Below are 267,002 nucleotides of genomic sequence, written 5' to 3'. Positions count from 1 at the left end.
GAAATAAATAAATACCTCAAAGACAGCCAGGAAAACATAAACAAAAAAGTGGATAAAACCAACCAATCTTATAAATAAAGCCAAGAAAAACAAACCAAGAGTAAAAGAAAACAAAACTGTTGAATACCTAAAAGTGGAAATAGAAACAATAACTAAAACACAAACTGAGGGAATGATGGAAACAAAACCTTAGGACTGCAAAGAGGAACTACAGAGGAAAGATTCACAAACAGAATACAGAGATGGAAGACAAATCTCAAGCCTTGAAGATACAATATAAGGGATGGATATATCACACAAAGAAAATGTTAAACCTAAAACTTCCTAACATAAAATATCCAGAAAATCTAGGACATTATGAAAGGATAAAACATAAGGATACTAAGGCTAGAGGAAGAAGAATATTAGATCAAATTCTCAGAAAATATTGATGACAAAATCTTAGAAGAAAAATTTCTAACATAAAGAGGGAGGTGCTTATCACAGTAAAAGAATCATCAAAACACCAAACAAAATGGACCATAAAATGAAGTATCTTTCCTGTATAATAATTAAAACATCCAGTACTAAAGAAAGAATACTAAAAACTGCAAAGGTCAAAAGTCAAGAAATATATAAATGAAGATCTATTAAAATTGCAGATGACCTCTCACTGGAGTCTGTAAACGTCAGAAGGGCTTGGACATATATGCTGCAGAAACTACAGATGCCCAGATTATTATATGTAGAAAAAATTTAATTGCTATTAATGGAAAAATAAGATAATCCATGCTAAAGTCAAATTTAAACAATATCTATACATACAAACTTACACAAAGTTATATACAAAGAATCCAACCCAAGAAAGTTAACAATACACATGAAAACACAGGTAGTAAATAATCTTGTATTATCTGCAAAAGAAAGAAAAGCACACAAATACCCCAACACCAGCACCACCACCAGCAGCAGCAACAACAAAAAGATACGAGGAGTTAACAATCACCATTCATTGACTCTCTCAGTATCAATGACCACAGTTCACCAATAAAAAGACAAAGGCTAACAGAATAGATGCTGATAAAAATCTAACTTCAATTGCATAGAAGAAATATAGCTCAACATCAAGAATAGGCGTTAATTCAAGGTAAATGGATGTAAAAAGATATTCCAAGCAGATGGACCAAAGGAGCAAGCTGGTGTAGTCATTTTCAAATATAGCAAAATAAATTTTAAACAAAATTAATCAAAATAATTGGAAAAAGACACTACAAATTTCTTAAAGGAAAAAAATCACCAAAGATGACATTTCAAGTTTTAACATCTATGCCTTAAACACATGGTCACCAACCTTTGTAAAAGAAAGTGTTTTAAAGCTAAAATCACATAATAGCACTCATACACTTATATTCCAAGATTTCAATACCCCATTCTCACCAGTGGACTAATTCTCCAGACCAAAAGCAAAACAAAACAAAAAACAAACAACAACAACAAAAACAACACAAAACCAGAAAAATATTCCAGCTAACTGACAACATGAACATTAGTCCAGCTGATACTTAGAGAACATTCTACTGAAATATAGGAAAATATGCCTTCCGCTCAGCACCTCATAAAACTTACTTATAAACAGAACACATATTCAGACACACTGCCAACCTCAATACATACAAGAAAATTTAAATAACATCATAAATCCTATTAGACCACCATGGATTACAGCTGGATACCAACAAAACCAGAAAGAACACAAAGCTTACAAACTCATGGAAGCTGAACACCTCACTATTGAGTGAAAAATAGCTTAAGACAAACATAGAGAAAAAAATTAGATACTTTCTAGAATTCAATGCAAATGGATATGCAACATGCAGAATCTTATGGAACACAAAGAAAATGAGTGTAGTGAAAAGAAGAAAGTTCATAGCACAAAATGCCTACATGAAAAATTTGGAGAGCTCTCATACTGGCAATTTAACAGCATGCTTTAAATTCTATAGCAGAAAGAAGTGAGCAATAAAAAAAAAAGGATTAGACATCAGTTAATTATCAAGTTGGGGGCTGAAATCAACAAAATAGAAAGAGAAGAATGAAAAGAATTAATGAAACATGGAGTTGGTCCTTTGAGCCTTTTTTTAGATAAGATAGTCAAACCCTTATTAAACGATGGAGAATATCCAAATTAATGAAATCTAAAATGAAAATGGGGACAAAATAACAGACAATGAAGAAATCTAAAGAATGGTAATGACATGGTTTTAAAAGACCTCAACTCCATCAAACTGGAATTTCTAAAAATAATAGAAAATTTCCTCAATAGGTTCCTCTTACCAAAGTTAAATCAAACTAAGATAAACAACTTAAACTGCCCAAACATCTAGAAAAAGAGAAGTCATTACAAGTCTGCCAACAAATAGAGGCCAGGACCATGAGTTTTAGGGTAGACTCCTACCAGACTTCCAAAAAGGAGTTCGTGAGAATACTCCTCAAAGTATTCAACAATATAGAAAAAGAAGAAACCTTAGCTTTTTATGAACCCATGGTTACTCAAATATCCAGTCAATATAAAGTCTCAGTAACAAAAGAGAATTATAGACCAATTTTTCTTTAAAACCAAATATGTAAAAATACTTAATGAAACAAAACTAATAAAATAAAATAGAAAACATGTCAAAAGATCATTCACTATGATTAATGAGGTAGGCTTCATTCAAGAGGTGCAAGGATGGTTCAACATAATGTGATTAAAGTGTAAGAAAAAAAGTTGTAATCTCTTAGATAATGAAAAATTCTCTGACAATATTTAATCCCACTGTGGGACTGTGAAAGGATAGCTTGGTTTCTGGTGGAGCACTGGCTAGAGATAGCTGGAGACCCAACAAGTATCCCTGCAAAGAAATGGCATGCATTGTGCCACTCTCCCAGACTCCAGGCTCCTGACACGTGGCTGAAGACCTCCATTGATTCATGCCTTTCAGTCATGTAGGGTAAAGCCCTTACAACCCCTCCCAAAAAGAGGTTTGTGTCACCTAGCACAAGTAGAGGCTGTGACTACAGGCCTCAGATCCTCAAGAGATCTCCATATTAATGAGATACCTAAAGACCAGAGGTCATAGCCAATTAAGCATTCCTTCCCAGACCCTTCTCCTTACAAACAGTATTTAACCAAAGGTTCCCCCTGAGGTATGGGGGAGTACAGCTTTGTCCATTTTCTGCCATGACAATAAACCTTTTAAAACCATGGACTTCCTTGTGTCTTTGGGACCCGGGAACTGTGGAGAAGGCCTTTGACTACAGAGCTGATGCTTAATCTCCTGCCTGGAAGACTTCTCTACATTCCCACCATGGAGCCCTGCCAACTCAAGCAAGCTAACCAACCCAGCCAAGCGAGTGTCCTAACCAAGAGTCTCTCACCCCATGGGGTATGCCAGAGCTTCTCTCCCTCTTCCCTCTGTGGGCTGGTCCAGCCCGTATGCCCTCTGTCTCAGTTCTTCCATGGCTCCTAGCGACGTCTGGGAACCCAAGAACAGAGACCACCGGTCTCCCAGTCAGCCATGTCGGCCTGGAGACCCACCAAACCAGGAGCTCTACCCCTGCACAACTTCAGGCTGAGACCTTCTTCTCAGCCCAGTCTCTGCCTGGCACCCTGTGGAGTGAACTCAGTCAAATTCCCATGCTTCTGCCTCCCTGAGCCATGACAGACAGGTGGAAACCACAACTCAGCCCAACAGGACCCATGCCCAAGCACGAGCCACAGCCCTGCAACTGGTGGAGGATGCAGACATAGCCAGCTCCAAGACTACCCTCTGCTGGCACCCACGAAGAACCTCTCCATGGAACTCAAGGACAGTGAGTAACTCCTGGCCTAGTTCAAAAGACTAGGCAAGTCTCTCTCTGCCCCCCTTACACATGTTCCTGGTCAGCTTTTCCCCTTTGACTCTTAGCTACAGTCTAACTCTTGACTAGTTCAAAAGACTAGCTCCCCCCCCCCCTCTCTCTCTCTCTCTCTCTCTCTCTCTTTCTCTCTCCTTCTCCACATGATACTGGTCAGTTTCTTCCCTTTGACCTTTAGCAACAGCCTCCAACTCAAGAGCAAGATGGCAGTGACCCCCTAGCCTCCACTCTCTGGCCAGCCCCCAGCCCCACCATGAGGGCTCCTTCACAGCTAACAGCTGCCTTTCAGGCCACAGCACTTGCTGTGACCCTCATTCTAAGACTCTTTCCCTTGGGTGAGAAATTCCCTTTTCTTTTGAGACAGTTTCCTTCTCATGGCTGAGAACCCCAGGCCAGGCCTGGACAGGCTGTTCCCTCTCTCTCAGGAGCACTGACTCCAAGCTCTAGTCCCCAATGTGTCTCCCCCAGGGGTCAGTCTTTAGCATGCTGCCTGATAGCATAGGCTTCTCCCCCTGCTCCTCTGTCATTTGCGCCGGTTGCAGCCACTTAATTCAGCTGGTTTGCCTAAAACAGCAGGTTTGGGACCCTGCTTGCTCCCTTTGACCCTGTGTTCCTTAGACCCTCATTCTAGGACTTCTCCCCTTGTGTAAAAAATTCCCCTTTAATTTTGAGACAGTTTCTTTCTTGTGGCTGAGAGCTCCATGCCAGGCCTAGAAGAACTGCTCCCAGGAGCTGCCAGCTCCAACCCAGCTTCCATGTGTCTCCCCCATGGCTCAGTCTTTTACATGGTCTTTCACTCCTTCTGACTTTGACTGTCCTATCAAGCCTCTATGCTTTTTCCTTTAAGCTTTTCTTCAAGGTTGGCCTTTCTTCTCCTCTACATTTAGGATTTACCAGCTAAGAAAAACAAATGGGGAATACAGGAGACCTGTCTGCTAGAACACCCAGCCACCACGTGGCAGCACAGCCACCACATAGCAGAGCAGGCCCCTCCCCCACTGCTTCTAAACCCACCAAGGACAACAAAGAAGCACACCTGAGACCCTTAACCCAAGTTTTTAATGCTTTTTCTCCTTAACAGGAATACCTGAAACAATGTTCATGCTTTTTAACCCAAAATTTTTTTGCTTTTTATTTAAACATTTTCTTTTCTCCGTAACACTCGTGATATATGTCCAAGAATTTTTTTTAACCTTTTTGAGATTTCTTTAAGGTTCAAAAGTCATCTAATCTACTCCCATAGGTCAAATCAACTATGCTGATCACCATTTTTCAATCCTTAATTAACAACTAGTTTCCTTTTACAGACAAACTGTTGTTGCCTATCCCAGATACATAATTAACATGATGTTTTTCTTCCTCAGCCATCCAAAACAGACCCAAAGGTGCCTTCTAGTACTAAATTTCCTCAAACACCCTTGCCTTTCTAACATCATAATGACAGACCATAATGTTCTTGTGCCCAAGTAGCTTAATGCTTGCTACCCACCCTCTGCAGACATCCCCCTGCCAGGGTGCTGCTCCCCTGTTGTGATCATCCTACAAGTGCTCCCACAAATCCAGCAGAGACAACATTATCTCCTGGAACCTGCCTAGAATACCAAGCTGCCTTCCACCAGACATCTCATCTGACTGAAGACTCCTAAGACACACACTAAGATCCAGAGACACATGTTGAGTCCTGCAAAAGACAGACCTAGACCTTCCAGCTACAGATAAACTCTCTTGCCAAAGTCAGATAGCTACTAAACTAGGGAAAAGTTACATGTTAGTAAGGAAAGCATAATGTCTATCTAGACTAATCAGATCTTATTACCCTCAAACTGTAATTAATTGGCTCAATAATCCCTTGCCTTCCCAACCCCACCCTCAACTCTCCTTACCCTGTGACTTAATTGTGCTACCTTCCACAGCCTGTGTAGTGTTTTCTCTTGACTTCCTCATCCACTACATTCACTACAAATGACACAGTCACTCCAGTGATGCCCCTTCTTTAAAAAAAAAGAAAAGAAAAAGAAGGAGTTATGGAACCGTGAAAGGATGGCTTGGTTTCTGATAGAGCTCTGGCTAGAGATGGCCGGAGACCCAAAAGGGACGGCATACATTTCACCATGCTCCCAGACTTCAGGCTCCTGACATGTGGCCAAGACCTCCATTGATCCATGCCTTTCAGCATGTAGGGCAATACCCTTACAACCCCTCCCAAAGAGAGGTTTGTGTCACCCAACACAGGTAGAGGGCGTGACTACAGGCCTCAGCCTCAAGAGATCTCCATATTAATGAGATACCTAAAGGCCAGAGGGCATAGCCAATTAAGCATTCCTTCCCAGACCCTCCTCTCCTCCCTCCCTATTTAGCTTAGGTCTGCCCTGAGGTCTGGGGAGTACAGCTTCATCCACTTTCTGCCATGACAATAAACCTTTTTAAACCATGGACTTCCTTGTGTCTTTAGGGCCCCACACTGGGGAACCGTGGAGAAGGCCTTTGACTAATGAGCTGCTGCTGCCACCTAATCTCCCACCTGGAAGACTTCTCTACATTCCTGCCATGGATCCCTGCCAACTCAAGTAAGCTAGCTGACCCAACCAAGCAAGTCCCAGTAACCAAGATTCTCCTACCCCGAGGGGCACAGCCAGAGCTCTCCCTCTCATCTCTCCTGGCTGCAGGCCGGTCCAGCCCTTATGCCCTCCATCTCAGTTCTTCTGCAGCTCCCAGGGGTGTCTAGGAGCTGAAGGACAGACCATCAGCCTCCCGGTCACCGCTTCAACCTGGAGACCCCCACTCAGGAGCTCTGCCCCTGTAGGACTTAGGCTGAGACTTCTCCACACCTGGGCAGAACCCCACAGCTTCTCACAGCTTAGCATCCACCCAGTGCTGTGTAGAGTAAACTCAGTCAAATTTCTGCACTTTTGCCTCCCTGAGCCATGGCAGACATGCAGGAACCACAACACAGGCCAACAGGATCCACGCCCATGTGCGAGCTACAGCTCAGCAGGTAAGGACTGGCCAGCCTAGCCAGTCATGGTTTGCTGGGCTCAGTGAGAGTCCTTGTCTCAAAAGTATGGAGAGGCATAGGTGAAGGCATCGTACATACCACATACACACACATACCACACACACACTATACATATACCATGTATACATGCACACACATACACCATACATACACCACACACACATGCGCACCACAAATTGCATACACACTACACATATTACACTCATATCACACATATACACACACACCATACACATATCACACACACACACACACATATGCCCAGCACACATGCATACAGACTTCATTTATCACACACATAACACAAATACATACATACCATATACATACCACACACACATGCACACTACACATGCATATATACTATACATGACACACACACACACCTCTCTCTTTTTTAAATTTTTGTTTGTTTGTTTGTTTTTTTGTTTTTTTTGTTTTGTTTTGTTTTGTTTTGTTTGAGACAGGGTTTCTCTGTGTAGCCTTGGCTATCCTGGAACTCACTCTGTAGACCAGGCTGGCCTCAAACTCAGAAATCCACCTGCCTCTGCCTCCCAAGTGCTGGGATTAAAGGCATGCACCACCACTGCCCAGCACACCTCTCTTACCTAAGCTAGGGCTGCCTTTGGACTCGATGTAAGACTAAGGATGGCCTTGAATTCCCAATCCTCTGGTATCTACCTCTCAAGTGAATTTTACCACAAATTCACAGCTTGAGCGGTGTCATTTCAAACTTTGCTAGAGGTGAATGAATAGTGTTCCATTTGTAATTTACTGTATGTTTCATTGACAAATGCCAAACTGTTCTCTCTCATTTTATTCATTTGTGAATGAAGGAGAACTTTCTGAATGTGTCTTAATGAAACAGGCAGAAATGGGGTCCATGAGTCCATGACTCCCCACCCCACCCAAAATGCTCTCTAGTTTTATCTGAGGCATATAGGAATAAACATTACTCTCTCCGCACTCCATCGAATGCTATGCAGCCATGAAAAAGAATGATCTTGAAAGAAAATTTTGAAATAGGCCCAAACTAATACAATAACAGGGCCCTGTGATTCCTTTTTCTAACCTAAATAGTTAAAAATGCCTGTCAGCAGGTTTGGGCCCAGTTAATTAGTTACAGAAAATATAGAGTTATAAGACCAAGGACGAAGGCCTGTTGAGCCTCCCAAGGACTTGGCCAGACACATAGATTAAAACGTACACAAGGACATCCTTAGAAGAACAGAGAGATGTCCAAGTGAGTAATGGGCCATCTGGTGTTCCTCCAGACCCTTTCCCCCTCCCCTTGAGGTCTTCTCAAGGTCCAAGAAACTGCAATTAACTAGATACTATGCTAACTTAGACTGGTACAGTCTGCTGGTGTAAAACAACCAATCATGTGTACCCACGTAAAAATCTCCCAATTCCCCCACCCCTTGGCTATATAAGTCCTAATTCTTAGAGCCTCGAGGTCAGTCCCTCTATCCCCTATGTGAGATATGGAGATATGGACTGACCCAGAGCTCTGATATTACACTACCTCATGTATTTACATCAAGTTGGTCTCTCGTGAGTTTTTTGGGTGGGCGCCGTCCTGAGACTTGAGTAAGAATCCCCCTTTGAGTCCTTTCAGTCTGTTATTGACAATTGGCTTGGCATTGGGACTGAGGTGGAGGGAACTTTTACTTTTTATATAAATGGCACACTAGTGAAGATTGAGGTGAAGTTTGGGGAAAACTATAATTTCTAAAGACATGCAGACTGTGAGGATGCTGAGACAGGCTTTTTCAGCAAATAAACTACAAGGAGAGGAATATCAAGAGAGTAGGGAGAAAGCCACAGACTTACAAATATTTATGAGGTGGCCATTGGAGTGTAGTACACCTTCAGTTCCAGGAGAGACAGGAGCAGGCAGACCTCCGTGAGATGGAGGCCAGCCAGTCTGCAGCTGACCCTGTCACAAGTTGTTACAGGACATAGCAGATGCAAACAGAACTTAATTTGATCCTCAAAAAATGGCCCTTTCCTTCTTAAGTAACCAGAGCTGTGTGACTGAGAGAATAGTGATCCTGTGAAGGCATTTTCATTTTCCAGACATGGTGAGATTTGGGGTCATTTCTAAGTCACTATCCGTATATACACTAAAATGCATGCTGGGTTTCATTCCAAAATAGAGGCTGATAGATGGGGATGGGAACAAAGCTGGGCTCACCCTGATTGGATCACCACAGGAGCTATGTGAGGGATCTTTGCATTTGAATTTTTCTATAATAAACACTTCTTAAAAATTACTCGTTTGGGGCCAGGTGTGGTGATGTGTAAAGAGGAATCCCAATGCTTGGGAGGAGAAGGCAGGAGAGTTGTGAGCTTGAAGTTAGCCTGGGTTCATAATTAGTTTTAGGGTAACCTATACTTCAGAGTGAGACCCTGTCTTAAAAATTAAAATAAAATATGAAAATCAGATTTTAATGTAAAGTGATAGAAGAATACAGCACACTTGCTAAATCAAAGAGGGGCACAAGCTTCCTCAGGACACAGTGTGACCAGGTGGGGTCCAGCACAGTCACTAAGCCTCTGAGTGGTCAAGAGTTAAACAGAGACCTTTTTTGTTGTTCTTGTTCAGTTTGGTTGGATTTCAAGAGAAAAAGAGAGAAGGCCAGGCTGACTCCATGACAGGCTTCAAATTGGCAGTTAAAGAGACTAGACCTAAATCTCTGTTTCCAAGAACTGGGCAATTCCAGGCAAGTCCAGGCCTGGGAAGCTGCCCCACCACCTGGCCTAGGGCAAGGACAATAGGGCATCAGCAGTTTCCCCAACTTCCTCAGCAAGTTTCCAGCCCCCACACCCTGGTAATGGAATGTCTGTAGAGATGGACCCAAAAGATTAACATAAGGTCACCTACCCCGAATTCCCTAATGTACTTTAAATCAGGCCTGCAAGCTCACTTGGGTGTCTTTCTATTCTGGTAATGGGAGACCCCAGCATGATGGACTTGTACAGAATAGAACACTCTTTGTGTTTACATACTATTTGAGTCTGGGGTATCATTCTTCAGCGAATCATGGACCCTTACAAAAGCACCTAATCTCATTAAGCATAAGTTCCCTCACCTATAAAGAGGCTATAATATTTTTATATATTAATATAATATAATATAAATAATATAATATTTTCCAGGAAAGTCATGAGGGTTGTTAAAGTAAATTAATATGCAAATAAGATCCAGGGAAGGATCCCTAAGCAGAGCTGGCTAGGGCCCCTGAGTGACCTTAAAGTTTAGCTTTGCAAACATAAGTAAAATGACTTTTACATCTGTCTATCAAAAAAAAAAAAAAAAAAAAAAAAACAGAGCTTTAGCCAATCAGAAGCAGCCAATGAAGGCAAACATATTAACTAAAGAAGTTCTAGGGGATAGACCAAATAATGCTACTTTATTGCCTATTTTGTCTGATGCAGTGGTTCTCAATCACAGAGGACATTTAAAAATACCAGGGCTTGAGTGTTATCTAGCCTGGGTAGCTCAGAATCTCTTCAAATGTGTCCTGGGCACAAGAGTTGTAAGTGATGTCACAAGTGCTGGGTTCTACCCATTAGACAATATAGTTGATTATGTAATTGCTCTTCAGTCAATGTAATTCCGAGGCATTAAGATTAGGCTTGGTTAAATTTATTCTTTTTATTTTTAAATGTGAACATATATGTTTAGACTAAGCTGACCCTTCACCTTCCAAGTACAGGGATTCGAGCACGGGACATACACACACACACACACACACACACACACACACACACACAGTTGCGCATGCACGTGCTCCTAACTAACTCATTCTAGCACACTTAACTCCTTCTCACAATGAGCAATTTTCGGTGTCCAGATGTGCTCTCTGGGTGTTCTGGAAGGGCAGGCTCTGCCAGTTGCTGACCCAAGAGTCAGCTCATTTCAGATATCTCCAGTGGAATTTTCCAGTGTGTTTCTGTGCCATCTGTGGGATGTATCCCTTCTGATTACACAAGGCTTTGGGTTTTGTAAAGCACTTAGCTTCCACTGTAATTGAGGTAGACCCCAGCTAGAGCTCCTGAGGTACACTCCAGGCCGGGGCTTCTGGAATTTGTACACTTGAGTCATGCAGAGCTCTTGAACCTGGGATCCTTGGAACAAGCAGATAGTCTGGCCACACCCTACACCCCTACACCCTTTTACCCCTTCACTCCTACACCCCTTCAACCCTACACCCCTATATACTTTCACCCCTATACCCTTTCACCCCTATACCCCTACACCCCTACATGCCTACACCCCTATACCTGTATACCCCTATACCCCTACATCCCTATATCCCCACACCCTTACACCCCTACACCCCCACACCCCTACACTCCCTCACCCCTACACCCCTACACCCCATGTCCCTACACCCCCATACCCCTACACCTCCTATACCTTGCCCAGAGTTTTGCAACTTCAGCTTCCTCTTTGGTTACTCTATCTGCTACAGAGTTGTATTTTTGTTGTTGCTGTTGTTTAGATTTAGTTAGTTAGTTAGTTAGTTAGTTAGTTAGTTAGTTGAGCACATTGTTGCTGTCTACAGACACACCAGAAGAGGGCTTCAGATCCCATTACAGATGGTTGTGAGCCACCATGTGGTTGCCAGGAATTGAACTCAGGACCTCTGGAAGAACAGTCAATGCTCCAGCCCTGCCACAGAGTGTTTTAAATGAGCAATATGTTGAGCTGGACTATACAAAAGACTTGTGCAAGTGAATAGAATTTCTGGAAAGACAAACATGTTGAAAGTTCAGATTCGCCAAATCTCTACCAGCTACATAAGCCTTGGGAAGCTAAGGAGAGAGAGATGTTTTATTTTACCCAAGAGTTGCTCTTCTTCAAGGCATGCCCTCAAATGCAACAAGCCCCTGGGTGAGAAGCTTTCACCCAGATGGTAGCTCAAATAGTGTCTTTACATTTGTGCAATTTTGAGTAAAATGCCTGACCATTCCCTTGACTGGATCCTGGGGTGTGTGATAGGAGCCACTTCCTTAATTCCAGGCAAGCCTGGAGGAGTTAAGGCATGAAGTAATTGGGTAAGCTATGCAGTGCAGTGAGCCTCGGCTGTGTTAATCATTCTCAGAAGTCCCCTAGCCTGGAACTTGCTTGTGACTCACCCCCCAGGACTTGTTTCCGGGTCTGTTTAGGGGTCAGGACTTCAGTTTGAGAAATGAAAATGTTCTCAAGAGGGGAGAATTTTGAACACACACACAAGCTAAATACGTTTAATACTGCTGAAGTGTAAACTTGAAAGTGTTAGACTTTATGTTACATCTATTTCATAGGCATAAAAACATTTTAACACGTCCAGTAGCATTTCTAGGAAGCTCCTTGGTGAAACCGCTGGTGCCGACTCAAAGGTCATGGTTTCAGTATCGCCTTGCCTGACAATAATGACCCTCTACCATCATTTTCAGATTGAGCTCCAGTAAAGTGTTCTATGTGGCTGGCTGGTCTCTGGGACCTCCATAGCAACAGTCCACAGCACTCCACCACTGTCTAGATCAAATGCAAATTTCGCCTGCCTTTATTTGCATCAGAGCAGGAGCATCTCTTTATTTAAGCAAATAGAATGTTAGTTGAGGGCTCTTTTTCATCCAAGTGTTTTAATTGCTCTTATCTTAGGTTAATCTACCTGCCAAAGCTTCCCACACCAATTTGGTGCTTCCTTCCTCTACTTCCTCTATGATTCCAGCTAATGATAGGCCCTCCTGGACCTCAGTCTGGGGTTTTGCATCACTCATTAAATAGTGTTTTCCTTGGGGGCAAGTGTTTATTCTTTTAATCAATTCCTCTGTGTTTGTTTGTCTTTTTTATTTTATTTTTTCATTTTGAGACAGGGTCTTGGGATAGCCTTGGCTGTCCTGAAATTATGCGTGTGCCCAATACTGAGCCCTCAAGCTCATGAAGCTCTGCTTGCCTTTCTACAGACTGCTGACTTTAAAGGTGTGTGTCCAATGGTGGTCTTTAATGACAGGGCCTGCACATTGTCTTCGGCCACACCCTCAGACACCCCACTGGGTTGTCTCCTTAAAAACCTCAGATCTCAGGGCTGGAGAGATGGCTCCGGAGTTAAGAGCACTGACTGCTCTTCCAGAGGTCCTGAGTTCAAATCCCAGCAACCACATGGTGGCTCACAACCATCTGTAATGGGATCTGATGCCCTCTTCTGGTGTGTCTGAAGACAGCTACAGTGTACTCATATACATTAAATAAATAAATCTTTTTTTAAAAAAAAAAAAACCTCAGATCTCTAAAATTAACGCCTGCTTTGAGGCCTTCCAAATTGATAGATCTCTGCAATAAAGTTTGGATTCGGTACCCTCTAGATAATGGTTTAAAATGGCCACCTAATGGTGCACACTAGATCCAGTAATTTTAAAGGGTCTTCATACATACATATAGCAGTCTGGTAACTGGAAAGAGGTTTCCTATATCCAATCATTCATCTACTTTCACTCTAATCCCTCCATGTGTTCTGACTGTTCCCCACCTCAGTTGTTTTTTAGCCACCCGCCACTGATCAGAGTAACCATCCTCATGGTCCCAAGAAAGATTTCTTGAGCTCAGAGTTAACCCTTTTCTTCCCTGACCCTCATTCTAGAACTCCCCTTGTGTGGGACACTTCTCCTCTCCCCTTGAGACAATTTCTTTCTCGCAGCTGAGTACCCCAGGCCAGGCCTGGACAGACTGTTCTCTCTCTCAGGAGCACTGGCTCCAAGCTCTAGTCCCTAGCGTGTCTCCCCCAAGGGTCAGTCTGCTGCCTGCTGATGCAGGCCTCTTCCCCACTTTGACTTCTCTGTCATTGGCGTCATTTGTGGCTGGCTGTGACCATTTGGCTCAGCTGGTTTACCTGAAAAGCAGCTGGTCCGGGACCCTGCTTGCTCCCTTCCCCTCTGTTCCTTAGCTCTGCTCTGAGTCTACTTCTTACATTCTTCCAGGGATCCTCTCTGGGACTTGTTTCCCCGGTGCACAGCCATTCGAGCAAAGGGCTTGGCTGCCTGTACACTCGAGGGAGGCTCTCTCTCTCTCCCTCTCTACCCGGGACCTGTAAAGTGAGTGCAGACTCTAGCCACCAAAGGCACTGGGCAGTGACTTCCATCTGCTAATAGGAAGTCCCGCCCTACTGCCACAGCACAACAACTATGCCCTCAGCTTCGGGCCCATAGCCCCAACTTTCCAGCCGTTTGATCGTATGCCACTATTGCCAGCTTTCTTATTCTGTTCCTAGCCAAATGTTTCCTTGCTAATACTAAAATGTGCTTTTCTCTACCTACAAAACCTGCCAAAGCTACTTAAAACTCTTTCCTATCCTGTCTTTTTTGTTTGTTTGTTTGTTTGTTTGTTTTGTTTTTTGTTTTTCGAGACAGGGTTTCTCTGTGTAGTCCTGGCTGTCCTGGAACTCACTCTGTAGACCAGGCTGGCCTCAAACTCAGAAATCCGCCTGTCTCTGCCTCCCAAGTGCTGGGATTAAAGGTGTGTGCCACCACTGCCCAGCCCTATCCTGTCTTAATAGATTTTTTTCTACTTCTATTAAAGTCTATTCAGTTACAACCAAACCTTATGGCTCTCAATCTTGTCAAAACTCTGCTAATACTATATTTAAGTTTACGGCCGACAGAACTCCCAAAGCCTGTAACAGTTGACCCAAGATGGTTTCAGAAGACTTGGATACCTAGAAGATACAGCCTGGATTGTATACGATGATATTATCACTAGCAAATGCAGTGGACTAATGAGTGTGTCAAATGACTTGGCTAAACCAAGGTAAGTCATTTCTCATGTCACGTGTATCCATTCCACAGAGAAAAAGCCCTGTGTCTTCTGTGCTTGAAAGCCAAATTGACTTCGCCCAAGAGACTATGGAGACCACGGGAACTGTTGGCTAGTGGCCTCTGTCATTTTTTAAAATAATATATAACTGGTATGTACCCTTCCCCCCACCATGAGCAGGCCTGAGAGACCTTGTTTACCACAACAAGGTCAAGTGATAGGATCTAGGTGGAGTTACCCACGTTGGCTGCCCAGAACACAGAAGCAGAACTGCCCTTGGGCTTGCCTTGAGACATCTCTGGCCGTGACCTGGAATGGACTATGGATTATCCCACCCATCTGAAACCAGGAGCAGTTGTGGGTTGGGTCTTCCCCTTTAAATTGAGAGCTGAACATTAAAGCTTTGGGCCTTGATCAGAGAACTTTGTCTTGGCCTCATCTCTTCTCGCCCTCCTTCCCCCTTCAATTCCTAGCCCCCCTTTCAGGTGAACCCAGTTGACTTGTGGCCACGGGCGGCTACACTAGTAGATTTATTGTTTACTCTTTCAGACTTCTGACTACATTGACAGCTAAGCTTTCACAGATGTAATCTGTTACCTCATTACCTAAACTCAGTTGACATAAATTAAAATGCTTCATATTTCCTCTTCTTGCTATGCCACTGTCCTAATATTATCTGAGTTCCTATAAACTTGCCTACCCCTAATAAAACATGCCACTATACAATCCAACAAAGGTTCATCTTAAAGACTGCTTGTATTAACTCATGCTGTTATCTCTTATGTAAACTTATAAGCTACAGAAAACCCACTCAGATCTACCTTTCAAGGACCAATTAGACGCCATCTGGATAAGTATATCTGCCTAAAGTTCCCACTTACCTATTCCAATGGGTGGGATCCCTCTGGGTTTCAAATGTACATCTTAGAAAAATTTTCTTTCCCCCAAATGTACTTAATCTTATTCCCTACATCTTGTCAAGTCCAGGCACATCCAGAACAGCTCCAGAGAAGCAACCTCCAGATGCTCCATCTCCTGTCACATACACAGCTACTTTTACTGGACCTGTTCCTTCTGACCTATCCTCAGATGGCTCCATAGACCCTGGACAGCAGGAAAAAGCCAACCCTAAGACTGGACAAACATTCCCCATACCCATTCTTCTGGGTTCCCCCTAGAGACTCGTCTCCCCCAATGCCAGCAGGAAGTAGGATGCTAGCCTTCTTTGTTTGGTTGTCATAGCTATCTAACAGCAAGTGAAAAGCAGCTGGGAGGTGCCAGCCCCACTAAGTGTGAGCTGCATAGTCGGTCAACACCTACCAAAACAAAACCAAAGGAAGTGTTGCAGGAATCTTCCTGTACTAGGCACCCAGACACCAGTGAAGTAGGAGAGGAGATGTCACTAGGGGACTCAAGGCAGGAGAGCCCCTGCAAGGCTTTGCTCCCGGGTCAAAGTTGCCTTCTCAGGTTATACTGAGTCCATAAAGTGGGGTGGGCAAGAAAGAGAGATTTTTACAGAAAGGTACCTGGCAATCAGCAGGTTAAGTGACCTACTGTTTCAGCTCTGTCTCCAGGTTGTTCTGTTCCAAGTAGTGAAGTCATGTTTATACAATACAAGCAATGCTTTAAGGGAATCACTAAATAAACCAATACATCAGTATCTAACAACTGATAAAAATAAGTCTTATCAAGAATAAGTCTTTTTACCTGATTCTACTTCATTAAAAGACCACATCTCAAAGTATTTGCTTTAATAAGCAGCTAGTGCTATTAACCACCCAACCATCTCTCCACGCCCCTTAATCCATTTTTCAATAAAATTACTCTTTTATTTATTTTTAGAAACTTTGTAACTTAAAAAAAATTATTTTTGTGCTCTTGGCACAAAACTAGGGGGGCTTAGATATCCAATGACAGCACACTAGGCCTTTGTTAATGGATTTTTTTTTTTCAATTAACAGGAGTCTTGCAGTAATATGTCCATTTCTTGAGTTTTGGGAACAAGTTTGGTCACTGGGCCATCCACTCAAGAGAAAGAAGTCCTGTCCTTGTAGAGGGAGCTCTCCTGTTCAGAGCTACAATCCCGAGAGCAGCAGCCGCAGGAATTCTCAGAGGCTAAAACCTCCATGAGGGAAGGGGATGGGGCACACATCCCAGAGTGAAATAAACAAACAAACCTATAGCCACCTGAGCTCCACCCAGGACCACCCAGCTTCTCCAGAGGGAGTGGACCCAGCTCTGGAAGGCTATGATTTCCTAGGACTTAGTTGTTATCACTACAAAAAGAGTCACCATGGGTGACTCTATGATGAATGTGCTTTAATAAGCAGCAGGTGCTATTAACCACCAAGCTGTCTCTCCACAACCCTTAATCCATTATCTAATAAAGTTATTCACATTTTATTTTTAGAAATGTTTTAAACTTTTTAATTCTTTTGTGCCTTTAGCAATACACACACACACTTCATTCTCATTAATCACCTCATTCTTTCTTACTTCCCTCAGATCCTGACTATTACCACTCATCCTCCTGTCTTTAGCTTTCTTTTATGACCACTTACTAAGCACGGCTGTCTTTGTAACCCTGGAACTGCACAGCATAGCATAGTTGGTGTGTGACTGGAGACCATGCCTGCCCCTCACTCAGAATCCATTAGTAGCCCATTGTTCAGCAGGGAGAAGCAGAGCTCTGTGAGCCCTTCCCTGATCTGTGACTGACTGTTGACCAGGCCCAGTCTTGTGCAGACCTCTGTGAAATCATGATTGTGGTGGCTGTGTCGTGGCCACAAACAACACTTCACAGCCTTCTCCCTGTCTCTGTAATCCTAAGCTCTTCCTGCCTAGAATGTTTGCTATACAAAGGGAATGCAGTCATTTGACATATTAATTGAGACCCCTTCACTTTTTACATTTGACTTTTATTAATTACTGGTGTCATCTCAACTGTAATCAAGAGGTGACAATCCCAGTCTTGGGAGTTTTTTGGAGTCACCCAACTTGTCCAGGTTCCTAGGACCTGAGAGTAACCACAGACCTTATTGTAGCCTCCCCAGTCCTCAGGATTGAATTACTTCTGGGTCCACACCCTACTGTGTGATTTCTCCGAGTATCTGCTCATACCTCTGTCTGCCATGCCTTTCCATCCCTCCTACAAACCAATGTAGATGATGCTTGGCCCTTAAGGATCATTGAAGTCATCTTCTCCACCAGGAAGTCTGCTGAATGTGAAAGAGTAATATAAACCCTATTTGTCTCTATTTAAGGACCCCATTTGTCTCCGTTTTGAAGACCAGGCCTGATTTCAAAAAAGGACATAAGGTACCAGCTTCAGGAATAGACCATAAGTACCAGAAGCTAGGTCATATGACACCAGTTCTAGGAACAGACCATAAACCCAGAACAACCTTCTCCCGAAGGACAGCCCAGGGGATAACCTACCTAAAAAGTATAGGCACAGTCTATACTTTTAAAGTTGTTTTCGAGTTGCTTTTAGTGTTCACACAACCCTGAGAGGTAACCAGAGTGCAGCCAAAGCCCCATCTCTCAGAGGTTCAAGGAGATTAATGACTTGCTGTACAACTCCTGTGGAGCTGGGGCTGACTCTGAATCCAGTGGTCATTCTCCTGGTCTATTCTACCTCCACACAGACTAATGGACTCTATGGCTCTGTTCATAGTGGGTTCTGGTACACCCACAGCTTGGCCCTTGCATCTGTTTAAGCTCTACAGCTCTGAGGATGCCCTAGGACTCTCCCTGTTGTAACGCTCTATGGCAGTGCCTCCTCCCTCCACTGTAAGAACCATATGAGTCCCACAGATAACTGTTTGGCAAGTGGGCAAGCTGAGGGCTCTTGTAGCCTGAGAAGGAATGGCTTGTTGTCCTTTGTCTCTGTCTTCTAAGATACTTTCTTCCCTTTCTCCCATTCTTGCCTATCAGCCAGTTTGTCTTTTTGTTGTTTGTTTTTAGAGACAGCTCTCAGTGTGTGATCCAGGCTAGCCTCACTGTGTGGCCCAGGCTGGCCTAGAAATTCACTGTGTAACCCAGGTTCACACTGAACTCTGGCTGTGTTATTTGCTTTGATAATGTCTCATACAGTCCAGATTAGTCCTTGACTCATTGTGTTGTAGAGTGAAAAATTATAAAGACCATTTTATGAAATATGTAGACTTTTTCTTTGCCCTTAGACCTGGGCAGAAAAATGCAGGTCCCAGAACGAGGAACTGAAAATAAGATTTCAGGCCCCCCAGGACACTTGCTGGATGAATTACATTCCTCAAGCCTCAGGCAGTAGGCCCACCTATGGGTGGGAGAGACCCAAGGCAGGAGGACACATTCCTGGCTACAGATAAAGATGCTGCCACCTAGGTGGGGCTATAGCCAGAAGAAGTGAAGATAATTAATCTGAAATAGTTGGTAAATGACAGGGACACAGTGACATGGCTATTAACCTTTCAGGGTGGGTTTCTCTGTTATGTTTCGCTATTCTTATGTTATGTATCCTTGGCAACCCCTCCCCACTCCCCTGGTTTGTGGTTTTGCTCTTTAAAAGACCCCTTACCCATCACTCTAGGCCAAACCTTGCTCTTCAGAGAGAGAGCTTATGGTTTGACCGCCGGCCAATTTCCCTAATAAAGCCTCTGCTGATTGCATCCAGGTATGGTTTCTTGTGATCTTTGGGTGGTCGTGATCTCCTGAGACTTGAGGAAGGGTCTCCCGAGTATGGAGGTCTTCAGTGTAGCCAAAGATGATTTTGAATTCTTGATCCTCCTGTGTCTATCTCCTTAGTGCTGGGATTATACCATGTTTGTTTAGCTTGCTGGCTTGGAACTCATGACCTTCCTGCCTCAGCCTCAGGGTGCTTGGGTCACAAATGTGTGCCACCACCCCCAGATCAAGCAATAAACTGCTCAGCAATGATTAAAACCAGTGTTTACAGAGCATCTATGTGTTCTTTAGCAACACATTTTACTTACTTAGTTTTCAATGGTTTTTAAAACATCCATCCATAGGGCCACACATTCTTTATCACTAATTCAGAAATATTTCCACCACTCAAAAAGAAATCCAAAACTCACCAACCATTCTCCATTCTTCCTCCTTTCTTCCTCTCCTGACTCACTTATTCTGAATATTTCATAAAAACAGATCTATAGACTATGTGAGATTTCCTGTCTGGTGGCTTTTATTCTTTGCACAATGTTTTCAAGGAACAGCCATGTGTTGTAGCTCGTGTTGGTACTTGGCTCCTTTTCATGAGGGAATATTCTGTGTGCTTAGGTCACATTTACTTATCCAGTTCCAATTGTCTGTAACTCCAGCTCCAGGGGATCTGACACACTCTTCCAATGTCTAAGGGTACAGTCACTACTCACATGTACATAACACACACACACACAGACAGAGGCATAGACATACACAAATTTTTAAAAATCAATAAAAATCATTTAGTAGCTTTAGTTCAGAAGTGTGTTTCTTTCTCTTATCTTGAAGGTAATGTAAGTTAATGACCTAGATTTAGCCATATATAATAAGCCTCAAGAAAGTGAGCTTCCCTGCAAGAAGCACCCAGCGGTTCTGAGGACATTCTAAATCCATTAATTAAAACAAAGCAAAACCAAACCAAATCCATAGAGAGCCTGGCATGATGTTGCAAGCATGTAATTCCAGTACTTCAAAGTGTCCGACTGACTGGTCTACGAAGCAAGTTCCAGGCCAAACAGAGTTACAAGGTGAGGCCCTGTCTCAAACAAAAAGCAAACAACAAGCAACCAAACAAACTATAAAGTCTCAAATGAACCCACCTCCACACCCAACAAAATGCCTGAGGTGTCTATTAGCATATCAAAGCCAGCTCTTCCAGCATCCCTTGGTACCAATGGCTGCACCCATTGTACCAAGCACTTCTCGCCCCCCCCTCTACCCCCAAAACCTTTCAGCTTCTCTTCCCATTTGCCACCCCCACGCCCTTTCTCTTTCTTCTCACTCCCATCCTCCCCTCCCCCTTCCCCTCCCCCTCCTCCTCCCAGGATTAAGCTCAGTATGAACCCTTCCAGGAGCCTCTGGCTGTTCTCCCCCTCTACAATGAAACGTTCTCCTCAACCATATCTAGGAGCGGCCTCATTTTCATTCACAAACACAGAGAAAACCCACAGTTAGTTGAGTAGACTGTACCATTCAATTTCCTTAAAACTGAAAAATTCAGTCACCCAAGCTCTAAGTTACACTGATCGCACCACAGCTGCTTCTTAGAGGGGACATGGGGGATGCTTTCCTGGGTTGGCTGCCAGAACCCCATTATCTAGCTGTACATAGTTGCGGGTGCTTTAGCTACCTCTGAAGAAAATACCGAGAAGAAGAGTCAGGTTTGACAAGCTACTGAGTCGGCTGTGTCTCAACTAAACTTTGAGAAAAGTGTGGGAGACACTGGACTCACATGCAGGGACCGCGGAATCGTGGAAAGTGGAGGGAAGGCTTCTCTGAAAGGTGTCAGAATACGGACCAAGAAAGGAGCTGAGAACTCTGAAAGCTTATGAGAAAACTTCAAGATAACAAGACAGGAGTCTTGTGACGTTCCTTTCTTCTAAAGATGGGTTTGTTCTTGAGGAATGTGTTTTTGTGCACCAATTATCTTACTTGTGTTATTAAGAAATATTTCCAAGGGCTGGTGAGATGGCTCAGCCGGTAAGAGTACTGACTGCTCTTCCAGAGGTCATGAGTTCAAATCCCAGCAACCACAAGGTGGCTCACAACCATCTGTAATGAGATCTGATGCCCTCTTATGGGATGTCTGAAGACAACTACAGTGTACTTAAATATAATAAATAAATAATCTTTGGGCCGGAGCGAGCAGGGGCCAGAGCAAGCGGGACTGGGGGAAAAATGCTTCCAAGTATTGCTATCCTTAAGTTTGTATACAGTTTGATGTCATGTAAACGTTGCCCGTATGACTTGCTTAACACCCAGAGTATAAGTTGTTTGATATTCTGAATAAAGTTAGCTATTGCATGAGTTAGTTCACCTCACTTTTAGGCTCCATTCTATCTCGACTTTAATATCAAGACAAAGGAAGTGACTATCTTTCAATTCTACAGAGAATCCAATGAGTTTTGCAGAAAGAGAATGGATTGTTTTTAGTCTTGTGGCTGGGATTCAGCTAGAGTCTAGACTTGGGAGAGCTCTGGAGATCTTTGTAGGGATGAGACCCCTCTAATACCTGGGGCAACATGCTGAGGTTGGACCAGACAGGGGAGCCTTTATGCAAGGCTTATTTACACATCTCTGCCCAGCCTCTGTCTCCTACCTCGAGAGATCCAGGGCAAATCCCGTGCAGATGCAGTCTGTAAGCATTTTGTGATTTTTTTTTGGTTGAAAGTCTCAAGGTATACCCTCCATCTAAACTACTCATACATTACAGTAATTTCCTAGTTGTTGCAATTCTCATTATTCATTAACAAAACCTTAATACACTGAAACAATTATTCATGTGTCATGAATAACCACAAACTTGTGTTAACCAAACAGGAAGCAGCATCTTAGCCCCTTAAAGAATGACGTGGGGAACCCATCTTACCCTCTGTAAATAAAGGTCATCAGAGCTTTTAACTGTGCTGATCTTACACGCGTGCACACACACACACACACACATATGTATGTTCATATCCAGATTGGCTGAACGAAGCTTCAAAAGAACTCAAGATTATCAGATACTCCATCCTTCCTGGCCATACTGGTAACATTTTTTTTTCAATGATAAATAACTTTGTCTTATAAAATATATGGCTTCAAATTTATGAATTCACAAAGTGACATTTTAGCTTACTTTATCAGTTTTTGTATTTTGTTTTTAAAAATATTGTCCTATATGTTCTCATGTATTTATATTTTTAATATTTTTTATTTTGCTATGTATTTTAATATGTTACTCTGATAATTATTCTAGGTTATGTTAGAACTTTAAAGTAGTTAATTACTAAAAACAAATGGTAGAACAGTCACAAAACTCTATAGGCAACATGGATTTATTTTTTAAACAGATGTATTTATTTTTATTACTTATATGAGAGTGTTCTGCTGACATATGTGTCTGTGTACCTCATGTATACCTGATGTCTAGTAAGACAATAAGAGGGTGCCAGCTTCCTTGGAACTGGATTTATAGACTATTGTGAGCCACCATGTAGGTGCTGGGAACTAAACCTGGGTCCTCTATAAGAACAGCAAAGGCTCTTAACCCCTGAGCCATGCATGTCATTAGTCCCTACTTTGGCAATATTTCTCTTTTTATTTATTCTTTTCTCATATATTACATCCCTCCCTCCTCTACCCCCAGCCTGATCTCCCTACCTCCCCTCTACCCCAGATCCACTCCTCCTCCTCTTTTCCCTTCAGAAAAGGGCAGGCCTCTAAGGGATATTAAAAAAAAAAACATGGCATATCAAATTATAATAAGACTAGGCACTGGCATTTTAAATTTGCATAAAAATTAAAACAGAATAATATGTTATAATACAGTATAGAACAGAATATTTGGCCCCATTTTTGTGTATTTATTGATATATGAAACAATCAACATCACTGTATAAAGGGGAGAACACCCACCCCATGAAGGCATTATTCTAACAAGGCCATTATATCAAGGTCATTGTAAAAGTAAGGAAAAGCTACAAAGATTACAAGTCTGTGGATCCAAGAATGACCTAAGTGAGTGGTGGTACTCTTTTAAATTCACTGGGGAGATATTTCTAGCAAACATTAAAGGTTATAGTGCACTTGAATGATGCAGATCCTGAATTAGAAACATGCGTTACCTTTTCTTTTTGCAATACTTAGTGTGTGTATGTGTGTACGTATATGTGTGTGTGGTGTGTATGTGTGTGTATTTGAGTGTGTGTATGTTTTTGTGTATGGTGTGTATGTATAAGGTACATGTATGTGGTATATGTGTGGTGTGTGTGTGTTTGTATGGTATCTGTGTGTGTGTGTGAGTGTTTGTGTGTGTGGTATGTGTGTGAGGTGTATAAGGTATGTGTGTGTGTGTATGCTGTGTGTAAGGTGCATATGTGTGATGTGTGTATGTGTGCAGGGATGTGCTTGTGCCACACTGCATGTGTGGAGCTCAGAGGACAACTTGCAGGAGTTGGGGGTCTCCTTCTACCAAGTGGGTTCCATGGATTAAACTTGGGCCTGCAGGCTTGAGCCATCTCAGCAGCACAGAAACACATTATTCGTAAAGCATTTGCATCATAATTTATGTTCCAATTATGTAAAAATCCTGCAGAATGTACAAATCTTCATTCTTTATATGCTGTGATCTTCCAATCACTTCAGTGACCCAGCATTGTGACCACAGGAAAAGTTACAACACGTTTGTGCTTTTCTTTTGCTTTTTAAAAATTTTGTATGTATATGAGTGTTTACCTGCATGTACTCTTTTTTTTTTTTTTTTTTTTTTTTTTGATTTTTCGAGACAGGGTTTCTCTGTGTAGCCCTGGCTGTCCTGAAACTCACTCTGTAGACCAGGCTGGCCTCGAACTCAGAAATCAGCCTGCCTCTGCCTCCCAAGTGCTGGGATTAAAGGCATGCACCACCACTACCCAGCTCCTTCTTCATTTTTTAAGTAAAACTTTTAAGTTGGACATGCACACCTGCAATCAGGAAGCAGAAGCTGAAGAGAGGATCATGAGTTTCAGCTAGCCTGAGTTACACAGTGTGACTTAATCTCAACTAATAACAATGATACACTTGCTTTACTTGTAGATCAGGAAAATGAAAGTGGTGATTCTGATGGCTCTCCTGGTGCTCACAGCTCACTGTGTACCAGTAAGTAACCTCTGAAGTCCATGTCTTCAAATGAGCTTTTCTGTGTACATTCTGAATCTTTAGTTATACTCAGTCCTGAAACAAGGACAACAGACTAACCCAAGAGCAAAACAGCACCTCCATTTTAGGAGTTTCTCTGGACCTATAAGGAAGTAGATCTTTCAACCTAGTTGGAAAGACCTTGTTAGAAAAACAAGAGAGGTATGTAGCCATGGAAACGGGAAGCTCTCTGGGCCTCAGAGCACTGCAGTATTTCACAATCTTGGCTGCCCTTTGGACTCCTTTGGGAGACTTCAAAAAGTTCTGACATCTGGGTGACATTTCCCAAAATCTGGTTTGACTGATCTGGGGTTTGGGCCAAGTATCCAGAAGTTCGAAAGCTCCTGGGTGACTCTTCCACTGGTGGGTGGGCTGAGGACCATGGTTGGGGGAAGAGGCACTCTCAGTGATGGACACGGAAAGGAGCGAGCCTGAGGCAGGCCAATCAAGACCATGTAGCCCTGATTGTCCAACCTGAGGCTTGTAGCCCATGTGCGTCTCAGCCCAACACATTTGCAGATGATTGTGTCAAAGGGCTGCAAAGGTCAAAGGGCTGACTGTCTGGAGAGAATTCTTTTTTATTCTTCTTGATAAGACACTGTGGCCTTAGAAAGACTTGTGGCTGAGGCTAACATAGGTACATTCCAGTTGTTCATTCTGTGAACGAATGTCTCTTAAATATCTATATGAGAGACCTTTCTTGCTCTGTGCTAGGATCGTTCTCCTAACAAAAGACAGATCAGTTCCTGAGTTCAAGGGAGTTATACTGAATTTCCCAGTTCTTTACTATGATTATCGATACTGTGGATGTCCTCACTCTGACTTTCCATTTTCACAGGTATCAAGATTCCCTGGCAGGATTGTCATCTACTATCCTTACTTAAACTGGAAGGTAAAGTCCCCTCCCCTTCCCCTCCCCCTTCCCCTTCATCACTTCTTCCCTTCCTCTTTAGAAAGATATGATTTAGAGAAAAAGATCACACAGACACTGTTACACACACAACACATGCACACTGTCATACACATACACTAAATAAATAAACAGAAGTTAAGTGAGTAATCAGTCAGAAAGTAGTACATTGTTTTGTTTCACATCTTTAATGTCTACCAGTGTTTTCCTCTCAGACACTCATGTTTCACACTCTTTCTTAGTTACATCTATTATGATATTCAAATCCCTCTCAAAGTCACATGTAACATGTTCCCTTTAGAGAACTTTATGTCAATCAGTAAAGGTCTTTCTTTTTTCCCTTTTTGTCAAGAAATCTGGCAGCCAATTTTGTATTTATTTTTAGCTGTTGTCTTTGACTCAGACTTTAATCTATAGGTTGTGGCCTCTTGACATTCTCCAGTTGCTTCGAATCTTCCCGAAGATGCTTAGAATATCTTGGCAAGGTCAGGCTTACTATGCCCAGACAGTTACCAAATGACTTCTTCTTTCATACTTTAAATAGAAGAAGCAGAGATAAGTGTGCATCATTACCCAGCCAACCCCTAACCCTCCACTTCCATATGATGACCCTGAAGCAATCTGTGTAAATGTTTTCTTAAAAGAGCTTTCTTCAGAACACTGAAAAATACACTTAGCCAGGCAGTGGTGGTGCACCTTTTTAATCCCAGCACTCCAGAGGCAGAGGCTGAACTCTGTGAGTTCAAGGCCAGCCTGGTCTACAGAGTTAGTTTCAGGATGGCCAGGGCTACACAGGAAAACCCTGTCTTGAAAAACAAAACAACAAAAAAATACACTTAAACTTAGAGTTGCTAACAATCAACTGAGCTGTAACTGCTTCTTTCCTTTCTCTGCAGCAATGCCAGAGGTTCTGTGAATTCTTAAAAATCTGTGTAAGTTTTTATTCTCTGTTTTATTCTCTGATACTTAGAGAGGATGAAGACTTGCAGAGATAAAGGGAAAGGCAGGGAGTAGGAGGGTCTGATGGCTTTGGACACTGCCAACCCATAGCTTCTTTTTCATAAAGCTCTAAACCATCATTTAGGAATTAAAATACCCACCCCTAAGAAAAGAACTACCGTGTCATTTCTTGAAAATGCTAAAGGCAGTTTTCATTATCTATCAAAATATCTAAGAAATTTTTTTTAAAAGAAAGAGAACACTTGTTTAAAATCACATAATTATAATTTAAAAAACACTTTAAAACTATGTTTTCAAAGTTCTTGTTTGGGATCTACCTGGAGAATTGACTTGGCAGTTAAGAACACTTGATGCTCTTGCTGAGTGAGGATCCAGGTTCAGTTCCCAGCACCTACATGAGCCATCATGACCATCCATAACTCCAATTTCAGAGGATCAGATGCCCTCTTCTGACCACAACTAGGAGAAATCAGATTCCCAGCTCCTACATAACAAGCAGGTTGTCCCCACAGACCTGTAGCCTGGGCTCTGAGCTGAATAGACAAGAGGATGACTCGCTGGCTGGGAAAGATCCCTGTCTAAGAGGAGAGAGGCAGAGAGGGAGGGAGGAGGACACCTAGTGGCCTCTTCTGACAGCAGCATGTCCTCACACAAAGAAATAAAACACTTAGATTTTATTACCACACACATGTGAAGAAGTAGAAGTTGGTAAGAAGAGACCAGAATGTAAAAGAATGTGGTCTTTTTTTTAAATTTATTTATTTATTATCTATATAGCATTCTGCAAGCATATATACAGGAAGCAGGCCAGAAGAGTGCATCAGATCCCATTACAGATGGTTATGAGCTACCATGTGGTTGCTGGGAATTGAACTCAGGACCTCTGGAAGAGTAGACAGTTCACTTAACCTCTGAGCCATCTCTCCAACCCCCTAATTTGGTCTTGTTTAGAAATTCTTCCCACTTTACCCATATCACTTAAAAACATTATTATATAAAATAACCATGTGACTCATGTATGTTAGTATTCTGTCTAAACTGCACCTCCACAGTTACCTGGCAACAGCCAGGTGATTTTTAATGTCATTTAAAAAAATAAGTGTATTTCTGTCTTGATTTTTGTTTCTATCAGAGGAAGCCTCCAGTAAACAGAAGAACTACTGTGGTCCCTTCATTTCCAGTCACAACAGAAGCTGACCCTTCTCTGACTGGGGGTCCTCCAGCTCCTCTTACTCCTGATAGGCGGGGAGATTCGAGATAGTACAGTTCCTTACAGCTCAGAGAAGACTCCTCCCCCACACAGTGCCAATGCTACAGTCGGAGGATCACACCTCCAGCTCCTGTACCAGTGTCTCCTTCCTATATGATGCTTCAATAAAAAGCTTACATCACATTGTTTATTATGTAATTGTGCTGGGCAGGTTTTATCAACTTGACCCAAACCTACATATACTCAGGAAGAGGCAATCTCCCTTTTGTAGAAACTTATTTACTTTGATCTTATATGCATTGCCTTCAAAGTGTTAGATCTTGGAGTTACAGACAGTTGGGAATTGCCATGTGAGTGCTGGAATTTGAACCCAGGTCCATCTGGAAGAACAGTCAGTCCCCTTAACCACTGAGCCATCTCTCTGGCCCTAGGATGAGGGAATCTCATCTGAGGAATTACCTCCATCAGACTGGCATATGGAGATGTCTGTGGAGGTGTTTTCTTGATTCAAATGATGTAGGCAGGCTTAAATACCATGTGTGATGCTACAGTGATATAGCAGGTGTACCTGGGCTGTAAAAAAAAAAAGCAAGCCGAGCAAGCCAGGGAGGCGAGCATGAAGAAGCTTTCCTTGGCTGTCTCAAAGTTCCTGCATTGAGCTTCTGCTTTGATTTCCCTAAATGATGGACTCTAATCTGTAAGCTAAACGAAGATTCTTCCTCCAAGTTGGTTTTGATCAGTATTTTATCAAGCACAAAAAAAAGACTAGAATAATAATATATATTTATTATGTCTCCTACCATTACCAGGTCTTTGAAGAAGAATCGGGAAAATAAAAGCAATTAGGACATAGTTTCTTTGTCTGTCTTTCCTTTTTTTCTTTTTCTACCTTCCTTCCTTCCTTCCTTCCTTCCTTCCTTCCTTCCTTTCATAATCAAAAGTCTAGCTAGAAATCAGGGATTCCATCATGCAGAAAATAAATGGGAATAGCAATCTGAAGAGAGCAAACCTGCATTCTCTGCTGTGGGATAATGGTGGCTGAAGAGAGGATCTGTCCTACCCCTGCATTCAAGGCCTTGAGCAAACTCCTTGGGGTGTCTAGCAAACAAAGAGGGCATCCTGACTCTTTTAATTGTTATTTAAACTTATAAAGCCACAGGGATATGTATTTAAATTTGCCTCAGTTGGGAGGGAAGGTCTGTCTATATCTGCCCATAAAGCTATATGAAGCAAAAAGGCAAATGCTGTAGTCTATCTTTCAGGAAGGGAAGAGTAGCAGCAACCCTGGCTCGTCAATTGTGATGGATAGTCACAGTCTACTCATTCGTCTGTTCTTCTGGGATGCAGAGTCACCACATGCTGTTCATGAAAGATTTAGAGGCTTCTTTGGGAAGTATTTTGAAGCTCTGTCTTTACAACTGGCAGAAATGGGTTCAAGCCTAAAGAATAGGGGTCAGTGTAGGAAACACCTGATTCTTAGGATGGGAGGTTCAACATGGACAGAGCATGCATACCACTAATTCCACCATGCCAGGGAACTTCTTCAAAATATATAGGAATCTATTCTCTGCTGCAGACCTGTGGAGGGATACAGTATGTAAGCAGAACCTTCCATTCCTCGGTCACACAGCACCATGTCAACACAACTGTCAGAATCACTCCAGGGAAGCAGCCCATTTTAAGTATGAGGGTAGCTTTCACATTAAAAAGGTTATTTCTATTAAGCATGGTTCTTTCCCCCCCCCCTACCCCTTCTCCTTCTTGCTCTGTAAGGCCCTCACGAATGGAGGACCTCACCCAAGTCTCGGGAATTCGTAGCCACCCATTAACTGCAAGACACCAAACTTGATGTAATCAGCAAGAGGCATATTTTAATCAGTATATTGAGGTCAAGACCTGTAGCCCACGAAGGGGCAATGGGGTCTGACCCCGGGGCTTTGGAGACAGAGAGAATTTAAAGCCCAAAACCACAACTCAGGAGGGGACCACAACCCAGGGGGAGTAAGGGAGTGTTATTGGAGAGCACCTGTGGAAAGTCCTAGCCCATTATTCAGTTTGTGACAGGGTACAAGGAACAGGCTATTCTCTAAGAGCCTATACATCAGCCAAGTTCCTGGTATCCAGGGTGCACAGGCACGATAACTTGAACTCCCAGCTCAAACCCTATTCAATCTATCTTATGGTCAGTTTTTAGTTCCTGGTACCCATAGCACTTGGTCACGCTGTCCTGAACTCCCAGCTCTGAACTCTTACCTTATTTATTTTGTCTTATGGATAGCTAGTTTCCTAGGACCCAGAGCGCAGAACAAGCTGATCTGCACTCTTGACTCCATCTGTGGAAGGTTTAAAAATTTTTAACTCTTTCAGCTCCAGTCCACTCACTCTGGGCCCTGCTTGTAAGTATACTATAGCTGTCTTCAGACACAAGAGGGCATCAGATCTCATTACAGATGGCTGTGAGCCACCATGTGGTTGCTGGGAATTGAACTCGGGAGCTCTGGAAGAGCAGTCAGTGCTCTTAACCACTGAGCCATCTCTCCAGTCTCTATTAAGCATGTTTTTAGTTAATCGTTTTTGAAACAGGGTCTCATTTGTAGCTTTCACTGACGTCAAACTGTCCTCAACTGCACATAGAAGCTCCTGCCCTGCTTCCTGAGTCCTGGGATTACAGGTCTGAGATGATTTTGATAGGAAATTACAAGGGTGGTACAAGTCTGCCTCTCTGGTCACACTGAGTGATCCTGATCTTCTCACCTCTTCAATGATCTCTCAGATGAAGGCCCCCTCTACCAGCTAAAACTCCCATTCCTGTGGCCATTCTGTCTGTGGCATATTTGTTTCTCCTAATACTGGAGTTTTCTCAACATTTCCCAGAGACAGCTTCAGAATGGCACATAATACCACAGATTTGATCAGGAAGGTGAGAAAGGCAAGGTCACAGCTGTTCTATATCCCACCATCTCTCTATTGTAAGCCAGTCATCCAGGCCTGGAGCTATATTTAGCTAACTGCTAAGTTCTTCTCTTGTCCTGTGAAAAATGTTATCTGATGTCTTCTTTGCCTGTAAGGCCCCCATGAAGGGAGGACCTCACCCAAGCCTCAGGAATTCTCAGCCACCCATTAACTCACAAGACACCGAACTTGATGTATTCAGCAAGAGGTATATTTCGATCAACATGTTGAGGTCAAGACCCATGACTCACACAGGGGCAGTGGGGTCTGACCCCACTTGGGTGAGGTCCTCCATTCGTGGGGGCCTTACAGAGCAAGAAGGAGAAGGGGTGGGGGGAGACAGAGAGAATTTAAAGCCAAAAACGACAACTCAGGGGGGAAACTACAACCCAGGGGGAGTAAAGGAGGGTTATTGGAGAGTACCTGTTGAAAGTCCCAGCCCATTATTCAGTTTGTGACAGGGTCTGGGGAACATTTTGTATAGGCTATTCTCTAAGAGCCTATTCATAATCAACCATCTATCTTGTGGTCAGCCAAGTTCCTGAAACACAGAGCTCATGACCAAGCTGACCTGCACTCTTGTTTCTGCCCAGCCTGCTAGGAGATTTTGAAAAATTTTAACCCTTTCACAGACAGTTGTGAGCTTCCATGTGGATACCTGGAATTGAACCTGGGTCCTCTGGAAGAGCAGTCAGTGCTCCCAGCCACTGAGCCATCTCTCCAGCCCAGAAGACAAATTCTTAGTAAACATTTCTGTGGCTGGAGTTCAGACTTTAAAGAGTTTTCCTGGTCCATTCAATCTCCTACATCCTAAAATGTCTGTTTTTACTGCCTCTCCCCTTTCTTCAGACTTCTTCCAAGTTCTTCCGATGGCTTCGTACTTAAGTGAAAATAAAAATAAATTTTCTGAGCACACTCCCAACATCACAGGGGAAATTTTTTCTTTTTTATTCACATGCTGCATCTTCCTCGGTTACTGTGGATATATTGCCTAGGATCCAATCCAAGGCCACCTCCGCCAATTGCGCTTTAGATCTTAGGTCCTCTTGTTTATTCAAGGACCTTACTCCAGCACTGTAAATTCTCTTCTCTGGTCCATCCTCTTTATCAGCACGTTTCCGTTAGTGTTTCTGAATAGGACAGCACACCCTACTCCACACAGCACTCAATTCTTCTTCATAGTGTAACACCGCAAAGGAGTTCTCAGTGCTGCAGTGAGAGTTTTGGTTCCTTTAAACCCCAGTTATGTTGTGTGAATGTTTTTGTTTTAATCCCAGGTGTGGGATATGGGGCTGCTTCAGACTGTCCATAGCAGTTAGCTATAATGTGTCTTGTGCTCAGGCAGGGGCATGATTTGTGCCAACTGAAAATAGTTTTGATTTTGGGTACTCTTGAGAGGGTCTGGTGGCAGCTGCTGCCCCCTTGTTGCTGCTGGCTTGTCTTGCTGCTGTGTTTATTGTTACTGGTTTGCTGGATTGCTGGAAATACTGATGTGAAGATCAGAGGTCCCTATTCAGCAGGAAGTAGCATGTAAAGGTCTACACCCCGTTCCCCTCTAACCTTTCTCTCCTACCTCATGCCTTTAATCTCAATACTTGGGAGACAAAGGCAGAGAAGATAGGATCTTTGTTTTAGGCCAGTCTCATCTACAGAACAAATCCAGGTCAGGCTTGGCTATACAGAGAAACCCTGTCTTAAAATAATAATAATAATTAAAATAATAATAATAATAATAATAATAATAATAATAATTGTTTTAAATTATCAAAGATATTAATCTCCAAAGAAGACAAAAAGAAATGGAAATTGATATAAATATTTTCAAGGGTACATAGGTAATACATAAATAAACCCAAGCCTTTGAGCTCAATACTTGAAGATAAAGGCAGGGACAGATAGGTTACTTGTGAATTTAAGGCCATCTTAATCTACAGAGCAAATTCAAATCAGCCCAGGCCACACAGAGAAACCCTGTCTTAATTTAATAATAATAATAATAATAATAATAATAATAATAATAATAACAGTAGTAGTAGTTTTAAATTATTTTAATTATTAAAATGAAGATGGTTATAAGTTCTATGGTTGTAATGGTATTACAAAATCTCTATGAGAGAAGTCAAAATAGAGCAGATCTAATAAAAATGAGGTTACTGGATTGAATCAACCTATACTTTTAATGATTTCAGACTGCTGGACCGAGAACATGCTATTTTGGGAGAAAGGTTCTAGGTTTGCATTAACAGGGAAGAGGAAAAGGCTTTGGACTCCTTCCAAAGTAATAAGGATCAAATTTGGTAGAGGGAGACCCCCTGAAGATCTTGGGTGCAGACAAGAGAAAATCAAAAGGACTAAATGAACTGGTAATGTTTATTACTAAACCTTTTATGGAAACAACTTTGGAACTAACAGGGACATATATTTGTCTCTAGCCAGAACTTTAGCTTACATAGCCAATAAATCTTGTTGGCTACAGAATTCTCCTTTTATATGGCATGAATGGAGATTTATATTACAGTTTGATTATATGATCAAACTAACTTTTAAAGAAAGGCAGTTGTTTTTCGCCTGTTCACAGCCTGTGCTGTGTATCTTGCACATTCCATAAAAATGTCTTTATAGATCTATGTATTGTATATAAGGTTTGTATATTACAGAATAAAAAGCCAGGAGAGCAGACCTGGCAAGATTCACCCTTGATGCTGAGATGCTGAGACCTGCTATTCTAGCTCCCTGATCAAGCCTGCCTCAAATTGTTTCTTGCTAGACTTGTTTTTAGAACAACTTCAAAAAGGACTGTTGATACCAAATGACATTGGTTCATCCAGACTTTCAGACTGTTTCAGTCAGGACTTCAGTTAAGCGCTGAACTTTCTCAATAGACAGAGACTGGACAACAAATGGTGCCAACTAGCTTTCATTTGACTTATTCATTTTTTCAATTTCCTTTTGGGCCTCCAAACAGGATTTCTTCACTCCAATTGCTTCAGGAGGAAGCAATTATAAGACTGTCATCCCAGGCTGGTGAGATGGCTCAACGGTTAAGAGCATCAATTGCTCTTCAAGAGGTCATGAGCTCAAATCCCAGCAACCACATGGTGGCTCACAACCATCTGTAATGAGATCTGATGCCCTCATATGGGTGTCTAAAGACAGATACAGTGTAGTTTGGGCCAGAGTGAGCAGGACAGATGGTTTTGGTCACTTTATGAGTTATAGATATGTTGTCATTTTAGAGGATGATTACAAATAATTCTGGTCTTGGACAGGGAGGAAATGAAATGGGGAGCATAGACTCAGGGATTTCTATTTTTCTTTTCCTTTTCTCTATCCTTTCCCGTTGAGACAATTATTTAAAATGGCCACTGGTCAAGCCAACTATCGAAGCTGCAGTGGCTCTGCCTAGTTCAGCTGCCATGTTCCACAGCTGGAGGCCACATGTGCACTGCAGCTATAAATGGCCAGCCAGAAACACCAGCCCTGCCACCCACAAGATGCCAGCATGGGAGATGGCTCTGCCAATCTTCCACGCTGTCTCTGCAAGGCTGGGCTGCTCCCAGACCATCCTGCCATCCATGTGGGCCCAGTAGGAAAATGGGACTCCAATGCTTAAATATTAATCAAAGGCTTTATATATTTGGTAATGCTCAATAACAATATGCCCATACAATTAGAGGTGTATCCCACTTAGCTAACCTAAATATAAGTTGTTACCCAGGACTGCTTTCAATACCTGTGTGGCTCTTCATTCTCCTACATCTCTGCCTCTTCTTTCCTCATCTACCTCCTTCTTCTTCCTCCCCTTCCTCTCCTTACTCCTCCCACTTTAGCTCCTCCTAACTTGCAGGGAAAATTTCCCACTACATATTACCCTTCCTGTTTAAAACAACAACAACAGCAACTTTCTCTCAAAATAAATAGCCTGGGTTGGCTATGGGACTATAAGTCTTCAACCCCATCAGAAACCCAGAATGACTAAATTAACTGAAGATATGGGAAACACAAAGCATAGCTTCTAAAACTTAGCCAATTTATAGAGACCACTGAACACCTGAACAGTCCCTATACTTCAAAATGTTGGAGCATCTGATCTTCAGCCTCCTGGCCCAGGATCATTTGACAGACCTAGTAATACAGAAATATTTAAGGGCTGATCACTCTATCTCGGCAGATATAATCAGTTGGCTAGTCTTCAAGTGTGTCCTTTTTCTGGACAGTATATTGTCTGTAGATGAAAAGAGGCAATTTTTGCCTAGTGGCTGTCTCACCACAATTGGAATAACTCCAAAGATGCTCAATTTCTTCTTAGAATCCAAGACAGGGAAGCTGTCAGGAGCAGACAGGTCTCTAATTAAGTGAACAATAATATAGGAATGTTTGTAACATCAATTCTGTGGACTTCTGATGGTTTTGAAAACCAACTATCTATGTAAAGCAATATGGACGGTTGTCTGTTAAATCCTCTCAGCTGTTACTAATTAAAATCTAGAAAACACCCTAACAGTAAACTCAGAGCCATGAATTTGCTATAGGCCCTTAATTCACAGGCTAACCATCTCAAATCAGTTTTAAAAAATTAAAGAAGGACTGGGCCTAAGCCCTGTACCCACCAATTTTGACTTAATAGAAGAAATTATACCAATGAAACCCTTGAATTTGAAATCAAAATAAATTTTGTACCATTTAAGAAATTACTTCATAAATAAATAAACTTCAGCTTAATAACAATTATACAGATTTCTACCAATAGGTTATGGCTATGTGATCAATTCTAGCAATTCCTCCCTGTTCCAACAAAACCAATAATTTTCCTAGAAAGACAGCCCAATATTAACCACCTCAGTCCCCAAGCCCAGGGAATAGGGGTACCAACTCTTCCTTAACTTCTTCAAGCTGATTTTGAGCATTGAAATATTAAAAAAGGGGCAGGGGGAAGGGTAAATTGATAAGCCTCTAATGTCTGTGTCTTCACTGCATCCAGCTGAAATTCCAGGATATCAGAGGTTTGAGCAGGTCTGCTCAGCTTTCTTGATGAGTAGATACACCAAGGTTGTGTATTTCTGCAATATATAATTCTCAAAACAAAATTTAGTATCAAGATAATTTTTTTTGTTTGAATTCTGGAATCTAGTCTTCTGATGGCCTACTTAAGTTGTTTAGCATTTATAGAGATGTTTTGGGTTTAAGAAGATATTTTTAAGTTAATGTTACAAATTTGGATAGAAATTTGTGGGGAGCTGACAGAAGGTGGCTATCATCCTTGCAGACATCTTGAGCCATATACCCTGACAAGAGACTTGATTACAATAGCCTACAACAGCTGAGCACACTCTGGTAACATCTTTTTTTAGATACCCAGGATTTTCCCTTGGGTGTGTGAGACTTAAGGTGTGATTTAGAGATAAGACCTAAGGGCGTGACTTAAAGGTGTGACTTAGAGGTGTGTCTTAGAAGTGAGACTTATATAAGGCGAGAGGCAGACAGAAGAAAATTATTAAGTATTAGGCACTTGGAGTAGGCACTTGAGACTTGAGACAGGCATTAGGTATTAGGCACTTGGCACTTGGAGGAAGAACTTGGATTAGACACTAGGAACTCGAGACTAGAACTTGGAACTTGGAGACACTAGGGACTAGGAACTCAAGACTTGGGACTTGGACTAGGAAGTGAGACTGAAGAATAAACAGGATTGAATCACACTCTGTCTGGTCTCCATTCTTCTCGTTTGTCCTCACTCTCTCTTTTGCTGAACCCCGACCTGCAGACTGGAGCAGCTTGGGGCAGTGTGGGCTCTAACAACTTAGCCCCCAAGGCTTTTGGCAGTGTGGGTTCCAACACTGATAGAGCGGTCTGCGACATTTTGGCCTCCTAACATGGGGCAGAGCGGTTCACAACATTTTTGGCGCCCAACGTGGGACAGCTCGGGCCGCAACAGAAATTAAGATAGAAATTGATTTAGATACAGCACTCTTAACTCACCAAGATAGAATAGATAATAAAAAAAACTTCTTCTAAACTGCCAAATACAAACAGATTGGACTTTTTGAATGTTAACACATACCTAATAATTTTCATAACTATTTCATAATAGTTTCTACTATATGTTGTAAGAGAACGAGCCTTTCTTCTTCTTCTTTTTTTTTTTTTTTTTTTTTTTTTTTTGACAAAAAAAAGGGGAATTGTTGAGGTTTGGTCTTTTGCTATGTATTGTAATGCTAAGGGATGAGAGAATCTGCAGACCCAAGCGATGCTATGTAATCTTGCCCCCCCCCATGTTATCTATAATTGGTTAATAAAGATGCCTATAGCCTATAGCTGGGCAGAAGAGATAGGTGGGGTTTTTTGGTTCCCAGACTTGGGGTCTGAGGAGACTACTAGAGAGGAAGAAATGGAGAATGAACAAGATGACATAGGGTAAAAATCATGAAAACATGGTCATGAGGGTTGGCCAATGGGAGTTAAGAGCTGCCCAGATGAAACATAACAAGTTATAACTTGGGGTTATTAATGAGGAGGTAAATTCTAATAGCTTAGAGGGTAGATATCTGCTGAGCTTTAGTGCTATAAAGGCTTATTATAAATATAAAGGTGAACTATAAATATAAACGTTATGTGTCTTTTAACTGGGAACTGAATGATCAAAGGCAGTGTAGAAACCTCCAAATTGAGATTAAATGTTTTCTACAACATGATCATATGGGACAAAAAAATATGTTTAACTTGTACAAAGTTACTGTTTTGAATCTAGTATCTATTTTTTTATATGTAAGTACTTACTTGTCTTAATCTGGAAAAACTTTGAGACATTATAACATTAAAACATCTTTGGAACCTGATGTGTATTGTTATTACTTGGCCTTTAAAAAAAGGTTTTTTCCCTTGTTTTGTTTCTTTAAGTACTAGATGCTTTGAGGATGTTTACTATCAAGAAAAATATCAACTTAGAAAAATTTGAAGTTATTTAGATATATGACATATAGAAGTTCAAAAATCCCATCATCCTCATCACATATCAGATATACTTATGTATAATAGCTCATTTAATCAGTAGATATCATAATTACATGATGGGTTGTCATTTCTCTGAAACAAGAAAAATCAACATTAGTCTATATTTCCCATGCATAAACACTTTGAATTACAGCACTAGCCTGCTGAGGGCAGCAGGGTAAATGATTCCTGTTTTGAATTTTTAGATTTCTTTTATGAGTATTTTGCCTGCATGTATGTATGCATATCGCATGTATGTCTGCCACCCTCAGAGATAAGAGGGTGTCAAAGCTCACAGAACTGGAGTTACAGATGGGGGGGGGGGCTGTAGCTTGTGCGTGTGTGGGTCCTGTTGGGCTGAGTTGTGGATCTTGCATGTCTGTCATGGCTCAGGGAGGATTTGACGGCATGTGGCACTGGGTAGACACTGGGCTATGAGAAGCCATGGGGCTCCGCCCGGGTGTGGAGAGGTCTCATCCTGAAATCCCACAGGGGCAGAGCTCCTGAGTGGGGGTCTCCGGGCCAAAGCAGCTAGATGGGGAGACTGGTGGTCTCAGTCCTTGGGCACCCAGACGGCACTGGGGACTGTAGAAGGACTGAGACAGAGTGGGCATACGGGCTGGACCGGCCTACAGCTGAGAGGGGGGAGGGAGAGCTCTGGCAGCACCCCATGGGGTAGAAACTCTTGGTCAAAGCGACTCACTTGGTTGGGTCATCACCGGCTTGGCTAGCTTGTTTGAGTTGGTGACCTCCATGGCGGGAACGTAGAGAAGTCTTCTAGCGGAAGATTAGGCAACAGCGGCAGTGGCTCATTAGTTAAAGGCCTTCTCCACGGTTCCCCACAACAGGGCCCCAAAGACACAAGGAAGTCCATAGTTTTAAAAGGCATATTGTCATGGCGGAAAGTGGATCTAGCTGTATCCCTTATCTCTAGGGCAGCCCTGAGTTTAAATACTGTTTGTAAGGAGGAAGGACTGGGGAGGAATGCTCAATTGGCTACACCCTCTGGCCTTTAGGTATCTCATTAATATAGAGATCTCTTGAGGCTCTGAGGCTTGTAGTCATGCCCTCTACCTGTGCTAGGTGACACAAACCTCTCTTTGGAAGGGGCTGTAGGGGCATTGCCCTACGTGACCGAAAGGTGCAGATCAATGGAGGTCTTTGGCCTTGTGTCAGGAGCCTGGAGTCTGGGAGCTAGGCCGAACACCTACCATCCCATTAGGGTCCGGGGTTCCAGGCCTGTGCTTGACCAGGAACCAAGCTATCCTTTCACAGTCCCACAGGTGTGAGCTACTATGGCAGTGTTATGATCTGAACCTTGTAAAAGCAAGTGCTTTGAATTGCTGTCTCTCTAGTACCTTACCTTTTATTTATGAAGAGATGGAGAAAAATAAGTGTTTGCGATAAAAATTAGACTGTGAACATATCTGACAGGCTTATTTACATCATCAAGACATCGAGGAGAATCTAGCACCACTCAGCTAGCAACACTGCTCCTTGGCTGGCAACCAAGGTTGCTTGTAAACAGAGTACAGCACTCAGCAGATGCTGGGTGTTCAGGAGATACTAGATTGTAGACTCTTACCTTGCTTGTTTCTAAGTTATGCCATTCCATTCCACATCTGTATCACTGTGCTTTGGGGCCCCAAGGATAATAACTGTCACAGGTTTAACATCCAACTTCCCTGCATTTTTGTGGCCTGTCAGATACTACTTTTCTGGTTCTAGGAACTCCAAATTACCACATCTACTTCCCTGGTGAACATACCTATAGATGAATACATGCACTTGGATCTCAGGTTCATAAGTCCACAGGAACCATAGCCCTTGATCACCTGCTTCTCTCATCTTGAACTCAGCAAATCATGTTGTCCTTTCTGGGAACTGCTTTTGGTTTGTCTTTCTCTTCCTCCTTTATTTCCTAGATATTTGCAGTTTAAGTCCTCTTAGCTCTACCTGCAAAGTACACCTCCATTCCTACCGCTTTAGACACCATTACCCCTGTAATATAGTCTGATCCATGGCAATAGCTTCTAACATGGCCTCTTGACTTCCTTCATGACCTCTGCCCCACACAGTTCTCAACATAGAAGAGATGGGATCTATGGACAGTAGTGTATCTAATCACTCTTCTGGCTTCTCATCCAACTCTGAACAATATGCAGACTTCTTTCCAAAAGCTACAGCGCAGTTGGCTGTGTATTTATTGGTGCTTACTCTAGAATGTAAGTTAAACAAGGGCTTTTGTCTTTCCCTCTATATCCTCAGTGCCTGGAGCTGAGCTGATGAGTTCTGCAGAGCAGTACAAGGCTTGTCTTAGTCAGTGCTCCATTGCTGTGAAGCATCACCATGACCACAGCACCTCTTAATAAGGAAAGCATTTAAATGGGGCTGGCTTATGGTTTCAGAGGTTTAACCCATTATCTTTATTGTGGGGAACACAGCAGAACACATGCAGACCTGATGCTGGAGAGGTTGCTCAGAATCTAAAGGCAATAGGAGAGTAAGTCACTGGGCCTGGTTTTTGAAAACTAAAGCCCACCTCCAGTGACACACTTTCTCCAACAAGACCACACCTACTCTAACAAGGCCACATCTCCTAATTCCTCTCAAGTGGTGCCAGTCCCTAATGACCAAGCATTCAAATATATGAACCTATGGGAGCTATTCCTGTTCAAACCACAAGGTCCTAACCTGGTTGCAACAAAACAGTGACACATATTTGATTCTTATCAGCATAATTCCAGGTAAGTAACAACCTGTTAACCTGTGAGCTGGAGCTCTGGACAGCACCTTCTTTGAGAATAAAGACAGTTCTCAGCAATTAAGACTGTCAACATTGCAGAAAGTGTCAACATCACTCTGAAGGGTCAGTAATGGTGAGGGGCTTGGTAGGGTCCAACTTGAGAGGCTTCTATCACATTAATACAACTCATTCTCCTCAAGCCCCCTCTATTCCTTTTATGTGTATAGGTGTTTTGCCTGCATTTACTTCTGTGTACCACGTGCATGCCTGGTGCCCATGAAGGCCAGAGATGGATGTGGATATCCTGGAACTAGAATTAGCTGTGAGCTGCTATGTGTGTGTAATGAATTGAACCTGGGTCCTCTGCAAGAGCAGCAGGTGCTCTTAACTCCCACTGCCCCTGCCCAGCTCCTTTTTGAGATATTTTTAGTTATGTAGTCCTAGAACTCACTATGCAGCATAGCTGGCCTAGAACTTGTGCCAATTTTCCTTGCTTCAACCATAAGTTGTGGGGTTACGGCTATGAACCACCACACTCTGCAACATCTACTTCTTTCTTTAAAAATTGCTAAGAATTCCAATCTGAGTGTAAAAATATTAAAACTACTCTCCAGAACTTGACAGTAAAACCCTACTGCTGAAGACACCACAGAGATACAGAACACAGAGAAACCAAGCTGGTACTCACCTGAAGCTTCATCTTTACTGCCTGGCCTTAAAAGTGCTGGAATGCATTATACACATTACTGAAGAAGAAATGTAAGCACCAGTTTTACCCAGCTGTGAACTCTGCAAGCTCTAATAAAAACATGCCCACTGATACAGAAGTGGCACAAATATCACAGGAGTAACCAAACTTTTTGAAGAAACCCATAGCTAGCACTGTTATTGGGCCAATAACCAGTAGCTAGATGGGTCCAAGGCCTCAGAAGATCTGCTCCTCTTACCTGGCTAAATGGACACAGTATTAAACTGCCTCCTAATGACCACTTATGTCTGAAACCAGTGTATCTCTCAACCCTCAGCAGAAAGGCTTCTATTTACAATGACAGAAATCAATACAGATGCCCACAAGTGGTCAAGGTGCAGACAGTAAGAGACTTTAGAATGCTCAGCCCTAAGTGGGGTAGCTGTACCACACACCCCCTTCCCAAGGCTCAGGCATCATCACATAGGAGTGGAAAGCATCTCTCAACCCTCAGCAGAAAGGCTTCTATTTACAATGACAGAAACCAATACAGATGCCCACAAGTGGTCAAGGTGCAGACAGTAAGAGACTTTAGAATGCTCAGCCCTAAGTGGAGTAGCTGTACCACACACCCCCCTTCCCAAGGCTCAGGCATCATCACATAGGAGTGGAAAGCCTGTGAAACCTGAAGTGTTGAAGAAGCAGTGTTTTCTCATGTCAGAAAAGATCCCAGCATGGGGAACAGGAGTGAGCAATAACTCCCACCCTTAGCTGGGGAGCTATTGGCAACTGAGAGCTCCCAAGAGGGAATGTCAATTTTCCTCAAGGGTACAACCCCTGGAAGGTAGGTAGTCTAGTGAAAGGCCACATGTATTAGATTTCATGGGGAAATGTGGGGGAAAAGTTGTATGCATAGGGAAGGGGCTATGGATTTGGGAGGAGTTAGGGCAGGTATGTAAATATGACCAAAACACATTGTACAGAATTCTCAAAGACCCATTAAAAAATAAGGGGGAATCCCCCCCCCCCAAAAAAAAACCCAAGCCCCAAACCTCTTCCACTCTGGCAACTGCTCCAATTAGTCCCTTCACTTGCACAGAACCCTGGCCATTGGCTTCAGTGGGAAGATTACTCTAAACATACAGTTTAACACTGAGAAAAGAGAAATCTTGCTTTGAATAAGAATGGCCCCCACAGGCTCCCATATTTGAATGCTTAGTCACAAGGGAATGACTCTGATAGGGTTAGAAAGATTAGGAGGAAATGTGGTCTGATTGGAAGAAGTGTCTTTGAGGTTTCAAAAGCCCTGTCAGAGTGTGTGTGTGTGTGTGTGTGTGTGTGTGTGTGTGTCTGCCTGCAGATCAGGATGTAGCTCTCACCCACTCCTCCAGTGCCATGTGTGCTACCCTTGCTTCCACCATAATGATAATGGACTCGATCCCTGAAATTGTAACCAATTTCTCTATTTGGTTTCTGTGGCCTTGGTCATGAGTGCTCTTCAAGGTAATAGAACATTGACTTTAAGAAGTCTCCTTAGCATTTCCATTTGCCTTGCTTCTTATAATGAACTGAATACTTTGTTAAAATCTAAACAAAGGGAACAATGACAGATTAAGTGAACATAATATCTATTTTATTATGAAAACATTAGACTTTAACACATTGCTTCATTTGCTTTTTAAAAATCTATTATCTGACTTACACCTATTCAGCAAAAATGCCAATAAATTACATAAATCATAGTTTGGTTTTTTTTTTTAAACTAAGAACATGTTTTATGATAAACAATTCTAAACCCCAGCTGTATGAACTGCTGACTATAATCTGTTTTCCATCTTTAGCTTAAACAGAGAGAAAACCAGCCACATTAATACATTGTTCCAGTTCCTCAGAATGCTCTCCACACACTGGGACAATCTTTCCTCTTAGTAGGCAGAATGTGGCCCTGCTGGACATCAAGCACTCACTCTGAACTGTGTCTCCAGGGAGGCACAGTGTGGGGGTAAGGGGAATGACACACTGGACCCCTGAGCCCAGGCTACAATGTCTTTTAAGTACAGTCCTTTCTTTATAAGGATTAATCAGCTGAGAACTCAAACGCTGACTTAGAAATAATAATTCCCCTTCAATACACATTAATCAAATGTGTTAGTACTAAAGTCACAGAGTCTGTCTGAAAGCAATCAGTGAACCAATAAGGCAAACTGCATTGCCACCACATGCCTTCAAAGGGTGTATTTTTAGAGTCTGGTGCCCCCTGCAAATTGTATCTTGGGAGAGAGTTCAGATGAACATAAATAAAACTTCCACACGAAGTCAGAGTTTTCCACATGGGTGGCAATATTAAAAAACATACATCAATAGTTTTATTAGTGAATGCTTTCCACCTGGTTCTGTCTTTATTGTTTTGTGGAGGCAAACCAAAGCACTGTCTTAAGACTTCTTCAACACAATGACATAATCACTATCATTCCTAGGGTTTAAAGCTAGATGTCCTGGTCCTTGTCACAATCGTCAATTTCATCATCGTAGTCTTCTTGGTCTCCAGATTCATCTTCTTCTTCAACCTAAGGGGAAAAATACAGATTTGTTCATATACACAAAATAATATACATGATAAACAAATACATGTAAAATGCATGCTAATAAATGTTATCAGTCAGTCTGTCCTTATAGCAGAATCAGATTTCCTTGACTTCATAGTGCTCAGGGCTCCCTGTTGCTTTTTGCAAGAATGGGTTATGCTCATTAGGTAACTTTAATGGTAAATGGTCATCACCTTTCTACCCACGAGTCTGAACGCACAGTGGTAAAAACCATGATCACCCAACTCACCCTTGACCTGATGCTTATTACCTAGGAGCAATGAAAACAGCTATTTTTTATGCTCGAGGTCTTCAAATATTACAAAGAGATTTTAATTTATTTCAGATCAACTCTCTAAAGAGTGAGGACTACAGATAATAACACATATACACAACATGAACATAAGCACAACTTCCTCATGCAACGTTAAACTTAGGAACATGCTTTAACAGACAGAGATCACGTGTGAAAACGTCTCAGTCTTACTGGATGACCAAGATCCTTGAGTTTACTCTTCAGTGACAGGATTTTCTGATCTTGATCTGCTAACAGCACCAAAAGATCATCTTGTTCTTTCTTAGAATCCGTAACTTCCAAGTCCAACTTGTCTTTCTCAGTTTGTAGGATAGCGATGGTGCTGTTGGAAGAGTCCAGCTGCTTCTGAATGGCGGTCCTCTCCTCAGACAGTGCTTTAATCTCATTCTACAAGAAAGGTGACAACTGCGTTCCAAATCGGTACTTACTTCCTAGAGCTCCTAACAGTTTCTGTTGATGACAAATCACTGTATGTCCCAATTTAGGTGTGAAATGTCCCCTGGGTAGCAGATGTAGGCCACTGGCCACAGTAGTCTTCAGAGTGATGCCTGTTTCTGGTCTGTGAAGAGCTTTTGGGGCCGCTTGGTAGGAATCTGACATTGGGCCATGACAAGGAAGTAAGTTCAGGCATGAATCTAAATCTTAGGCTAGAACAAAGAACTAGGCCTCAGGCACTGACTGTGACTGTGGGCTAGGGCAGAGAAGTAGGCTCAGATATTTTGGTCATCCTGACAAGCCCTTAGAAACAGTGATCCTGAGACTTATTGCTTTACTTGTTCCTTGCCTATTTGCATTTATTGTATTGCTAGGTCCTCAATCTAGAACTGACCTAAATACTTACATGTAATTAAAATGGTATAAAAGCAGATTGAGAAAAAATAAACCTGCCTCAGCCTCAGAACTGGCTGGGGTCATGCTACAATGTTGTCTAATTGTCTTTTTTTCTTTTTAATCCTCCTGTGCTGGAGAACCTGTTGACTGACTGGGCTGGCATGGTACTGGTCTGTCTGGAGCAGTCCTTTCTTGGTTTGCCCATGTTTGGCCACCACACACAGCTGTGAGCTGCTTCTGACAGACACCATGCCTTCCCAGCCATTAGGAACTGTGTCACCTGGACTGTGACCCAAATTAACCCTCTGCTCCTTAAGTCCCCTCTGTTGGGGCTTTTGCTTACAGTGCTGTGAAGATAACTAATATGTTGTAACAACTGTTGAGTCTGAGGTGCTTAAAGCTGCAGCAACTGGGCACATGAGGCACACACACACACCCAGGAACATGAGCAGGGTAGCCTACTTAGCAAAGAAAGCCACAATGAAGAATTGAGTAGACAGTAAAAACCTTAATTTTACTTAGCCACCCCTGCCCAAACCCTGAAGATATGTTGTACAGAAGATGGTAAGCATCAGAATTAGAACTCAAAACTCAGAGGAAAAAAAATCCATTTCATTCAGAGAAGTAAATGAACAGTTTCAAATAAAACAACATAAATAATTTAAACACAATCTGAAACGTGTAACTATATATCATCTTCCTTTTTCATACTTTTCTTCATGATTTACTTATGAATGTTACCCGATTCTTCATGTTACTTATTCTGACATGTCTGTCACAATATTTCTCAGCCCCAAGGAAGTCTATATACTATTTTGTCTTTTGTAATATTAACACTACATGTCCCTGGCTGGCTGGGAACTCATGCCTCAGTTTTAGGACTGCACCATGCCTGGCTATACGTGGTTTTTGCATTAGCCAAATCTGTTACCCTTAATTTGTTACAATTAAATACTGACATTGATAAGAAAACTTGCTGGGCATGGTGGCACACACCTTTAATTCCAGCACTTGGTAGGCAGAGGCAGGTGGATTCCTGTGAATTTGAGGCCAGTCTGGTCTATAGACTGAGTTCCAGGACAGTCAGGACCATAAAGAGAAACCCTGTCTTGGAAAGAAAAAAAAAAAACCCTAACTTTCAGTTTCTAAGCCTGAGAAGTTCAGAGATGAAATGAAACAAAAGTTTGGACTTTAGGCCATATTAGGTCTAATCAATAGCAATTTTACCACAACCAACCTTTAACTCTTTGGTCTCCTGCAGCAAGGCAGACAGCCTTCCTTCTACATCCGTGGTTTTAGCAGCAGTCACATGCTCACTCTCTCCTATGGGAACTGATTTTGCCTGAAAACAGAAATTTGAAAGTCACAAATGATACAAACTTTGTAAGTGTGTGTATCTTCTTGCCACTTTTGAAGTTTTATTTCAAATGAAAGAAAATAAAACTCCTGTATTTATGTGAGAGGAGCTGTCTCACTGTGAGGAGGCACTAAACACCATCAGCACACAAGGACGACAAGGCACAAGGCACACTGGAAGAGCAGGCACCAATGGCAGAGACTCACACTTCAGGCTTGAAACCAATCCAATGCCGTCACTTGGTGAAATACATATTTTAAGTGTTCTATGAATTGAAAATTTCAGTACCCACCCTTTCTCTATAAAAGTCCCCACCAGAGTGGGGACTGACGCAGCACCTCCTAAGGGTGTGACAGTGGCTTTGGAGCAGGACAAGGAATGCAGTTTTGTGTGAGTATCAGACGAGGCTTAAGCCACTTCAAAGACACTACTGACAGGAATATGAACCTCTAAGGGAATTCTGAAAAGAATTCATAAAGGAAAGAGGGTTATGAAGGATATTTTAGTTTTGTGCACATATATGCAGAGAATGCATGGTGAAGTCAGAGAGAAATGGGAAGCCCGTGGTTGGGAATTAGGGAAAAGACAGCATGTGGTCTGTATTTTGAGAGCACAGAACAATTGACTGGCCAGTCTGCCGGTCCGTGTACCTGTGTTAGAATGTGTCTTGTAACGTCGCCCAAGCTGGGCTCTACCTCACAGTTATCACTGCGCTTGGCATAGTTATATACATAACCTGAACCACTTCTATAGCTGATGTTCCTACACAAAGTACTACAGCGCAGACTCCTTTCTCTCTGTGTTTATTGGAAAGTATAAGAGGAAAGAGAAATTTACAAATGAGTAAGTAAAAATAAAATTTTGAAACTTTCAGCCTACCTAGATTGCAAAACACGACGAAGTGTGTTCTGTGGAAACCATGAGGGGTCTGCACCACCTTGTTAGTGACCACACTCGGCAGACCCCAGGGACAGAGGCGAGGTATTTGTAGAGGGCTTTCTTGGGTGATGGTTTGGCCGTGCATGGGATTTTGACAAGTTTACAGCAGCAGGGACACTATCAGCTTGGATGTGAAGGGATGGAAACAGGATGCTACACCAGTGAAATAAACCATTCAGTCACTAAATAAATAAATCCACACAGTAATAAGAAGAAAAGAAATGAAAAGGAGAAAAAGAAAGAAAAGGCTTCCCAGGTAGCCTCTGTCACTGAGCTCTGGCTAATGGCCAAGAAAACAGATCATCTTTGTGTTGCTGCCTTTGGAAGGGAAGACGAGGGGGACTTACCAAGGTCTCTGCTCTCTGGAGAAGCTCGCAGTTCTCTGTCTGGAGTCTAGTGATCTCCAGAGACTGTGAACATAACTGGGACTTTAATGCTATTAGTTCCTAAAACCAAGAACAGTAAGTTGTGGTGGGAATAGTGTAGCTTCATTAAGGAAATATTCTTTTACAGGGCAATCCTTTCTTGACACTATCTTCAAAACTCATCCATGTCCAAGTTTTAGAATTTATCAAGATAGAGAATGAAACACATATCCATCCCTGTTGACTCTTGAGATCCTATATATCCTCCCCCTCCCACCTTAAACATCCTAAAGGGATAATGGGAAGAAAGGAAGCCAGCCAGGCAGGTAGGCATAGGGACAAGAAAATGGAGAAAACGAGTCTGGAGAACACACTGGTGACTGAAAACCCACCTGGGAGACCTGAAGGCTGACCACAGAGAAAGCAAAGCTGGTATCTGAGTTACATGGAAGCTGTAACTTCCTGGTACCATTAGCTATGCTTACAAGAACATGTAATGAGGTTTAAGTACTGAGGGCTGGTTCAAAGTCTTATTTATGAGAGAGCCATCAGATCCCTGCCAAAACTCATGCCTCGCTACACCTGGCTCAAGCCTACAGGCTTGGTGTCTGCAACTCAAAGCAGGCCAGCTCAAGGTCAGGGGCCATAGTGAATGTCGGCACTGGGTAGCCTCCTCTTGCTTTCCACTTTACTTTTGAGACAGCTTCTCACTGATCCAGGAGCTGCTTTGGTTAGACTGGACAGCCATCTCTAGGGTCCAGCTGCCTTATAGGCACATGACAACATGTCTGCCTTTCTCTTACACTGGTGCTGGGGATTCAAATTCAAGTTCTCATGCTTGTTTAAGCAAGCACTTTTACATACTGAGCTAGTTCCCCTGTCATTACACAGTGTGGGAAAACTCTGCTAATTAAGGTCAAAGTCTATCATGACCAGATAGCCTCTAGGCTCGGCACAATATGGGAGACTCCCTTCATTTGCAGGGCTTCTCTGATATTCTGTGGGGAATTCCAAGTCCCCAAATGTGCTTCTACCAGAGGAATGTCATGTAGCTTCAATCAGATTATAGGATCAACTTCCTTTTTCCTGATAAGAACCTGTTCAGGCAGCACCTAAGATTCCCAAAGCCTTCAGCCAATGACCTTTTCTCCTCCTGGATGTTCCTACTCTCAATCCCCCAAAACTTTATTACCTTAAGTCACCCAAAGTAAAGTTGATCTGGCTCGTGATAGCAGGTCCTAGTGTGGTCATTCGCCATAAGTGCTTATGGGGCTTCCAAACCCACATCCCTTGTAGACCATCCGGCCAATGATCCATGAGAGTGGGGAGACCCCCACACAGCATTTTATAATATGTAACAGAATACATAAACCCCTATGTTGCTAGATAAAGCCATCATTTTAAAGAACTTGTATATTTGCCAGGTACATGGTTTATACTTTTAATGCCAGCACTTGGGAAGCAAAGGCAAGAGGATCTTTGTAAGTTTGAGGCCAGCTTGGTCTACATAACAAGTTACAGAACAGCCAGGGCTACATAGAGAGACCCTGACTCAAAATAACAACAAAACCAAAACCTCCTACCCACACACAAACCACTGAAGCACATAAAAATAAAAAAAATTTCTGCAGATTTAAGACGCAAGGACATTGGTGACACAGGCACAGTGTGGGTGTGCCTCAGACAGCCATGTGTATGAGGGAGCCTGCTGACTCCTGAAGGGGACTCTAGGTAGCACAGCAGCACAGCCTAGTTTCTGATTTCTCTTTTCTAATAACTATATATTCCTTTATAATACAGAAAGAAGGAAGGATGACAGAGGAGAGAGAAAGAAGGAAACTTTGAAACAAGAAGCTGGGCTAGCAAGATGGCTCAAGTGGGTGACCCTGAATTCATTCTTAGGATCCACATGGGAAGGGGAGAGACCCAACTCTCCTGCAGCTGTGTTCTGACTTCCAGATGTGGTCTTTACAACACAAGCTGTGTACACACACACACACACACACATTTATAGCACAAGATAAATACATGAATAAATGTAAAAAATTAAAACAATTTTTATAATGCTCAAGGTGTTGATATTCTACTGGTACAGAAACAAGACAACACAAAACTGGGTCAAGCTGGAATATTACCTGTTTTAACTCCGCAACTTGCTCGGGATCTCTAGATGAACATGTTGCTGAAGCCTGTTCACTCATGCTAGCCGCATGCAGAGATTTCTACAATTAACATAGAAATAAACTGAAATTAAACCTGGAAAGAAAGGTAATCAAAGCAGAAGTTCTCTAAGGGCTGCACATAAAGACTTTAATTTTTATATGTAAGATTTGATTTCAACAGAGCGCTGTCTACAGCTCTCTAGAGCCTCAGAAGTGATTCATGAAATCTAAACATGTACTTGAACTTGTATCCTATACTAAGTATGAGGAGCATCAAAATGGCTCTGTATAAAGGCACCATCCATCACGCCTGCCAATGGGATGTTGTGCTGAGACTCACACAAAGGAGAGAATCAACTCCTGAAAACTGTCTTTGACCTCCACTCTGTGGCTTCCATGCCCATGTCTGCATAACACACACACACACACACACACACACACACACACACACACACTGCAAACGAAACAAAGACAAATAAACAAGTGTCTAAAACCACACTATAACTATTTTTAAAAGAAATAATCCCCATCAATAAGAAAATAAATAAATACAGAAATAGTAAAAACCAAGCTGAGTGTGGTGGTTTGAGCAGATCACACAGCAAGTTCCAGGAAAAACAGGGCTACATAAAGAGACCCTGTCTAAAGAGAAAAAAATCAAAATGTAAATGAGCTGATGCAGAGGCAGGCAGAGCTCTGTGAGTTCAAGACTAGCATGGTCTACACAGTGGGTTTAGAAGCATCAAGCCAGGAATGTGGGCACACATCTGTGATCCCAGCACTTGGAAGGTAAAAAAAGGCAGGAGAATCAGGAATTCAAGATCACCCTGAGATGGCTGAGCCTGACAAAAACACCACCACTACCACTGGGCTGGCTATGGTGGTACCTAACTTTCAATGCAGCTCTCACAGTTCAAGGCCAGCCTCATCTACATAATCAGTTCTAGATCAGCCAGAGCTACACTGTAAGACTGTCTTAAAACAAAACAAATAGGGACTGGAGAGATGGCTCAGAGGTTAAGAGCCCTGACTGCTCTTCCAGAGGACCTGAGTTCAATTCCCAGCAACCAAATGGTGGCTCACAACCATCTGCTGTGTTTGAAGAGAGTGACAGTGTACTCACATACATTAAACAAACAAATAAATACATCTTTTAAAAAAAGAAAACAAATAAACAAACCCAGAAAAACCAACAAGTAAGATGATGAGAATTACTTTTGGTCACTTATTTACATTTTTTTTTAACATTTACTTACCAAATTTTCAATCAATGAGTCCTTTTCAGCTAGCTGGCTTTGTAAGAGTGCCTGATGACTTTTTAACTCTTCTATCTCTTCCCTCAGCCGACTGATTTCTTCTGGCTGAATGCCATTCACCTGAGCCCCGTCACTGTGAGAGCCTGGATGGTGACTGTCTTTTCCTGTTAAACATCACAACACTGGGGAAAGCTGGCACGAGTCAAGCTTTTCATCCTCGGCCTAGAAGACTACAATACAATATCACCTAAGAACCCAGAGAATGTCTCCTTAACTGGGAAACTGGCAGGGAGCTCCTGATGGCTGAGGGTGCTCATTGGTTCAAGGGTCCTGATTAAATGGTATGGTTTGGTGATTTTGACTATGAATTACAGCAGCTTTAATTCCAATTCTGACAGTAAGCATAAGAGAAGTCAAATCCATTTTAAAAAAAGATTCCCAGAGGAACAGCTATCCACATGGGTTAACTAACAAAAAAATTATTGTTATAAAGAAAGAAAAACTTGTTTCTCAAAATGTTAGTTCCCCCTCACAGAAATCAATTTCTTACTCTTCAGTACCTGGCATTATCATCACAGGCCTATAAGACGATGCTCCCTGCAAACACATGGGGTGGTAGTGTGACTTACTGTACAGCATCCCTCCCACACACACAGAGCCCAGGGTTGGAGACCCAGCACCCAGAAAAAAAGTGACAGGAATGGGAATCCTTTTTTCCCTCCTGGTATCCTAGACCTGAGGGACAGAGCCGGTGGAGAGGAGGCCACAGGCACTGAAGACATGGTGCTAAGAAGGCCTTTTCCTTCTGCCTCAAACATAACGGGGAGCAGGACTACATGCCTGGTCTCCACCAGGAAAAGAAGGGCTTACCAGGTCAGGCCCAGACCCAGCAGCACCCAGATGCCCATGGACAAACACAGACAAGAATGACAGCTGAGAAAACACCCCTTCAAAACAGAGGAATGTAAACTCTTACCTGTCTACCTGAGACTAAATTAGAGTTTTACATATCTATTATTTCATTTAATTTTCAGATGACATGGATGCTATATTTCAACTCTGGAATTGAAGCAACTGAAATACTGTTATCAGTCAATCTCAAATAATCTTATAATGATATAAGATATATCATCTGGGGAGCTTGTAATGAATCAAAACATAGTGTGTTACCAGGGTCAGCAATCACCAGATCAGCCAATCAAGCAGAGAGACACAAACTGGACTTTATATTGGAATGATCTACTCTTAGCTACTTACCATCCTACACTAAGTTCTAACTTAAGTATTAGTCACAGTGATCACAGTTGAGAACAAGCAGTCCACAGAGAATCTCTCTGTCCAGCTCCTGAAGACAGAGTGACTCAGAAACTCACCGAGCTGAACTTTGAGGAGATTGTACTGATCCTTGTGTTGCTGAATCTGAGATGCCTGCTGGGTGACTGCTGTCTGCAGCTGCTCGTTCTGACACTTGAGTGTGGAGACTTGCTGTTTCAGTTCCTCCAGTTGTAGGTCCTGTGAAACAGACACAAGTCAGATGTTCTCACTGCATATAACAGGTACACAATAAAATACATGGGCTTTAAAAAAAAATCAGTATGTTAAAACACTCAATGTGTCCAAAATCAACAGTGAAGCATTAGGATTTGAACATGAACAAAGCTGGTCATCACGTAGATGCTTCAAGCAGGGCTCTGCTGGCGAGCGAGCACCATGGCACAGCCTGCTCCTCACTCACTCTGGGGCCACGAAACCATTTAAAAAATATATACCAAACTACGTAGAAAACTTAGTAAATGAAGATACATGTATGCAGCTATATTATTTAAATTTATCACATTTACTTGTTTTATGTGCATGGGCACATGAGTAGAAGAGGAGAATTTGTACAAATTGGTTCTATCTTCTGAGCATGTCAGAAGAATCTGATATCTCTGGCCTTTACGGACACCTGCATTCATGTGCACATAGCCATATACAGACACAAAACACTTAATTAAATGTAATAAAAATAAATTTTAAAAAAGAAGAAGAAATCTGGCTCTAAGCAGGGTCTAGCATGTTTTCTAAACTTGCCATTGTCAGTTCCTATATAAACCTAGAACATTCAGAGAGCTTACTAATTGTCCACACTACTATACAGCTTCTATAATCATAAGTTTTAAAAACTGTATTTATTTGTGTTTGTATGTGTATTCAAGTACATATGTGTGCCTCTGTGTGTGCACATGGAAGCCAAGAGGGCCCCAGTGTCCTCCTCTGTCACATTTTGCCTATTCCTCTGAGACAGTCTTTCCCAGAACCTATGGCTCATGTCTTCTTGGCTAGGCTGACAGCCCACGAGTCCTAGCAACTCTGTTCTGCTCAAAGCTGGGTTACAGGAGCACTGAGCACCTGGTGAGTCATGTGTGTGCTAAGATCCCAACCCTGCTCTTCGTGGGTTATCTTTTCAGCCATAAGGCCATAATTTTTAATGCTCATTCAACACCTGATCAAGTAGATTTAAATTATATTAAATGTTTTTTAACACATTTAAATTATATAAATGTTTTTATATTTTTCAAAATGATAAATATTCATTTAACAGTTTTTCTTGCATTTTAGAGAATTTCCTTAGGATGAATTCTCAAATGTCATTCAAATGATATAAACATTATTACAGTTTTAGATGTTTATTATCTGATAGGATTTAAGTTGTGAGAATGTATAAAATTAACATTTTATAAATAAGTCAGTAATTATGTCAGAACCCTTTCCTCTTTCTAAACCAACTGTACTTATCAGACGCAGATGTAAGGTACACGCCACACTGCAAAAATACTATATTCATAAACTAAAAACGGTTGTATTTGAACCAAGACATGGATTTAAAAATCCATAACTGGGACAGTTTGATGACTCAAATTTTGAACAGAGATACTGACTGATTTTAGTTTATTGATTTGGCTGGACATTGAAAAATTGAGGACAAATTCCAAGAATTCTATTGTCACTTGTAAATTTTCAATCTCAATAATATATATTGTGAGGAAGAAAAAAAAAATCATACAGATAAGAAGGTAAACATACCCCATATCTGCTGTTACATTTTCTTTACAACATTAGAATTCTAATGACATCAGTAATCTAATTTTTGAGATAATACTATATAATCCTTTACAAATTCTATCACAGTATATACCATGATAAGAAACTGAATGACATTTTAAAGGATGCAACAGGGTTTAAGGTGCACAATACAAGGTCTGTAAAGGACAATGACTAGCACTGTGAAAGGAAAGCATCAACTGATGACACTGAAAATGAGTTCTGGTCTAGCTCATCACCTTCTCTATGGAACTGCCTGTCTACCACAATCGTACTCAACCACCCAACACAGAAATCTGGGGATCACACTTATTCTTTCTGCACTTTGATACCTGTAGGGAAACATTACCAAGTCCCACAAGTTTTATCTTCAGTTCCCACATTCTCAAGTCTGTCCCTGCCATATGACACACTTTCACTAACGCATATACACTTCTGTTCTAACAATTACTGGGAGATGCTGGGAGAATTCATTAAAGGTATAGACTTCCCATTTATCCTAAAGTGAATATAGTTAGTCACTACTTGTAGGGATGCTGTGAAGTAAGAGATACTGAGAGCTGGAGAGATGGTTGAATGGTTCAGATGGCTCAGCTCATTGACTGCTCTCCAGAGGTCCTGAGTTCAATTCCCAGCAGCCATATGGTGGCTTACAACCACCTATAATGTGATGTGGTGCCCTCTTCTGGCATGCAAGTGTGCATGAAGATAGAGCACACATATACATGTATAAATAAATAAATGAATAAATAAATAAATAAATCTTTTAAAAAAGACACTGAGTTCACAGAACACAGCAAACATGAGAAAGTCACTATCATCATTGTCATGACTGTGACCAACATCCTTCCCTAGCTGACCCACCACAATGATCTCCTTCCTGGCTTTCCCACCAACTGTCTCCTTCACACAGCGAGAAGCTGCTCTAGGTTCATGGCAGCCACAGCAGACTTACTGTGCTGTATGCAATCTCCTGAGAGCTGCTCTTCCTTGGCTGTCTTATAGAGAGTGTATTCCTAGGCTCTCTCAGAACTCAGCCTGGGTGCTGCTACACCTTTGATTAGCTCTAGCACTAGGCTTAATATGGTATAACATACATGCCACAATCATTTAGATATCCCACCCTGACTCCAACAAGAGACCCCATCTGATCCATCATCTATAGCATCTTGCACAGTGCCTTGCACAAAGCAAGTCCCTCAATTTAATACACAGATGCATTAGAAAACAATGAAGTTTATTTTCTGTATCCCTCATACATTTGAAATGTCAAGAAGCAGACTTCCCTCAAGCAGAGTTGCTGCCAGTCAAGAGAGGACAATTTGTTGGTACTTACTTGCTCACGGATCATATTCTTATAGTGAGTCACAATATTATCATGCTGTTCTAAGGTTTTCTTTACCTCTTCCTCTTTCTTATCTTCTTCGCTGGACTTATAAATAGCTTTGGTAATAACACCTGTAAAACAAAACATATTTAAACTGTAAATGTAAATGTGGCTTTTATGTCCTCATAGGGATGAGATGAGAGCCTACTCAAGCTGTACAAATACAAGGCTTAGGCTGATCTCAAAGCGTTTCTTTCTCCGTACTAACTATCCCTAGACCTAGGCCTAGAAGTTTCTAGCTTCCATTACAATCTCATCTTCTGTAAGCCTGGACCTTGAAGGCTTCAGCTTCCAGTCTCCATTTGCTAACCTGGAGACTCACATCTTAGCATCTCAGACTTACTGCTGAATAAACTCACCCTGTCTAGCTCTTTCTGAACTCTTGCTGGCTGGTTCAACATAGCTGTTCCGGCTCAAACACCTCTCCAAGCTGACTGATCCAAACTGGAATCTCTTGGCTTTTGACCGAATTGCTGTGCTTGAAAAACCTGCCTCTGAACTTCATGAATTCAACTGGACTGACTGTACCAAGCAAACAGAACTCAATGCATTCAACTGAACTGCACAGACTCAACTGAACTCTACTCCACCTCTCTCTGCTCTGGGCTTAAATAGCCTCTTTCCTTTGATGAGAGTTGGGCATATCCTAGCTCTGACTCATTCTGTCAAATCTTTCTCTGACTTGCCATTGTGTCTGTCCCTCAATTAGACAGCATCGTTTGGAATTAAGGATGTGTACTAAGTGTGTGTCTGTTTCCCAACAAGACCTTACTGTAATCCAGGGCATGTCTGCATTCCAGCTAGATCTCAGAGACCTAGGTGGTCTGTGGATGTGATCTCTTGCCAGCAGCCATGTTTCTGGATTAAAATTCCTCTACAAAAGCTGGGCAGTGGTGGTGCATGCCTTTAATCCCAGCACTTGGGAGGCAGAGGTAGGCGGATTTCTGAGTTCGAGGCCAGCCTGGTCTACAGAGTGAGTTCCAGGACAGCCAAGGCTATACAAAGAAACTCTGTCTCGAAAAACCAAAAAAAAAAAAAAAAAAAAAAAAAAAAATCCTCTACATAAACTGCACTAAATGGTTTCCTGAGCTTCTGCAGACTAAATACAGGGCCTCAAGCTCAAGCGCTGAAGTACATGCTTTACCATTCACCTATTTACCCACAGTTTGATTTTAAGCATTGTAAACATGACTTAATTTTTAGGATTTAATGAGTAAAATAGCCTAACTCAAGACAGTCATGCAATACTCTTTCTCATCTTTAAGAATCCAAAGTCTTTCTGTGTGCTGCAGATGAACTTCCTGGCTTATCACTCATGGGCATCCCAAAACACATGCACACGCGCATGCACACACACACACACACACACACACACACACAATGATGTTGGCTCATAACAAATTTTCACATCTTACCTTCAAGTTCTTTCACCAGCTTTGTAAACTCATGATCAAATATCATGTACTCTGGACTCGGAAAGTTTGGCTGGGGTTTCTGAGATGCTCTGGAATATAACTCATGTTTGCTAATAAATCCTAGTTTCTCTATGAAATTCTCTTTGCCAATCCTCTTCTCTATCAGCTGCTTCAGTTTCTCTCTACATGGATAAACATATGATGAGATGCTTTAAAAATTGCAGTCATAAGTTTACTTTACTTTAGCAAAAAAAAAAAAAAAAAAAAATGTACCACTGTCTCTGGATGACTAGATGGCCATCCTGCCCCTACTTACTTTGTGTAGTTTTCTAGTGAGTTGTCGTTGAAATAAATTGAAATGCCCAAAAGAAGAGCACATAGGCCTTGGACCAACTGCTCTTCTTCTCCAAGATTTTCTGCAATCTGTCCTGTAAGCTGACATCTTTGTTAAGGAGTTGAGTGATTTATAGTGTCTAGAATATTTTATTTTGTAATCTGAATTTAACATATATCTTATGTAAGATTTTCTATAAGAAATTCCATGCCAGCATACCATAAAAACCTACACAAACACACACAGCTTAAGCATGCATAATTATATACCCATAACATTTTCAAAAGTTGCAACAGAAGTTGAAAGATGTAAGTTACTTACATGCATGGTACCAAAACTCTGTAAAGGATACGAATGGAACATTGGCTGAGTTGTGAAGAAAATGTGTTACAGCAATAGGACAGCTGCTTAGCCAGGTACAAAGCAACATTAACAACCCAACTCTTGTCTGTATTTTGCTTCCCTGCAATAGATAAGTTGGCAGAAACCACTTTATATTTACTACTTTTTCAAACTCAATGTTAGCCTAAGATCCCCTCCTTTTCTTTTGTGTTAAAAGAACTTAAGCAGAGAGATGTATAAGAAAGCCAGATTTTAAAAACTGAACTAAAATACATTTTTGTGTTTACAACAAGCTGCACTTTCCAAAAGAGCACAGTGCAGAAATGAGAATCGATTTATATGCACCAATACAAGTGGTTATTTAAAAAACCAGTGGCGCCTGGGCTGGGAGTACAGTTCAGTTGACACAGTGCTTTTCTAATAGGCAAGAAGCCCTGGGTTCCATCCTCAGCACTGAACAAAGCCAGGTGTGGTGGTGCATGCCTGTAATTATAGCACTAGGGAGATGGAGATTGGAGGACCACAAGTTGAAGTTGTTCTTGACTATGTATCAAGTTCAAGGCCAGCCTGAGCTATGTGACAGCTTGTATAAATAAATAAATAAATAAATAGTGCTAAAAGAAAATGTTATAACAAAACTATTGTGTGGGAGCTTTAAAAGACCAATCCCAAGACATATTATTAGAAATAAAAATAAACCCGTATAAAGTTGAATGGGTAGGGTGGTGGGAAGGATCTGGAAGAAGCGTGGGGAAGCTACAAAATATACTGTACAAAAAATTAGAAAATGAATAAAAAAATATGTTCCAGAAAAATTAGTTATATTTCAATCGTTTTATTAATTAGCAAAGAAATGGGATTTTAATGAGAAGATGAAAGTGTAAGGAAGATACAGTGCAAAAGAACCTTGAACAGAATTTTAAAAACAAGTTATTGATAAAGGAAAAAAACCCTCTCCTTTCTTCAAAAAAAAAAAAAAAATCACAAACAAAAATGTAAACAAAGAATCTCCTAAGTTATTTAGTCAAATTCCATGAGAACATATTATTCTTAAGAAAATGAAGAGTCATGCTGCAAACCTAGAGTCAACAAGCCCATGCTCCTCTCACGTATACCTAGTGGAGCTCAGCTCTAACATCAAGACCATGACCCTGCCCACTGTGACTCCGCCCACAGCTGACCACGCCCATATCTGACTCCTCCCCTGCCCTTTACACACACTGCACTGCTGCGAAGACCAGGTAGGTAATATTGAAAAGTCCTGTGTCCAACAAGAGTACGATGTTGAACTTTTAGTATACTACAGTTAGATTCCATGTAAAATGTTCTTATTTATAACACTGCTACTGCCCACTTATAATAATATAACCTTAATTTTCTTTTTAAAGAACAAAATCTGAAATAAAGTCAGCATAATAATGCATCATTTGGGGGGAATTTTCAGAAAGAATCCAAATTATAATTATTCAAAGAAATGAAGCAAGAAATGAACTTAACTGTTGCTATGCTTTTCAAATTTTTCAAATGTTCTACTTAGATTTAAAATAAATTTACTTATTAGTATGAATGTGGAACAAGTGCCACTGTGTGTGTATGTATGTATATGTGTCTGTGTGTGTATGTGTGTATGTATGTGTGTGTATGTGTGTATATGTGTATATGAGTGTGTGTGTGTGTGTGTGTGTGTGTGTGTGTAGGCCAGAGGACAGTTTGGTGGAGTTGGCTCTCTCCTTCCAGCATGTGGGTCCCAGTGGCTGAACTCAGGTCCTCAGGACTGGTGGCAAGGAAGGGCTTGCAACCACTGAGTTATCTCTCTGCCCTTCTTCAAATCCCCAGATTATTCTAATTTAGAGATTATGGAGGTCTTCGTCTACTTATGATCTACCCTCAGGCATATGTGATATTAAACTATATTAAACAACCTTCCAGGTAGATATCAATATTAGTTTTACATGATGTTACTTTTCCTTGTTCTTACCTGCAACCTCCTGTTACAGAAATTGACAAGCTGAAAACTCACTCTCAGTTGAGTGCATGGGCTGTTTTGCGGATCTCCTGGATTATAATTCCTTATAGTAGCTACTGACTGGCAACAGATTCATTTATGCTGCACATGGAAAAGCTCTGCACACACATAAATGACTCAAACGGATTTCTTCCTTCTTTCCCTCCTTTTCATGCTAGAGTGATGTCAGGGCTGACCCATGCTTGGCATGGGCTCTAATACTGAGCTAGTCCTGTTCCCAAAGTTTTGTTTTCGTAGAACTAAATAATCTGATTTTTAACATCATATGGAAAAGTAAACTAGTGGAAATAGTTAAGGATACTGTGAAAAACAGTAATGAGGTGACAGAAGACCACAGACAGAAATCAACAGAATTAAAGTCCAGAAATGACTTGTACAAATGAGAATCTCAGTGTGTGGAAAAGGTACCAAACAGCTGCCAATGTATTGCAGATAGACTTTAAAATACTGGGCAACTAGAGAGCTGCCTAGAAAAACTCTGTGGGAGCTGGCAAGATGGTTCAGCAGGGTAAAGAGCATGCTGTCCTGCCTGGTAACTCAAGTTCAACTTCCAGAACTCATGGCAGAAAGAGAGAACTGACCCCTGAAAGTTGTCCTCCAACCTTCATAACCATACCATGGAATGTGTGCTACGGTAGGCAGGCAGACATGCACACATGCACACTCAGATGACTGTGATGATGATGGTGGTGGTGAGGATGGTAATGGTGATAAAACAGAACTTAAAAAGATAAGTGGATCTATATCACATACAGATCATTTTTTAAAAAGGCAGAGTAAAAACACTCACATAACTGGAACTTATAGTTAAGTACCCTAGGACCCTAAAGATGGTGTTTCTAGGAATGACTTATAAAGCAGAGATCAGAGGCAGAGGCAGGCGGATTTCTGAGTTCGAGGCTAGCCTAGTCTACAGAGTGAGCTCCAGGACAGCCAGGACTACACAGAGAAACCCTGTCTCGAAAAAACAAAAAAACAACAACAACAACAACAACAACAACAAAAAACAAAAAAAAAAAAAAAAAAAAAAACAAAAAAAAAAACCCCAAAAAAAAGAAAGAAAAAGAAAAGCAGAGATCATAAAAGATGGATTTTTAAAATACAAAACAAGGACTGCAGAAATGGCTCAGTGGTTAAGAACACTTGTCAAAAGAAAAATGACATTCAAAAAAAAAAATACTTAGCTGTAAGCTATATCAAAGGACAACAGTTAAGCTCCTTAATGTAAGCAGAGATTAGAAAATACAAGACAAGCACACACCTCTTGCCAGAGCCTACAGAACCTCCATGGAACCATGGAGATTTACAAAAGGAGACTGAAGGTATTAATCGGGGCATTCTGAAGTTCAGTCATTAGAAACCAGAGTTGAAAAGATGAAAGAAAAGCCATAAATTCATAAACACAATGACATGTTTTGTTTCTTTTAAGAGGGAGAAGTCAGAGTGTACACACACGTACACATGTGGCATATGTGGTGTGTATAGGATGTTAAGTGTCTTCCCTCTCTCCACCTCTTTTTGGAGTCAAGTGAGGAGCCTCTCACTGGAGCTGATCTTTTTGGCTAGACTGGTTGGTTAGCCAGTCTCTGGGCTCCACCTGTCTCCAATCCCTCAGTGTGGGGTTACAGGTGCACACCACCATCCCGAGCTTCTATGTGGGTGCTAGGGATCCAAACAAAGGCCCTTGTGCTTGTGTGGCAAGCACTTTATCCGCAGAGCCATCTCACCAGCCCTTTTTGTTTCTATCTGTCTGCTTGAGACAAGATCTTGATGTGCATCTCTGGCTGGTCTGAACTCACATTTATACAAGGCTGGCCTCACATATACACTGATTTTCTTGAGTCTGCCTCCAAAATGCTGGGATTATAGTTGTGTACCACCATGCTCAGGCACAAATAAAACATTTGAAGTTAATGCAAATAATCTTTAATATCAGCTATTATACTCTCCCAACTCTATTTTCTAAACAAAAATCCTTCTCATACCTATACTCATTTTTATACTGTTTATGTAAACAAAAGCTGGCACTTAAAAAATTTTAAATTTTTGCACGAATTTTAAGATTCTAGAAGTTAGATATAATAGGTCTACATATAATCCTAGCACTGGGGAGGCAGAGGCAAGAAGGTCAAGTGTTTAAGGCCAACCTTAGTCACAAAGGGAGTCCAAGGCTAGCTTGGCTTACATGAGACCCTGTCTCAAGAGCAATAAAAAATAAGTAATTCTTATGTCATAGGATCAAATTCACTTTTAGCAGTGGCTTCTAAGAACAAAGAATAAGAACACTGATGAAGTTCTTGAAAGTACAAAAATATTCTACAATTTATGTGGTTTTTTTTTAAGCCAATCAGTTGAAAACATAATGTATGCCTTTTAAGTGCATGACATTTATACTTAAAAATATATATTTTAATATCAAAAATTCTGGGCTGGAGGTTATGGCTCACTGGTAGAGCACTTGCCTAGCACATACAAAGCCCTGAGTTTGATCCCTAGAACCATCTAGTAAAACAAACAAAGAAACGGAAACTGCTGGCACAAGTTGCCACATATGTGTGTGTGTGTTAGAAGTGCACGCTAGGTCACATTCACACATGAAGTGTAGTCACTGACTGGACCTAACTTACTACTACCCCACTGCACAACTGAACCACAGGACTAAACAAAGATAGAAGACTTGTCAGACTTGTTTTTTTTCTTTTTGATTAAATATTTTGTCAAAAGAAAAACTAAACCAAACTGAACTTATTAATAACACTCTCCTTGCAAGATAATAAAACCAATACAGTAGTTGTAGCATATAGATTATACCCAGAATATTCCATAATACTTCATTTAAAATCATTACAATTACAAAAATTTTGCTATTGTACATTTTAAATAATGTAAGTAATAGAAGGTCACACATTCCTCCTTCATATACTAGTTAAAAGACACACTTTATCCCTAACCATGGCTTTCTTTCTTTAAGTTGTTTGTAAGGGAAATAAAGAAACAAGCTTGGGCAAACAACACAAGAACCAAAACTGCGAGTCTGAGACAGTGTGAGCACCCTGAAGGAGTCCAGGCACACAGTGTGCTTGTTCCCATAGTTCTCAGTAACCAGCCAAGAGCAAAGGGAGGAAACTGGAGAGCCACCTGTGACAGACAAACTTGCCAACACATGTGAGTAGAACAGAACTTCAAACAAGCTGTTAAAAACCAACTGCAAAACCCAAGACAAGGAGGAAGCCTGTCAGAAGAAAAGGCCTCAGCTTATCAGGTATACATACCCGTCTGTCGATCTTATCACCCTGCAAATTATACATCAAACATTATTTATAAACATTGCTTTAAATCATCTAAGTCCAGAAAAGACCCTAGAGAATGCTCTTAGTCCCCGTAAATCTAAGCCAGCACTTAGCGGTAGCAGAGCTATAGCCCGCTATAGAGATGGTACCCAGGGTGATCATACGATTACAGGGTCAAGAAGCCAGCACTTGAGGCCTTCATATCACTGGCAGCACACTTACAAAGCTAAGGTGGCCACAGAGTTTTTAATACCTGGTATGAAAATAGTTGTTTTCAACAGTGACAGGAGACCACCAAGCATTAAGTAAAGATTTTAAACATTTAATGTAGTTTTTTTTTAATCACTTAGAGACAACCGATAAACTGGAAACTGACATAAAGCAATTTAAACATCAATTTTCCTCTCATTATAGTTATTTTTAAAGATTTTGCTTATAACTTCTATGAATAATAATATTATTAAAAAGGCTCCAAAAGGCCTGGGAACTGGGGGTCCAGCTCAGTGGTGGAAGGCGTTTAGAAAGCATTAAGATTCTGATGCAGAGCAGCAACAACACTGACAACAAAAAGTTCACAACAAAGAAAAGTGCAATGTGTGGTGAAAAAAACAGTGAAGACCACAGCACAGCACAGTGGGAGCATGGCAGGGAGGACCCTCCACTGTTAGGACAAGCAGACAGAACAATGGGTTTATCTGTAACTAAGCTTCCGTCAGGATTCTAACTTTATAGCCCCACTGTAAGTCAGAATGGCTTTAAATTAAATATTCAGAAGGCTAAGCAGACATGGGCAAATCATGTAGGAAGAGACATGCCCAAGCCTTGGTGACCATGCTCTACTTGTTCTCATTAAGTAGCTGCAGAAACACAGGTTTTAAATTATTTTTGTCTTTATCTTGCTAGGCATGTGAGAACTCACAAACACTGGAAGTAACACTGTACATTTTGTTTATTTAATAGACTGCTATTTGTTTTGGGATGACCAACTACTTCAGGAGAAAAACAGGGGGGCACATAACTACAAATTGCATCATTTAACTTTCTCTTCTTTACTAACCCAGTCACTGGGAAGAAATAAATGACAGGGAAGAGCCCTGGATAATTTAAGGAAAAAGTAAAACTCAAAATAGACTTGTGCCAAGAACTTGTGTTTTTATCATAATAAAGTCCTTAACCATTTGACAGAACTACTCCTATAAGAATAGTTACTGCTTCTTCTCTGCTTTAAAACATTCTGATTTCAATGAAGTAGTAACTCAGCAGTGCTTTCTATCCTTCTCTACCTGCATCTTCCAGGGGCTCATGCCCTGAGTCATTGACGCTCACCCCTCAGGAGCCCTGTGGCCCTTACCTGGGAAAGAATGTTGGTGCATTGCTGCAGGAGCGACACCGGAGGGTTGCCGATGTTGGTGGCCAGCTGAACCCTGAGTAGCTGCTCCTTCTGGGTGGCATTCCCTTGCAGTGCATGAGCGAGGGCCACAGCAGCACACCAGTTTGAGAGGGAATCTGTAGAAAACAAACCTCCGCAGAGCAGCTGACCGGCTGAGACTGAGTTACCTGTTGCTGCAAGTAGACAGAAACGTAATGTTAGATGCTGAGCATGTGGGATAACCCCAAACTCATGAGGTTTCCAAGAACCATTTTCTACACACAAACAGTATAAAACACTCCTATGTACTCTCTAAGTCTTTCAAACACAAAAGGAAAACAGACAACAGAAAGCCACCTCCTAAGAAGGGTAGCTATAAAGAAATATACACAACACTGCAGGCATCAAGCTGATGGTAACAATACAAAAGCCATCTTCGTGGAGAATGACATTTCTAATGCAGTTGGCACATTACTTCACACTCTCCATCATCTTAGTTTCATTTACAGAAAACAAATCTTTATGTCCCTTCCTTACAGAAGTAATTTTAGTAAAATACAATTAAACAGACTTACACTTTTGTCAGCTTCCAATATTTATGTAATTACAATGAACTCACTGATGTTTCCAATCACTTGGGTCAAACTGCTTTTAACTTTATAAAAATAGCCTTTTAAATACATCTCAAGTAAACTCAATACTGGAGATATCCGTAAGTAATGGCTGTATTCTATTACAGAACAATAGGCCAAAACATGAGCCTAACTAAGTGGTGGGATTTATCTTCAGAGTGCTCATCACTGTCAACAGCAGCCCTGCTAACTGGTGTTTATTATACATCAAGATCTGGGATTACAACTCTACCTGTGTAACTGCATATGTGTAATCGTGACATTTCTAATGACATCATCCCACATACAAATCAACACCAGAATCCCTCACACTTTAATAAATCGAGACAAGTAGAAAATGCAAACTCAGGTGTGGTCTGTCTTAGCTCTTTTGCAGCCCACAGAAGGCTTTCCCCGAAGTCACAGAGTGCTTTAGGCTAAAACTCAAGCAAAGGTCTAAATATAAGCTTGAAAAGATTTTTCCTATGTAAATATTAGAACTAAATTACTTGCCATCAATAGTGGAAGGCAGAAGAGTGGCCACAATCTCCCCTTGTCCTTTCTCGTTTTTATATAGGAAGCACTGGAAACAGTAGAGCACGGCGCAGCGCAGTACAAATGGCTGCCTTTCGTTGACCATGGACATGAGCAGCACAACAATGGCCGGTCTGTCAGAGTGCAAGGGAAAGAGTGAACGGAACCCATACACATAAACTACCGGACGTTCACAAAGACGAAGGTGTGGCTAAGATTTGTTTGCCAACCGAAAGGCTGGTAGCTGAACCAAGTATTAAGTTCCAGAAGCATACAATCTTATATAAAAACATATTTTTATTATCGGAAATATACATTTCCCAATACACACTGGCCTTTAAGAAGAGTGCAGCTAAGAGCACTGACTGCTCTACCAGAGGTTCTAAATTCAATTCCTAGGAACCACATGGTGGCTCACAACCATCTGTAATGAGATCTGGTGCATTCTTCTGCTGTGTCTGAAGAAAGTGACAGGTACTCACATACATAAAAAACAGTTTAAAAAAAAAAAAGTAGCGTGTACATAAGACCCACTACACCCGAGACTATGCTCCTGCCTCCGCTATACATTTCCTGGTTCCTACCGTGGGGGATTTGAAGGTGCATTCACAGAAGCAAAGTAGTCTTGGTTTACTTGGCAGCCTCGAATAACTTCTGATACAGTATTTATGGTCTGTCAAGAGAAAAACAAAGGAGCACATGGGGAGTAAGTTAAGAGGGAGGATCTGTTTTCCAAAGAAGAAAACATTATAGCTTGCTTTTTGTTTTTATTTGTTTGTTTCATTTGTTCTATCAAGACATAGTTCTCCTGGCTGTCCTGGAACTCATTCTGTACACCAGGCTGGTCTTGAAATCACAGAGATCCACCCGTGTCTTCCTTTGAAGTGCCAGGAGATAAAGACATGTGCCACCACCTGGCTAAAGCTATTCTTAGCTCCAGAGACTTGAAAACAGGAGAGAAATTAGCAAGGAAGAGCACCCACTCCTCCAGCTAAAGGGAAAGGGTCACTACTGAGGGAGGGGGTGAGATCCATAATTAGCATCAGTAGTCTTCAGAAAACTAGAATTAAAGAAAGGATTCTAAAATGTCCTAATTATTCACTAGGGAATAATTAAAATTCAAACTGGCCACTCTGAAGTTATTTTTTCAAAGTAATAACAGAATGATATTCCGAATGGTGAGTAACAGTGATTTCAATCCTGAGTTCCATACCTAGCCAACAGTAATGCTGAAGGGAATAATATTTTCACGTATAAAACAAGAACAAAACCCCCTATTTTGTTGATAATGTTCTTTTAGGAAACTTATAATGAAACAAAGAATCGAGAAGTAGGGAGAAGATATAAGATCCAGGGAAGAAGGGAATTCAAATCAAGGGAGAGAGCAGGGAAGATCACAGGAGAAGAGTGGAAGGAAGTCCCAGGAACAGAGCTGAGCTACACCTTGGATGGAGCAGGAAGATGGAGGGTTTCCAAGAGGGCAGCAGGGTGTGCTGTGCTGAGCAGAGTACAGGATGTACAGTTATACAGAGCTACATGGTGAGAAAGAATGCAGTCACAGCTCATGTCAGAGTTGGACACACACTATGCCCTCTTCCAATAGATACAGAACTGTTTGGCTGAGCAGAAACAGTGCTAATACACACATTAATGCATAAGCTGCAGCAGTGAATAGTGGCTTGTGCCTGTAACCTCAGCACTCAGAAAGCTGAGGCAGGAGTACTACCAGGAGTTCAAGGACAGCCTAGGCTACAGTGTTAGCCTGCCTCACAAATGTTGTATTTATATATAAATCCCATTAGTTTAAACATACATTCCATACAATAATCCTGGCGTGCCAGAAAGAAGTGAAATAAGAGTTGTGTGTTGGGTCCCTTCCGGTCTGGGCCAGAGCACTGAGCAGATCTTGGGTGGCAGCTCTGCCCCCAACCTCCAAGAACCCAGAGGAAGCGGGGATCCCAGGGGCTCTAACTCAGGCAGTATCTTAGGTAAGCAGACAGCAGGGCCCGCCCTAAACAGGGAGTAACTGGGAACCAAAAAGACCCAGGAAGTCACTCCCGGCCCAGAACACTGGTCCCTTCCGGTCTAGGCCAGAGCACTGAGCAGATCTTGGGTGGCAGCTCTGTCCCCAACCTCCAAGAACCCAGAGGATGCAGGGATCCCAGGCGCTCTAACTTGGACAGTGTCTTAGAAACTAGTTCTCAGATCTGAGGCCTGGATCAGACCTCTGCCAGGTCTGCTGTTGTGTGGACCCTGGATTCCACCTGAGACATACTGGAAGGTCCACTCAACCCAGAGCCACAGAGGAACAACTGAACTCAGAGCGTCAGACAACATATCCTGAGATATTCTAGAGGAGACACTGCACCCAGAACAGCAGATACCTAGCTGGACTGCTACCTTGGAGGCACCATATCCTGAGGCATCCTAGAGGTACCACTGTAATCAGTGCAGCTGGAAAAGATCACAGAGACATCTGGACCCCTAGGAGATCAGACACAAGCTAGATAACTGGAAAGACAGGCTTCAGTCAGAGACAGCAAGTACAGGCAGCACTAGAGTTAACCAGATGGCAAAAGGCAAGAGCAAGAACATAAGCAACAGAAACCAAAGTTACATGGCATCATCAGAACCCAGCTCCCCCATCAGAGCAAGCCCTGAACACCCCATCACACCAGAAAAGCAGGAATCAGAATTAAAATCACTTCTCATGATGATGATAGAGGGCTTTAAGAAAGACATAAATAACACTCTCAAAGAACTTAAGGAGAGCACTGGTAGACAGATAGAAACCCTTAAAGAGGAAACACAAAAATCCCTTAAGGAATTGCAAGAAAATGCAACCAAACGGGAAAAGGAATTAAACAGAACCATGCAGGATCTAAAAATGGAAGTAGAAACAATAAAGAAATCACAAAGGGACAATACCCTGGAGATAGAAAACCTAAAAAAAAAGATCAGGAGTCATAGACACAAGTATCACCAACAGAATACAAGAGATGGAAGAGAAAATCTCATGTGCAGAAGATACCATGGAAAACATTGACACAACTGTCAAAGAAAATGCAAAATACAAAAAAAAGCTACTAACCCAAAATACACAAGATTTCCAAGACACAATGAGAAGGCCAAACCTAAGTATAATAGGTATAGATGAGGGGGAAGACACACAACTTAAAGGACCAGTAAATATCCTCAACAAAATTATAGAGGAAAACTTCCCTAACCTAAAGAAAGAGATGTCCATAAATATACAAGAAGCCTACAGAACTCCAAATAGTTTAGACCAGAAAAGAAATACTTCCTGCCATATAATAGTCAAAACATCAAGTGTACAAAACAAAGAAAAAATACTAAAAGCAGTAAGGGAAAAAGGCAAGTAACATAAAGGCAGACCTATAAGAATTACACCAGACTTCTCCCCAGAGACCATAAAAGCCAGAAGATCCTGGACCGATATCATACAGACCCTAAGAGAACACAAATGCCAGCCCAGACTACTATACCCAGCAAAACTCTCAATCATTATTGATGGAGAAACCAAAATATTCCATGACAAATCCAAATTTACACAGTATCTCAACACAAATCCAGCACTCCAAAGAATAATTGGTGGAAAACTCCAACACAAGGAGGGAAACTACAACCTAGAAAAAGGAAGAAAGTAATCTTCCAAAAACCCCAAAAGAAGATAGTTACACAAACATATCTCCACGGATATTAGCCCAAAAGATTGGATTAGCGAAGACTCAACCCACAGACCACATGAAGCTCATGAAGAAGGAAGACCAAGAGGGGATGACTCAGTTCTACTTAGAACGAGAAACAAAAATGCTCAAGGGAGCAAATAGGGAAACAAAACATGGAACAGAAACTGAAGGAGGGGCCATCAGGAGACCATTCCACCTGGGTATTCACCCCATGTACAGCCACCTAAGCTAAACACTGTTATGGATGGCTGGAAGTGCATAATGTGAGGAACATGATATAGCTGTCTCCTTAGAGGTCTGCCAAAGACTAACACACTCAGAGGACAATGCTCACAGTTAACCACTGATATGATCAGGGGTTTCCCAATGGAGAACTTAGTGAGAGGACTGAAGGAGCAGAAAGGGTTAGTGACCCCAGGTGGAAAGCAACAATACCAAACAACCAGAGCCCCCCAGGGTCTAAACCACCATCCTGGGGACATCATAGGGAGGGACCCAAGACTCCAGAGGTATATGTAGGGGAGGATGGCCTTGTCGGACATAGGTGGGAGAGGAGTTTCTTGGTCCCATAAAAAAATGAACACACAATGGGGGGGGGGGGAATGTGAGGGTGGAGAGGGGATAGTGAGGGGGGGTAGGTTCGGTCACTGCCTCATAGAAGCATGAGGAGGGGGATGGGATAGGAGGTTTCTGGGCGGTGGGAGGAAGTAGGGTAAGGGGATAAAATCTAAAACGTAAATACTACAACCGATTTTAACAAGCGGAAAAAAAAAGTCGTCAGAACCAACATCTTTAAAAAAAATGTCAGCCCCCTGGGGGTGGGAAATTTTTTTTTTCTTGATACTAAAATTTGTTCTGAGAATTGTATATTGCAGAATACACAGCCTTGGTGTATCTACTCATCAAGCATACTGAGCAGACCTGCCCAAACCTCTGATGTCCTGGAATTCCATCTGGATTCAGTGAAGACACAGCATCAGAGGCTTGTCAACTTACTCTTCCCCCCACCCCTCTTCTAATATCTCAAGGTCCTTAATCAGCTTGAAGAAGTTAAAGAAGAGTCAGCGCCCCTATTCCCTGAGCTTGGGGACTAATGTGGTTAATAATGGTCTGTCTTTCTAGGGAAAAGTAGTGGTTTTGTTGGAACAGGGGGGATTAGCTAGGACTTATTGCATAGCCATAACCTATTGGTAGAAATCTGTATAATTATTATCAAGATGAAGTTATAATTTCTTAAATGGTACAAAATTTACTTTGATTTCAAATTTAAGGTTTTCATTGGTATGAGCCTCTTATTAATATAAAAATGAGATGAATATTGATACTCTCATCGGCATTGTGCCTGTATAACACATTTAGGAATACAAGGCCTAGACCCAGCCCTTTTTTAACTTTTTTAACTGATTTGGGACGGTTAACCTATGAGTTAAGGGACTATAGCAAATTCATGGTTTTGAGTTTATTGTTAGGGTGTTTTCCATATTTTATTTAGAAATAGCTGAGAGGAGTGAACAGACAACAGTCCAGGTTACCTTACATGGATAGTTGGTTTTCAAAACATCAGAAGTCCATAGAATTGATGCTACAAATATTTATATATTAATGTCCATCCTGATTAGAGACCTGTCCGCTCCTGACAGCTTCCTGTCGTGGATTCTAAGAAGACATTGAGCATCCTTGGAGATACTCCAGTTGTGCGGTGACAGCCACTAGGCAAGAATCGCCTCTCTCCATCTACAGACAAATTACTGTCCAGAAAAGGACACACATGCAGAATAGTCGACTGATTATATCTGCCTAGACAGAGTAATCAGCCCTTAATAATCCTGCATCACTAAGGTCGGTCAGATGACTCTGGGCCAGAAGGCTGAAGATTTGATGCTCCAATGTTCGGTAGTATAGGGGCTTTTCAGGTGTTCAGCGGTCTCTATAAATTGGCTAAGTTTTTTGCTTAGTGCTTCCCATAACTTCAGTTAACTCAGTCATTCTGGATTTCTGATGGGGTTGAAGACCTATAGTCTCATAACCAATCCTGGCTATTTACTTTGAGATAAAAGATCTGAGTAGATGGTTTTCAGCTGACATTCATTCTACAGCCAAAAAGCCAGGATCAAAAGTAAGTGTTTTAGTTAGAAGAGATAACAGAGGTTCTGGTTAGTCAACAGAATGATGGACTGGGTATTAGGACTATCTTGTACCTCACTGGTACAATTAGGAATAAGTATGCTCTAACTGTATTTTGAGAGAAAAGTTCTACTTTAACCGGAAGAGTGATATGTAGAAGGAGCTAAGTGGGAAGGAGTACTGAGAGGAAGAGATGGAACAAGGAGAGAAGATGAAGAGGAGAAGCTAGGTGATGAGAGAGAGAAAGAGAGAGGGGGCATGGAGGCAGATGTTCGCATGTCTCCACCAGTCAAAGATAGTTTTTATATCTAGGTTGGGTATTGGGTTACGCTTCTGATTGAGCATTACCAAACTTATAAATCCTTTGATTAACATTTTTTAAAAAGCATATAAAAGCAAAAAGGAAAGGGGGGGGGCATGGGACAGGGATGTTCTAGGGAGGGGAAATGTGGAAAGGGGATGGCATCTTAAATGTAAATAAAAAAAAAAAAAGAGTTGTGTGTTGAGGAGCTGGGGGGATGACTCAAAGTAGAGACAAATGTGACTAAAACCAGCAGGTTTGTTCTAAAACTTTTGTTATTATTTGTACTTTTAATGTGAATATATTAACTGGCAAGCTATTAACTTACTTAAAAATTTATTACATTTATTTATTTGCTTGTTTATGCCTGCATGCATGTGCCATGATGCATATATGGAGATCATAGAACAACTTGGGGGACAGGGTTCTCTCTGTCCTTGAGATCCACTGTATCTCAAAAGGTTTGGCAGTAAGCATCTTTACTGATCCTTCTTGCCAGCCCAACAAAAATAATTCAAACAAAGTATCTATATTTCTGTGAACTAACTTCATTATTTTTATAGATAAGAAACAAAAAATGCCATAAATCAAGGTAAAAATTTACTATTCTATGAGTCTTCCTGTTTAGACTAAATAAATTTGTTCTTAAAATTAAAACTGTAAATTCCTCCTATAAGTGGTCTGAAATAACTCAAGGTGGTTTGCTACTCTCTTGCTTCCAAAAATGCCACAAAATCATGCAAAGAGGTTCAAATCTTTATGTTCATTTTTAAGAACACTGATGAAGGTACCTTGGCCATAGGGTATGCCTTTCTAAATAGCCACTGGGTACCTAAAACATGTCACTTTAAAGAAGCCATATTTGGAGGAAGAAAAGGAAAGGAGAAAATAATACTATGATATTATAATTTAAAAAACAATATATTTCTGTTAAATATTTTCCATAAAATTAATGAAGCTCATTTCCATATAATGAGCTAAGGTTAAAATTGTACATTATGAAGCTTAAAGAAAGACTCTACCTTTTAGAACTAACACTAACATATTGTGTAGTGAGTGAGGAAGTGATCATAAAAATGGTTAGCTATCACTATTTTTCCTTTGGTTAATGTCTAATTCCTAGGATTCCCAATTTCAACATAGTGGCCTCTTCATTTACCTCAGTTAGGATATCAGCAGGAATTCCAGTAGCCATGAGGATGGTGCAAAGCTGCTGTAGTAGCCCACACTGGAACATGGCCTTCTGGCAGCTACTGGTAGCACCAGGAGGGTTGGTGGGCGATACCAGTACCCGCACAAGCTGTGAAAGAGAATACAATTTGTCTTTAAAGACTTGTAGCAGGGCATGGTGGAGCACACCTGCAATCCTAGCACTTGGGAGGTGGAGGCAGGAGGACCGAGTCCAGGACTACCTGTCTTAAAATCATCTCAAAGGCTAGAGACAAAACCATCTCACTTATGTGCTCACCAAACTAGGTGCTGTCCCCTTACTGCTACGGCAACAGTGTTAGTACATAATACATTTTGCTATCTGCTTAATGTTGTCCCTCTCAGAGGACTCCAACTCTCACAGTAGCATCTGCTTCAGTCATTTCTGCACTCAAATAATACACACAGTATTTACAAAATAAGGCATATTCAATACAAAACTGAATCAAGATACAGGAATGACAGGCTTCTCAGAAAAAGTGTTCATATGATCTAATAGCAGAAGTCAACCTCTCCATCTCTGAGGTGGAGACAACAGTCAGATGAATGGATCTCATTTCCTTTGCTGCAGACTTCATGGTCTTTACTAAGCATAAGAAAGGGATGTTTTCAGTAAGGGAGGCAAAGCAAGTTTAGCCATTTTTTTTTAAGTAAAAAGCCTTGCAATGAACATAGTATATAATACATAGTTTAGAATATACATATATGTAGTATATTCATAATACACAGAACTATAATACTGCATTTCTCTGTTTACATGATATACTACATGCTTTTTAACTGACACTTTCTTCAAAATAATTTAAAAATTTTTTTTCTCTCTCTCCTTTTTCTGTGGTGTTAGGTAAATTGGGAAAAATAGAACCGAGGGTCAGAGACAGATGATGTTAAGATGAAATGTCCTTCAAGGAGAGCTAGCTTTTATTTATTTTTAAAATATTTTATTGGAGCTGAGGACCAACCCAGCGCCTTGTGCTTCCGAGGCAAGTTCTCTGCCTCTCAGTTAATCCCCAAGCCCTATTTTTAAATTTGTATTCTGTGGAAAGAGAGAGGGGGAGGGAGAAGACTAAATGAATGAATGGGTCATGTGTGTGTTGGTGTGTGAAGAGGCCAGAAGAGGGCGTTTGGGCCCTTGAAACTGGAGTTACAAGCAGATGTAGCCTCCAAATAGACATAATGGAACCAAGCCTGGCTCTTCTGGAAGAGCAGCAAGTGTTTTAACCACTGAGCCCTCTCTCCAACCCCTCAAACTTTTTTACATGGTGCTCTAAGTCATACCACAGCTGCACTGCTCTAGGTCCAAAGGACTCCAAGCCGACCTGCAATACAGACACTTGCATAACAGTGTCCACCGCATTCACCACAGCTAAGTGATGTCTACTGCATTCATCACAGAACTAACACAGGGCCCAACAAGTGTTTAAGATGGTCATGACTACGTGTAACTCCCGATCCAGGATCTCCAACACTCTATTCTGGCCTTCATGGGCACCACACACAAGTGGCATACATTCACCCAGACACATACAGATATAAATAAAAATAAAAGTGAATACAACTAGAGACAATCCTACTAAATGAACAGGCCAGTCACAGAAAAAACAAATGTCATCATTTTTTTTGCCATCTGTGGTTTTTAGATTTTTACATAAATCCAGAAACATGTGTGAGTATAGAAATGAGAGGAGTGGTGAAGGGAAAGTGGGGCACTGTAGGGAATGCATGAGATTACTTTAATACATGCTTTTCCAACTGTCCTCATGGCAGCCAGTGAGAAACAGTGCCTAATAACTTGAGTTCGATGAAACTTAAACATTACTCTACATGGTGGAAAAAGACTGACTCCCTCAACCTGTGCTCTGACCTCCACACACGTGGTATGACAGACATGCTCAAGCACAGTACACTAAAACAGTAATAAAAGTAATGACAAAGCCCTTGTATACCACAGTATATACTCAATGAGTATATGCTATTTAAAAATCCTTCTTAAAAGGTTTATATTGCCTCTAAAAAACAACTGAAAACCCTGGATTGAAAATTGAAGCAATTTTCTTTTTGTGGAAAGAATCCCTGACAAGATGCTTTCTGTGTGATGTCTGAGGAGCACATACCTGTAGCATTAAATGTAAATTGGTCACTTTCTGTGCTGACCAACCAGAATTTTCATCTCCAACTTCAAACCAAGGTTTCATACGTTGAATATAAGAGCCTTCTTTAAAAAAGTTTTGATTGGAATTGTTGTTTTTTAACAAGTTTTGGAGCAAAATCAAACAATCTTCCACTACTATACCTGGAGAAAAAAACATAAAACAGAGGCATTGAGGCTGGTGACATCTGACAGAACTCAACCGGTGTCCTCAAGTGTCCGTCTCTGCAGCTGCACGGCCTGTTCTGACCTGACACCCACGTGCCCGTGTCTGCACTCTGTCCAACTCACTACAGTAAGCCACCTTTCATATTCACACACAAGCTTAAATAGCAAGTTTTCAGTGCTGATGATCAAGAACTGGTGACTAGGTGATACTGCCTTCTAGAAGCTTATTCTCTCCACTAGACTGTAATGCATCAACACAGGAGTTTGTAAATGTCCTACTTAACTCTGCAGTCCTGGCAGACATAAGAAACAAGACTTCAGCTATATACAAAGTAGCGAAGTCTATCACTCCTTAGGCATCTGAGACCCATCTGACAGTCTCTGCCTCTTCTCTGAAACGCCTCTCCCTAGGTTTCTCCATTTGGCTACTCTTAAGGCTCTCTCATGTCCCTGACCTCCTGCTTCATTCTTCTACGTCTTGATGTTCTGGGCAGTTTCACCCACGCTACAGCTTCTGTTATCACAATGAAAGCCTTCCTTCCCACTGACCTCTGCTCAGTCTAGACAACAGTTCCCACTTCCTCTAAGCACAGTGTTCAAGGCACTCACAGCTCTAGGGCCCCTGGTATACACCTTTAGTGTTACAAGGTCTATGTTCAGTGGGGTAGACCGCCTGCTGACAGCACTGATGACCTGAGTTCAATCCCTAAGACTCACATGGTGGAAGGAGAAAGACAACTCAGGCAAACTGTGCTCTGGTCCCTACATGCTAGATGTGAAAAGCAATCTGAATAACGGCTTCTTAGAGCAGGCTTACAGTTATAAAAAACAGGACAATAACACTGCTGGCTGCTTCCCTCCCCAACTCCTCTCATCATCATCGTGCTCGAGTGTGGTGTGTTTCTTACAAAGGATGATCAAACACTGGCACAAATTATAGAAGATCACAGCTCACTCCTCGCCCTGCAAAGCACTAAGGCTCCCTATCGCCTTTCTGTAGCTTGATGACTCCTTTCATTGCTGAGTAATATCTCATTTTATGAACTGATTAATACGTATCCATTCACCTACTCAAGGACATCCTGGTTGCTTCAAGTCTTAGCAATGTGAATAAAGCATCTATAAACATTCAAATGTAACTTTTCATGTGGAAATGTTCTAAAGTAATTTGGATAAATACGAAACAGTAATCCTATTAGAGCTCACAGTAAGACTGTTTAGCTTTGACAAAAACTGCAGTGTCTCCCACACTGGCTGTGCCCCTTTGCATTCCTACCAGCAGCACATTCCTATCTTTCCATATCCTCACCAGCATCTAGTAGAGTTAGTGGTTTGGACTTTCCCCATTGCATTGCTACGTAGTGGTGTCTCATTGTTCCTATTGCAATTGCAATATTCCTATTGTAACTGAATGTTACTGCAAACCGTGGTATCTACTCTACTAGAGTGTGTTCAGACCTTTTGCCTAATTTTTTAATTTGCTTTTCTTTTTTACTATTAAGTTTTTAAGTCTTTTTTTTTTTTTTTTTTTAATTGTGTACACTGTAGGTGTCATCAGACACACCAGAAGAGGGCATCAGATCTCATTACAGATGGTTGTGAGCCACCATGTGGTTGCTGGGAATTGAACCCAGGACCTCTGGAAGAGTAGTTGGTGCTCTTAACTGCTGAGCCATCTCTCCAGCTCAAGTTTTTAAGTCTTTTTTTCAGATGTAAGTTTTAAAATATCTTTCTCTCAGTCCACGCCATTACCACGTTCTCATTACCACGTGTCTTTTGTAGAACACAAAAGTAAGGTTCCATTCATCAGCCTTTTCCTCCTAAAGGCCATGCTTTTGGAACCCTTACCTAAGAACCTGCTGCTCTGTTTGCAAACTTAACCATGCTATTGCAATGGTTTTTTAATAAGTATATAAATTGACAAAATAAAAATAGAAAAACATAAGTATATTTTATGAAAACTATTTTTTGTTTGCTTTGAGACAGGGTCTCTATCATGTAGCTGTCCTGGAACTCACTCTATAGACCAGGTTGTCCTCTAACTCACTGAGATCTACTTACCCCTGCCCGCAGAGTGCTAGGATCAAAGGCGTGCACCACCACACCTGGCTCAATTAAAATCTTGAAACTCAAAGCAACCCTGGCTCTAGAATGGTCAACTTTTCTGCTTTATTCCTCCTGAGACTTTCAAGCCAAAAAACTTCCTCTCTTTAGAGCTTTCCCTTCTAACCTGTCTTCAGAACACACACCTGTAATCCCAACAGTTGGAGGCCAAGGCAAAATGATCACAAATTGATGATGCCAACTCAAGGTACTGATCTAAGATACTGATTGCTTAGAAATGTTTGAAATCAAGTTTGCTCCTGCCTTAAGGTCCTCTGTGCTGTAAAGAAGAGCTGTGCCTTGCCCTGAGAGATTTCATTTTAAAGCAGTGTTTGACTCAGTTTTGAGGCTGGAAGGGACTTTGCACCTACGAGATGGGTGAACATTAGCTTTGTAGCTCTACCATGAAGCACAGACTAATTCCTGGGAGTAGGAAGAGCACCCCATGTACTTATTGGGGTGAATTAAGATGTTTATGGGCCCATGGGCATAATAGGACCATATCAGGAAAACAAAATCTACCAAGGGCAGTGAGATGGCTCAGTGGCTACCAGTGCTTGCTGCTGTGCAGGCCTGGAGCCTGAGTCTAGTCCCTGGAAGATCCCTAAAGAGAAGTGACTCTTTGAAGTTGCCCTCTGATCTCCACATACAATTGCAGCGCAGCCTACCAGTGCTCTCTGTGACACATAGCAGACCCAGGAAAGAGTCTGATCCCACGCTTAATCCCTAGAAAGCAGCGGACACTCAGCACTGGGACAGTAACAATCTACTCAGCTGTCATCTGACTACCCAGGATGCACTTCAAGGATGAAGAAAGACCTTCCAGCTGTCCTAGGGCTCTCATCTACAGGACATTTAGCTTGACTTCAAAGCCGACACCAACAGCTATAACTTCTATGAGAAGCTCAGTTCGGTTGATATTAATATTCAAACAGACTATGCTCTATCTGTTTCCCTGGCCTCTGAAGCCTGTAACTCTGCTGTAGCCCCTTAGTTCTATGTAGTCTACATCTACACACATGTAGATATATTTACTGAGTGGTATACACTGTATGATCTCTAAGTTAATACTAGTAATTAGGACTTCAGTAAAAGAACCCATGTTGTCAAAGTGGGAGCATCTGTAAGTTGCTTTCTCCGAAATTACAATGCCTTGGGAATTATCAATAAATCCTGACACTGAAGATGTGAATGTGATCATCTATGTTTCTGACACAGTGCACTCACAAGGCAGATAGAGTCCTGCCTTTCTTCTCTACCTTGCTTAGATGTTCACAGCTCTTTATTTCTTCGTTGGGGAGGTAATTTGCTAAGGACTCCTGTCACAATGACATTTCCAGACCCACCCCCTCCCTGGAAAAGATTGAAATCTGTGAAAACCCAACATTTCACACCAACATTTGATCCTGGGTATCAGTCTGGCTAGGAAAAGGGGCAGTCATGAACCAAGCACATGCACTGCTGTAAACCATGGTGGTTGCCCTTGAGGTAAGTGAGTACAGAGCATCTCCACGGTCTCATTCTTACCTCCATCACTGTTCCCCTCCTCTGTAATAATGTCCAGTAGTCTCTCAAAAGCATTTTCGAAAGCAACAATTTTCTGGATTGCTCCATTGCTCCTTGTTAATGCCTGCAGCAGTAAGACTCCCTTATAGAAAAGAAAAGTGGCATTGAGTTGAGTACCAAATTTATTGGACACCTAAAAATTACTTTAAAATCACAGAACCCTACAATAAACAGGATTTTACAAATCCAAGTGCTTCACTCTATATATACAGAAGGATGTAGAAGGCACAGATAGTTCAGCAATGTTTCCCCCTGAAGGTCATAGATCACATAGGAACAGGAAAAAGTTTACATCTAACAGGTTTCTTCTTGTTGTATACAGTAAGAATACAATTACTTCATTCTTACTCATCACTGTGTAGTTTCCCCAAGCTGATAACATAAAGTTATCCTATTTACTCTTCTCAAAATGATAATATAAATCATGAAATACCACCACATTCTAAAGAATTTCTACAGAGTTCAGGAAACCTTGCAAATAAGGCCCCCAAATTCCTACAATTTTATTTTAAATCAACAGAAAAAAGAAATGAAAATTCATGCCCATGCAGAAAGTTTAGACGGTATGTGTGGCTGGGCTTTCCCTCCCATAGTCTTTTCCAACCTGTGGCTGGCAAGAATGGCTTCCACAAAGAAGGGTACCTGCCACCAACAATGGTGTCCCAGGAGTGCACCATTGACATTCCCAAGCACAGTCATGGAATCAAGAAGCACACCACTCGAAATCTGGATTCTGTCATGGAGGAAATGGGGCTCCAGGCCTGTGTAGGAGCCTCCAGATGCACATCAGAACTGAGCACAGATAAGGACTCGACTAAACTGCCTGGGCCAAAGGAATAAGGAATATTCCATAGCATATCATGGTAACTTATGACCCTGTTAAACACATTTCAAAATCTTGTCAGTGTGAATGAGACCTAACTGTTGGATGTCAGATAAAGCTACAGAACTGATAAACAAACAAAAGTTAACTAAGTCTTTGCCCTGACTTTTAGGGTTTTTTTTTTTCTTTCAGCTTTTTAAGCTGTGGGTGCTGGGAATTGAATCCAGTTCCTCTGGAAGAGTAGCCAGTGTTCTGACCTGCTCAGCTGTCCTCTAGCCCTATTACTCATTTTTTACTTCAGTATCACTCAGTGACCACAAGATAAGAGAGACAATAAATATATGAAGGGGAAAAGTATAGCTACTGCTTCAGAGGTTTGGCACACAGGATGTGAGTGCCACAGTGGCAGGTGGCAGCTAAGCGTCTGCACAAGTTTAAGAATGTTCTCAACTCACTGGGCTCGTCCTACCCCTTCCCCTGATTTTCCCACCCCCTTCTCCTGATTTTCAAATTTTAACACTAACATGAAGGAAAGGTAAAACAGAATTTAAATGTCAAATCTCCAGCCAACATAATGCCTCCAACTTGAATTTTAACTGCATAAAAGGAAAAAAAGGTAGAGACAAGACACACAAACTCTGAGTCTCATACAGTGAACAGACGCTAAATGCCCTACTTACTAAAACTTTAAGCAAAGTATATACATTCCATGTCTCAGAATACTTATGTGCAAAACAGAATAATACTATCTTGACTCCCTCTGCCACATGACTTCCATGAATACTCTACACACTAGACTGCACTCAAACTACACAGATCCTCCTGCTTCTGTCTCCAGAGTGCTGGGGGCTAAAGGCATGCCTACCACACCTAGATTCATATAATGTTAAAGGTGGGAAAACAGCACCTACAGAATTTAGCATTTTTAAATCTCAACATTTATTAGTAGTTTATTATTTTCCTCTTATTTTGTTGAATAGGTCAAATGAAACCAAGAAAATAATTTCTATAAAATATATAAAACTAAGATATTAGAGGTTACAACAAAATAACACTTAAACTCCATTCATAAAATTAATAAAACGCAACATAGACAATCATCTTATCTGCCTCAAATAAAAACCAAGGTAAAAAGTTAGAAGAAAGGGCCAAGATCTAAAGAAAATAGACTGAAAACATGGAGGGGGTGGGGCAGCAGAGGGTGCTGGGCAGGACAGATCAAAGTTCCTGATAAGTTTGCATGAAAATGTCATTTTATTTTGTACAATGAATATACATGCTCTAAGGAATTAAAGAACCAAAGCGGACATTTGTAAAAAGGGCAATCTTATATCTGAAAATTAAAACAAATTCTGATGACATGAACAAAAACTTAAGAGATAGAGAATTTCTTCATTTGCAGGCTTAACAATCTCTTATCTAAACTGAGGGCTGAACAGAAACCTTGAATCTAAGGTACATAGTCATGTTTTATTTAATTAAAATTTTTATTTATGCGTATGTGTGTGTACACTTGCTTGTCGGTTTATGTACCATGTCTGAAGTGCCTGGAGGCCAGAAGAGAAAACATCAGATCTCCTTGGAACCAGAGTTACAGGCATGATGAGCCTCTTGATATGAGGACTAGGAGTCACACCCTGAGCCTCTGTAACAAATACTCTTAATTGCTGAGGCATATCTCTACCCCCTATAGTCATAGTTTAATTAGGGAAAAACATCCCAAATTATTTCTATTGGATGGATGTTCATTTCAAAAAGACAGTTCTTAAACAAACAAACAAACACGTACAGGTACAAAGATGTTTGTTTGTAATGCTAACACTCAGAATGGGGTTTCAGGTTTTAGGCCAGCCTGGGTTGCAAAGTGAGATTCTATCTTAAAACAAACTAACAAACAAATATAAAATAATTTAAATACCTGATAAAGATTTGTTTCTATAAGTTACATTGTTATAACATTTTACTATCTATAATATTGCTTTGCCAGAGATACGACAACATTTAAACGTTTTAGGTTTTTTTGTTTTGTTTTGTTTTGTTTTGTTTTTTGAGAATGACTGGTCTAATTTATTTTTTTTTAACTTTTTTTTTCTTTATTGGCTATTTTATTTACATTTCAGATGCCATCCCATTTCCCCATTTCCCCTCCCTAGAAAATCCCTATCCCATCCCCGCTTCTCCTTTTTGCTTTTAAATTTATTTTTATCTTATGTGTACTACATACATGGCTGGTACCTGCTGAGAGCAGAGGAGGTGCTAAGTGCCCCAGAACTGGACTTAGAGATAGTTATGAGATCCCATGTGTTGCTGGGAACTGAACCTGAGTCCTATTAAAGAGCAGCAAGCACTCCTAGCTTCAGAGTCATCTTTCTAGCTCCACTACAACAAAGTTTTAAATTTTTTTTAAAGATTTATTTATTTATTTTATGTATGTGAGTACACTGTAGCTGTCTTCAGACACACCAGAATAGGGCATCAGATCCCATTATAGATGGCTGTGAGCCACCATGTGGTTGCTGGGAATTGAACTCAGGACCTCTGGAAGAGCAGTCAGTGCTCTTAACCACTGAGCCATCTCTCCAGCCCAAGTTTTAAATGTTAATTTAAGTTTAAAATACATTTTACGTGGATCACAAGTCAAGGGTTTGGTTTATTTCTGTTTCTGCTTTGCATTAACCCGTTACAAAGTTCAACATCTTAAGCAAGGATCAAAGTACGTATCAGAATGGAGAATGACTATAGAACAGCGACACTGAAGTAAAGAGATTATCAATGAAAATCCTCTGGATCAATGAAGTAAGAATGAGGAAGCCACATGCTACGTACTGCAAACTTCCACCATTTAATGTCTCAGAATGTTTACTGTAAAAGGAAAGACAAGTTCTGCGGTGGAATTCTATGTCAGCATGTCAGAAGACCATAGAAGAAAGCCTAAACATACAGAAGTAGTAAATTTGAATAACAAAATAGTTTGTCTAACTCTAAATACTTGCTAAGCACAAGATGAAGAAATAATCAGGGTTAGCCAATACTCCAATTTTCTGAAACTAACTTTTCTTAACTTATAAAAGTTAAAAAGAGAGAGAGAGAGAGAGAGAGAGAGAGAGAGAGATTTTATTTGCAAAAAGAGAAAATAAGCATCATGTTCTTTTTTTCTTTCCAAATTAAACTTACATCATTACGTATAATTTCTCTGGAATCTGCCAGTAAGTCCATTAATCTTGAAACACCTAGAACACACAACCATGAGAAAATTACAGGCAGACCAAAAACACTAATAGTGATTTAAGTTACAATTTATTAGGTCACTGCTTCAGTCCTTCTAGGCAGTGGCCCTTACTGTGTCAGTTACTCAGGAGGAGTCGCTTACCCATGGGACTGACTAGGATGATTTGCTGCACGGGAGGCCCTAGCTGTTTTAAAAGAGAAGTCAGGAGTCTCACGCCAGGCCAACGGACGTGGAAATCAAACTCCTGCAATGAAAGAATTTCAACTGTTTAGCAACTAGAATTGTTATTTTCAAGAAAAACACTGTTTTCAACTAATAGTTCAATAAGAAACAACGAGAAAAATAGAATTTCAGTGAACTTTAAAAATAAATTTTAAGAAATAAAAGTTAACGTTAATTGATTAAACTCACCAAAATGTTAATTATGATAAATATTTTGTAAAACTAGTAATAAGATGCGTATTATTTTAATAGATCACATATTTCCTATATCAAGTATGTGAGTCCCTCACATGCATTCAAAAGCAAGACATTCAGCAAACATCACTCACTACCTTTTCAAGTGTGCACATATTACTTTTGCGGTAATACCCACAAAGGCAACAAAAGCAGCTTATTAACATGACAGAATGTCAAGTTTCCCTATTTACCTCCAACAAAGACAACAGGAGAGTGACATTTTCTGGCTGCTTAATGAAAATTTCTGTAAACTGGCTTCCCAAATCCTCACTCTGTCTTGCAGAATTTTCTTCTGTAATATTTAAAGAACAAAGTACTTCAACATGATGCTATATTAAAGTATCCTTTCACTGATGAGTTAAACAGAAATGGTAATTTTCCTGGAATATAAACAATTAAACAGTATGGCTGATATCAGTAATGAAATTAAGAACTGAAAACTGTATTTGTAAACTCACTTTCAAGGTCAGTTAGATATCACATTTCCTCAAAGACGTCATGTTAATCTTTTATTAGGATAAGGCAATTGTTTAGGGTAACAAAAATAGTCTGTCTTGATTGTGGTAGTGCTTACATGATTTTTTTTTTTTTTTCAAGTGCTGGGGTTTGGACCCAGGGCTTGCTTTATGGCAGGAAAGCACTTGACCACAGTGCCACATCCCATCAGCCACTACTGAATTCTTTTGTTGAAACCTGTAAGACTACACAACGTCTATGAGCAAACTGTATTTCACATTAATTGTATCTCCAAATCAATACACCTCAAAATGGCAGTCTCTGCTGATCTGTATTTGTCAGTACAGCTTGATTATGAAATTAAGTCAGTTACCTTCAGATCAGCCAGTATTGTTTTTATATAGAACCTAGACAAGTATTTGGTAATAAGAGCAGAATTAAACATTGAATTTTTTTACAATGTTACATATTAAAATGATTAAAATTGTATAGGGCTAAGTGGCAGTGGTGCCTGTAGTCCCTGCACTCATGTGGCTAAGGCAAGATGATGGTCTTGAGTTTGTCACAGCAACTGAATGAAACTAGAACAACAATTAATACTAGGAGTGGGGTGCTGGAATAAAGCTAACCATGTAGCTCATCTGCCTTGGACTGTTTTGTTAGAGGGTTGTGGAGGACTTTGGAAATCTGAGTTAGGAAAGTTATCTAACACTCAACTCTTATGTAAGCTTCAAAGAAACACAGACAATGGAGGCCTGGCTTGTGGGGTTTCGGAGATGAGCAAAGACTCTCTTAAGGCAGTTTGTAACATTTTGGATTAAGAATTTATATGGGACAAGAGATGCCAGCAGTTTAGAGCACTTGCTGCTGTTGTATAGGACCTGGGTTGGGTTCCCAGATGGTGGCTTACAGCTATCCATAATCCTGGATCCCAAGTCCTCTTCTCACCTGCATGAGCATAATGCAAACATGCAGTGGGCATACACATGTGCAGGCAAACTACTCATTCAGACAGAATAAAAATACTGCCCCAAGAAAATGGAACCTGTGTGTACTGGTCAGTTGGGACTGAAGAATTAGCTATGATTAACCAGAAATCAGGACTACCATGGTTCACTGGGCAATGGGATGCTAGCTGGCTACAGCTGAAAAGTCAGCTGCAACTGCTAAGAGATTTGCTTCACTGAGAGAAATCTCTGTGCTTCACTGGGACAATAGGAAAGTATTTCTCTAGGGTAATACAAAGAACCTGTGGTCCAAAGGGGACAAGCCTGTATCTCAAGCTGATACTAGAACTCAGCAAGGTTTAAGAGTTGCCTTTGTGGTACTGGTTTTGAAGGCTAGAGAGGTGAAAGATGGGAATGGGGGTGGAGGGGTGTCATAGAGAGCAGCTGAGACCTGGCACTGAGTGGCAGGGTAGAATTCCTGAAGAGAGGTTAAGAGAGTCACTGGTGAAGGTATAGCCTCGGTTACAGGGGAGCTCTGCCCTCTGCTTGGCACTATCCTCTGAGCAGGCGGTCCTGGACAGTATTTTAAAAGCTAGCTAAGCATGAGCCTGTGAGTAAACCAGTAAGGCATACTCTTCCATGATTTCTGCTTCAACTTCCTACCCTGACTTCCTTCAATAATAGACTGTGATTTAGAAGTAAAAGCCAAAAGAACCCTTTTATTCCCCAAGTTGCTTCTGATCATGGTGTTTGTTATAGTAGCAGGGTAAAACATATACAAATCCTAAATTATTAAAAGTTCATAGAAGTGGACCTAATCAAATTTCAGTAGTCCTGAACTAGAAGCAACTCAGTGCCCACCCACCAAGAGAAAGGATTTAAAGTGTTGCACATTGGGGCTGCAGAGATGGTTCAATGGTTAAGAGCACTAGCTCATGAATTCAGTTCCAAGCATGCACATGTTGGCTCATAAATGTCTAAATTCCAGTTCCAGGGCATCCTATGCCCTTTTCTGGCCTCTGTAAACACCAGGCACAAGTGATATACAGACACACATGCAGGCAAAATACACACACAGACACACACAGACAAAACAACAAAATAAACTAGTCAAAAAAAGGAACTAATTTGATGAAGTCACTGTATAATGTTTTTTGTTAATTTAAGAATACTTATTTAGGCCGGGCAGTGGTGGCAAACACCTTTAATCCCAGCACTTGGGAGGCAGAGGCAGACGGATTTCTGAGTTCGAGGCCAGCCTGGTCTATAGAGTGAGTTCCAGGACAGACAGGACTACACAGAGAAGCCCTGTCTGGAAAAACAAAACAAAACAAAACAAAACAAACAAACAAACAAACAAAAGAATACTTATTTACCTTGTAAGTTCCATGTCTGAGAGTTTTGCTGCTTGTGTGTATATATGTTCCTTGAAACTAGAGTAATGGATGGTTGTTAACAGTCATGTTAGCACTGGGAACCAAATCTGGGTTCTCCACAAAAGTAACAAATGCTCTTAACCCCTGCTCTAGCCCCTAATTTTTTTTAACGTTGAAATATTTTTATGCAGGTAATTACAAATAACTAATGTATAGTTTTAGCCTTGGTAAATTTTTCAAAATATACTTCAGTGGGACATGGTAATATGCATCTGGTGAAGCAAGTGCCTGGAGACAGGTATGTCTGACAAAGAGCTGAGCAGCTTCTCACTACTTACAATCCTCGTGGGAATTTTTAGGGCCTCTTTATTTATCTATTTTAGACTATTTTTATACAAGACATGTCTTAGAACTCTTGTGTACATTCAGGGATAGAATAGAAGAGAAGAGTTAATTCAATATACCAAAAATAAGAGAATAACCTATCAAGAAACAGTTTATATCTTTGATTTATTCTGTTACCTATAACATATAAAATACTGTAGTTTATTAATAATTTGGTTCTAGATTTTGAATTGAGCTAGTATGATAAAATCTGATCTAAGACTTCTGTCCTAGCTAAGGTTTCTACTGCCATGATAAATCACTATGACCAAAGTAACTGAGGAGGAAGGGATTTATATATATATATTATTCAGCTTAAAATTGTAGTCCTGCAGGAATGTAAGCCAAGGGAGGAATTCAAGACAAGAACCTGGAAACAGGAACTGAAGCAGAGTCCATGGAAGAACACTGTTTACTGGCTTGCTCACCCTGCTTTCTTGTACACACAGGATCACCTGCCCAAGGATGGTATTTCCTACAATGGCTGGGCCCTCCCACACCAATCACCAAGCAAGAATCATACCAATCTCTTACATTCTTGCTCTTAGGCCAATTTATGGAGCCATTTTCTCAATTAAGTTCATTTTCCTAGCTATGTCTAGGATTGCATCAACTTGACAAAACCAACCAAGCCAACCATCAATTTTAAAAAGCCACAGCCCTAACGCAGTACTTCCAAACTTTAACAGTTTATTTATTTTTATTTTTGTGCATAGGTATTTTCTCTGTATGTATGTGTGAGGACCACACACATGCAGTGCCTGCAGAGGCCAAAAGAGAGTGTACTATCCCCTGGAACCAGAGTTACAGAAGGTTGTAAGCCAACCTTCTTTGGGTTGAGAATGAGCCTGAGGTCCTCTGAAAGAGCAGCCAGCGTTCTTAACCACTGAGCCATCCCTCCAGTTCCAGCACTTCTATGCTTTAATGCAATGCCTTCAAACTAGGTAAGTAATAGTATACAAAGCTTTTAGTGAATAAGGTAAAATTGTTTAAAACTATTAAATTAATCATATTTAAAGTTATAAATCAAAACTACATCCATAAAAAATTTTTATCTAGCTGGGCATGGTGGTACTCTTGAGAGGCAGAGGCAAACAGATCTGTGAGTTCTAGGCCAGCCAGGTCTACACAGTAAGTTCCAGGACAGCCAGAGCTATGTAGAAAGACACTGCCTCAATAAAACAAAACAATATCTAATTTTTATATATATATATATATATATATATATATATATATATATATATACACATATATATATACACACACATACATACATGCGCAAAAGCATGAGACAAACCATCTTGTTGATATGGTATGCTTATATCATGGCTGAGTTTATTTCTTTAATCTTAGTTTAAGTATTATGTGCAACTTTCTCTAACCTGTAAAAATAAGTGATCCCTAAAGTAAATGGGAAAAAAAAAAAATGATCTATTGTTATAGCAAAGATAAGCCCAAAACAGAAGAGTAAAAGCAAAGACTAATCCTTAAGGATTTTCTTAAGGAGTGTGTGTGTGTGTACATAAATTTTATTTGAATACACACACATACTCCATAAATATAATAAACACACACACATATACTCTACTACTTTCCAGATCTACTTATAGAACTAGCTTCTAACTAAATACATATATTTGTTCTTAAAATATATTTATAGATGTATGTTTTCCAGAGGTATAAACTGCTTAAAAAACAATATGGGACATTTTGATGGAATTCCATATGAAGTTCACAATCTGGAGAACAAAACTGCTATATAAAAAGAGTCAGTGTACAGCAGAACACAGGCATATGCCTGCAATCTCAGCACAAAAGAATAACTGCAAGTTCTAGGCCAGGCTGGTCTACAAAATGAGTTCCACATTACAAGACCCTATCTCAAAAAGCCAAGTCCCCCATCCCCAAAAAGAGAAGAGGAGATATTCTAACTAAAGTACACAGTAAGACTATCTAGTGATCTTTACAAGTGGGACTCAACAGTTAAGCAGTTATGCTTATTTTAAATGCTTATCTGAATTTTCTACTAACTGGTTATGTAAATTATGTAATTCATAAGTTCTAGTTAGAAAGTAAAATTGGCCACAATTCATTCAATTGAAAAAAAATCTATGGAGCGTGTAAAACAAGGAAGTGCAGTGAGAGAGGACACTGTTCTTCATTAACTGGGTCACAGCATGAGTGACAATGTCCAGTCTTTTGGTGTTTTAATCTGAGGAAAGAGAAGCAACACCTACCTCAAAGGCTGTATGAGGATTAAGTAAGACATTGGACATGAGAGGACTCTGCGCTCTTTAAGGGTCTACACAAATATGAGAGAACAATAACAGAAACAACAGTTCCTGATCCGTTACATTCCAAAGACACAGCCCGACCAATGTCAGGGCTGTGCTGAGGCTGCTCTGACTTCAAACAAGGGGCTCAAAAGCCATGAAAGGTAGGAAGTTAGTTTTCTGTTAGTTTCGGCAACTGTTATTTTAAGTCTACTATAGATAGTATTTCATTCATTTTAAAAAATATTTTAAAAATATTTAGAAATATTAGTTAAACAAAATATATAAGAAAACTTGATTATTTTAATTATGAAGAAAAGAAATACTGTTAAAAATTACTAGAGGTCAAACAGATCACCAGAGGATAAATATCAGTGAATTCCAGAAATTAATGTAAAAAGGTCAGTAACTACGGCACAGCTGTGCATATGGCACGTAAAAGGAACATCATCAATATACATGTATTCTCTGAACTGAGTAATTTCCAGCTCACTCATAAGTAGATATATGTATGCATACATGTGCATACATAGTCAAGTGTTACTTATAAACAATTTGTTTTCCTGGAATTATACACAAAACAAATTTGAATAAATGGAGCTACCAGAAGAAATTTGATTTTATTAAAAGATACACTAGAATAGCTTCATGGTGTGGATAACAGATTATTAAGTATTGCTTTTTTAATTACAGATTCTGACACAATGAACCCAACATTTTTAGCAGCCAGAAGAAACAGCATTTGACAGTGTCCTTTTATATTACCAGGTCTTACATCATCATGCATATGAAAATGCAAACTTTTACCTTCAACATCATCTGAAAAGGTAGACAAAAATAAATGAATGAATGAATGAATGAATGAATAAATAAATAGAAAGTAGGTGACAGAGCAAACGATATGTGTGAGCGCAGGAGCCGGCCAAGTAAGCAGTACAGACCAGAAAACAAGACTCTGTCACTAAGTCACACCCGTGAGGCTCACCTAGCATACACAGCTACATACTAAATATATATGCTATACATTTAAGACTATCAAACAGATTCATCACTGAAGGATTATTAAATATTCCCAAGGTAAAGAATTCTAAGTAGTTTTTGGATCACTGGAGAATTACCTCATGATGAAGCATTTAACAAGATACTGATAACAGAACTCAAGAACACACTTTTTTAATATCTAGTTTTTAAAAATTTACTCACATTAACTGAAGTTTCAGAAGAAAAAGGCCCTAGAAAAATTATTCTGCTACCGTTTATTCTTATTCAAAAATTGTTTTCCTATGTTATCAAAAAGACTTTTGAATGATGAATTAAAAATAAAGAGCAGAGAAGCGGGCTCCGTGGCACCTGCCTATAATCCTGGTACCCAGGAAGCCAAAGGATAAAGCCTGGGCTGCAAGGCTAGCTTGGATTATGTGGTGAGTTCATGACTAAACTACATAATGAAACCCTGTCTCAAAAATGCAAGTAAATAAAACATAAAAATCCCAAATACACACAAGACTGCCACCCCCCCCAAGATATAAGAAACAAACATTTTAAATAAGTGTGTTGTGTGACTGGGCATGGTTTGACATTGCCTTTATTCCCAGCATTTGAGAGGCAGAGGCAGGAAGATCTGAATTTAAAGTCAACCTGGTCTACAGAGCAAATTCTAGAATAGCTAGGGCAACATAAAGAGACCCCAGCTCAAACAACAACAAAAAGGTGTGCTGCTTTTAATGTTCTCATCTGAAAACCAATCAGAAGTAAATGCCCTACTCTTCAAAGCATATTCTTGTGTATATATTTAAGTGGCTACATGTTCAACTTCTTTTTCCATGAATAATAAATTGTTTAATAAATATATTTACCCCTTAGAAATGAATAAACTTCTAAGTGAGATATCACAGAGACATAAAATCTTAAGAAAAAATATTTAGTTCTATGGGACCATGACTATTCAACACTTTATTTCAAATACACTACCTACCAGTACTCTGTGGAATTAACATGCACATGCTTTTCTGCTTAACTGTTAATAAAATATGTGCAAGATCAATACTTATTTATAATCTCTGTTTTGTTGTATTTTGGTATAAATTAGAATAAGTCTGCTCTTTTCTGTAAAGTTTGAAAACCCCACTAATGTCTTACTGTAAGTAGCTGTTGGCTATGTGGAATATCCTCAATAGCACTGTGCAATGTTACTCACTGAGCATCTTTTTACAAGATATACGACAAAGGCACAGACATTCAATCAAGCCTTTTGCCAAGTACTTTTGAGAACAGTAAATAAAAAACTCCCTAAATTTTATAAATTGTTACTTTTTATATATTAATAAGGTCTTATTCCCCTTCCCCCAAGGCTTAAGTATGAGGAGAAACATCCCCTAACTACTGCTCTGACATAGGGTAATAACACATACAAAGACTAACCAACAAGAGGGGATTATTTAATTCAGCACTGGCTAATACCTATTTATTACTTATATTAATATATAATTATATGTATTGATTATATTCATTAAATATGATTAATATTAATTATATTTATTATTAATATTTACTTTTGGCCTAATTACAGCCCAAAGAGGAAAAAACTTAAGAAAGAAGGCTCTTCTGCATGTGGTAGGGCACTCCTTTAACCACAGGACTCAGGAGACAGAGACAGGCTGATCTTTATGAGGTCAGCCTAGTCTATTATAGTGAGTTCTAGACAGCCAGAGCTACCTAACAAAAAAAAAAAAAAAGAAGAAGAAAGAGAAAGAGAAAGAGAAAAAGAAAAAGGAGGGAGGGAGGGAAAGAGGGAGGTAGAGAGAAAGAGAGAGAGAGAGAGAGAGAGAAAGAGAGAGAGAGAGAGAGACAGACAGACAGACCGAGACTGACAGAGGATCTGGGGTGGATGAGTGAGGGTGAAGGAGAATCTACTAAAACATTTCATTTGAAAATGTCAGGATATCTAATACCTTGTAAGTTCACTAAAAAATAAGAATATAAAAGAAAGAAGCATATAGGTGAGGCTTGTTGGTGTTCTTCTATAATCCTAATGCTCTGGAAGCTGAGGGAGGAGACTGAGCGTAGATTAGACCAGGCTGCACAGTGAGTCCCTGACTTAAGGACAGAAACCTCACTCCACCTTGTCATAATGGTCTAGACCGTCACACACTGAGCAATCATCCTAGAGACACCATTCAGGACTAAATTAAATCTTTACTGTGTTGATTCAGAGAGCAACTTAAGAAAACACCACACAATGAACAGGTTTATGAAATAAACTCAACTTCAAAGCAAAATTGGTATAACCTAGTTAATTTATAAAGACAAATACAGTAAAATAACTGAAAACTTACCTAATTCTTCCTCTTCATCGTTAGATATTATATTATAGAGTGTGTCCAAAGCATATGCTATTATTTCAGAGTCCGAACTGGAAAAAAGAAATTATTATACTTACACACTGCTGGCTGGAGTCTAAACTGTTATGGACATTTTTAGGCAGTTCTTTCATAAGACCAATAAAGTATTCATTTTTTTTCCCTAGAAACTTAATCTAAGAAAGTATTAGTAAAGCCAGGAAGTGGCTCATGCCTGTAATCTCAGTTTCCGGAAGCCAGGAGGAGAGTGGCTGCAAGTTCCAGGCTATCCTGGACTATACAGTGAGTTCCAGACCAGGCTTGGCTACAGTGTGAGACCTTTATCCTCTTCCTCCTCTTCTTCTTCCTCTTCCCTCTCCTCATCATCCTAATCATCATCATCCTAACAATAACAACAATAAATTAAATTAAATTAAGGGACTATGTAAAGATTTATTTAGAATTATAAAAATTGAGACTCCACTTGACTAATTAAAAAATAGCATACATAAACAGTAATGAAAACGTATCTTAAAAGAAAATACAATAACATCATAAGTAAATAAATATTAATAAAGTATCAAGTAGAAAAAACTAAATTTAAAAACGGACAAAGGAAGAGATGGTTTAGCAGTTACAGTCACTGGCTGTTTTTTAATTCCCAGTACCCATATGGTAGCTTCCAACTGTCTATAATTCCAGTCCCAGAGGATCTAATGCTCTTCTGACCTCTATGGGTACCAGGTGTGCCATTGTGCACAGATACATGCAGGCAAAACATCCATATTCACAAATAATAAAAGTTTAAAAATAAGACAGAATAATACTATATAGCAAAACTTATGTATGTATATTTATGTGCATGTATATATGTATGTTTGTTAAAATAGCAAATATTTATAAAAATGAGCCAAACTTTAAAACTAGCAAACAGAAGAAGCAGTAATTTTATGTTCATGTACATTCATATATATGCAAAATAGCATTATCTGTAGGTAGTCTACCTTTTCTTCTTAAGAGATTCTTATGGTTAAATACATACAATTTATAAAATCAAGAAACACAAGATCTAAGCTGGGCAGTGGTGGTGCACACCTTTAATCCCAGCACTTGGGAGACAGAGACAGGTGGATCTCTAAGTTCGAGGCCAGCCTGGTCTCAGAGCAAATTCTAGGGCTACAGAGAAAACCCCTGTCTCAAAAATCAAAATAAAACAAAACAAAAAGCCAAACCAAACCAACAAACTAAAAACAAATTAACAAAGAAGAGAGAGAGAGAGAGAGAGAGAGAGAGAGAGAGAGAGAGAGGAGAGGAGAGGAGAGGAGAAGAGAAGAGAAGAGAAGAGAAGAGAAGAGAAGAGAAGAGGGGGGAGGAGGAAGAGGAGGAGGCAGAGGATGAGGAGGAGGAGGAAGAGGAGGAGGAAGAGGAGGAAGAAGAGGAGGAAGAAGAGGAGGAGGAAGAGGAGGAGGAGGAGGGCTGGAGAGATGGTTCAGTGGTTAATAACACTGCTCATCCAGAGGTTCTGAGTTCAATTCCCAGCAACCACATGGTGGCTCACAACTACTGCAATAGGATTAATGCCCTCTTCTGGTATGTCCGAGAACAGTGACACTGTACTCACATACATACAATAAATAAAATCTTTTTAAAAGAAAGAAGAGAGAGGGAGAAAGGAAGGCAAATACAAAATAATGCCAGGTAGGCATTACTACCATATTAGCCTGTCATTCTTCAGGACCTCCAGAAGTCAGCAATAGCGGGTCAAGTATGTCTCATGTTACAATTTGGGACCTCCTTTTCACTTCCCTGTCCTGTCTTTAAGGACCAGTTACACTGGGTCCACCTAGACAATCTGTATAATTTCCTCTCATCAATTAGCATAATTATATCTGCAAAGTTCCTTCTGCTATGTAATGTGACTTCCCATGTTTGGCTGATAAGGAATGCAGGCATCTGGTGGGGTCTACCTACTCTAAATTATACACAATAGCTGGCTTTGAAAAAGTAGTCAAGGCTATACTGTCTGAGAAGAAGAAAGTACAATCACTAACTAAGGAGTTGCTGGAATAGACTCAAAAGTGGCTATGAAATAAATGGACAGGTGGGACCCAGATCTTTAAAAAGCTTATACTCTTTGCCTTAAGAAAACTGATTTTGGCATGTGGCATATGCCTATAAGCCTAGCACTCAGGAGGTAGAGACAGGCAGACCTCTGAGTTTGGGGACAGCCTGGTCTATAGAGCAAGTTCTAGGACAGCCAGGGCTACACAGAGAAACCCTGTCTCAGAAAACAAGTAACAAACAAACAAACAAGTCTGATTTTGGATTTTATACTACACTGAACTAGTGAAACACATATACTAGGCAAATTACAAAGAAATCAGAGACAGAAAAAAAAAATACAGTTTAAAGGTAGTGGTAGTTTCAGAGAATTCTAAAGCTCTCTGATCTAGCTCTTAGAGGGGAAGCCTAATGAGCCAGCCCTTAAACTGAAGCAACTTGTTTATTCATTTCTGATGACTGCGATGTAAGAGTCTACTGGCTGGGTCCTTGCTCCTTCAGATCACAGGCTCCAAGTGAGCCTAGAACTGCCATGTGTCACAAGGATGCTCAAGCAGACTTAAAGATAGCACAAGATGCTGAGGCCTGTTACCAGCATGTGTGACTGAGTCTTCACGCAGTCAGACCCACCAGCACTAGTCAGCTTTTAGCTGACTCAAGCCTCTCAGGCCTCCTGACCTAAGGCACCCCTCAACCCCAGCACTGAAACTGTGAAGGAAAAACTAAGTCTTTGGTCACTAAAATTTAAAGTACTTTTTCATATGTTATAACAGCAAAAACTAGGAAAATGACTTAGGTGATGGATATACTGAGTGCCAGAATGAAGAGCAAGAAGGCTGAAAACATAACCATTGTTTTTCTTTGGGCTAGAAGGATGAATTCAGCAGGAATCTTCTAGTTTATGACCCAATGGAAGGATACTATTGATTGGGATAAATTCAAAAGAAAAGATAGCTGAAGTGGGCAAAGACGAGTCAGGAGCAGGAGGACTAGAGCTGAGATGAGCTCCTGACCTCCACCTGTTTCCTTCCTGCAGCAAGCTGCCATGTTGAGCTTTTATCTGGGTGCAAGATATACTTGTACAGAAACACTTGTTTCCCCAGCACCAATTCTGAATTTGAGGTCTTTATGGGATCTCAGTGGAATAGAAATGTGTGACAAGCAATTAAAGCTTGACATATTTTATCAGAGGCAAGATATAAAAATTATCTATGTACAGGTGATTAAAACAGAAAATACAGATTAAAAATCTAAAAAAGAAACAGATTAAGTTAAAAACAAGCTGAGTTCCCTCTCTGTAGACACACCATATTTAACATCAGACTCTTTTTTGTGCATTTAGTATCCTAAGGGGAAAAGTCTATTTACCAACATACTATAACTTTTTTTTTTGTAAATGAGTATCAATATATCCATTTATCCAATACAAATCAAAATCTTAAGCCGTTTTAATTAAGTTACATCATCCTCTTTTTTTCTTCCAAGATAGGATCACATGTAGCCCAAACTGGCCTAGAACTTGTTAGGAAGACAAAGATGACCAGGGGCAGAGGCAGGCACATCTCTGTGAGTTTGAGGCCAGACTTGCCTACAGAGCAAGTTCCAGGACAGCCAAAGTGACACAAAGAAAGCCTGCCTCAAAAACTGCCACAGAGGACCTGCCTCACTTCTCAAGTGCTTTGATTACATGTGTACACTTTAGCATCTAGTTCTTTTATTACACTTTTATGTCTAAACTAAGGCTTAGCACCTGCGATGTAAGAGTCTACTGGCTGGGTCCTTGCTCCTTCAGATCACAGGCTCCAAGTGAGCCTAGAACTGCCATGTGTCACAAGGATGCTCAAGCAGACTTAAAGATAGCACAAGATGCTGAGGCCTGTTACCAGCATGTGTGTAATCCTGGTCTGTATCCAGTAGGTAACAACTAAGAATAAAAAATGTTGTGTAGACTTAATGTTATTATTTTCTGAGATGATGATGGTTAAAACAAATTAAAACTTCAAAATGTAGGAAAGAAAAATCAATACACGAAACTCACCGATCTGTTTGTAAAACATGGATAAGATGTTCCATGGCTTGGATTCCTACTTCCAATCGGTATTTCTATACAGAAGACAAGAAAGTGTTATTACAGAAACTAAAGGTCGACTGAAAAAAACAAAAACAACCAAAAACTGCCGGGCAGTGGTGGCATACACCTTTAATCCCAATGCTTGGGAGGCAAAGGCAGGTGAATTTCTGAGTTTGAGGTCAGTTTGGTCTACAGAGTGAGTTCCAGGACAGCCAGGGCTACACAGAGAAACCCCGTCTCAGGGGGTGGGGGGAAACCTCAGTAATCTGGCTGGAGAGATGGCTCAGTGGTGAAGGGTACTGGCTGTCCTTCCAGAGGACCTGGATTTGAATCCTAGCACCCACATGGCAGCTTACAGTTGTTTGTAACTCCAGTACCCTCTTCTGGCCTCTGCAGACACAATGCATGCAAGTGGTGCAGACAAACATACAGACAAAACACCCACACATGCAAAGTAAGAAATGTTTTCAAAAGCTGGCCAGTGGTGACACACACCTTTAATCCTAGCACTTGGGAGGCAGAGGCAGGCGGATTTCTGAGTTTGAGGCCAGCCTGATCTACAGAGTGAGTTCCAGGACAGCCAGGGCTACACAGAGAAACCCTGTCTCAAACAAACAAACAAACAAACAAAAAAGAAATGTTTTCAAAGAAGCAGTAATTTAGTGTTCCGAACCTTAGATAGTGACTTAAGAGCACGCACAGCATTTCTTCGGTCATCCAGTAAAGTAGATGAAGCTACGCGGTCACAGAGCTTCTGAATCTATCAATGAAAAATAAAACATTACAAGAAAAAAAACAATCATGTTTTGCACTCCCAAATTTATACCATTCAATTTTGAAAAAAAAGTCAGCAAATGGAATATTGAAGTGTTTTGGGCTAGAGAGATGGCTTTGCAGTTAGAGCAATGACTGCTCTTCCAAAGGTCCTGAGTTCAATTCCCAGCAATCACATGGTGGCTCACAACCATCTGTAATGGAATTTGATGCCCTTTTCTGGTTTGTCTGAGACAGTGACAGTATACTTACACACATAAAACAAATAATTAAATCTTAAAAAAAAAAAAAGTGGTTTTTTTTCTATTTATTTAGGTAGTATTATCGAATTACAGAGAACTTTTTACCCCATTAAAGACTTGAGAAGTGAAAAGGGGCAAATAAGAAGCCAACTCAGTAAGTCAAAGAAGTTGAGAAATTAGAGAAGACACTGGTAGGGGCAAAGGTTAGTAACTGTGCTTAGTAAGATATTTAGGCTGAGAAGTTGGGTCCACTTACTGATATGCATCGTGCTACCCTTTCATTGCAACTGTGCACTGGGCTAAGGAAATTCAAGATGTGTATAAATGTTTTAAGTTTTAACAAGTTTCATCTTATATAATTTTTATTTTATAATATGAGTATTCTGCTTGCATGTGTCTGAGCACGACTCCCCGCCTGGTGCACAGAGACCAGAAGCGGGCATCAGATGCCCTGAACTTGAGTTAGACAGTGTGACGAGTGCTGGGAATCAAACCTTGGTCCTCTGGAAGAAGTACTCTTAACCCTCAAACCATCTCTCCAACCTCCAATTTTAAAGTTCTAAGTGTCTCAAAATCTTTACAGACAGAATATTTCTACTTTAAAATAACTGACAAATTAAAATTCAAACTGAACTTAAGAATAAACATCAGAGTACTAGATACAACAGAATAACAGAGTTGGGTAAATGTCCACCAAATGAGCAAAGTCAAACACATTGTGACATATTTGATGGACCCCATATAGCTATTCAAAAGAATTAACTGTACTGACATAAAAATATCATCACACCATAAAAATAAGCAATAGGTAAATGAGCCCACAGAAACAAAAGCATGTATGCAAATAATTATATTTTGTATATGTACATGTGTACATATACACATATATGTGTACATATATGTAGGTGTACATGTGTCCATGTAGGCAGAGGGGTATTGTGGGGGGGGGGGGGGAGGAGGAAGAGAGGAAAGGAGGGAGAAGACAGACAGACAAATGGGGGGAGGGGATAACGACACAATCTGTAGAAAACTACTCTTTGTTTTTATCCTGTAGGTCTGAGGAATTGAACTCAGGTCTTCAGGTCTGGTAGCAAGTGTCTTTACCAATGAAACCATCATGCCTGCCCAAAATGTGTATTTTTAAAATTGTACTCAAGAATTAGATCCTCAATATTACAAATATCCCATCTAAAACCTAAATCCTGAAAAAAAAATTATCATTGTAGAGCTACAGAACTGTTAGAAGAAAGCAGGACAAACCCTATGAAGTTCAAATAATAAAAGAATTTTCAGATGTAGATTAGGAGAACACATCACTTCTGTTAAGACACAGTTCAGAGAATAAAAATGGTTGAGTCTAGGCTTGGTAACATCTGATAAAGAAATAGTGTTAAAACTACTCCTTTTTAGCTCAGTATTTTATTAAAAAAGGGTAAGGCCAGGTGTGGTGACTCATGCCTTTAATCTCAGGACTTGGGAAGCAGACACAGGAAGATCTCTGAGTCTGATGCCAGCTGATCCACACAGAAGTTCTGGCTGACCAGGGCTACGCAGTGAGATCCTGTCTCAAAAAACAAAACAAACAAAACTTGCTATGCACTCCTTAGTAAATTACTTTGACAATTCTATAAATGAGGTTTTAGTATATCACTCAAATGCTTACACTTTTTATTTCTAAATAGTATTTAAATATAGTGTTCTCCAAATTCTATTTCTGTTCCCTGCAGTGCTCTAGGAGACTTTAGACATTCTCTAATGGGAAACATGCAGTCATGTACGCTGCTGTGTGCAGAATTCCTGGGGGCCAGGACTCAGGGCACTTCTCTACACTGCACATGGGCGTGGTCTCCAAGCCAGGTGTATTTTCTTACTCATTCTAGCTACTCATGCTTAAAAATCACTTCTACCCTAAAATGTAACTACCATGATCATAATTCTATTGAGTCTTCTAAATGAAACACTACAATTTTCTCTTGGTTAAATAGCTGGCTCACTTCTTTTTTCTACTATAAATTTTTACTGTTAGAAAAACAATGTACTTATCTCTTGAGAACATGAAGCTTGTGATTCTGTTGAAACAATTTTAGGTAAAGTAGTATGCCCGAATAGCACAGCAGCCGGGTACTATGCATCTCTCCTCAGTTTTGTGGGTTCTCAGTCTCTTTATTTTTGTAGAGGTGGATGACTGTGCTTATGTTGAGAATTATTTGAGTATTTTCCTGTCATTGCTCAGTCTAAGACATCCAGTAGTGAGATTCTAGACAAAAAACTTTTCTCTTTTTTGAATATTTGGTTCTAGTGGCTGAGTAACACTTCTGGTTGGATTGAAGCAAAGGCAAACTTTCCTCACAGCCCTCTATGGTAGCACACCAGGTAACCCCAGCACTTAGAAGTCAGGCAGCAGCAGCAAGAGTTCAAGGTCAGGCTACAAAATGAGTTCAAGGCTAGCCTGAGCTACACAAGAACATGTAGGGACGCACACACACACACGCACACACACACATACACACACACCCGACATTACTGCTGATACCAGAGGAGAAATGGCTTTAGAAAAATTTGAGGACATGTTCACAAGGAACACAGGAAGACATGTTCACAAGGAACATGGGAGAACATGTATACAATGAACACAGGGCAACATGTACACAATAAACACAGGAGAACATGTTGACAATGAACATGGGAAGACATGTTCACAAGGAACACAGGAGACCATGTTCACAACACTAGTATTCAGGTGTTTGTTCTGTTTCTGTCTCTACTTGAGACCTGAGCAAGCTCGTATTTGAACACACAGCCTTGCAACTCCTACTTTTGCTGTTGGAAAGCATATTTCCACCTGCTCATATTCAGGATGACTGTAGTGCCTTAGAGATCTTCCTGGAAGAAGTGTGGTGCTGCTACTCTCTACAGGCACTACAACCAAATGAAACAAAATACATCGCCTATGCCCAAATCCTACAAAGGTTTGTTTTTGTTCAAACACAGGCCTTTCGTTTCTGTAGCATTAACAATTGCTTAATTTCTATCTAGAACTTGTCATCTTAAAGACTGTCACTCCCAGTGTTTCTTGGTGCTGTGTAATTGTGCTCAGCTGCACTTCCTTTTAGTTATGATAAGTCTGTGTGAGAGTCTGTCCACACAGAACACTTTCTGAGACTCTCTGGAAACATGGCATCAAGTGTGACCACATTCTAGCCAACATATTATAATTCCAAGGTCATATTCTTAAAGGGAACGTTGTGTTCCTCACTCCTCTTCCAACTTGTCTCAGCCTGGAATGTGAACTTGATGGTGCTAAAGAATCTTCACTAGTTCAAATCAGTATAATACTGTCAGTGATGGCAAGTACCATGCAGGGATCTAAGGAGCAAAGTCCCCTGTTGCCTACCAGCTTGAACTTTTACTAGACAAAGAGAAACTTCCTTCTCCTTTAAGTCTGTCTACTAGCGTTCCTAACAGCAGCTGAACCAATGCCCTCAAATAATAAACTCAGTTTACAGGAAACACAAACCTAAACTCATTCTTAAAATGAAAAGAAAGCACATTCTTAGCAGGTAGATCCAATCTTAAGTGCAAGTACGTACACACGTACACACACACACACCAACCTGGTCTTAAAACAAATATTTTGCCAGGGGGTGGTGGTGGCGCACACCTTTAATCCCAGCACTTGGGAGGCAGAGGCAGGCGGATTTCTGAGTTCAAGGCCAGCCTGGTCTACAGAGTGAGTTCCAGGACAACCAGGACTACAGAGAAACCCTGTCTTGAAAAACCAAAAAAAAAAAAAAAAAAAAAAAAAAAAAAATTGTAAAATGTTTTGGGCAAACCATCATTTTCACTAATTAGTGATTTAAAAAAAAATCTTCAATGCCCACTATTACATATTTTAATAAGTAAATCTCAAGTAATTGTTTCACTTTTGAAAAAAAATCCCTGTGTATATACATATATATTGGGTGGAGGGAAAGAAGAAAGTATTTTTGGTGATGGAAAATGAAATAAGTCAATTGTAGACTATATATTGATTTTTATTATTCTAAGATTTACTTTTGTTTCAATAACCTAAGGGAAAAAAAAAACAAAGAAATCTCTATGTCAGATACTGCTTTTAATTTAGCATATTTGTTCTAACACTGACCACCTGGCTTAATAGTCACCTATTTTATGAGTACAACTGTTGCTGTTGTGTCAGTTATATTCTAGAAGTCACCATGGACATAGAATAGTAGGCCCTTATGTACTCTTCTGAAGAGAAACTCAAGGTTAACTTCCTGTGAGCTGATAGTCAGATTTTTTTCATGCCAATCAACAGAAAACCTCGTTTTTAGCCAGGTGTAGCAACACATCTCTAATCCCAGGACTCAGGAGGCAGAGACAGGTGAACCTCTGTGAGTTCAAGGTTAGCCAAGGCTAAATAGTGAGAACTTGTTTGAAAGAAAAATTGAAACTAAAATCTCTCAAACAAAAAATAACCCCTTGTTTTATATGTATTTCTCTTTAAAGATGCCTCATTTAATAAGTATCCTTATTCATGGATACTGAACTCAAGGCCAACTGCCCTTCATCCTGAATGGAATTCTTTAACTCAGTTTTCTATAAGATGTTGTCTTTCCTTCCTGTACCTAGGAAAATCATAACTTTGGGGCTGTTTGTTGCAGAGAAATGTCACAACAAATACAAACATGCAAAAATGTAATAGTACAGAATACTGAGACACTTGTTTACACTGAGAAATAGAAATAGGGTTAGGTGGTCTTCCTCAACCTCAGCTGGATATGGAAACTGGGAGTCTGCTTCACTGTTCTGCACTGTCCTCAGCTGAGCAGGAGAGCACAGCAGGTATTGATTTGGGTGCTGCAAATGTGTCCTAGTGAAATTGCAAATAAGGGAACTGATAAGGAAGGACAAGATGTACCTACAGTACAGTTCTAAGTCAACTTCATTATCTATAATGTAAAGGATCTAAACAAGATGCACTCTTAGGATTACTTAATATTTAAAATTTGAATGCATGAAAAATATTCTATTTCAACCTAAGGAATAATAGCATACTTAACATTTGAAAGCTATCTGACTTGTACATGAAATAATGTTAAGTTAGCTTTAGAAGATTAAAAAATTTCATATGGAAGTCTACATTTCTATCTTTTCTTGAAAACACTAGCTTGATAGTAATTAATACCATGTTCATACAATGTAACAGTTTTTAAAATTACATTTTACTTATTTGTGTGTGTATATTTGCATGCATGTGCTATGGTGTGCATGTGGAAATCAGAGGACAATTTGTGGGAAGTAGTTCTCATTCAGGTTTTGGGGATGGAACTCAGAGAATCAGGCCTAGTGACAAACATCTTCACCTGACCAAACATCACTGGTCCAGAACAATACATTTTAAAACTCACTCACTACATTTTTGTTTTGTTTTGTTTTTTAAGATTTATTTACTTCTATTTTATTTGCTTGAGTGTTTTGCCTGCATGTATTATGTATATGCTTGGTGCCCTCAGAGGTCAGAATCCTCTACTGGACTCCCCAGAGTGGAGAGTTCTGAGCTACCTTGTGGGTGGTGGGAACCATCCCAGGTTCACTGTAAGAGAAACAAGTACTCTTAGCCACTGAGTTACCTCTCTGGGCCCGCGATTTATTTACTGTGACTGCATATGCAAGTGCGTTGGCCACAGGACAACTTCCAAGAGTCAGTCCTCTCCTTCCACCATGTGGAGACCCACTAGTATTAACTGTATCAGTGGGATAATAATACTAACCAACACTCTAAGCTAAATCCCAACTTGAGAGATATATGCCAATCTGTATTTCAGTACTGGTAAAACATAGTAAGCTGGATACTTTTATGTCAACTTGACACAAACTAAAGTTATCTGAGAGGAAGGCACCTCAATTAAGAAAATGGCTCCATAAGATTGGGTTGTAGGCAGGCATTTTCTTAGTTACTGATTGATGGGGAAGGGCTGGTAGTCCTGGCTTCTATGAAAAAGTAGGCTGAGCAAGCCACAGGAACAAGCAAGTAAGCAGGACTCATTCACAGCCCCTGCATCAGCTTCTGTCTCTAGGTTCCTGCCCTGCTTAAATTCCTACCCTGACTTCCTTTGGTGATGGACTAGATGTGGACATGGAAGCCAAATAAACCCTTTCCTCCCAGCTTGCTTTGGTCATGGTGTTGGTATCAGAATCCCTGTGAGTCTGAGGCTAGCCTGGACCACAGAGCAAGTTCCAGGAAAGCCAGGGCTACAGAGAGAAACCTTGTCTTGAAAAATGTATTCAATCTTCATGAAGTCCCGAAGAGACTGTCACCATTCCACACCCACCTTTTAGAGACAAAGGCATGGTGGGCATGGTAGCTGCAAAACACAGAACACGGTGGTGGGGTGAGAGAAAAGCAAACTTTGCCCACTTCCTAAAACTGGCTCCCTGGGCCTACATTCAGGACACTTCTGGCTGCTGCTGAGTGTCTGTGATATCCTTTAGCCTAGACAGGTTGCCATGGCTTCATCTCAGGCTTCTGGGCTCTCCTCTGCCCTAACTGCTTCATTGATGTGTCCACCTTGAGTGAAGGTTTGTGACCCTCACATTAAATAACAAAACACTATACAAGGACAATACCACCAAAAAAAAGAGTTCTAAAGGGAAACGCTTTCTGAGTAAAATTTAACCCAGATGAAGACCTTTTTGTTTGTTTGTTTTTTGGTTTTTCGAGACAGGGTTTCTCTGGGTAGCCCTGGCTGTCCTGGAACTCACTCTATAGACCAGGCTGGCCTTGAACTCAGAAATCTGCCTGCCTCTGCCTCCCAAGTGCTGGGATCAAAGGCGTGCACCACCACTGCCCGGCTATAGATAAAAGACTTATACTTAATTAGTAACATATTCACCTCTGGACAGAGAATTGTAAATGCAGAAGATAGCCCATAAGAACTTAATGCTTACTGGTACTGGTTGTACAGGAAAACACAGACACACAACCAAGATGTGGTGGCACACATCTGTAATCCCAGCTACCCAGGATGCTGAGGCAGGATTATGAGTCAAGACCAGCCTGGGTTACAGAGTGAAGCCCCACCTCAAAAATAAAAGTCTCATCAATAGAGCATTTGAATCACCATGAAATCCCCAAAATAAAAGTCTCACAACAGAACATTTGAGTCACCATAATTCACATGGGTGAGTATCAGAATGCCACATGAGAGTCATAATTCCATTTAGCAAGTAAAACATTAAATAACGAGCCCTGCTAACAACAGGCAAATTAGATATACACAGAACTGTAACTGGATGATCTGTTCATTAAAACTAAAACGGGGAACTAATAATGTCACTTATTAATGTACCAAGGAGACCCTCCCCATAAACGCAATGGGAATAGCTGGGAGTGGGACAGAAATATAAAGGACATGAAAATGAAAGCCTGTCTAGAAAAGAAGGCTCGCTGAGTAAAGGCATTTGCCCAAAAGCCTGATGACCTGAGTCTGACCCCAGAAGGGTGAAGGGAGAACTGACGATGTTGCCCTGCCCATGGCATGCATGCCCCATAATAAAATACAGTTAAAAAAACAGAGGACAAAAGACAAGACAGAGGGGATTAGGGCCACACAAAAGTAGGATGAAGGTTAACTTAAGTTTGTAGTGACATCACAGCCTGCAGGAGTTTCTGTTCCTCATAAGAATCTAACAGGCATGAAAAAAATGAAGGAAAGGAACAATTAAATCTCTAGCTGTTCAAGGGGCAAGAGAAACGGCTCACTTCAGAGCAACAAGTTCATCATGAAACTTGTCCTACCAAACAGCCTGTCATAAATACCAGCATCTTAAAATCTAATACTACAAGGGTTAGAGAGATGGCTCAGTGGTTAAGAGTACTAGATGATCCTAGGATCTAGAGGAGCCTAGTTCAATTCCTAGCACCCGCATGGAAATTTACAAATATCTATAACCCCAATCCAGGGGATATAATGTCCTCTTCTGGCCTCCATAGGCACCAGACATGCTCAAGATGCTGGCTAAACACCCACACACATAGAAATAATTAATTTAAAACAACAACAAAAACCCTAACACTATAGGGCTGGCAAGATAGCTCATGGCAAGATGGCTCATGGATAAAGGTTCTTACTGCTATCCCTGGAATCTACATGTGGTAAAGGCAGAACTATCCTGATTGGCAGACTAGCACACATAGGTCACCCATATCCAGACACACAGGCAACATGCACACACACATAAACAATAAGTGTTTTAAAAAAATGTAACCCTATAGAAGTTTTCAAATTAAAGATGATTAGCACTTTATAAGAGAAATGTTTACAATACTTCTCTAGTATAAAAACAAGCATAACTTTTCCATGATATTTAGACTAGCCATATAGTCAACATAGTATTTTTATATAGAGAATTTCTGGGCTGGGTGTGGTAATTTATAATCCCAGAACTGGGCTGAGGCTGTTGAATTCCAAGTTCAAAGCCAGTCTAGACTACAAAGAAAGACCTGTCACAAAAACAAGCAAACAAATGCAAGCCTCTAGAAAGGAACTGGGTATATTCTCTCCTAGGAGATAATCCAATTCAAGATGGTTGCGATCACTCCCCGAATCACAAGGTTTCAGGGCTTAGGTATAGAGCTGCTGATCACAGAGAACTCTTGAAAAACAGAAATTAGATAAGCATATATTATATACTTATATCACAGTATAATAGACCTTCAAGGACAATTTTTCCCTAAATACATTTCTCAGAGAAGTAGACAAAGTTCCCTGAAAGGCACAGCCAGGGTCTAGACAGAAAACTGTGAAAACAGCACCCTATCTATATAACTCCATATAACAGGGTTTTTCTATCTTGTTTGTGACCACCGAACAACACAATTCCCTGGTAACAAACGATTTTCTAGGACATCCCAAAGAATGTTATTTACATTTACAAGGTGGAACACCCCATGGTAGTGTTAGGGGAATGTAAATTTTAAGTGATTCTAGTTTTTTTTTTTTTTTTTTTTTTAAGGAGCTCAAAGTAACTAGCCTTCAAAATGGAAAGTGTAGTTTAATACAACAAGTCAAGAAGACATCTTTGCTTAGACAAAAAAGTCATCAGACACAAATCACTCTCCTAGTTTTCTCTGACATTCCTATTGCAAGCCAAGCAAGAAAACATTCCAATTAAGACACTGACCTAGTTACTAGCATAGACCGAAGGAACAACTCCAAGAGGCGTTTCAGAGCAAACATTTATATTAACACTACAATGTGCTCCATTACACACATAAAATATGCATCATCACCGGGCAGTGGTGGCACAAGCCTTTGATCCCAGCACTTGGGAGGCAGAGGCAGAAGGATTTCTGAGTTCCAGGACAGCCAGGGCTACACAGAGAAACCCTGTCTCGAAAAAAAAAAAAAAAAAAAAAAAAAAAAAAACAAACAAACAAACAAAATATGCATCGTCAAAATCTCATTTGTTACTCTGATAGGTGGGGCATGCTCACAGCACAGTGCTCGTGCAGAGAGTTCAGAGGACAGCTTTGTCAGGCTTGTTCTCTTCTTCCTTTTGTGGGTCCTGGGGACTGAAGGTTGTCAGGCTTGCATGGCAAGTGACTTACCTGCTAAGTCAGTGGCCAGCCCTGAACTGTGATTTAAGATCACATTCTTCCCTGAGCAATTTTAGTTAAAAGCACACCTGTGGCTAGCTAGCTTGTTAGCCCTCCTGCTTTCTGAGCCAGTTCCTCCAGATCAACCCCACAGAGTCGCCTGTAGCAGAACAGGGACTCTGTAGCTGTAGTCTGTTGGCCACTTTTGTGCCTCAGAATCTAACCTGAAAACAGGAAGAACTCCTACAACTTATCAAATATATTCACATTTCTTAGGGACTTTTCAAGAAACTATCTTTTAAAACCAGTACTAGTTGAACAGAAGACATAAAACAGGTGAGCATTCTCAAGTATGTGTGTAGCCCGTCAAGGTGAAAGGGGTTTCAATCAGCAGATGCCTGTGTCTTTCTCTACCTTAAGGGGGTGGGGGTGAGGGGAGAAAAAAACCATATTAAAAAGCACTAGACTTTAAAATGCAAAGTGTACTGTGGGTGGAATTCTAGATTTAAAATGCTCCCTTTTTTCCCACAGACTTGCTGATGATCCTGTGATGCAAATACAGATCTTTACTACTTGGCTGGTTTTGAGTAATATCTTAATAAAAGTCCAAAGTTCCTTTCACCTGAGGCTACGAAAGGTTAGGCACACAGTCAGCAATGGTATTCTTGTCACACACAGGAGATGCTCAGCTGGACTGGGGTGTAGCTTACTTATCCAGGTTCAGTTTCTAGCACAGAAACCATTCCCATCCCACCCCCACCCCCTGCACCTCTCCTACATTCAACAATAAAGGAAGAAAAAAAGGTAAAGGTAGGAAAACAGCTAAAGTAATCTGCACACTAGAACAATCTCTGGGTAAAAAGCCTGACACAGAGACCTCAATTATCTAACAACTGTGGAGGAATAAAATGGCATTGTCTACCCCCTAATATTTGTAAGTTGCTCTAACTATAATATCTGTGGTTTATTTGAAATATAAATCTAATATATTATTTTTTTAAAAAATGTGTATGAAGGGGGGGATTGGAGATTTAGCTCAGTGAAATGTCAGTGAAGAGGTTCTTATAGTGCATATGTTACTAGGGGAAAAATATCTGAAATACAACTGACTCTTGGACAAAAAGACACTTTAAAGGATGATGCATATTTTATGTGTGTGTGCCATATTAACGGTAGAAAGGACAAGACATGTTCACCTAGTTGTAAAGCAATGGTTGTTCTGTGGGGAAAGAGATTATTTGTAGTTTAATGGGCAAAAGAAGTTAGGGGTGCATAGAGAAGAAAGGTTGAATTCAGATAAAAGAGGCTTTTCACTAGAAAAACATGAAACAGAAAGAATGCAGAACCATTCTGAAGACGATAGAATTTAATTTTGCAGCAATGGAAGAACCTACATAGTAGATGATTATACAGTAAATGTTCAAAGCACAGGTTAGTCAAACATGTAGTCCAAAGCAAATATCGACAATTAAAGCATCTAATATTATACCATGCACTCCACTGAGGCTCTATAAATCCGTCCTTGCTGTACTTCCTGACAGAATCAGAACTAACTTTGATCATACAGTAACTCAGTGATCTCAGTCCTCAAAGGACAGACTACTGCTTCAATTACCAGTGCAAGTGAAGTAATAAGGGCATCCCTTTCATTTCTCTTACATCTTCACCACAGTGACACTGGGGCATCACCATGAACTCATGATGTGGAACTATGATGTTGATTTCACGCACATTGGACCACAGATTCCCAGCCCCAGCTCGGCAACACCGCACAAGTTACTTTGCTGAGAGTAAAGTGCAGATGTTTGACCACTCTGTGCTCCAGAGGGAGCCTCAGCTTTAAATGCCTCTAACTCTGGAGAACTCATCACCTCCTCCAGAGGACGCTGTGTCAAGGCTAACCGATAATCTCAGTCTAGCCTACTGGAGTCAAGACTCTCCTTTCCTGAGCATGTACTAAGGGCTGCACTTTCTGTTTCTCACTTTAAAGACTCACTACAGCCACAGGAGCCAGCACTTCTTTTTACATACAAAGGGTTATCCTTCCCTGATCTGTCTAAGTCAATCAGGCCTGAAAGCCTGGATTCAAATCAAGGTCTAATTTCAAAGCAAGCTCTTAATTTGTGTGTCTCTGACATACAAATATCAGCCAAGATACAGAAAGGCTGAAGAGATGGGCTGTGACTATGGCAAAGAGTCCCTGGTTTCCAGTAACAGCAGCCTTGTTGCCTTGTGGGGAGGAACAGGGAAGCCAGGTATTTGGGGAAGAGATCTGATTTTCAAAAGCAATAGACTTGACAGCTTCAGCTCAGTTCTAACGTGGTGGGAAGTCTGGCTCAGTGGCAGAATGCTTGCCTTGCATGTAAACTGGCCCTGGATTGAGTCCTAGGAATTCTTCCTTCTCCCCCAGTACTAACTACATTAGTAAACTCCATTATTTAGTTAACTTAATCCTAACTAAATAATGTTGGTTAATATTATGTAAATTTCCAAAAGCTCCAGCTAAGAACTGAGACATAGGGATCAGCAAAAAGTCTAGGCTTAGCAGAACGCTTGGTTTCTTAGTTTCAGCGGTAGTAAATTCTAGCTCCAAGATTCTGGGCAAGTTACTTTAATTCTCTCTTCATTAGTAAAGATTCCATCCTATCTTGCAGAGTATTTTATGACCCTTCTGAATCCACAAAACAGAGCTATGACAACTATCCAAAGTTTTTCTTTAAAATTTCACACACGGTCATTTTTTTTTCTATATACCTAAATTCATTATTCTCAAGTAAGCTATCCACACCAGTTTCCAACTGGCTCTGCAAACTTCACAGGAAGTGTATCCCAAACATAACATCAAACACTGGTTTTCCATGTCTCAATAATTTAAAAAAATACATTAGCAAATCGTGTCGCCCACAGAGAAGAGTCCCTAGAGTGGTTAGCGCGCAGATCACTACAGCGTGCAAGTATTGCCACATGACACATTTGGGTGAACCTGAAAAGTAGGGTCTGAACCGCCAACCCTAAGCAAACGCCCACTCTTACAGCTGATGGGGCAGGAACAGGTGGCACTGTGCCCCAAGAATATCGTTTTATTCTTAGCCACACGCCTTCGCCAACAGCTGGGTTTTAACCTCCGTCCAACCCTCCAGAGCCGGGTTTCAGCCCGCACAGAGACCCGCCGACAGGTTAAAGGGGAGGGAAGGGCCGCGCGGTCCGTCGCCGTGCCGGGTCCCCGAAACCCTCCTGTCACCACGGCCCGGGCTGCGCCGCCGCGTGGGGAGCTCGCGCGTCCGAGCAGGGAGAAAGAAGGCGAAGGGAGCGGCGTGGATGCCCCGTTCTCGCCCAGCCTAGCCCGGCCCCGGCGCTGCGCTCACCGTCTCGGCTTCTGTGTGTTGGGGTCCAGCACTCTGACCCCCCATCACCCCGCGGAGGAAATTCATCTCGTCGCTCAGCCGCCGGCTTCCCCAGCCCCTCTGCCAAAGAAAACACAACCGCCCCCCCCCCCCCGAAGGGCCTTGCCCCCGAGCCGGCTTTCCGCACTCCCCGGCCTTCACCACCGCCGCCTCCTACTCAGCAGTCGCTCCGGCCCCCTGAGCCCGGAAACAACCACCGCCACCAGCCGCGGCGCGCATGCGCGGGGACGTGGCGTTACGTGGCGGCTCGAAGGGCGAAGGCAAAAGGGGAGAGGAGGGAGCCCCCGGGGCCGCAGGCCACGCCCACTAGCCCTGGCCCACAGGCCACGCCCACCAGCTGGGCACGCCCTCTCCTCCTCGCTCTGCTTGCTACTGCTGGCTACGGTCACCCACGTGGTCGCAGCCCTACCCTGTCGGCTCGGGCTGCTCTGATTAGACTACGCGCTTCGGCTGGTAGGTGTTTTGTCGCCGAGCGGGACTGACTGCAAGCTGTCAAACCTGAAGGCTTATTTTGTTGAGTCGAAAGTGAAATTTTCCTTTGGCCAGAGTGACAGGTAAGGGGGAAAAGGGTGTCCCGTCCCCTGGGAGGATTCGTTTGGGGTTTTTTGTTGTTGGTGGGGGTTTTTTTGTTTGTTTTTGGTTTTTGGGTTTTTTGTTGTTGTTGTTGTTGTTGTTTTGGTTAAGCGGTATGAGCGAGGTGGCCTTTTGATCCTCGTAAATTGCATTTCTACACAGGGCTTTGTTTGGTGGTAAAGGGGATGCTAGAGACCCCTCATTCCACTACCACTGGAGGGCGCGTTTCTAAGTTCTTGCTCCTCGACCCTGCTACAAGGAATTTCTAGATCTAAACATCAGATTCTCCACTCATTTTCAAGCATGAGAAAGAACCCCTATCGAACCCCGCGTTTATCTCTAATAAGAGATTAGAAATAAATTGTTCCAGAGGGTGTTTGGTAGCATAATGCTCCTTTTTTCATTAACTCTTAATTCCTACATTTTCAATGGTTTTAACAAGTAGAATGTCATATTTCTAAATCAGTATATTTGTTCTTTCCAAATGAGGCTGCCAGGTACACATGCTTCTGGAATAGTCTTGGAAATTTCTTGACTCTGAAAGGCAGCCTAGTAAGCCAACTGACTCATGCATCTCTTGGTTTCAATTCCCCATAGGTCTCAGATGTGACGATTAAGACCTATGTCTTACCCAGCCTCCCTCTAAAAAGAAATCAGTATGCTTCTATGGTGCCCCTTAACATGCTCAGTAGTACCTCTCCCCAAAGAATCCCCTAGTCTATAAGGAGGAATCTGCAGACTCTGTCTTTCCACCTTTACATGTCCAATGTTGAGTGTGTGGTGTACAGATATAGAATATTTCTCAAATCCTTCTTCTCTTTGAATACTCTGCTTGTTGACACAACTTACATCCACACTAAGATTACATTACAGCAGTAGGCTCCTAACTAGTTTGTCTACATTCAGCCCTGGCTTCCCTCAGTACACCTTTGGGTGAGCCCAAGAAGAAATATGTCAATCCTCTTGTTAGAATCCTCCAGTGGTTCCCTTGTTTATATAATGACATCCAAACTCTTTAGTTTGGCAGACTCACCTGTTAAGGTTGAAGCTCCGGTGTCCCTCACATGCTCAACATTTTTTTTCTTGCTTCAGTGTGCCCTTTCCCTCCTTGTGAGGCAGATTCCTGCTAGTTCCTTAAGCCTGGACTCCAGCATCTTGGGAGAGAGTTCCTTGAAATCAAGATGCAGATCTCTATGCTGCCACTTCGCTGGTAGATACTGAATTAAAACTTGCTAAGCCAAACCTAATGGCTGGACCATTTGTATATCAGTTGCTAGTGTATTTACCAATCATAGAGTGATTTTGATGGATAAAGTGAATAAGTTGTTGAATGAATATGTGAATAGTATACTAAGAGAGATGGTCTATTCTGCCTGTGAATTACAGGACGCAGGCCATACAGGCCATAGTGATAGTCCCAAGGTCGTAAGCCTGGACACAGAGCATGGTGGGATACTATTGCCAGAAATACTGTGTGCTGAGTATTGTCCTCTGCTTGACATTTTGCTTTAGACATTTTCCATAGAGGCATTTTGTGGAAGCCTAAAAAAGGTAACCATTAAATTCTCACCAGTTACCAAGTAAAGCCTACACAGAATCTCACCTAGCAGTCTCACCTTGCCCCGAGGCTGACCTTTCCTCTTCCCCAAGCCTCGCTTAGTCCTACAGTAAGGGATGAGGCTCTGATACGAATGGGGGGTGGGGGTGGGGGGGGCTTGGAGACATCTCTGTTATTTGGTAATGGAACACAGGATGTTGATGTTGTTAGAAAATTATTTTAAAGGACAAACCTCGTTGAAATACCTTTTTAAAACTTTGGTGGACATAGTATCATGACTTATGAAGTTTCTGTCATTTGACATGTTTTATTCCCTAACATTGTGCCCTGGGCAGGTGAGATTGTAGACAGAAAGGACTGAGGGAGGGACCGTTGGGTGCAGAAGTAATGAGGGTAACCTACCACATTCCCTTGCTTCCCAGTCTCCGTTCTGTTCTGCTCACTCCTTGAGGTCTGAAGAGGAGGCAGAGAAGGTGTAAACTCTTATTTATGCCCCAGGTAAGATCTGAGGGAACTCAAGCAGGGAGCAGCCATGAAGTGACTCCTTATTTAAGAAGAGGGTTATGCGTTAATCTGTCAACACTGGTATTTCTAGAAAAGAGTTAAGGGCAATGTCTTCTTCCTGCTTGTGCTTTCTTGTCAAGCGTGTGGCAGAAGTTACTAGCATGGTAGTTGCTTAAAAACCACTTGTTGAAGCAAGAGAAGACATGAGAAAGTTGTAACTGACTTTTGTAAAACTTCAGGATGGTGCAGTAAATGGTATGTGGTTTAGTAACATTTCCACAATCTGAAACTCCAGGTTGATGAAAGTAATTTCCCATTTCCTAAACTAAACCTGATCAAGAGCATCTACTAAAATTTATTATTTAAATCCATTGTTTTTGTTGTTGTTGTTGTTGTTAAAAACCAATTTCCTTCACTGGCTGAGCTTGCCTAGCCTCTTTGCTTTTTGGTCGAAAACTGAGCAAAAAGAATGAACATCAGTGCCAGGCAATGGTGGCGCACACCTTTAATCCCAGCACTTGGGAGGGAGAGGCAGGAGGATTTCTGAGTTTGAGGCCAGCCTGGTCTACAGAGTGAGTTCCAGGACAGCCAGGGCTACACAGAGAAACCCTGTCTCGAAAAACCTAAAAAAATAAAAAATAAAATAAAGAGGATGTTATATACCTATTACATGGAAAATACATTTAAAAAAAAAAAAGAAAAAAAAAAAAAAAAGAAGCGAACCGCCGGTGGCTCGGCCCTTAAGGCGCCCGCCCGCAGAGGGCGCACCGTCTCTTGGTGCGCGGGTTCGAGTCCTGCTCTCCCGTTTCCCGCGTCTTGTGGAAAAAAAAAAAAAAAAAAAAAGAATGAACATCAGAGCGTAAGATTGCTTTATAGCTTGGAGGGGTGGACTAGGGAGGATTGTCTGTGCCTGGGAGCGGTGGTTCTCAACCTTTCACATGCTGAGACCTTTTACTACAGTTCCTCATGTTGTGGTGACCCCCTCCTCCCAACCATAGAATTACTTTTGATACTACTTCATAACAGTAATTTTGCTACTTGTAATGTGTTTGATATGTAGGATATTGAATAATGTGATCTCCATGAAAAGGTTGATTGACTCCCAGTGGGGTCTCAACCCATAGGTTGAGAACCACAGTCATCATCTACATTTGAAACACATCACATTCAGGTTTTTGAAGCACTCCTACTGGAGTCTCAAAACACCGTTAATAAGACTGTTCATTACCATGCAATTAACCCAATGATATACAACAACATAAATTGATGGTGAAGCCTTGGACAAAGGTCAGGACTAATCAATAGCAAGGTCAAGTACTTTACCCTTTTCTGCTAGGCTGTGTTCTGAGTGCTTGGCATGAAAGAACTCTCCTGGGCTGCAGATGTAAGTCGGTGTTAGAAGCTTGCTTAGATAGAGCTGGAAGCCTGGCTCAGCAAGTACAACTCAAGTTAGTATAGTGGCTGCCAGACATGCATGAAGCCCTGGGTGTGATCCCTACCACCATATTACCTCGAGGAGGGGAAGGTGACAGGGAGGGGCATGAGGGGGAATCAGAAGTTCAAGGTACATAGCAAGTTAAGTGGCACCCAACAGGAAAAAACAACCCCCAAACAAATAAGTAAATCCTCCCTACGCATCCAGAAAGTTTGTTTTGCATTTATATGGCTGTGGATTCAATCTGCAGTACAATGGTAATATATATATATTATACATATAATATATATAACTGTAAATTTATATATAATATATATGTGTGTATATATTATATATATGTATATATATATTATAATATATAATATATATAATATATATAATATAATATATATATTATATATATATACATATATATAATATATGTGTGTGTATGTGTTTAAATGCTTTATTGTATTTTCTGAGGCAGGCTTTTATTCTTTGTGTAATTCAGGTTAGCTTTGAGTCCACATCTTAAGACCTGGACTTACAGATATGTACCATCACACCTGACCCAATAATAATAGGCTTAATCCTCATGGCAGCTCAATAACATAGTGTTCTTAGTTTGATCTTGATGAGTGGTTTCCTGTAGGCAGAGGTGAGCACACACTGGCAGTCCGACTCCAAAACCTGCATTGCTGCGTGCTGTTATTCTTTCTCTCTAGCATCAAAAACACTGTGGCCGTACAGTAAGTTAAAGACTTGTCTGCATGTCCCTACACAATCTGATGTGGACTTTGCAGCTGTATTTTTCCTGTTTGGGAAGTTTGCTTCTTCCATTCACCTAGAGGCATGTCACCTGCAGGTGTCTATTAACCCTACCCTCTTTAAGTCTGCTCAGATGTTACACAGGTTGCCTGACTCTTGGGAGCCTCTCTACTGCCTTCCTCTGCCAGGCTTATGCTTTCTCTGTAGCTCTTGTAAGGCACAACCTACCAAAATAAACATACCAAGCTTAGATTTTGTAAGTGGGGACATGTACATTTTAGGATTCATGAATATAGTATATGCCTTGTATATTTCATCTTGTTATTGTCCATTCCTTCCCAACTCCTAGAATTCTAACTCCATAAGAGCAAAGATTTCAGTCCTTTTATAAGTTGTTTTACCCCACTGTTTAGCACAATATCTGACCCATTGGGACAAAGAGGAAATTCTCACTGTGGACTTTTGTATAGAGATGATTCCGTAGTTTATTAAATAAGCATGGTGTAGAAGCTATATTCATTCAGGATCCTTAGATTTTTCTTTTAATTTATTTAAAAAAATAAAAAGCCTTATTTTAAAATTTTTATTTATGCATATGGGCATTTTGTTTGTGTGTATGTTTGTACACCACATATTGCATTGCCTTTGGTGGCCAGAAGGGGCCATTGGAAACTCTGGAACTGAATGACATGTGGGTGCTGGGAATCAAACCCTGGTCCCATGCAAGAGCATCCAATACTCTTTACCACTGAACCATCTCTCCAGCCTCTCTCTCTCTCTCTCTCTATCTATCTTATTCATTTGAAACAGGCTATAGTACAGCACAGGCTGTTCTTGAACCTGGCTGAGTCTAGACTTGAATTCCAAATCCTCTTTCCTACTCCTCTCAAATTCTTGGATTGTAGGTATACACTACCGCACCTCACTTGAAAATTTTATTAACATAGTAAATTTTGTAATTTTGTTCATAGATATGTTGGTGGCCTTCAATGATTAAATGGACAGTTAACCTTTATCAGAAGTAAATATAAACATCATTGGAAGGAAGGACTTAATATTTTTAGCTTCAGATCTCGTCCAGTTTCCCTGTGGCCAATACATCTTACTTTAAGATCTATGACACTTGGGGCTGGAGAGACGGCACAGCAGTTAAGAGCATTGACTGCAGTGCACCTGCAGAGGACCCGGGTTTGATCTCTAGCATTTACCCCTCAGCTCACACTACCTGGAACTCCAGTTCTAGGGCATCGGGTACCTTCTTCCACCTCTGCAGGTGCCAGGCACACATGTGATGCATAGACATACATGTAGGCAAAGTTAAAAAAAGGAAGGAAGGAAGGAAGGAAGGAAGGAAGAAAGAAAGAAAGAAAGAAAGAAAGAAAGAAAGAAAGAAAGAAAGAGAGAGAGAGAGAGAAAGAAAGAAAACAGTTGTTCCTGACAGCTGGACTTTCCTTTGTCTACCTTCCTGTAGAATAATGGTGTTCACATTCAAGTTGGGTCTTCCCACCTTAGTAGATTCTTTCTCGATGCCCTCACAAGTTGTATTCAGCTCCTAGGACCTTCTTATTTCCATTACATTGAGAGTCAGGTTTGATTATCATAGACTGTAATCCCAGCGCTTCAGAGGTAGAGGCAGGAGTGTTGCGGCCGCTCTCTGACTCACACTTGGAGCTACTGTTTTGCAGATCCGTTTTGCCCCACGCTTTGGGGCCAAAACGTCCCGGCCTGCTCTGTTGCTCCAGTCCGGGTCTAGCAAGGGATGTGAAGAATGGAGATAAGACAGAGGTTCTGATCAAGTCTCAAGTCTCCTTTATTGTCTCACTTCATGTCTCTCTTATTGTCTTTCCCTCATTGAAGGGAAGTCCAGGGTATTTATACACTTTGTCACGAGCCTTGCAGGTGTGGATATCACATGCTCCATACAGGCATGTATAGCATGAATAGCACGTGTACTGTGCGCCTTGCAGGCGTGTATGGTGGATAGCACGTGAACCACATGCCTTGCAGGCATGGATACCACGTGCACCTTGCAGCTGTGGGCACTAAACAGCAAAACAAGATATGTGGGATAAACAAAATGTTTATCAGAGTGTGCTTCAGCTGTTGTAGGCTGTTGAAAAACAAGTCTCTTGTCAGGGTATATGGCTCGAGATGGCTGCAAAGCTGATAGTTGCTTTCTAGCTGCTTTCTGCTAAAAGTCGACACAGGACAGACACAGGAGGATCAGGAGATCAAGGCCAGCCTATGCAATCTCATAAATGTGAAGCCAGCCTGGGATATATGAGACTGTCTCAAAACAAAGCAAAACAAAACATTAACTATCACAGATTGCTAACCTAATATGCAGGAAAGGGTCTGTAAGAAAGTTTCTTACTACTTTTTGGTTGCCCAGGCAGTTAATATAAGCAATTGTATATTCATTCATATACAATTATGTGTGTGTAAATATAATATTTTGTTGCTAATACAAATAAATATATTACGTGGTATCCACTGTTTTATATCTTTTCTCCTTTGCTAGAGCTGGAGACTAAACCCAGAGTCCCAGCCATTCTAAGTACTCACTGCCACGGAGACAGTCCACAGCCCAATCCTCTGTAGCAATTGTTCTAGATCAGTCTAAATGAAGTGTTCTTATTCTTTCTTGATCTTTGAGCACTTGCTTTGAGACAGGGTTTCATGTATCCCAGGCTGGCCTCAAATGCACTGTGTTGTATGAGGGTTTCTTTGAACTTCTGATCTTCTTGGGTTTACCTCCCAAGTGCTGTGATTTCAGATGTATGCCACTTTGCCATTCCTTATTTATACAGTGGTAGGGATTGGACCTCGTGCATGCTCAGTGAAGCAAGCACTCTACCAACTGTGCTCCCACTCCAGAAATCCAGCCCTCTGAAGCACTTTCCAAAGTATTGTTTAAGCTCTGGAAATCTGTGTTAGAAGAAGGAGCAAGAAACAGTCTGGGTTAATTACATCCTTCTCCAATTGACTGGATCTCTAATGCTTCCTGTTTTGGTTTAAACAAAAAGATTCAGAGGCAAGAAAATGTTGGACAGTCACTCTTCATAGATGACTAAGGCCAGGACTTGGATTAGTTGGGATATTGTGTGTGCCCTCAAGTCTGGGCTTCTTGCTTCACCTCTTTAAAAAGGAACTGGAATCGTAACCTTGCTGGTTTGGTTGTTTGTAAGATTAGATAATAGTACTTGGAACGAATAATAAATGTGAAGACCCAGACCATCCTTGGTGTGTACTGTTGGGGGGAAATGTCAGCTCATCCTAAAATGCCTGGGAAAATGGATGACCTTTAAGAAATAGCTGGAGTTCTGTGCTATTAGTAACTTATTCAGTAAAAGAAAACACACATATATTCATCATTTCCCTCAGTGGACTGAACCATTTGCTAGATTTTTTTAAAATTACATTTATTTGTTTTTGTTTGGGCGTCATAGGGAGCATGTGTAGTGTAAAACGTGTGTGGAGTTCAGAGTGTTGGGAGCTGGTTCTTTCCTTCCATCATGTGGTTCCTGGGAATGGAACTCAGGTGTCATGCTTGGCAGCAAACACCTCTGTCTGCTGAGCTATCTCCCAAGCTCCTGGCCAGGTTTTTAAAATCTTTATTGTCTTCATCATTCTTATTACTACTATTATTACTTATGTATGTGGGTGTTTTGCCTGAGTGGATGTCTGTGTACCATATGCATGCAGTGCCTGAGGATGCTGAAAGAGAGAGTCATATCTCCTGGAATTGGAATTACACGTGCTTGTGAACCACCATGTGGGTACTAGGAGTCAAACTCAGGTGATCCTGACCACTGAGCCATCCCTTTTCACCTCAATATATTTAGAATGCCTTTTCAGCAATTCCACTAACACACTGTGTCAGTTCTATGGCTTTGCAAAAGGCTCGGCAAATGATGCTGTTATTTGATAAGTTTGTATTGTGTTTTGTTTTTGTTTTTGTTTTTTTTTCCTGTCTGCAAGGAGATTTAGACTTTTTTTTTTTAAGCGTCTTCCTGGTGTTTTTCTAAGTTTAAGAAAGTATGATAAAGAGAAGTGCTTACTTACAGAAATATCTAAATTAGGAATGCAAAACAATTTTTTTTTGTAAAACTGTAGAGGAACAAGATTCTGGGATCCAGGCTCTAGCACTTTCGCTTCTGTGATGAGCATCACCTCCTCACCTCCATTGCCCTCTCCCTCTCCCTACTGCTGGTTGAACAGGCAGGTCCTAAGCAGTTAAGACAAGGGATTAACATTTTTATTGTCCCATTCCACAGCTAGGCCAAGCCTTTGAAGTTCTCATTGGCTGATGCCAAGATTCCATGAAAATATAAGATGATTTATTACAGAACCACAGCCCCTTCTCCAACAAGCCTGGGTTACAGGGTAAGTTGCAGCTGTCTGTCTGTATTTGCTGGTGGCCTATGGAGGAGGTAGCAGGCTGAATATCAAGGCTGTCTCTTGAGAACAGAATGTAGTCTATCAAATTAGCCTGAGCTTCTGGGACTAGAAACTTCCAAAGCTAGCCAGCCTACACCTTCAAAGTTTCACCCCCTCCCTTTCAGGTTTTTTTTTTTTTAATTTTAATCAACACCTCCCCTCCAACCCTCCCGTGTGTGTGTGTGTGTGTGTGTGTGTGTGTGTGTGTGTGTGTGTGTAAAATATTGGGTCGTCGACCAAGGGTTGTAAGCATGCTAAACATGCTGTTTTCCAATCAGCTACATTCCAAGCCCCCCAATTCTAGTTCTTTAATGGAGTTGATAATGGGGTGCCAATGCCATATGATTGGTGGCTACATCCCCTACCTCTCCCCCACACCAACCCTGTCAAATAACCAGGAAGGGCTCAGCTGAATAACTTGCAGGTGCTGGGCAGTGGTGGCAAATGCCTTTAATCCCAGCACTTGGGAGGCAGAGGCAGGAGGATTTCTGAGTTCGAGGCCAGCCTGGTCTACAGAGTGAGTTCCAGGACAGCCAGGGCTATACAGAGAAACCCTGTCTCGAAAAACAAACAAACAAAAAACAAACAAACATAAATAACTTGCAGGTGGAGACTCCAGAACTGTCACAGACAAGTATGTTGAGGAAGAGAGTTGAGTGTAGACATTATTCCCTGCCAGCCACTCAGGAGGCCCTGGATGGTGACTCTTCAAATCCTTCAACAGAGCATGCTGTTATTTAACCTAAAAAGTTTTGTATCACATTGTATTTCTATCTGAAAGGAAATAACTGAAGGCAGATGTGGTGGTTTGAATAAGAATGGCTCTCATAATCTCATATTTGAATGCTTAGTCACTGAACAGTGGCAATGTATGGAGGGGCTAGGAGCATGAGGTATTGGAGCCTTGTTGGAGTGGATGTGGTCTTCTTAGAGGAAGTGTGTCACTGGGGGTAGGCTTTGAAGTTTCAAAAGCCCATGCCAGGCCTGGACTCTCCTCTTATGGATCAGGAAGTAGCTCCTGGCTACTGCTGTAGTGCCTGCCTGGCTGCCACCATTCCCTGCCATGATAGTGGACTGAACCTTTGAACTGTAAGCCAGTCCCAATTAAACATTTTCTTTTCTAAGAGTTGCCTTGGTCATGGTGTCTCTTCATGGCAGTAGAGCACTGACTAAGCCAAGAGATAAAAGAATTAGAAGAGCCCCAACTTGCCCCTCTCGCCTCCTTCTCTCAACCTACAGAATGTGTCTTTCTTTCTTTCTTTTTTTTTTCTTTTTGGTTTTTAGAGACAGGGTTTCTCTCTGTGTAGTCCTGGCTGTCCTGGAACTCACTTTGTAGACCAGGCTGGCCTCGAACTCAGAAATCCGCCTGCCTCTGCCTCTCTGCCTCTGCCTCCTCTGCCTCTGCCTCTGCCTCTGCCTCTGCCTCTGCCTCTGCCTCTCGGCCTCTGCCTCTCGGCCTCTGCCTCTCGGCCTCTGCCTCTCGGCCTCTGCCTCTCGGCCTCTGCCTCTCGGCCTCTGCCTCTGCCTCTGCCTCTCTGCCTCTGCCTCTGCCTCTCTGCCTCTCTCTCTCTGCCTCTCTGCCTCTCTCTGCCGCCTCTCTGCCGCCTCTCTGCCGCCTCTCTGCCGCCTCTCTGCCGCCTCTCTGCCGCCTCTCTGCCGCCTCTCTGCCGCCTCTCTGCCTCTCTGCCTCTCTGCCTCTCTGCGCCTCTGCCTCCTCTGCCTCCTCTGCCTCCTCTGCCGCCTCTGCCGCCTCTGCCTCTGCCTCTGCCTCTGCCTCCCAAGTGCTGGGATTAAAGGCGTGCGCCACCACTGCCCGGCGAACGTGTCTTTCTAAAACAGCCACAAAGTCTGTGAGATCCAAAGTGACCCAAAGCCAAGCCCTAGAAAGTCTACCAAGTGTTTATCTTTACTGTAAAATACTTGAGATGCAGGCTGGCCTGATCACTCAGGAGGTAAAGGTGGTTTTGCCATCTGGTGGTACAGACCTGGTGATTTGATTTCCAGGCTAAAGGGGGGCACTGTCTCCACAGAGTTATCCTTTAAGCCCAAAATGTACATAGTGTCATGTGGGTACTGACACACATACATCTTACATGTATAGTTGAAAACCAGATAGCCAGGTCTAGGGGTACTCTTCAATCCCAGAGCTCAGAAGGCATAGGCAAGAGGATCTGTTTGTTGTAGGCCAGTCAGAGCTAAGTGAGGCCCTGTCTCAAACAACAAAACCTCTGAGATCCAAGATCTCCGTAGGTCATGACAGCCATCTCCTTCCTGAAAGGCTGCTAATTAGGTCTGGGCCTAGTATCTGGGCCAGAGTGAAATGATAATTTTGGTATTAATTTGATGGTATGATCGACGTCAGGAATTTAAGATGTTCAGAATCCACACATTTTAAACAAAGCCAGGCAGTGATACATTGAACACATTTCATTTGAGCCTATATTAGCTCTTAACCACTGAGTCATCGCCAAAGCCCCTGGCTAAGCATCATGGGATTGGGGGAAACAAAGTCATTTTCACAAGACCACAGTTTCAAAGCAGCAGGATACAGTGAGAACTGAAGTCTGTCTAGATTTAAAAAGAAAATGTGCCTAAAGCCCTGGCCTCAGTCTGTGAGGTAGCAATAGGAAATCCAAGCAGTCTCAGATGAGATACATGGCGAGGACCCACAGCAGGGCCTGAGGGACAAATTGGTCTTGCTGCATTTAGTGCCCTTCTGCAGGCTGGAGCATTTAGAAGCTCAGCCTGCGCTCAACCCTGGCTCCCTCATATAGCAGTTTGCACTTTCTTTCGCCAGCTGAGAGGAATGGTCCTTCCTATTCAGCAGCCTTGCCCTGTCTCTCCCAGAGAGCCTTTTTTTGCTCCTACAATTTGTTACATGGTATCCTTACCCTCCCCACTCTTGTGGGTAGACAGTCGGAGGAAGACATACCGGATTGAAACAGGGTTGGAGGGCTTCTAGGCAGGACTGGGAGAGGAGAAAGTGCCTAGTGTGAGATCCAAGAAACGGAGTGAAAGTGCTGACTCACTTGTGCAGCCCTATCGAGCATCGCCCACATAAATACAGTGACCCCCCCCCGCCCACGCTTAAAAATAGCTCACTGTACCAGCACACTGAAAAACAGATGTGCTAAGTTTCTTGAATTATTGATTCAGCCAACACTGGAGTGTGTGTCTGTCTGTCTCTCTGTCTCTCCGTCTCTCCCTCCCTCCCTCCCTCCCTCTCTCTCTCTCTTTCTGTCTCTCCCCTCCTCCCTCCGTACCAAACCCTCACCATTCTATCCCATGTACTGCTCACTTGAGACTACTAGGAAGTTCTTTTTCTGTTGAACAGAATGAACAAAATGCCTTTGGCGAGGAATAAAGCAGAAAGGCACATTTTCTTTGCAAATTTAGATGGTCTCTCTTGCAATCCTGCCAAGATAGAACTGGTCTTAAGAAAACCATCCCCACCCCAACCTCCATGATGCTTAGCCAGGGGCTTCGAAGATTGCACAATGTTTAAGCGAACTTGATTCTTCTCTTGCAGAGGACCCAGGTTCAGTTCCCAGCATGCACACGGAAGGTCACAGCTCCAGTTCTGGGGGATCCGACACTATCTTAAGGACCACCTTAGGCACAGCATGTTCATGGCGCACATACATAAATGTAGGCAAAACTCTTATGCAAATAAAATACAAGTAAGTAATTCTTTTTTTTTTTTTAATTAAAAAGATAGAAACTGGGGTCTTACATATGCTAGACCAGTGATCAACCACTGAGCTGAGCTACACCTGTAGGGCAGATTACTTAACTTTTTTTTTTCTTTTCTTTTTTTTGTTTTGTTTTGTTTTGTTTTTCGAGACAGGGTTTCTCTGTGTAGTCCTGGCTGTCCTGGAACTCACTCTGTAGACCAGGCTGGCCTTGAACTCAGAAATCCGCCTGCCTCTGCCTCTGCCTCTGCCTCCCAAGTGCTGGGATTAAAGGCGTGCGTCACCACCGCCCGGCCAGATTACTTAATTTTGCTGCATCTTTTGTGGTCCCTATGCACTGTAACAGAACAGGGAAGAACATCTCAGATAAGATACCTGGATGCCCTAGGATATCCTGTGGGCTCCAGGTTTGTCTGCCTGGCAGGACACCTGGCTCGCTTTGTGTCTCTTGCTAGCTCTTCTGTCCACCATTACATTCTGGGCAGGAGGAAGGATGAGGATGAGGACCCAAGAGAGTCTACCCACTGAGACCCTCCATTCTTTCTTCCTTTTAACCTTTTATTAATGAACTAATTTCAGAACCAGAGAGAGGCTGCAAAAGCTATATAAAGAATTCCTCTATGCCCTTCACCCAGATCCTTCAAATGGAAGCATTCCTAATCATTTCATTCTCTGCAAGTATATACATCTCCTGAAAAATCCCTGGGGAATTTATTGGCATGTTCCCAAAGACTTCATCCAATTCCTAAAGATGAAACTGTTTTCTTAAATAATACAGTGCTGTGATTAAAACCAAGAAATTAGCTTCGATGTCTTGCTATTATCTTTTTTTTTTTTTTTTTAATGAGGTTTTTCAAGACAGGGTTCTCTGTATAGCCGTGGATGTCATAGAACTTGATCTGTGGACCAGGCTGCATGAAACTCACAGACATCCTCCTGCCTCTGCCTCCCCTGTGCTGGATTAAAGGCATGCACCACCACCCAGCTGCAAACTCACAGACATTCTCCTGCTTCTGCCTCCCCAGTGCTGGATTAAAGGCATGCACCACCACCCAGCTGCAAACTCACAGACATTCTTCTGTCTCTGCCTCCCCAGTGCTGGATTAAAGGCATGCACCACCAGCCAGCTGCTAGCTATTGTTTACATATCTTTACATTATTACTTTTATTTATTTTTATTTTGTCTGTAGTTCCACTAAATACCTTTTAAAGGGGGATTGTTGTTGTTCTGGGCTTGGATTAACTGATTCATTTATATGTTCTGTATCTTTAGTTGTCAATTTCTTTTTTTTTCCAAGAAAAAAAATTCTTGGAGGGCTAAAGAAATGGCTTATTGGTTTAGAGTACTTGCTGCTCTTATGGATGACCTGGGTTTGGCTCCTAGCACCCATGTGGCAGCTCACAACCACCTGTTAAGTCTAGTTCCAGGGAATCCAGTGCTTTCTTCTGGCCTCCATGGGCACCAGGCACACATGTGGTACACATACAGACTTGCAGGCAAAACACTCACATATCTAAAATAAAATAAAGAATAATTCCCATGCTGGTGAGATGGCTCAATGGTTAAAATACACACATTGCTCTTCCTGGGGACCAGAGTTCAGGTCCAGCACCTCCATCAGGTGATTTACAAACACCACTTATAACTCCAGCTCTAGAGGATCTGATGCCTGTCTCTGGCTTCCTCACATACTTGCATTTGCCTACACACACACACACACACGCACGCACACACACACCCCACCTCTCATTAAAAAGTAAAATCTTTTTTAAAAGGAAAAGAATAGTTTTTCTCTTTTTCTGTTGCTTATGGGTTTTTTTGTTGCTGTTGTTTGTTTTGTTTGTTTGTTTGTTTGTTTGTTTTTTGAGACAGGGTTTCTCTGTGTAGCCTTGGCTGTCCTGGAACTCACTCTGTAGACCTGGCCTCGAACTCAGAAATCCTTCTGCTTCTGCCTCCCAAGTTCTGGGATCAAAGGCGTGTGCCACCACTGCCCAGCTGTTGCTTATGGTCTTGACATGGGTGTACAATACATGTTTGCAAGGGCTGTTTTGTATTTTTTTTTTTTTTTTGAGAGAGATAATCATGTAGCCCAGGGTGGCTTTGAACTTGCACTTTAGCTGATCTGCTGATCTCTCTCTCTCTCTCTCTCTCTCTCTCTCTCTCTCTCTCTCTCTCTCTGTTGTTTTGTTTTTATGGTGCTGGGGATAGAACCTAGGGCCTTGTAGATGCTAGGTGAGTGTTCTAACCCTGAGCAAAGTACCCAGAACTATGAATATGCTCTTTTGCTGCTCTGCTTCTCATGAGGGAAGCTTTCCAAGAGGCAATCTTGTGACTTCCATACATCTTGCTAAGAATTGTATCCAGTTTTAGTTGGGAGATACATTGTTTTGTTGTAATGTAGTATGGGCATCTTTTTTTTCCCTCTTTCCTTCTCTTGCTCCAGCATCTTAATAGAAAGAAAGAAAGAAAGAGAGAGAGAAAGAGAGAAGGAAAGAAAGCAAGCCATTACGCCATCACGCCATCACGCCATCACTCTGGTCTACATTGAAGAATTCAAGGACAGCTAGGACAACACAGAGAAACCCTGTCTCAGAACAAAAACAACCAATAACATCATTCCTAAACCAGCTAGATGGAAGCAGCGTCATATTCACGTAAAGACTTGACTCAGATTTCATCATCTTTGGCTCTTTTCTTCCCCCACCCCCGACCCCGACCCAGACCCTGACCCAGAGAGCTGATCTGGGCTATTCCCTTATTCCCTCAATGATCAGCTTCTGGAAAGACCTTGAAAGGGAAAATGGTCAGAGAATAATGGTATTTGCTCAGCTTGATAAACAAAACACAGTCATGGTTATTGATTCTTTGTAGTTTTTAAAATATTCAACAGCAAGAAAGAGAGAACTGTAAAAATGTTTTCCTCTCCTGACAGTGATAAGAATTGGAATTTTAAAACTGCCTTGCCGCTGAGCTAGTTTGAGAGAGTATGGACATTTAATGATGATCAGCAGCAGAATCCAGGCCATTTCACTAAAACTTCTGCACCAAATGTTATGAAATATTATCAGTACATGACAGAAGTAAAATACAGTTATAGGAGAGGAATAAATCAGGTTCAAATTACATACACGGAATGATCACGGCCTGTTTAAAATATATCCACAGGGGGCTGGAGAGACATCTATATGCTTAAGAGCACTTGCTGCTTTTTCAGGGGATCTGGTTCAATTCCCAACACTCTGATGGTGGCTCACAGTCATCTGTACCCTCCAGCTCCAGGTCCAACACCCTCTTCTGGCCTACCTCAGGGACCAGGCATGCATGTGGTGCACAGACATATGTGCATGCAAAACACCTATACACATAAAAACCAAAACATACACATAAGGGAAAACTTACAAAGAAGAGCAATAATGTGTGAATAAAGAGTAATGCTGGGGTATTGGGCACAGTGGTGCACACCTTTAGTTCTACCAGGAGGCAGAGGCAGGCAGATCTCTGAGTTCAAGGTCAGCCTAGTCTACAAAATGAGTCCAAGACAGCCAGGACTCTGTTATACAGAGAAACCCTATCTCGAAAAATGAAAATAAAGAATAATGATAGAGATGGTGGTACATGCCTTTAATCCCAGCCCTCAGGAGGGAGACAGAGGCAGTGGGGTCTTGTGACTTTGAGGTTAGCCTGGCCTACATCATGAGTTCTAGGACAACCAGAGCTATGCATCAAGAACCTGTCTCAAAAACAAAACAAACAAACAAACAAACAAAAAAGGGCAAGAACAGCCGGGCAGTGGTGCCGCATGCCTTTGCCTTTGATCCCAGCACTTGGGAGGCAAAGGCAGGTGGATTTCTGAGTTCGAGGCCAGCCTGGTCTACCAAGTGAGTTCCAGGACAGCCAAGGCTATACAGAGAAACCCTGTCTCGAAAAACCAAAAAAAAAAAAAAAAAAAAAAGGCAAGAACTCTTGGGAGGCAGATGTTAGTGTTCAAGGCCATCCTGGTCTACATATCAAGTTCCAGTCCTGTCCACAGTAAGAACTTATCTCAAAAAAAGGGGGAAGGGGGGCTGGAGAGATGGCTCAGAGTTTAAGAGCACTAGCTGTTCCAGAGATCCTGAGCTCAATTCCCAGCAACCACATTGTAGTTCATAACCTTCTAGAATGTAATCTGGTGCCCTCTTCTGGCCTGCAAACATACATGCAGGCAGAATGCTGTATACATAATCTTTCTTTAGATTAAATAAATAAATAAATCTTTATGTTAAAAAAGGAGGAGAAGGAAAGAAAAAGCAACAGCAACAGATTAGTTATGTCTTTATGGGAAGATCCTGAGCAAGTCCTCTTTCTAAATTTTCTGTTGATAATTTCTAGCTTTAATTTTGCATTTGAGATAGGGTCTCACTGTGTAGCCCTGGCTAGCCTTGAACTCATAGAGATCTGCCTGCCTTTGTGCCTGGCCCCTTCTGTTTTTTTATTGTTATTTTTTTTAAATAATCATAAATAAGAGATTCATAAAACGTACCAATCAGAAACTCATCCTCAGCATATTCGTTTGTCCCGGTGGAAGACTTTAAGATCTTCAGTGCTCTCCTTCTGAAGGCCAAGTGTTAGAAAAGATCATCTTTTTTTTATTGGATATTTTATTTACATTTCAGATGCCATCCCCTTTCCCCCTTTCCCCTCCCTAGAAAACCCCTATCCCATGCCCCCTTTTCTTTTTTGCTTTTATACAATTTTTTAAAAATGTTAATCAAAGGCTTTATAAGTTTGGTAATGCTCAATCAGAAGTGTAACCCAATACCCAACCTAGATATATCAACTATCTTTGACTGGTGGAGACACATAAACATCTGCCTCCATGTTCCCCCCCCTCTCTTTCTTTCTCTCATCACCTAGCTTTTCCTCTCCTTCTTCTTCTCCTCTCCTTGCTCCTTTTCTTCCTCTCAGTACTCCTCCCACCTTAGCTCCTCCTACATATCACCCTTCCTGTTAAAATAAAACTTTTCTCTCAAAATACATTTAGAGCATAATTATGCCTATTTGTACCAGTGAGGTACAAGATAGTCCTAATACCCAGTCCATCATTTTGTTGACTAACCAGAACCTCTGTCATCTCTCCTAACTAAAATACTTAGTTCTGAACCTGGCTTTTTTTCTTGGCTTTAGAATGAATGTCAGCTGAAAACCATCCACTCAGATCTAGAAAAGATCATCTTAAGTTTTCCTGAGGGATACATGTCTGTGGCCTTTTCAAGTCCCTCATATTGGCAAGTATTTCTAGAGTGACCATCTCCCTTTGAACATGTACAAGAAATGAGTAAGACTCACTAACAGCCCACTGGGGAATACATACAGTCTTTAACTCATATAGTAGATGGCCTCTCATTCACATTCAAAGAGTATATTATTTGAGATAAGGTCTTACTTTGCAGCCCTTGCTCGCCTGGAACTTGCTGTGTAGGCCAGGCTGCCCCACAAATGCTGGGAGTAAAGGTGTGTGCTGCCATGCCTAGCTAAGATTATTTTTTCATTTATGTATATATATGTGAGTGAATGCAGCATGTGTAAAGTCCAGAAAAGGGCAATGGGTCCCAAGGATGGTTGTGAGCCATGTGCTGTGGGTACTAGGGATCAAACTCTGGCCCTCTGGACAAACAGCAAATATTTTTAACCATGGGGCCATTCTCCAGCCCCTCATTCTCATTTCAAACAACCATTGAACTGGAAAAGAGCTTGAGTCTCTTAAAAGGACCGAGGCTTTGCTGACTTCTATAAGTGTCTCCATATTCAGTCACGTCTCCACCCTGGGTTTCTGACACTTCTTCACTTGTGAAGTTCTGTGAAGCTTGGAGTGTCTGTCCTGTTTGAAGAAACAACATTGCAAAGGACCTTCATGTCAAAGAAGGGGTGATTGTGACATACAGGGACATCTTCAGAGATGTAGTCAGGAAGTACTCATGGCAGTCTTTGGGTTTTGTAGTATGTACAGGAAGTGCCAGCATGTGTGGGTGCCTGCGTGTCTGTCTGTGTCTAGCTTCATAGTCTTTTGCTTAGTCCAGTGCTATTTCTCTCTCCATGATCAGCTTTACTCTGGACTCTTGGCCTCTCTACTATGAAACCTGCAGTTGCTTTGCCTATGTAGACCCCACTCCAAGCTCAGTAATGGCTTATAGCTCAGCTTCCAGTAAACTCAGACTAGTCCTCCTGGCAATCTTGGTCCAGTCATAAGCCCTGCTATTATTTCCTGTGTTAGTTTTTGGCTTTAGTTTTCAAATGTAAAGATCTGGAGGGTTATTAATCTGATCTCTCTTACAGTGAACATGTTTTAGACTCATCAATTTTACGTGAACGCAATACTAATTGGTATAATTTCTAGTTACTCCTGACTTCTGTACTGAGCTCTTTACATAGACTGCCTCCCTCAGCTGCCCCCAACCTACCTACTTTTTCCTTTTCTGTCGATTTCTTTGTGTTTTGAGACAAGGTGTCACTGTGGTCCAGCCTGGATGGGAATTCATTTATAGGCCATAAGCTTGTGAATCCTCATGTTTCAGCTTCCTAAGTACTGGAATTATAAGTATGAAACACTGTATCTGGCTTCATCTTTTACATGTTTTTTTTTTTTTCTGGGAACTGAGGATCAAACACAGGGCCTCCCACTTACCAGGCAAGTGCTATTCCACTGAGCTGCATCTGTAAGCCCTAGCCCTTTTCATGGAGAAGGAAACAATTGAAGAAGGCAGTAAGTAACTGTGACAGGTGACAAAGCACAAGGATCATAGGAAAAGCAAAAGCACATAGCAAAAGCACATAGGAGGTTTCTCTGTCTGGACTGCACCCCGTTCCCCACCCCCTTTCTTTTCCACTTCAGCCTCTAGTCATTGACTGCTTCTGATGACCATCTTCACTTCACTTACTTATCCAGCTAAACTATCATCTTTGTGAAATGGGAAAACTAACCAGTAGGCTCAGAGTTCCACTTAGACAGAGAATTTCCCCAGTTGTCTCTATAGTGTCACAAAACTCAGTGATCTTGCCAAAACCCATGGGAACAAGGAAAGACTGACTACCTGCCCTCTTGGTCTCTCAAGTTGAGTTATCCAGACTCTTAAAGCTTAGCACAGGCCAGCCCTTCTAAGCTGTCATTCATATAAGCTGTCTTAAATGAGAAGTAGATGGTTGTGCCTCACACTTAGCCCAAGCCTGGCATGTGCTGAGATGTTTAATACAGCTTTGCTTTACTTTCCCATCTAGACTACCTCAGCCACTTTTAGCTTAAAACTGAAGGCAGAGGTCATCAGAGATTATTTGGTTTTTTCTCAAGTTCCAATCCAGGGTGAGGTGATGTAGCTGTAGTACATTGTGACTAACAGCTTTGAAGCCCATGGGACAGATGACACTGAAAAGAGAAAGAGTGAATGGGAAAGAAACCTTCACATTTTCAGTAAAAAATGAAACAACACACTTGAACTTTGTAGAAATGATTCCCATAGTCTGTGGTTGTATCCACCAAAGCATGCGTAATCTCATATGATCTTAGAAGCTAAGGAGGCTCCAGCTTAGTTAGTACTAAGATGGGACACTATCCCAATGGAGGGAATAAGCTGGACCATAATATTAAATCCTTCTGGTCTCTCAGATGTCTGTTCCCTCTCCTGTCATTTGTCTCAGCAATGACTGCTGTTCCATCGTGCTGGCCTCTGGGAGGCACTGTTTCCCTATAAATGTGCACCATCAGACAAGCCTCAGCAGTAGTGCTGGGCTCTGGCTGCTAGACTTGAACCAGAACAACTGTGAATGGTGTCACTATTGATCATCTATTGTATAAGCCAGGTTCATCTTCAGCTCACTCAGGAGTGTCTTTTGTTGACTGTTACTGGACTTTGTGAAGACTGCCTCTTTGTTCCTGGCATGTAAGGATCATTTGCCAGCCCCATTGCTAGGGGCTGAAGTAAAATTTCTCAACCAGGTCCAGAGAGAGTGATGGCTAGTGTTCTAGTGATTTCTGTTGCTGTGATCAGCACCATGATTACTGAGGGAAGCCAAGGCAGGAGAACCTGGAGGCAGGAACTGAAGTACAAACCACGAGGGTACCTGCATGGTATAGGTCTTTTCCCTCGGGCTTGCTCAGCTCATACCTTTCTTGTATTAGCCAAGCCCACCGGCCCAAGGATGTTATTGTCTCTGGTAGTCTTGGCTCTTCTACATGGATTAGCAATTAAGCAAATGTTCCAGGCCAGTCTGATGAAAATAATTTTAAAATTGAGTTTCTCTTTTGCAGTTATGACTAAATTTGTGTCGAGCTGATAAAAACTGACTGTAACAGGTAGATAGCTAATTCCTCATGACTCAGCCAAGGGACAAAGCAGGGGAAATGGTCCTGACAACCTTCCCAAGGATTCCAGAGCCTTTATTGTTTTGGTTTGAAGTGGAAAGGGATGCTTTCTTCCTTCCAGGAAAACCGTGGTAGTCCTGATCCTTTGGTAACAGAGGCTTGGCTTGCCCTGTATACATTTGAATTTACTGTGAAGTAAATTTGTATTTCGCTCATACACTTGCTGGAAAACAGCCAGTAGTCACAGTAAAATTCAATTAGCTAATTTGTTAAATTAGGATGTTTACGTTTTTATATTTTCAAGATTTAGCATTTAGTGTAGGATCATGGATCTTCCTTCACTCATCTCAGTTGTGCTCCAAACAAATCCCAAGAAGTGTGAAAAACATAACTTTTGATTTAATATATGTTTGGCAGGACTGAGGCCTAATCATCACTTTAAAAACTTGGTTCATTAAACCTTAGGTTTATAGTGAACCCAAGTAATAATGATTCTTTATAAAGAGAATACAAAAGGCTTCTCATTCCTCAGTTTCATAATGGCCTTCTTTGATCTATCCTGTGTTGATGTGTTGTTTCTCCTGGGACCAGAGTCTGTGTCATCATGTATATCTCTGTCTTTTATTACATTTTCCTCCATTAAACAGTTATACTTAAGTTACTGGTTTTTGTTAAGTCTTGTGTATGTGTTGTGTGTACATGTTAATGTGGGCGTTTACGCATGCTAGGAGTAGACTTGGAGTATCTTTTACCTGTTGCTTTCTACTTCTTTCTTGTTTTTTGTAGCCCCTTGCAGCCATGAGTCAACTGGGTTCACCTGAAAGGGGGGCTGGGAATGAAAGGGGACAGAGGGCAAGAAGAGATGGAGCCAAGACAAAGTTCTCTGATCAAGGTTCAAAGCTTTAATGTTCAGCTCTCAATTTAAAGGGGAAGACCCAACCCAAAACCCCTCCTGGTTTCAGCCAGAGATGGGTGGGATAATCCATAATCTGTTCTAGGTCACAGATGTCTCAAAGCAAGCCCAGGGGCAGTTCTGCTTCTGTGTTCTGTGCAGCCAAGGTGGGTAACTCCACCTAGATCCTTATCACTTGGTCTGTGTGGTAAGCAAGGTCTCTCAGGCCTGCTCAAGGCTGGGGGAAGGGCACAGTTTTTAATTTTAGTTATTTATTTTTATATGTATGGGTGTTTAGCCTGCATGTATGTCTGTGTACTGCATTTGTGCTTGGTGCCCTCAGAGGCCAAAAGAGAGCAGTGGATCCCCTAAAACTGGAGTTACACATGTTTTGGGGCTACCATGTAGGTGCTAGGAATTGAACCCTGAGTGATTTGGAAACTCAGACATCTCTCCTCTTCCTGTTATTTGAGTGAGTCTCTCACTGAATCAGAAGGTCATAGATACAGCTAGACTAGCTGACCACTGCACTCTAGATGTGTAGAGCAGAGCATTGCTCTTAGTCTCTGCTTATATACTGTCCAGTGGGCGTCATAGGGTTCTAGGACTGTGTCTAGTTATCTTCAAGTCTGGAGCTGCTGGAGCAGATGCCAAGGCTAGAGTTTGGAAGTTCTAGGGATCTGAAATCATATCCTGGTGCCTTACCTATTAAGCCATCCTCCCCAGCCCAGTCATTTACCTCTAATTGTTGAGGTCTTTTACTCCTCACGGGCATGCATATTGGTCCTTGTCAGTCTGGTTTGCTCTTTATGACCTAATGTAGACTTTTAGTAGAGGTCATCTTTGACATGTTCTAGACCCTGAACATTGCTAATATATAATGTAAGAGCCACTGTCACAGCAGCATTCATCAGCAAGCGGCAGAATTTGAAACTCAGTCCATCTTGGATTCACAATGTATAATAAGAAGATGTAATAATCTCTCAATGCCCAAGTGCATTAGGACAGCTAACATTCAAGTGTAAATGTTAGTATTCTGTCTAAACTCCACCTCCCCAGTTACCTGGCAACAGCCAGGTATGCTCCTCCCCACAGTTACCTGGCAACCGCCAGGTAGTCTGATCCACTATAAAAGGGGCTGCTTGCCCCCTCTTCCCTCTCTTGCGCTCTTACTCTCTTATCCTCTTACCCTCTCTTACCCTCTTGCCTCTCTGTCCCCTCCCCCACCTTCCTCTCTCTCCACGTGGTCATGGCCGGCCTCTACTTCTCTTCTCTCCCCACCTTTGCCCTTTCCCCTGAATAAACTTTCTCTCCCTTGGAACTGCATGGGCTGGAGTAGTCTGTTCTGAGCTGCGGTCGGACTTCTTCTTAAAACAACAACAGTAAGAGTTGACCAAGACTTGGCTGTGAGGTTTTTTGTTTTTTTTTGTTTTTTTTTTTTTAATTTTCATTTTGAGAGAAAGTAATGAGCATAGTTTAAAAAAAAAAAAAAAAAAAAGCCTTTTAGACATGTAAAAATAGTTTAGTGAGAACCCCACTACACCCAAGGCTGCTCCTGATAACCAGAACCCAGCGGCATCACACACTGACAATAACCAAAGTTGTGGGACCCATGACACCCACTGGGCAGTATATATGCAAGCAAAGACCAAGAGCAATGCTCTGCTCTGCACATCTAGAGAGATGCCACCTTGATCTGCCCTACAGCTGGAGAGTCTCTCCCAGGATTCTGACCCTCAAATCAGAGACTACTGTTATTGACTGTACTTGACCTCTAGCTAAGATAAATCACAAAGGAGAGCAGCCTTGGAGAGGTGGGCTTAGGACAGAAGTTGGGAATTTAGACTGAACCCTCAGCATGATAAGATACAACTGCTGTTTTACTAGCTACTCGTATCTACCTTCTTGTGTGTGACAGCTGCTATAGTCTAGTCAGCAGGATCTTAGACGTTCTTTAGAAAAGATAAAACTAAGGTGGCTTCTTGCTATTCCAAGGACCCAAACTGGCCCCAGAGAGAAGGTTGAATTCCTGACTTCAGGACTTCCTCCACAAAGGCACAAGTTTCTGCCTTAAAACTGGGTAGCCCAGAGCTGGTCGCAGGAAGGAAGGAACCAGAACCTTGAGGAGGAATCACTGTGGCAGGAACTGGTGGTGCAATGGTGGTGCACGCCTTTAATCCCAGCACTTGGGAGGCAGAGGCAGGCGGATTTCTGAGTTCAAGGCCAGCCTGGTCTACAGAGTGAGTTCCACTACAGCCAGGACTACACAGAGAAACCCTGTCTCAAAAAACAAAAAAAAAACAAACAAACAAACAAAAAAAAAAGATGGTGGGTGGTAGAAGCAGTTCACTTGGAGTTACAAGAAGGACTGGATAGCCAAGAGAATAGTAAGCAGGGCAGATCAAGGTGGTGTCTCTCCAGGTGTGCAGAGCATTGCTCTTGGTCTCTGCTTATATACTGTCCAGTGGGCATCATGGGGTTCAAGGCCTGTGCATTCTTAGCTCCAGTGATGTCCCAGAGTTCTGGTTATCAGGTGCATAAACCTCGGGTGCTATTTTTACTTGTGTAAGAGGCTTTGTTTTTTTTTTTTAACTGTGCTCATTACCTTTTCAAATCTTTATCTCCCTCATCTTGAAAGACTTTCATGGCAATGTTTTAACCCCACCCCCACCCCAAACCTGGTAAAATGTTTACTAAAAGGCCCATTGAGGCATTCCAGGAATTTGATAGCCTGGACCTGTGAAAACCCCAACCTGGACCCCAGCCAATAGGGAAAATTCGAAGTCACTGCCTGAGTTAGAATAAAAAAAAACAAACAGGATTCCTGGCGTGAGCCTGTGGGGTGTGTGTGTGTGTGTGTGTGTGTGTGTGTGTGTGTGTGTGTGTGTGCGCGCGCGCGCGTGTGCTTTTCCCAGCACCCGCTCTAGACAGTGTGAAGTTTGCTGTCCAGACACTGAAGTTGGAGTAGTGATCTATTTGTCAACTCAAACTTACTTCGTACTGAGGCAGGAGGATCTCTGAGTTCAGCAAAGGTTGGCTAAAGCTAGAAAATAAAACAAAAGCAGGATGGCAAATACTGAAGCCTAAAAGGGCTTAGAATTTTGGGGAAACCTGTTTCAGCCTCCAGAATGCTGGAATCACAGACAGAGGGACTTGCCTAGGAAGAACTGGGGGAGCTGTTTGGCTCCCTAACCTCCAGCCTCCTCAGCACCCCACTGTCTCCTGGGATCTACTTCCCCAGCTACTCCAGGAGGGAGTGTGCTCTTCTCTCACTGCGGAGGGACTGCTCTGATCTGCATAGCTCTTTTATTTATGTTTTTAAAAATAAGGTTTGCCAGCACTTTGTTCAGCGGGAAGAGCCGACCGCAAACAATGCACAGGAAACTGCGGGGGAGGTGCAAGAGCGACTTCTTTTGCTCTCGGCTGTAATTCCTGGCTCCTATTGAAATGGTAAAGCGTAAATTGCTAATTTGCCTCGCTCTGGGGTCCTGTACTTTCTCTAACCTGAAGTTACTGCCCAGGCTTTTGTGGGTGTTCTCTCTCCTGAAGTGAGAGATCTGCAAAGTCAGGCAATTACGTTAATCTGGGACCCCGATGGGCCGGAAACTATCCCCTCAGGGTGTTTTCTCCTTAAACTTGATTGAGAGTTTAGCTCTTAGGGCAGGCCAGGAGGTCAGAAGAATAAAGCTTTCACAGAGGTTGTTTAGAGGATTACTTGCTCTGTCATGGTGAGACAATTATTAGGAAAAGGGTTTGCCTGAGGTATACTGGAGTCTCATCTGACAAAGAATAAGATTTAGGTCAAAATTATCTTTTAATTAAGCTCAATAAGAAATCAAAATGGGACTGGAGAGATGGCTCAGCAGTCAAGAGCACTAAGTGCTCTTCCAGAGGTCCTGAGTTCATTCCCGGCGACCACATGGTGGCTCACAACCATCTGTAATGGGATCCAGTGCCTTCTTCTGGTGTGTCTGAGACAGCTACAGTGTACTCATATACATAAAGTAAATAAATAATTCCTTTTAAAAATAAAAGAAAAATTGAAATGACCTAGCCACGTTGGGAGGTGGGGGGTGTCTGGGGGTCTTGGCGGGAAGGAACACAAAGAAAAACTTTACTGGTTGATTTACTGCTGAGGCTGAGTCCCTCCAGCCCCAGGTTTCAAGGCTTCCAAATGATTCCTGGCCCTGCCCTTCCTTACCCACCACCGTGTTCTTTCTACCTCAACTTGATTGCTTGATGATTTCAATAATTTCTTCTCCTCCTCTTCCTCCTCCTCCTCCCCCTTCTTCTCTTCCTCTTCCTCTTCTTCCTCCTCCTTCTTCCCCTCCTCCCAGTCCTTTTTTTTTTTTTTTTTTTGAGACAGCCTCCCTCTGTGTGAGCCCCTAGGCTTGATACTAACTGTGGAGATTCCTCTACTCTTGGCAATCTTCCTGCCTCTACATCCTGGGTACTGGAATTACAGACGTTTGCCACCATGCCCAGCTTGTATTACCTGTTTTAAGCCTAGTTTGCCCAATGTTTTCAGTTCCTGGATGTTCTGACTGCCAGTTGTCTCAGTTCTCTACACCTGGGCCACTTTCCATCCCCAGAGTTGGTTCCTTTCCTTCAACACCCTCCCTCCCCTGCCAGCACTTTGAATGTTTGCTTACCTTCTTTGCCAGGGCTCTGTGTAGTTTGTGAATATTTAAGAAACATTCCCTGAATGGAAGGATTTGGGAGGAAAGCTCCAGTGGCAGTTGTGTAGTTGGCAAGGGTAAATGCTACTGGTAGGAAAACTCAGAGGTGGTGTCTTCTGGGTGCCCGATCTCTGCTGGGTCATGTTGTCTCTGTGTGCTTCCAGGTCCCCGGACTGGTTAGCAACTGTTTGGAGCCCAGTGACAGTGGCTTCTGCCAAGCAAACCTTCAAAACATTCATAAACTCTTCAGCACCTTATCTCTTTACCTGAAGCTACAGGAAAGCGAGTATATGGACAGAAGAGTCCAAGGGTGCCTGCTTCTTCCTCCTTGAGGGTCTACTTAGTTTGGCTACTACGAAAGATGGGGTGGTTTAACGAATGGCCTTTGGCTAAGTGAGTTTTAAGTGTTGCTTCTTTTTCCTTTTGTGAATTCTGTTCCAATGGTTGTAGTGGCCAAAGTGCCTTTTACGCTGAACAAGTTACCCTGAACAAGACACCCTGCTCCCTTTGTGTAGTTAATTTTCCTTTTGTTCTAGTAATAGTCTGAGTATTTGGAAGTTTCTTCTAGGTGTCTTGGCATGTCTTTGTTGTCCAATTCAGTCTTATTTACAGATTCCAGGTGTGAGGTCTTGGCAGGGGCATGTAGAAAAGTCGTGTTACTGCAGCTTCCATAATAGTACCCAGGGCTTGCTCTCATAGGAAGATCCATAAGAAGATTACAGATTCAGTGTGTGTAAAGATGTACTGGCAGTGTAGTTAGTTGAGAAAGTAAATCCTATCTTTGGTCCTTCCCTTTAGGTTTTATGCATAGAAATATGACAAAAGGCAGATTAGCAAGAGAAAAGATAAGATATAATCACATGTTTATTAACATATTGATAGGAACTCACAGAAACAACATGTGATTGGGGCTCACCCTGTCCCTCACAGGAGAGAGAGAGAGGAGAGCAGTTATAGGAAAATAAGTCAACTTAAATGGCTCTAGAAGGGATAAAGGGAGTCAGGACAGTTTTCTGAGAGTGTGCTGGGATGTGCATCAGAGACTTGTTGTCTCTGGCGGAGAGTCAGTCTTCCCTGCTTTTATAATGATTTAGTTATTTGGGGAGGTTCTACTTTTAGAATGATTTCAGGAACTGAAATGCCTCTTGCTGGAAATAATTTCAGTGCTGCCATGTCATATTCTGGACCTCTTGAAGGTCTGCCTTTGTGTACTGTACATGGCTCTAGTGGAGAGAAGAAAACAACACAATCATGCTCCAAAATTAAATACATCTAAAAATATGTACTATTAGTGTGTGTGTGTTTGTGTGAGTGTTCTACATATGTGATTGTGGGAGGTGCTTGTGGAGGCCAGATGAGGTCATGAGCCAAATGGTTGCTGGGAACCAAATTCAGGTCCTCTGCAAGAATACAGTACATCCTCATAACTGCTGAGCCTTCTCTTGAGCCCGGCACACCTGTTTTATATATATGTATATGTGTATATATATATGTATATCAGTGTTTTTATTTGAGCCAAGAAGCCTTCAATCAAGTTACTAAAATATATTTAAACCCCCCCACCCAAAAAAAAAAGAGCGATTATGGTGTTAGTTACTAGGCCCAGATGACACTGGAATTTCAAGTATAAAATACTGCTTATTCAGCAAGTTTCCTCTTAACCAAATTAAAGAGGTGAGCAATATATAAAAATATTTATTTTTTGACAGTATGAGGGGCTGAGCAAGGGTGTGATAAACCACACAGCAGCAAGAAGAAAATTGTAAGTCAAATTACTTTAAATTGTTGGTATGCTTCTGTTTAAGAGGCCCCTTCTCTGTGTGTGTGTCTGTTGATTTGACAGAAAGGAGCCTGTTCACTGGTGATGTGGGATATCGAACCTCACACAAAGCAGGCAGATGCCTTACTGCTGAGCCACATTCTCACCTCTACTGCCCCTTTTTATACCGATAAGACAAGGTCTTTTCCTTCCAATAAGTATTTGCTGCACCAGGCTCTGTTCTATTTGGAAGCTTTGGCTTGGTTTTGTGATGTGAGGAAGGTCAAAAGGAAACAGATGGTAGGAGACTTTCTGCACAGAGGTGTCAGGTTCCAGGTGGGTGCCTGAGCAGGAGAGGCTACATTTACAGATTTCTCAGCTGAGGGAGTGGCCCTTACACTTGCTTACCAGGTCACTCAGCTCGCCTTCACCTGCCCTGCTTACCACACACAGTGTCTGTTTAATTCTCCACTTCATTCTGGCCCAGAAGGCCAAGAAGTGACATGATTTAATTTATACATGTCAACCAAGGACAAGTATTACTTCTGCTTTCTGCAAAAGAAAAAACACACATATATATATTTTTTATGATGAAAAATTAATTTTCTGTTTCTTATGTGGAATTAAATATGTCATATGTCCTTGACTACTGCAACTTTTGTTTATGTTGACTTTTTAGATATTTAATAGATAAATTCAAGATGTCTTCTATGTTTGCTGTGGTTAGAATTGGGGTGTGTGCGAGCGAGCTCATATGAAAACCTGGAAAGAGGCAAAAGTGCTGACAGCCAGCAGTCATGTTCTATGGTGTAATTATGTAATTGTGCTAAATAGAATTTTCCACATTTTTAACACCAAGCATGTATTTCTTACAAGAAAAAAAAAAAAGAAATGTATGAATTGCTATATAGACTATGGTAATATAGGTGCGCAGCCAAAGGGAACTATCCACAGAACCCTATCTAAAAGAAACAAGCATCAGGCGAAAACATATGTCAGTGTGAACTGTGAGCCAGAAGAAACCAAAATGTACTAGTTTCAAAATCAGTGTGCCACGCACATAAACATATGAGTCAAATCTTGTAATCATTTTATAAGAAGTGTATATACGTATATATATGTTAAGGCTGGCTGGGCAGTCTCATTTACAATAGGGCAACTGAAGATTGAAGGGCAGGCAGGCAGAAGCAGGGAGTAGAAACTGCAGGGGTTAGAGTAAAACGCTTACTCATGTTTGGTTCTGAAGAGCCCAGACTTCTCTAGGATCCCGTTTCCTCCTCCATATAAAGGAAATGATGGCCACGGCACTGGGGTTGTTAAGTTACAGCTAACTGGAAATGGGCTGTGACAGGGCAGAAGTGGAGTTAGAGACGAAACCATGACACTGTCACAGCCTCTGTGAGCTTTAGTACAAGGAGGAGGAGATGTGGTGGGGCATGTCCTCTTTTTAGGCTGGGTTCTCTTAAGGTACCATTTATATGCTTCTGGATACGCTGGGGAAAGGGGGAATAGCAGTGTTTGAAGGACAGCTGTAGGAAGAGTGGAGAAGCTGAGCGGGTGGAGTTTGCTGAGAAGTACCAGGTGGAACCAAGGAGTGGGAAAAGAAGCCCAGGAAGTAGAGGCTGGGAGAGTTTGAAAGTACCCCGGGTTCTTTTGGTCCTGTGGTGTGGGCATGTGATCAAATCCTTCCTTTCAATAAATAAACTGACCAGAGAAGTAACTGGAGTTGGCTCAGAAGCTACGAAAGCTAGCTGTTGGAGAACAAGAAGGCAAACTGATAGGAAATCTATTGCAGGATTGTATTCCTGGACCTTGGAAGTCAGTAGGCTAAAATGCCAAGTGAGGTCAGGCAGTAAGTAGTCTGTTTGCCTTCGGGCTAAAGTCAAAGTGTCAGCGGTGTGGCTTCCTTCTGGAAGCTGTAGGGGAACCAGTATCTTTGTCTTTGTCAGCTTCGGGAGGCCACCTGCTTTTCTTGGCTTGTAGCCTATTCCTCCATCTTCAAAGCCAGCAGCAAAGTGTCCTTATGTTTCTCCACTTCCTCCATTACACAAGCATCGCTCACCACTGACACACTTGCCACCCTCTGACAGGACTCTAATTTCATGTCTGCAAACCCTCACCTCCTTTGTCAAAGTCATATACGTCTAGGTGTGCACTTTAGGGGTGTGTGTTATACTGTTCTCCACAGTTAGTGAAGTAACATGTGTTTTCATATAATTGACTTTTAAAACTTTTTTTTCCCCTAGCAATTGGGAGGCAGATGCAGGGGGATCTCTGTGAGTTTGAGGTCTACAAAGTGAGTTCCGGGACAGCCAGGACTGCTAAACAGAGAAAGCCTGTCCGAAAAACTAAAAACAACCAGCAACCAAACAAAAATTTTTCTTTTTTTTTTTTCTTTTTTGGTTTTTCGAGACAGGGTTTCCCTGGAACTCTGTAGACCAGGTTGGCCTCGAACTCAGAAATCCTCCTGCCTCTGCCTCCCAAGTGCTGGGATTAAAGGCGTGCGCCACCACCGCCCGGCAAATTCTTCATTTATAAATTGCCCACTAGTGAGATTTGTAGCAGCTATACAGTGGAGTTGTGTGTATTGCCTATTTCTCTCTGTCTGTTGTGTTTTTTGTGGTTGTTGTTTTTTAGAAAATGCTAAGTATGTTAAAATTTAAAAATTTATATTGTTGAAAATGCCAGACATACCTGGAATGCCTAGCACTTTCAGGACCTGAACAGTAGTCTCTTTGAGTTCCAGACTAGCTTGGTCTATACAGTGAACTTTCTGGCTGGCCAGGGCCAGACAAGTGAGACCAGTCCAAAAAAAAAAAAAAAAAAAAAAAAGACAGTCAGATAACCACAGTGAGAAGAGTGTTCTAAAATCTGTTATTTAAATTACAGGCTCATGGCTAATCTCATTTGTTCATTATCATTACTCAAACTCCTACATTTATTATTTCAAAGGAAATTTTAGAGATGTAATTTCAGCTACAAGTTTTGTTTTTCATTTGTTGTAGAGGCAGTTTCAAGTACCCCAGCTGGCTTTGAACTTTGCATCTAGACAAGAGTAACCTTGAAACTTGTGATCTTTTTGCCTCTACCTCCTGAATGCTGACACATTTGCCATCAAACCTTGCTCGTTTGCCAAGATTTTGCCAAAATACATCCATTTCATGGTTTGTGCTTTTCCAGACAGCATTCTCTTGGTTGTCTTTTTTTTGTCTGTCACACACACACACACACACACACGTCTTCATTTATCTTATGATAGCAGATAAAAGTACATTCTGAATGTCTTTTTCTTCCTGCTATGCTTGTGATTGAACCCAGGCTCTGGAGCAGGCTAGGCTAGGCAGGTGTTTCCCCACCAAGCTACACTCCCAGCCTCTACTTTTGTACAGAGGGGGAAGAGGAGGGGGAGGGGGAGAAAGAAGAGGAGGAGGAAAAGGCTTCTTTCCCTTTGGCTTGTCTTTACTGGGAGCTGCCAATCTCTAACTGTTTAAGAGAGTCTGTCTAGGCCCTTGTCATGTGAAATATGCTGAGTTTAGCTTCATGCCACCCAGTGCGTACGTGAACTGGGAGCTGTGTGGAAGGATGACATTTATAAAATTAGCAGGCAGTCCATTGGTGTCTTCAGTCCTGACTTAGTCCTCATTCGGTGATGACACTGACAACTGGGAACAACTGCTTGCAGGCTGGTAAAAAGAACTGATTTCTGCCAGGGCCACTGGATGCTGATGGCTAAACACAAGTGTACAAAACAGGGAAGCACATAACCTCCCTCCTCTCACGTAGCCTGCTCTTTGACAGTCCTTCTGTGGTTCCTGGACAGTGGGCACTGAGAGCCTTTGTCATCATGGTCTATGCTGCCATAAGTTGTTGGCAAGCACAGACATATGAGTGAGCTGCTGGCTTCTACTTGGAAGTAGAAGGTATATGATAGGACCAGTGTTTTCCCAGGACTAATTAAGAGTAAGTGATACAGACAGTTGTTGCGGTACCTGTCTGGAATCCCAGCACTCAGGAACTAGGCAAAGTGGAGGACCTGGAGAGAAGATGGCTCAATAGGTAACATGTTTGCTTTCTCCAGCAGGAGACAGGAGTTTGGATCATCAGCCCCTGAGCAAAAGCCAAGCATGCTGGGATGCTCCCTCTAATTCCAAAGCTCCCCTACACATATCTATACATACATACATACACACACACACACACACAGAGAGAGAGAGAGAGAGAGAGAGAGAGAGAGAGAGAGAGAGAGAGAGAGGTGATCTGAGTTTCAGACATCAAAGGTGACCACAGAACAGTTCAGCATGTGCTTGTCATAGCCCTAGCAACTCTACAGCCCAAACAAACACAGCTCAAACCTCACTCACTACCATAAATATCAACGGATTTCTCTGGCACTCTGACTTTCTTACCACATACTGTTTTAACTACTGACTCTCTGGTTTCCACTTCTTTTGTTAAAATAAATAAATAAGTAAATCCTTGAAGGCTACAACCAAATCTTGGTCAATCTTTCTGTTTGGGTTCTTTGTGTCCATCTGCAGCATGTGACCTCTTTGGTCCAAATGCTTACTCCTTCTGTAATTCAAAGACTGCTTCAAAGTGTATTTCACTTCTTAGTAAATATCGAGGCAATAAATAGGGGAAGCCAAACTCAAAATGGTTTGATAGGTGGTCTGGATACCTCGGAGGTCACCTAAGGCTAGGCCACATTTTCTGTTGACAAGTTAAGAGGGACAGGAGTCAGAGCACAGGGCATTCCCTAGCTTAGGCCAAGGAGCCTAGTGAGTTTTAGGTACAAAGCTGCAGGAGACCAGAATGAAACACTGTCACAAAAGCCCTGCATTATAAATAGTGATCCAGACACAGGTGCTGCTGTTACCTAGGTAACTATGATATCAGCTCTCGGACATGGAAGCCAGAGGATCAGGAGTTCAAGGCTATCCTCACTGTCCAGTGAATTCAAGGCCAGCTTGGGAGACTCTTTCTCCTGTTCCCCCCAAATATCTGGGTTTTGAAGGGAAAGAAAAAGAAGAAAGTGGTAGGGATTTGTTTTTGTTTTGTTTGATTATTTTAAAAGACAGGTCTTACATTCTAGCCTAGGCTGCCCTGGAACTCACTAGGTAGTTCCTACATTGGCCTCACATTCTCAACTATCCTCAACCACTTTCCTTCCCATTAGGCTGACAGATCTATCTCCCCAATGACTGTCCACATTTGTAGGATTCAAGCAGTGTTAATAGCCCAGACATCACTCTCATCTTCAGGGAATAAAAGATGGTTATTCTGGTGCCATTTTGATTGACCATAGCCTGGGAACACAGATTTAAATTATTCTAAATTCCATGTCCCAACACTGAAGCAGTTTCATAGTTTTTTACAGAACAAAGAAATTTGCAAATCAAGGAAAGTTAAAATATAGTGGTGGCTGCATTAGCAGTGGTTACAGCAAGGCAGGAGAAAGACTTTCCACAGGCCTTATACCCACCGTAGGCCTTTCTACAAATTCTATCTGATCCATTCTTAGTTTTGGGGTTGGTGGATCCCAGTGACTCTGCCACATCAATAGATTCCAAAGATTTTTCCTGATTAGTCATAGGATGTTAGTTCCAATACAGATTGGGCAAGGAATGAGTGTTGGTAGCAGCTGAAGGTAGCAAGATAAGGTAATTAGCCTCTGGGCATGTAACATTCCAGTCTTTCCATAGCACGGAACTTGAAATCAGTCAGTGGGTATCTGTAGAGGAAGCTTTGCAAGGACACAAGGATGTTCTTTCACAAAATCTCAAAAGTTGTATCTACTTCAGAAAGCAGTCTTGCACTCTCTGCCCCACCCAGCCTAAGCCACCGCCAATCAATCTACTTTCTATCTTTATAGATTTTCCTATCGTTCTAATGACATTATTCTTGTTTTCGAAAACCTGAGGCCCAGCCCAGGGCCTTCTGCTTGTTTGACTAGTACTCTACCATTGAGCCAGCCCTCTGATGATGAGCCTCCCTGATAGGGACTCATGGTGACCTTTGTGATTTTTATGTAGTTTTTTGTTTATTTGTTTAGGGTAGGGTTGTTTTTTTGAGACACAGTCTTCATGTGTAGACCTGGTTGTTCTAGAACTCACTGTGTAGACTAGGCTCATTTGAAAGTGACAGAGATCTGCTTTTCTCTGCCTCCACAGTTCTGGGATTAAAGGTGTGTGCTACCATGGCTATTTTTATGTAGTTCTTTTTTTTTTTTTTTTTTTTTTTTTTTTTTTTTTTTTTTAATTTTGAAGTCTAACATGTACAGAGAAAAAGCATCAGACATAATAACCTACCAGGTAAACAGCATCCAGATCTAAAAACCCAACCTTACCAGTACCTAGGATGCTCAGCTCCTTCCAGGGTAGCCTTTCCGACTTATAAAATCATAGACCACTACTTCTTTTGCACTTACAGCAACAGGATTATAAAGTATTCTTCTGTCTGTCTGTCTGCCTGCCTGCCTGCCTGCCTGCCTGTTGGTCTATCTCTCTCCAGGTTCTCATTGTATAGCCCCAGCTGGTCTGGAACTCAGGCTGGCCTCAAACACATTGGTCCACTAGCCTCTGCCTCTGTAATCCTGGGATACAGGTGTGGGTGCCCTGCCCCAGCACATCTTCGTGTCTGGCTGTTTTTACTCAACCTCGTGAAATGTGTCCATCTTCCTACCCATAGCTATCAGGATTTTTGTTTTGTTTTGTTTTTTTAAAGATTTATTTATTTATTTATATTTGATGTATATGTATAGCTGTCTTCAGACACACTAGAAGAGGGCATCAGATTGCATTGCAGATGGTTGTGAGCCACCATGTGGTTGCTGGGAATTGAACTCAAGATCTCTGGAAGAGCAGTCAGTGCCCTTAACCTCTGAGCCATCTCTCCAGCCCCCTTTTGTTTTGTTTTGTTTTGTTTTGTCTTGTCTCTTTTTTTTTTTTTTTTTTTTTTTTGAGACAGGGTTTCTCTGTGTAGTCCCTGCTGTCCTGGAACTCACTCTGTAGACCAAGCCTGCCTAGAACTCAGAAATCTGCCTGCCTTTGCCTCCCAAGTGCTGGGATAAAAGGCATGCATCACCACTGCCCGGCAGGATTTTTTTTTTTTTTTTTTTTTTTTTTGACGTTTCTAATTCTACTAGAAATGTATTCCAAATTAAAATGAGACATGGAAAAAAAAAAAAAAAAAAAAGAGTGCAAAGCCTGTCAGTGAATCCTGAACTTCTTCAAAGAGGACAGCAGCATAAAATCCATGATGATTCTCTACAAGTCACAGGTTATGATCAACTCCCAGACAGCCTGGGCCACCTTGCTCATCTGAGTCTTTCTAGGATTAATTATGATGTCTTTGTGAACTGTTTATAATTTTTCAACCTGGTTTTTTCTTTACCTATAATATCTAGTATAGTAGGTCAACCTTTTTAGTTTTCTTTTTTAGACTAAGAATATATAACATAGCTGGGGGTGAAGTGGGGTTCTGACATCTACAAGAAAATAGAAGAATCTATTTCTTGAATTATTTGTGTCAGTAATTACCACTAAATGTTAAAAAAAAAAAAAAAAAAAGCATTCCAATCCCCTCCCAGATTTCTTAGCTGTTTTTTTCCCCCTGTAAGATTTATTCTCAAATAATCAAGTGGAATGCTTCTTAAATGTGGCAAAGTACGTCATAGACATTCACATTTTATTTGTGGGCCAGTGTAACTCTGTCCTGGGGAACAAAGTACAAGAGAGGTTTTTGTGAGTCAGACCTTGGCTAGAGTTTCTGAATGCTCAAGGGACCTGGGGAGACTGTGGCAGTGTCAGTTGTTACAGGATTTGCATGGTGGCCTCATCCCCAAAGTTAAGCCCCAGTTGTTCTTCCTGAAAGGGGAATGAGGTCGGGATTCATACCGAAGGAATTGGGGTCTCTTCTTGCATGTCTCATTAATAAAATAATTTAAGAATGGACTCAAAGAGAAGCCTGAGGATAGTTTTATTAACAGTTCAAATGAAAAGCCCCAGGGCAGGCAAGCTGTAAATCTGGGTGGCTGCCTGGGAGAGGAATATGGAAAAGAAGAAGAAAGGCTGAGTTTTGAGGCAGCATGGAGGTCAGACAAAGGGGAACACGCAGTCATGTGGTAGGGAGGAGGGATTGGGGAAAGGGGAAGGAAGCCTAATATCACAGAGCATGCTTGGGTTCTAGCCAGAGTCCCACAGGAAGAAACAGGGCCAGCCTTTAATCATAGATGCAGGTGGATGTGGTGGATGAGGTGGATGAGGCCTACCTGGTCTAGGTAGTGAGATAGTTCCAGGACAGAAGAGTTACATAGTGAGAACCTGTTTCAAATCAAAACAAAAACCAGAAAAGTTCCATCTTTCTGAGTCCTGACTTGACCCAGAAAGGAATATGGAAGCAGCGAAGCTCATGGCTGCTCTCAGCAGCTTGGAGGGACTGTGCTGGGGTATAAACTTGGGGAATGTAAACTATAATATCTCATTAAAGGAATAATGATCCTGCCTGTCTCTTTAGCATGGCTTAAGGTGAGCCCACATTCCTAAGAGTGGGCCCCCTTTATGAGGACTCTTCCCTTAGCCAATCACTGAGCTTATCTAGCTGGAATACTAGGAGCTTTTTCTTCATGGACCTGTACTGCTACTGTAAGAGCATCTTGGCTTAGCAGCCAGAGCAGAAGAGTAAGCAGCAGAGAGTCCTTGATATTAAAAAACACAGAACCATGAATATGCTTCCTCACTGGGTACCACTTCTCTGTAGCCATCAAATTAACAATGATACTTACTCCTCAAACCAGGCATGGCTGGAAAAATTCTCACTAAGCAAATGGGCAGGAATCAACAATCACTTCTACAGATTTCTTTTTTTTTAAACTTTATTTTTATTGTGTGGGTGGTGCAGGGAAGGAGATGGAGAGGTGACAGTGGGCACCAACATGTCACAATTAGCAATGTGGAAGATGGAGGACAGCTTTGTGGAGTCTGTTCTCTCCTTCTACCCTTACATGGGTTTCCAGAGGGCTCAAACTTGGGTCCTCAGGCTTACATACAACTCTTCTTATTGGCTGAGCTATTTCGCTCACTCTCTTCTTTAGACTTCTGAGTGTCATCCTGCTTCTGCTCCATCCTGAGAGAGATTTACAAGAGTGTTTTACAAGAAATGTCACCAGACTTCTCCCCATTCTATGAGAAACGAAGGACTACTTTTGTTTGTTTGTGTTAGGTTTGGTTTTTTAGACAGGGTTTCTCTGTGTAGCTTTGGCTATCCTGGAAGTCTGTCTGTAAACCAGACTGACCTTGAACTCACTGAGATCCACCTGCCATCTGAGTGCTGGGATTAAAGGTGTGTGCAACCATTGCCTTTAAATACTTAAAGCTATATAGTTTCTCAGTTTACAGAGGAAAATAGAGGAGAGGTAGTTTGTTCTTGGGTAGGCACAGCCTTGTTCATCACTTTCCATGATGAAAGAATTTTGCATGAAATGTTTTCTATGATATGTGTAGAACAGGAATGCTTAAAGAAAAACATTTCCTTCTATGCACCCCTCTCCTTTCTGAGAGACAGGACTATTGTAGAGTGTGACCTGATTTGAATTTGCTCTGGCAGCAATCAAAGCTGTGGTTCCCAGCTCATTCCTGCTGTTGCTTAGGCCTGGGCAGTGAGTATGAGGCTTTGCACTTTCTAGCTGGCCTCAGTCTTGCTATACCTGCAAGACCCCTCACAGGCCTAGGGATATAGCTCAATAACAGAGTAATTTTGTAGTGCAAGAGTGATCCATCAAAAAAATGTAGCCAAAGAAAGCCATTAATACCTCAGCTCAAGCAGCATCGTTCTAGCAATCCTCAGTGTCTGGTGGGATAAAATCATTTTTTCTCTCAGTTCTCATTATGTGCAAATCTGCCTCAAACTCTGTTTGTGCTACAATCATATCAGAGTCCGTCTTTGAATGCATTTTTCCATTAGGAAATACATTCTTTGAAAACACACAATAAACATGATTGATTATATAATGACTTTCCCAGCACTGGGAAAGCAGAGGCAGGTGGATCTCTGTGAGTTTGAGGCCAGCTTGGTTTGCAAGAGTGAGTTCCAGGACAGCCTGGGAGAGGGAGAGGGGAGGGGGAGAGGAGGGAGAGGGAGAGGGAGGAGAGGAGATCTTATTCTGTAGTCCTGGCTGACTGGAATTACATATCCCTGGCTGGCCTCATATTTTTATTTTTAGATTTATTTTGTTGTAGATGAATGAGTGTTTGGCTTACTTGTATGTGTCTGCACTGTGTGCATTCTTGATGTCCTTGACAGAAGGCAGAAAAAGGTCCCTTGTGACTAAAGGTCTAGATGGTTGCGAGCCACCATGTGGGTGCTGGGTGCAGGTCCTCTGTAAGAGCAACAAGTGCTCATAAAGAGCCATTTGTAAGATGAGTCATCTGTCCAGACCCCTAGCTTCAACCATAATGTCATACTTCAGTCTCCTGAGTACTAGAATTACAGGTTAGAGTCATTACGTTCAGCTTTACTTATTTATTTTTTAAATCCTAATATTGTGATTGAGTCACACTCATTAAAGTAGTACACTCCTTTAAATTCTAGCCTTCAGGAGGCAGAGGCAGGTGGATTTCTGTTAGTTTGAGGCCTGCCCAGTTTCTGTAGTGGATTCGAGACCATTGATATTGAGGGCTTTATTGTGATGCACTCTTCTAGTATGTGTCTGAAGACAGCTGCAGTGTACTCATATAAATAAAAAAATAAATAAATCTTAAGAAAAAATACCATTTACTTAAATAACCTAGCTCTGTCTTTAGTAATACTGGCTTATTTATGGGAGAAAGTATAGTGTGTAGAGTGTGCAGAGGTCAGAGGGGACTTGGAGTTGGTTTCTTCTTCTTCCTTTATGTGGGGTCCAGGATCAAACTCAGGTCACAGTCAGTCTTAGGAAGCAGGCACCTGGCCTTCTGAGCCATCTCAAATCTCTCTGCTTCTTGCAGAAAAGCTCCACCCCCAATTTTTTAAAAAATTCATTTATTTAACATACTGAAAGCCTTTTTTAGATTCTAGGCAATCTTTTGTTATTAGAGGGGAAGACAAAACTGTGCAAACCCTTGCTTCTAACACGTTTGCCTTTGCCCACAGGCTTTATCCAAGTAGGAAGCAATTAGTTACTTCCGTTTCTGCTTCCCTTTTCCAGTCAGCACCTTGAGAGTGGGTAATTTGAGGTCACGTTTCTGGAATTAGGGTGAGGCCTCACTGGGTCATGGAAGACTGGCTAGATAGAAAAGAGGGTTCCTGTCAGTTGTGAGCGGGTGCCAAACCATATACAGCGAGGTAAGTGGGTCAGTAAAGCAGAGGTCACGCCATCAGATGACAGATAGGACACATCTCCATTCAGAGGGAGGTTCCTGCCTTAGCCTTAAGCCTCCTTTATGCTTCTGCCAGGATGAGTGTTCTGCTGCCATGGGACCCCAGCCCAGCTTAGCCACTAGACAATAAGGATACAGTTATCCTGGAAACACATAAATGGGATATAAGGCCAATGCTGACCCTGGACAAGGGCTGCTTGGCTGTGTTCCTCTTTAAGCTGGCCTGGAGGTAGAATCCAGCGCTGTCCCAAATGGACGAGTGGCTAATCTCCGTGTAGAGATGTTTTGTGAGTCCACTCTCTTTGACACATCCTGCCTGCTGATAGATGCCCTGCGGTTTTCACGAAGTTTGTTTCTTACTGTCTCATGCATTTTTACAGACTAGTTACTGAAAGAGATGAGTAGATTTGACTCTACTTAAGATGCACACCATGGTTTCTCTCCTCTGCTCCCAAAATCAAGTATTTGAGGCAAAAAGAGAATAGGAAGTAGGAAGGTGGGGGCTGGGAGACCCGGGCCAGCCATCTGACTTTATGCAGCACTGTTGGGGGTCCCTTGACAATGGTTCTTCCTTTCCTTGTATTCTTTCTGCTAAGCCTTTCTTTTCTCTTCCTCTCCCAAGACTCTTGCTTTGTACTCAGGGTACCCTTGAGCTGGCTTCAAGCCTTAGCCTCCTGAATACAAGGAGACACAAGATACAAGCCATGTCTGGCTTACCTTGTTTTTCCCATGGGAATCGTGTGTGTGTGTGTGTGTGTGTGTGTGTGTGTGTGTGTGTGTGTGTGTGTGTGTGTACACCTTACCAGGAAACATGCTCAACACTATAAATACTCTTCACACCTACCCTAAATGATCAGAGAAATGAACTGACCTGCTCATGTAATTCACACTTCTTCATTTCACTAGAAATTGGTTCTTTGCCAGGCAGTGGTGGGGCACGCCTTTGATCCCAGCACTTGGGAGGCAGAGGCAGGCAGCTTTCTGAGTTCGAGGCCACCCTGAGTGCTGGGATTAAAGGCATGCGCCACCACCGGCCCGGTGACCTTTTCAGTCTTAATCCATCCCAGCCTTAGTACCTGATGGTAAGATTACAGGGAGAAGTCCTCACAGGATCCTCTCTTTAGGCCACTACAGGCTTCTCCTTTGCTCTCAAGGGAGTACTTTCCTGTGAATTTAAGACTTTGTAAGGAAGCCAGTTACACCAAAGGAAAGCCCTGAAATAATCTAGCAATTTTTTTTTTCAATAAGGAATATTTGCTCAAAGTTTGGAAGTTTGTTACTCTATCAGGTGAGGCGTGGTGACAGATTTGATTTAAAATTTTTTGTTATTTTTTATTTTGTTATTGTTATATTTTTTATTTTATATTTATACATTTTATGTTATATTTTTATGTTTCTTGTTATCTTTTGTTATTATTACATTTATTTGTGCACGTGTACACACATGAAAGAGCATGCCACTATGCTCAAGCACATGTGGAGGTCAGAGGACTACCTGCTCTCTACTTTGATTGTGTTTTTTAACCCTAGAGTCATTTCTCCAGACCCATAATGCCTCAAATTTTAAAATTACAAATTATACTATAATAGATACTTAAAATACTATCCTGATGAACTTTATGGTATACATCCTAAGGGGATAAATACCCAGAAGTGAAATAACTGCTTTGAAATATAAAACATTTGGGGCTGGGCACATAAATTGAAATGCCCAAAGATACTTGTTCTGTAGGGTGGATGTTTTTAGTTCACAGGATTCATTAAAGGTTTTCGGCTGTATCAGAGTAAAGTTCTTCTATAGGTTCCACTAATACTATGTCCTTTTCCTCCCTGTAAATTGAACACCTTTTTCTATGGATGATTATGTTTTGATTATATTTTATCTTATCAATTAGATTTGCTTGTTGGTTTCTCATTACGTTTTATTAGTTCCATGATTTACATTTGTGGCAAAAATGTGCAAATATTCAGCTTGTTTTTATTTTGGTTATATCCTAATTTTCTACTTAGGGTTAACTGATTAATTAATTTTCTAATTTGATTGCCTAAAATAACCTGCCTAGCCATTGGGGAAAAAATTAAGTGTATTTATGTACTAATAGAAAACAATAGTCAACTTATTTTAGGGAAATAAATATGATCCTGTTACTTCTTCTTTCTCATACATATATATTATTTGAAAGTGTAGTTATTATTATATATATATGTACTTTTAAGATATATTAACTCATTTCTATCTGCCAAATAGTATCAACATTTGTTTATTCACTGATTATTCTTCCCTTCCTCCCTCCACCCTCTCTCAAAGAACCCATCCTATAGAACAAGTGTCTTTGGGCATTTGAGTTAGAAGTTAAGATGAATTCATTCCTTCTAAAGAAAAAAAAAAAGAAAAAAAAAAAAAAAAAACCTCTGTGTGTGTGTTGTGTGTAATATAATGTAATGGGAGGATCAACTCCAAAGCCTTGTATATAGCAGGTAGGTGCTCTACTACTGAACTCTCTCCCTAGCCCCATTAATTATTTGAATTTTCTGTTTTGTAGCAGACATGCAACATGGCAGTGTTGGTGAAACCAGGGCCCTTGCAGAGTTTCCTGGAGAGGCCCACACTGGGAAAATCCTACTACCTGATAGCTAATGAGCTGAACTGGAGTATGGTCAAGAATGCCCATGATATGCTTCTTATGATTCAGTGGTCAAAGGCCTGCCAGCACATAGCCATTAGATCAGAAAATTCTTTCTTTTTTTGGTTTTTCAAGACAGGGTTTCTCTGTGTAGCCCTGGCTGTCCTGAAACTCACTCTGTAGACCAGGCTGGCCTAGAATTCAGAAATCTGCCTGCCTCTGCCTTGCAAGTGCTGGGATTAAAGGCATATGCCACCACTGCCCAGTTATCAGAAAACTTATGAATGAAATAACATATATATTATATTTGTTTATGTCGATTAAGAAAGCATTCTGAAGAATGCTTGCTAAAGTTCTGTTCTCCCTTCTCAGTGTTATCTGCATTACCTAGACTAAAATTCCCAGAGTACCCTTCCCTAGATTTCTCTTGAGTATGCACTTAATTGGCAAGTGCTAGCTAGCTATGTAAGTTTGTTTGGTGGGGTATGATTTTTTTAAAAGACTTATTTTTTTTTTATGAATATTAGTATTTAGAAGAGGTTTCAGGTCCTCTGGAACTATAAATGCAGATGGTTGTGTGAGCCATGGTTTGCATGCTGTGAATTCTGGTCCTCTGAACAGAAGCTGATGCTCTTAACCACTGAACCATCTCTCTTGCCACTGTAGTCTTTTTTTTTTTTTTTTTTTAAAGACATGTCTCCCTAGGTAGCTGAGGCTGGACTTCAACTCATGGTCATCTTCCCTGGTCTTTCTGAGTGCTAGGATCACCATACCAGTATCAGCTACATAGTTCTCAACTTTCCCTATTTCTTATCAGTCTTAGCTCAGGCCCCACCCTCCTTTAAGAAGTATGTACATGTATCTGTACTAGTTACTTTTCTGTTGCTCTGTTAAAATGTCATGATCAAGTGCTAGCTATGGAAGGAGTTTATTTTGGCTTACAGTTCCCGGGGATCAGAGTTCATCATGGCATGGAGGTTTGACAGTGGGCAAGGTGTTAAGATTAGGAAACTGAAAGAGAGGGGCAAGGCTACAAATTCCCAAAGCCCTCCTTAGTGGCCTGTTTTCTTCAGGATGATTGCACATCCCCATAACCTCTCCACACAGTCCCATCAAGTAGGGACTAAGTGTTCAGACACGTGACTGGGGGGGGGGTGGGCATTTCTCATTCAACCTACCACAGTCTCAAAGTATAGCCAGCCCTAAGCCAGATGATTAATTACAAAGGAAAAATGGCATAGTAATTTGGATCCCGGAGGGGAATCACCAGATACAATTAATTTGCTCTTGGCTCTGTTCAGACACTTTTGATGTAGGCTCACATCAGAGGCCTTTCGATGGGGAGTTAATCTGAATGTCAGGAGAGCTGAGATGGCTTGAGAGATATGGCAAGGAGGAAGTAAAATTAACAAGTTCAGGATAGTATTAGGTAGGCCTAGTAGGCCTTAGTAAGGACTTACAATTTAGTATTGCCTTTAGGAGGTTTGGGTAATGCCATCTGATTTGAAGCTGTAAGAGATTGGGCTTTTAGCCTGACAGTGGTGGTGCATGCCTTTGATCCCAGCACTCAGGAGGCAGAGACAGGTGGAGGCCAGCCTGGTCTAGAGAAAGAAACCCTATCTCAAACAAGCAAACAAACAACCCACCCCAAAGGTCTGGCTTTTGTGAGAAATAGATGGAATTATAATGCAAATGGAGCTATCATGGAATTAAGCAAAGTGGAGAAGGTTTGCAGTAGGCTTTAACTATTACAGCAGGAGAAACAGTGGCAGGTTTAATACAGAATGAATGAGGGCAGGGGGTGCCAACACTTATTGACATTTGGATGCATGATCTGATAAAAGGGTGAGGTTAAGGGTCACACTCCGGTTTTTGGCCTGAGCCACTTGACTGAGTATCACTCACACTGGCCTCCCTGCTTGGTCCATGGGGACAGTGGTTGCTTCATAGTGGTTATTTTGAAAGGCAGAGAGATTAGCTAGACTGTTACTTCATCATGGAAAGATGAAACAGGCCGGACCCTAGGCAAAGCTGACAGTATTCAGAGAACAACAGACTAGAGACGTTTAGGAAATAAAAGATACTTGTGGGAATTGGTTGGTTTACTAAAATGGAAGATAGCTGGTTCTTTTTTTTTTCTTCCTTCCTTCTTTCTTTCTTTCTTTCTTTCTTTCTTTCTTTCTTTTTTAAACCAAGTATCTATTAATTGGTATGTGTTAATGGCAGGGATTGCCTGAGGGAGGCCTGCTTTTGTAGAGTCCTGGGGCTAAGCTTAGAATTTTTTAATGCTTTGAAGGATTATAAAAGGAGGAGATTGAGGAAGATAGTGGCTGCTCCTTTAGTGACTTTTGCCAGCCTCTGTCTTAGGGGTGGTGGACTTTTCCAGAGCAACACTGACAGTCCCCTGGTACTTGTGGGATGTGCACATACTCAGACCCCAGCACACATTTGCAGAATCACAAATGCTGAAAGGAGTTTTAGCAAACCCAGATCTGATTACATGCACAGCAAGGCCCTAGATACACTCAAAAAACTTCCATCCTTATCCCAGGTTACAGGATAAAGAATACTTACAAAAACAGTGCATGGAGCCCAGCATGGTATCATACATGACCAGCCTGGTCTACAGAGTGAGTTCCAGGACAGCCAGGGCTACACAGAGAAACTTTGTCTTGAAATGTCCAAAATAAACCAAAAGCACTGGATGTGACTGGAAACAATTGAAATGTTAGCAGTCAATACTAGCAGCATTCTGTAGTTTACAATTAAGGGTGTAGGGTATGCATGCACACTGCTTATGTATGTGTAACCCTTGTTTGTTCATGTATGATTGAGAGTCTGCTTATGTAGCCCTGGCTGACCTGGAACCTGCTTCGTAGACCAGGTTGGCCTAGACCTTGTTGTGATTATTCTGCCTCTACTTCCCAGGTGCTGGGATTATAGGTATGTAACTCCATGCCTGGCTGAGATGAGTAATAGGTGTGTGTCCTTGGATAAATAGGCCTAGGAAAGTACTTCTTACTTTCCTCATCTGTAAAGTATACATTCAAATAGGTAATTACTTAAGTGGGTTTTTGTGAGACATAAGTGATTTTATAAAATACCAGAGGAGTATCTGGTCTATAAATAGTGTACTTAAAATGTAATCTGCATAAGTAATGTATTAAGGAAAACCATCTCAGATTCATTTAATAAGTGATGGTCTGCCTATATATTTTGCATATAAAAATTATTAAGCAATCTAAAGTAAAGCCAGTGTAGATTTTGCTCAAATATCAGCATTGCCTTTTGTGAACCTTTTTTTACTTTTAGGAAATACATTGAAGTCTCCATTATAGGACTGTAAGGGAAAACTGATGATGTATCATGCTTGGTTCAGTTGTGTTCTCTTCCCCTCGAATTGCCCTTCCGTTCTTTTCACCGTTTCATGGCTTCATTCTCAGTTTCTTCTGCTATCTTGATACTGAAAACATTGCTATTAGTGGCAACGTAACATTTTTGTCTACAAAGGCTTTTTTTCCCATGAATCAAGGTTCTCAAAGCAGTGTAGTGTCCATAACTAAGTCTCATTTATAAGTGGCATTTTTTGAAATTTTAAGCCTTTCCAGCCTTTGTTTGTAAATGTTCCAATAAGTTACATTTAAGGACTAAACCACCAAGGCCATTACAAAAGACTCAAGTCCATACAGCCTATGTCGTATTTTCCCCATACTCCATGGCTCAGCACCCTTTAAAACTAGCTGGATGACACTGATTAGAAAGACTTTAAACCTCCATTTCCTAATACAGGTTAATAAGCAGTACAGGTAAGCTCACTGTGCAGTGTTCAAAACTGCGTCTTAATGCTCCCATAAAGCAGCAACCAGGGACATTACTAAATTTGCTCCCTCTTAACACGAATAAAGGCTCCAGGAATAACCGTTTGTAAAAGACACTACTTAGCGGTGAGCCATCTTTTTTGTTCGCGCCACCTGAAAGGACAGGGAGGCTTCAGCATCACTGCAAGAGAAAGGGCAGCTTCCTTGTGACGTCAAATCAGCGGGCTCTCGCCCCGGCTTTAGGCCGGTTCCGGTTCCCTGGCTTTCCGGACGCCCGAGTGAGCGAGCGCGGCGCCGTACTGCGCGTGCTCCGCAGAGGGACGAGAGAAGGTTGGGTCCAGCTCTCCAAACTGATGCCTGATTGGCTGGCGTTGTGCTGGGGGGTTCCCTAGCCCTTTCCGCAGGGGTAAAACAATAAGAGGGGGCGGTGGCAAAGGGGGCGGGACGTCCGTGTTCTTGGAGCTCGTTGCGGCTCTAGGTTCTTAGGAAGAGGTGGCTGTGAGGGGCCCGAGCTCGCGGCTTTCTGGATTTCGAAGCCTTGGGTTTATTCGGGGGAGGAGAATCTGCTGCGGCCGATCCCGCGACACTCCTGACCTCCGCGCGACGTGCCCGCCGCCGCTGTTGGTTGGAGGTGTGTACGGGGGCCGAGAAGGGCGGTCGGTGTGGTGGTCGGCAGGGGACATTTCCCTCCGCTCCGCGGCTCGCGGCAACCGTCCGGTGTGTGCGTCTGGTGTCGGGGTTGGTGCGGCAGAAACATTGTTCTCGCCGGCTGCCTACGCCAGCAAGGGTGCGTGCGTGCGGAGCCGAGCCGAGCCTTTCCTGCAAGGTGAGCGGGAGGCTGCGTGGGGAGGAAGATGACCCGCGCGCGTGGTGCAGAGGAGGGCACAGGTGGGGCTGGGGATTGCTAGGATGAGGCGGCCGGGGGTTGGGGGGAACCCTGTCCGCCGCAGCTCCCAGAGCGCGCCGACGGGCGCCAAGCCGCGAAGCGGGATAGTGGGCTTCTGCAGAGGCGGTTTCAGGGTGGGAAGCCCACCCGCCTGGCTTCTCTGCTTGCTTGCGGCCCCAGTTCCCGGTCGTCGCCCCGCCCGTGGGGGAGGGGAAGGAGGCCGTGTCGGCGGAGGCAGAAGCAACGCAGATGCGAAAGTAGCGGCCTCCGGGCACCATTTCTGTGTCCGGAAACTGAATCCGGGGTTGAAGGTGGCTCCACTTGCCGGGTGCTCGGCGTTCCCCCCGCCCCTCCCGGAATATCCCGAACGTGTTCGGATACTGGGACTGTAACGTGCGTCTCCTACGTCCTTTTTCTTCAGGCGATCTCAGGTTACCCAGGAATAAAAAGGACGTTTCAGTGCTTTGGGAATGGGTTTTTCTCCCCCTACTATTTGGGGTAGGATGAGGGGAGAAGAACGTTTCTTCTAGTTTCTCTAGATGGTGTGGATTTTGTTAGAGGAATCTGATTGAGGTTTTCCTGCGTCTCTAAGGGCAGATTTCTTCAGGTGCCCCTGTAGTGCTTTGGGGCTGTAGGGTCGTTTTCACAATTTCTACTCCCAAGATATAACTAGTTTTAAACCAAAGCACAAAAAACATTGAGGAGGTGCCTTTTACTTCCTTAAAAACAAAACATGTGCACCAAAGCTGGATCGAGGAAAATTGCCCCCTTCTCTCTGGATGTGATTGTTGTGTTAGCTTAAGGTTTCTGCTTTTTAGATTCTAGACACCATACCTCGTTTTTTCCAAGTACCCAAGCAGGGCAACCATTAGCTGCAGTTTAAAAGGATACACTAATTCTAGATGAGGATAGTAATTTCTTTCCCAATTCCATATTTGGCAGTTATTGTAGCCCTAGGCATGTGAACCAAACTTTCTGAGTAAACACTTGGCTTTGCCAAATCCAGTGATCCCTTTACGGTCTTCAGGTTTGGACCCAGTGTCCCACCGCTCTGGAGTTAGATAGAGGCAGGCGTCTTTTTGAGTTTGAGGCCAGCCTGGTCTACATCCTTCCACAGGACAGCTAGGGCTACCTAGTGAGGTATTGACAAAAAAAAAAAAACCAAAAAAAACAAAAAAACAAAAAAAAAACAAAACAAAAAACCAACCAACCCAAAAAAAAAAAACCGTTTGGTTAGTTTGGACTTTAGGACTGAATTATATATTGTCCCTTCATTACCGTTTTAAGTCATATGTTCATCTAATCTCAGTGTATACAAATTATTTTGTTCTGAAAAGTCGATTGTGAGAACGGCTTCAAAATGTGTTTACTAGTGTCTTAGTTCTGTGATGGTTTAGGTTATTGAGTATTCAGAATTGAAATATTGGTGGGCATGGATGCATGATTTTAATCTCAGCGCTTGGGAGGCAGAGGCAGACAGATATGTAGGCTACAGAGTGAGTTCAGGACAGCCAGGGCTACACAGAAAACCCAGACTCAAACAAAACAAAACTGGAATTGAAACATCATCGATGGTGAATGCAAGCCTCAGATGGAGTAACTAGAATGTTCATGGAATGGATGGCTGTCAGGAGCAGGTAAAGAAGTCATTTGATAATTTAGTAAATTTAGATTTGGCTAAGAGTCTGAATTACATGTTCAAGGCACCGTCGATACCTGGTGCATTGCTAGTACCCAGATCCAGCCACCATTAGCTGATAGATGATGATGAAGGCAATTTCTTGTTCAGCCTTTGGCCTATGAACCTAGGGCAAATTTACTATCTAAACTAATTGTTAACTTAATGACCGGAGTAGTCGGATTATTAGGCAAATTCTGGTTTTGAAGAAATTGTTGGCATTATTTGTAGCAGGGGAATGTGGGCAGCTATATTTGTATTAGAGATTAAAATACCAAAATCTCAGTATCAGCAACCAGAAATTTAGAGTGTCCTTAGATTATTGACAGCAGATTTTTTTTTGTTGTTGCAGAATTGTTATTACACATTATAAATATTAGAAGTTATTTTCTAAATTGCCTACTTTTTATGTTGCGTGGACATGAGGATGATGAGTGACATCTTGCTTGTGAACAGAGAGGGTGGCACTGAGTTGCAAGTTCTGACCTGGTTACTTACTACACTGGTAGATGCAAGGGCTGAGAAAGCAGACCAGTGTGCTTTTCCCAAACTCTTAGCAAAAAAAGGGTTTTTGTGTTTTGGTTTATTTTAATCATCTCATTTCTGGATATTTTATCTATCCAGAAATTGTTACTGAACTAACATTGGGGATAGTTCTTACCATATAGTGTTGCTGTCCTGTCCTGTCTTTTTTTTCTTAATTGCATTTATTTAGTTTCTTGGAGACAGGATCTTTGTATAGCTTGAGCTAGCCTGGCATTTGCTCTGTGTCCTAGGCTGGCCTGGGATTTATGTTATCCTGCCTTTGCCTCCTTGGCACTGGTATTGCAGGTACATGCTTAGCATGAAAATTAAACTGTACAGTTTCTTAAGAGCTTATTACTTTTAATTATGTCCATGCAAGTGAATATGTGTGTATCAGATGTATTAGATCTCCTGGAGCTTGAGTTATAGTCAGATTGTGAGCTGCCAGATGTGGGTGGTGGGTAGAACTCAGGTCCTGCAAAAACAATATGCACTCAACTACAGAGCCATCTCTCCAGCCCCTGAAGTTTGGTGTTTTTGTTATTCTTTTGAGACAGGCTGATCTTGAATTCCCAGAGATTAGATTTGTTGTGTTGACCTTGGATCCAAGTAGTGATAGACAAAGGAAATTATGGGTAAAGGAACCAAACCCGGCCTAGAGAGATAACTCAGCTGTTAAGTGCCCTCTTCTGGTGTGTCTGAGACCACATGGTGGTGTACTCATGCATGAAATAAATAAATAAATCTTTAAAAAAAAAAAAAAAAAGGAAATCAAAACTCTAACCATATGGGATGGGTTCCGAAGTACAGAAGCTAAACATGACCACCATTAAGAAATGCTGTGCTGCCCACAAAACAGTGGAGTCACCTGCTCACCGCCTATTGTTTATCTGTTTGTTTGCTTTGTTTTGTTATTTGAGACTGGGTATCAGGCTAGCCTTGAACTCAGAGAGATCCACCCTGCCTCTGCCTTGCAAGTGCTGGGATTAAAAATGTATGCCACCACACCTGGCCCAAAGCAAATAAGTGTAAATAATGAAAACATCACGCTGATGACATAAAATTCCTGTTCTTGGAATTAAGGCTGAGGAACCTTGATCTCTTTTGAATTATGAGTATCAGTTTCATTTTTCTGTAAATGAAGTTAACACCTTCCCTATTCGAGAAGGTAAAGGAAACACAGGAAACTCATTAAACTTTAAAATATAATGTGAGGGTGGGCATGGTTGCTTATGCCTGTAATATCAGAGGCAGAGGCAGGTAGATAGATATCTGAATTGGAAAGCAGCTTGGTCCTATAGAGGGAATTCCAGAAGAACAGCCAGGGCTATATAGAGAGACCTTGTTTCAGAAGGATGGGGGCAGCACATAATTTTTGTTTTTGTTTTTGTTTTTTGTTTTTCGAGACAGGGTTTCTCTGTATAGCCCTGGCTATCCTGGAACTCACTCTGTAGACCAGGCTGGCCTTGAACTCAGAAATCTGCCTGCCTCTGCCTCCCAAGTGCTGGGATGGTCATGTTTACCTTTTGTACTTCAGAACTTATCGTTAGGGTTCCCTTATCTGTAACCTCCTTAGGTCTATCACTGAGGTTCTGGGATCCAAGGTTACCACAACAAATCTGTTCCTTGTCCTAAAAATGAGTGGATAAATAGTATTGTGGTCATTAAAGTCACTCTAAGCAAGACCTTTGGGAGCTTTGGATATGGTTACAGTGTTAAAATGTAGCTGCATTCTAAAATGAGATCTAGCCTTTGGGTCAGTGAGAATGGGCCTTGGCCTAAGAGTGAGCCCTGCAGAAGGAGGAGGGGTAAGCACCCTGTCCCGGAGATAAGCTGGAGTTCAAGCGTGGGCAACCTTTGATAGCACGTTCTGGTAAAGAGGCTACAGTATGCTATTGGAGACATTTTTTTCCACGGATAAAATGATGCGTATACCCTTCCAAAGTTGGGAGTTTTTCTGTACTTCCCCTCCTTATCTAGGTATTGTTTTGTTTTCTTGACCTTTTTCAGTAAGAAAGTATGGTTTGTTCTCCACAAATACTCATTTTGCCTGTTCTCTCCAAGCATTGAAAAAAACCACAAAAGAATGACATGAAATTTCATGCAACTAATTATAGTAAGTGGTGTATGTGTCTTAATACTTATGAAGATTGAAGGGTACTGAGGATATAGCTCTGGTAGAGTTTTTCTTGCTTAAAACATGAAAGCCCTGGGTTTGATCCCTAGTGCTACGTAAGCTGCGTGTAGTGATGTCACACTGTAATTTGCTTCTGAGGCACTGAAGGCAGGAAGAGCAGAGACCTAAGGTAGTTGTGCGCTACATGACACATGTGTCAGAGAGGGAATGAGAATCAAAGGTCCCTTTGTTTGAAAATGCTTGGGACCACAGTGTTGAAGGAAATTGCAGGATTCTTAGATTTTTGAACTATGCATAGGCTTGAACATCTCCAGTCTGAAAAACTGGAATGTTCTGAAATTTGAAACCTTTAAACAGTTGCATTAGTGATTGTGGCCAGGTATTTGCAGTTAAATTTGATTTTCTGAAGAGCCATTTTATCACTAGCAATAGAGAATGTCCTTATTAGAACATGGGGCGAGACCATTTAAGATATCTATGAAATTAATATGAATTATTTTTGCTTTGCATAACCCTATCTTTTCTATTGTATTATGCTCTAATAAGTTTACTCTTTGGCTTTTAAAAATTAACTTTATTTTTTTGCTCATCAGATACATTCCCTTTCTGTTAAGGAAACCATAATTTAAAGTTTTGTTTTGGTCTTTTCAGTGTCTTGCTTAGTGGCAGTAATAGTATTAGACTTGAGTCTGAAACATCACCAAGTTTATCATTTGATGACAGTAAAGTTCGGGGTTGCTCTTTAGGATCTGTAGCTCAAACTTTTCTCTCTTAGTGCTGACATTGGGACTTGCACCAGAGCCTTGGGTCAGCTGTGGAAGCACTTTCTTTTGGAAGAGCGGCCGTGAGGTTCTTAAGCACCATTTCTCCACTCTGTTCTTGATTTCTTTTTCTAGATTTCCCTGCTTTTGTTCCCATCTAACTTCTCTAGTTTACTTTCACTTGGTAATTTTGATTTTTCGAGACAGGGTTTCTCTGTATAGCCCTGGCTGTCCTGGAACTCACTCTGTAGACAGGCTGGCCTCGCCAGAAATCTGCCTGCCTCTGCCTCCCAAGTGCTGGGATTAAAGGCCACCACTGCCCAGCGTTTATAGGTGTTTTGTTTGCATATCTGTACCACATGTGTGTGCCTAATGCTCAAGGAGGCCTTGGATCCCCTGAAATTGGAGCTGCCAGGTGAGTGCTGGGTATCAACACCCCCCCCCCCCCATGGTATGCTGGAAAAGCAGCCCTGCTGTCAACTGTTGATAGATCCATTTCTCCAGCTCCTAGAACCTTATTTTCTAACTAGTAGCTTGCCTGTTAGATGGTTACCAGAAAGTGATGAAAATTGAAAAACAGTTTTAAAAATGTAAAGTTACATTGCACTCTGTGACATAGTAACTTATTTCATGTGCATGGTAAAGCTATTGGCTGTAGATTTCCTCATCTTTTGAGAGTACAGCTCAGTGAAAAGATTGGTCTATGGTGGCAGGGATGGCAATGGAAGAAGCCTTCCAACTGTGTGCCAGTGACTTGGAGTTTCTGCTGCCTTCATGCGTCAGTCATTTTTAAGTCTTCCATTAGATTTTATAACATAAGTTTGATAACTAAAAGTTCAGGGCTGGGGGCTGATGGCTCAGTGGTTAAGAGTACTGGCTGCTTTTCTAGAGATCCTGAGTTCAATTCTCCGCAACCACATGGTGGCTCACAACCATCTATCTCAGGGGGATCTGATGCCCTCTTCTGGCAGGCAGATGCACATGCAGCAGAGCATTCATACATTAAATCAATAAAATTTTGGGGGAAAAAAGTTTAGGGCTTCGGAGAGATGGCTCAGAAGTTAAGAGCACTTTCTGGGTTCGTTTCCCAACGTCCACATGATGGCTCACAACTTCTCATAACCCAGTTTCATCAAATCCCATGTCATCTGCTGGTTGCTTTGGGCATACATATGTACACGAATAAAAATAAAGTCACACATCCTTTTCAGACAAAATATGCTTGTGTGTGTCTGTCTGTTGATCTATACACATTTTTTTGGTACTTGGGATTGAACCCAGGACTATTTATTTCTTGGAGTTACAGTACGACAATACTAATTAGATAGTAATCAGCCATCTTACTTTAAAAAAAAAAGTAGAGTTTAGGACTTTCTCTCTTTGTGTGTGTGTGTGTGTAGAAATGGAGGTGAGAAGACAAACTATGGAAGTCAGTTTTCTCCACTATGTTGGTCCTGAGGAATTAAGTCAGGTCAGGCGAATGCTTTTATCTCTTGAGCCCACTCCACGGGCCCTCCTCACCTTTCTCCTTTTTCTGAGTTAGTGAGTGAGTGAGTGTGTGTGTGTGTGTCTGTGTCTAGTATATGCCTGCTTGTATGGATGTGTAGCACTGTTTGCCTGGTGCCTGTAGAGGTCAGAATAGGGTGTCTGTCCGGTTTCTTAGTTGTAAACTACCATGTGGGTTCTGGGAACTGAACCTGGGTCCTCTGCAAGAGCAACAAGAAGTGCTTTTTAGCTGCTGTGAGACATCTCTCTCCAAGATCTGTTTATCTGTGTGTGGATGTGTGCATGGGTACCTTGGAATTAGTAGTTCAGATCCCCTGGAACTAGAGTTATAGGCAGTTATGAGGCATCTATATAGCCTGCTGTCTCTTATTCTTTATGTTGGCTATAATTAGACCGTTCTGAGGGCTATATGTATAAAATAAGTAATAAAGCTGTATTTAACCAAGCTAATTTTTCCATTTGTATTTAATGTGTATGGGTGTTTTGTCTGCATATGTGTCTGCACTATGTGTATGCCTGGTGCCCAAGCAGATGCCAGAAGAGGCAAGCAAATTCCTTGGAACTACAGTTCCATGGTTGTGTGCCTTAATGTGGGTGTTGGGAGTTAAACCTAGGTCCTCTGTTAGAACAGGCTCTTAACTGCTATACTATCCCTCTAGGCCAGAAATTTATTTTTCTACTGTGATACATTTTTAATAAATGGTGTCAACCTACTTTATTCTCAGTTATATCTAAGAAGATGTTTTTTGTTGTTTTTGGTTTTTTTTGTTTTGTTCTTTGTGTTTGTTTTTTGTTTTTGTTTTGTTTGTTTTTGTTTTGTTTTGTTGACAGGGTTTTTCTGTATAGCCCTGGCTGTCCTGGAACTCACTCTGTAGACCAAGCTTGCCTAGAACTCAGAAATCTGCCTGCCTCTGCCTCCCTAGTGCTGGGATAAAAGGTGTGCGCCACCACTGCCCGGCTCTAAGAAGATTTATTTTGTGGTATTTTACAAAGATGACTTAATAGCTATTTTTCTTGTGTTTTCTCCTCCAGCATTTAACATTGTGCAGCAAAGAAATGGTTATGGAGAAGCCCAGTCCGCTGCTTGTGGGGCGGGAGTTTGTGAGGCAATATTATACTTTGCTGAATAAAGCTCCTGAATATTTGCACAGGTAAAATTTAGTATTCTCTGCGTATGGCCACATTTCATTGTCTGTTTTGTCTCTTTATATGTTGATGGTATCCTTGCAAACTGGAACAACATGTCATATCTTAATACCATAACACATTTGGTCACACACACATTTTACTATACTAATGTGGAGCTTGACTCAATAGAAGGTTCCAGTGAGTGATTAGAAATCAATGACTTAAACTCATCTTTTCAAGTTCTCATGTCATTGAGAAATACTGCTACATACCTGTGAAGGATCTGTGTTCTCATCTGAAAAGCAGAATTACTAGGAGACAATGCTATTAGTAGTTTGTTCACCATTTTGGCAAGAGCTGAATATCCGTAAGCTTAATGTTTCCAGTGGCTAGAATGAAGTATATGTAGCGTATGGTTCTTCTTGCTAAGTCCTGTTCTGGGTGGAAGAAGTCCTTGAGCAAGTTGAGAGTAAGTGAGACTCTTGAAAGATGGGTCTTTCAAGTTGCTGTCCATTGTTTATTATTTCCCTCAAAAAGGCTATTACTGACTCTATGTAGGTCTTAGGTAAGCTTTCTGGAATTAGATTTTATAGGTATACTGTTTGACATGTGTTACTATTGTCTCTTCTGTATTATAGGAGAGGGGAGAGGTTTGTATTTACTGTTTTCTGGGTTTCCTTTCTAGGAATGATTTTTTTCCCCTCCATGTAAACTTTATGGTGTTCTTAATGTTCTTATGCTGGTCTTATTTATTTATTTATTTATTTATTTATTTATTTATTTATTTATTTATTGCATAGGAGTATACTGTAGCTGTCTTCAGACACACCAGAAGAGGGCATTGGATCCCATTATAGATGGTTGTGAGCCACCATGTGGTTGCTGGGAATTGAACTCAGGACCTCTGGAAGAGCAGTCAGTGTTCCCAACTGCTGACCCATCCCTCCAGCCCTCTTATGCTGGTCTTAATGTAGGCACTTTAATTATGTTTCTCATTTTTGACAGCTGACAGCCATCTGTGTTTCTCTGCATAGCCCTGGCTCTCCTGTAACTCACTCTAGACCAGGCTGGCCTCAGACTTAAGAGTTCTCCGGAGTGCTGGGATTTACCACCACCCCCTAGCTTTATAACTATATTACTAACAGTATAACTTTGAGGCCGGCAATATGACACAGTGGATAAAGGAATTTTCCAGGAAAGACATACGACCTGGAGCATTCATTAAAGGTGGAAGGAGATTCCTCTGATTGCCACACAAACACACCTGTACATGAATATCCACAAAATAATTTTTTAAAATCTTAAGGTGGTACAGCTTCCGTATTATAGCTAGCATATTTAACTACTTTTTCCTCTCTTTTCCTCTTAATAAAAAATTTTTGATGCTTTTAAGTTTTTTTTACCAAGGGATTGGAAGATGAGACAGCAGTAGAAAGCATTTGTTGGTCTTGGAGAGGCTTGAATTTAATTCCAGCACCCATGTTTCAGCTCAAAACCATCTATAACTCTAGTCTCATAGAATCTTGTGTTTCTGTCTGACCTCTGCGGGTATTAGGCATACATGGTGTACTACATACATACAGGCAAAACACTCACACAAATTTAAAACCTGAATAAAATTTTTAATACTTTTCTCCTCAGATAGCCCTTTTTATATACCTTAGTTAATTATATTCTTAGAGTAAGTTCCTTGAAAAGTTGTCACATCTAAGGTCTGATTATTTCTTAGGTTTCAAGTGTGTGTATTGTGTGTAGGCATGCACATGCGTGCAGGTGTCTAAGGAGGCTGAAGGAATAGATCCCCACTGGTGCTAGAGTGACATGTAAAGTGGTGTGAACTGGTTATGTGGATTGCTTAACTTCTGTACACATTTAGATATAGCACTACTTTAAGAAGTTGTTAGGATTAAAAGCATCAGCATGTGTCAGTGAAAATACTGCTTGGCCCAGAGAAGCTTCTGATATGTCTGACGAATGCTGGAGAATGTAAATGTACTTACTTAACTAGTAGGAAAGTCAATGTAGAGATGATTGTACACTTGTACTCGGTCTTTGAATTTCTTTTGATTATTTGAAATGTGTAAACTGTAAGCCTGTAGAGTTAGTAACCACTTGGAGGTCTCTGAGGAGAGTATTTAATGAGAACAGATTGACACAAATTTGAGACTAGCTAGTTGAGCATCTGCCTTGTTAACATGGAGATTCTGAGGATTCTCTGGACATGGACTAATTTAGTCAGCAACTCTGTGGATGTAGTCAGAGTTGTGTTTATGACTAAGGACCCTTTATCTATTTGTTAACAGAACTCTAGAGGCTCCTAAGCTTTCTTGACATGTCAGTGGCAATATTTTTAATTGTTAATGGTTTTGCAGGTTTTATGGCAGGAATTCCTCCTATGTTCACGGTGGAGTGGATGCCAGTGGAAAGCCCCAGGAAGCAGTTTATGGCCAAAATGTAAGTCACAAATTATCCATTTTTAAAATGTCTTTGAATTAAGATGGCTTTAAAAATACAGCCTTTCAGTGGGTGTTTTTAGTGTGATCTTTTGCTGTAAAGAGTTTTAGTAGAACTGTATTATATCAGGATGTTTTCAAAAGGAGAACATGGAATGCTTTATACATATAGTTGAGAGAGCATATTTTGCATGTTACAGGAAAGTACAAAAATACAAATACAAAATAATTGATCTTGATGGGAAGAGAGGACATAGAGGATTTGAGGCTTCAGTTGGACTCCAGCTTGGTCCTTAGCAAACAGGAAGAAACTGGATATAGAAAGTAGCATCAGCAAACATCATAATAAACTAAAATTAGGTATGAGGTCAAAAGACAGTGGGTAACAGTTTGAGAATGGCAATTTAGTACTGTTGCAGGGTATTTGATCACACTGAACCCCAAGATTGTGTTAGTTACTGAAAAAAAAATCTGTTTCTAATTATGGTGTGGCTCAGCCATAGCATACATACACTTTTAATCCCTCTGGCTGAAATACAGACATGCCCTTAGTACACACCTTTAATCCCAAACAATGAAGGTAAAGTTAGTTTGTAGACAGAAGCATCCAAGTTTGAAATGATGTCTAATTGAGTGGCAAAGTGACGAATTAGAGAAAGATTTGACAGAATAGGGTATGCCCAACTCCAATGAGAAGAGAGGAAAAGTAAGCCACTTAAGGGACAATGCAGAGAGAGAGGGGAAACAGTTTTACCAGAACAGTTTTACAGAGACAGGTTGAAAAGATAACAAGCTAGACACATGTGAAGACAGAACGAGCCAGAGAGTAAGGAGGAACCAGAAGATTAGAACAGATGGCCAGAGTTAGAATGAGGCCAAGTAGAGCAATTCAGGAAAGGGTGAGAGAGAGAAGTCAGTTTGAATCAGTCAGCTTGGAGAGGAGTTTGAGCCAGAACACCTGAGTTGATTCAGTCAGCCAGTGTTCAGAAAGAACTAGGAAGGGATGAGATTATTTAGCAGCTAGTCTTAGGGGCTGAAAACATTCTAGACCTAGATTGGATTGTACAGAGACTAGAAGCTTCCAGGATGAGGCCTAGGTTAGCAGACAGAGGTAGGTATCAAGTGGATAAAAGTTAATTTTACATTTGGCCCCCAACAGGGCTCAAACCTGCAACCCTGAGATTAAGTCAAACTTTACCAACTGAGTTAGCCAGAGAAATGAAGAGAGGAGAGCTGCATAGCACCCAGACTACAACACAGTATCAAGATGCATAGGATTTCTTGTATAGAGGTGATGGTAGTTTACAGGTAGTCTGTTATAATACTTAGTTTCTGCACTGAATTCAAATTAATGCCGAAAGCAAATGGTTAACCTTTTTGAGTTATAAGGAAATGTACATACAGTGATATGTAGTTAATGTGGTGCACAAGAAATTTATTTTCTTCACCCTTTTCCTCTGTAAAGGATATACACCACAAAGTGTTATCTCTGAACTTCAGTGAATGTCATACCAAAATTCGTCATGTGGATGCTCATGCAACCTTGAGTGATGGTGTAGTGGTACAGGTTATGGGCTTGCTGTCTAACAGTGGACAGCCTGAGAGGAAGTTTATGCAAACCTTTGTTCTGGCTCCAGAAGTAAGTCTTCACTTCATTTACTTTGTATTTATATGATTTATTTGTTAATAGTTTATTGAAATGCTAGAGTTTCTTCCTACAGGCTTGGATTTGCTTGTTGCTGTTTTTTTTGTTTTGTTTTGTTTTGTTTTTAAATTAACTAACTGATACTTGAATTTTACTTACTTGTATGGGTATTTTGCCTTTGTGCGCTGCTTGCGTACCTGGTGTCTTTGGATGTCCTGGAACTGATGTTATATAGACAGTTGTTCCAGGGGTACTCACAATCAAACCCTGGTTCTGTAGGAGAACAGCTAGCATCCTTAACTGCTGAACTGTCTCTCTAGCCCTTTTAATTTTGTTTCTTGTTTTATTTGCTTGTATGGATATGTGTCTGATGCCCTTAGAAATGGGAAGGGGATCAGATCCTCTGGAACTGGAGTTACAGTTGTGAGCTGCCATGCTGGGAATTAAACCCTGGGTCTTCAAAAGTGGCCCGGGTTTTTAACCACTAAGCCATTTCTTCTTCCTGCTTACAGCTGTTTTTGAGAGATTTTATTAGGTGTGTTGATACTGCTTATTTGGACATTGTGTATGTATATGTATGCTTTAAAGTTAGAATCTGAAATAAACATGCAAGTGGATGATAAATACAGATAAGAAGATTGGGATGATATAGTTCAGTGATAGGACATTTGGCTTTCTGTTGAAGGCTCTGAGTTTGATTCCCAGGACCATAAGATAGAGGAAAAAACCCACATGATCTTTGAAATATAAAACTGTATTTTCAGAAGGTTTTGAAAAACTGGAAAAACTTTATGAACTCAATGTTTAGAAGAGTTTTTTAATTGTAATAATTTTTATTTTTAGTCACTAGTGTCTACTCATTCGTGATGCTGGGCTTTATTTTGACATTTTCATGTGTGTGCATTGTGGGTTTTTTGTTTTTTTGTTTTTTTTTTTTTTTAATTTAAGCACAGTCTCCCTGTAGCTCAGTCTGTGGCCCTCCTCTGTCTCCGAAGAGATGGGATTACAGGCATTGGCCACCACATTTTATAATACTTGGTGTTAGGTTTGTTTTTTCTTTATTAACATCAAAACATGCTCAGCTTTGGATAATTATATTTAGTCTAGATTATTTCTGTGGTACTAAAATACAGATTGCATGTAAGATTGTGTGTAAAATTTAATTTGTTCTTTTTTTTTCCTTGGTTTTTCAAGACAGGGTTTCCCTGTGTAGCCCTGGCTGTCCTGGAACTCACTCTGTAGACCAGGCTGGCCTGGAACTCAGAAATCCTTCTGCCTCTACCTCCCAAGTGCTGAGATTAAAGGCGTGCACCACCACTGCCCCGGCTAATTTGTTCTTTTAATACAATACCATGGATGTTGACAGTTGTTTGAGGATATCATGAGTACTTCTATTTATGGGTATTCATGGAATACTTGTATGTTTTTTTTCTACAGGGATCTGTTCCAAATAAATTTTATGTTCACAATGATATGTTTCGTTATGAAGATGAAGTATTTGGTGATTCTGAACCAGAACTTGATGAAGGTAAGCTTAGCTTGAAGGAAGAAGGTTCTGTCAGTAGTCTTACTTTGTAATTTCTGTAAGTGTTAAACATTTGGGGATTTGCTGTTTATTTGAACTGAAACTCTTTCCCCCCTTTAGTTTTTGTTAGGGTAAATATAACTGTGTACATGAAATTATGTAAAAGTCAAACCTAGGAAGTCTCTGTAGATGACTTGTCTGTATAGACTATACTAGAGTTTGATACATACTCTGGAATTGTCTTGGGGACACACTTTTATCAAAATGAAATGAGTGGCATAGAACTCACTTTCCCTTCCTGTTTGTTGCCTGTCCATGTTGTGGCTGTACTGTGTTCATCCACTGATATAATACCTGTTTTTTTCATTATCACTCCTGAATAGATATGACAACAGAACCAAAATAATGGTTTTTAGCTTCCTGGTTTTTCCTTCCTTTACTAATACATCTTGTTAAAATAGAGTATATTCAACTTTTTTCCTGCTTGTTCTCTTTAGTTTGTGGGGAACAGGGACTATTTCAGTGAATGACTGCCTTTGTAATAAGTCTGTTGACATTTTAAACTAGCAAACCCTTAAACATAGTACAGTATGTATGTTAGAGCCTACGTAAGTCTCTTTTAAAAAGATTCGATGTGTCATGTGTTGTCAGAGTCAGAAGATGAAGTGGAAGAGGAACAAGAAGACAGGCAGCCGTCTCCTGAACCTGTGCAAGAGAATGCTAACAGCGCTTACTATGATGCACACCCTGTGACGTAAGACTAGCTAGCAGTTGCAAGGTTGCATTGTGTTGACCTGTAGTGAACTAACTGTAAGGTAGTTCTTTCTAGGATTATTGTTGGAAGTTAGTTTTTTCCTTTGGTGCTAAGTATTTCATGCATGTTAGATTATGCACATTGCCACTAAACCACACCCTCAGCCCCTGGGAATACATTTTTGCTAAAACCGAATAGTTAAGCCAGTATTTGGTTACTTAGGGCATGTATCAAGATACTGAAAATCACTAGTAAATTCAAAAATTTCACATGGTTTGTATTGAAGCTATGGTTGGCTGCCGATAATGCAGGCTGTTTAGGACAGTATACTGAACTTATTTCTGTAAAATTTTATTTTAACATGGCAGAGAAATGTCTTGACCCATGAAGGTACTCACGGGCCTAAGTTTTCTTCCTGACATAAAGTAGAAGATGACTGCCTGCCTAAAGGCCTGATCTCATGCACTGTCCCCATACATACTGATTCTGGAGTAAACCTTGTCACCATTTAGATTTGACATGATGGGGTTTGGCTGTACTGATGGCACAACAGTTAAGGCACCAGCTGATCCCCAACACCCACATAGCTGGCGGGAGCCCTAGACCTGGGAATCTGATATGCATGTTGCACAGACATACATGCAAGCAAAACACCCTTATGTGCAAAATAATAAAACCCATTTTTAAAAATTGATGGGACCCGATGTGATGGTGCACTCTAATCCTGGCACTCCAAGGAGGCAAAAGGTGGAGCTTATTGAGTTTGAGGCCTGTGTGGTCTACACGGGAATTTTAGGCTAGCCAAGGGATACATAGTAAAACCCTGTCTCAAACAACAAAAACAAAACAAAAAGATGGGTGTAGTAGACTGGAGGTGAGTCTCTGGTAGAGCAATTTCATTGGTATGTGCATGGCAGGAAGGCAGGATGTACAGACTTCCATACCTAACACCACACCTGTATGACTAGAGAATACTTTCTTACAAATGCAGAACAGGTTACTGGCAGGAACATAACTAGTTACAACTGTTAGTATGGAGAGAACTAGTTTTATTTCATTTGAATACCTAGTGACCTAGATATTTCATTCTAGCAATGGCATAGAGGAGCCTTTAGAAGAACCCTCTCATGAACCTGAACCTGAGCCAGAATCTGAAACAAAGACTGAAGAGCTGAAACCCCAAGTGGAGGAGAAACACTTGGAAGAGCTAGAGGAGAAGTCTGCCACTCCTCCTCCTGCTGAGCCTGCTTCTCTGCCTCAAGAACCACCAAAGGTGAGATCAAAGGAACTTTTCAGATCTGGGACCTCACATTTTCATACTTGGTGCCATTAATAAAGCATGGTTTTGGTTCTGTTATTTGAAATAGTAAGCTATACTTATATGTATATGAAAGAAGCTGGAGTTTTTGTTGTTTTGGGGAGATTTCATGGTTTCTCTCTACCCCAAAAGTATTCCTAAGAGTGAAATTTATAACCTAAGATTCCTCTTGTCTGTATGCATTGTTGAATGACTTACATGAGGTTATTCAAGTCCATGTGTGAGGTTTTCAGTTGCTCATCTCTTCTGATGCTCCAGGAGTCACGCTATGTCCCAACTGAAGTTGATCTGTGAGAGACACCTGATTGTGATATAAATGGGATCAGTTTCCTTACTCTACTAATTCTTTTGTACAGATGTGTGACACCCATAGTATATCATGTAACTCTATCTCTGTCACGTAGACGGTTAATAGGTTGGGCAGTGAGAGGAGAGTAGTGTAGGAGTCCTTGTTCACTTTGTAATGTCTGTTGAGTCTCCAACAGTACTCTGCTCTTCCTATGCTTCTCTCCCCTAACACCATCACTCACACATCCTGTCTCCCCTAAGGGGAGAGAATTTCAGTTCTCTGGTTCAGATTTTATAGCATGTTTAGTTGATAGTGGTTTGCCACTTGCTTATGTAGGAACTTGGTGTGGTTTTAGCAGTTGACAAAACAGTCGTATCTTGCATAATGAGATTTTGAAAGTTGGCACACAGACTGGCATGTGTGTGTGTGCCTTTCTATTAGGAAGTCCTTCAATATAAAGGAATAGATTAGAAATGAAAACATTAAATATTTGGAAGTTTCCCTATAGGAATGTTGGTGGTTTTCCATGATTAGTAGTCTAGGTTTGTTGCATTTCCTGCAGGCTTTCTCCTGGGCTTCAGTGACCAGTAAAAACCTGCCTCCTAGTGGTACTGTTTCTTCCTCTGGAATTCCACCCCATGTTAAAGCACCAGTCTCACAGGTAACCAATCTGTGAACACATTGGATTGTATCCTTGTTACATTTGCCAATTGCTTACTTTTTATACATTTTTAAGCGAGTCAAGCAGAACTATGCATTAGACATTCAAAAATGTATTAAATGTCAGTGCACCCACTTTAAATGCCAAATCTCTATTAATCTACAGAGGTGGTATTTGGGATTTGGGTGTGTGCAGTACAGATTAAGTTGGTTTTACTAATATAATGTTGTCATTTTAAAGGCTTCGTTAAAAAATTCTCCTTGAAAATTTTACAACTTAGCAAGAGTATTTTAGGCTAGAAATTTGAAAAGGCACAAAATAGAATGACTTTTTTTTTTTTTTAAATCACTGTTCTAAAGAAATAGAAACCTTGGTATGTGTGTGTATATATATAATATATATCACAATATATTATATATATTTACATTGCCTAAACTCAGTCTGTGAGTGTTTGACACAATTTGAAGCCTGTACCAACTTATGACTGTAGTGTTCACCTTAACAGATCTTTTCAGTATTCTGCTTTTTGTCTGTTTGTCATCTTATCCATTTCAGAGCTTTCCAGAACTGTGAAAATATGACACAATTTATGATGCTTGATAGATAGCGTAGATTAAATTTGAATTAAGTTTATTGGCATATAAGTATCCAGTTTCCCCCCTACATTTTGAGTAGAGCTTCATTTTCCACAGAATTTACACTTAAATGGTTATTGTATACATTTTTTAGATGCTCTAACATTAAGACATTGAGGTTTTAAAAGTAACTAGTAATAATCTTGTCCTCGGTGTTTCTACACATGCACACGGTACCATAATACCTGTGTGTTGTTGGTGGTGATGTTTTTTGTTTTTTGTTTTTTTTTTTTTTCTGGTTAAATATTTAAATATGGTTGTATTTGATCACAGTCGAAGTTCAACCCTAATGATTTATACTTTTTAAGCCAATCTTTTGAGTGACTTGGGACTTTGAAGTCTTTATTTCTGTCAGATTCACATGTGGAACCTTGTTATTTTAGAGATTCGGTGACTCTTTTTTAACTTAAGAGTTTTGTGTTTACCTGTGTGCATTCATATGCGCCTTGTGCATGTAGTGTCCTCAGTCCAGGACAGTGTGTTGGTTCCCTTGGGACTGCAGATGCAGATGGTTATGAGCTGTAGGTGCTGAGGATGGAACCCTCTTGGTCTGAGCTGCTGGTGCTCTTCACTGACTGCTAAGTCATGGCTACAGCTCAGTGCCTACTTTAAGAAGTTCAGTAATATATTCCTTTTATTTGCCTAGCCATTATGGTCAGTGTGTAATTTTCACATTTCTTTTTTGGGGGCTAGGTCTGGGGATAGGGTCTCATTGTATATAGCCTTGGCAAGCTCTGAAATCAAGAGATCCATCTGCCTCAGCCTTCTTAGTACTGAGATAGAAAGTATATTCAGATATTTCTTCTTACTGATTCCTTAAAACTACTCTGCATGAGAGGTATTAATATTCTCATTTTAGAGTTAGGAAAATTCTAGCATAACTCATCCATGTTTAGACAGTTGAAATATAGCCTGGCTTTTGAATTTATGTAGGTGCACATCATACTACATGTAGTTCTAAATGCATGCATTTTCTATAGTGTCTTGTGGAAGATATTAGGTCTCTGTATTCATAACAGAATTTAAGGTATTTAGTATTTAAGGCATCTCTTTTTTTAAGATATGTGTTACTAGATTCTAAACTCTTAGGTATCTTAACGTTTGAGTCATTTTTGAAGTTACTTTATTTCCCACTCCATTAAAAAATGTTTTAAAATTGAACTTTAAGGGCCTGGAGAGATAGATTGCTCAGCAGTTGAGAGCACACATTGAGGATCTGAGTTAGGATTCTCAGCACCTGTGTCAGGTAACTTAGGATTGCCTGTAACTCCACTTCCAGGGGACCTGATGCCTCTGCTCTCATGTGCACATGCCCACACTTAAGTATAAACACACATAATTAAAAATAATAAAACATAAGCTTTAAGACTATCTTTGTGTCATGTGTAGAATAAATTTGTGATCTTTTCACTTAGTTTAGTAACCTTCAACGTATTTTGTTACTTTTGAACAATATTCTTTTTGTTTTAAAAGAAAATTCAGTCTACTTTAGGGTATTGGTAGGCATTGAGAAACAAGTAGGTAAGTGAAGTCTTTGCTGGAATTAACCAGCTCTCTTGATAGCTTACACTCAATTGAAGGACTTCTGTATGGTTGTAGTGATGCCTTTTTGACTTGCTTTCACAGGTTTTGTTTTATATTTTGTTTGACATTAATTCATAGGATTTGCTGTAAGATCATGCTTTTGGTACCTGAAGTTAAATTGAAGGCCTTAATAGTAGGCTGTCAGCTACTTCATCTGTTAGGAATGCCTAGTTTTGGTTGGTGGGTGAGAAGAGGGAGAAGGCATAGCTGACTCAGCTGACATTTGTTAAGATTCTTTGCTTTTTGTTCTTATGCACTGGCACTCTTGTCTACTTCCAGAGTCAAAGTTACCAAATCAATGTACAAATTATTTATAAGATAAATTGTTTTGAGAATTTATTTTTGTAATAAGGTTTGAAATGTGTTAAGGCCAGAGCCTAAAGTTCTTTGATAATATTTAGATTGAGTATTCTATTTTTTTCCTGAAAATTCTCAATGTAAAGTATATTTGATTATTTTTTCAAAAAGATAGATAGATAGATAGATAGATAGATAGATAGATAGCTGGTAGGTAGGTAGATAGATAGATAGATAGATAGATAGATAGATAGATAGATAGATAGATAGAACAAAAACTAAATCTTTTCACTATGTAGACCAGGCTGACCTTTGAACTTATAGAAATCCATTTGCCTCTGCCTCTTAAGTGTTGAGATCAAAGGTATGCACCACCACACCCAGCAAAATTAACATTGTAAATAGGCAGATTCCAGGACTTTGTGAAAAGATTTCATCTTGGGAAAATAAGTCTACATAGGGAGAAACAAAACAGGTTGTAAGAAGTAGGTAAATCTTTTAAATAACTTAATGTTAATCTATATCTTAGAGTTACAGCAGCTGCAACTTTTTTATATTTAGATTTATCCTTGCAAATTATAACACCCCGGTTATATAATTAATGAAAGTTAAGGGTATTGCTTAGACCAAGGTCCTAAAAGAGTAAAGTACTAGCTTTTAGTTTGCGATGTCCATAGTCTGTTGAATGCTTGTAACATCTTTTGATGATTCATTTAGTTTTGTCTTTTCCTTGGGCTGTAAGTCCTTGAGCAAGTAGAAAGCCCATGGAGGCTGAGAATACTGAAAATGCTATTGTATGAGGGGAAATGACAGAGAGCTGTGGACAGATGGCACTGTTGTTTACAAAATCCTTGAGTGTAGAGTGTATTTGAGTCAGCAGTTGACAGACTGGTCCTGTCATTCCCATCGAGTTAAGGAAGATGAAGATGGTTGTTGAATCCTTTCTCAAGGGCTTCTTGTATTTGAGATTTTATATGGAAACTCTTGTTGCTTAATTTTTGAGATGTGGTCTTACTGTTTCAAGCTGGCTTTAAACTTAAGATCCTTCTGCCTCAGCCTTCTGAGTGCTGGGATTTCAGGCACTTGCCACCATGCAAAAAAGGGTTACTGTTTGAACTATTAAAATAATTGGTTTCAGGATGATGGGATGGGCTAGAAGATGTTACTGAGCACTGTTGATGTCTGAAAGCAAGCAAACTAGGCATTTATTGAGGAATTGTGTGTCTTTATTCTTGTCTCTATAAGATAAGAAAGCCTTTTAACTTTGTCTTCTGTATGTATATGGAGTTGCTCATCTTGCATTTTGTGGTTTTTGTAGCAATAACTTACCTGTTTCATTGTGAGTATAATTTTAATTTTAAAGAGTGTTATTGTGTAAAAGCAGCTTAGTGTGAATTATACAGTATTGAGTAAGAAAATTAAGATTTACCCTACAGTCCTAGCTTGGTACAGAATATCTTTTAAAAAGTATTTTCACACATATAGGAAATTATATGAAAACATCATAAACTTAATATCATTATCCTTGCTAGTGACTTGCTAATAGGTGCTTTGATTGGTTTTTCTCCAGTAGAAATTACTTGCTTATAATATAAAAATTTTAATAATTTTTCCATTATATTTTAGCCAAGGGTTGATGCTAAACCAGAAGTTCAGTCTCAGCCACCACGTGTACGTGAACAGCGACCTCGTGAGCGACCTGGTTTCCCTCCTCGAGGACCAAGGCCAGGTAAGCTCAGTTCATCTATAGCCTTTCTTGGACAGTTGGAAAAGACTAAACTTTAAACAACGATATTGGGTTTCATACACTGGTCCATATGAAGATCAGATTACTTAGGTAGGGACACGCTGCTAAGATGGCCTGGGCTAACAAACAACTTTGAGGAGAGGGTCTGCTGACCTCTGGAGACATGTGGTTTGATAAAAATGTGCCCCTTTATCATTTGCTGATTGTTGTTGCTTTTAAGCTGAGCTATTAGTATTCAGCTCACTGTACACTCTTGTCTCTTCAGGAAAAACTCTTCACACTGACTCCTCCTGAGTTGTACTAAGTTTTCATAACTGTATTGTTATCTAAGGTGTAGTAAGGACCATTATTTGAATTCTGTAAGATTTAAAAGAGCTTTTCTGGGGTGGTGCAGCAGTTATGAGTACTGGTTGCTCTTCTAGGGGACTCAGGTTCAGGTTCCCCGCACCCACATGGTGCCCATAGTTGTCTGTCACTCCAGTTCTGGGGCTATAATGCCTTCTTCTGCCCTGCCAGCAGTAGGTATGTGTGTGGTGCAGAGACTGTACATGTAAAACCCCCATACATGTATAAATAAGGCAGATAAATCTTTTAAAAAGAGAGAATGCTTTGGATGCAAGTGAGATACACTACCGTACCTCAGATTTAGAAGTGTAATTCTATAAATGAAAGTAAGGAATTCTGAAGTTGCAGGCCGGTAGGTAGCATGTCTTAGCTTTGGTATTGACTGTCATGATCTAGGATGACATCCTTAAGTCTGAGCTGCTCATTCTTAAGCCATTGGGGTGTTAATGACGTTTCCTTGTGTGACGCCTGTCTTCTGTGACTGTTGCTATGTTATGAGAGGATTAAGTAAGATTATATGTGACAGTATTTTGGGAGGCAAGAGGCCTAAAAAAAAGAAATGCTGGTACAATTAACATTGATTTGGCTGTGCCCTACAAAGAGGAAATGTGTTCTATTTCAAAATACTCAGGAGATATTTAGGAGGAATATTCCTCACTGACTGAAAGTCTACTTTGTTCCTGGGTTATAGAGAAATAACTATCCTTTGAGTGCTAGTCATTCATAGTCTTATCAATAGTCTACAAGTCTAGCAATCTAGTCAGGATTGGTCTGTTTCTGCCGTCTATCTACCTACTAATAATACATGTCATCTTCAAGGAGCACATCTGCTTTATTAAGCAAAAGCAGGAATTTTAGAATTGGGTTTGTTTTCTTTCTCTTGTTTTGGTTTATTTGAGACAAGGTCTCATTGTGTGGCTCTGGCTGGCCTGGAACTCATAGATCCTCTTGACTGTTAGGATTTAGGGCATGCACCACTGTGTTTGGCACTAATATTGATTTTTCCTTCTTTCTTTCTTTCTTTCTTTGTTTCTTTGTTTCTTTCTTTCTTTGTTTCTTTCTTTCTTTCTTTTTGTTTTTGTTTTTGTTTTGTTTTTCGAGACAGGGTTTCTCTGTGTAGCCCTGGCTGTCCTGGAACTCACTCTGTAGACCAGGCTGGCCTGGAACTCAGAAATCCTCCTGCCTCTGCCTCCCAAGTGCTAGGATTAAAGGCGTGTGCCACCACCGCCCAGCTCTTGATTTTTCTTTCTAGTTCATTTCTTTGTACTCTTTGTATATGTTGTTTCCTTTCTTCCTGTCTTTCAGGCAGAGGAGATATGGAACAAAACGACTCTGACAACCGGAGAATAATTCGTTATCCAGACAGTCATCAGCTTTTTGTTGGTAACTTGCCTCATGATATTGATGAAAATGAACTGAAAGAATTCTTTATGAGTAAGTGGTTTAGTTTGCATTTATGTTCTACTTTTAAGTTAAAGTTTAATGGTTACCCTACATTAGATACACATAGCTGCTCACCAGGGCTCAGTCCTCTTGTTGTGGTCCTGATCTGCCCTCCATGAGCAAGAGAAACTGGACTGGTTGGGGGTGTCCTGTTTAAGTGGACAACAGGACTCCACGGTTTTCAGTACAACAATTTTATCATCTGCTATAACTTGCAACATAAAGGTTTCCCTTAAAATGTTCTTGAATGTAAATAAAGCCCTAAAGGAAGAAACAGCCTTTTTGTCATTATAAAACCTAGCTTTTTAAATTACTTATCTCTATATTGTATCTTACCTGCTTTCAGTCTCACTTTAATTGGTCAGAAGGGAAGAGATGATCACGATATCACAATTCCAGTGACTGTTGAGTGTTGCTTGGTCAGGTTCAGGAGATGAGAAAGGAGAAATGGCTGGAAGAAACAGTCTTACCTTTAAAACTCAAAGATTCCACTGGTAAAACGGGGTGGGAAAAAATGTTTGTTTTTCCAAAACTTGACAGGCAGTTTTTTTTTTTTTTTCCTCTTATGTGGAGACAAGCATCTGCTAAGGTTGTTAAGAGGTATGAGGTGGCAGCCCTCCTGAGGAAATGCCCTGTAGGAACCATCCTGCATAGCAGCTTTGCCATGTTTATTTTCAGATGGATCAGAAACATGACAGTTGCTCATTCTGAACAATTAAAGTCACTAGGATGTTTTGCTAAAATATTTAACCCTTGGTTGTAATGTATATTTTCACAGGTTTTGGAAACGTTGTGGAACTTCGCATCAATACCAAGGGTGTTGGGGGAAAACTTCCAAATTTTGGTTTTGTGGTTTTTGATGACTCTGAACCAGTTCAGAGAATCTTAATTGCAAAAGTAAGTGATTTAAGGGGCATAAAATTTTCCCTTTTTTTGTTGTATATAGGATAAATTGAAACATTTAAAACCATAGAAATCTTTTTTATGGTAAAGCTAAAAAATAGTTAACTGTGAAATGGTATTTATGCAAAGAATAAGAAGATAGTATTACAGTCTGCTGTATGGATCTTTCACTTGCTCAACTGAAATGCTGACGTTTATATAAAGACTTGTGTTAAAGTTTCTTATTTCCTAAAAGATTTTCTTATGTATGCAAATTATAATATCTGTCTATTTGTGTGTAACCCACTCATGTCATTTTTCTGTTTTAAAGCCAATTATGTTTCGAGGAGAAGTACGTTTAAATGTGGAAGAGAAAAAAACAAGAGCGGCCAGAGAGCGAGAAACCAGAGGTGGTGGCGATGACCGCAGGGATATCAGGCGCAATGATCGGGGTCCTGGTGGTCCACGTGGAATTGTGGGTGGTGGAATGATGCGGGATCGTGACGGAAGAGGGCCACCTCCACGAGGTGGCATGACACAGAAACTTGGTTCTGGAAGAGGAACCGGGCAAATGGAAGGCCGCTTCACAGGACAGCGTCGTTGAAGTTCCACTGTTGGCAAAGTTTTGGCAGTGGTACCTAACTCATCGTGTTTGCATTCTTGTTAAGTTTTTTTGGCTTTGGAATGTGACACAGCCTTTTTGATCATTTCTTTGATGTGAAAAGCATCTTTTGGTTATCAGTTAAATTGAGGTGGACATTATTTCCCCAATTTCACAACAGGATTCATATTGTTAATTTATAAAGCTAGACTTGGAGAATTAAGGACTGAGAAATGACCATATCTTAAACTGTCTACAACAAAATGAACTTTAAAAAAAGGACATGCCCACTGAGTCCAGGTCATTTGAGTTTTAAAAAAAAAAATCCTCTGCTGCACATTTTGTTTTAAGTGTTAACTGTTTCTGCTATTAATGTTGGAAACACAAATAGTGCAATTTGTGCAATTGGAGAATCTTGCCTTTTCTCTTGGCTCCCCCCAAACACAGACAAACAGAAACTTGTTACATGTTCATCAGAATGCACTATCGGGTACTCTGAAGTCATTAACATTGAAATCTGCACCAGGAGGCAACAGGGAAAAAAAAGTGTGATCTTCTTTTCTAGTAGAAAATAGTTTGTGAGATAATGAGGGCGTCCTATCTGCTGGCTGTGACTAGCGAGTGCACACAAACCTTAACAAGACTGCAATGTTCCAGAAGGAAGTCATTTAGTTACCAACGAAATAACAAAAACAAGAACTTCAAAAGCTATGGTCTTAAATACTAGACCAGGGTTAGTAGCTACGTTGTCAGTTTTCTACCTGCCCTCTTGAGTACAGAGATGGATGGCTGCTCAACACACTCCTCCCCTTTCCTTTCTTTAAGCTGTGTACAGTGAAAAATGTCTTTCCTGTATTTTGTTCTCTGGTAATGTAATAAGCATGATGGTGCCTTCTATAACATCATTCCAGTCTTGCTGGTGATTCTGTACAGCGTGGTTTATGAATTGCTGTGTTGCAAAGCTACACAGCTGCAAAACCATTGAAGAAAATCATTGATGTATAAAAATTGCAGTATCTTTAAAATCAGTAAAATGGATGCTTATTATTTATCTTGTTCTTCAGTTAACCATCTTCTATGTTCTGTGTGGGAGGGAGTCATGTGTGTTTGAGGGGAGAAGTCAGTTGAGTCTCTGACTTTTAGCTCCAGTGTGAACTATAAAAACCTAACCACTTAGTTCTTGGAAAAGTCTAACAACTTGGTGGACATTTTGTCACATTTGAGAAGCAGTCAGATTCCTGAAATGGCATGTGAACCTGAGTGTGGATACTGCAATTTTCAGAGGGAAGAATGGCAGCTCGTAAGGGTGGGAGACGGGAACTGTCACTCATTTTGCACAATTCTTGAACTGATGTCAGTACCCAAATGGCTCCTGAATTTAAGTCTGGGAGGACATCTTTTTATTTTTACATGAACCTTTAAACAATTCTGTGAGCGAAGTTTCTAGCTGCTGGATTATTGTCTGTCTTTACAGCAGGTTCCAGTGAACCACAAGAATGGCAAAGGTTATCTGGTTTTACTGTTGGAACAATCAGTATATATCAGATTTCTGGTGTTTCAAGCAAGAAGCGGAGTAAACAAGTGTGACCACTTAAAGCTGCTTGTTAACATGGAAGACTTCTCCATTCTACCTTAGTGAAAATAAATACACACTTGACATGAGAGCAAATTGGTTATGAATTTTGTGACTGTTGGCTAGTTATTAAACTATTGGTTTTTTTGTCAACTGGGCAATATGGATAAAATTTACTTTTTTCCCTAAGAATGAGGTCTTCCATGTTTGAGGAAATGTCTTGCACTATTGCATATATTTTGTGGACACAGATTTTTGTAGTTTCCATTTTGGAAGGCTAAAGTTTCTTGTTTGTTTGAAACAGTTTTACACTTTCTAATGTACAGTACTTGAAATTCGTACTAGAGAATTACTTTGTAGTTTTGAAGCTTTTATCCAAACTACTTTGAAATAAGTGGCTTTCTTGTCAGTGGTTTGCCCCCAGGTGTAATTTTCTTTTGTTATTACTTCTTCTTATTGTGTAAGAGTGTGTATATGTGTGTAAATATTTACACACAACATCTGCACAAGTATATATATTTCCAATCCAAGATAATTGCCCTGTAACCCATATATACTGTTCTGGCAACAAAAGACAAATGTTAAGTGTATCAGATAATTGGAGCTAAGAGCCATTCAGCTTCAGCCTTTTTACATACCCACAACATTAAAACATGACATGGAGAAGTTTACATGGTGACTGTTCACCTGCAGTACTGTGGACTTTTTAACATTTTGTCCCCTTTTCAGTGAAATACTAAAAAGTACTCATCTACCATTACTGTTATTTGCTGATTTTTATTTTATTTTGATGGTAATATTCTATCCTTATGACACTATTGCAACCAAATTGGCTTTACCATCTTGGCTTTAGTAGGTATAGAAGAAAGTGGATTACCATCTTTATTTTGTAATGTGTTAAGCATTATATGCTGGTAGAATCTAGTTTAATTGTTTCAGGTGGAAAGTATTCTTTTTGAGTTTCCATTTTGAATGTGTTTGGACTAAAACAATAAACTACTGATGTCTGCAGCATTTATCTATGTCCCTAATTTAATCTGAAGTTACACTTTCCCAAATATTTTCTCCCACTTGGATTTCATATGACCTGAATGATAAACAGGTTGAACCAACAGCTTTTTGTTTTGGTATATAAAAAAGCAAAATGGGTTATTTACACTTGAACATTGTGAGTGCTAGACAGTCTAAGTACTGATCTTGATACTTAGTATAAAATAAAAGTGAGGGCTGGAGAGGTGGCTTAGTGGTTAAGAGCATTGGCTACTCTTCCAGAGGTCCTGAGTTCAATTCCCAGCAACCATGTGATGGCTCACAACCATCTAGACTGGGATCTGATGACCCCTTCTGTCATGCAAGCGTACATGCAGATAGAGCACTCATAAATAAAAATTCCTCAACAGGCTGAGGACAATGGGAAGGCTAAAAAGTACACTTTTCAATAGCTGTTGGGAGGGAAGATCCTGTTACCCTGACATAGAGGCTGGTGGATCTGGAGTTGTGGCTCATACAAAGCCAGATGCCAGCCTGGGCTACATCAACTACTGTGTGTGAAGTAAGTTGTAATCTAAAAACATACATAGGCTGTCTTCAATAGGCATACATAGGCAGAAACTTGCAGGAACAAGTTAGTTGGTCTGGGGGTTTTAATTTTGCAGCAGGATCTGGACAACTTTATCAGGCTGGTCTCTCAAAGTTATGGTGTCCCTGTTGCCTTGACCTTCTAAATGAAGGGGCTGCTGGCAGTATGCAGGTGTGTATGACTCATATTTTTGTGGTGTTGGCCATTGACCCTAGGACCTTTTTCTTGCTAGGCAAGTACTTTTGTGCAATATATTCCACTTGGTTCAGGAAATTCTTTTTAACTATTTATCAACAAAGAATTTTAAAAGCAAACCCCCGCCATCCAAAAAAGAAAACTGTGTTCATAATACTTGTGACAAGTTTCCAGTAAGTTTTCCTGGAAAATAGTTACGTAAAATTTAGGCAGGTAGGGTGGCAGGCACTCAACCACCAATCCTCTCACTTGGGAGGTGTGGGCAGGTGCATCAGTAGCTCAAAGTCCACCTTACCTATGTATGTTTTAGGTGAAGTTTGGCTGAGACACCTTTTGACCCACCCTCGAGACCCAGGACTCAGAAAACAATGTTTCTAAAATAATGATGGTTCCTGGTTGCTTTTGACAAATGGGAAACAAATCCCCAAATCTGTGTATTGTACATACGTATCTGTTACGTTTAATATCCTTCCAAGTTATAAGAAGTCTGGTTTTGGCATTACCAGATACTGGGGGAATATACTATGTGAGTTGCACTTGATTTCTAGAATTTGGATTAAGCTGTCACTTCTTGTAGTCCTTTTGTGACTACTCACTATTTCCATTTTGATGTCACACCATTAAGGGGTTTTTCCTTTCCTCATCTTTCTCAGACTTTCTTTACTTTGGTTTTGTTATATTAGTAGCCGGTGCAGTACTATAGACTGCATCAGTAGTTGCCCACGAATGCTACTTTTTATGCTGCATTCCTCTGACTTAGGGTTTGGTGGGCGTAATAGGCCCTCCATGAGTGAACTGTTACTGTTATCTGTGTCAGGCTTATCTTTTAAAATAAAATTACATTTTTCAAGATTCCCTCTATGTAAGCTTGACTGTCCTAGAACTCTAGATCAGGTTGGCCTCAGAACTCAGATCTGCCTACCCCTGCCTCCCAAGTGCTGGAATTAAAGGCATGTGTCAACATTACTGCCCAGCTTCCAGCTTGTCCCCCCACCCCCCGTATATGTATATATTATTTTTCTACATTTCCTTGGAGATACTAGGTAACAACGTACCTTTCTTTTTGTAACTTATTGTGCATATGTCTCTAATGAGCATCATCTAATCAGCCTATCAGTTTGGAGTCACATCTCCACTGAGCATTTTTCTGTCGTGCTCCATTGTGTCCCATGTTGCCAAATCTGTTATTCTGATTAACTTTCAGTAGCCATCTTAACTAAATCATCTAGCTTGGAATGGCATGTTTTATTCATGATCAATGAGACAGTTCTCTACTTTTGAAGAAATGGAGTACTGAAACCTTGTGGAATTGAACTGGTAGGCATTGATAGGGGAATCCCTTTTCCCTGCATATATTGCCACGTGTGTTAGAAAACAAGTGATCCAAAGCAGTGCTTCATAATGCCACATGATCCCTATTACCATGGCATGTTTTGGCTTTTTGAAAATTATTTCAGTCATTGTTCTAGTGAACCTAAGTCATTGAAAAATGTTTATCAAATATTTGCCAAGTACTTCTGTGACCTGAGTCCTCTTCTTTGAGTGGGTCATGCTAGCTCTGGCTGTCCTGGAACTAGAGCTTGGACAAACCTGCATATATTTAGGAAGCACTGAAGTAAAGAGGTCTAGTAGAGACTTGGTACAGACACTAGAAGCTGTTAACATTCTGTGGGGTGAGAGACTTAGGCCTTTTTAAATCTGGCAAGCTTGTTAAGTTTTGATTTTTCTAGAGATGAACTATATGTTGGAGAGGCTCAAAATTAAAATAATCCCTTGTCTAGTGTGGTAACAAAGATTGAGGCTTTTGGAAGAGAAGATCTCATTAGGTGACTTGCTTGCTGTCAGAAATGACTTGGTGTGTTTTAAAGCAGGCACAAATAATACTTAACTTGCTGTGTGCAAAAGAACTCATAGCAGTCGATGGCTATTTAGTTCTAACAGTAATCCTATGAGTACAGTTTATATTTGTATTATGGGAAGGATTAACTTTGACACAGCACAGCTAACTAGTTTACCCAAGAATACATGATTTCTTATGGAATAGAAATGGGAGAGACTATAATAGTGACCATAAGTGGGTCTTTTATATCCCAGGATGGGTGGGTGTTAATGAAGTAAGACACTGATCTCAAACAGTTTCCTTGAGAAAATCTAGAGGAAGAGCATTCCAAATGGAGAAGCAACATAGATGTTCAAGTTTCATAGGCCAATTTGTATATTCATGATGAGGTGTCAGTCAAATGTCTTATTTAGTTTTTGGTAAGGTAGTCTTACAACATTGCCCTAACTGGCCTGCAACGTGCTATGTAGATCAGGCTGGCCTTACATTCATGGACCATCTGCTCCTGTGTCTGTACCATTACACTTGGCTGACTCTGGGATTCTTTTTTTTTTTTTTTTTTTTTTTTTTTTTTTTTTTGTTTTGTTTTCGAGACAGGGTTTCTGTGTATAGCCCTGGCTGTCCTGGAACTCACTCTGTAGACCAGGTAGGCCTCCAACTCAGAAATCCACCTGCCTCTGCCTCCCAAGTGCTGGGATTAAAGGCGTGCGCCACCACCGCCCGGCGACTCTGGGATTCTAAAAGGCTCTCTGCTGAGTGGAGTTTTGCATCCTTTGGACTAAATGAGATCACCTAGGAGTAGAAAAGAGGCTGAATACTAAGCTCTTACATAGTTTCCCAATTGAACTACAGGGGTTGCATGCAGAGAACACTGGGCCACCAAACATGGCAAGGACTGGTGTCATAGAAAGTACAAGCAGTTTGTTAGCAAATGCTGCTTAGAAGTCAGAATAGCAAATGAGTTACTGACAGGCCAACTTGTCACCCTGAAGTGTCTAGTGAGTGGTTCAGGTAACAGTTTGCCTGCCTCATAGGAGTGTTAGAGTAAAAATTTAGTAGCTGCTTCTCTGGTCCATGGGTCATTTAGGAACACAGTTGAATGGAGGTTCTACAGTCTTAAGTGTATGCTACCTTTGAAGTTACTTTTAGCCATCTAAAGAAGTAGTGCATGAAGGATCTTGATAGGTTTTTATGGGCCAGGACTGGGTTCATAGAAGTCTGTCATGGCTATACCAGGATTCATTGGTAGCAAGAAGTAAACCATCTGTGGGGCTAGGAGAAGGGCAGTTTGTTGTCAGCAGCAGGTTATGCACCACGGATGAGTGGCAGTGTGTATATATAGTGGCTTGTTAAGAACCATCTCTGTGAAGTGATAGATGAAGCCTAAGAAGACTAGTGTAATATAGAGAACTGATTAATATAGATGTTTGAACTTTAGAAGTATATATGGAGGTGGGTGTTTTACTTGTGTGTATGTCAGTGTACAACTAGTGTACCTGGTGCTCTCAGGCCAAAAGAGTGCATTAAGAGTGTAAATCCAGAACTGGACTTACAGGCCACTGTGAATCACCATGTGGATTTTAGGAATCCAACCCCCCGATCCTCTGGAAGAGCAGGCAGTGTACTTAACTGCTGAACCATCTATCCAGCTCATTTTTCTGAAAAATTGCTTCAGAATAGTATAAAGGGAGAAATTAAAGGGAACAAATGTGTGAGGCATGTAATCCACATGAAATCAAGCAGAAGGCAATACATTTTCATATTTGAGGACTGGATTCTCAAGGTGGCACTACTGTCAATACCTTAGTGATGGACAGCAAAATATGAGCTATGTGGAATTTGGAACAAGTGGTATGCTGTATCTTCCATCTCCAAATCTAACAGCCTTTGGTGTAGGAGTGGGTTGAGACCTCTGATCTCAATATGTAGACTTGGCTCTCACTCCCATTCCCCTTGAGAAACAGTCAAGATAGCCCTGGCTGTCCTAGAACTGGCTATGTAGAGCAGGCTAGCTTGGAACTCTGTAGGTGCTGGGATTAAAAGTATGTACCACAACACCTAGCTCTAATTAAGTTTTTAATAAATGAAATCAGTCTAGGTTGCGAACAGAATTGACTTCTAGAACTACAAAATGAGTCAGTCCATTTTTTGGTTTTGTTTCCCCTTTCTCTTATGATGGGATTAAAAACCAGAGCCTTGCACTCATTACACATTAGCCCCCAGTTTTTAAATACAGTGGTCGGTGTGTTGCATTCATCATTACATGCTCTACAATATACTGTAACAGAAAATGTCAAGATTTTAGGAGCCTGTTATTCACTTGATTACTTGAGGTGATACCAAAGGCTCTTTATAATCAGGTTCTCGAGATTGGAGAAGTTGGGGTTAAGTGTAGGGAGTCAAGAATTGACTGGTACATACTGGTCTTTGGATGACTAGATGTATAGTGATAATGGTCATGAAATAGTTTAATAGAGATGATTGTCAGTATGAGGAAAATAGCAGCTCTGCTGTAAGCTTAAGATTTACAGTCACTGAAAAATGGACTTCTGGGGAGATGGGTGTTTCTTAGTTTTCCATAGTTTCTTTTTCTTTTTTAAATGAGAGATAATTTACATAACTTACAATCACTTTAAGAACTTTTTCTTTGTGGGTGTGCGCTTGTGTATGAGTTTTGTTCATCAGAAGATGGCTTTTGGCTTCTCTCCACACTGTGGATCTCAGCCATCAATCTCAAGATTTTAGGCTTGGTGGCAAGCATCTTTAGCTGCTTGAATTGTCTCACTTGCTTCACTTTGTTAAAAGTGTATAATTCAGTACTTGTAGATTTTACAAGGTTATATAACCATCACTACTATCAGATAATTCCAGAATATCTTCATCACCTCCCAAAAGAAACCCTATATCCATTAGTAGTCATTTCCTTTTCTAAAGCACCTCTAATCCAGTGGTTCTCAACTTTCCTAATGCTGCAATCCTTTAATACAGTTCCTTATATTGTGACTCCCAACCATACAAGTATTCTGTTGCTACTTCATGAATCATAAGTTAATATCTGATATGCAGGAGATCTGATATGCAACTCAAAAAAGGAGTCAGAATCCACAGGTTGAGAAGCAGTGTTCTACTGAATGAAAATGCTAGAGCTAAACTTTGCTGCTGGACACTTGGGTTTCCACTTGGCTGCTGTCAACAGCATGGCAAGAATAGAAGGGTTTGTGTGGACCCACGAAGTCACTGCTCTAGGGTGTATATGGAGAAGTGGAACAGTTGTTCTATTCCTTAGCCTATTTACATCTGCTTTTATGGTCCTGTCTGGAGGGCTGAGTCCACCTCAGGCATTTCCAGTGTTTTCCTTAGAACACTTTTCACTTATTCTGGTGATTTTTAATTTTAAGAACCATTATGACTTGTTTATTTGTTTAGCTGGGTACCAGGCTTTTCCAGCATTCTTGGTTCCTCACCTCCCGTGTTTAATCACCAGGTATTATATTCCTCATTTTCTACATTCTTGCCCTTGAGCTTGACAACTTATATGAAACAAGGTCCATTTTCACTGTAGAGTCATGGTGCACATGTTCAGCTCACACGCTAAATGTTTTATTCCGTTCCCAATGAAGTGACTTGTCATAACTACCTACCTACAGGAGTTTAAGCTTAACAATTTCTTGAACCTCAATGTGACCAGTACTTTTGTTTGCCGCAGGGTCTCAATATATAGCTCTAGCTGGCTTGAAACCTGCATGCAGTGTTAGTCTAGGCTGGCCCTGAACTCAAGAGATATGCTTGCTGGGGATTAAAAGTTTTCACTAACGTGTGAGGCTGACCAGTACTGTTTAATGGAAAAATGAAATGTACTAAAGATCTAGGCTAGCTAACATGCATATTTTCTCTCCTTGAAGTCTTCTGGCCTAATAAACCCTTACACTTGGTATTTCACAAACTACTCCTTCTTTAACCAGTTTTCTCTGCCAGTTATTTTATGGTTCAAGAAGAAAACAGCTATCCCAGTTGTTCTACATAATGTCTATCTCATCTTCAGTAATCAGAAGAGAGTATAATCTTCCTCTCCATTTCTTTCTTTCTTTCTTTCTTTCTTAACCCTAAGACAAAGATTTTATTTTTTGTATGAGAATATGTGATCACACCATTGTTGTCCTCAGACACATCAGAAGAGGGCATTGGATCCCATTACAGATGGTTGTGAGCCACCATGTAGTTGCTGGGAATTGAACTCAGGATCTCTGGAGAAGCAGTCAGTGCTTTTATCTGCTGAGCCCTCTCTCCAGCCCTCCCCCTTCCTTTCTTCACAGTGTCTCACGGAGCCTAGGCTGCTCTTGAGTTTGATTTGTAGCTAAGAGGGACCTTGACTTTGTGTTACTCCTGTTTTCCACCTCTGAGGCTGAGATTACAGGGCTGTGCCCCAACCATCATGCCTTGTTTTATAAACTGTTGGGTATGGGATCCAGGGCTTTGTGCAGTCCAAGTAAGCACACCGCTACTGAACTACCCTCCTAGTTCCCAAAGGGACTTGTACTTCTTGAATACCCTCTATTTTAGTTATTTCCAACTTTTAAATGTTTTCTCAGGCAACATGTGCTCACCATTTTTAGCCTTTGTCTTTTCAGTTCCCGTGGATACCAATGGGCCATTCCAGTTTCAAGACCTCTTTGAAGGCCCCTCAACTATTTAACTTTGTAAAACTGGAAAAAAAAAAAGTAAAATATGAGCTTCCCAGCCTAATAAACCTGTTTGTTCCATAAAAGTTCACGTGAATGTCTAGAGAGATGGCTCAATGGCCAAGCACACTTGTCACTCTTCCCAAGGACCCAAGTTTGATTCCCAGCATGCCCATAGCAACTCAGAAATCAACTGTAACTCCAGTTCCAGGGGTCTTGATGCCTTTTTGGACTCTGTGGGTACCAAGCACGCTCACAGTGCACAGACATACAAGCAGGCAGAACACACATAAATATTTTTTCTATTTAAACCTCATGGGGTTTGTTACAATCTAGAGGAAAGCAATGGGAATTATCTTCAGCTTGGTCACAGCTCATTGCTACATTATAGCTCAACGTCTTGGGTTGTCCAAAAAAAAAAAAAAAAAACAACAACAACAACAACAAAACCCCCAAAACAAACCCATACCCTTTTTCCAATTTCCTCAAAATTGTAGGTTTGGGAACTTGATTTTAAGTAGTTTGGTGATTGAAGGTAACGAACTGAGCACTGGGAGAATAATGCAGAACCAGACTAGGAAGAGATTATAAAACAATTGCTCTTACACCTTAATATGCAAGAATGACTCCTGGGTGCTGGCTAGGTATACACATGTCTGTTGTCAACTATACTTTCCTGGATTGAGCTATTTTTAGAAACTAAATATGAGTAAATTGTGTGGCTATTTTGAATGCAAGTAAAACTATTTGGCTTTACAATCTGACCCTTAATAACGAGGGAGACTCCATTTCCTGCTTTCTTGTACGACGTCAGCATATGCTTGGTAATGGTCTTCCGATCTTGCCTAGTCATGGCTCATCTAGTTTTCAAACATAAGGCAAGTTTTAAGCTCCTGCTTGCGTCACTGGCAGTCAGCACTCATCCCAGCGCCTTTTTTGCTTTCATGTTCTCTCTTGGCTCTTCCCTAAATCTTTCCCTACCAGGCTGGCGTCCCAGGGTCCCTTTTCCTGTCGGGTCTGTCAACAGATACCAATTCAACCTATTTCAGCTAAATAACCTACTAGGCTCTTCCGGTCCACCGCCCGGAACCGAAAGTAGGGGAGGAATCGCGGCTGGGCGGAACCTCCCCGGGTGGGGCCCGCGCCCCGCCGCGCCGCGGGCGGGCAAGCTGGGAAATCTCACGGTCTCCTCAGTCCCACAGAACCGTCACCTTGGCTCTCCTCGTGACCACTGGAGCAATCTGCGTTCCCCTGAGAGCAGAGGTCTCTTGGCACCGGCGGAAAGGTCCCTATCAACTTAACATTGTAGGTGTCGAAACGAGGCCGTCAGCTGATCGAACCTGCGGACTCCAGGTGAAGGGGCGGGGTGGGATGGCACGGAGCCAATCATAACGCCTGACGACAGGCCTCAGCCAATCAGGATCAGGGAGGCTCCGGCGTAGGCGGGGCGGGCCCGGGCGGGTGAGAGCCGCCCCTTGCAGCTGGGGTGGCCAACGCCTTCGCCCAGGGCTACTTGGCGAGGCGCTGCTTTCCCCGAGCTGAGCGACCCGAGGGCTTTCGGCAGGCGGTGCTCTGTTTCCCTGGTTCATTTCTCTGCAGCTCTTGGCCTTGACAGGTGCTAGTGTCCGTGCCTGTCAGAGGCATTCTGACTCCGGCCCTTCCTCTCTCTCTGGAGACTGCCTATGGCTGGGGACCGTATGAGGTCGTTGCCTTGACGACGGCAGCATGCGGCCCGCAGTCCTCGGAAGTGTGAGCTTGCGGAGGGCAGAAACAAATCTGCCTCCCTTCCTGCTTCACCTAGGACCAGTAACTGCGTCCGCAGAGGAAATCCTAATACTGGGATTGCTAGTTTGCTAGTCAGCATCTTTTTAGATCTGCTAGCGAGATGCATATCACCTCAAATTTGTTTCCAAGTTGAAAACCTTTGGCTCTTTCCATGTGAAGGGTTTGGAAGAAATAGTAAGTATAATACTTTAAAAAGTCCTGTTATCTCGTTCTTTTATTTATAAGAGACTTCAGTCTGATTTTAACCAAAGAAAATTGGTAGTATTTGAACAGTGTGCTTGTATGGCACGTATTCCAAATTATTATAGTACCATCATACCAGACTTCTTTTCTGTATGCCATGTGATACCCATAGATTTAAGAGTGAAAAGGCCAGAAAGTCATGGGTTATGGGTAACTGAGGAAACAAGGCATATTTTAGGCTATGATACTTTTAAGGTATTTTAGACTGGCCCACTTGAACAAGCAGGTGTGCTCTATGTACTGTGTCCACATCTTGGTCAGGAAAATAAATTTGGATTAGTTCACTTGTATAATACTAGGTTATGAGACGTTTCAGAACTCTGTAGACATGATTAAGGTCATTTTTATTTGGTTCATTTTGCATCTTCAAATATCTAGGATGCCAATTACAGTATGTTAAAAAACAATCCAGGCTATAGATTCCAACTATTTGTATTATTTTTACTAGCCTAAAGCTTACTCCTTTATAATGTGTACTTAATGGGAGGTTAAAAACTAAGCTAGTTAGAATAACACTGAGAGGTTTTACAAATGTAAACTTTTTATTAAAAAGTAATTGAAGGTGTAAAAAGAAGTTAAAATGTGAACTATATGGGAAGTTAGTGCCTATGACACTGGAAGTAGTTTTTAGTAGAATCTAATACCCAAAGTGGCAATAAAATAGTGAAGGGTTTTGAATTCGAGGTTAATTAGGATTCTTTTCATTCTCTCCATCTTCTGTCTTCTATGTTCATTTACATTTACAGTGTACAAATAATGGCTGCTGGATGGTGTAGTAGAAAATGCTAGAAGGAACACCTGCTTAGCCTGTTGGAGGACCTGGCTTTTTTTTGTGTGGGGGGAGGGGGGTTGAGACAGAGTTTCTCTGTGTAGTTCTGGCTGTCCTGGAACTCACTTTGTAGACCAGACCAGGCTGGCCTCGAACTCAGAAATCCGCCTGCCTCTGCTTCCCAAGTGCTGGGAAGTAGAGTGGCGTGCGCCACCACCGCCCGGCGGAGGACCTGGCTTAAAACACACACACACACACACACAGATGTCAAGTGTTGAAAACGTAATACATACTTTGGATTATCATAACTTTTTAAACTAAAAATACATTGATTTTTTTGTTTTTCCCCTTTTGCTATGAATATATTAGAGGCCACTAAAACATCACCACTTTTTACAGTCTGGGTAAGTTAGCTTTAGCTTTGTATCACCATCATACGCAATTAATATTAAGAGAGAGGAAAGAAGTGTTTTCCTTCCATGAGTTTGTGATAAGTTTTTTTTTTTTTTTTTTTTGGTTTGGTCAGGCTCTTAAAAATTTAACTATGAGTCATCATTTGAATATAAACTTACCTAATATTTTTAAATATAAACATACCTAATATTTAAGCCCTCCCCAATCCCTGTTGAAACCAAATCAGAATCTAGAACAATATTTTTTTATTCATGGCTGCTGGAATTTAAATTCAAAAGTCAGATTAAAAAATAAATAAAATTTATGCTGTGCATGGTGACGTGTGTGTGTGTTTATGGTGTGTGTGGTGTGTGCGATGTGTGTATATGGTGTGTGTGGTGTGGGTGTGTATGGTGTGTGGGTGTGGTGTGTGTGGTATGTGTATGGTGTGTGTGTGTGGTGTGTGTATGGTGTGTGTGTATGGTGTGTGGTTTGTATGGTGTGTGTGGTATGTGTGTATGGTGTGTGTGTATGGTGTGTGTGTGGTGTGTGTGTATGGTGTGTGTGTGGTGTGTGTGTATGGTGTGTGTGTGGTGTGTGTGTATGGTGTATGTGTATGGTGTGTGTCTGTGTGGTGTGTGTGTATGGTGTGTGTCTGTGTGGTGTGTGTGTATGGTGTATGTCTGTGTGGTGTGTGTGTATGATGTGTGTGTGTATGGTGTGTGTGTATGGTGTGTGTCTGTGTGGTGTGTGTGTATGGTGTGTGTGTGTGTGCGAATATGTATATGTGTGGTCTAGGACTCAAGCCCAAGGGCTTCATACCATGCTAAGCACACACTTTACCGCTAGCCATGTTCCCAGTCCTAAAATAATATTTTTTATGTATTAAAATATACAAATAATAAATTGATTGCTGGATTTTTGTCAATTATTGATAAAATGAGATTCCATTTATGATAGACTTTATTCAGAAAATGCCTTATATCCAGATGTAAAAGAATCCTGTCTATAAAATTTAAGTGATTTAAGTTTAATATAATAATTTCATCAATATGATGAGAAAATTTATCAAAAAAAATCAGTATTAATTCAGTGGTTATGTCATGATAATTTTTTACAATTAAGTTGAAAGTGCATAAAGACTTCCAACTTAGATATTTTGAATCTCGTGTAAAATTTTTCTAAGGTTTATTTATTTATTTATTTATTTATGTTTTGTGTTCATGACAGGTTCTTTCTACATAGCCATGGCTATCCTGGAACTCACTAAGTAGTGCAGGCTAGCCTGAAATTCACAGAGATCTGCTGTCTCTGTGTCCTGGGTGCTAGGATGTGCCACCATGCCTTGTAGATTTGTTTATTTTTATTTGTATGCGTGTATTCTGTGCACATATCTGTGTGTACCATATTACATACCCATGCCTGATGCATGTACCCAGAAGTGGATGTTGGGTCCCCTGAAATTGGAGCAACAGATGACTGTGATCCACCATGGGGGTGCTGGGAAGCAAATCCAGGTCCTCTGGAAGAGCAGTATGTGTTTTTTTGGTTTGTTTTGTTTTTTGAGATAGGTTTTCTCTGTGTAGCTCTGGCTGTCGTGGAATACACCCCCATAGACCAGACTGGCCTAGAACTCAGAGATCTGCCTCTGCCTCTCTACCTCTCTGCCTCTCTGCCTCTCTACCTCTCCTGCCTCTCTCTGCCTCTCTCTGCCTCTCTCTGCCTCTCCTGCCTCTCTCTGCCTCTCTCTGCCTCTCTCTGCCTCTCTCTGCCTCTCTGCCTGGTATTAAAGGCATGCACTACCACCGTCCAATGCGTTGTCTGTTTCTAAATTGTATACACATTTTGAAAGCATGTGGGAATGGCAAGAAATTGTGTCATCATAGATTGCTGTGAATTCAGTGACTGCTGTGACAAGGGAAACAATCTCAAAAGAGTAAGATGTCTGGGAGATTGGAGGAAACGGACATTCTCAGCACTCTTAACACTATGCTTTGGTTTCCACAGCAAGAAAAATTCCTACTGGTTTTAAAGCAAAATGGAAAAGTATGAGAACCTAGGATTGGTTGGAGAGGGGAGTTACGGAATGGTGATGAAGTGTAGGAACAAAGACAGTGGAAGAATTGTGGCCATTAAGAAGTTCTTAGAAAGCGATGATGATAAAATGGTTAAGAAGATCGCTATGCGAGAAATCAAGTTACTAAAGGTAAGAGCATGTATGAGCTGAAAAGGAAGCTGCTTCTTGTTCAAGACTGTTGCATTTGAAGGAAAACATCACTGTGGTGTGTGTGAGAGAGACTGTGTGTATGTGTGTGACTATGTGTATGTGTGTATATTTGTGAATGTGTGAATGTGTGTGGTATATATTTGTATGTGTGCCCACATGCATGCACATGCATGCAGATGGGGGTGCACACATGTATGTACATGTGGAAATCAGAGGACAAGCTTAGTGTTACTACTTAGGTGCTGGCTACCCAGGAACTCACCAAGTAGAGTATACTGGCTTGCCAGTAAACCCCAGTCTGATGCCTTCCCCTCACCAGTACACAGTCTCATACCTGACTTTTTCTGTAGGTTCTGGGGCCTGAATTCAGACCTTGTGTTTGCTGCTTAGCTGTTTCCTTAGCCCTGTTTTTTAAACATTTATCTTGTTATAAGAAAATTCAGGCTTGGTGTGGATGTCTGTAGTCACAGCACTAGGGGAACAGAGACAAGTGGGTCTTTGCAAGCTGGAAGCCAGCCCAGTCAACATAGCAACTTCCATGCCAGCCAGGGATACACAGAGAAGCCCTCTCTCAAAATAAGCAACAACAACCCACCCCCCAATCCAAAGGATTATTGTATTTTTGACAATAAGAAGAAAAAAATTATCATTTAGCCCCACTTTTGCTCTTATTAATGTATACTCTCACATCAGTATGGTTATTCCAGCATTTTATAAGCATCCAATTACCTTTTAATCTTGTTTGTCTATTAACGTCTGTGTGGTCTTGGATGTAAGTGTATACCTTATAAACAGAGAGTTGGTGTTTTGTATCATCAGTCATGTGTTTAGTATTTTTACACTATAAAGTATACTTGGCATTGTCTTCTGTTGTTTGTACTTGTTGAAAGTGGACCCTGAGAATGAGGAGGGCCCCCGCTTCCCAGACTCAAGCATGTTTATTCTGCGTGTCCTCTAAAATTCTCTGTTCAGGTTGGCCTCTTGGTTCCTTTTGGTTAGGATGTGTATTAACCTTTCATCCTGGAGAAGAGCTAGAACATAAACCTTTTCAACATAGGCTGCTGTAGCTTCTCTCATGGTATAAAAATCTTTGTGGAGAGAACAAGAAGCCAGAAGCTCATCCATGGAGAGAGAATTCTCTGCCTAGGACTTTGAGTAAGGGACTTCAACTAGAATGCTGTTAGGACTTCTCCAGTCCCTTCTGCTGGCTGCTGCAAATACATTATTTGGTGGTGCTCTGTGGTCTATGTGCTATTTGCTGTTTTACTTGGAAGTGTCACTGAAGGGGGACCTTCTATTCTTTCCAGAACTCTCAATTTGGAACTCCAGCTGGAGTTTCCCCAGTCAGTTTCTGCTGGATGTTGTAAGCGCTTCATTTGAAGATGTCTTGAGCTCCATTGCTTCTGTATGTCTGCTGTCTGATCATTTGTTCCTTTATTTTGGCTTGTTATATCCTTAATAGATTCACTCATTCTAAACTAAGTGCATGGCTATCACAAATCATTCTCCACAGAACACACACAATACTGTTACTCACACATTTAAATGTCTATTTGTTAGCTTCCTGTTGTCTTCTATAGTCTCTTCAATTTTTCTATCATTTATTCTTTTTTCCAGTCTTTTAGAAATTACAGGAAAGTTATTTAACTTACTAATACTCCAAATGGCTGCTTTTGCATTGAAGACTCTTAGACATTTTAACTGTACTTACTGTGCAGTATTCATTAGAGAAGATTTGAGTTGAAGCCAATAGAAAGTCTATTAGCCAGCCAGCAACTATACTGGATATTCGGGATCCCAGTGTAGCCCTGAGCCTTTCTTAGGGTAAGCTTTTAAGCACAAAAAACATGCCCTGATTTGACATAATTCAGTTAACAAGAATAGCCAGAAGCAGAACTACAGAAGCCAAAAAGCAAGTACAGTACATTTAGACAGTTTCCTGTAACTTGCATGGATTATGCCTTTGTTTTCGTTTTGGCAGATGGTGCTGTCCACATGCTGAGTTTTACAGCCTACATGGTACTTGCCCTATGGGGTTAGCTGTGCTAAGGTCTGGGCCTGTGATAGTACTTACCCTCTGTTTCATCCCCTCCCCTTACAAGAGATACATGTATTATTACCTTCCTGGGTTCTAATTGTCTGTATTGTTAAATATTTGCGGTCGGCATATGTTGGGATATACTTAAGATTTATCTTTTGCATTACTCTTCTGTGTTTCCTGTTTCTCAGCTTCTTCCCTGGTATCATTTGTCTTGCTTTAAAGTAAATTCATTAGCCAGTCATGTGGCTTACACTTATAATCCCAGTACATGGGAGGCTGATCCAAGAGGATAAAGGCTACTTGAATCTCTGCCTAAAAAGAAAAATGAAAGTAAAGAACTAAATTTTTAAATTTTCTTTAAAGTACACATGTTAGCAAGGAATGTTCCTCATTTTTGTCAGTCCTGAAAAAATATTTTTGTTTTACTTTATTTTTAAAAGACTATATCCACAGAAAACAGACTTATTTGAGTTCATTACATTATGTTCAAAATTTGATCCTATTGTTTGCTGTCTCTCAATGTTCCTATGAGAAGTTAGCTGTCCATCTTATTGCACTGTTAAAAATAAGGATGTATAGCCAGGTATGGTAGTGCATGCTTTTAATCCCAGCATTCCAGAGACAGAGATAGGTGGAGTTCTCTGAGTTTGAGGCCAGCCTGGCCTATGACCAGGTAATATCCTGGTCCCAGGATAGCCAGACCTATATAATAGAGAGACAGTCTCAAAAAATAAAAAATAAAAAAATAAAATATACACTTTCTGTTTCATAGCCATGATGCTCATGTTTCAATAAGGTTTGTCCCTATATGAAATTGATTAATTTTCCATGTTCAAGATTGTCCCCTTTTTTTACTTAAATATAATTGGACTAAACACAGGTATTGGATCACATACTCTGGTGATTTCTTCCTTTTACAGGTGGCAACACTGTTTTATTTCTATTTGGGGAGTGCCAACCTGCTGTTTGTCTTACTCCTTTCATATATGTAGCATGACTGAACAGACTTTGGGATAGTCGTCCCCTCTGTCTGTCCTTCTGCCCTCCTCCCCTTCCTTTTTTTTTTTTTTTTTTTTTTTTTTTTTGCTGGGGGTAACAGAAATCCACTATGGTTTGTAATCATTTCTTTATATTATAGGGCCGACTATAGGATTGAATTCTGTTAGTCTCAATTTCTCTGAATTTGTACTTTGAGTTTTTTCTAATGAAATTGTTTATTTTGTCTGATAGATTCTTTTAGCAAGTGTCTCTGGGTGACTGTTACTCAGCCTGCCTTTCCTTGTTAGTCCAGAGTACTGTTCTGTTCTTGTGATTTTTAAGAACTGGCTTTATTGTGTTCTCTGAGAGGAAAAGGAACAATATGCTCTTTTGACTGTTATTTTAAAACTTGAACACACTTTTACAATGAGCATTGTTTATGCGTTTTATTTATATGTTTTTCTTACACTAATATCTTTTAAATGACCGCTAATTGCTCATAACTTGATCTAAAAATTATTTTATATATATTTTTAATAACAGCAACTGCGGCATGAAAATTTGGTGAATCTGTTGGAAGTATGTAAGAAAAAAAAACGTTGGTACCTAGTCTTTGAATTTGTTGACCACACGATTCTTGATGACTTGAAGCTCTTTCCAAATGGACTAGACTATCAAGTAGTTCAAAAGTATTTGTTTCAGATTATTAATGGAATTGGATTTTGCCATAGTCACAATGTAAGTATTAGGTATGATGCTTGTCTTTCCAATCCTTCACTGTATATAAACTAAGATGTGATCTAGTTTAATGAGATATTTATTTCAAGTTTGAACCAGTAACATAAGAAATTAAACTTGGTATTGCTAATTTTCACATGTCATAATACATGTATTCCTAAAAAGAGTTAAGCCCTCCTGGCAAGTTGAAGGGTACACAATGGACACCCTATTCTCATTAACTATATTACACATTTCTGTTTTCTGTTCTTGCTTAATAAGTATGTATAGTGGGCACTAAGTTTTATAATCTGTGTTTATTTGTTAATTTATTAATCTGTAATACTTGCATATTTTAAGGTAAGTTGCAGATATCAGTGTACTTTTTTTACATCAATTGATTGATTGTGTGTGTGCCCAGGTCACAGTGCACATATCAAAGTGTAACTTTTAGGAGTCAGTTCTCTTCTACTATGTAAGTCCCGAGGATTTGACTTAGGTTTTCATGCTTAATGGCAAGTGCCTTTACCCACTGAGCCATCTCTCCAGCTCCCCCACCCCCGAATACTAAAACACTAAATACATTACTTATAAACTAGACTTGACTATTTGTTCATTGATTATTTTTTTGTTCTTTTTAACATAACATTTGCTGACTTGGCAAATTTGAAGTGATGAATTTTGATAAATATGTATACCAAGGAGCCTGTGTTTTTCTGACTCGTGGTTGGTTGTTTTGTTTTTGCCTATTTGTAGAGTATGAGAGTATGAAAACCTTTGTTCTTCTCATCTAGCCTGTACCAACTGTGTTTGTTTGTTTTGTCTTTTAAACACTATAGAAAACACCTCCAGGAAAAACAGCACCCTTAAGGCATCAAATGAACAACTCAACATATACTTTGCCAGTTTTACAAAATATTTTCTGTAACACCTTCTTATGATGCAATCATCATGAGTGATAGTGGCATATGGTTTGAAAACTAAAGACAGATAATCTGTTGGTAGAGTGCTTACCTTCTATGCAAAGCCCTGGGCTGGTCCTCAGCACCATAAACCAAATGTGGTGGTGTATTTCAGGAATCCCAGCACTTGGAAGGGAGAGGAGGAACAACGGAAGCTATCCTTGGCTAAGTAGCAACTTTGTAGCTAGTTACATGAGACTCAGTCAACAAATACCTAAGTAGGGGCTGGAGAGATGGCTTCACAGTTAAGAATGCTCAGTATTCTTCCAGAGGCCCTATGTTGGGTTCCCAGCACTCACATCAGGTGGCTCAAAACTACCCCATATTCCAGCTTCAGGAGATTTGATGCTCTTTTCTGTATTTTGCTGATAATACTCACATATATGATACACACTCACACAGAAACACAAATAAACAATATGTTTTTAAAAAGTGTATGCTATCACCTAAACATTTGGTTGTTTTCACTTTTCCTATTTATCCTCTTCAGTTTTTATGGTCTTATTGTCTCCTTCCACTGTGTTGTTGTGGTATAGTATATAGCTCAGGGTGGCTATATCTGTGTGTACATATATAAATTATTCCATAGAGACATCTAGTTTAATTCAAGACTAGGGGATCATTGGCTTTCTTTGTGAGGCAGTCTTAGAAAGTTGATGTTTGAAAAATCCAATTTGACATTGTTTTTATCATGAAAGCTTACATTAATCAAGTTCAGGAAACTGTCAGCTTGATAAATCAGAGATAAGATTGTCACAGGAACAGACTACATGATGTATAATAATAATTCTGACTATGCAGAAAACTGGATCAGTATGAAGTATCAGCCAAAGATGTATTTTCTAGATGATCCTAAATACCTTCAAGTTGGCAGTCAAGACTAGCTGCCACACATATTCAAGGATATTGGTGAATCCAAAACAAACAAACAAACAAACAAACAACCTTAAACCATACAAGTAACATTATATGGACTAAGCAGGTTATATTTAGAAATATATATAACAACAATTAATGAAAAGGGGGTCCTAAATTTGAAAGAGAGCAAAGAAGAGCGTAATGGAAGGACTGGAGGGAAGAAAGGGAAGGGAGAAAGTGCTTGTAGTCTCAAAAAAAGTAAATAAAAAAAAAAAAAAGACAGTTTCTTACTAGTGAGGCTGAAGTGCTTAATTATGGGTGGCTAGACTCTGTTCATTTTGTGCTAAGGATAGGATTGCCAATGAAATCAGTATGTAGCAGTATCATTGGTTTTGTTCATTTGTTTGTTTTCCTTCTTTCCCTTGTATTTTGTTTGTTTGTTTTGCTTTTTTCCAAGACAGGGTTTCTCCATATAGCCCTGGCTGTCCTGGAACTTACTCTCTAGGGTCTTCAATTCAGAGAGCCACTTGCCTCTGCCCCCTGAGTGCTGGCAGTAGAGGTATGTACCACCACCACCTGGCCATTATTGGCTTGCTTTCTGTGGAACATTCCAATGTATTCTGCTTATATATGCTTCTCTTTCCCTTTCTTTTTTATACCCTTATGAATGATTAGCCCATATTTAACTATACAGTCTGCCTTCAAGGTGTGGGGTTTTAATATTGACTGTTTTTTTATTCAGAGCATTTCTGTATCTATGCAAAATGTTTGGCTGTTTTTTTTTTCTAGTTAAACTTGTCTTAATGGATCTCAAAATTCTGAGACAGATTTTTGGTCAAGTTGTTTTCATTAAAATGTGCTGATTTTGGGCTGGAGAGATGGCTCAGTTAAGAGCACTGGCTGCTCTTCCAGAGGACCGGAATTCAATTCCCAGCACCCACATAGCTCACAAGCGTTTGTATCTTCAGTTCCAGGAAATCTGACACCCTTGTATAGACATCTATGCAGGCAAAACACCAATGCAAATAAAATAAAAATAAATAATTTGAAAAAAATGTACCCAGTTTGAAAACTAATAACTTAAAACTGCCATGTATGCAGATGCATTACCCCCTCCCCCTGCCCCCAAATGGTCCATAAAACATTCTTCTAAGAATTTAGGGCCAGCTTCCAGCTTCCCATCAGAACAGTAATCATTTTTCTTTAGTCTCTGTAAGCTCTTAAAGTTATGTGAGCTGTGTGTCAATTCATTATAGGGCATAACACTGGTTTGGCTTGGATGATCCAGGATAATGGATTCTGTACCCAGCTTTTTCCTCAAACGTGTAGAGTTTAGCTACTCATTCCCAGACTTCTGCAAGTGGAAAGTATATTAGTACCTGTTTGGGGGTTGTTGTGTGGACACACTATGTTAAAGTATGTAAAATGGCTTATATAGTGTCTGACACGTACATAGTCAAGTGTTTTCTAATGTAGTAGTGTATTAAAACCCATCACAAAGCTTATCTCTTCCATGAATTTTCCTTGACTATCCTTAGTTTTCAACAACCAGTTTATTTCTTAGTCTTGACAGGACTGAGTGACTGAAAGTTGACCTGTTGGTTAATGATAATGAGCTTTACTCAGTATTTTTGCTAGTTTAATAGTGCTTGAGACATGAGTGTTCTCTTTTGTCCCACTAAGTCCCAGGGCTTTAAGCCTTGGAACAACTTTCTGTGTGTTGTATTCTGTTACTGCTTGTGGCAAGTACCCCAATAAATTATTTTTTATTTAATATCTTATGCTCTGTGGATTTTTTTTGTCTTAGATCATACACAGAGATATAAAGCCTGAGAATATATTAGTTTCCCAGTCTGGTGTTGTAAAATTATGTGACTTTGGATTTGCACGGACATTGGCAGCTCCTGGGGAGGTTTACACTGACTACGTGGCCACCCGGTGGTACAGAGCTCCAGAACTGCTGGTCGGTGACGTCAAGTATGGCAAGTAAGAGTCAGGAATGACAGGGCATGGATGCTGACTCTTTGAAAGGGGGATATGATTGTAATAGATGATCCACTTAGCACTGAAAGGAAGGCCTGGGTTCAGTGTGACTAAGTGAGTTATAACGATCCCTGTCTTCTTGAAAATTCTTTAAAAAGTTTACAGTTCCTCCTGTAAGGCTTTCCATAATCTTTCTCCTTTAATATCACATGGTTGAAGTTTCTGGAAATGTCACTTATTAAAATAGAAGGCTAGAAGTAGCTTTAAGTCACAAGACCTACTATCTTGCCTTTCAAAACTAGAAATAACAACCTAGTGAAGGGCCACAGAATATGCAGGCATGGGCAGACGTCAGGACGCCATGGTTTTCATCATGGAACGTTTCGTTTGCAGGGCTGTTGATATCTGGGCCATTGGTTGTCTGGTCATTGAAATGCTTATGGGGCAACCGCTGTTTCCGGGAGAATCTGATATTGATCAGCTACATCATATTATGACATGTTTAGGTAAGATTATACATCTGTGCTTTACATTTTACAGGTTTTTCCTGTGTGTGTGTTTCTATTGTTTTTTTTTAAGTTGTTCATATATTAAAGATAATGGTTATTTTGGTGAAGGTAGGGAGCAAATAGGAAACACATACACACACACATGCCCACTACACACATACACATGCATGTACACATATGCACACACTACACAACCCACACATACATGTGTGTGCACACACATACATACATACACACTGACCCTCTAGCAAGGCTGATCAGTGTAAGAGGGAAGGAGGTGGTTGCTGAAGGTAAGTGGAATTATAAATCTAGTAGGCAAGAAGATTTAAAAACTATATTATCAAAGATTATAATAGCATGCAGTCAACTACCTTGAAGTTGCTCAAAGTCACTGCCGATTTTAAAATGTTGCAAAAATTATAACAAGGCAGTGTAGTGAGAACTCAAAAGTAACTCAGAAGATCCTAGTACCCTAGAGCCTGGTTCTGAACATTCTCACCTCCAACCCCTCAACAGCAAAGATGTCCTCATCACTTTTCCCCCTGAGACAATGAGCATATCCTCTTCATCCTCACCTTCATCTCCAGGATAAAATGAGAGAAACAAAGACTTACAAGATAGCTTAATGTTGCCTTGCATTTGAATTTTAGTTTTTTGCATATTTTCTGAGACAAGGGTCTTACTGTGAAGGACAGAGTGTCCTCAAACTCTCCATCTTTCTGCCCAAGCCTCTAAGTCTTTACTGCATCAGCCTCCCAAAGGCTGTGATCACAGATGTCATCCCCACGCCTATGACTACAGATGTGCATCACCATGCCTGTGACTACAGATGTCATCACCACGCCTGTGACCACATATGTGCATCACCACACCTGTGACTACAGATGTGCATCACCACGTCTGTGACCAGACCACAGATGTGCATCACCATGCCTGTGACCACGGATGTCATCACCATGTCTGTGACCGTGGATGTCATCACCGTGCCTGTGACTATGGATGTGCATCACCATGCCTGTGACTACAGATGTGCATCACCATGCCTGTGACTACAGATGTGCATCACCATGCCTGTGACTACAGATGTGCATTACCACACCTGTGACTACAGATGTCATCACCATGTCTGTAGCCATGGATGTGCTTCACCATGCCTAGCTTCCCAGATTTTGCCTTTTGTTCTTAGTGCTTTGGGTGAAATTCTAAAGCTAGACTCTGAGGCTTACATTTGTTAGAATGTATAATTCATGTTCTAAGATAGATTTTAAAATGGAAAAATAGGAAGATACTTGGGATAATTTAATTATTTGATTTTAAGTTTTGAGATTAAGAATTTATGAAGTAGTATATGATTTCTTACAATATAATTTTTTATATGACTGTTGTATTATAGGGAGGAAGGAAAAAGAACAGAGGGATTTCATCTGTACTGAATGCATATTTTACTCTTTTCACTATTTCATCAATATTGTACTTATATATTACTTGTAGTTTAAATATAATAAAAGGTTTGTAAAATTTAAATTTTTCATTTATACAGCTTATGATATAATAGGTATTAAAATTGAGATAAAGGTTAAAATGCTCAAATCTAATCAGATATAGGTACACAGTCTGTTGAACAAAAATTAAATTCTTCGAGGGAGGAAGTGATTTACCTACAATAGATTCTGTCCATGGGACCATGAATTCTTTGTTTGGGGTCAGGATGGTACATTTTATTCTTGGAAGTTGTAGTACTTCATCTAGAGTGGCACAAGATATCTTTTACCTGTCTTGTCTTCACAATTAATTCTTATAGCTGTATTTAAATCTTAGATGAATATGTTTCAAAATCAGTGTTAATTTCCTTGTGCTGTCATGTGTCAAGAGCACTGTAAAGACGTCCAAGTGCCATTGTGTTAACAGGTTTGTTTTAGGTTGATCTTGCTGAGAGACTCTTACACTCTGTTTCCAATTCCTTTCCACCACCTGTCTCTCCACCATTTCTGTAAACTATACTGAAAAAGATGGATACTGTTTTTTCCTCTTAGGTAATTTAATTCCAAGACACCAGGAACTATTTTATAAAAATCCTGTGTTTGCTGGAGTAAGGTTGCCTGAAATCAAAGACACAGAAGCAGAACCTCTGGAGAGCCGCTATCCTAAGCTCCCTGAAGTTGTGATCAGTTTAGCAAAGGTAACTGTACCTTTTCCTTCTGTTTTGTGATAGGAAATTTGTATAATATAGAAACTTGGTTTATGTATGTCTCTCTCTCACTCTGTTTCTCTCTGTCTATGAATCTCTCCCTTCCTTCCTGCTTTCCTACTTGACCTTTTAGGTCAACAATTTCCTCAAATGTTTTTAAATTTTGTACACTTAAGAAAAAGTTTAAATAATTTGTTACATTGCCAGAAACACTTCAAAAATAAAAGCCTAAAGTCTTTTTCTTTTATTTTTGAGATTATTATATAACTGAATCATTTCTCCTTTCCTTTCCTCTCTCCAAATCTTCCTAGTTCTCTTTCAAATTCTTGGCATCTTTTTTTATTAATTGCTATTATATGCATATATATATATATATATATATATATATATATATATATATATATATATTAGAAATTATATAATTTCTAAATATGACCAGCTTAGTCTGTATAATGTTACTCATGTGGTGTTAGGGCTGACCATTTGGTATTGAATAACCAGTTGATGTGCTCTTCCTTGTGGAAAACTGTTTCTCTGGCTCTCAGTGTCCCTTGGTTGCTTATAGTTCTTTGTGTAGGGTCAAGGCCTTGCAGAGACTTAATTTTTTTTAATGTTTATTTTTTCACTTATATGAGTATACTGTAGCTGCCACACCAGAAGAGAATATCAGATCCCATTGCAGATGGTTGTGAGCCACCATGTGGTTGCTGGGAATTGAACTCAGGATCTCTGGAAGAGCAGTCAGTGCTCTTAACCACTGAGCCATCTCTCCAGCCCCGAGACTTAATTTTTATCTGTCTTAAAATTTCAGAGAACATTTCTAGTGTGCTCTAAGTTTGAAAACATTCTCATTTAAAAACATAAGAGCTGTGTTTTAAATGGAAAAAATTAGAATAAGAAATAAATGTAAATAATTAGGAAAATTATTATGTAGGGCATAAATTCATAGGCTCATAGTCAGTGCTATTTTCAAGACTTTTTGCATAGACATTGGATTTGTTGAAGCTAATTCACAAATGACTGTTGCTTTTGTTTGTTTCTAGTTTAGGAAACTAGGGATTTCCACTGCATTACCTTGTCTCTCAGAGTTGACCCTTTAATGTTGTTAGTTCAGAAAGTTATTGTTACTAATTGTTCAGAGTACTGCAAAAACAGTATCCTTAAATCTCCAGGCTCATGCCACTATTCACTTGATGATTTTGCTGTCTTTTGCTCACTAAGAAAAGTTTAGATAGGGGTTAGAAAGCTGGCTGTCAGTAAAGTGTATGCCATGCCCAGCATAAAAGCCAGGTGTGATGGTTAGTGCTGTCAAACTGAAAACCTCTGAAATCATTTGGGAGAAGGGTCTCTTAGCATGTCTAGGGTGACTGCATTAGTTGAGGTAAAATTAACCCCGGTTAATGTGGGTGCCACCATTCCCTAGGCAGGGATCCTGGACTGTAAAAGAGTAGAAAAAGCATGAATGCATTTGTTATTTCTTCCAACTGTGGATGTGTGATTGGCTGCTTCAAGCTCCTGTTGTCTTGACTTCTCCATCATGATGGACTGTGCCTTGAATTATGAGCTAAAATAAGCTCCCTTTTTCTTAAATTGCTTTTTTAAATCACAGAAACAGGAAAGGAAACTAAGACACGGGGCATGTCTGTAACACCTCTAGCAATGCAGGGGTCAGGGAGTTGAGGGCTGGGGAGACAGGGAGATCTCTACAGCCCAGCCCACTTGGTGAGTTCCAGATTCAGTGAGAGACTGTCTCAAAGATTCAAGGTGCAGAGTGATAAAAAGACCCTCCACATCAGTGTTGGGCTTCCACACAACACACACACACACACACACACACACACACACACACACACACGCATACACTCGGAGATAATCATGAATTATAGTAAATAGGATAATGCATTTCTTCCTTTCTATTTAATCCTCTAATAGATTAAATGGCTTTTTTGAGACCATCTTTACTTTTTTAAAGAGGTTCAAAAAGAAGAAAGTTTAAACTGTTGTTTACTATACATCCCTTTAGAATCATAAAATCCTAAAAACATTTTATTTTAGATTTTTTTCTGAAACAGGGTTTCTCTGTGTAGCCCTGGCTGTCCTGGAACTCTCTGTAGACCAGGCTGACCTTGAATTCACAGATCTACCTGCCTCTGCTTCCTGAGTGCTGGGATTAAAGGCATACGCCACCACTGTCTGGAGATATATATATATATATATATATATATATATATATATATATATATATATATATATATATATGTTTTTCAATACAGGGTTTCTCTGTATAGCCCTGGTTGTCCTGGAACTCACTCTGTAGACCAGGCTGGCCTCGAACTCAGAAATCCACCTGCCTCTGCCTCCCAAGTGCTGGGATTAAAGGCGTGTGCCACCACTGCCCAGCTGTTTTTATAATTTTAAAGAGATTTATTTTATTTTCAATTCTCTGTGTGTGTGTGTGTGTGTGTGTGTGTGTGTGTGTGTGTGTGTGTGTGTGTTTGGGTATGTACACATTAGTGGTTGTACCCACAAAGGGTGGGGGCACTGGGTCCCCTGGAACTGGAATTATAGGCAGTCCAGAGCTGCTCACTGGGAATGGGGCTGGGCTGTGAAACAAACTCAGATCCTCAACTCTTTGATAATCTTGTTTAACTTCACACTACCTTCTACTTTTTCTTGGAGTGTCTTGAAGTGAATTATATAGTAAAAGTCTCAAAATCAATCACAGAGCTTAAAAGTATCTACAGAATTTGTTCTGTTTTTATTGGTGCTGAGGGATTCTAGTGGATCAGAGCAAGACCTTGTTTAATGAAGCCATCTGCATGAAGCACCTGGCACAATGGCAGCAACAGAGAAGCTCTTCTCAGTCGTTCTGCGGTAGCTTATGTTTCTAAAGGGTTTACAGAAGCTTCTGTGCTGTGTTCTTTTGTTGCTGTTTGGGTTAAGATGACACTGTGTTGCTCAGGCTGCTTCCAGCTTGCACTAGCGCCCCTGCCTCTGGCTGCTGCAGACTGTGGTTACAGGTGTGTGCCGCCACACTTAAATTGGCATTTTGTTATCTAAGTTAATTTTAATTAGCAGATAATAATTTCTTGAGGTCATAAGATCGGTTGCCAAAGTTTTAGTTTTCTTTCTTTCCTTCCTTCCTTCCTTCCTTCCTTCCTTCCTTCCTTCCTTTCTTCTTTTCCTAAGGCAGGGTTTCTCTGTGTAGCCCTGGCTGTCCTGGAACTCACTCTGTAGACCAGGCTGGCCTAGATTCACCTTCCTCTGCCTCCTGAGTTCTGGGATTAATGATGTTCACCATAACTACGAGGCTTATTTTTTCTTTTTTTTTTTCTTTTTTTTTTATTAGATATTTTATTTACACTTCAGATGCCATCCCCTTTCCCCATTCCCCCCCCTTAGAAAACCCCTATCCCATGCCCCCTTTTCCTTTTTGCATTTATACATTTTTTTAAAAATAATGTTAATCATAAGCGTTATAAGTTTGGAATTGTTCAATCAGAGGTGTAACCCACTGACCAACCTAGATATAACAACTATCTTTGACTGGTGGAGATACATGAATATTTGCCTCCCTGTCTGCCCCCTCTTTCTCTCTTTCATCACCTACCTTCTCCTATCCTTCTTCTCCTCCTCTTCTTACTCCTTTTCTTCCTCTCAGTACTCCTCCTACCTTAGCTCCTCCTACACATCACCCTTCCATTATTAATCACATTAGTCCCCAAGCTTATTTTTTCTTTTAATTTGGTTTGGAGGAGGTTGTTTTCTTGTTTGTTTGTTTGTTGATTTGTTTTATTTTTAGTTTTTTGAGACAAGGTCTCTCAGTGTATAGCCCGCTGTCTTGGTACTTACTCTATATAGATCAAACTAGCCTCCAAATCACAGAGATCTACCTGCTTCTGTCTCCTGAGTGTTAGAATTAAAGTAGTATGCCACCATGCCTAGCATTTTTTTAATTTTAATTTTTTTAGATTTTTATGTTTATGGGTGTTTTTCTGGCTTGTGTATCTGTGCACCATGTGTATGCAGTACCAGTGGAAGGCAGAAGAGGACATTGGTTTTCCTGGTACCAGAGTTACAGATGGTTGTAAACTGCCATATGGGGGTTGGGAATAGAACTTTTGTCCTCTGGAAGAATACTCAGTTCTCTTAACCACTGAGCCATCTCTTCAGCCTCCCTCCCTTTCCCTCTCCTTCTTTTATTCTTTCTCTCTTTCTCTCTTTCTTTTTTTCTTCCTTTTCTTCTTTCCTCTCTCCTTCCCTCCCCCCTCTCTTTCTTTTATTTTTTCTTTTAATATAAGATGTTATCTGGGAGATGGTGGCATACTCCTTTAATCCCAGTACTCAGGAGGCAGAAGCAGGTGGATTTCTGAGTTGGAGGCCAGCATGCTCTACATTGTGAGTTTCAGAACAGCCAGGGCTACACAGAAAAGCCCTGTCTTAAAACCAAAAACCAAAAAAAAAAAAGTCTTACTATGTAGTTTTAGCTGGCCTATACTGTATAAGCCAAACTGGCCTCAGTCTTATAGAACCACCTGCTGCTCTCCCAAATTCTGGGATTAGGCTCTGGAGAGATGGCTCAGTAGTCAAGAGCACTGTCTGCTCTTCCAGAGTTCTTGAGGTCAATTCCCAGCAACCACATAGTGGCTAATATCCATATGTAATAGGATCCAATGCCCTCCTTTAGTTTTTCTGAAGACAGCTACAGTATACTCACATACATAAACAAGTAAATCTTAGAAAAAAAAAATCTTCCAAGTGCTAGGGTTAACAGTGAGTGCTGAATTAAAGGCCTGCACCACTATGTCCTGCTATATTTGGTAATTTAAATTAGGATATTGTTTTAGTTAGGGTTTCATTGCCGTGAAGAGACACCATGACCAAGGCAACTCTTATAAAGTCAAACATTTAATTGGGGCTGGCTTACAGTTTCAGAGGTTCAGTCCATCATCATCATGATAGGAGGAATGGCAGTGTGCAGGCAGACATGGTGCTAGAGGAGCAGAGAGTTCTACATCTTGAGCCAAAGGCAGCCAGGAGGAGACTGACTTCTGCAGGCAGCCAGGAGAAGGGCTTAAGGACTTGGAGACCTCAAACCTCACCCCCACACTGACACACTTTCTCTAATAAGGCTACACCTCCTAATGGTGCCACTTCCCATGGGCCAAGTGTATTCAAACCACCACAGATACAGAGAAAATCTATAGATGACTCAGCAGATAAAGCTCTGATGCCTGCTGACCTGAGTTCAGTCCCTGGGAGCTACATGGAGAAAGGAGAAGTTCAACTCCTACAGGTGTCCTCTGACCTCCACAAGTATACTGTGCCTCATGTGCCTGCACACAAGACACACACCCATCTACACACAGATACATGACAATAAATGTAATTTTTTTCAAAACTAAAACCAGGAAAATCTCTACGTTGCCATTGGCTAATGTTGTTTTTGTTTGTTTTGTTTTATGTTTTTGGGTTTTTGGGACAAGGTGGTGTTATGTTGCCCAGGTTGGCCTTGATCCTATAACATATTCCTCAGTCTCCCAAGTGTTGGGAAAACAAGTATGTACTACCACAGCTGGCAGTTGCTCTTATGTTTATTTAATCTCTTTTGTTTAAGCCTTGCACTGTGTTGAAGGAACCAGGTTGTGTTGTATAACCCCCACTAGTGAAGTCTAATGTGTTCTGCTGCCTGTATTTTGTATAGACAAATAGTAGAGTTAGAGGCCAGAATCAATTTTTTTTTCTTGGAAATACTGCTTCTTAGTAAATTGTGCATGTGTTTGCATCTATAGATACTGAATGCTTGCTGGGTCTGTTTTTGTGATATAAAAACCACTAGTGACCACTATTGTGATTTGTGCCTTATTTTGTTCACTGCCTGTAAAGAAGAAACCTAACTCTAGACACCTGTTCTTGAAGAATTATATGTGTTCTTGATTTTTCAGAAATGCTTGCACATTGACCCAGACAAAAGGCCCTTCTGTGCTGACCTTCTTCACCATGATTTCTTTCAAATGGATGGATTTGCTGAGAGGTACAGTACTGGTCTGTGTTCTGCAGGCTGTAGGGACCAGGGTCAAAGGGAAGGCTCCACAGCCACAGTCCTACTTGTTATCACTCCCTTTGCAGGATACCAGCTGTCTACATCCTACACCATTGGCCCTTGGCAGTAATACAGTCCCCAGGTGGTTCCTGCATTTATTAAACTGGAACTGCTGGATTTCATGAAACAGATCTTTCTGTCTTCCTGTGGTGACACCGACTGCTCATTCAGGTCACTAATCTCTGTGGTGTTGCTGCATCTGTGCAGTTGCATTTCCTGTTGCTGCCAGAGTCATGCTACACCAGGCCCAGTGGTCCTGCTGATGCTGCTGATGGCTGAGTCCTTGATACGTCAATCTTGTGGATGCCAATGCTGCCTCAGTGGCTGTGGGTGCTTCTCCAGGTGTTAGCATTAGTACTGCTGACCAAAAGACAGTGAGACAAGTGGCTGTGGCTACAAACCTGTCTGTATGATTATATATATCTAATTATGTGTATCCATGTGCGTCTGAATTTGTGTATGTGCACACAAATGTAGGTCCTCTTGGGGAAGAGGGCAGATGATGTGGAGCTAGAGCTAGAGGCAGTGGTGAGCCTCCCAGCATTGGTTCTGGGAACCAAACGCAGAACTGCAAGAGCAACATGCATTCTTAACTGCTGAGCTAGCTCTCCTGTCCTAAAGCTTTATCATTCTTCAGATCTTTTAAAACATCTAGCTTAATACAAGACATCTGGATTCTTACATTTGTTTTTATATTAATTTGTGAACTTTGTAGTTATTTTGTTTGAAGAAACATGTGTGTGTGTATTTTAATAGTCTTTTGAGGTAATTTAGTATTCTTTAAGTCTATGTCAAATTTAGATAGTATACCAGAACTTGGCAGTTGTAATTTCTTCCTTCTATCTTGTTCCCTCTGTTCCTCCTTCCCTTCCTTGTTTCCTTTCTTTTTTTTCTCTTTGTTTTTTTATTACTTAAGGCAGGGTCTTGCATTGTACTTTAGCTGATCTAAACTTCGATCAGTAACCTAGGTGTAAGTTTCTCCTGCCTTGGCCTGTGGAGTGCTGGGATTTACAGGTGTATGGCACCATGTTTAGCTATAGTAGTTCCTTTATTTAAAGCTTAGTTTATTTTTATTTATATTGTATTTTGTGTGTATATATGTGTGTGTGTGTCTATCATATATGTGTACTTACAGAGGCTGAAAGATTGTGTTGGATGCTGTGGCACTGACACTTTAGGACAGCTGTTCCTGCCAGAGGCAGCTGCTAGGAGTCTGGTGTGGGCCCCCTGGAAAGCAGCAAGTCCTCATAACTGCTGAGGCCTCTCTCCAGTCCCCTCTAGTAGTTTCTAAAAGCCTGGCTGTGGTGTGAAATCCAAACGGTGTCAATGAACTTTCTCTGTTTTATGAGAATCTATTTATGTCTGATCTTCTGACCTGATGTTTTATCTGTGCATGCTTGTATGATATACTCTCACAATTTGAAGCATATTGGTAATGTTGAATTATGTAGACCTTAGAATGTAGGTATGGTTCTTTATATAATATAAAAAATTATACTCGATTTTATCAGAAAACTTTCGAACTATTGAAAGACCTCTAAGATCCCAGGTTAACTGAATTGTAATTTTTTACATGGAAATTTGAATTTTATTTTTACAGAAATATTTTCAGTTGATTCTTTGCAGTGAGTAGCTCACCTTGTTCATTTTCAAGGCAGAATGGCTGCCACATTCCCATCTGAATAAGCATGTTTTTTTTCAGTTAATCTTTCAAGCAAAGAATGTATGTGGCTTGACTTGTGTTTGGGCCACCATTTGGGTGCTTCTCTTAAGACAGCCAGCACAGCCTGTGGTTCTTGTCACATAAGCTGAAGAGATATGTTGTTTAAGAGTTCATTTAGCTTTAATAAAACTGACCCTTTTCACTGCTTCACTCTGAACATCCTTAAGTGACTGCCCCCCACACAAAATGTGTACCTGTGAGGAGCGCAGAACTGCTAGCATGCTGCAACCACATCCACCATTGTTTCCCAGCACCAGTGCTCACAGGCTGGTGCAAACATTCTCATGTTGAGACTCCAAGAGGCTCTCCCCTCACCCACGTACAGGCCAGCTTTTAGGAGCTATTCATTTTTAATAAAATTGATTAATTTAACACTGAATTTTAAATAATTATCTTGAGTTTTTTCCTAGGTTTATCTTTCTCATTAATTTTATTTTAATTGTGAAATATACTTTTATATAGGTTTTCTCAAGAATTACAGTTAAAAATAGAGAAAGATGCCAGGAATAATTCTTTACCTAAAAAGTCTCAAAACAGAAAGAAAGAAAAAGATGATGCCTTAGGTGAAGAAAGAAAAACACTTGTGGTACAGGTAAATATTTACGCTTTAAGGTTTAAATCTGTAGAGGAAAATAATGAATATTTAAGTTTTTTAAAATTAGATTTATTCATTTTATTTTGTATATGAGTATTTAACCTGTGTATATGTGAATCACATGCAGGCTTGGGACCTGTGAAGGTCAGAAGAGGGCGTTGGATCCTATAGAACTGTAATTTCATATGGTTGTGAGACACCATATGGGTGCTTGGAATCAAACCCTGGTCCTCTACAGAGAATAAGTATTCTGTTCTTCACCACTGAGCAGTCTCTCCAGCCCAATAATGAAGATTTTAAAGTTTTAAAAATATTATTTATTATTATTTATACAAGTACACTGTAGCTGTCTTCAGACACACACCATAAGAGTGCATCGATCTCATTACAGATGGTTGTGAACCACCATGTGGTTGCTGGGAATTGAACTCAGGATCTCTGGAAGAGCATTCAGTGCTCTTAACCACTGAGCTATCACCAGCCTGATTTTAAAGTTTTAAAATATTGAGTAAATTGTTAACTTTCAACTTGGTTGTAAAACATACCTAAATAAACAAAAAGATAGTGTCTTTCCTACAGACACTAACTTTAAAAAAAACCCATAATATATTATATTTTATTTATTTATTTATTTATTTATTTATTTTTGTTGTTGTTGTTGTTGTTGTTTTCGAGACAGGGTTTCTCTGTGTAGTCCTGGCTGTCCTGGAACTCACTCTGTAGACCAGGCTAGCCTCAAACTCAGAAATCCGCCTGCCTCTGCCTCCCAAGTGCTGGGATTAAAGGCGTGCGCCACCACCACCCGGCAATATATTATATTTTAAATGGTACTAGAAGGTGCAATAGTGTTGCTTAGAAAATCACCTTACATAAAATAATGACTTGAAGGATGTAAGGAAATGCTGTATTCTGGGCCAAGGATGAGTTACCATGTCCCAGGAACATGGATTTGAGTTACCCTGCATGACATGTTTTGCTGTAAGGTCTTTATAGCCACAGAATAAAGAAGGTCATAAGTCAGAGCATTCACTAAACACACTGGTAGGTGTTAGGTAGGTGGCTGCAGCAAAGTGGAATATCTTTTTTGTGTTACAGGTGTTATCTTACAGCCTTTAGCTTTTGTATGCTTAGCAGTACAATCTCAGTTTACTGAGTAGTCTTGAGGGACCTGGGTCAGATACAGAATATAAATGACTATGAAAGGGAGTAAGGTAATCCAAGATTATTTTGACTGTAGACCTACCTCCATCTCTCTGTAGTCACAGGTCTCACTCACCCAGTCAGTCTACAAAATCTGTGGAACAGATGCAGCTTCAACAAGAATTTCAGTTATAGCTGGGCGGTGGTGGCACACACCTTTAATCCCAGCACTTGGGAGGCAGAGGCAGGCGGATTTCTGAGTTTGAGGCCAGCCTGGTCTACAGAGTGAGTTCCAGGACAGCCAGGGCTATACAGAGAAACCCTGTCTCAAAAAACCAAAAAAAAAAAAAAAAAAAAAAAGAATTTCAGTTCTACACACTCATCCAAGAATACTGGGCATCTCTGTCCATGTACACACATAAACATACCTGCATATGCACATGCTCACACACATGCATGCACAGGTGCATATACACATCACATGTACACACACACATACACTGGGGAGCAAATGCATGCAACTTGGTGTTCATTACATACAGTCTTCTTGTATTTTCACAATAACTGTTTGAATAAGAGTCTTGATTTAATTTTAACTCCATAGGTAGACTAGGAATGTGAAGTTTATTGTCAGATCATTAACTTGTTAACATCTTTATTAATGGTCAGGATACCAATGCTGATCCCAAAATTAAGGATTCTAAAGTGTTTAAAGTAAAGGGATCAAAAATTGATGTCGAGAAAACGGAAAAAGGAAGTAGAGCTTCAAATGCCAACTGTCTCCATGACAACGGGACAAACCACAAAGGCTTGCCTTCCACAAGCCTCAGAGATTGCAGCAATGTCAACATTGATCACTCAAGGAATCCAGGCACAGCGATCCCTCCGCTCACACACAATCTTTCTGCAGTTGCTCCTGGTATTAATGCTGGAATGGGGACTATTCCTGTAGTACAGAATTACAGGTATGAATGGGAAATAAGATAAAAATGCTTGTTAATTTGTTCACATTGTTTACTATCAAAATTCTGGATGCAATTTCTACTTATAAAATAGCCTTTTAAATATTTTTGATCTTTATGATGAGAATTTATTAGAATTTTCAAAAAAAAAAAGGAAAAGGAAAAAAAGCATTTATCTGAGTTCTAAGAAAGTATTTTTACTGTTGTTTACAATGAAGAAAAGCTACAGTGGTTTAGTTTAATAACATTAAAGGCTGTCATTAATAAAAGGAATAATTCATTTTGAGCACCTGCTGCTGCATGGATGATGGTGAGCCATTAGTGGGACACAGAAGCCCCTTTGGGCACTTTCCTGAAAGGAGCAGCTGCAGGAAGCCCAAGGGATGCGACAAGCAGTTACATCAGATTTCTGTGCATTTGTACTTGAGAATTCGCATTAAGTTCTGATTAAATCACATATTTTTTAGCATGATGTCATTGATTTTTGTGTTTGAAAATAATTATTGATGATTCTAACTTAAAATTTTTCTTACAGAGTGGAAGAGAAAACTAAGAAATACTGTAATCCATTTGTTAAAGCCAGCCAGCCTTCCCCATCAGGGATTTACAATATGAATGTGAACACATCCGTAAGTAACTGTTCTCTGCTGCAGAGCAAGCACTCGTCGCCTCTCAGCCTGCGCTGCTCGTAAGCATGAGTGAAGAGTTAAGTTTTACTTGGAGATGTAGAGAACAGCCTGAGTTATGCAGTGCCAGCCTCGTGTGTCAGAGGCGTAACTCGAAGTTCCCAATGTCTAAATAAATTTTCTAAGTCTGGTTGAAAGATTCTCTCACAATGCCATCTCATTTATTTTCGGCAGCATAATAAATTTTCTTTACCTAATACTTGCTGTTTAATTCTTGTTAAAGAGCAAATGAGAAGATACCTTGTCTTACTATCTTACTAGATTTTTGGTAAAAGTATTTTGTATAATCATGTAAACATTTATGATCATTCTGTTGTATATGAAACAAATTAAATTAATTCAATCTTTGTGGAGTTCATGGTCTAGTAGATCAGCAAGATAAAGACACAATGGCATATTTAATATGAGAAGCATGTGTGTGGTTCAGAGATAGCATAGGGAGGAACACTGCTCTCAGCAATGCCTCCAGAAGGCTGGTCCAAGACCACACTACCTAGTCAACTTATCCTGATTAAAACTCTCACTTGGCTTATATTCTCTGTGGAAAGGCCAGAATCCTGATAGGTATTAAATTCCTACATGAGTTAAGTCCCCAACCCTGTATTTCATCTGTTTTCCTCAATCTGTTCCAACCGTAGATTCCCTTTTTACTTTTATGTGATGGTCAGATATACCCCTCTCGGCCTTTGGGCTTTTACACTTCCTGTCTGCTCTGCTTTAGCACATTCTTCCCCTAGACAATCCAGCAGATGTTTTGTGTCCTCTTTAGTCCACAAGAAACCTCAAAGTCTTCTTTCCCATTGAACTCATTTTAACATGGCATCTCATCCTCTATCACTGTCTAAACCCTATCCTTACCTCATTTTCCTCCCCTGTATATAACTGATATCCTCTGTAAGTGATGTATCACCTGTCTTCTAGCAATGGGAAGTAACTTCCAGCTCAGTAGTTTGTGCTTTTGTTTGTCTCGCTGAGCATCTTATCACGTACAGTAGTGTTTCTTTAGGCGGATGAAGCTGCTTGAGAGGGTCTGGGAGTGTAAGTATCAGAAGCTGGGTACCAAGAATCTAAAGGGATGGTAAACCTGATGGTGGGATAATGTGCATGAAGACCAGCTGGTCACAATTGCAGTAAGGAACGCCAGCTGTTTGCTAAAAGACCCAGGTGGTGGTCAAGGCTGACCCCTCTGGCATGAAGAGCCAAGATGTCATGTCATCTTCAGCTGCCTATTGCTTGTTGTGTCTTCCACTGAAGATTGGCTAAGGGGAGAAAAGGAACTAAAGAACAATTGGATTTTCTTCTTGTTAGCAAATTTGATAAATTAATGGGTGAAACTGTTTTCTGTGTCAGTAATGTCCTTAAAGTTTTATTATTCCAGCCCTTGAAATGACACCTGAGCATAGTAGTTACAAGAGGATGAAAGCCTGGCTCACCTTAAAGCTAATGTATGTGTGTCAATCATTCTGGTAATCAGGTCTCAGGTGAAAAGTACCTCCTTCAGGCAAACAAGAAAAGGAAGGAATATTCCAAAGCAGATGTGCGGTTGCCTGAACTAAACTATAACCATCTTCCTGAACTGAGAGCTTTAGAAGGCATAGGTATGTTTGTGTGCTGCTACTCTTTCCGTCCTTTGTTTATATTGCTAAATTTTAAGTTAAGTAAACTTACAATTCACTCATGTATAATAAATACTTACAAATGAGAAAAACTAACAGTTCCTAATTTTTTCATTATGTTTTTGATTTTTTTTATCTAGCTCGAAATTCTAGGCTAATAAAGAAAGAGAACAAATGTCTTTCAGAATCTCGAATTCCTTCTTTGGCTGCCATTGACCTGCACTCGTCCAGTGTTGCATCACACCAGGTATGGAGATGTTCTTCACAGGTGCAGCTCAGGTCTCGCTCAGATTTGATATGCTTCAGGGGGAATGTGCTCTTAGGAATTTGGTAGGTCTCGTATGGGATTGATTTTGTTTATAAGTTTATTATGCATAGAACTTTATTACACACACATTTATCTCAAAACTTCTACCCTGAAATAATCCGTTCTTTAGTTTTAGCTTTTGAGATGGGGCCTTTATCTTTAAAATTGTTATAAACATTATTATAAAAAACTTACATAAATAAAATATCACATACCAAAATTAACCATATCAAAAGTCTATATAACTCATGAACTTATAAACAGTTAGAATTAGCATTCAGAATGGCAGCTGTGGAGCTTCACATTAAATTTTATATTTTAAGTATTGAATGTATTTCATGCACTTATCTATCACCCAATCAAAAAAATCGTGGTAGAATGAGAACTAGAAGAGCAATCAGCTGTGTGTCCTCTGCCTTAGCTCATGCCCATCACCTGCACCCAGGCCTTCCACGCCTCCTATACTCAGCCTTTCTCCTCTTTCCTTCATGTTATGTATACTGGCATCTACATGTGTTTACATGTACACATGTACTTTTGGATAGATTCTGCATATGAGAGACAGAACATGTTTTTTTTCTAAGATTGTGTGTTTTCATTTAATATTACACATTCCAGATCTATCCATTCTCTTGCAAATTATACAACTTGATTTTTCTTTACAGCTGGGTAATCTTTCACACACACACAGACTGATTCTAGTGTTTGTTTTAGTGAATGAAGCAGCAGTAAACATGGCATGTAAGATTTCTATAGTAGGATGTGGATATTCAGAAGACGCAGGTCCATATGGTTCGACTTTTAACTGAAAAATCACCAAATTCATTTTTGCAATGGCTGTATTAGTTTTCAGTGAACAAGCATTCCTTTCTCTCCACATCCTCTCCAACGTTTGTTGTCAGATTTGTCGATGATGACCATCTTGACCAGCACGAGGTGGTATCTCAAAGCAGCTTTAATTTGTATTTTTTCTGATAGCTAGGGATATTGAACACTTGAAAACAGTTATTGGCCGTTTTTATTTATTTTTTCAGAAACTGTAGAACTCATTTCATTTGCTGGTATGTGTAAGTTGATTGGCAATTTTATTTCCTTGGCATTTAATTTTTGTAATTCTTTGTGAATTCTGGATACTAGCCTCTTGTCTGAAGTGTGGACCCTTCTCTCCTATTCTGTGGCTTGTCTGTTAGCTGTGTTTCCTTTGCTGTTTAGAAACATACTTTCTCACACTCTTGGCTCTTGCTACTAGGGTTTGTTCCTGTACTGTGGGTGTTCTATTTGAAATGGTCTGGCCTACCCAAATATCTTGAAGGGTATCCCTTCTACTTTTTTCTAAGTTTCAGGATTTAAATTAAGGTCTTTGGTTCATTTTGAATTGAGTTTGGTGTAATGTGAAAGATATAAAGCTAATTTGATTTTTCTGCACTTAGAAATCTAGTTTGCTAGCACCATTTGTTGAATAGGCTTTTTCTTGAAGGAGTTTTTGTCTTCTTTATCAAAAATTAAGTGGGCATAGCTCTGCCATTTTATTTTGGGTCCCTCATATGATTCCATTGGCCTACCTGTCTGCTCTTTCCAGTGCCCACTGGCTTTATCATTGCAGTAGAGTGTGCGTTATGGTGCTGTGACCTCCAGTATTGTTCATCTCCTTAGCACTGCCTTGGCTCTGATGCTCTCCTGTGGTTTCATACACATCCCTGTATTGTTTTTTCTAAGACTATGAAATATGACATGGGAATTTTGACAGGTATTACTTTAATTCTATATATTAATTTTGGTAGTATAGACATTTTCACAGCATTAATTCTACCTATCCAGGAACATGAAATATTTTTCATTGTCTAGTATCTTCTGTGATTTTTTTTTTTTTTTTTAGTATCCTGAAATTTCAATCATAGAGGTCTTTACTTCTTTGGTTAGGTATGTTCCTAAATACTTAACTTTTGGCAGGAGTTATTTTGGATGGAATATTTTTCCTAATTTCTTTCTTGTACAGTAACTGTTGGTGTAAATGAGAACTACTTCTGTTTGTGTTGGTTTTGTATGTTTCAACTTTATGGCAAGTGTTTATTATGACTGAGGATTTTCTAGTAGAGTCAATAGGTCTTTTAAGTAAATAATCTTGTTACCTGCCAATAGGAATGGTTCTTCCCTTTATGTCTTTATCTTGTCTTATTGCTCTAGCTAAGATTTTGAGCACTGTATCATATAAGAGAGGGAAGAGTGAAATCTGTGATCTTGATTTTAGAGGAAATTCTGAGTTTTTCTTCATTTGATATAATGGTGTGGTAGTTTGACTAAGAATGGCCAACATAGGCTCATATATTTGAATGCAATATTAGGAAGTGTCGCCTTGTTGGAGTAGGTTTGGCCTTGTTTGAGGAAATGTGTCACTAGGGATGGGATTTGAGATTTCAGAAGCTCAAGCCAGGCCCAGTGGCTTTCTCTCATCTGCTGCCTGGATCCAGAAATAGAACTCTCATTTCCTCTATCACCATGTCTGACTATGTGTCAGCATGCTTCCCACCGTGCTGATATAAACTACGCCTCCGAAACTGTAAGCAAGCCTTAATTGTTTACCTTTGTAGGCGTTGCCATGGTCATGGTGTCTCTTCACAGCAATAGAACGCTAAGATGGTTAGCTGTAGGTTTGTTGTATGAAGCATTTATTTCTAAAGTCTCCAGAACTCTTATCATGAAGGCATGATGAGCTTTGTCAAATAACTTTTGAGCTTCGATTGATATAGTTATATGATTTTTGTCTTTGGAGTTTATGTATGTTGAATCAACCTTGATTTTGGGATTGAACCTACTTAGTCATAATATCTAATCTTCCTTTTTCTCCTCCTCTTTTTTTGTTTTTGGTGAGAAATGGTCTCTTCTGTCTTGGACTTGCTTATGTAGATCAGGCTAGCCTTGAATTCACAGAGACACCTGAGAGCCTCAGGGTGCATCACCAGTTGATTTACTTGGTATCTGTCTCTCAGGTTTTAAGTAATGAACACTTCTCATGATAAGCTGCCCTCTGTGGACTGCCTTGGCTGCATTCCAGAGGTTCTAAAGGCAGGTGATTTCAGTATCAGTTATCTCCTAAGAGTTTAAAATCTTCTGTTTGATTTCTTGCATGGCATATCATTCATTCAGAAGTGTATTGTTTAGTTTCTAAGCATTTTTATGGTCTCTGTAGTTTCTCTTACCGTTGATTTCTAGTTATCGCATTGTGGTGTGATAGGAGATAAGTAATTACCTCTTTTTGTTGTTTAATTTGTTGAGACTTCACTTGTGTTCTTTGGTGTGACCAGTTTTGGAGAACTTTCCATGTACTGTTGGGTGGAATATTCTCTTTATATTTTGTAAAGTTTACTTTATCCACAATATATTTTAGCTCTAAAATGTCTTTACTTATTTTCAGTTTGGAAGACCTATTTAAATTTGAGAGTGGAATACTGAAATGCTCTACTCTCATTGAATAAGGGCTTATGTCTTTTAGTGTTTTATTTATGTCTTTTAGTGCTTTATTTATGTATTTTAGTGTTTGTTTTATGAAATTAAGGACTTTAATATATGGAGCATAAAAATTTACAATTGTTTTGATGAATTATTATTTTTATTAATAGGTAGTGCCCCTTTTATCTTTTTCACTTGGCTTTGGTTTGGAATTCAGTTTGTAGGATATAAGAATAGCTATGCTGGCTTGTTTTCATTTTACTTTTGCTTGTTTGTTTGTTTTCTGTCCTTTGATATGTCCTTGAGTACTGTTTTTCCAACTACTCCCTTAGTTTGTATCATGTTAGTGGTGAGCTGAGGCTATTCACACTTAAGATGCTGTGGGAAGGGGTTTCCTATTTCCTATGGATGTGCTAGGTGATGTTCTGCTTTGCTGGATTATTAGTACTTCTTTTCCTGCTACTATATTAGTGCTGCAGACTTGCTAGGTTGCTGTTTTCTTCCACAGTCTAGTTTATCTATAGTTAGGCCATGTTTTATTTCTCTCCTTCTCAAGTCCCACTGAGAATTTTCTGCACTTCTGGTATGACTTACATGAGCTGCCTGGATTTCTTCTTTTGAAACACTTTTATGTCCCCATCCGTGTTGGAAGACAGTTTGCAGGGCATAGCATTCTCAGCTCACAGTTGTTTACTTTCAAAGCTGGAGATATTTTATTCCATATTCCAGTGGCTCTTATGATTGCTGGTGCAGGTTTAGGATAATTCTGATATTTCTACCTTTGTGTCTGAGTTGACATTTTCTTGTGCTGCTTTTAAGATTATTTCTTCACTTGTATTTTGACATCCTTACTGTATTATGTCATGGAGAGTATCCTCTCTGGATATGTCTGTCTGGAGTTTCATATGCCTCTTGTGTCTCGAAGCCTACTTCTTTCTATAGACTTGGAAAGTTTTCTGTGATAATTTCTTTCCTTTTTCTTTTTTTGTGCAGTAGCTACTCTCCTTCACCCTCTCCATGATAATATGACTAAATAATCTGTCTATTTCATTCAATTTTACCTCTGTTCTTGCTTCTGTACTGTAAATTTTCAGGTTTGGCCTCTTGATTGTGTCCCAGACTTTTTGGAAGTATTAGTCATTCTCTTATTCTCCTTAATCCACCTCCACCCCCAATATATTTGTCTATCTGTATTATCATCTCAGGGTCTGTCTGCTTTGTTTTCTGAGACAGGATCTCTCACTCACCTGGAATGTACCGACTAGGCTAGGCTGCTCAGCCAGCATTCACAGCTGTCCATGTGTGTCAACATCTCCAGTGCTGAGATTACAATACGTATGTGCTGTGATACCCAGCTTTTCTCTGTATAGATTCTGGTCCCTAAACTCAGCTCTTCACACTTGTACAGTGTTACCACCTGAGTTCCCAGTGCTTCGATATGCTGTTAGCCCATCATCAGATCTTAACATTTTACATGCTCCCTTACTTAGTTCAGAATGTTTAGTTACTTTCTTAAGCCCCTGTGCCTTTTTGGCCATTTATTTTAAGTACGTTTTTCTCTACTGTGTGTAACAGTTATAATGGCTTTGGTTCCAACAAATTTTTAGTTTTGTTTTGGGATGAGTAGGAGAGATTGGTTGTGGGGCCATGGCAGATCAGAGTGTGTCCTTTTTGTTTGTGGGGTGTTTTGTTTTGTTTTGAGGGAACTTGGTAGCCTAGGCTGTCCTTGAGCTCAAATTCCTCTCATCTCTCATTTTTCTAGTGCTGTGATTATATTTGGGTCTAAAATGTCTTCTAAAACTATATATTTATTTTATTATATATATATGAATATTCTGTCAATATGTATACTGTATGCATGCCCAGTCAGAAGAGGAACCCATGAAAGTGGATTGACATAACAGATGTTGTCAGCCATTACATGGGTGCTGGAAATTGAGTCCAGTAAGTACTCTGAATCACTAAGCTCTCTCTGCCACCTCTCTAACAATTCTTTTAATGTATAAAAACCAGGGGTGGTGGTGTATACCTTTTATTCCAATACTTTGGATTGGAAGCAGGAGGATCAAGAGTTCAAGGTCATTCTTAGCTAGATAGCAAGCTGGAGGCCAGTCCTGGCTACAATAAACTCTCTCCCCCAAACAAACAAACAAATAAAATATGTATAAGTATACAAATAGGGGCCTCTTACTTCATCCGTTTTCATGAAAGCAACTTCAGCTACAAATAGCTAATCCTAAGCATGTGAGTCATAACAGACACAGACAGAATTCGTGTGGGGTCAGAGCTTTGCAATTAATGGGGACCTGTAATGCTTGTTTATTAATTTATAGGGAGCAGGATCGCCCCTGTCAGACGACTCTGAGGCTGACTTGCCTCGGATGGAACACCAACACTGAGACTCATTTTAATCCTGAACAGGGTAGGTCTGATTCCTCACCCTCAAAGCTGTGCAAACTCTTCATGAGAAACTCTAGTGAAAACATTGTCTAGTGATTCCATGAGAACTGCTGCTGGCAAAGAAGTGGTGTGTTACTTAGAAGATCAGGAGTAGTGTCTTCCAGGAGAACGCATGTCTGGCTCCAGGATCAGTCTTTTCCCTGTGTAGGCTTGCAAAGCAAGATCCACTCAGTGATTGCCTTCCAGTTTCTGTTCCAGTACCAAAATCTACTCTATATAAACAGTACTTGCTTTGTAAGAAGTAACACATTAGTGCCCTGGTCCCACTCAGACTTATTTTAATAATAATCTTCTGGAACCTTAAGCTTAACATTTCTTATTCAGTATCTCATTAATTCTATGTAGAATATGATGGTGATAAAATTCCATGTGCTTATAACTGTGCCATTGAAATTAATTTAATTAACTTTAACAATATTTTGAACACCTGTGGCATCGAAGCTAAATTGATTTTCAGGTGAACAAAGCTTAATTGCAAGCCTTTATTTCCACAAGCTCTACTAAGGCCCCAGGAACAGTCTATGATGCAGCCCCTGAATTAGCTCATGTGAACTATGATCAAGTCACATGAGCATTACAAGTTGTAGGCTCTATAAAATGTAAACCAGTCAGTGTTTGCATAAAATGAGACAGTATGCTACACATGATTGTTTACATTGGTAATTATCTTAAAGATTGTCTTTAAAGTATTGAAATTTCTTAGACTACACAGCAAGTGCAAGTAGTACCAACATAGTATGAGAAAGTAAGTGATGTAACAGTGAGCTTCCAGAGAGATCCTGGTAAAGTGTTGGTTGTACCCTGCGTTTAGATGCTGCCAGCACTTGAGTTGACGTCCTCTTGAATGAGAGCACTGATGCCCCAGAGGAGATCTGCAGTTTGACTAGTTCCTTCTGGAAACCTACGCTTTCTAAGAAAGGCTTTGCAGAAGAAGGGAAGACAGACTTCTAAAGACTTCAAAGGAAGATTGAACAAGTGCCCCTTCACCTTTCCAACCTATGATGCTATTTCAAGATATATCCATGGAACAGTAGTGACATGGTTCTTGTTACATGAATGTGTATTTGATATTAGTAGATTGTGTATTTAAAGTTATCTGAGATTAAAAGTCAGTAAAAAAGGAGAGAATCATTATAAAAGGTCATGATTTTATGCATTGAACTTTATGTATTATCTATATAAATGTTTACAGTTGAAGAAAATGAAAAAAGCTAGGATCTGTAAGAGAAAGTTTTTTTTTTTTTTTTAAACTATAAGAACACATTTTAAAAGCTTGTTTCTAGGCATGAGAGTGGTGCGAGACTGTGGTCAGAGTTAGACCTGTGTCTTTGTTTTCTGTCATTGTTGACTGATGGTCTCTACTGATCTAAGAACTGTGCTACTGAAAATCTGGCAGAGAATCCTTTTGTTACTAACGACTGTGGTGTTGGCTAGTTTTCTGTATTGAGAGATTCTGGTGCTAATGTTCTGAGTGAAAGGACATGATGGAAGCAGTATGAGGGAGAGTTTTGTGGGTACACCTCTGAGTGAAGAGCTTTTTCTCCTTGAGGAAAAAGGTATAAAATATAAAAATAAGAGATGGGTACAGAGCTGCCTGGCAGTCTGTCTGGTTCTCCTGGCTAGTTGCCACTGAGTCACCCAACCAAAGAGGCTTTTGGGGGCTTTGATGGAGTCAACTCTTATCTCTGATAGTTTGAGGTTGATAGTGGACAACCCACAGAAGTTCCTATTGCCCTATTACCTCAAATGCTTAGCCTTACCCAAAAGCCTTTCCAAGGTGGAAAGTCATTTATGGTATTCTACATACACTTTTTGATGGATAGCTTTACAACCTCTTAGGCGGGAGGATTGGGCCATTTTCATTCCAGGGTCTTAGTGTCTGGGTTTCCAGCTATGCCCCCCATTTGTCATTTGAGAAAATAGTTGTTTAGGGGCCTGAATTTGTGTAGTGTTTTTGTGTTAACCAACTAATGGATTTTTTTTTAAAGCTGTTGACTAGAACTTAGCCTAAGAATTGAATAAGAATTCTTCATTCCCCTGGGGGACTTAAAAACTAAATCTTAAACTTGGACACTTGGTAGACATTCAGGATGAGGCAAAATAAAGGTTCCAATAAAAAAAAAAAAAAAAAAAAAAAACTCTTGGTAATTGTTGAATAAATGTTGATTTTTATTTAAAAGCTGTATTTTAAACCTCTGGCCAAGGGTTTGCCTAGATTAGTAAGACTAACATGCTGATAAAACTCACTGTAACAATCATAATGGACTTTCTACTAAAATACCATTATTTATTGTTATTTTGAAAAATATTGCCATCAGCTAGCAGTGCAGGGAGGAGACAGTACTCGAAGCTGAATGGCACCCTGCTAATTTCAGGGCTATTCTCCTATAAAGGTCATTGTGAAAATGTCAGCCTGACAACAGAGGGTCTGCATCAGCTACCTTATAGTTTGAGTTTGGAATCTTTGGCCTATTAAGACACTGTATGAACTTTACAATTAAGAGATTAAAAATCACTTCTTAAGGCCTTATTGATATCTAAAAATCATATTTTGTTAGACCTTGGTATGGAACTAAAGAAGTAAATGCTGTTCAGATGAAGTCTCTAGGTACTAAACCAACATATTCTCTTTTTTCAGTGTGTGGGTGTTTAGTCTCTTCCTACAAGAATGTGATTTACGTAAACATGCTAATGTGAACTCAGTTTATGTACTTTTGGGAGATTGTGGGCTTGCTGTGCCCACCTGTGTTTTAAAATTAATAAATATTGTCTAACTAAGCACGATAAATGGTTTTAATTTATATTAAGAGATTATATATAATACACATATCAGTGTATGGTATTAATAAATAAAATGAAATAGTTAATTTTTTCCCTCTTTCTTTTTGTAGAGATTCTGGACATAGGGGAGGCAAGTTAATTTTTCTTATACAGTTGTTGATATATGTAGACAGCATTCTAACAAAATAACATTTTATAGCAACTGTCTGGCAAGAGTGTGAGAGGCCCAGGCCCAGGTTAGAGCCTGTTTGTGTGTGTGTTTGGAACTTCAGGCTTCCCACTGAAGAGGGAACATGGAAACATCTTCTTATGTGACTCTGAGTTCTGCTTGTTTTTAATCTTAGTACTAGATATGTCTGGATTTGTATTAAGCTGTTGGTCAGATTAGACTGAAAATTGTGCTTGAGTTGTTTTAAGGCCTCCTTATGCAACCAGGGAGCAGGGGAGCAGAAGCCACCAGACCCCTTACAGGGTTTAGGCTTATCTAGTGAATTGAACTAACTGTTTTCCACTGTTGTTTTTGTTGAGTGTGTTTACCTCAGAAAGAAACCCTTAAGTCTTCTACTTGTATAAAAGTTATGTTCCCATTTTTTTAATTGGTATGATTTTTTCCCTTCTTCTGAGCTTGAAGAAATAACTTGAGGATGTAACTGAGCCCCACTGTGTCTGCTGCTTACTGTGCCCCTCTGAGAACTGCCTCTGAGGAGGCATCAGTTCCTCTTGGGATAACATTAGTTTTGGACACCTGATACATTACCCACCAAAAACATTCTTTAAAACAAAAATATCATTTTAATTTGTTTTTCATGAAAAGTTTCCCCCCCCACACACACACACATTTTGGAGCCTTCTTTAATTCTTTTATTATTTACTTTGGCATGCAAGATCATTTCTTGTAGAAGTGAGAAAGGTTCCAATAAAATTCTGGGATAGCTACGTCAGTTAGCAAGATAGGATCAGGGGAACAAAAACACTGTATCCCAAGTCACCACAGTTTTCCTGTATCTAGAGTAGGGTGAGGTCTCCAGTCAGTGGACAAGAATATTATAGTGTCACTTCCATGGTGATTTTTCCTTGTCCCTCAAGATTAGACCTGGAACATATTAATGTGTTTCTGTACTAGAGTAGCAATAAGAATAGCAACTGAAGGCAGAACTACCACTCATATTCTTTATGTAAATAGGTTAAGACAGCTTAAAGAACTTATTATTGATAATAAAGCCAATTAGTGTTTATGACATAAAGTATGGTTATGATTATTTACGGCAGAAAATAATTTATAAAACATTTAGGCCAGGCAGTGGTGGCGCATGCCTTTAATCCCAGCACTTGAAAGACAGAGGAAGGCGGATTTCTGAGCTCAAGGCCAGCCTGGTCTACAGAGTGAGTTCCAGGACAGCCAGGGCTATACAGAGAAACCCTGTCTCAAAAAATGGAAAAAAAAATATTTAGGCTCCCAGAGTTCCTTCCGGTCTGGGCCCAAGCACTGAGCAGATCCCGGGCAGCTGCTCTGCCCCCAATCTCACAAAACCCAGAGGAAGAAGGCCTCCCAGGAGCTCTAACCCAGGCAGTATCTTAGGTAAGGAGACAGCAACACCAGCCCCAAACAGGGAGTAACTGGGACCCACTAGAACCCAGGAATAAACTCCTGGCCCGGAGCGCTGGTTCCTTCCTGTCTGCGCCTGAGTACTAAGCAGATCCTGGGCCCCAGCTCTAACCCCAGTAGTAACACCTACCCTACACAGATCTTATACAACCAAGATAATAGGAAGGCAGGCTTCAATCAAAGACAGGGCAGTTGGCACTAAGGAGATCCAGATGGTGAAAGGCAAGTGCAAGAACATAAGCATCAGCAACCCAGGATACTTGGCATCATTATAACCTAATTCTCCCACACTAGAAAGCCCTGAATTCTCCATATCACTAGGGAAGCAAGATTCAGATTTAAAATTACTTCTAATGATGATGATAGAGGACTTTAAGAAGGACATAATAACACTCCACTCTCAAAGAATTTGAGACAAACACAGGTAAACAGGTAGAAGCCCTAGAAAAGGAAACACAAAAATCCCTTAAGAATTACAAGAGAGCACTGGGCAGTGGTGGCGCACGCCTTTAATCCCAGCACTTGGGAGGCAGAGGCAGGCGGATTTCTGAGTTTGAGGCCAGCCTGGTCTACAGAGTGAGTTCCAGCACAGCCAGGACTACACAGAGAAACCCTGTCTCAAAAAACAAAAAACAAACAAAAAAAGAATTACAAGAGAAAACAACCAAACAGGTGAAGGAATTGAACAAAACCATCCAGGACATAAAAATGGAAGTAGAAACAATAAAGAAATCACAAAGGGAGACTACCCTGGAGATAGAAAACCTAGGAAAGAAATCAGGAGTCCTAGATGCAAGCACCACCAACAGAATACAAGAGATAGAAGAGGAAATCTCAGGTGCAGAAGATACCATAGAAAATATTGACACAACTGTCAAAGAAAACACAAAATGCAAAAAGTTCTTAACACAAAACATCCAGGAAATCCAGGACACAATGAGAAGACCAAACCTAAGAATAATAGGTATAGATGAGAGTGAAGATTTCCAACTTAAAGGGCCAATAAATATCTTCAACGAAATTATAGAAGAAAACTTCCCTAACCTAAAGAATGAGATGCCCATAAACATACAAGAAGCCTATAGAACGAACACCAAATAGACTAGACCAGAAAAGAAATACCTCCCATCACATAATAATCAAAACACCAAATGCACAAAACAAAGAATATTAAATGCAGTAAGGGAAAAAGGCCAAGTAACACATAAAGGCAGACCTATCAGAATTACACTAGACTTTACACCAGATACTATAAAAGTGAGAAGATGCTGGACAGATGTCATACAGACCCTAAGAGAACACAAATGCCAGCCCAGGCTACTATACTCAGCAAAACTCTTAATTACCATAGATGGAGAAACTAAGATATTCCATGACAAAAACCAATTTTACACAATATCTTTCCACAAACCCAGCATTACAAAGGAGAATAGCAGGAAAGCTTCAATACAAGGAGGGAAATTATACCCTAGAAAGAGCAAGAAAGTCATCCTCTTCCAACAAATCCAAAAGAAGAAGATAGCCACACAAAGATAATTTCACCTCTAATAACAAAAATAACAGGAAGCAATAATCACTGTTCCTTAATATCTCTTAACATCAATGGACTCAATTCCCCAATTAAAAGACATAGGCTAATGGACTGGATACATAAGCAGGACCCAGCATTTGGCTGCATACAGGAAACCCACCTCAGTGACAAAGACAGACTCTACCTTAGAGTAAAAGGCTGGAAAACAAATTTTCAAGCAAATGGTCCTAAGAAACAAGCTGGAGTAGCCACTCTAAAATCTCCAACCCAAGAACACAAAGGGAGGGATGCATGGCTCCACCTGTATAGGTAGTTGAGGGTGGCCTTGTCAGGCATCAGTGGAAGTGGACAGCCTTGGTGCCTGAAAGTTTGGATTCCTTAGTGTTGGGGAATTTGAGAGCAGGGAGGAGGGAATGGGAGGATGGTGGGAGCATACCCTCATAGTAATAGGAGGAGGGGGGATGGGGTAAGGTGTTTGGGGGAGGGGGGAATGGGAGAGGAGATAACATTGAAAGGTAAATAAATAAAATATCCAATTAAAAAAAAAGATAATGGGTCTGGCAATTGTAGTTGAGCAGTTGAGACTTTTTGTCAATAATTTACTACGGGATTTCGTATAATACTCAAGGACAAGGTATTGTGAAAGAGTCCCATGGAACTTTAAAAAGATTGGTAAGACATACTGTTGTTGAGACAAAGAATGATGCAGTCCTGTGAGCTTTCACCTGACAAGGGTGACTGAGGAGCTTTATTGGACATGTGTTCCTGACCCACCCTTGCTTGACTATATCCCAGATGGGACAAGCTGCCTTGCCTCAAGTTTTTAGACCTTGTGGAATCAAGAATCGAAAAGAGAAACTATGTCTCTTGTATTCTTGTTAAAGGTGCCTAGTTATTAGGACTCAATCATGTTCTGGTCTAGAAATCAATCCAATATGGAAAATAACTTTGTCAGAAACATATTTGGAAGTTAGCTATAGCTCACTATGATGTTAGGATAGCAACAGATAATGTTGGGACAGGATCTGGATTTCAAACAAGGGTTAGTGCATATTTTAAGCCTTTTTAAATTGTTAAGCTAAAATTGGTATTGTCTCTTCTACAGCATTTATCATAAGTTGCATTGACTGTATAATTTCCAATTATGTTAGTGTATTGAAACCTGGCATGTCTTTTACGGGGGTCTATCATCCAGCTTTTGTCTCACTGCCCTGACTCTCTGATAGAAAACCTTGATTCTCTGAAAAAAGCTTGAAAGTGGTAGAAGTGAGTTAGGCTTTAAGCAGAAGCAAGAGGGTAGCAGGCTTGATTATTGCTGGCATAACAGCTTTGATTCCATTAATTGCTAGCACTACTGCTACTGCAATAGCATTGACACAAGGAGTTAAGACAACTATTTTTGTTAACCATCTAGCAAAAAAATGTTACTAATGTATTGAGTATACAAAAGGATTTATATAGGTATCTGGAACAACAAATGATGCTCTATAACCCATTCAAATCTGAAGGAGGTTCAGGGTTCAAGAGTTAGGAGCCATCCCAAGTGTCATGACAAATATTATTGGAGTAGTGTTACTTTTAAAATTCACAATGATTGTCATTATAATTAGAAAAAAAGTTTAAAGATACCTGTAGGATATTTGACATAATCCCAACACCTCTCTGGGTGTATTAACTTTGCATAATGAGATTAGGAATTTAAAGAATGCTGCTCTGTTGACCTTTGATGCTACAGATAATGCCAATAAAATTATCCATGGCCTGAGGTCAGTATTTCTATTTTGGACAAACCTCAGGAATGTCATATATAGCTTGATCAGGCTAGCCCTTCTTGTCCTGGGATTACTTTTATTCCTGCCCATCATGTTAAAGCTTATCTTTAACAACATCAATATGTTGGCAGCCAAAGTACATGGCTTAAACCTGAAAATGAACCCCCAGACAAAGTTATTAAATTAACAGGCTGGCAAGCTAAGGACAGGTAAGATTCTGCACAGAGCCTTACCAAACTAAAACAGAAGTGCATTGCCTTTGATAATGCATATTCCATGACAGGTAAGGAAGGATTTCTTGTCAGAATGACCTAAGACAGGCTAAGTCTTGTTAACAAAATAAAAAAGGGGGAGAGGTGGAGAGCCTTTGGGGCTGCTTGGCAAGAAGCTGACATGGGCCAAGGACAAGGAAAGGGGCTGCTTGACAGGAATATGACATTGGCCAAGGACAAGGAAGTAGGCTTTAAGCAGGAATCTAACATTAGACTAGAACAAAGAAGTAATTTCAGGCAGGAATCTAAATATTAGGCCAGAACAAAGAAGTAATTTCAGACAGGATTCTAAATTTTAGGCTGGAACAAGGAAGTGGGCTTCAGACATGAAAATGACCTTGGGCTAGGACAGGGAAGTAGACTCAGATACTTTGGTCATTCTGATAAGCCTTTAGAAACAGTGATCACATAACTGGGTTTAATGCCTTGCTTTTTCTTTGACTATTTGTGTTTATTGTATTGCTTGTTCCTCGACTATTTGCATCTATTGTATTGCTAGACCCTCAACCTAGAACTGACCTTATTATATGCATGTAATCAAAATGGTATAAAAGTATAAAGGAAGAGGGGATATAGGATAGGGGGTTCTAGGGAGGGGAAATGTGGAAAGGGGATGGCATTTGTACTGTAAATAAATAAAATATCCAATAAAAAATAAAGGTAAAAAATGTAACATTTATTTAGATAATAGAGCTGGGGCTAGAAAGATGGCTCAATGGCTATAAGATCTGGCTGATTTCCCAGAAGACCTGGGTTAAATTTCCAGCACCCACATGTTGGCTCACAATTGTTTATAATTCTAGTTTCAGGTGATGCCCTCTTCTGGCAAGATACCCATACACATAAATAATAAGTTTTAATAGCTTATCTGAGCTTTTGGTGCATAGACTCCTGATATTACTTGCTTCCTTACCCACTTCTAAAGGAAGAAATGGGAAGTTTCCTTAGTCATTAAGCAAAGCTTCACTCAATGGCTACTGTACTGATTTCCTGATAAATTTCCTTCTCTTAATTATCATAAATGAAAAGAAATGGGATTATGCCCAATGAGTTGTGCTAGTGACAACATATCTACAGAACCGAATAGCCTTTACAATGTGGTGAAGGCAAGGGTAGATGTTGGAGGAACAGTTATGGTGGTCCCCAGAGGTCAATATTTTTGACTACTAAAAGCTACAAAAGGTTTGCAGGAGATTTCTGTGAGTTCAAGGCCAGCCTAGATGACACAGTAAAACCATGTTTTAAAAAGAAAAAAGTATGCTTCATTTTAGTTTTGAGTGATTCTGCCAAGTTTTCCTCCAAAAAGGCTCTCACTAGGTAAATAGATACTTTTCTTACATATCATTAATTTTGTTATTTTAAAATTATCTTAATTTTATGTGTATGGATATTCTGCCTGTATGGATGTCTGTGCACCAAGTGTGTGCCTGGTGCCTGTGGTGAGCTGACACGTGGGTGCTGGTAACCAAACCTAGGTCTAGGAGAGCAGGCAGTGCTCCTTACTGAACTATCTCTCCAGCCCCTAGTGAAGATTAATGTATTTTCTTTATTATATAATAAGTTGTAATTATAATTATATAATTTATAAAATAGCATAACATAATAGTTTATTATATGTCAGTAAATTTTATTTCAGTCAATCTGATCTCGTTGATTTACACTTTCTTGGCTATTTCTGATGTTAGCAATATTTTTACATCTTTAAAATCTTTTTCTGTATGTTCAGTGCCTATTTAAATTCTTATGAGGTAAACATATAAAAGCCTTTTAAAAAAGAAGAGATCAAAGCATATTTGGGCTTACATATTGGAAGTTTTTTCCTCTGTAGATATTTTTTTCTACCTCTAAAAATAAAGGGAAATGTCAAATGCAGGTAATATTTGTATATAATATGACTACATCAGATTGTTATGGGTCAAAAATTAATACTGAGGAATGCAGTCTAGTCAGAAGAAAGAAGGGACAGAGCCTAATTTCTCTTTTGGGTCTTGGGCAGAAAATAGGATGAGCAATAAGCATTTCTGAACTGAGGGATGATATCACTGCTGTACCAAATGATGATATCACTGCTGCGGGACCAGGCAGAAGTTACTGAAGGAGAGTTAATTCCTGGATTCTGCCAAAGCATATTCCAGGAGGTGGCAGTAAAGCCCTATTTACAAAAGCCATATCCATCCCAAGGGGGAAAAATGTTAAAATTTGTGATGAATTTTATATGAATGCTAGTGTCTGTTCCCTTTTGTGCATGCATCAAAAAAAATGCTTATTTTCTACTTTGTTTTAGATTTAACCATGTGTGTATGTACATGTGTGTGAGTCTGTGTGTGGGTATGTACACATATGTGTGTAGGTGCCCACGGACATAAGTGGTATCAGATCCTCTTCAGATGGAGTTAGAGGTGCTGGGAACCTAACTCCCTGGGCTATCTCTACAGAACTCTTTTCAGTATGTTGCTGCTTTTGATTTTGTCAGGGCACAATGTGGTAAGGTGAGGTACCTCAACTACATGGTTTACATGTTCCAGTATGACCCCACCCATGGCAAATTCAACAGCACAGTCAAGGCTAAGAATGAGAAGCTTGTCATCAGTGGGAAGCCCATCATCATCTTCCAGGAGTGAGATCCCGCTAACATCAGATGGGGTGATGCTGGTACTGAGAATGTCATGGAATCTACTGGCATCTTCACCACCAAGGAGAAGGCTGGGACCCAGTTGAAGGGTGGGGACAAAAGGGTCATCATGTCCACCCCTTCTGCCAATGCTCCCATGTTTGTGATGGGTGTGAACCATAAGAAATATGACAACTTGCTCAAGATTGTCAGCAATGCATCCTGCACCACCAACTGCTTAGCCCCCCTGGCCAAGGTCATCCATGACAACTTTGGCATCGTGGAAGGGCTCATGACTACAGTCCATGCCATCACTGCCACTCAGAATGGCATGGCCCCTCTGGAAAGCTGTGCCATGATAGCCATGGGGCTGCCCAGAACATCATCCCTGCATCCACTGGTGCTGCTAAGGCTGTGGGCAAGGTCATCCCAGAGCTGAATGGAAGCTCATTGACATGGCCTTCAGTGTTCCTACCCTCAATGTATCCATTGTGGATCTGACATGCTGCCTGGAGAAACCTGCCAAGTATGATGACATCAAGAAGGTGGTGAAGCAGGCATCTGAGGGCCCACTGAAGGGCATCCTGGGCTACACTGAGGACCAGGTTGTCTCCTGAGACTTCAACAGTACCTCTCACTCTTCCATCTTTGATGCTGGGGCTGGCATTGCTCTCAATGACAACTTTGTAAAGCTCATTTCCTGGTATGACAGTGAATTCAGCTACAGCAACAGGGTCATGAACCTCAGGGCCAACATGGCCTCCAAGGAGTAAGAAGCCCTGGACCACCCATCCCAGCAAGAACACTGAGAGCAAGAGAGTGGCCCTCGGTTGCTGAGGAGTCCCTGTCCCCAACACTGAGCATCTCCCTCACAGTTTCCTTCCCAGACCCCATAATAACAGGAGGGGCCTAGGGAACCCTCCCTGCTCTCTTAAATACCATCAATAAAAGTTCGCTGCACCCCACCCCTAAGAATTTTCCAGAGTGTTTGTGATGGCCCATTATATTCACATCAGTTAATTGCTGCAGCTTAATCCACAAATGCTCTAATATTCCAGTGTTGAAAGTGAGGAGGCACTTTCTGCTTGACATGTGAGTTTCTCTGTTTATGGGGGTCTCAGCTAGTCAGATGTATAGAGTTAGATTTAAAATTATTAGAAATGTAGTAGTTGAGCTGGGTGCAGTGGCCCGCCTCATGCCTTCCGGGCCAGCCTGGTCTACAAATCCAGTACCAGGCCAGCCAAGGATACATGGTGAGACCCTGGCTCAAAATAAAACAATAATAATGTGTGCGTGCGTGCGCGCGTGTGCGCGCGCGCGCGCGCACACACACACACACACACACACACACACAGAGACAGAGAGACAGAAAGACAGAGAGACAGAGAAGGCATGCACTTTACTACCTCCATTGTAGTTCAAATCTGCCCTAGTGGGGGAAGGCTTCTTTCTTTCTTTCTTTCTTTCTTTCTTTCTTTCTTTCTTTCTTTCTTTCTTTCTTTCTTCCTTTCTTCCTTCCTTCCTTCCTTCCTTCCTTCCTTCCTTCCTTCCTTCCTTCCTTTCTTTGTGTGGCTTCAGTGTTTCACAAAACAGTTATTTAGTAGCAGACAGTCTCAGACCATACACATCCTTCCTCCAGCCGAGATGCCTGCCTCTTGTTGGTCCCTGAAGCCTACAACATTTTTCTTTTTCCCTGCTGAGGTGGCTTCCATCTTTGTGATGAAGCCAGTGTCTAGCATGAGACTGAACAGTTTCCCAAGTATAAATGTTGTTGTATTTTGACTGGGAAGGGTACAAGCAAGAATGACTTCTGTGTGGAGATGGAGGTAATCACCCTTCTCAAATCTGTGTCATCTGTTTTCCTCTTGGCCCCCAAGCAGCTCTGTTATGGTCAGAGGTTCCAAAGTCTCAAGACATTTTCCCCATGTCTATTGTTCTTCACCAACAATGGAAGATCAAACGCAACCCAAGGGCCTGGCTGCTCTTGGTGGTTACGGGTAAATATGATCACACCCCTTCCTTTTCCCTTAGAGGATGGTGCTTCCAGGAAAACCTCCCCTTCCCCCAGTTAAAAAGTAGCTTCTCTAGACATAAATGCTCACCATGTCCCACGGCAGGCAATCTAGACAAGCTGTTCTCAACCTGTGGGTACAACCCATATGAGGGATCAAGCGACCCTTTCACAGGGGTCACATATTAGATATTCTGCATTTCAGATATTTATATAACAATTCACAACAGTAACAAAATTACAGTTATGAAGTAGAAACAATTATGCTTGGTGGTCACCACAACACAAGGAACTACACTGAAGGGTTGCAGTGGTAGGAAGGTTGAGAACCACTGGTCTAGATGCTCAGAACTCTTACAATGTGGGAGTCATTAAGCAGTTGGCAGTGAGGTCTGGGGGGGTGGTGTTATTTTTAACTTCTAAGGCAAGGATAAATATAACAGTGAATTCTGTGTTTTTTAAAAAAAAAGATTTTTAAAAAATTTTTTATTTATGCATATATGTGTGTTCTTGAGTGTATGTGCACATGTGAATGCTGGAGCCTTTGGGGTCTGGAAAAGGATATTAGATACCCTGAAAGTGGAGTTACAGGTGGTTGTGAGCGGCCTGACCAGGGCACTAGGAAGCAAATTAAGGTCACTGCTGTGTGTGCTTAACCTCTGAGCCATCTATCCAGCCTGTCTGCATTGTTTTTAAGAATGCTTCTAAATTATCATTTTGAAATGATGTCACACTATAGAAAAACAGCAAGAATTTCCATATGGCCTTTACTTTCAGGCATATCAACTGTAAAAACATTTTATTACCTACCTACCTACCTACCTATCTACCTACCTACCTAGCTGTTGCTCATTTATCAAGTCCATTTTTTTCCTTGAATGATCTGTGATTAAATTCTTGAAATTAGGCTCTCATTCTCCTTCAAATGCCCCAGAATCTCTTTTCTTTCTTTCTTTCTTTCTTTCTTTCTTTCTTTCTTTCTTTCTTTCTTTCTCTCTTTCTTTCTTTCTTTCTTTTTTTCGAGACAGGGTTTCTCTGTGTAGCCCTGGCTGTCCTGGAACTCACTCTGTAGACCAGGCTGGCCTCGAACTCAGAAATCTGCCTACCTCTGCCTCCCAAGTGCTGGGATTAAAGGCATGCGCCACCACTGCCCGGCTCAGAATCTCTTTTCTTTTCTTTTCTTTTTTTCTTTTTTCTTTCTTTCTTTTTTTTTTTTTTTGTTTTTCGAGACAGGGTTTCTCTGTGTGGTCCTGGCTGTCCTGGAACTCACTCTGTAGACCAGGCTGGCCTCGAACTCAGAAATCCACCTGCCTCTGCCTCCCAAGTGCTGGGATTAAAGGCGTGCGCCACCACCGCCCGGCCAGAATCTCTTTTCTAAGAACATGATATTCTCTTCCAGAATTGAAAATTCAGAAACTTATCTGGTATAACAGCATTAGTAAATACATTATTCATATTCCAAGTTTTCCAGTCATCTGAGTCATTTATGGCCATCCACCTTACCTCCCACCCCCACCCCTCACCACGCCGCCAGCCTTCCCATTTCAGGCACTGTAGGCATCATACACTACATTATCTGGCGCGGCACATTTATCTTTAACCTTCTCCTGTCATGACATCAGCATCTTTGAAGATGTTTTGAGAACATCCCTCATTTTGAGTTTGTTGTAGGATTAAATTGAGCTTATATGTATGGGACATAATTAGAACTTTAGACTTACCTGGTTATTCATACGTCAAAGCCAAAAATACACTAAAGAATGATAATATCTCTCTGAAAGACCCCTCTGGTTCAAAACCATCTCTATGTTAAAAGGAATGCACAACACATTGAACATCCTGGAGAAGCTAGTTCCCCTAGGAGGCATCGGTGGCTAAAGACACCCCAACTCAACACACTTGTCAGGAATCCTCATATTTTAGAAGCAAAATTCATGAAGCCAGAGGAATGGTAGAAAGGTGTTTAAATCACAAAAGCTCAATGTTTTTATTGTAAGTGTGTGCTGCCTAGCATAGAGGCAACTTTACCCATTCATTACAGTGAGTCGGGTGGTGTTATCCCAAGCTATCTAAAGACGTTCCCATAAAACCCTGAAGAATTGGCCAGCTTTCAGCAATAGACACAGTGATTGATACACCAAACCCACCGTCCATCATTACTATGTAATCTGAGGTTTACACACCACCTAACAGGTGTGTAACGGCCTAGACTTGTAAGGGCCTAGACTTCAATTTTAAACGTGTATTTATTATTGTGTGCGAGAGGTGTCCATGGGGGGAGGCACCTGTGCCAAGGTGTGGGTGTGTAGGTCAGAAGACAACTGTTGTAGCCTGTTCTCTCTGCTACCTTCTGTGGGTTCTGTGTGCTCAAACTTAAGTCACCAAGCTTGAAGTCACCAAGCTTGTGACCTGCTAGGGCATTTCTCACAGGCCTAAAACTTAATTTCTTCTTCTTCTTCTTCTTCTTCTTCTTCTTCTTCTTCTTCTTCTTCTTCTTCTTCTTCTTCTTCTTCTTCTTCTTCTTCTTCTTCTTCTTCTTCTTCTTCTTTTCTCCTTCTCCTCCTCCTCCTTCTCCTTCTCCTTCTCCTCCTCCTTCTTCTTATTCTTCTTCTTCTTTTTAATGGCAAAAGTTCTAAGGTTTGAAAATAAAATGCCCCAGTCAAACCTAGGGTTGGTTTGAGACAGTGAGGTTCTGTGAGACTGCCAAGCATATAGGTGTACTGTAAGGAGCCAGGGAGAGAAATGAGATTAAAATCCAAATTTTTATCTTTCTTCATATATGCCCAAGGGTGGTCTTTTTCTGGCTTGTTTTTCCTTCCCCCAAACAAACAGAAATGTGTAAGGTTCATTTCAAAATGTATTTCAGGATTCAAATAGGCTTTAACGTAAGTCTCTAAATTTGAAAGAAGTATCCCTTCTCACGCTACTGGTTAACATGACTTAATTGTTTTTCTTTATTGTTTGACATGGTGAAGAAGCATGCAGGCATGACAATCTGTCTTCTTTTCCAAGGTGTCTATTCCCAGAACTCTCATGGATTTGTGTTATTCTGATTTCTATTTCTTTCTTTGTCACAAAGACAGCAGCAGCATTTGCACATAATTCTTGAGAATGAGTAGAAGTCACTGGCCATGCACACAGAACCCAGGTTCCCATGACACCGCAAAGTGAGTGGGCACAAGCAAGAGACAGGGTGTGCTAGAGAGGTCAAACAGACAAGGCCTTGTTTCTTGTTCCTCAAGAGCATGAGGCCCCCACAGTGTAGCTGGAGTCAACTAACGTCCAGGTAGTTTTAAAGCCCAGTTTTTGATTGGAGACACGTTGAAGGTTTGAAGAGAAGCATGTGTCTATGTGACAATCACTGGAGAAACAGTGTTGTATTTGTCTAATTAATATGAGCAAATAGTAATATCAAAAGTAGATTAGGATATGACAGTTAAAATATTTTGAGCTGGATAGTTCCAAGTAAAATGATATTACCTAGACCCAGTTTCTCTAGGAGGCTTTTTGCTTTGATATTTATAGTTTCTTTTAGAGTACACTTTGTAGCTCCACCTGCTTTCTAAGATTCCCATTGAGTACTAAGAGTGTCGTTAATGGCTGCATTTGCCTCACAATGGTCTTTGTCCTTCACTCTAATTTGGAAGTGGGGGTTAATTAATACTGCTGGTGTCTAAGTATGGATAGAAATTGTTAGAACAGCCCATTTAAAAACTTTATTTGCACTAATATCCTATGGGATAAGACTGATGCCATTACTGCCAGATTTTGTAAGCAAAAATGTGTAATCCAAACTTCTTATTGTTGACCAAAACCAAACCAAACCAAACCAAATCTCAAATCAAACCAAAAAACAAAATCTCGTCACTGTCACTGACGATACTTAATCTTCCAATGCAGTGATTTTAGATTGGAGAGAGAAACAAACAGTTTCATCACCTTTTCCAGAGGTGTCGATTCTTTTGCTTCAGCATGTTCGGGCTTCTCATTTCTCTGTGCTCTCCTCAGATGAGCTTCTGCTCTGGAGCTGTCTTCCAAGGAAGAATTTCCAAGGAATCAGTCTACCTCGTGGTGGGTAGAAAGGCCAGAAATAGAAGCGACGGTTGTTTGGAAGGAAGAAAGGCGTGTTGGGGAACCTTGGGTAGAAGTTGGGCCCCCTCGGTGGAAAATAAAATGTGGGTGTCCTTGTGATGGGCTGGGCCCTTGTTACCAGATTCCTTGTGGTGGGCAGAGGCGTGAGTGTGAAGATTTGGCAGTCTGTAGGGTTCATGTTATTTTGTGAGCCTCCAGGAGGGGTGACTACATCTTGTCCTGTGGAAATGAAAATGTAGGTCAGGATATGGGCCTAGCAGAAGAAGCAAAAGTTAGTTAAATCCCTCAGGGTGAGGCTTGGAGAGAGATAAGAATCAAACAGAGACATTTCAAAGCATGTCTGAACCACAGTGGTCGAAGAAGATGACACATGGACACAGCTAATGATCCACATTTCTGTCTGGAGAACTGATCCAAAAGAAATAAATACGTATTTATCAAAAATACTAGTTCAAGCATGGTCACAGTAGCCTAAACAATCCAAATGCCCATCAATAGGAGAATAGCTAAATAAACCATGTTATCCATACAGTGAAACAGCTAAATAAACCATGTTCATATAGTGAAACAGTCCCTGGGAGTGAAAATCTAAAACAGCCAATACCTAGACACCCAGATGAATCCATGCTACAATAAACAAAGGAAATTAGATACAAAAAGGATACATTGTTAGAATCCAGTTCATGAATAAGCAAAATGAAGCTAAGATTAAAAAATAAGTCAGAACGAGGGTCAGGACAAATGTGATTTCATGGAGGAATTAACCAAGAAACTCTTTAGCAATGTTCTACACCTTGATCTCAGTACTCATTAAGTAGATTTGGATATATGTAACATACATACACATATGAATACTGGTATAAAATGTGGTGAAGCTAAGATTGAAGTTTGTTTTTTTTTAAAAATATGATTTGACTCACTGAAATAGAACAGTATTTATTACTAAGAAAATAAAAAATAAAGAAAACAATACTAAAGACCAGTGCACACATCTAGGGTTTGAGAAGAAATTTGGATGTAGCCAAGTGTCAGTTCTTCTTGTGCCTGAATTACCCAACTGAGTTGGTCTTGCAAAAGCAAGTTCTGCTGTGCAGCGTTCTTCAGCTTAGAACATATCAATCTAGACAGAAGACTGGTCAGATGTCCAGTGGAAAGAATGGTGCAGAATTCCTGTGTAGAACAGTGGAAATGTGAACATCCTCCAGGAAGCTGAATGTTCTGGTAAATTAAAAACCCAAACCCAAATCAGACCAAACCAAACCAAACAAACAAACAAAAACCCAGGTCTTCCTCTTCCTGGAGAGTTGGTTTGAATTTCTTGGCTACATTGGATATGATTGTCTAGCTGCCAGAGACCCAAGTTCCATTTTAAGTCCATGACTCTTAGAAATGTCAGCTTTGAACACCTGGCTGTGGCTGATGGGGCTGTTGATAGACACTCAACACAGTCACTGGCTAGCCGCTGAGGAATTAGATTCTCACTTGATAATTATTATGAGGACACAATGGCAGATGTTAGTAGGAGAGGTGGCTGATGTGTGACTTTTTGGCCAGTTGAATTTTGATGGATAGGTCAGTCTCCATGTAATGGTATGGGAAGCAGCCCTCCTTCCCCTCCTCATCTGTCAGATGATATGTGTATGCATGTTCACTTATATGTGTGCATGATTATGTATATACGCGTGTGGGGACCAGAGATTGATGTCGGGCATCTCTATAACTTGGCCTCTACTTAATTTATTGAGGCAAGATCTCTCACTGAACCCAACACTCTCTGATTCAGCTAGTATAATTAGCCAGGTTGCCCTGGTCAGTGGCTGCTGGAAAGGAGGTCATTGTCTTCAGTGATGGAGCCACCTATGCCCTAGTGGAGACCTTCACAGTCACGTCCACTTGGGTAGCCTTGGTTAAATCTGGTAAAACAAGCACAAAGCAAAAACAAACCAAGACGTAAATGTGGGATGGAGATTTGTGGGAGCAGCTGGGAGGGGTTGATAGTTGATAGTTGATAGTGGGGGATGGTAAGGGAAGGTAGAGGGATGGGTGCAGTCAGACCTGTATACAGTTGTATACAATGTCACACTTGTAAGTTAACCATTTTATGAGGTCAGTAATCTGTCCCACACTTATCCAGGCTACTGAATATTGAAACAATATGACTGAAATTAGGTCAAGAAACATCAAATTATAGAAGATGACTAAATCCCACAGCACTCATTCTTTCTGATAAATTCCTAACTTTTGTAACATGGAAACTTCATATACCCAGCATATAGCCACTAGGAAAGAAGTTAACCTTGCTGAGAAGTCCTGTCTGACAGCTGGCCATCCGGTCAGGCTCAGCAAGGTCTTGAGTTCTGCCATCCTGTGAACTATCCCGATTTATAAACATGCCAACCACTACCTGCCGCCTAGGTTCATCTTGTTTCTTGATGCCTGAGGTTGTTCTCTAAATCCCATGGTGGGTGGTACTAGAGCATGCAGCATATTTTTCTGCCAGGCTGAGGTATTTAGCTTAGTACTCTCTTCTAGGAATCTGCAGCAGCTGGCCTCTATCACCCACTCAGGACAGTCAACAAGACCATGTAAATATGTTTTGATATTTTCTCAGCAAGCTAAACACATGGCGATTCTATTGGGTTACTACTTAGAAACCCAAGTGTTCTAAAATGTAGCTGGAGTCATGGCTCAGTGGTTAAGAGCACTGACTGTTCTTCCAGAAGTCCTGAGTTCAATTCTCAGCAACCACATGGTGGCTCACAATCATCTGCAATGGGGTCTGATGCCCTCTTCTGGTGTGTCTAAAGAGAGCAATGGTGAACACATAAAATAAATCAATAAATCTTAAAAAAAAAAAAAAAGGTGATATCCCCTCTACCCCAAAATGCTACTTTGTCAAAGGTCCTTAATATTTCTGTGCTTAAATTTTGGTTCCCAATGCCTAGAGTTCCATTCCCTACCTCTTGCCCTGGATCTCTCGTGTAGTCCCCAAGTCAGACCTCCTTAGGGAGATCTTCCCTCCCTGGAGGCTGAATGATGGCCACCTGCAAGAACTTCCATAGCAGCCTCAGCCCACCAGCATCGTACTTATGAGTCATGCTGTTCCCATCTTATAGACTTAGGGCCTGTGGAAGAATTAGTGGAGAGAAAGCTCCATTTCTGTAATTGTGAAAGTTTTTATGTTCCTACCTATTAAGGACAGTGTGAAAATTAATGTGTATTTCCCATACATTACACACTGACACATGAGCAAAGGCACTGTACATCAAAGCTAAGTGTCCTGAAAACTTAAGAAGAACAAAGTAGTTTACATATTTAAATGTTGATTAAAAGACACCTGGAGAGATAGGGCAGTGCCATGTTCCTGAGGCAGGATCCCTGAGTTCTGCTTCTGATACTGTGACTATGGGCAGATCACCTCACCCCTGAGATTTTTTTCCTTATTTGTAAGATGTAAGAATAATATGGCCCATCCAATGGGTTTGTGAAATTATCCAAAATAAGATACTAATGGTTCTGGAAGTTTCCCTTTGCACAGTACACATTTAGTAAGTTAGCTATTGTTATTGTTAACTGTTAAGGGTGTGAGTGTCATAGAAGGATTTTTAGCAGCACAAGCATCATTTCTTAGGTTTATCTGTTTATATTTTATATATAATCTGAGCATCAAGGTAAGGATAGGACTAAAGAACATCATTACTATAAGTCTAGGAACTCTATGAAGATGAGGGATTATCTTCATAATTGTTGGCCATTGCTGATGTCCTCAGCACCTGGACCACTCCCTGGATGGCAGTGTTATCCTTGAATACTTGGTGTATCACTAAATGACTAGACAGACGCTGTCTGTTCTTCTCTGTGTTTTTGTGGTACTCAGCGAGAATTTAATTTCTGCCTTAGAATATTTTAAATAATAATTTATATTTAAAATTATAGTATTGTATAATATAGGCCAAAATATTGTTTGAAGTTTGGATATCAATTTTAAATGGGCTTATTATAGTCTAGACGTGAAATTTGTAACATACCCCAAAACCAGCTCCTTTCTTTAAAAAAAGAGGTAATGATGAGAAGATCTTTTTATAATTACCTGTACTCTGTGGTTATCTGGGCAGTCAAGAGCTGTTTTGTAGAGAACTGTAGTGATTTTTACAGCAGTGAGCCTGGGTCTATGCACACCATTCTTCCTTACAGAGCACCTGGAGTCTTAGAATTCCCACGCCCATTCAGACTTTAACCACAAAGAAATACCAATGCTGTGGTCAACTGACTCATAATAACTGTAACTTAATTCATTTTGTGGATACTGAGAATGATTGTCTATTTTTGTCAAATCCATCACTTCAAAGATAAAGAATTTAGAGCCCAGAAAATGCGCTATAGCCCCCTTTCAGGATGCTATATGTTGGTTCAACACTGTGTACACCCCATGTCAGGTGCTGAATGAAATGCTGTGATGACAAAGACACAGTGCTCATCTTCAAGGATTAGAAAGAGACTACAGACAGACAGATCTGCAATACAGAGAGGAATGGAGCACACCCTGGAGGTGAGGTACAGACTGCTGTGACAACCTGAAGATGTCAGAGAAAAACAATCTATTTTAGAGTAATGTGTCTCCAGAAAGACTTGTTAATGTGATATTTCAGTAGCATTTTAATGATGTTACTTGAAGCAGATTTGCAGAGAGCAGATCTGAGCGGGGAAAGGAGCAGCTGCTGCCATGGAGGGGAAAGGGCATAGGGCCGAATGTGACCCTGTTGGGCAGTCAGTCCAGGATAAGTAGAAGTGATGACCTAGAACCTGTGCTGCCAAGCTCAGAGACCAAATCTCACATTTCAAATGACATTTTTACTTGTTTGTTTTGGGGAAATTGTGTCACTATGTAACCCTGGCTGTCCATCCTGGAACTTGCTATGTAGACTAGGCTGGCCTTGAACTCACAGATATCTTTCTGCTTCTGCTTTTCAGTGCTAGAATCAAAGGCACGTACCACCATGTCCAGCCCTCAAAGGATATTTTTAGGTATAAATAATTGAAATCTCTAATCTTATTATAACTTATTTAGCTATTTTCAAAGCCTTGAGAGAACAAAACAAGAGACATCAACAAAATTTGCTCTGTGACTACATGCACCCCATAAACTGGAAAGAAGGTGGCCTCTTTTTCAGCAGATATCCATAACCTTGTCTTGGGCATTGAGGAGCTGCTGCCCTGTCCTGTGATAGCTGGAGTCTGTGCAGAGGCTGGGTTAGGGGAATCTCTGGGTATCTATGACAAGTTCTGATGCTTCTCCCTGCCTTCAGTCTGTCTCAAACATTGTGTGAGGATGTCAGGGAAAATGTTGGAGGATGAATGGAGTCTCACTGAACCCCTTGAAAAGCTTCCCTAGGTCAGGGCATGTAAGTTCGTAAGAGGCTCTATCAGACGCTGGATCCCTCCTCACTGAACAGCATCTAGTTTTGCAATTAAGGTCAATTATGAAAACAAATACTAGATGCAGGGCCCCCAGGTTCTCCTTCTTTTTCCTTTTCTCCTATCTTCCATATCTTTCCTTGGGTAGGGACTTGAAATCCAATGTCAAGGCTCAGAGCATCTGCAGGTTCAATTTGGGGTGGGGGGAGAGAGAATAGAAGCAAGGGAGAAATTAGCTTCAGGAAATCTGCTCACCTTGTAGGGTCAAGACCCAGCTTATCAGGTATGATTCATTAAAGCAATAAACAGAGACTCAGCATGAACAGCTGGCTGCCAGGGAATGTAAGGAAGCAGACAGTGCTGTAATTCCAGGTTAACCCTGTTAGCTCGACAACTGTGGTAAAAGCAATAGCATTGGTGTAGTGCTTTTAATGTGAGGCTTTTGCATATAGCTCAGTGGTCCCCTCCAGCCCCACAACAATGCATAATCATATGTAATGCTCAAGTACAACTTAAAATCACAGAAGTAACACTAAGACTTGGATCCAGGTCTTCAGATGAGCAAACCCAGCCTTTCATTTTATTCATATAGGTTGATGGTAGCAAATACAAACATTTCCAATGTATGGAAATCTGTAACCATGGGAGCCACATCTGTTTTCCCATATGGTATTGATTATATAACCCACACATAGTAAGTAAAAACTCAGACTCTTACCTTCTGCTGTAGTTACCACCAACCAGACGACCAGTAACCAGAAGTGGAAACCAGGAGCCATGGCTTCTGCCCTGAGCACTCACTGCTCTGGAGCCAAGGCTGCTTTAAAGGAGAGTTGAGTGAGTTGGCAGCAGCCTGAGTCAGGCAATTTTCATTTGCATAGTGGACCACAACCACCTGGACCTGTGGTAGGAGAGTAAGAAACTCTCAAGGAAATACCAGACAGTCTTCGTCAACCTGAAGCTTCAGGTAAACGTCATGCACCTCTCTCTTCATTCTGGACTAACTGAAGCCACCTTACCTTCACTGTCCTGTCAGTTCTAAACACTCCTCACCCCACTGCCTTCTCTTCACTTGTAACCGTGGCTCTCCAGCTGCAAGGGAAGGGATTTTGGTTTCTTTTCTACTGCTATGACAAAATACTGTACTTGGTCAGGCAAAGTACTGCCTGACCAAGGCAGCTTATAGAACAGTGGTTCTCATCCTTCCTAATGCTGCGACCCTTTGATACAGTTCCTCATGTTGTGTGACTCCCCCATCCCCACCCCAACCATAACATTATTTCATTGCTACTTCATAACTGTAATTTTGCTACTGTTGTGAATCCTAATGTAAATATCTGACATGCAGGATATATGATATGTGACCTCCACCCCCCCCCCAAAAAAAGGTCTTTTAACCCTTAAAGGGGTCTCGACCCACAGGGTCAGGAACCAATGTTAAAAAGAGTTTATTTGGCTGACAGTTTCAGATCGTGAGCCCATGACCACTGTGGTGGGGAATCATGGCAGCAGACAGGCAGGTATGGTGCTGGAGCAGAGAGACAGAGAGAGACCTAATATTTTATTTTTATAAAACACAACACCTCCAACAAGGCCACACCTCCTAATTCTTCCCAAACAGTTCCACCAACTTCAGATCAAACATTCAAATATATGAGGCTATTAGAGCCATTCTCATTCAAACCCTCACACAAAAGAACTACCTTAGCTCCTCACCATATAGCTTGACTTCCTGGAGCAAATCATGAGGGGAGAGGAGATTTTCTCAGTCCGGTGTTCAAAGAGGTTGCTGTTAGATTCTGACCCAAGTGTATGACTCTTCTCTGCTCTGTGTCTGCCCATGAGGGAAGGGCCATGGTTAGAAAAGTGCCTTTCCTTGTGGCCATTATGGCCATTGTTTAAACAAAAATGAAGAAACTTGGAGCACAACTTATTAAGTCCACTTTCTTTTCTTTTTTTAAAATTTTATTTAATATTTTATTTACATTTCAGATGCCATCCCCTTTCCACATTTCCCCTCCCTAGAAAACCCATGTCCCATGCCCCCCCTTTCCTTTTTGCTTTTATACAATTTTTTTTAAATGTTAATCAAAGGATTTATAAGTTTGGTAATGCTCAATCAGAAGTGTACCCCAATACCCAACCTAGATATAAAAACTATCTTTGACTGGTGGAGACATGTGAACATCTGCCTCCATGCCCCCTCTCTCTTTCTCTCTCTCATCACCTAGCTTCTGCTCTCCTTCATCTTCTCTCCTTACTTCATCTCTTCCTCCAGTACTCCTTCCCACTTAGCTCCTCCTACATATCACTCTTCCTGTTAAAGTAAAACTTTTCTCTCAAAATACAGTTAGAGCATACTTATTCCTAATTCTACCAGTGAGGTACAAGATAGTCCTAATACCCATACCCAGTCCATCATTTTGTTGACTAACCAGAACCTCTGTCATCTCTTCTAACTAAAACACTTACTTTTGATCCTGGCTTTTTTTTTTTACTTTAGAATGAATGTCAACTGAAAACTATCTACTCAGATCTTTTCTCTCAAAGTAAATAGCCAGGATTGGCTATGAGACTATAGGTCTTCAACCCCGTCAGAAATCCAGAATGACTGAGTTAACTGAAGTTATGGGAAGCACTAAACATAGCTTCTAAAACTTAGCCAATTTATAGAGACCGCTGAACACCTGAAAAGCCCCTATACTACCGAACATTGGAGCATCAAATCTTCAGCCTTCTGGCCCAGAGTCATCTGACAGACCTTAGTGATGCAGGATTATTAAAGGCTGATTACTCTGTCTAGGCAGATATAATCAGTCGACTATTCTGCATGTGTGTCCTTTTCTGGACAGTAATTTGTCTGTAGATGGAAAGAGGCAATTCTTGCCTAGTGGCTGTCACCACACAACTGGAGTAACTCCAAGGATGCTCAATGTCTTCTTAGAATCCACGACAGGAAGCTGTCAGGAGCGGACAGGTCTCTAATCAGGATGGACATTAATATATAAATATTTGTAGCGTCAATTCTATGGACTTCTGACATTTTGAAAACCAACTATCCGTGTAAAGTAACCTGGACTGTTGTCTGTTCACTCCTCTCAGCTATTTCTAAATAAAATATGGGAAACCTCCTAACAATAAACTCAAAGCCATGAATTTGCTATAGTCCCTTAACTCATAGGTTAACCGTCCCAAATCAGTTAAAAAAGTTAAAGAAGGACTGGGTCTAGGCCTTGTATTCCTAAATGTGTTATACAGGCACAATGCCGATGAGAGTATCAATATTCATCTCACTTTTATATTAATAGAAAGTTCGTACCAATGAAAACCTTAAATTTGAAATCAAAGTAAATTTTGTACCATTTAAGAAATTATAACTTCATCTTGATAATAATATACATACAGATTTCTACCAATAGGTTATGGCTATGCAATAAGTCCTAGCTAATCCTCCCTGTTCCAACAGAACCACTACTTTTCCCTAGAAAGACAGACCATTATTAACCACATTAGTCCCCAAGCCCAGGGAATATGGGCGCTGACTATTCTTTAACTTCTTCAAGCTGATTACGGGCGTTGAGATATTAGAAGAGCAGTGGGGGGAAGAGTAAGTTGATAAGCCTCTGACGCTGTGTCTTCACTGAATCCAGATGGAATTCCAGGACATCGGAGGTTTGGGCAGCTCTGCTCAGTATGCTTGATGAGTAGATACACCAAGGCTGTGTATTCTGCAATATACAATTCTCAGAACAAGTTTTAGTATCAAGAAAAAAAATTTTTCCCCCCTAGGGGGCTGACATTTTTTTTAAAGATGTTGGTTCTAACAACTTTTCTTTTTTCCCCCTTTTTAAAAATTGGTTGTAATATTTACATTTCAGATTTTATCCCCTTACCCCACTTCCTCCCACCACCCAGAAACCTCCTATCCCATCCCCCTCCTCATGCTTCTATGAGGCAGTGACCGCATCTACCCCCTCCCCACTATCCCCTCCCCACCCTCATATTCCCCCCACTCTGTGTTTATTTTTTTATGGGACCAAGAAATTCCTCTCCCACCTATGCTCAACAAGGCCATCCTCCCCTACATATACCTTGGAGTCTTGGGTCCCTCCCTATGTGTTCCCAGGCTGGTGGTTTAGACCCTGGGGGGCTCTGGTTGTTTGGTATTGTTGCTTTCCTCCTGGGGTCACAAACCCTTTCTGCTCCTTCAGTCCTCTCTCCAAGTTCTCCATTGGGAAACCCCTGCTCATATCAGTGGTTAACTGTGAGCATCGTCCTCTGAGTGTGTTAGTCTTTGGCAGACCTCTAAGGAGACAGCTATATTATGTTCCTCACATTATGCATTTCCAGCCATCCACAACAGTGTTTAGCTTAGGTGGCTGTACATGGGATGAATACCCAGGTGAAATGGTCTCCTGATGGCCACTCTTTCAGTTTCTGTCCCATGTTTTGTTTCCATATTTGCTCCCTTGAGCATTTTTGTTACTCGTTCTAAGTAGAACTGAGTCATCCCCTCTTGGTCTTCCTTCTTTATGAGCTTCATGTGGTCTGCGGGTTGAGTCTTGGCTAATCCAAGCTTTTGGGTTAACATCCGCTTAACAGTGAGTAAATACCCTGAGTGTTCTTTTGGGATTGGGTTAGCTCACTCAAGATGATAATTTCTAGATCCCTCCATTTACCTAAAAATTTCTTGAATTCATTCTTGAATTCATTATTTTTAATAGCTGAGTAATACTTCATTGTGTAGATGTACCACTTTTTTTGTATCCATTCCTCTGTTGAGGGACATCTTGGTTCTTTCCAGCTTCTGGCTATTATAAATAAGGCTGCTATGAACATAGTGGAGCATATGTTTTTATTATATGTTGGAGCATCTTCTGGGTATATGCCCAGGAGTGCTATAGCTGGATCCTCAGGTAATGCTATGTCCAGTTTTCTGAGGAACCGCCAGACTGATTTCCAGAGTGGTTGTACCAGCTTGCAATCCCACCAACAATGAAGGAGTGTTCCTCTTTCTCCACATCCTCGCCAGCATCTACTATCACCTGAGTTTTTGATCTTAGCCATTCTGATTGGTGTGAGGTGGTATCTCAGGGTTGTTTTGATTTGCATTTCCCTGATGATTAAGGATGTGGAGCATTTCTTAAGGTGCTTCTCAGCCATTCAAGTTTCCTCTGTTGAGAATTCTTTGTTTAGCTCTGTACCCTGTTGGGGGCCGACTTTTAGCAGAAAGCGGCTATCAGCTTTGCAGCCATCTTGAGCCATATACCCTGACATGAGACTTGGATTACAATAGCCTACAACAGCTGAGCACACTCCAATAATCTTGGTTTAGATACCTTGAGATTAAAGGTGTGTGAGATTAAAGGTGTGTGACTTAAGAGTATGACTTAGAAGTATAAAGATCAGAGTTAGAGACAAGACCTAAGGGCATGATTAAAGGTGTAACTTAGAGGCGTGGCTTAGAAGTGAGACATATAAAAGGCAGAGACAGAACAGATCAGAATCAGACTGAGATCAGAGAATCAGATACATCAGACATTAGGTAGAAGACACTTGGCTCCAGACAGAATCAGACACAGCAGGAGACACTTAGAGGAAGAGAGACTGAAGAATAAACGGGATTGAATCACACCCTGTCTGATCTCCATTCTTCAAGTCTGCCCTCACCCTCGCTCTTGCTGAACCCCGACCCACAGACCGGAGCGGCAGCTTGGGCCGGTATACAGTGGCCGCCCAAACGTGGGTCGGCCCAGGCCTCAACATTTTGCCTGGGCTGTGAAATTATTTTGGCCGCCCCAATGTGGGGCTAGTGTGGACCCCAACAGTACCCCATTTTTAAATAGGGTTATATGGTTGTCTGGAGTATAATTTCTTGAGTTCTTTGTATATCTTGGATATTAGCCCTCTATCAGATGTAGGATTGGTTAGGATCTTTCCCCAATCTGTTGGTTGCCGATTTATCTTATTGACAATGTCCTTTGCCTTACAAAAGCTTTGCAATTTGATGAAATCCCATTTGTCAATTCTTGATCTTAGAGCATAAGCCATTGGTGTTCTGTTCAGGAACTTTTCCCCTGTGCCTAGGTATTCGAGGGTCTTTCCCACCTTCTCTTCTATTAGTTTCAGTGTATCTGGTTTTAAGTTAAGGTCTTTTATCCACTTGGATTTGAGCTTTGTACAAGGAGATATGAATGGATTGATTTGCATCCTTCTACATGTTGACCTCCAGTTGAACCAACACCATTTGCTGAAAATGCTGTCCATTTTCCACTGGATGTCTTTAGCTCCTTTGTCAAAGATCAAGTGACCATAGGTATGTGGGCTCATTTCTGGATCTTCAGTTCTATTCCATTGATCTTCCTGCCTGTCTCTGTACCAATACCATGCAGTTTTTATTACTATTGCCCTGTAGTATAGGTTGAGATCAGGGATGGTGATTCCCCCAGAAGTTCTTTTGTTGTTAAGAATAGTTCTCGATATCCTGGGTTTTTTGTTGTTCCAAATAAATTTGCAAATTGCTCTTTCTATCTCTATGAAGAATTGATTTGGAATTTTGATGGGGATTGCATTGAATCTATAGATTGCTTTTGGCAAGATGGCCATTTTTACTATATTAATCCTGCCAATCCAGGAGCATGGGAGATTTTTCCATCTTCTGAGATCTTCTTCGATTTCTTTCTTCAGAGACTTGAAGTTCTTGCCATATAGATCTTTCACTTGCTTAGTTAGATTCACTCCAAGATATTTTATACTATCTGTAACTATTGTGAAGGGTGTCATTTCCATAATTTCTTTCTCAGCCTGTTTATCTTTTGAGTATAGGAAGGCTACTGATTTGTTTGAGTTGATTTTATATCCAGCCACTTCACTGAAGTTGTTTATCAGGTTTAGGAGTTCTCTGGTGGAAGTTTTAGGGTCACTTAAGTATACTATCATATCATCCGCAAATAGTGAAATTTTATAAGTCCACTTTCTAGACTTTCCTCTAAGTCACCAACTTGCTTGTAAGATGAACATGTGTTACTATTATATTACTGTGGAGACACCTAGATTAAGACAACTCTTACAGAGAAAGCATTGAATGGGAGCTGGCTTAGAGTTTTGGAGGGTTATTCCATTACCATGGCAGGAAGTACATCAGCATGCAGGTAGACACTGGAGTAGTACCTGAGAATCACATACTGATCTGTAGGCAGAGATATCTGGGCTCCACATGGGCTTCTGAAACTTCAAAGCCTATCCCCAATGACACACTTCTGCCAACAAGGCCACACCTCCTAATCCCTTTAATCCTTTTAAATAGTGGTACTCTCTGGTGACTAACTTTTCAAATTTATGAGCATATGGAGGCCATTCTTATTCAAACCACCACAGCCTGACACATCTGTGCTTGGCTAATCTCCTGAGAAGATTCTTTCAGTTGCAGAGAGTAATAGGAAGTGGTCATGGGTATTAAGAGTCTGGTTCTTGTTAGGGAAAAAAAAAAAAAACCCAAACCTAATATCATTTTCTTTTCTCACTTGCCATTTGATTATCTGTTCTAGACAGCATGGTGGCACCAGCCTATTATTGCAAGTACTTGAGCTGCTGAGGTGGAAGGAAGGCTTGAGCCTATGAGTTCTAGACTAGTCTAGGCAACATTGTGAATGAGATGCTGTCTCAAACCAAAAAAAAAAAAAAAAATGGATTATAGTGTTGGGCTTTAAAGAGTGTCAATCTAAAGCAATGCCACCTGAGGATCAAGAAGGATTTCAAAAGTCCAATAGATACAAACGAGAAAGTGGTAAATCCCTCAGGCTTGATTTTAGTCTTTGACAAAGTTCTAGGACAATTTTTGCTTTGGAGCAATAGGATCTTGCTACCTTGGTCAGGCTAGTCTTGAACTTGTGGGCTCAAGCCATATTCCTGCCTCTTGAGTAACTGAAATAAAGGCTACCATGTTGCATGCCCAGGATATCCCAGACACTATTCCAAAAGATCAGCGTTTGGACAAAAATAACTGCCCCCAAATTTATATCCCAGTGCGGTAGAATAACACAGGAATAAAGTATTTAGTGTGTTATAATATGTTAGAATGTTCTATAATATGTGGTACTGAAAAATGAAAATGTTCAACATAAGGAATATAGGGAAGTTGGAATTTTGATTCCAAGATGATATTTGACGTCATGCATGTGAATGTTTGGACAGATGGTACAGCCAGTGCAAAGGCCCTGGAGCAGGATAGGGCTGCATATAATATGTACCAGCATGGATTCCACTGTAGCTGGGCAGGATGAACTCATCAGGAAGAGGTAAGGGAGGACTGGGAGTCTGGCTTTTTCTATTGGGTAAAGTGGGGATTGACTGGAACGTTTTACAGAGAGACACAATGTGATCCTACTTACATGTTAAAAGGATGACTCTGGCTATTGACTGGAGAACAGATGGTTGGAGGCAGGATGGTCTGGTTATAGCAAACAACTACAATAGTCTTGAGAGGAAACAGTGCTCACTTCAGTTTGGGTGGTAGCAGTGGAGGTGGGAGAGATTCAAGGCTTGAGTTGAAGGCCAAGCTATAGGATTTCCTTAAAAATTGAATGTTGGGTGTGAGAAACACTGAGGAGTAGTATATTGTGTTTTTTGGTCTGAGGAAGTTAGGTGATGAAAATATGGCTGAGTTAAACAATAATGTCACGATAACATTGTGTTCATAAGTAAAAACTAGAAGATAAAAATACCTTGCCTAGATGTGGCAGCTTAAACCTCTAAGTTCAAGAGGCCAAGGTAAACAAATTGCCACGAGTTCAAAGTCAGCTTAGGTTACTTAGTGAATCAAAGACCAGAGTGAGCTACAGTGTAAAATCTTGTCTTAAAACAATAGTAATGAACTCAAAAATGCCTTTTTTCTACAGAATATAATGGTACTTAGGAGAGTAAATGCTAAGAGCATTATTCTTGGGGCAGTTATTAAAGTCTCCAGAGGGGTCCTTAGGTGTTGGCATCAGGAACTGGCTTTACAGTCAGCAACCGGCTTTATGGTCGTGGGTCATCTCCAAATCCAGCAATGATGGTGATGTCACCCATAGGCAACAGGGACCCATGCATCTGTTGCCATGGCAATCAAAATACATTTCCAGCATCCACCTGGCCCACTTTTACCTGCCAGTGATTATGTCACAGCTCAAATAAAAGACAGCCCCCTCCTGACCTTCGCTCTCTCTGTCTCTGTCCCTCTCTGTCTCTCTGTACTGACCTGGTGTGATCTGTCCAGATGAGCTGCGATTCTAACACAACACTAGGAGCAAGTGTGCAGAAACTGTAGCACTGGAGAAGTGAAGTCTGAGCCCTAAAAAGGATTCAGATTGTTGCCCAATTGGATCCAGAACAGCTTTGCTCCTGCTAGGGGAGAGAAAAAAATCAGGCAACAGATGAGCCCACATGTGGGGCTTCTTCCATTGACCCACAAGGCTACTGGCTTCTTTCGGTAGCCTTATTTGTCCACCTGCAACTCTCATGTGTGTGTGAGAGAGTGTGGAAGTTGGAACAGGCAGCAGAGCTAGTTCTGTGCCCTTCATGGAAGAGTGGTCCTTTACTGTGGAATACCATGCTTTCTCAGAGTTTTGGGAGGGACAGATGTGGAGGCCGCAGGAGGGAGAGTACACATTGCCTTTCCTACCACATCAGCCCAACCAATGCTGGCAATAAATGCGATAGATGTCGCAGCCAAATGAGCTCACACCTTGAGAGCATCTCTCATATTTCCTCTTTTGCTCTTTGTGGTAAAGTATAACATACTTTATGTGTGAATTTGAATATATTATGAATTTGGCCTTTTTCTAGTGGATAGAAGCATATTAGCTTTGGTTTCAGTGCTGGGAGCCCTTGGGAAGTACATCTGGGATAGATAATGTCTAGCACAGCTATGGATGGAGCAGGGATAGTCTGTGCCTACTCAAGGTAATTGTGCACATTGCCATTACAGGGAAGGGCGGAGAGCGAGAAGGCAGCTTTACTCAGGGGTCTTTGGTGCTCTGTTGTATCCTGTGTGTTGGATTTGGCCAAGGGGGATTTTTGCATCTCTTATCTTCTCTTACTCACACCCTATCATGGCTAATCTTACGTATTGTTTTGACTGGGTCTTAGTGTTTGGCTATGTAATCAACTATTGTTTGGGGTGTCACTTCGAGGATGTGAAGTGGAAACTTGGGGATTCTTTGGAAAGTGTGTTTTGCTGGGGCAAGCAAGTGAAGGAACATTTTGTTGAAGTGGACACAGGTGAAAGACTAAGGCAGACTCATGGAGGAACATAGTGCTGAAGCAGACATAGGAGAGAGGATTTTCTGCAAGAGCAAGCACATGTAAGGACATGTGATGAAAGATTCTTTGCTAACAACATGAATGAGTATATTGGTCCACCTTACATTACATAGTGGAGCTGTATTTGTCAGGACTTCATAGAGAGAAACACACCAAAAAACTTCTGGTGGTACTCCAAGGCTTCTTGCTTGCTTCCTTGGACTTGGAGCTGATCCACAGAGTGATGTCAGCTATGACAGACACATGTGCCGAGGCAAGACACGTGGAGGACACATGATGTTTGGAGGGAGTATAAATAGGCCCAATGGACTGTGAGGAAGGACGAATTTGGCTTGCTTAGATCCAACTGTTCAACGCTTGTTAGTCTCCAGTCTTCACTGATCTTCAATTTGCTAAGAGAGGTACAGCTGAGAACTTCTGGCAGTCCCTCCAGATCCCTCTGCTGACTTGTGCAGAGGCTGAGGCCTGGCTTTTTCTGCTAGGTAGTGCCACCACTGCTGATTCATGTTTACTATCTTGACTCTACTGAACTGGACCGCTGGTGTATCCCTGAAGTGCTTGCAAATGGATGGAGCTGCCGCTGCTGACCTGTCAACTGAATTGCCGATTTCCAGACAACCCAGATAGGATCTGCTCCAAAGAACCATTACTAAACAGGTCAACTTCCCTGTATCCTTTCTTTCCCACTACCTCTGGTGGACTAGAAAAGAGGTTAAAGCATTTAAGAACTTACATTAAAAGTAGACTTAGAAAAAAATTACAAAGACGTTTTGGAATGAGGTTTACACTTAAATCTATGAACTAAGTGACACAGGTTTGCCTTCTCCCATGAGAGTGGGCCTCCAATCGTCAGTGGAAAGCCTACACAGAATAAAAGTCTGATCTTCCCTGATTGGGAGGGAATTCTTCTGAGGGCATCTGCCTCAGATGATAACCATTTTGCAGGCATTTCACTGGATCTCCAGTCTTCCCAGACTACTCTGTGGACTTTAAACTTGTCAGCTCTTACAGTTTTATGAGGTAACTCCTTAAAACCAAGCCCTCTAACATCCATGTTTTATTGGTTCTCCCTCTCTAGAGAGTACTTACATACATGGCACAGGTCCTCTATGTTCATGAACATACATGCTGCTTCAGAGACTAAGTGGATAGGTACCATTTTGCATGGTCCAGAGAAAAATTTACAGTAACAATAGTTTTAGTTTTGAATGAGTGAATTTATTAAATAACACACACACACACACACACACACACACACACACACAGAGAGAGAGAGAGAGAGAGAGAGAGAGAGAGAGAGAGAGAGAGAGAATCCAGTAGAAACTGACTGAAGAAGCTACTTTAAGGGAGTCTGGAGCAGAGCAGAATGTCTCCGGGTGAAGCTTCCAAGTTTTGATTTGTTTGTTTGTTTATTTTAAAAAGCCAACAGAAAGGTAATGTTATCAAGTCAGGGACTTACAAACATCTAGCAAAAATTATCGGGGGAATTGAGGCAGTCGCTGGAATTCTCAAGTAAGATTTGGCCAAACTTTCTCTCTCTCTCTCTTTTTTTTTTTTTAAAGAGAAAAATTTTCTTCTTTCTTTTTTAAGGAAAGCTTTTTTTAAATGATTTTTTAAAGATTTATTTTGTGCATATGGGTGCAACATAGTTGTCTTCAGACACACCAGAAGAGGGCATCAGATCCCATTACAGAGGTTGTGAGCCACCATGTGATTGCTGGGAATTGAACTCAGGACCTCTGGAAGAACAATGAGTGTTCCTAACCTCTAAGCCATCTCTCCAGCCCTTGGCCAAACTTTCAGTTTTTCTCTCTCACATTAAGCACAATATAGGATAGATATTATTAAGACTTGTTGGAAATAGCTCACCTTCTGCTGGTCCTCAAGGACACCAAGTTTTAACTTTCGGTTGTTTTCTGATCTTCTCCCACTTATGACAGATGAGGTGGGGCAGCCCATCCCCAAACCTCAGAGCACACTTTGAAACAAACATGCTCGGGTGTGAAGCAGGTGGACAACTCCTGTGGAGCCAGATTCTCAGTGAACTCAAATAACACATGACAGCTTGTTAATATAATACATGCAGGCATATAGGAAGGCATTTAATAAATCAGTTGTTCCTAAATAAACTCTGATATTTATAGATAACAAAGGCCACCACCAAGTGTTTCTTTGCCAGTGATGTCATGTCTGGGACAGCTCACAGTTTCTTCAGAGGATTTGGGTGAGGAGGTAGCCTGAACCTATCCCTTGGGTGCACATCCTTCCAAGGAGATCAGGCTTGCATTCTGGGGAGAATCTCACAGTGAATTTCCTGCTTCACCCCTCTCAGTGTTTCCCTATTCCCTTGTAGTTTAAAAATGTGTTTGAAATTTTGAGAAATTTAAAAGATTCCTGAAGAAACTTGGTTTGACTACCACATGGTGTAGGTGAATAGATTGTTTATTTTTTTAACTGATAAAATTATTTAGCTTTAATTTTTTTTATGGGGCTGAGGAGATGCTTCAAGGCTTGAGAGTGTACAGTGCTCTTGTAGAGGACCTGGGTTTGATTCCTAGTACCTTCATCGGTGGCTCACAATGTCCTACAACTTAAATTTCAGAGAGTTCAATGTTGTTTTTGTACTCTATGGGTACCTGCATTCACACACACACACACACACACACACACACACACACACACACTTAAAATTATTGAAAATAAAATCTTAAAATGTTTTTATATCTATTTACCTACCTACCTATATCCATCCATCCATCTATCTACCCATCCATCCATCCATCCATCCATCTATCATCTGTCTGTCTGTCTTGTGTGTGTGTGTGTGTGTGTGTGTGTGTGTGTGCATTTGACTATGTGGAGGTCAAAAGACAACTTGTGGGAATTATTCTCTTGTTCTGCTATGTGGATTCCTGGAATCAGACTCTGGGAGTCAGGCTTGATGGCAGGTATCTTTACCCACTGAACCATCTCTCTGGGCCACGTAGTTTATTTTTGATACTCAAGTTGAATATGAATTGAAATGGAAACTAGAATGTTGATGGGGTGTGGTAGATGTTCAGAAGGATTTAACTGCTCTGTCCTCTTGTAGCTTTTGGGGGCCTTTGAGGACTCGGATCTTCTGAGGACAGATCCACTTCACCCTGCAGAGAGGCCCACTCTGTAGCCTGACTGTAGAACTTCAAAGGTGACTCGCCCTGCACCAAGATCAGGCTGAAAGTGCTGCCCCTGCCTGGGAGGGACACCACCTCCCCCAAGGCCTGGTGAGTAATGCCAGAAGCTACTGTGAGGATCAGGATGACTGTGCCAGGGAGCATGGGAGTGGTGGATGTCTGTGAGTCAAGCTGAGGAGGCTCTGCCATGGCTAGAGCAGATGGTTTTTGAGGGGATATAAAGGCCCTGTGGTTGATGCCAGCTTCAGGTGAAGCTCTGACTTCCCTGTAAGACCTGTCAGGGCATCATCTACTGGAGCTGTTACTGGAGTATTCGCTGGCACTACAGGTCAAAGAAACGGAGAGATATGGTGTTAAGGTGAAAGAGATGACTTTATTTGTAAAGTCCATTGTAATGTGAGCTGATCTAGGAGCCTGTGGTTTACAGATGGGATGATGGGCACTAGCATGCTGGTGGATACTCCCTTATCATCACAAGGTTCCAGGTCTGTGAACAGATGGTGTCTGTCTTTTTTTTTTTTTTTTTTTTTTGGTTTTTCGAGACAGGGTTTCTCTGTGTAGCCCTGCCTGTCCTGGAGCTCACTCTGTAGACCAGGCTGGCCTAGAACTCAGAAATCCGCCTGCCTCTGCTTCCCAAGTGCTGGGATTAAAGGCGTGCGCCATCACCGCCCGGCTGGTGTCTGTCTTAACTGTTTAATCACAAGCACTCTTCAGTTCTGCACATATCAGCAAATGAACAAGTGATTACTTTTGTTTACAGATCAAACTGCCTACAAACTGCCTACATGGTATGATAGATAAAGCAGATGAAGCTGCCCAGAGTAGACAGACAAGTGCTTAATTCTTGGCTTTGGGACAGCCATCTTCGCTACAACTTCAGTTTTCCCATTTTGAGGAGTGGGAGATTGAGGTCTGTAGAAACTTCCTGAAGTCACCTCAAAGATTTAACAAAAGAATGGCAGTAAAAACCTGGTCTCGAGACTTGAGTATTAAACCAATGGAATAAATTAAGTTTCTAGCTTAGGCCAGGTCATCAATTATCTGGGAAACCTTGGGCCTGTCAGTCTCATTATCTCTCAATTTTCTCATCTCTGTTTTGTTTACTCTAGTCTAAGCATTGGTAATACATGAAGTCCCTTCTTTATTAAACAACTCACTGAGGTTAAGTGTAGTTGTTACCCCCATTTTAAAGATGAACAAATGGAGGCACAGAGAATGAAGACATGTAACAAACCCAAGCAATTTGACTCCATAATTCTGGCCTTTCATCATTGTGCTTGGTTGCTTTGATACATTGTCTCTCAATTTTGGTAAGGTGCCCACCAAAATATCTTTGTACTAGGCCACAAAGATTTGTTGATTAGTTTTTATGAGAAAAAAAGAAAAAAAAACTAGAAAGAGGGAAGGACCTTGTGATGGCCAGCTTTAAGTGTCAACTTGACAGAACCTAGAATATCCTAGGAAGTGAGGGTCAGGGTGGTGGTTTGAATAAGAATGGTTCCCCATGGTTCCTCAGAAAACTGGACATAGTATTACCTGAGGACCCGGCTATATCACTCCTGGGCATATACCCAAAAGATGCTCCAACATGTTAACCAGGACACATGCTCTACTATGTTCATAGTACCCTTATTTATAATATCCAGAAGCTGGAAAGAACCCTCAACAGAGGAATGGATACAGAAATGTAATACATTTATACAATGGAATACCAATCAGCTATTAAAAACAACAAATTCATGAAATTCACAAGCAAAGTACATGGTATGCACTCACTGATGAGTGGCTATTAGCCCAAAAGTTCAGAATATCCAAGACTCAACTCACAGACCATATGAAGCCCAAGAAGAAGGAAGACCAAAGTGTGGATGCTTCAGTGCTTCTTAGAAGGGGAAACAAAATACTCACAGGAGGAAATATAGAGACAAAGTGTGGAGCAGAGACTGAAGGAAAGGCCATCCAGAGACTGCCCCACCTGGGATCCATCCCATATACAGTCACCAAACCCAGACACTATTGTGGATGCCAAGAAGTGCACGCTGACAGGAGCCTGATATAGCTGTCTCCTGAGAGGCTCTGCCAAAGCCTGACAAATAGAGAGGCAGATGCTCGCAGGTAACAATTGGACTGAGAACAGGGTTCCTGATGGAGGACTTGGAGAAGGGACTGAAGGAGATGAGGGGGTTTGTAGCCCCATGGGGGGAGCAACAGTGTCAATTGGCCAGAACCCTCCCCCCCCAGAGCTCTCAGAGACTAAACCACCAACCAAAGAATACACATGGAGGGACCCATGGCTCCGGCCACATATGTGGCAGCAGATGGTTTCGTTGGACATTAGTGGGAGGAGCGGCCCTTGGTCCAGAGGGTGTTTGATTCCCCAGTGTAGGGGATTGCCAGGGAGGGAAGTCGGGAGTGGGTGGGTGGGTGGGGAGCACCCTAATAGAGGCAAGGGGAGGGGGGATGAAATAGGGGGTTTCTGAAGGGAAGACCTGGAAAGGGGAAAACAATTGAAATGTAAATAAAGAAAATATCCAATAAAAAATTATCAATATGCAAAAGTTAAAAAAAAATGGTCCTCATGGACACATATTTGAATGTCTAGAATGCATTAGGAGGTGTGGCCTTGTTGGAGAAAGTGTGTCATGAGGGTGGGCTTTGAGGTACAGATGATTAAGACAGGCTAACTGGCTCTCTTTTTCTGCTGCCTATAGGTGGATCAAGATGTAGAACCCTTGGCTCCTCCAGCACCATGTCTGCCTGCTTGCCACCGTGCTTCCTGCCATGATGATAATGGACTAAACCTCTGAAACTGTAAGCCAGCCCTAATTAAATGTTTTCCTTTATAAGAGGTCATGGTTTCTCTTCACAGCAATAAAACTCTGAGACAATCAGCCAAGAATTGTCTACCTTGGGGTTGGCCTATGGGGATGTCTGTGGTAGATTGTCCTAATTAAGTTCATTGATATGGGATGACACAGCCTGCTGTGAGCAATGATATTTCTCAGGTAGAGAGTCCTGAAATGTGTAAGAGGGAAGGAAAGCAAGTGACATGTCTGCAGTTCTTCTCTCTGCTCTTGAGTGTGATGTGACTGGCTGCCTTGAGTTCCTGCCTTGGCTCCTCTGCCATGATGGACTACAACCAAGAACTGTAAGTTAGATAAACTCCATGTACCTTAAGTTTCTTTTTGTCAGAATATTTTGTCACAGCAACAGGAATGAAACTAGAACAGAAGCTGAGTAAATGGCATGAGAAGTTTCAGTGACCAATTACAATGCATGGCTTCATTTGGGGTCTGTTTCAAACAATTTCTGATTAAAAAAAATGAAGACAACTGGGAAACATGAGCACTGGATGCTCGATGACACTAAGACTAGTGCTACCTGGCTTCCAATGTGGGGATCATATGTGGCTTATTCTGTGTTAAGGCCTGAGTAAAATATGAAGGCCTAGATGGAACATTAAGGCCTAGGTAACTGTTACCTGGCTCACCTGCCATTATAAGGAAACTTAATCTGTTCCTACCATTACTAGGAAACTTTCTAACGCCAAGATCGATTACATATTATGTTATGTTCTGTGCCCTTGGAAATCAGTCATGATAGAAGTCAGCAGAACTACTTTGTATAGTTACCTACAATAAGCTTGGACCTGAACCAACCACCCAACAGTACTTCTTGCACCTGTGTATAAGCTTTTATGGTATAAGCTGTCCCTGGGATGGGCCACAACATAAGAGTGATACCTGCACTAACATAAGAAATTACTTGGAATAAGACTTCCCATTTTGAGTAGTGGTCAAGTAAAGTTTAAGTTCCCAGGACCTCCGTCTCTAGGAACTGACAACCTGTGGGGAAGTTAAGACATAAATGTTAGACAAGTCCCATCCTGGTGGGCAAGTTAAGACATGACTATTAGACCCTGCCACAGTTGAATTCCCACAATGGGAGGATTTCCTTAGGAAATCCCCTATCCCTGAATCTTGATTGGTGGAATAACTTGGCACAGATGTTTGTGGATCTCAGGCTTAAAAAGTCCTGTAGGACCTTAACTCGGGGTCATGGTTCAGTTCCCGAGCCTGGATTATATCCCTGATTGATCGGTCTTGGGGTGTGGTATTCAATAAACCATCTCTAGTTGACTGAGATCAGTGTCTGAGTGGTTTGTGCGGTGATTCCCTGACCTCAACATTCTGAAAAGAAAGCAAAGCAGGATTCTACCTAAGAGATACATGTATGTACAGAATACAGGCTACCTGAGATTTGCTTCAAAATGACCAAAAAAGGGGAGTGGGGTAGAGCTCCAGATGGAAAAAGATTACCCATATTTCATAACTATTTAATGTTAGGTGATAAGCACATTACTATTTTTTGTTTAGAACCTTATAATTATACATTTTGTTTGGTTGTTTTTTTTTTGAGACAGGTTTCTCTGTGTAACCCTGGTTGTCCTGGAATTCACTCTATAGACCAGGATGGCCTTGAATTCACAAAAATCTTCCTGCCTCTGCCTCCTGAGTGCTGGCATTAAAGGTATGTACCACCATCGGCCAGCTATGATTATACATTTTAAAAAAGTTAAACTGTAAAAACATTTATTTAATTCTGTCTGGGAAATGTAAAATGCACCAAAGCCTCACCTCACCAGGCAGAACAACACTCCACAGGGAGATGAAAGGTGATGCTTAAGCTGGTCCTGGTGGCAGAGGCAGGCCTTTTCTTTTCTTTTTTCTTTTCTTTCATTCTTTCTTTCTTTCTTTCTTTTTTTTTTTTTTTTTTTGGTTTTTTTTTTTTTTTTTGGTTTTTTTTTTTTTTGGTTTTTCGAGACAGGGTTTCTCTGTATGGCCTTGGCTGTCCTGGAACTCACTCTGTAGACCAGGCTGGCCTCGAACTCAGAAATCCTTCTGCCTCTGCCTCCCAAGTGCTGGAATTAAAGGCGTGCGCCACCACCGCCCGGCTTTTCTTTTCTTTTCTTTTCTTATCTTTTCCTTTCTTTCTTTCTTTCTTTCTTTCTTTCTTTCTTTCTTTCTTGAGTTTCAGGACAGCCAGGTTTATACAGTGAGATTGTCTCAAAAACAAAAAAACAAAGAAAAAAATGAAATGATGATGATGATGAAGCAGCCTGCTGGGACATTGTTTGCAAGATTTACTTTCTAAGGAAACTACCACTTACACTGGGGAGACCCATAATGGTTTACATATGGCTGACACACTGCAGAATTGTCATGGGCCTATGAACAACAAATGTGAGTGAATTTGGTCCACAGTGAGGTGGAGAACTGCTCTGCCAGGAGATCAGGAGTATCATTTAATTTCTGAGATGGCTACAGTGATAACATCACTCTGTGTGTTTCATGCTGAGCCAGGTATGCTTTTGGCTGTCCTTATTTTGAGGGGAAAATGTATATGACAAGGTTTCCTAATGAAGATCCTTCTCTCTGCAGTAATCCAGCTCTGGCTCATGGGACCTCTGCTCTCACTTCCACTGCCACTGCCTGTGTTTGCCCAGCCCAGTACACAGCTCCTATGAAAGCATTGTTTCCCTGTTCTTCTCATTCTACAGTTTTGGAGTAACCTGTGCCCCCCAGTCATAGCATAGCATTTTAATAGCCAGAGGAGTTGATTTAGAAACAGGTGCTTGCTCAAGCCAAGTTCATCAGAGCCAGAAAAAAATTTGCTCTAAAGCGGGATG

At 40.9% G+C, this 267,002-nt stretch overlaps 5 protein-coding genes and 2 non-coding genes across 16 annotated transcripts; 4 read left to right on the top strand and 3 right to left on the bottom strand.

Annotated features, from left to right (window-relative positions):
- Positions 1–24,842: 24,842 nt before the first annotated feature.
- On the top strand, positions 24,843–27,772 carry LOC143442934 (endotoxic shock protective protein U9-ORF-like; the record flags this gene model as incomplete). The annotated part of the gene is made up of 4 exons (XM_076937720.1): positions 24,843–24,917; positions 25,393–25,446; positions 26,361–26,396; positions 27,557–27,772. Coding segments are annotated over 4 exons (294 nt in total), but the record flags the coding sequence as incomplete, so codon positions are not given.
- Positions 27,773–42,621: 14,849 nt separating this feature from the next.
- Uso1 (USO1 vesicle transport factor) lies at positions 42,622–110,077 on the bottom strand. Of its 2 annotated transcripts, XM_034508496.2 has the most exons (25): positions 109,943–110,077; positions 96,634–96,720; positions 95,928–95,992; positions 91,826–91,902; positions 83,246–83,346; positions 82,737–82,839; positions 82,541–82,596; positions 78,505–78,625; positions 74,672–74,850; positions 72,508–72,648; positions 65,798–65,886; positions 65,193–65,347; positions 64,051–64,262; positions 62,682–62,702; positions 57,394–57,504; positions 57,024–57,142; positions 56,708–56,889; positions 55,242–55,363; positions 52,195–52,333; positions 50,822–50,985; positions 49,539–49,625; positions 47,386–47,484; positions 45,980–46,084; positions 44,083–44,298; positions 42,622–43,577 (listed from the first exon to the last, which is right to left on the bottom strand). In XM_034508496.2, exons 1-25 carry the CDS (start codon positions 110,006–110,008, stop codon positions 43,497–43,499), a joined length of 2,898 nt encoding a protein of 965 aa, XP_034364387.1. In that variant the 5' UTR covers positions 110,009–110,077; the 3' UTR covers positions 42,622–43,496. The 2 variants fall into 2 exon arrangements, with proteins under 2 accessions (XP_034364387.1, XP_034364389.1); XM_034508498.2 differs by lacking the exon at positions 62,682–62,702.
- On the bottom strand, positions 51,544–51,685 carry LOC117713279 (small nucleolar RNA SNORA57). The gene has a single exon (XR_004607443.1). It is a non-coding gene; the product is annotated as a small nucleolar RNA SNORA57 (small nucleolar RNA).
- Positions 109,857–183,776, top strand: G3bp2 (G3BP stress granule assembly factor 2). Of its 7 annotated transcripts, XM_034508499.2 has the most exons (13): positions 110,397–110,535; positions 119,076–119,184; positions 164,915–165,033; positions 167,383–167,464; positions 168,929–169,102; positions 170,546–170,636; positions 171,285–171,387; positions 172,480–172,660; positions 173,557–173,655; positions 177,798–177,900; positions 179,569–179,697; positions 180,485–180,603; positions 180,920–183,776. In XM_034508499.2, exons 2-13 carry the CDS (start codon positions 119,134–119,136, stop codon positions 181,190–181,192), a joined length of 1,524 nt encoding a protein of 507 aa, XP_034364390.1. In that variant the 5' UTR covers positions 110,397–110,535; positions 119,076–119,133; the 3' UTR covers positions 181,193–183,776. The 7 variants fall into 7 exon arrangements, with proteins under 7 accessions (XP_034364396.1, XP_034364392.1, XP_034364390.1 ...); XM_034508501.2 differs by lacking the exon at positions 119,076–119,184 and having other exon boundaries at positions 110,276–110,535; XM_034508500.2 differs by lacking the exons at positions 110,397–110,535; positions 119,076–119,184 and adding an exon at positions 156,806–157,020.
- LOC117713285 (small Cajal body-specific RNA 23) lies at positions 179,774–179,898 on the top strand. The gene has a single exon (XR_004607448.1).
- An 8,401-nt stretch (positions 183,777–192,177) lies between the features above and the next one.
- Positions 192,178–228,535, top strand: Cdkl2 (cyclin dependent kinase like 2). 3 transcript variants are annotated; one of them, XM_034509053.2, is made up of 14 exons: positions 192,178–192,408; positions 196,253–196,451; positions 200,035–200,229; positions 203,836–204,014; positions 204,405–204,517; positions 206,554–206,699; positions 212,654–212,742; positions 214,997–215,126; positions 216,939–217,234; positions 217,767–217,860; positions 219,392–219,515; positions 219,674–219,780; positions 225,621–225,709; positions 226,559–228,535. In XM_034509053.2, exons 2-13 carry the CDS (start codon positions 196,284–196,286, stop codon positions 225,684–225,686), a joined length of 1,707 nt encoding a protein of 568 aa, XP_034364944.1. In that variant the 5' UTR covers positions 192,178–192,408; positions 196,253–196,283; the 3' UTR covers positions 225,687–225,709; positions 226,559–228,535. The 3 variants fall into 3 exon arrangements, with proteins under 3 accessions (XP_034364944.1, XP_076794890.1, XP_034364943.1); XM_076938775.1 differs by having other exon boundaries at positions 192,241–192,360; XM_034509052.2 differs by lacking the exon at positions 192,178–192,408 and adding an exon at positions 192,491–193,014.
- A 13,781-nt stretch (positions 228,536–242,316) lies between these two features.
- Positions 242,317–248,617, bottom strand: Odaph (odontogenesis associated phosphoprotein). The gene is made up of 2 exons (XM_034508241.1): positions 248,557–248,617; positions 242,317–242,642 (listed from the first exon to the last, which is right to left on the bottom strand). Exons 1-2 carry the CDS (start codon positions 248,615–248,617, stop codon positions 242,317–242,319), a joined length of 387 nt encoding a protein of 128 aa, XP_034364132.1.
- Positions 248,618–267,002: the final 18,385 nt, after the last annotated feature.

This window comes from Arvicanthis niloticus, chromosome 7 (genome assembly GCF_011762505.2).
Source record: "Arvicanthis niloticus isolate mArvNil1 chromosome 7, mArvNil1.pat.X, whole genome shotgun sequence".
Classification (NCBI taxonomy): domain Eukaryota; kingdom Metazoa; phylum Chordata; class Mammalia; order Rodentia; family Muridae; genus Arvicanthis; species Arvicanthis niloticus.
Note: the sequence above shows the minus strand (reverse complement) of the source record. Positions and strands in the feature narration are given on the sequence as shown.

Excerpts from the sequence above, each read along its gene's own strand:
- Cdkl2 (XM_034509053.2), top strand. The coding sequence starts at position 196,284 with ATGGAAAAGTATGAGAACCTAGGATTGGTTGGAGAGGGGAGTTACGGA. Across the intron at positions 204,518-206,553 it reads TCATATTATGACATGTTTAG|GTAATTTAATTCCAAGACAC; the intron begins GTAAGATTATAC and ends TTTTCCTCTTAG. Across the intron at positions 217,235-217,766 it reads CCTGTAGTACAGAATTACAG|AGTGGAAGAGAAAACTAAGA; the intron begins GTATGAATGGGA and ends TTTTTCTTACAG.
- G3bp2 (XM_034508499.2), top strand. The coding sequence starts at position 119,134 with ATGATTTATTACAGAACCACAGCCCCTTCTCCAACAAGCCTGGGTTAC. Across the intron at positions 167,465-168,928 it reads AAGCAGTTTATGGCCAAAAT|GATATACACCACAAAGTGTT; the intron begins GTAAGTCACAAA and ends TCCTCTGTAAAG. Across the intron at positions 180,604-180,919 it reads AGAGAATCTTAATTGCAAAA|CCAATTATGTTTCGAGGAGA; the intron begins GTAAGTGATTTA and ends TCTGTTTTAAAG.
- Odaph (XM_034508241.1), bottom strand. The coding sequence starts at position 248,617 with ATGGCTCCTGGTTTCCACTTCTGGTTACTGGTCGTCTGGTTGGTGGTA. Across the intron at positions 242,643-248,556 it reads GGTGGTAACTACAGCAGAAG|GACAAGATGTAGTCACCCCT; the intron begins GTAAGAGTCTGA and ends TCATTTCCACAG.
- Uso1 (XM_034508496.2), bottom strand. The coding sequence starts at position 110,008 with ATGAATTTCCTCCGCGGGGTGATGGGGGGTCAGAGTGCTGGACCCCAA. Across the intron at positions 82,597-82,736 it reads CATCCTAGTCAGTCCCATGG|GTGTTTCAAGATTAATGGAC; the intron begins GTAAGCGACTCC and ends TGTGTGTTCTAG. Across the intron at positions 47,485-49,538 it reads AAGTTGCGGAGTTAAAACAG|GAACTAATAGCATTAAAGTC; the intron begins GTAATATTCCAG and ends TCTTGGTTTTAG.